This window comes from Melozone crissalis, unplaced genomic scaffold (assembly GCF_028551555.1).
Source record: "Melozone crissalis strain CALT ecotype California unplaced genomic scaffold, PUWL_Pcris_2 ptg000006l_1, whole genome shotgun sequence".
NCBI lineage: Eukaryota > Metazoa > Chordata > Aves > Passeriformes > Passerellidae > Melozone > Melozone crissalis.
The window spans coordinates 38,925,149-39,203,850 of record NW_026535784.1 but is presented as its reverse complement, the minus strand read 5'-3'; the positions used below and the strand labels follow the sequence as shown (position 1 = coordinate 39,203,850).

Here is a 278,702-nt window from a genome sequence, read left to right as displayed (position 1 = left end):
ATTTCATTCTTGCATGTCTAAAAAAAAGCTGTTTCCTCCCATGGCATCTTCGGTGGTCACAACAGTGTTAGGTAGTTTTGAAAAAACTTTAGATACATTATACATGTGTGGGGTTTTAAAAAAGGTTTTTACAGATGTAACAGAGAGCAGAAATAAATTCTTCCCTCCCTACCCCCCCCCAATCTATGGAATATAATTTCATGTCCAATTACCTGTTACCGTGATTTAAGCTTTGGAATGCATGTACAAGTCACATTAATCCTCAAGATTTTGCTTAACAAAAATCTGTGTATTGGGGTTGCCACATTTAAGCTTTCAGTGATAATAAAATGAATTAATCATGTTGTGGTTAGAAACCAGTTGAAATGCTGTTTACAACATAAGAAAGTCAATACTCCAATATAATCCTATATAGCAAGATGTTTTTATACACTTAGAAAGGTAATACCTAATGTGTCTTGTATGTCTTACAGTAATTGTTGGTAAATATGAATTCTTAATGTCTGACATCAGGGTTCTTTTATATCTCTATTTGAAAGTGTGTATTGAAGAACTGCACCACTAATAAATAACTTGATGCAGTACCCAGCAGGATGTTAGAAAAATGTAGATTGAATTGATTAAGTAGAAAACAGAGTGGTTTATGGATTATAAGTAGAGCTTGGTCATAATTGAACTGCTGGTTTGTCTTGCCACATGCAACCCACAAACAAAGGAATGACCAGGAAGACAATAAATATTTCTTGAGGTCAGTTCAGACCCCCAAGAGCAGTGTGTTTCTCCACTCCACTGGAAGCATCACTGGATTACATACTGGATTTGTTAGATCTAGATTACTCAGTCTTTGGGCTGTATTCTTGGCTGGTGCAAGTCAGGTTTATTCCCTCTTCACTCTCCTTTTCTTATATGGTAATATTTTTTTTCAAGTTGGTAAAAGATTTGCCAGTATTTCTAGCAAAGTAGTGACTGCTTGAGTCACACTGAAAGAATGCTTGTCTCATCTCTAAAATGAGATGCTCAGAATGGTCTGGAAGATAGAGGAAGGCAATGCTTGAATTGCATTCTTGAAAAGTAGCAAGTGGCAAACAGCGAAGGACAAATTTAAGACAACTTAATGGGATGGTAGCAACATGTGAAGATCTAAAACCAGTGAGGTATTGACTTTGATGTTTGGGAATACAAAGATAAATATCCAATAATGAAACCAGAGCAAAGGTGATATATATCTCCCATCCAATAGTCAGCACTCGCCTCTTATTGATCATCTGTGCCTGAGAGACTAAGGCAACCTATTCTTCTTCCCAGTACTGATACAACATTATGCAGTCCTGACATTTTATTTGTGGAGAACTATTTGTTACTTTTCAAAGTGTAATTATTGTAATGTAATGGTTTGTTAAAACAATGTTGATTTACAGCCTCTGCCTGTTAGTTCAGTAATGCTCATACATTTAACCATTGACTATAGAATTAATTTAGTCCAGATTATAGTCATTATTCTTCAAGCACGAAATTAATTTTCAGAGACAACTGAAACAGTATGGAAAAAATAATATGTCTATTATGGAATATTTTCTAATAGCATTGAGTTTAAGTACTTTTTGGTAGTCTTCAAAGACATTTGTCACATGGCAAATGAGTGATAAAGAACCTTTCACTAAAATGATCTTACCATTTTTTAATTGGAGTTACTCAAAAAACAGGTTGTAGAAAACTCTTCAAAATGAACAGCTCAGTCTTGGCAGAACAGACAAAACAGACCATGTGACCTAAGAGAACTTTGCTGAAATTACAGTTTAATTTGCCAATATTTTGCTTTTCAATTAATGAGAAAATCCAACAGTTCCTATTGCAGAAGCAATTTCAGCATATATGTCATTGTCATTTGCCTGCAGTTAACTACTTACTAAAATATAGTTCTTTTTTATATTTGCCTGAGCTAGAGAGCTTGAGGTTTCGCAGGCATTTTTAAAATGTATTTTTTTACAATGGCTGATAAACGTGATTAAGAAGATTTTTGTTTTCTCTACTTATTTTTTCCTCCTCCTGACTTTACAAATCTGAAGAAACTGAAGCCAGTCCTTAAACAAAGAAATGGAAGAAAGGAGTGAAACAATTCAAACAGGAAACTGAGATTACCGAGCCAGACTTAAAAGATGAGACTTGTTTGTAAGGAAATCTGAAACTGGGGGAGGATTTGAGAGGAGGAGGGATGCTAATGAACATACATGGATTGCTCTTTAAAACGCTAGAACAGAAAAACTTGTGAAGAAAAAATTGGGGCATAACTGATGTCTTCTATCCCCAAAAGCTGATGTCTTCTATCCCCAAAAATCACTTGGTCCAAATTCTGCAGAGCACTTTGTTGGTGGTGCTTTCCTAGAGTCATGACACTGAATCATATGGATGGAGGCTGAGTTTAGGAGCTTTTGGACAGGATTGCTCTTGAAATGTGGTCACTGGCCCAGATTTTGCTGGTATATCTGGCTAGCAGTGTTGGTTCCATACTCCTGTCTGTACTGTTGCAGTACATATGTGTGCATTCTGTACAAATGGCCAACAAAGCACTGTCAGTGTCAGGGAACTGAATGGGAACATCAGACAGAGTTTTTGGCTAAGGGATTCTAGAGGTGTCATTAAGCCTTTATATGGTTTTGTCCTTCAGGATTAATGATGGCAAACCAAATGTGGGTATTCAATATGAATAAATAGAGTTTTTTAGATTGTTATTGATAATGATTTGGTAAAAAAGAAGAGAATAAAGGTAAAATTGCAAAATAGTTAAAAGCAAAAGGACAGAATGACAAAAGAACAAAAGGCTGTAATCAAAATTATTAACTACACAATAAAACTAATATAGTGCACTTTTTACTTAATATAATCAGAGCTAGCTTATCAAGTAGAGATTGATGTTACTGACCCATACCAATGACTGTGGGCAAATCTCTTTGCTCAGCCTGGAGAGTTAGCCTTGAGGGGCGTCCCCACCCAAGGGAAAGATCACCACACACCTTAGGGAGGAATACAAGAAGTCCGCACGGTGAAAAAGTGTGACTGGTCTTTTACAGTATAAAGTGATTGACTGTCAGTCATACACATCTTTAGATTATGTGTTGTCATGCCTGCTCAGCAAAAGATGCTTTATTGCTGGAAAAGCTGTTACCATGTCTTTGGTTCCTTCTGCTTGACACTTCTGACTCTCACTTCCATCTCAGTGCCTGCACATCCCTGCTGCTGTTATCCTCAGTCAGGAAGTACCTTTCTTGGAAGTGTGATGTTGTGATTTGAGATAGTTTGTTCAAGCTAGTCTCAGTACTCTTCAACACCAAACCAGCAGGCTCTCCTTGCTCAATCCATTACTGTTAAATTGCAATTAATGATCATTATCTATTATGTTCCTGGACAACTCAGCAGCCAAACTACATGCAGCTAAAGAGGCTAAGCTGGAATTTAAAATTGAGCTATACTGTCTTCAGTCCAAATTGTGTGTTCTGGATATTTAATGATGCTCTGCAGCCATTCAGACTTGCTTTTTTGCATCTTCCTGCTGCCAAAATGACTTGTGCTGCCTGTAACTGTGGAGCAGTGAAAAAATGTGCGTTCCTGTCCCAGTGGAGGCCACTGTACCCATCCTAAATCTATCAATAGCTCTGGCAGTTTGTGTGGCACAAGTGACTGGAAATGGACTGTCCCTTCCAGCATGCTTTTACGATAAGAAAGAAGCAATATCTTCTCAAGGTTACATTGTCTTACAGATGGTGAGATTTTGGGTGACAGTGGGATTCTTCCTGCCCAGCTGTAATTTTTTCCTTCTAATCTTCAAAATGTTTTTACTGGGTGTTGAGATTCCCAAGGTTGGATGGGGCTTTGAACAATCTGGTCTAGCGGAAGGTGTCCCTGCCCAAGGCATAAACAATATGATCTTTAAGGACTTTTTCAACCCAAACCATTCTATGACTTCATAAAGGAAAGTGAAGTGTGTGAATCTCAAGGATTTGTGTTTCTCTTCTAGATTGTTTGCTTGTAGGTCACACTGAACTGTTTGTTTTCTTTTCTCCAAAATAATACTGGTCAAAAGTAATTGTCATGGCTTTGCATGAGAGGCATTTAAGGAAGTGACTCAAATAAAGTTCAGATTGTAACTTTAAATCCACATTTAAAAAAATTTAATTTTATACTTCCTTTCTGTGTGGGTTGATGCACCTTTTTTCACTTTGCTGAATGTTGTCTTTTGAATTCTGATCTCCTACCTCACAGTATCACTACACACAAATCATCACATATGATGCATCACAAATATTGGTTTATCCTCTCCTTGCCTTTATATTGCAAAATATTTCTTATTTCAGTCACTCTGATTCTCTTTTGAGGCTGGATTGTTTTCAGTACTTCCAAGGGGAAAAAAAGCAAATGTTTTTTTAGGAGTGTAGAATATGAAAGAGGGGCAAGTCTGGAAAAAAATAATTGTACTTTCATCGGTGCTGCATCCACTCTGGTGGAGCTGCATCAAAGCAATTGTAAATATGAGTAATTTCCCTCTGTCCTGCAAAGAAAGAGTCCAGATGGTCTGTCAGACTGCTGGAACTTCCAGCCTCCCAAAAATTACTTCTCCAGCACCTGAGGAAGGAGGGAGGGCTCATTGGATCCTGCTGGCATCTTGTCTACATTGCTCTGCATGTACAAGTGCCAAGACCGAGGCGTCTGAGACTGGCTTTCTTTGCACCATGTACCCTGATATCACTATTTTAGGCTTTGTGGCTTGATGGAGAGAGGGAGAAAATACAGGATTGTTTTAGCTTTGCAGCTTGCTAGAGATAGGGAGAAAACATAGCATTGAAAGCAATTTTTAAGAGTTGCACGTTTGGCATATACAGTATGCATTTTTTTTTTTATTTTTCCTTTTTGAAGTGCCCATAAGTAGGTGGATGCTTGGAAAATAGGACAGCATGATGAGAATGACTGTTAATATTCAACATGCTTTATATGCAATAGCTTTGCATATATTTATATTTTAAAAATTACTTTTTTGGCCCTCTATTTTGTAGAGTTCTTGTGGTGTATTACCATAATCAGTTTTTCTTAAGTCCAGCTTGGAAACCCCTTATTGTTAAAAAATATCCTTCCATTTCAATAAACTTATTTTTCTCACATTTTCTGCCCCTCTGTTTACTCTATGAGTAAATTAGCACTTATCCAAGAAGTGGCCTGATCATTTTTAAAAGCCCAGTAGAAGAAAGGGAGAGATGTTAAGTAAGTAATGCTTCTGCACCTTTAGCCTCTTGTAGCAAAGAGAACCCAGTGGAACCTGGCATTTTTGAGAGTTATAAAGCTCTGGGTAGCACTGTTCCATTTTGTAGGGTACATAGTAACATCTTACACTTTTTATTGGAAAATAAAAGCAAGTTAATTTTCTGTCTGAATATATAATGTATGTATGACTGCTTTTGAGACACTGATACATAAATTATAGATAGCCTTTCAGATTCTGCACTATGTATTATTAATTAAAAACTGAAGATCTTCATCTACCCTGATATCTAGGCCATTGGAGAACATATTTTAGTGTTGGGGACTATATAACCCAGGCAGAATGCAATAAAATGCTACCATTTTTTTGTTTCTGGGTAGCATTTTGGTACACAAAATGGCCAGAACCTTCTGCTATTAGAGTGGACAGCAGGTGTTCTGCTTTATGAAGAAAGGGCGTGAACAAGAATAAAGGTGATGTTTTATTTTCCTTTGCACACACAAAAATAATATGAAGAAGTATTTGTCTCATGCTTAGCTTAAATTATGTAATTTCCCACAAGACAAAGTTTGCACTAGGAAATCTCTCTTTCTGTCCTTCACTCTGTCTTCCCATCCCCTCTCCTTGCAATAGTTTTTAATGTTGTTTGATGGGTGTTGTAGTTGCCTGCTAGAGTAATTCTGAATTGTAGATTTAGAGAGAAACTGATGAAGATGCTCAAAGTTGCCAGATATTCTTAATAGCTAAGCTTCTAAAATAAAATAAAAGAAATACATAACAAAGCACATAATCACAGCAAGCCACAGTTAGCATCAATTCCTTTTAAATTAAACTGGAAACAGCCTATCATAGACTGTTGAGATGTTGGTTAGTGATTGTAGACCCACACTGAAGAGTGAACATGGAGAATGTCCATTGCTTGTTTCTTGTAATCTAAGGATGTGCTAGAGCCTTGAATTTGAACAAATAGCCTTTGTTGTGTGAAGCAAAATTGAATAAAAGCTAATATCTGACATGTGTCTACAATCACAAATTTAACAGCAATCAGAATATGCCCAATTCTGTACTTTATTTTTTAACTAGTTTTACATGAAGAATTACAGATGGTTTTGTGTTTGTTTACGTTCTATGAATCAATTGTAACTGCTGCTGTAAATACATGTTCATGTAGCTCTTCATTTTTACTGACAGAATGCTTCATGCTGGGACTGTTGCACAGCTGGGCTATAAATCTCATGCAAAAGTCAGGCAAAACAAATGAAGATAAATGCAGAGACAAAACCCAGACTAAAATGAGAGCTTCATTCATCCTATAGCTTGTGTGCTGGGAGCAGAGAAATCATTCTCTGAGGAACCACCTTTAGAACCTGTACAGATCTGAGGTGTTTATTGTCTCACAGGCCAGATCTTGTCACAGCTTCCCTAAGAAAAATGTCCAAAGATCTGGGGGAATTATCACAGCAAGACTCGACTTCCTGATGTGCATACATGATAAGTTAGAATAAAAATTGATGTCTAATTATTGCTCATCTCAGGTAGTAAGAGTAACAGCCATTTATTTTCTTCTAGTGATAAGAAGGTAAAATAGGTGCCATCTGCTGATGAGCCAAACAATTTTCCCCCCATTGAATACTCCTGTGCTTGAAAGTAGCTGCCTTATTAATGCCTTCCTTAAATGCAAACAGCTTGTTTATGAATCAGAGCCCAGCTACCAACCACCCCTCATCTTAGTATTTGAATGAGTTCTTCTCCAATGAATAATCTCCCTGCATTTCATTGCTGACTAAATGAAAATGGAAGGAAGGAGCTTGGGAAGAAAGCTTGTGTGATTCTCTTGGACTGTGGTGGGGTAGCTGCTGGGATTTATAGGTTTCTTAGCTTCATTTTCCTCAGAGAAGGAGCTGATTCAGCAGTGTCTCTTGTGGTTTATGCTGATGGCAGGCTGCCCTTGCAGTCAGCACAATCAGAGCAGTGTGATCACCCTGTAATGCTGCTTGGATGGACTTGTAGCTTTGACCCCCAACTGACCCACATTTGGTTGCTTTGCAGTGGTTGACAACAGGGGGGCCCCAACCAGGTTAAGCCTGCAGGATTTCCAGAGCTTCCAAAGCTGAAGCAAATTAGTTGTTTCCATCCCTCATTACTCTGCTCCCCTCTGCCTTCTTTACTCCTTCTTAACTGCTGCCTCCTTCTGAGGCTTTTTAGAGGAGCTGGGAGGTCGTGGCTGCCAGTGTCGGCCTACCCCGAGCATGGCAGGGCATTGCCACCAGCAGGGTCAGAGCAGGCCCTGGTGCACCAGGGCATGGGTGTACGACCAGCTCAGGCAAGAGGGCAGGGGCTATGTCAGAGTGAAAATGGATGTGGCACTGTAGGGCAGAGGAAACATCTGAGGTTTTTCTATTTCTGGGTTCTGGGAAGCCTGTGTTGCCAGAGGCTGTCCTTGTCATAGCCGTGTGAGTAACCCTCAGAGGTGCAATGATTCAGAGCTACCCCTCTGAGTCATAGGTCAGCAAAATGACTTTTGTTAAATACTTCTCATGCAGCTTCTAGTGAGTGGCATCAAGGTCAAAAATTATGCAGATCTGAAAACTGATGGAAACACATCTGAAGTTATAGTACTTCTGATTCCAACTACTGCCAGGGACAATGTTCTGGACTGGATGTACAAAAGTCAAATACCGGCTTACGGTACCTTTCCTTCCTGCTTTTCTGCGCTTTAGGGGACAACAGACATTCATTCTTCTCCCTTATCAGTAATACATCACACCTTCCTTTTGTCAGTTCCTACATGCAGGAACATATACATGTATGTATAATCTTGTAGTGGAGCCATGTTTCTCACCCACCTATCCTACAAACAATTTATGCTGTTTTCTGTCACATGCGCAGTTATATGGTGCATGTGCAAATATGAAATCAAAGGACTCAGGCAATGCTGACTCTACTGTCGTGTTTCCCTTGCTCCAGAATAAATTGTGCTGGTCTTTCTGTTAGCATGGTGCAGTTCTGCGGGCCTTGCCTTTTAAATAGACTGTTTCAAAACAGTTTTTTTTTGGAAATAACTATTGTGGCAGCAGGATGCTGAGTGGTGTGTGGGCTATGTGAAAGTGGCTCAGGGATGTGAAACTCCAGCATCATGCCTCGTAGGGATTATTGGACACCAAGCAAGTAATGCAATAAAAGCTACACAATGAAAACAGTCAGTTGCTGACATTTATGATAGAGAAAAATAACAATTGTTCCTCTGAGCCCTTTCACCCATTATGCTTGTGCAGAATGTGGAAGATGAGACATAATACTCAGCAACTGTATGCAATATGGTGTATTTGAAATCCTCCAAGCCAGGATTTTATCGCCAGAATTAGAATTATGGTGCACACTGAGGAGCCATTTGAGGAGTCATATGGTTTTTGGCTGTGGTTGTGGCCAGTGCTGTTTTAAGAGAAAGAATAGTAATTATTGTTGAGGTAGACAGCGTAGGTGGAAGCTATGGTGCAATGTCTTTTTCCCCGTGTTTGACTAAAGCAACTAGAAAGGACAGATTTAGCTTAAAAAGCCAGGCAATAGTAAACCTAAAAACAATGGGATACTTGTATTCCAGACAGCTGTTCTTTCTGGAATTTTGCTTTACTGATCATTCTATTTCTCTACTTTCTATTTTCTCTACTTTTGAAAACTATGTAGTTAACCAAGTCCACTGACAACATATATGTATTGATATAGAAGGATGAAAAATTAAATTTCATAATATAAAAATTTTTATGTATGCATGTATAAAAAAGCTTATCCACATGCATGTATACATATATTTATTAATATACACTTCTTTAAAATATTTTTTAAGCAATTGTGTAGGATAAATGGTGTTTGTAGAATAATAGTTTTAGTGGCAGCCATTTATTATGCTTTAATTGCTATGCTGATCATAAATATTTTGGTGCATTTCTTGCCATCTAAACTCATGTCACACCACACATCTTACCTGTTTTGTATCTGAACCGCTCATGATTGGACAATACCTGGAAAGTGTTGTAGACCCTTGTAAGAGATTGTTTTCCTCCTATATCTTTGATTAAATAAAATCAGGGCTTAAAACTGAAATACATTGGAGGTGCTTTGGTGTTTGAATTGAGCCCTTCTAAGTAGCTTTATATATTTATCTTGTTTCTCATAAATTGTCAACACTATATACATATATATAGGTTTATATATATCTCTGGATACTGCATAGATGTGCTGTGCATTTATGCACACAGGATGTTTGGCTACATGTAATGATTTTGTGTGCCTCTTCTGTTTATCCTCTAAAAATTGAAAAGGAAAATAAGCTTGGGCTAGGCAGTTAGAATTATGGATATGGTAGACAATTATATTTAAGTAGAGACCTAAAAATGAGAAAATATGAATGCTATAAATATTGGCCATATTTTTAAATTAATAGACACATCACTCCTTCCCACATCCAAAGCTGTTACTTTATATTTGGAAAGAAAAGTGATACCTTTATGAAGCACACACATGCATCTCCTTTGCTGAGTTACCTCCTTGCTCAGTGAAGACCATATTCTGCCCCCTTTCCATTTCAGTTCAACTGTTGGGAAAATCCTTTCTTTTTTAAGTACAGCAGACAGTTCCCATTATTACTATGTTGTAATAGATCCCAGCATGTGTTCCTATCAACAAAACATTTCATCTCAGACAGATGTTCTTGAATAAATATTAAAAAATACATGCATTTACAATTTGATATCAAAAGATACCAGTACACTGAAATAATTAGGTCACAAGTGGTGTGAAATGTTTAAACTTGAAAACTCTCTCAAACTTTGAGAGTTCCAAACTCCAACCTGAGTCCAGAGCCAGCAGTACAATTTGTAATGTAGTAGAAACTAGTGCAAGTCTTAGGAGAAAATCTGGTCATTTAAACATTGCAGGAAACAAAATTTTTAAATTTAGGCTCCAAAGGTTTTGGAGTTTTAAAAACTTTTAAGTTTTTTAATTAACCTATTGCCATTTTTTCCTGTTTTTAAATTTCTGCTCTTTATTTAAATGGGTTGATGGCTATAGCAAAGCAGGTGAGTACAGAGCATCACTTACGTTGTGTTAGGTGGGGCACAGTGAAACAACATCTCAGTGTCTTAGTACAGGAGAGAGAACAGAAGGACCCTGTAAAATACACAAAATGTGCAAAGAAGCATCATCTGGGTGAAGTGATATGAATGTCTCGCTGTAAAGTGGTCATGATGTCAGATGTCAAACACACAGGCTTGTGTTCACATGGCTTGGGGCCCTTAAAATACCTCCTTTGCTGCCTTTAAAGTTATTTTATTGCTTGGATAAGGAGAGTAAGAACCAAAGATACCACTGAATTATCTGAGTCAAATCTTTTGATCTGAGCAATATAAGGTCTTCCAATGCAGCAACTAAAATGCTCAGCAAAAAGCATTCTTTGTTTTCTGTAAAGTTTTTTAGTAATGTGGCCACCTGAAATGTCCAACAAAAAAGTCAGATGGAAAAAATATAAGAAATCCTTTGTGTGTTGTTTGCTATCCCTTGGAGGCTCCAAATCCTGGATTGCTTTGGGTAAAACATAGTGCAGCACCACTACCTCCAACAATGAGAAATGGAAATCATCAGGAAATCAAACAGGTGGAGAGGGAGCCCTTAGCTTGTGCCTGGCCTGGAAGAATCACAGGAAACTTAAAGTACACAAGATCTCTTGGAGTATTTTTAATTCCTTTCTTTTCCAATCCCGAATGCTCTTAGAGGTAAGTCAGAACTGCACCATGCAAAACCTTCGGTTTCTTGAGAAGTGAAAACAATGATTCTCCTGGACTTTATGGACTGCAATATTTGACCCATAAGAAAAATTTATTGAATACTATCAATATTTTCCAGTAATGCAACAAATTGGCAATGTTGCAGAAGCAATTAAACTGAGGCTGTTCTAGACATGGCACAAGGCGTGTTCTGTGGTCAAGATGAGACATTATTGGACCTTTTTTTTTTTTTAATTGAAGCTTCTTAGCTCTTATTCTGCCAATCTTTGATGTTGTAGCTAGTGGGAAATGGAAGAAATATGCTTGAAATTATAGTTTCCCAACAGATTGAAACTTTTAATTTGAAAACTGCCCCAATCATAATGACTATTTCTTCAGAGGGGGAGAAGCCTTTTAACTTTTTACAGCCTGTAGCAATTTTTCCAGTTATCTGAGGCATTTATAGCGTAGGAGGACATTGGGAAAGATACATAAAGGTCATGAAGATTTATGAAACAGCATAAGCAAACACTTTTTATGGCAGCTTAGGTGTAGCTGGAGTCAAGAGTGAGTGAAGACACTTGATTGTAGGATAGCTCTTTTGTTCCCACTAACTGTTAGACTCAAGACATTTATCTTCTGGCTTTTTCCATACATCCAACAATTACTGGTTTGAGAAAAAATCATGGCCTGGATGTAGGCCTCTAATGAGCTCAGCTGGTCTCTGGTATGCAGGGAGGGAATACATGGCCATCTATTCACACTGATCTGTCACAGTCAATAAGAGTGGTTGTATTGGCTGTCAAACCGCAATTCAGGAAGGCTGCTGGCCTCTCTCGTCAGGCATTAGTGGCCACCAATAGTTTCACAGATGGATGTTGTGAAATAGGTTGAATTCAAGAGAATTGAATTGCAGACATCTCGCATACACACTGTCCTGTCTGTTTCCTCTTTTGCCACTGTGCACAGTTTCCGGTCAGTGACTTTTTGCCGTCATTTCCCTCCCAATCCTTCATCTCTTGCTCCCTTTCGTCACTTCCCTTTTGATGTTTCTGCATTCCTGTGTTCCACAGGAAAATACACAGTTACCATCATAATAACCATCAATACTGTTAGGGAGATGTTTCTTTGATCTTTTTCCAATAAAGTCATCACAGGAAATTTCTAATTTGTTCTGAAAGAGCACTCCATAAATCTTACCATTTTCATAAACATCAACCTGGCGTTTCACAGGGCTGCTTGAAAAGAAATTACTGAATGCATTTAGAATGCTGTGACTGTAAATGCAAGGTATTCAAAGGACAAATCTTCTTCAAAAAGGCATCCACTGATCAGTGGATGGTGAAAGTTGCAAATGTATTATTATTATTAATAAGTTTTCTTATTTTTAGAATAATTAAAAGTAGTTTTTCATTCATAAAGAAATTTTTGAAGTAATATCAAATATTTGGAGAATTACAAGTACTAAGTCTGTCACCTTGTTTTTTTATTCATTCCACCCATGCTGTGCTGACAAAAAGTGAGAGAATTCCTTTTCTGAAGTCTCTTTCAGTGTAGGCAGATTAGGCCCTACACAGACAGAAAAGAAAGAGAAATGGGATGGAATTAATACTATAAATTATTATTTTCCTGTTTTACTAGTTTTATATAAAGTTGAAATAGCTTGTTGTTTATGGTCCCCTTTTCTACATGATTACTACAACCTTTTTCACTGTCCTCATCCCCTTTGAACAGCTTCCTATCTTTTCCAAACTGAAGCAGCAAAATAATGGCCCATGAAGGCTGGGTTCTGTGTGAAAGGTTTTAGTGGAACCTGGGAACACTTCAGTAATCCTCTTCAGGATCCCCAGGAGCAGCTCAGCCGGTTTTCCTTCTGTCACTTTCCCTGTGCCTGCAATTTGTGGAGTTGTGCAGGCTCCCTCTGGTGGCCCACGGCCACTGGCCAGGAGAGAAGTAGCGTTTGCAGGACATAGGAATTTGATAGAGCGGGTAGTTCCTAGATTTGGCTTTTTATTTGTGGGGACTACCGTTGAAAATCTAAATTTATATAAGCATATAAATACAAAAATATTTCATATAATTAAACACAAATAAAAGAAATATAAATTTGTTGTGGTAGTCTAACAGTCTCTAAGTGAAGACTCCTATTTTATTTAAAAATATTTAGGTATCTTAGTTGTAAGCCAGCAAAGCCAGCATGGTTACTTCCTTCCAAAGATTGAAAGACCAATAAAGTTCATTTTAGCAGATTTTATCATCAGGCACTTACTTTCCATTTTGCAAAGGAAAAATCATCTTGCTGCTGATTCACATTTTCATTGCTGGTTTCATTGCTGTCCACATTTCTTTTACATTTGCTATTATGCTTTGCAGAGCTGGAGAGTTTATTCATTTAGACTCCTTATCAGCACAATTGAGTGTTTGTCCTTTCCTTTGAATGTCAGCTGTGTGAACCACACACAACGCTTTTTCTTCTTTCCTGCTTTAGGTAGACTGTGGGTGGGATCCAGGCTGAGCCCTCAAGTGTTCACAGTTTGCAGCACAGATAAGACAAGATTTATAAAGCAGGGCATGGCAATATTGACCAGAGTAAAGCTCTCAGGGCATCTTCAATGCTTTTATTCCTACAGGACATTTTTTTAACATTTTGTTCTTTGCATCTTGTATTATGCAAGTTTTAACAGCAGAGTTCAAAGTCTGAATCTAAATTATGAACCACTTTTTAATTGTGTTTTTAGGCAAATTCAGTGTCTATTAACATCTGTGGTCTTCATCAAAAGTAAATCATGCTCTTTTATAGCATAATCAGAACAGAAGAGATAAAAGATCACCTCCATTCATGTTTTCTGAACTCCAAAATATCTTATTATTTTTCCTACAGTGATTTACTTTCACTCTTTGTGTGTAGTAGTGTAAAAGTCAATGTTTCAGACCCTCTACCATACTGGGTTGTATTAACATGTATTTTGTTAATAACTATAAATGCTGTATTGGCAATTGTAACAGAAAGGAAATCAGTCTTAAGATCAAGAAGTATGATATATCAAAAAATATGTCAGGAGTCCAAGGTCCAAGAAAAGCAATTTAACCTAGTGAAAGGTATTTTGGAGTGGGTTTTTTATTGCTAATTTTTTATTTTCCCTAAAAATGATGATGTTAGTCCAGTATCCTATTAAGCATAGACAGGAGTTGCCTTTGCTGTAGCCAGCCCAGCCAGTGGAACAAGTCTGCAGCAGTGCACTCCTGGGAGAGGGTGCTCAGCCTGCCATGGGGGGTGACCAGGGGAACAGCCTCAAGGGCAGGACAGAGCTGTCAGGAGACCCCTGCACTCAGGCACTGCACTGGCTACAGCTCTTGCAGAGCAGCACAAAGTGTATGACTTTTGCCCATACTCACTGGGATTCACCCCAGTGCTTGCCTGCCACCCAGGATCAGCAGCCCTGAGCCTGCAGGTTGGCACAGCACTGCATGGAGTGACTGCACTTCTGTGAGTGTGAGGACAACTCAGCTACCTTTGACATTGTTACGATAATTTCCTCCTGTCTCTGCCATCTAGGAAAGCAAAAGCAAAAAACCAGACAAACAAATACAAATCCAAAGCAAGCAGCAATTGCCTCTTTTCACAATTATCTAGTATAGGGCATCCGCTGTTAATTGGCTACTTTGTATCACAAGTGATCTGAAAGCACATTTTACTTTGGTGTACACTGGTACAACTTCAGAGTTCATTGGTGAAATGACACCAAAATTCTGATTGTGGTATGAATTGACCATAAACCAGACTGAACAGTCTTGAGGGTTTTATGAAACATTCTTTAGAAGAAATTCTAAGGGAGAAAATAACAAAACTGAAAGGGTATATATGATACTTTGAGTCTCTACATGCTGCAGTGTTTCTGTAATGTGTCTAAGTTTGTTTTATGATAATTTTGCTTTGCTTCTAAACCCTATTTTAATGAACTACAAAGAATCATAAAAACAGACCTAGAACTGCAGTGTTTTTTAAGTTCTTGACTAATACTTAAGCATGGGAAATAACTCTGATGTACAAGGATTGAGTTCTCAAAATTGCCAAAGCTTTTAGTGTATGTTAGCTGAGAATTTTTGTTTTCCAAACATGCTAGAAGATCTCTGGTTGCTTCTCATTTTGGAAAAATGAATGTATGAATTCAGTAAGGCCCAGTGTGCACAGGTGTGTAGGTCTGTGTGGCAAAGGATTATCTTCTGTAACATCCATCAACATGTTTCTATACCCACAGGAAATCTGATCTGCATGTCAAAATAATGCAGATGATGTTCACCAATTTCAGCAACTTCTGGATAGATTTCAAACTTCCTGAGTGAAACTTACTTTTTCACAATAATAGAGTTCTCCTGGCATTTAAAAGCTTGTTGGGATAAGTAAAATCTAATATATTTACTTCTATATTCAAAATGCTTAAAGAAACTGAGAGTGAACTCCAGAAACCCATTAGCCAGGGTTCAACTGAGCTTCTGTTTGTAACTCCTAGGTTCATAAAAATCTCATATCATAAAGTAATGAGCTGGTTTGCCACAACCTATAGGGTCTGAATATGGTCTCCACATCTTAATCAATTCCAAAAGGAACATTTCCAATACATCTGAAAGTCTCTTCCACATGCTAGCAGAGGAAGAGAGATCTCTGTGAAGGACTATATCTAATTCATACTTTTATGAGATTTTATGAGAGTGAATGCTATCAGTTCCAGCTCTGCTAGGTGCGGTAACCTAATTTACTACACTTGCAACACAAATCAAATTCAAATCAGAGTCCAGGTAGAGTGGGCATATCTTCTTTGATAATCTAATATAAAGGTAATTCTCAGTAGAGATTGAAAAAAACCTGTATGTAATTTCTACAGAAGGAAAACTCTTATCTATACTATGTTGAAACCTTTCTTGAGAAAACCCTGTGTGTGGCTGTAGTTCTTCATTCTATGAACAGAGATGTATAAAGAAGAAAGCAGGGGAAGTCACATCAAAACTGTCAGGAACAGCGGGAGGATTGAGACAATTTTGAAGCTAGTTTCATACACGCATTTATTTTTTAATTGCTTTGATCTTTTGAAAAGTCCATGTTCTGCACTGAAAATCTGGAAAACAGAAAGTACCCTCACTACTGCACAAATTTGCCAACTGTAGTAGAGCTGAAATAGATAAGCACGTTTGTGTGTGTGAGTGTGTGTGTGTGTGTGTGTGTGTACTTTATTAACAGAAAAGCATGAAAAAGTGAAAGTAAATATACCCTTATTAGAAAGTTCGATTTTTTGGCTTATGCTGCATTATGAAAAAATTATCTTTGTGACTGTAGTGTTGTGTTTGGTTAGGAATGTGGTTTTTTTACAGGATAAAAGAACAGGGATGAGAAGGGGATATGAATGCTGTGGTGTGCTCCTCCAGTATTTTCCCAGCAACATAGCAGCACCAGTTGGTGGCTGTAACTGGCACAGGGAGAAGCATTCCTGATTCCTGCATGGCCTCTGGAGTGGCATGGGAAAGAGAATGCTTGGTTAAGCAGCAGGCTGAGCGTATTTCTGAGACTTGCTCTGTGGCAGCTCCAGACTTACATGATTTACCAAAAATAATTGCTGTCAGAGTGTTTTACTGCTTGTTTGCTTTGCCCTCTACTATATCCTTCGCTGAATTAACATTGTATGACAGGAAGGAAAAGGTGCCGCCTAACAGGTAGAGCACTGTTTATGAAAGGGAAAGGAGAGGCAGACGTGCATTCTTGTCCTTCTACCCAGAATTCTGTATAGTTTCATGAAGGTCTAATAAAAAAATGCAGAATGAGGTATTTGGATGGGTTCTGGGCCTGTAACTGCTGCAGGATTGTGTTTGTTCCATATTCTCTTTCTCTTGCTGCATTTTGAAGATGAGAGGCCATGCAGAAAGCAGTCAGCTATCAATAGCATAGTGATCAGCTCACTCTTAGGAAAGGGGGGCATCTGACAAGCTTTCCAGGTGTTCAAGAATGTGGGAGACCACCACCGAATTTCCAACACACAATGAGACCAAAGTGAAAGGGAAGGCTGAATTTATATGCAATGTATTTTAGTAATGATGTGCCCTAGGAGTGTATTCTTTTAAGCAATGTACCTGCAGTAATGCTAATTAAAGACAAAAATTTGAGCAGAAATCAAAGGCAGATAACACTTTGCCAGGACTTGTCATGGCAGACTTATAGAGCACAACTTGCAGAAATGAATAATTACTATAAAAAATATTTTTCTGCACTGCACAGGTCTGAAGGCATTCTTGCATCACCTGAAAAAGCATTGCTTTCTAATGCCAAGCACTGACTGAAAGAATATAACCATTCAACATACTTTTAGGTCATTGTAGGGACCTATAAATCACAGCTGATAGGTCATGCGGAATTCTTGCTGGAATCACAACCTTTCCACTTCATATAAATCCTCCAACCACATGGTTCCTGGCCAAAGTCAGAGCACACATGAGCCAGGCTTAACCAGTGAGAGTTATGAGGGATCCTATTTCTTTCTTTAGGGAATAAATGAATAAGCCAAGAAAATTACTCAGCAGGTCACAGGAGAGCAGATCCTGGAGGAGTTACCACCTGTCAGCAGATGTCTTGGCTCACAGTTAGAAGTTGTAGTGTATGTGCAAGATCAGCATTTGGTAAGTTAGCCAGGAGACCACCTCATTCTCTGTCAGCAATTGGATCACTGAATTAGCACAAGTAATTTATCGAGAGTACTTTGAGAAAACACTTAGAGGAGCTTTAAATTGGGAGAGAAAAAAGAAAAAACAAGGTAAAATGGAGGTGTTGTGTATATTTTAGGCAAGGTGTTACCCTTCAAGGGGTAGTCTATGGAGCATGCTCACCTTGCAGGCCAAATAAATTGCACAGAGAATTATCCCACAGGGAGCAGATAGTTTCCTCCAGAGAATAAATGAGAAGGTAAGGACAAAACAGAGTTTCTGAAGTGGTATAAAAGAGCTCTCTAATGAAGAAATAAAACCAAAGATCTGACATTTCATGTTGATGTATAAATTGTTAGGACTGCTCATGGCTTATGCAATAGACAGCAATATGAGCTAGCAAGAAAAAGAATCCTTTTTGTAAAAGGATGCCTTCCTGGATATGCTCAACCCCCTCAAGAATCCAGGAGCACTGAGAGGAAATATTGCCAGCTAGTAATGCTGAGGCCTCCTGTGTGCAAGGAAGGAGCTTGTAAGCCTGAGTATCTAAGTGTTGTCTTGCAGTGGCAGCTTTTTCTTATCTCTTCTCCATGGGCTCATGCTGGGAATGTTTTAGAGAAAAGAATGAGGTGTTTTATTGGCTCAAGGTTTTGGAATGCTTTAGAGGTTTTTGCTGAGGAATCCAAGCTCTGGCAAAGAGATCTGTGTCAAGCTGTGCTGAGGAGGTGATGATGCAAACTGGAATGTGGATTGTACAAAAGGTTGGGGAGAGGTGCCATTTTCCTTCTAGATGAAGTATGGGAGAGGACCACCCCTGCCTCAGGGAGTTATGGAATGGAAGTCTTTATTCCTCAGGGCTGCCATGAAGGTGTTCCTACAAGTTTCCCAAACACATAAATGAAGAACAGCCTCTGAGATAGGCAGAAACATTGTGAAAGGTCCAGGTTAGAGAAGAACAATCACATTAATTACACTTAGTCATTCAGTACAATTCTTTGGTCAGAAGTAGTGGTTACAATTCCATGTTTGTGCAGATAATTAAGACTGAAGCTTAGCTAGGTCTTGGTTGCCTTGTCATCCTGCTCTGTTTGGCAAAATGAAATCTGCAAGATTAATTTGCCTCAAACATGCTAAATGTGCTTTGTTTTTTACACAGCTGGGCAGTTGCTGAATGGCTGAAGGCACTGAGCCCTCACTGCAGCACATACAAAATGTAAAGAGACAGCTGGGTAACAGGCAGCCCATTAGGCCTTGTTGCTGTGCTCTCCCCATGCACTGCAGTCATCCTAGGTACAAACCTTTGATCATGTTAGAGGGGCCAGCATGCAGTGCACAATTTCATTTTGGAAGGAACAGAAAGGAATCGTTCCTTGTATTTAACTTTAAATATCTTGGTTAATGTTTCACAAAAGGTAGTAAGACTATGAAGTAAGACTAAATTGAACTAGGAAAGACTTTTTTTTTTGTGTGTGTTCTTTTATTAAAGGAGAACAATTAAAAAGCATCATTTCTACAAACTGACTGGTAAAATTATACTGTAATTTACATTCATTTTTAGGCTCACACCAACTGGTAATATAACAAGCCTCATAAAGTTTTGGAATTGTGTCGCTGTTTTAATTACCAAACTCATCATGCGCTTTGGTCATTTGTGTCTGTATTATATATCAGGAAAAACAGGTTTCATCTGAAGTTGCATAATGATGATTGTTATCTACAGTGATTTGTAGTGAAAACAACTAGTGGGCAGCTCCAGTCTGTTATTACTGTAAATCAAATTACTTCAGCTTGCACTCCTCTTGTTCTTGATCTCTCTATTTGGGATGAAGTTTAGGTGTGCTTTTTTTTTCCAGTATAATTTCAAAATATACTGGAAAATATCATTTTCTTTTGGGGCAGGACATGAAATGATAATCCAACTGTTTATAATAACAAAGAAGTAATGGTGTTAAACCTAACAGAGAAATTCATGGACATTTAAGCTGAGAAATAATTGCAGTTTGCAAAAATCAGGACAACAATTCTTAAGCATGTTTTTAAAATTCTTCATTCACTGCTACATGATTATAAGTACTTTGTATTCTGATGTTGTGATGTTTTCTGACAGAAGTTGCTTAAAATCTGCAATATTAGAAAGAATTAGCAAGATCTGTGTGCTTCAACAAGTTAGTAACAGCAGCTGTTGTAAATAAACACTGGTTAAAGAATAAGAAATAAATTTAAATATATACCTCAATTCTATTATATTATAAAGATAAAATTTAAATTTATGGGAAGATACAGTTAAGCTCACAAAGTAAGGAGGTCTGTGATTCCGCAGTGGATTCACTCACTCAAGCCAAACAGTGTTGCAGATATAAGCATTTGGAAGTTTCCAGAGGTATGATAGCTTTTTGCAAGCTTGAACCTGACCTATTTTGTTCACTGCAATTTAAAACACTTGAGACTGCAGAGACTAGAGGAAAGGTTAGTGTTTTTTAAGTGATAACATTCCAGAGTTGCTGAGACCAGCAGTAAAAAGTAGACCTTTCAGACAGGGCCTATCAGGCTGCAAGAAGTTTCTTAGGGAAATCATTTCCATTTTTGTCTGTCAAATTGTTTCTGGTGCTTCTACTTTCCTCATTCAGCTCACCAGTTCTTACAGGTACACAGACCTTGCTAGTGTAATAGCTAAAACAAACTCCACACCTTGCCCTTCCTGAAGCAAACTCGCATGGATGTGTGAACACATGGCATTAGTCTGCGTATGTTTCCTTTATGTCTGTGTTCAAAAGTAAGTGTGGGGATGAAATGGCAGACAGAAAATAGGCATATCAACCAGCGCAACCTGTGAGGAAAAAGCAGTTTCCTTGGAGGTGCAAGACAAGAAAACTAACATTAATGCTGTGAATGCTCCCAGGCAAAGTGACCATGGGTTTTTTGTTTGTTTGCTTCTTTTATTGGACTGAAAGAGTTATTGACATACTGAATACAGAGAGATGTTTTCCTCAGCAGCTATGCCTCCAGAAAAAGGTTTTGGCTTGTTCTCTTGCATGTTTTACAGCATAAAATCAAATTATATCACTGGTAGAAAATAGACATGAAGCCTAGTGATCTCCAGCAGGAATCCTGTTGGTGTTAGCAGCTGTGGTTGTTCTGGAGGTCAAACCAGAAGCCCTGTTGGAGACTCAGCTCAGGTTGTTGCAATCTGATTGTCTGAGCCAAAGAGTTTGATCTGGGAGGCGCAATTTTCCATTTCCTTTAAACCTCAGAGATCACAACCCCTGGTGCTCAAAATGGCCCAGTTCTTGCCTACCAAGAACCATGATCAGGGTTTAAGGCAAAGGAAATACAAGGCCTAATGCATTACTATTCCCATAGCAGTGTAAGTCACTGTTTTGTTGTAATTAAGGAAAACTGTCTTACAGTAGCACTGTGACACAATCTGGGAGACACTTTAGGAATACTTTAGGAATCCTAAAGTATTTGCATTTCAAGTTATGTATTTGGGTGAAGTGAAATATTAAATATTCATCCAAAAAGAGAGAGAATTTGGAATTATTTAAATAAGGGATTTATTACCAACTCTTAGTTTTTGTTCATCTCAGCTACGGATTTAATAGCTCAGGCAAAATTCTTGAACTTTAAAGATTTAGTGAATTTATGGATTAAAATATTAAACTAGAATGAAACAATCTACACAGTCTGTAATTGCAAATTTTCTGAGGGCAGCCTATTGCAAACAGATTGGAGGTCTCTTGTGCTGCTTCACTCTTCAGGTGAGAGGCTGTGTTTTCAAAGTTTATGACTTTGGATACACAGGATTGGTAGAGAGCCATTAGTAATAGTAAATAAAACCATCTTCCATCTGCTAAGCTAGTTCTTCCAAACACAGTACCAATCAATATACTTTTAATTCCTAGGCTGGGGCATTGATTATATGATTATACTATCACAGCATTAAACTATGAAAGCTCAATAACTCATGCCACATCCAGAAGATGGATTATTTATCAATAAGCAGATTCTCTGGCGTGTTGATTTGGCTTTCTGGTTTCCAGTGTGCTCAAAGACAATGAAAGTGAAAATCTTAGTGTTGGGTCTTTAAGAAAAACCACCCCCAAACCCAACAACAATGGCAAACCAACACCCCCAAACCCCAAAAACCTCCCCAGGATGTCCCAAGTTGCCACTACATGAAGAGAGAAGATAGAGTGAAGTGGGAGTGTGTGGTTCAGGGTGTTTTCTGAAAAAGATATGACTGCCTTCCATAATGCTCTCAGGACAAATATTTGGCATTTGTAACAACCTTTTATTGTTGTAAGAATAGGTTGTAAAGAAAAGAGAGGAAAAATAATTCTTCTGGAAAACATTCTAGTTCAGCTACATTTTCATCACTGAAAAAGGAAACACCACCTATGTGGTCCACCTACTTTGATCTGAATTAAACAAATCTGGTTTGCCACCACAGAAAACCAGTTCAAATACCTCAAGTTTAGGTAATTCATCTGTGTGCAGGTATGAAACCAAGGCATCTTGTGCCATTTTGTATGTTTGGATGGATGCCCATTATGCCACAAACCCTTCAAGGGTTCTGTACCTTTCTAGACTGACAGCTAGAGGCTAGAGGGGAAGAATGGATATCCAAACAAATTTAATGTGTGTCTTTATACTGATCCTTAAACCTTGCTATAGTGTTTGGGAAACTTGACTAAATCAACCAAATAGATGAACACAGAACCTCTTTCCTTCTAGTAAATACAAACTAAAAGCACCTGGGAAATACTGGACCTCTGTGGGAAATGCGCTCTGCTCCGCTTCCTTCGGAAAACACTTTCTGCTCTGCATAAGGAAGACGACGTTAGGGCAGAAAGAAATAGTGTGATTAAGTTCACTGGTATCTAGTGGTATCAGATGTTTTCTATCAGTCAATGAAGTCAGAGTTGTCCTCTTTAAAATATCAAGATACAGTTAATCCCTTGTCATAGTTTCCCTCGTGTCAAAGCAAATTAAAGGCTTTTGACAGGACAGAGGTCTAATTCCAAAATGTAAGTCCGTACCAAGGAGTAAAATACCTGGTAAAATTGACATCTATTAATTTATGTGTAATTGTTGTTTAATTGCCACTTTTTTTTTTTTTTTTTTTTTTTTTTTTTTTAAATAGACAGCTCTATCTCTTTAAAACCTTTACAGTATAGGTTAAATTCTGTTAAGGAAAGGGTATTTTGTATTTTCTCTTTCCCCCCTGCCTTTTCATTAAGTACACATTAAGTGTCATCCTTTGCACTTGCTGTTTTTGTTTGTCATAGACTCAATGTGATTATTGACATTTTAGGGCTCTGAATCTCAAACCACAGCTTTTGTTACTTGCGTAGCACAGTTAATATCTAGATGGGAGATTTCCAGTTCTATTGTTGATGTTTTAACAGGGTTAGTCATGTATGCATGACTGAATCCATCTCCTATCAGGTTAAATGCAACTAATATCACATCAAAGAACTGATTAACATCCCTAGTAGGGAGAAAATGTACAATTCAACACTTTAATAGAACAACACTGGAATACACTGAAATTCAAGATAATCCCTTTCATCAAGTTACATATGAATAGATCTTTTTTCTCCAAATCAGTGCATGAGTTCTTTTATTATAAGAGCTGCATATTTACTTGTCCCATTTAAAAGACTAATTTTAACAATGTGTGTATTTATGCTTCACTGGCCTACTAAACATGATTATGTTGCAGTTCAGTGACTTTTAGATGTGCATTACTATAAGACACTTAATGGTAAAATTTGTTCAGTGAACTCTCAATCCTTTATAAAACTTGGATATATGTCCTAATAACTGCCCTAATACCTGCCTTACATCATATAGATCAAGGAAAGGTTGGACACTGCTACCTGGAAGGGGTATTATGTGCACCCATGGTGTTCTACAAGAATGACTGAGAGAAATTAATACATCTGTAGGTAATGTCTGTGGCCCAATATATGATGGAATAGCCATTTTTGTTTGTGATGATGCCTAATCTTTCTCCATGCTCTGCTAGCTGCTAGGTCCTGTAATCTAAGAAGGGCTGTAAGGTGCACTGTTGTGTATGCTTTATATAGATATCATACCTATAGCTGACATTCTCTCGAAATTGCTTCTGGAAGCATTTCTGGGGCCATGTTAATACCTTCAACATCCCCGAAAATGCTTAGGAGAGCACAAGTTACTAAAGAGAAAGATCCATCCTTGGGGTAATTTTAATTAATCATCCGTAGAGATGAGAAGGAGCCAGGCTTGAAAACATCCAGTCACTTCCTATTTTTCTTAGTATAGACTTAATTTTTTTATGTTCTCATTGACCTGACAGGAAGATTGTGGAAATGTTCTGCCCCCTAAGAAGTCCAGTCTTCTCCACCAGTTTATGAGTGAGTTCAGAGAGTAGGGGAAAGACAGTCCCTGTATTTTTCTCATTCTTTCTTATGTTTTTTGTAAGTACCTCATTTGATGGACTTATTTACTGGACTGCTTTAATGTGTGTAACATATACAGTCTAATATGAGATTTCAAGGTTCAACTGCAGTTGCAAGAGTTAGCAATAACTTCTAGTATTCAAGATATAAAACAGGGTTTATTTTTGTGACTAGCCCAAACCATGCTGATGGTAGAACTTAGTATATTTACAATTAAGTAGATACTGAGAAGAAGTGGAAGACTAAATAGCCAAGATTTTCAATAGTCCCTTGAAATTTCTGCTTAGTGGGCAAGACTCCTTCTTCCTTGTAGAATATTAATTTTTCAGCCTAACCTATTCTTCTTCGTAAATTTTCTAATGGTGTTGTGCAGAGCTGACATATCAAGCCCTAAGAATTTACCCTTGTTGTTCCACGTCTTTATCAACAACTCAGTTTCTATCTTGTCTTACACAGTCTTTTCTTTCCCTATTTTGAAGAAGAAGATGCAGATATGATAGTGGGTTCCTTCCTTTACATTCTGAATTAATTTTTTCAGTTGTCTTACAGGATAGACAGTCTAAGAGTGAAACCAAAAAGAAAAGAAAGGCAAAGTTTCTTTGAGCTGTTTATCAAAGTTAGTTGTCCATAATGATAACAAAGTAAAGTAAGCATTAAAACTTAAGTGAAAGTCTAGGAGTAAGTTGTAAAATAATGAAATAGTAAATATATTTAAGCATCAAAACCTTAAGCAACAAGCACAATTACTTGTCTAGTATTTATTCACAAAGTGCATACCAGATAACTTCCCTTACAATTTTTACATCTGTGAAAATGAAATTATTTTCTTTTAATAGCTTTACAACTAGAGAAAGGGTCTAATAGTAATAATTTAACTATTTGCCTCCTGTAATACTGTCCAAAGTTCTGCTTGGTTTCTCCCTGAACTTAAAATTAAAATATTTTTCATGTATTTTAGCTCACTCATTTTCTCTATTCCTACCCTTCCCTGAACCATCTTTTTCTTTTTTCAAATTTAGAAAAATAACTGGAGTTTTAGGGACATATATTTACCTGGGTATCAATCATGGGTGCCATTTTTATTCCTTGTTCATTGGCTCTTTTGTCTTTAATTTGGTATGGTTTCTTCCACGATTTTTACTAAAAGTGGGTGTTTGATATGATCACCAGGACCTTGGGAGTTCTCTCCCTTCTTGTTTCTGAAAGGTTTAGAGGGAGGAATAATGAATCAAATCTAGGGCTTACAGTTCAGAAGCAAAGCTGTGTAGTAGCATAAGCCTGATCCCTGGTAACAACTAGCTGGCCTGAAGGGCTGTGGAGCAGTCAGGAATAGGCAGACGGAGGGTGCCAGGCTCTTTCCAGAGCTATGTGGCTCCGCAGAGTTGTAAGTGAAGACTCTGTCTCATTCCTGTCTCTCCTCTCTGCCCTCTACAGTAGTTAATTGCCCACTGCTCACAGGTCTGGCAGTGAGAGCTGAAGCACTGCTTCAATATTAGGTTTATGACTTGTTTGGTTTTCACAGGGGTGTGATAACCTGTACAGAGGTTGTTTCCTGGGTGTTTGGATTTTTTTCTCTGACAATGAATAGAGGTCTGAAGGAGCATGTTGAATTTTGCATTACTTCTGCACATCAGGAAGCAAAATGCAGTTGTGGACCCCATGATTATGCTGCATGAAGCATGCAAGTGACCCCCTTGCAAGTTTCAGAACAATTGTAAAAAAATACAGACACATACTCCTCATCCATTTTCTTATCCACAGACCATCTCAGAAAACAGTCTCCTTCAGAGAACAGGAATTGGTCTACTCAAATCAAGAGATCACCTCTTGGGAATTTAGGATAAAAGACTCTCTCTGTTCAGATTCTTTGGCAACATGTGAACATAAACTTCCTCAATACACAAATTAAAAGTTATTGGAATAAATGGCTTATAGTTGAGGTAACATTTCTTAAGATATTTAGAGGGGAAATGAAAGCATAAATTAGTCATATTGCCAGTAAAGTTATTCCCTGTCACAGCCTTTCCATTTCTCCTCTAAACCACTAATGAACACTCTAGCTGTAGAAAAAGCACAAACATTGTGCTCCCTAGTTTGTACTTTTGGCAGTTCATAACATGTCAGTGTCTGCACTGTCAAATTCTGCTTCAGATCAGTTGGCCACAGATCTGGCACTAAGACAAATATGTTTAAATTGCACACAGTCCAAAGAAGTGGAGAAGTCTCTTCAGTTTTAGGTATGAATACAGCCCTTTCTTCTGTCAGGTGTTTTGAAATTAGAAGTTTTCACTAAAATTACTGGTATAATCCCTGCTACAAATAGTCTCTGTTTCCTCTCTGTACTGGTAAGGTGCTACTCCCAGTGTATAAACAAACGGTGATTCATTAGCACAATGACCCAGAACAACAGATGACCTTGCATATGAATAGGTTATTCTTCTGCTTCAGTTATGGCAATGAATCATTTCCCTCTTGTGCTCCTCCTTCCCTTCTACTTGAGTGCATTTCTTATTATTCAGAATTCTCATCTTGAAAGATCAGTTGTCCCTGGAGGTCGAGAGGGGAAAGATCCTCACATGCACAAAGCACAGAGGAACACAACTCTGCCGAGTCATCAGGAAGTTTCTGGTTTATCAGGCAGTTCTCTGGTTATTAGTACCTCTCTTTGCTGCTTTACATTGGACCATACTTTCCTCTCAACTGTTTGTGTCCTCCTGACACAAGGTATGTTTCATGAGTGAAAGCAGAAATTGTCCACCAAAATTCTTTTTTCTTCTGTGGAAGAAATTGACTTTTGGAGAGTGTGTGAATGTAAATTAAACATAAAGATTGTTCATTGGAAAATCCACTAGAATGAATGTCTTTTGTCAGTATTTAGAAAGCAGTTAGCATGTTTCAGTTTTCTTGTTCTCCACCCTACTTGAACACAAGGAAGCCTTGTTCTGAATTTGCTATTCCCACAAGCCCTTATGTTTCTTAAAATACCTCAATATGTAGATTTCCTGAAGGGCTTTCAGAAAATGGTATTTAGTAGCATCTGGATAATTTTTCTGGAACATTTTTGCTTAGGTAAATGTTAAAAACATGATCTCACATTTATATAGTGATTTGGCACCTGGCCATTTGTCCCTGTTTCGTATCAGTGGAAAACAGCTGAGTTGGCTGACTTTTAAATACAAAAACATCCTGTTCTAGCTGAAACTGTTAATGAAAAGACTACTGAAAAGTCTGTTGGTGAGAGTTGGCAATTGCAATGATCCTGTTCCTAGAAATACAATGGGTGATATTTACAATGGCTTGGTAGGGCCGAGCACTCCCTTTGGCAAGGGGATATAAGCGGTGTGCCACCCACATAAGCAGCTTCTGAAGCATGGGTTTACACACCTGGACTGTTTAAATAATGCTCAGGCTTGAGGTGAGAGAAGTGGAGAATCACTGACATTCTTCAAATGCTTAGTGACTTGCTGCGGAAGGACAATATTTCAGAATCCACAATGGAGAAGATGAAAGTAACAGGCTTAAGTTTTAGTGAGTTGAAAATTGGACATCAGGAGAAAAGGCATCTTCCTAAAAATTTTCCTAAAGATAAGGATGGATTAATCATAGGAAGCCAAGGGTGCATCAAGTCCTTGGGACCTGATGAAATGCTAAGCCACTATCCATCGTACTAGAGAAGTTGTGTCAATCTGGTGAAGATCCCACTAACTGGAAAAGGGGAAACATAACCCTCATTTTGAATAAGGCAAAACCAAAAGGCCTGGGGAACTACAGGCCAGTCAGTCTCACCTGGTGCCTAGATAGATCAGGGAGCAAATCCTTCTTGGATCTGTGCTGTGACACATGGAAGCTAAGGAGGTGATTGGTGAAAGCCAACATTGTTTCATTAAGGGCAAATTGAAGCAGTACCTCAGAGGCAAAGATCTCTCCTTACTTTCCATATACAAGTTACGAGCTGCAATAGAAATGGGCAAAGAGAAAGTTGTCATCTCTGCTTCTGCCAAGGAGTTCCTTCAAGTTCTCCACTGAGCCTCAGTAATATTTTTTCATTTCTGTTTATTTCACATTGATTATTCTGATACTGATTACAAGTCTGCAGACCCTGAGAAGAATGTATTGCATCTGAAATTAAATACATGACTGTCATATTTTAATTTCTGGTAATTAGAATTGTAATGATTTGTTGTAACTGTGGGTATCTATCTATAAAAAATTATATTTACTCTCTAAAACACAAAAATTGGAGTGAAAAATATAGTTCTTGTCTGCATTTCATAAATGAGGCAAAGGTTATGGATTTATGTTGTACACATTGAAAACATTTTTCCAGAGTACAAGGATATAATTCTAAGCAGTTTAAACATGTGGTTACATAAATCTATTGAATTCTTCTGAGTAAAGGTTAGATGAAGTCATTTTTTATCTTCAAATCTCATGTGCAGCCATTCCAAGAAAAAGAGTGTATTTAAATCAATTACAGGATTAATCTGAAGAGAATTCCATTAAGAATCTGAGAAGAACAGACTAAACAAATGCTGCTTTGACTGCCAGCATCAGGTTCAAACTTACTTTGCAATTTTTTTCTCATCATTTAAAGGTTTCTATGGTCACATGGAGAGCCTCTAGGCAGCTGCAGATCCTGACATGTGTGACAAAGAGTTAGGCCAGTGGGTTGACTCAGTCACAGGAATTATTTTTCTGGTGATATATATAGTGTCCTAAAGCATCACACTTAGAGTCAACAGATCCTTACGAGACAAATTTGAGTGGGTTCAGGTTAACAGACAAGAAAGCAGACACTATGTCCAAACAACATCTCAGAATGATCAATAAAAGTCAACCTATGACCCTGCAATTCATCTGTCTCTTTTTCTTATAAAGAGAGATTAATGGACGAAGTTACAGACTGAACTGAAAGTATTGATACCCCTCTGTTTTTTCTGTAAGGTCATATGTATCTGAAGGAAGAATAAATTAATTTAAAGTTAAGTATGAGAAAAGTTCTGAAGATGAAACTAGGAAAATAATTGAGGAGTATAATGTGAAATTATGAAAAGAACACAGAAATATTCCAAATTCTGCTTTGACTTGCCCCCAGAAAAGCCAAATCGTTTTGTGACACATGCATGGCAGGTTTGCCCTAGAAGTAAAGTTTATTTCAGTTCAGAAAAGCATATCTAAAATATTATTTAAGCATTCAAGAAAAAATGGGGAATTGTTCTGAGGGTTTTTTCCTTTTTACTTAAGCAATCATTTTGTTCTATGTAGCAAAGGAGTAGTACCTTCAAAAGAGAAACATGCTCAAACAAGCAGAGAGTCCATTTAAAAATGAGCTTGAGTCACATCTTCAGTTTTAGTAGGGTCCTGATTTAAAGTAATTTGACACTTGCCAGGTTTCAAGATCAAATATAAATATGAAATGGTATGAGATGCAAAAGAAGATTGTCCAAGTATGTGTCAGACAGATCTGCTATATTTTGGAGGTTTCACAGTGCTCACCCAGCTCCTGCTTACAGATAAAGAAAATTTGACATGAGTATTCCTTAAAGTCAACTTTTTCAACATTGAAACAATATTGGTAAAATATTGGTTTTCAAATGTTCTGCACTTCCTCCAACTTCTGTGACCCACTCCATCAGTTACCAAACACATGTTTTTATCGCTTTTGTACTTCCACTTTCATTGGTCTTTTTTGTAGATTAAATCTTCACCAAGGAACCTGACTCCCATCAGATGAGGAGTTCATTACTGGCAGGCTAGTAAAGTAAGCAAACAGGAGTGAGCAGAGTAGGCAAACTCCAAATGCTGACCATGGTACAGGTAGATTGGAAAAGTTCAGGAGGTGTGCTGATTAGGTAGATGACAAGTGGGGAGGTTGCTGGGTTAGAAAATGAGCATGGCTAAGCAATGGACAGCAGGTTTGTCCTCTTGCCTTCCTCCTATGATGGAAGGCAAGACACTATGGCTCAGAAGAGGTTCCTGTGGAGTCTTTGGTCATAGGGAGTGTTTCTGGCTCTACCAAAACTCTAGGAAGTTAATGCCTGAAGATTATTCTGCATGCCAAGTGTTATGTAAATGTAAGAACATGAAATGCATGGGGGGGAAAAGGCACATTATCGTGACAAAAGAATTGGAAAAATCTGAAGTAGGTAAATATAGAATCAGTGCTGCAGTGGAATAATAGGTGCCATTCTAGGATGATGAACAGCTACTTGGGCTGTTGCTTAAGCTCAGAAAAATGAGAAAAAAACTTGCACTGTGTTTGTCACATCCAAGAGGAGATCAAAGTATATGCTTGGATGTAATCCAATCAGCAATAAAATCATTATGGTTCTTTTTCTTGCAAATCCAGTCATGATGTCGATCATCCAGATTAACACTCCTACGATAGCAGATGACAAAGATGCAGTTGATGAATTCTATCAACAGCTTGAAGGGACATTAATTAAAAATGAAGCAAAGCTATCACCCTTGCAACTGGGGACCTAAATGTGGAAGTTTGGCTGTCAGATGTTTGGCTTGCCAAAATAAGTAATGAAATATGACTACTCATCTTTGTTTACTGAATGAAAGGGGCATCTGGTTGAACTTTCTTGCCTGCATGTTCATTCCTTCTTCATTTAACACCTAAACTGAAAGTCCAAGACATTTGTATAGATGGCAATGGCACAATGAGTAAGAGCCAAGAAATACTCAAAGATCAATATGCAACAAAGAGCACACTGAGTCAGAAGAGCAGTTTTTGGCTTCTAGAATGTCAAAATATGGATTTTCAGCAGCCCATTGCTTCTTTTCCAAACACAAAAAAAATCTATGTGATGTCTGTCCAAAAGAGGTTGGTTGCATTGGCATGAGGGAGCAGTCAGTTAACCCAAATGGGCTATGAAATAAAACTGCCAAGTACAAGCTACCAGTAAACACATCCTGGTAAGTCAGGGCTGTGCTCTGAACATCTGTGAACAGCAGCAAGCAACCATTTCATAAGACAGCATGTGAACAGTAACATATGCTGCCCAGACTTTTTCAAAGTGTATAGAGGATTTTCTCTGAGAGAAGCTCTGAAAGAATTTGCAAACTAAAAAGGAACGTCATGTCCCACTCCCTGCCACCCACCCCACCCCCATCCCACCCCAGGAAACAAGTCAGATGTGCCCATGAGATAAGAAGGCAAGCTCCAGTACTCGGTAATCAGCAGCAAATGCTGGAATTAGTGAAGTGAAACCCACCAGTGGAAACCACATTAAGGACATTAATGTGGGAGGGAATGAAATATCTCTATGCTGACCAGAGAGAGGATGCAAGCAAATCTTACCCAGTGATTACCTGCAGAAGAAATAGATTAGGTTCAGTTATCTGGAAACCTTTACATCCAACCACAAAAGTATTCAAAAGGAAGTGGAGGCAGAATTCCAATTCAGCTGTATCTTCTCACAGAAAAAAAAATGAGAAATCTTAGAAACATTTGTTAAAGTACAAGATTCAACTGATGAAAATAGGAATGGCTGAGTGAGCTGGGATTGTTTAGTATGGAGAAAAGGAGGCTCAGGGGGTTCTCATTGCTCTGCACAGCAACCTAAAAGGAGGTTGTGGCCAGGTAGGGTCAGTCTCTTCTGCTATGTCTCAAGTGAGAGGATGAGAGGAACCAGTCTCATTGTGCCAGAGGAGGTTCAGATTAGATACTAGAAAAATTTTTCCACTGAAATTGTGGTTAGGCATTGGAATAAGTTTCCCAAGGAGTCACCATCCTTGAAAGTGTTAAGAGATGTGTGGATGTGGCACTTGGGGATATAGGTTAGGGGTGCTGTGTTGATGGTTGGGCAAATGATCTTGAAACTCCCTTCCAAAAAAGCTTATTTTTAAATCCAAGACAGTGAAGGAAAAAAAGCAGATAAAAGCTTATTCTTCACCCAATTTTCTTCCCATTGTACATGGATCAATACTTTGATAGCTTAGCCTGTGTTCCAGGTCTATCTTCTAAAACATCAGCTAAAGCACTGCCACAAGCAGTGTCTGCACATAATTTGTATAGATCTTCTTCCAAATTACTTAAGCTAGTACTAGAAGGAAGTATTAATGTCATCAGGTGCAGTATCCGCCTTTTGGCAACTGATCTCCCTGAGAAGATCAGGTTAGTTAAGTGCTACATGACTCTAATGGAGTAGGAGGCAAACAATAGTTTGCCTTAACATGGATAAATCTTATGTACTTCTAGGTCTCCGAAATCCAGTTATTCTGTTCTCTTTACCTCATTGCTTTCACAGCCTTTTTTTATTGTCCACTTGTATTTTTCTGAGCCATGACTACAATAATTTTAAAAACCCCAAACAACCCAACGAACTAGTTAAAAAAAACCTCTAGTTTTGCTTTTGATGGAAAATCTAGGATTGAAATATAGCACGTCTCGGTGCTCTGCTGCTCTTATGTCCAAACTTTGAGCTACAGTCACACAGTTTATCATGCTCATTACTTTTTTTGTGTCTACTGCCATGCATTTCATTTCTTACAGGCTTAAATACTATACATAAGTTCACAAAGATATCTGAACTCACATATTCAATAGGATAAACTGGCTCTTGTAGAACTTTTTTCCCTGCTCACCCTCCCCTCAAAGTAAACCCCCAAACCATCTATTCTACTTCTGGATCCTTCAGTATCTTCATCTACCATTTGTTTTATGCATTTAATTTTGCTCCTTCTCTTTTTTTGATGCAGAGAGAGATCAAATTAAACTGAGCAGTATGTAGTCAAGGCAGTGTTGGACTTGGTTCTACGTGTTTCAGTTGCCACTGATCCCATATTCACAGAATCACAGAATTTTTGCACAGAATAGTTAGAAGGGACCCACAAGGATCATCAAATCCAACTCTTGAGTGAATGGCCCTGTGGGGATGGAACCCATCACCTTGGCACTATTAGCTCCCTGCTCTAACCAACTGAGTCCATCTCAGGGCTGATGTTCATTGCTTATTGTTTGATTTAGATAATTCTTTATTTTTAAAAATCAAACTGTTTTCATGCTGTGAGAAAGAAATCTGGATATGGGAATTCTCACAGACCTTGTTTTCTGCATGCTAAGTTGCAGGTTTCATGTACAGATTTACCGAAATAATTGGAGAAGGCTTCATGGTCTCCAGAATATAATGCAGGATATTAATTCTCTTCCCCTTCCTCTCCCATGTATGATTTTTCAGTCTTTGAAATACAACGCAGCAGTCATGTTGATGCTGTTCAGACTTCTCTCTTGTGTATTTTATAGGTGAAAAAACCACCACCAACTGTTTTTTCTGGATTTATTCTTGAAAAATTAAAACAGCATAATACCACAAAAGGGAAAAAAGACAATGTTTGATGAGCAGATCAAATGCACAAAATGATAACTTGGGATTTTTCCAAAGGACATTTTCCTTTATCCAGACATGCTTTTTCTCCTTGTTGCTGTCATGATTGATTAGTGAAGCACCAAACAATCCATGTAATTATTCACCAACTGCAGACCATCTGGAGTTAGGAATTTGCAGTCTCTTTCTAGAAATGTATCTACACTGGGTTTGCTGCACGCTTTTGAGCCTCTTCTGAGCCTAGTACTTAATCACTACATGTGGGAGGTGTTAACTAGGGAATTGCCTTTCCAGTCTAACTACATTATCATTTATATTGTGCTGTAAATGTCTGTAATATTTAAGATACTGTTCAAAGGGTTAGAAGTGCACCACATATAAAAAATTATACCCCAAAGAGCATGGAGTTGAAGTACACAAGTGGATCCCATAAAATAAAAGGCAAATAATGAGGGAACAGTGGCTGCAAGAGAGGTAAAGGAACAGATGTCAGAAATTTTTTTGGAGGAGGAGGTGGGTGAGGAGGAGGGAAGCTGTTCCCATGTGAAAGATGATCTAAAATGGGGAGTGGGCGAAGGAAATGATTTGGAGTTTCTTACAAGTGTGTCTACTGTCCTATCAAGAAGTGTTTGCGCTTTTGAAAGGATAGCTAAATTTGACAGGAAAGAAACCCTTTTAAACATTCTAGCATAAAAAAGAAATGTAAACCGTTGCCCATTGCATGGTTTAGACATCCTATACATTACAAAAGGAGCTAGCATCAAAATAATGCATGTCTTACAACCAGAAACTTGTAAATTCAACATGAACTGTCTCTCTCATCTTTCAGAGACCAGGCAAAACAACTGAGCCTTAAGAAAGACCTGAAGGTCAATAGCTTGGACAGCAAGGTAAGTATTCTGTCTTTGTGGAGATGGGGCAGGAAGGAGGGAGGCCTGTTCCTTCACTGGGAACAGCACAGTGGGCACCAGACTCTGGCCATTTACAGCTAAACCAGGGACTGCCCACATTTTTCACTGTGATGCTTCACATATGCCCAGTCATGACTGGCAATGACACACCTTAGCAATACGGTCTTTTTGGCTGAGACTTTAGAAACAGCTCTATCATTATTGTTGAAGCTACAAATACATGTTCAGAAGGAATCATTAAATGTGCAAAGACATCTATGTCTGGGAAACATCCACCCTGCTTCATGCACTAATGCGTTTCTTCAGAGCTGGTTTCTGCAGCTCTTATGACACATACAGTGAGGCTGTTATCTGTACGGTCTGACTTATTTTGTCAGTATTTTGCTGCAATATTTGTTCCTCCTTCCAAGACACAACAACTTTATTTTACAGAGAGGGGATATGGATAGATTTGTTGCAAATGCAGTTTGCTTCCAAAGGCATGCCACAATGCAAACATATGGGCTGCATCTCCTTATGCTAATAAATGTTATAAAGCCATGGCCTGGGCTCTGGCAGATCTTATAACTATATAACTAAGGTCTGCTCCTGGTATAATCTGTCCTTCCTACTTACAGAAAATGGACCTCGTCCTAGTGCTGAGCCGTGCCGTGTAATTGTCTGGGGAAGCATTAATTCCTGTGAACCAAATTCAAACCAGTCAGCATGCTAACAATTCAACAATATAAACAGTAATATAAACATTTGTCCCACTGATACAGGCATAACAATATCATATGTCTAATTCAGAAACATTTTTCGGCAGCATATAATGACCATGAAGCCTCCCTAACACCCCTGGCTTTTTCCAGGTTTCTTACAAACCATACCTGAGGAATAGGAGTCACCAAGTAGGCTGGAATACTCCACCTCCTATTGGGATGTCAGCTAAAACCCATATTTTGCCCCACTGATTGTGTCTGGTTCTCTCATTCATTCACTGTGATACACTTTAATCTTATACTTAATTAATTTGCCAACCCTTCCCCACTCGGAGCATCTGGAATTTCTTCTCAGTAGTTTCCATCCCATATCAAATTAATTAAAAATAGTCATTAATATTAGTCTAAGATCCCTGTGGAATCAGTCTTGATGCTGGGCCGCAGTTAATGAGCAGATTTTTGTAACTAGTTGCATATGGCAAATGAAGGGGCAGGAAAATTAGGTGAGGAATGATTCTTTCTACTAATCCTGCAATTAAGAAAAGGTGAGAACCAGTAAATATCACCAAAGTTGTCATATAAGCCTTAGCAATGTTTTACATTCTATCACACTTATTCTGTCTCTCTGAGCAGGCAGCTGCTAGACTTAACTACAGTAAGATAATGTCAGAAAACAGAAGCAAAATATTTTGATCTGGGGACTGCAGAACTGTGGGTGGTGTTAACTGTGGCCTCCATGTAGATCAGAGACAAACCAGGAAGAACTTCTAGAAGAGTGAGAAGCTAAACTATGCTGTTACCAAATTAATGTACTACTCTTGCTTAAGTCAATGGAAGGTTCATCATAGTCTCTAGTGGAGTCAGAATTTCCTCCCCAATGCTTAAAACTCTACCAGGTAAACAGAAAAAGATATAAAAAAATTACTTGCTGTTCATTTTTGGAGACTATATATATATCTGTGTAGTTGGTGAAATCTACTTAGCCATATCCCAGCTTCATGTTGGGGAAGACACAACATGCTTTAAGTTTTCCACTTTTTGATGCCTTGATTTCTACTGGGTGGGAATCTTGGCATATGTAATGAATAGAAATCCTGGTCTGTCTGAGCTTGCCTCTAGTCTGGATGATCACAGGATACCCAAGAACATCATGGCACATATCCAGACATCACTTCAGATGCAGCCCAAGAAAGTCTCTGTCTTCAGAAAGAAAGAAGTAGGTACCAACAGATGGACCAGTCTATTTATTTCCAGTCAAAGTTCAGTCTTTTTTACCCAGAGATGCTGCTTTTTCATTAAATAATGCTCATTGTCTTGGATGTGACAAGAATGTATTCACTCAACACAGTAGGAAAGGGCTTTAACCAGGCCGAAGGGTGAGCAGTAGAATGATCTGCATTAGAAGGACAGTCGGAATCATTTGGTATTACCTTGTCTGATTCAGTCTATTCTTCCTAGGTAATTCATGTTACTTTTTTGTTAAATTAACACAGGTCCAGCATGAAAAGCAAAGAGGAGAAAGAGAAGGAGAAACGGAGTCATTGCATTGGCCCGTCAGGTAAGAGGAATGCCGCCTTTGTTACACCTCCAGGATGATTTTTCCCTAATACATATAAAAATCCCATATGCCAAGGAAAGAGACCACTGTGGGTGCCCTGCCTGGACAACCTGCCAAATTGTAAAAACAGAGATTTTATAACCAGCTCTACCAAAACCCATGTTTTAGAGGAAAACTTCACCACAAGCAATTTGGGTAGTGAGGTGAAAATGCCTTCGTGTTTTCCAGAAGCACCCTTCTGGAAGCACAACCTTTAAAGCAAATCATGTAACTTGGTATTACTCATTCCTAAAGGAGAATGTTTTTTCACAGCACTCAGGAATGTCTTCAGGAAAAAGGGAGAGTTTCTGATCTGACTTATATTCAGTAATAATGTGCAGTTCTGAATTGCATCTTTTGTGTACCCAGTGAGTGACATAGTCACTTTGTCACCTGGGCAAGCTGTGATAAAGCTGGATGGCCACTGGCATTTTGTCTGTCCAGTCTCTTGGAGGAGCCTGTAGTTTTCTGTGCCATGCTGATCCAGACACACCAGAGATGATTTCACGAGTAGGGGAAGGTAAGCAAAGATAAGCAAAGATTTTTTAAATTTGGATGTTTTCCTGCTTCCATCTAAACTAAGACTAGCTATCAAATTAATTCATAAACATCATCAGCCACTGACAGTTATTTGCTGCTTTCAGATTAAACAGAATTCAGACCAGTGATCAAGAGGCAAAGGGTCTCTCACTCATTAACAATCCTGTGAGCCATCAGTTTCCCAAGAGCACCAGGTTTTATAGGAATGTCAAGAAGTATGCAGTAGTCATGGTGTAGTGTATGCTTGAAATATTAATGAACTTTCTAGCTTAAACATACTTGGCTTACTGTAATTAGACAGCAGAAGACTTCTTAAAGATGCATTCCTAAAGCAAGTTAAACACTGTTTCTGTTTCATGTCATTCTTCAAAGACAGCATCTGAAATAGGTATCTGAAGTGTAGCATTTGAACAGTGTTTCATTTACCCCAGACTTCACTGTAGCAGCATTCCCTGAATTTAATAAGGGTGCATTAGAATGAGCAGTGCCCAGAGTAACCTAAGTGAATGAAAAGCAATTTAATTCACTGTATGGAGAGGCACATGGTGTCTCTCTCTCCCACTGCCCCCAAAGTAGATTAAATGAAAAGCTTTCTTATGTATTGAATGAATGCTTTCAGGATTGTGTATCATACTCTGATCTCTAAAAAATCTTGTGTAAATGTGTATATTTGGGTCACTGTGTATTTGTTCAAAGATGGAAAGGTGAGCTGAACATAAATTAATACACTGCACTAACCATACAGAAAGGCAACTATTTAATTCACTGACATTGAATAAAAATAAAAGGAACAAAATAGCTGAAGCACAAGTAGTATAAACAGGATGGCTGTGATAATATGTGTGCATGTGCTTTTATTCTTTGCAGTTCAGTAACACCTACAATGCCACTCATACAGGGCATACAGTAGGAAATCATGCCACTATTACCCTGAGTTGGGCTCTTTGGTGACATGGCACAGTGAAATACCCTGGGCTAGTGTAAATACATGAAGCATATTATTTAACATGACAGTAATACTGTGTCTGCCAACTGTAGATTAACTGAGACCATGAAGAGTGGTCCTGTACCTCACCATTCAGGCACAAGTTGGTGTTCTTAGCAGAGGTCACCCACAGACATTGTCCTTCGCTGCAGGTACAGAAGCTGTGCATTTGTAACAGTGTTTTAATCTGATTTTAGCTACAAATACTCAGAAGTTGCATTAGGTTGTAAGTTGTCCTTTTATTCCATGTTGGTATTTGACCTCATCTTTCCTGGCTATTTCATATATTCTGGTTTTCATGGTAAGGTTTCTGCTAGCAGTTTGCATCTTCTTGAGGTATAGTTATTAAGTTCAAATGTCTAAATGTGTGGTGGTGGGCATTTGTTATTATCTGATTTGGACTGTACGTGTTAACATTTAACAGCAAAACTGAAGTACACAGGATGCAGCACCAAGTGCTTTAGTTCTTCTGACCTAGAGTGTATCTGTACTTTATCTTTTGCTACCAAGGCAACAGTTTAGCTTCAGGCTAAACTCATGAAGTTACTGTACGTGCTAATAGGAGATCAAGCTTCTTCAGAAAATGAAACTATGTGACCATGTGATTAGTTTTAAGAATGAATTAATACAAGAATTGCAAAGCTAAACATAATCTCTGTAACACTAAATTTACTTCTGTCCCTAATAAACTAAGTTCATATTTGAGAGACAAATTAAAAACAAGCTTAACTTCTCTAGCAGTAGAAAAAAAGTTAGGATGAAAGTGAGATTTGTTCAAACAGATATCCGTACTTTTCTTGTAAGTAGATTTAGAGGGACAATATACCACATCTGTATTCAGTGTTTGTTCATCAGAAACTACCTCACAATTCAGAGTACATAATTCCAGGTATTCTTAACATCTGTACGTACTATAAGCAACAAATGTATGGTTTAATGATACCTTCTGATCTTTGAAATTGTTGTGGATCAAGTTTGATCAGCCATTTTGGAAGATATACAAGGTTTATGCATCAGATATGGCTGCTCTGATTCTCCAATCTGCTGTGAAATTCATGGATAGAAAATAGAAACAAGATTTGCAATGTGCTGGGAAAAGGTAAATGATTTAAATAAGAAAAAATGGGCTGGAATATTGCACTGTGTATGTGCATGAAAAAGATAGCAGTACTTATCTGTGGAAAGAACTCCCAGCAGCTATTTACTGATTAAATTGGTTTGTGAGTCAGTCAGAACTTTTATTGCTAGCATGCCATACAGCTACAGTGCTTGCAAATCTCTATAATTTTTGTTTGTTTTGTTTGTGAAGATGAGCTTCCAAACCAGTCCTGTGTGTGCTGTGCAGGACTTGAGCAATGTTTGGGCAGCGTGTGGGCAGCCCTTAGGGGAGGCTGAGTACTGGGCAGTGCACAGGAGTGTTGGTGTTCTGTAGTGCTGGTTGTGTGGGGTGGTTGCTGTGGCATGTGGAAGGAGCCACGTCCTTTTGCAACAAGAAAACTGCAGGCAGTGGGGTGGGGACCCTGAGCTCCTGCTTCCTTTTGCATACTTCTGCCTGCATGTTCCATTGGGAAGGGATCTTTGTGACTTATATTTTTCATATGATGTTTCAGGTAGAGCTAAAGCAAAGAGAGTAGGAAGAAGACAGTAATATATATGTGCACACACACACACACACACACACACACACACACACACATATATTATTTTCTTTTAGACACTCTGTATTGAGATGCTGTTATCTAGAACTAGAATTCAGTTTAATGGCTCCCATCCTCTCTTACTTAGCCTCATGTCTTCTGTGATGAAAAAGCAGATTCTTTCAGAGACAAGAAGCATTCCCATCAATAAAAAAATTTGGATGACTTTCAGCATACTCAATTCTTACCCTGGCTTTCTAGCCACCAGAAAAAAACAAAACAGAAAGAAAACTCAGTGTCCTCCCCATCATTCCTTTTGTACCTTTTTTCCCCATCCAGTTTTATATAAGAGACCTAAGTAGAACTTTGTACGAGTGGGTAGACAAATATAATAAAACATAATAGCACAGGGACAACAGGGACAGATGATGGAGAGTGTGGGCTGAATGTTCATTCTCCCTTTTGTCTTTGTAAGAAAATCCTTAACAGTACCCAAATACTAAGTTCCCAAATACTAAGAAAGGAAAATACTAAGAAAGTTCAACAGCAAGAGAGAGACAGTCAACTTTTGAAAACAAACTTGAAATTTGTAATTATGTTGACCAGCATCTTAATGTACATATGCAGCCACTACCAGATTACTTTTGGAATAATCATCCCTCTCAGCCTGGCCTCTGCAGAAGGATTTAAACCCTGAATAATTCCCCCCTCCTCCACATCAGAATCTGTACTAATGTTTTCATTATGATATTTATATGAGAACATATATGAGCAGACCCACTGCTCTCATCACCTGGGATTTCCCATGTGGAACCTTTTTCAATCAATTCAGCTTCCAAAAATATTTTGCATCTCAGTATCAGAAGCCTATCCTTATCTGATTTGTACTCCCTTCTGGTCAAACAGCAGTTCTAGGAGACATTGATTCAAGAGTCTTTGCACCACATACTGTCTCCATTCCATTACACACAACTCTGTGGACCATTCCATGCAAAAAAATTTTTTCAGATGCTTTAGGCTGTCCTTCCAGCCTCTCCTTCTGGAAATGGAGTTTAAGCTTCACTTTTCATTAAGTACTCCATGAAGTCCCAGACACTCTTAGTGTGCTGTCATAAACAGAAAGTCTCCCTCTTGCCCTGAAATGAATTCAAGATTCTTGGGTTTGATTCTTTTAAAATTTTCATAGTCACTGAGTCCTACACCATTTTAACAGGAAGCCAGAGTATAATTTGTGATGCCCCTTAGTCCTTGACAAAACATGACTACAGCAGAGATCATCAAACATTTGCCTGTGTTTTCTTCTGGTTTACCCCACAGTAACTAGATTATAGGAATTTGTCTCCCTTGTTAGATCCATCTCTGTAACAAAATCTCTTCTTGCAGATACAAACCCTCTGAGGATCTTAAGCAATGATTCAATTAACCTTCCTCTGAATCATTTGTTGGTAGCATTTACAATTAACCTACCACATCTAAATTAGGATTTCTCTTCATCCTATTATACTTTTGACTTTTAATGAGTCAAAAGTTGCTCTCTTAAGATGTATTTATGGATTCTATGGTTCTAATAAAACACTAGAGTATCTTTTTTCTCTTTGGAGTAAACACATATTTCACCTAGCTGTTAGCACAAATCCTTTGCTAAAGAAGGCAATGCTTTAAATCCAGTAGAAAAAAAAGAGGATAGCTTCAAATAGGAGACATGAAAATGAGTACCAGAAGAAAGCTTATTATTGAAATAATAATAATAAAAAACAAGGTCCTCCTTGAGAAGCCAACGTTTTTTAGAATATCTTATGTTGACTAGGCTTGTTTGGGGAGTTTTTGGTTGCTTACTCTGTCTTGATTCCCAGACTATGGACAACATGTGTATGTTATATAGAATGTATTTATACCTCATTTTTAAAATGAAGGGGAATGATCTTCCTTATTTAATTCTTTATGTATATATTCTTCATAATATGTGATAAGATGCCTGTTAGATTTTTTTTGTGGGGGTTGTTGGGGTTTGTTTCCTCCCAAAATTAAAATTCCTCATGATATTAAGCAAGACTCTTGTTTTTATCATCATTGTCTGGTTCAAAATTGGACCAGGTCTGAGAAGTCCAGCTTAATGATGAAAAGAGTGTTGAATTTTGGACATGAAAGTTTTAGTAATTTCAGTTGCTACTGATTTGTATGCAGGGAAAAGACTACTAGAGAAATGAAAATTTGACATTTATTTCCTCACATAAATGGAATGATTTATTCTTTAAATCAAAGTAACCTACTTTGGTTCCTTTGAAAGCCTTTCTTCATTCTTTTTCAGCATCTGATTAAGGTACATTTTTCTTTAGCAAAGAATTTTATGTTCAGTGATTTCAAGTTTACTCAGTCCTGACCTTAGAAACTGGTTTGTGCCTAGAAAGTTATTATCTCTGAAAATAAAGGTTGACTGCCAGTAGAAACCATGGATAAATCTTAACAGATGGCAGTACATGCTGCAATTTTATGAAATTCCTTCACAGGAGTGTACATACAACTTATTATGCATAGTTTTTGGGATCTGTGCAATTGAGTATGAATATATAGTGTGTGGGATTCATTCTGTATAGAAAAAAGAGCTTGTGTGAACTGACATGGTGACACAATTGCATGTGGTTTTCACATGTGCCTAAACCTTGGACAAAATTCCATGAAGCCTGCAAGGCAGTCCAAGGAGAGCAAGCGTACAGTCTTTCCTGCCATGGCCCTGTAATGTGTTTCTGAGATGGTTCATGTGCCCATACTCATGAGCTGAGCCTGTTTCAAAGATCATTTATACTGAGATAGGTGTACAGATGGACAGAAATATCTGTAGAAAATTTGGTCAACAAAAGTGCAAGTAAAGAGCAATAGGTAATTTAGTACTGAGGTGTTAGTTCTTTTTAAGGAATTTGACTTGTTCTGTTCTGCTAGGGTTCTGTTGTATTCTGTGTCCCCAAGACAAAGTTCAGGTAGTATAAAATTACCTTATGTTCCCTCTGAAAATATTCTTTTACAAGAACTCTGCTACTTGATTCATTGCCAAGAACCTACTCTACCAGCTATTGTGGCAGCTGGACCAGAAGGACCATGTCTCCCTCACTTTATTTCCTGGGAAAATAATTTCTGTCTGGCTAGGGAAAGAGCTGGATGAGACTTGCCATGATAAAATATAATCAATCTTGAACTCCAGAGGAAGCTTGAGCAGATTTTCAGAAGCTTAGGTGGATCAAATCAACACAACCAAGTGTGTAAAACTTTTTCATTTTGTGAAATATGAGGGAATGCTCAATACAGAAAAAAACAGATATTAGCTGATAATAGCATCAACATTTTAATGTGTACTGAGGAGAAAAGATTTAAAGTGTTTAAACAATCTCTCCACAAACTAAATAGTTGCTAGCTAGCATAAAAGGGTTAATTACAGCTCACTTTCCAGTAAGTAAGATCTTTCTAATACCTGCAGGTGTCCAGTAGATTCTTTTATATCAGCTAGCCATAAGGGGTAACATGATCCTCCACTATATCCTTTTGAGTGGAAGTAGACACATTTTGTAAGGTAATAGAGAAGATTAATAACTACATTATTGTTGCAAAGAAAATGAACACCACACTGAAATGCCTTTCAACTCTTTGGAATTTCAAACTGGGCTCCAGCAGGGCTCTAATCTGCCTTTTAACTTCAACTGAAACACTCAAATTGGAGCTGCTTTGTATGTTTGGATCACTGCTATACAGCTGAACTTCAGCCCCATCCTGTTGGAAATCCCCATACCCTGTTGGTCTCTGCCTGCTGTATCCTCATTGTTGGATATGGCAATCAACCTTGGCAGCTCTCAGTAAAAGCCAGCTACCAGCTGTTTCCTGGGACAGAATGAAGCCAGTGCTCACTGCTGCTGCTTTCTTTAGGGCTTTAATGCCTTTTATCAAGAGTTTTCTTTTTATTAAGGGGACTACTATGGCAGTGCACATACAAAATTCAAATAGCTTTAAGTACAGAACAGACTTCAGATGCTCAGTGTCTTGGTGTCAAAATGAGGACAGCAATGGCAAGTGCATTCAAAAGCTATTTTGAGGTAATGCTTTTGCTGTTCTGCTTGTGAGCCCGTTAAATCATTTGCAGAGGACTGCATTCCCTCTGCTGTATTTTCACACTTTTGGAGAAAGAAGGGGCTGAGAGAAAAACCTTTCTCCTCCTCAGTTACACGTCTTATGCTGAGATACTTCTTTTTCTTGTAGACATTTCTGACCACAAGAAATGCTTCTTGACTCTTCAGATGTCCAATGTCCTTAGAAAATGGGTTAATAGCACTAACCAAAATACTGCAGTACATTTTGATTTGAAGATATATTCAGATACAGCATTCCTAAATTGGACTATAAACTCACTTTGAGAACCTTCTATCAGTAAATGGCTTGATGCAATAATCATGAAACTAAAAGCTATAAAAACTAATTTTATCAGTCATTAAGCAGTTCTAGGAAGGCATCACATAGCAAAAACCTCAACAATGCTAGGATAGCCATGCTACATAACCATGCAGAAATTACTAAATTTCTTCTTTTTGAAAAGGGCAAACTGAAAAACAAAACCAGAGGTGCTCTTCTTCTTCAGGGGCCTGCTGTCCTTCTGCATTATCTTTTCGACAATGATGATGATACTGTTAATTATCTTGTCTTATATGTAAAGTATATCCTGAAATACAGATGCTTCAAGAAGCCCTTCTTAAAATTTGGGATTTTATTTAACTACTGAGATAATCTTACACATGCTAATGCTGTGTGCATACATACAGCCATTGGGAAACACTTCAATAAAAATGGGACCTATGATCATTGGCCTGATTTATTGACCTAAATAAATAATGTGAAAAATATTCAGACATCTCTACAGCAATGCTCCCTTTTCTTGAATGTTGCAACATCATGTAAAGGCAGGAAACCTGTGAGTTACCAGGACCTGACTCACAGAAGGCATCTAGACAAGAAGTCATACAAAGATCTAGTTGATTCTTTAGAGCTCATCTTCCCTCCAAAACACTTCTCTTCAGCTCCTTCTTCAAAAACTACCAGCCATGGAGAATTTACTACAGCCCTTGGCAATTTATTCTGGTTCTTAGCTATCATCACCTGCAGAAAGACAACTTCATTTCCCATCTGGACCAGTCCATCTGCCCCTTTTCTCCTGTTACATTTGTGTCTACTAATCCAAATGGCCTTTTACTCCTCATGTTATTACTCACAGAAAGAGGTTATATTGCTTCTTAACCTTTTCCACTGTAAGCTGAATACACCAAGGTTTTAGTTCTTCACCAATGCAGGACATCTTGTAATCCTTTAAGAATTCTCATGGCTCTTCTCTAATTTTTTTTGCATCATTTGCATTATCCTCCTTAAATTGTCAGTATCACAACTGGAGATAGTCAGCCCATAACTGCAGCAGGAATGCTAAATGAAGGGGTTATACAAGCTTTCTGCTCCTACTAGGTTCTCCTCATTATATACCCATTATGTTGCACATATTGATGCTTTTTGACAGAGAAGTTAGAAATCTATCTATCCTGAAAGCTCTCAATGAGCCTGAACCATTGCTACCCAGTGCTGTGTGCTTTGCTCATAAAATGAGGGAGGGAGTCACAGGCTTTTGCAAATGCAAGCCAGCCACCAACACAGAAGAACCCAGTTTGGGCATGTTTTAAAGAAACAGTTGTTTTAGGGTCTGATGATTCATCTTTTCCTATTAAAAAGCCTGATGACAAATATGTATCGGGTGCCCAAAAATATGGTCTCAACATCAAGCAATGAATTGCAATAATGTGAAAGGTCGATCTTGAAAGCAGACAGTGAGGAACACGTGCTGGAGCTGTGTTCATCCCACCAGACAGGGGGCAGCTGGCCAGGTGTGCCAGAGGTGAACATTCCATGTGCCTCCCGTGCAGGGATCATGCTGCTGGATGCATCCTGTGGCTGTGTGGGGCGGCCTTTCCGTCCCAGCTGAGTCTCCGTCTCTCATTTGAGTCCCGCGTCTGTTCCTGCACGTGCATCTCGTATGCACAAGCTTGCAGGGCAGTAATGCTGATACAAAGTCAGAAGCTGTTAACCCATAAACCTGGCACACTTGGAGCCAAGGATAACAAAGCCATGCTGTGCACCACTGTGTTCTGCTGCTTCGCCTTGGAGATGGGCTGTGGATTACCCCCACATACCAGTCCGCTTCAAATCGTGCTCATGCTTTGAGAATTCAGAGTTTTGGAAACATTCTCAGAGCTGGAGCACAGCCTGTGGTTTGAAAGAAGGCAGTGGGAAAGTAAACAAAGATGGAATAAAGTAGATTTTTGGTTCAGTTGGCTGGTTTATTTTTGTTTGTTGGCTGATTCACCATTTTTTTGGAGCCCTTTTGCCTTAGTTACTTTTTTACACCTCCTACAATGTGGCATCTTCACAAACATAAGACAAATTGTGAAGTATAACACAGCAAAATTATGAGGCATATGACATCAGACAAGACATATAAACGAAAAACACTGAAATTACTCATTTTGTAGTGCATACACACATATGTCAGCAAGGGATATATGAGTGTATGTTTGTGTGTGTGGTTTTAAACAAGTTCCAGAATCTTACTTTTAACTTTGCTTCTATTGTTTTCTGTAGAGGCATTCTAGCTTTGGTAATATTTGGGAAATGTTAACCTTGTGTTATCTGGGAAGTACCCACAAAATTAATCTGATGCATCTGGAGTATAAATAGGAAGTCCAGTACTCCACTGCCCTTAAACTAAGCTGAGGTGGTGGTCTAAGAAAAAGAGTCCAAAAATACCATGGAGATGTAATAGGACATCTAATCCCTGCAGCAAAATGACTAATACTAAGTTTGGAGCATTAGGCTGAAATGAAAACCGAAAGAACAGGTTGAATTTCCTAAGTGGATAATATTCAGGCGTTGAAATTAATTCAAATAAATGGATCAGGTGGGAAATAATTAAAAAGAGAAAGAGATATAGATCATAATCATGTAGGGTTATGGATGTATAAGCAATTTCAATTTTCTATTTCTCTTTCTAATAGGAAGGGAGGCAATGGGTGAAGCTGGTAAGAGAATTTCTGGAATGAAGCCCTTTGGAGAGGAAGAGAGATGCAAAAAACCGTTCTTTAGCTTTTATCACAGAAACTGGCAAAAATTCTGGGGAAATTTCATTGTAAGTAACCTGAAAGATCCAGAGAAAATTGTATTTCCCGTGGACTTAGAGATTCTAGAATTTCATTTCATCCTTTCATTGGTCACTCCATAAGCATTTTGGTTTCAAGTTTCCATATGATAACATTCTCACCACATCCAAGAGATTTAAATATTGAGTTTACTCTTGACTTTTGCAAAAATAGTCTTTGAGGAAATATTTTAAAGAGCCAATGTAGCTGTTGTTTTTCAATAAATGAGAGAAATGATAATATGATAGAGGCCCATGCAGACTGAGGAAGCATTAGGAGCAACCACCCTCCTTTTCTATGTCCAATTTGTCATTTTGATGCCAGATGTCTTTTAAGATAGATGTTCATTAACAATGAATCTCATTCTCCCTTTCCACATCCACAGCAAAACCACTGTGCTTACATTTTTCTTCTTGCATATGTGAGCTGAATGTGCCTGGATGAGCATTACTGAGCTAATGTACAATCTTTGTGAACTCTTGCTGTAAATAAACACAGGCTTTTAAATAAAAACAGGCTTTTAACTTCTACATTGTGAAGGAAACCTGAGTGTAATTTTAGGGGAAGTTCATCAGGTGACTTCTGCCTGCACAAAGCAGAAGAAGGTTCTGCAAAGGTCAGTGCGGGGAAAAGCCAAAGCAGGTGCTGCTGCTGCAGCTGCAGAAATCTTGGGGTGATTCGTGTGCATTGGATTCAACCTGCCAGGGAAGCTCACCCCACTCCCTGTCTGTGGAGGAGGGCTCCTCTAACATTCTTGCCATGTGGAAATCATGCTGGGTTTACCTTTGAGGACTCTGCAGTCAGCCTTTTAAAGAAGTCTGAGAAAAATGCAGACAGTGGGAGTAATGATAAGGAGACTGGGAAGAAAATACCAGAAACCTGCTCCACGTATTAATTTGTTTTGGCTTTTAGAAAATGAGTGAACTTCCACAGAAAACTGCAGACATAAAACCCATTAGCACTGCTAATGTGGGTGCCTTATTGTCAGTTTCAGCAAACTTTCAGTCTTAGTCTGGCCATGGATCTTCCGCAGATGTTGGCTGTGCAGCTGGTGTTGTGCCCACCAGACAACGTCATTCTCCAGTACTTTCAAACCAACCTCTTCTAAAATCTCTATGTTTAGCTCTAAAAATTACATGGAATTAAATACAACCCAATTACAGCACTATACAAAGTATGTGATCTTAGAGATCTAACCCAAACTGTTACATATGTATATAAAGTTTAGTTTTAATTGACTGTAAGTTCAAGGAAGTTGATATGGTCTTGTTTGTTATGTTATTTTAGTAAACAAATGCAAAATGCTTATTTAACTTTAAGCAGCACTGAAACTTGCCTACTGTAACCCATAATCCTCTGATATTTATAGATGAATGCTTTTAGCCCAGACACCACTAATGCAACAGATTCTATGTAGCCTTCTGTGGTTTCCTAGCATAAAAATAATCTAGGACTAAACAAACAGTAGGGGAAAAAATAAAACCCAAAGCCACAGAACAGAAATATTTCTACAACTTGAAGAATTGTGTCATGTTGTTAAAAAAAGTTCATGGTTTCATTTTTGTCATATGGAACTTTTCTTAGCAAGGATCATCTAACACTACTAGAACTAATGTGCCATCTTGCCTGTATGCTATCAAAATACCCCAGAGTAGCTAAGTACAGCTGCTTCTCACAGAGACTCACAAAAAACCCCAAGTGAATCCTTTATCCAGCTTACATTTTAAAAAGGCTGGACTTGCTCACTTGAATAACAAGAATAATATTTAGCAAAATAGGATACAAATTTAGGAAAACACTCTCACTGCCAATAGTGCCAAAAATCTGGAGGTGCCATCAATAATTCTGTCATCACTGAAATGTATCAACAACTCAGAATATGAAAACACACATCTTATATATTTCTACTCATTAGTCTTCAATGTCCTGTTATGAATTTTCCCTTTCTTATTTCTTCTTCCTCCATCACCCCTCCTTGTCTCTCCCCTCCCCTGCTTTGCAGCTCTCAGAAACAATCCAGTCATCATAACACACATCTTTTTTTTTTTTACTTCCTTTCTCCAAAGCCTTCATTTCAACTACAAGCCTGTTGCATCTGTGTAGCTGTATAATTAACTGAAAGTCTCATTTTTTATTTATGAAAATGAAGTCATGTTTCTCCTCATTATGATTGTAAAAAAACATATACCTCAAAGGTTTTAGATCCAAAACAAATATTAAAAAACCCTCCAAAGTTCAAGAATTATCATGTTTTTAAGCCAACCTTTATATGCTGGACACCTTTTACTTATGTTTTCAATGTTCATATTTAGAGGTATTGCAATCAGAAAAATTAAAGGTTGTCAGAGGAGCAAGTCTATGAGTGAATGCTAAAAAAAAATTGAATGCAGGGCTATATCGGTGCTGTGACATGGAAAGGTTTCTTTCTGCCCCCAAAAGTTTCTGTTTGGAAATCTCCAACCTTCTGGGATAAAACAAACAAACAAACAAACAAACAAAAACACCAAAACCAAACCAAACAAGCAAAAACCCCCACAAAACCAAAACCAAACCAAACAAACAAAAAACCCCAAAAAACAAAAACGAAAACCCCCAAAACAAACAAACAAGCAAACAAACAAAACAAAAAACAACAACAAAAAAAAACCAACCAAACAAACAAAAACCACAAAAAAACCCAAAAAAACCCCCAAACAAACAAAAAAAAAACCCAAAAAACTGAAAACAAAAATCACAGGTTTGGAAACAGAGGGCACTCTATGCAGGAAAAAAAAAAGCTTTCTAACCTAATAAAACTCTCTATTTTTGTGCATTTAAAAACAACTGAGTACAGTACATACTAATCATACTAATCAGTACATACTAATCATGCTAATACAAAAGAAAATACAGTAAAGAAATGCTCCAAAAAGGGAGTGGAAAGTTTTCCATTGAAAATAGAGAGTATGAATAATTTTATCAAATATGTTGAACTGAGAATTTGTTCTATTACTGTCTCATCACAGCCTATCTACATATCACAACGTCCATCTATAAATAACCTCACTTATACTGCTATTGTGTATTGCCTATTTATGTTGAAATATCCCTAGAATAGTCACACAGTTTTTCTGCTTCACTGTTCAAATCATGCATGGTTAAATCTTTCAGTAACATTCAGAGGAAACATAGATTTTCAGTACAAAATTGGCCTAATGCACCTCTTGCAAGCATAGGAGAAAAATCTGCTTACAGACTTCAGGCCTATCATATAAAATACAGGGAAACCTTTTGACTTCAATGAAAATGGGAATGCAATTTAAAATTAGGCATAAAGGTGATTATAAGAAATCTCCTACATAATACGATCCACTGTTTTTATGGGCACGTTTTTATGATAGACTTAGCAAAGACCTGTAACATGACACCTGATTAAGCTGCCAGTGCTTGGCTACAGTCTCAGGCATCCGAAAGAACTCTAAGGTACTTCACTAGCTACTAAAATTCAAAAACCTAATGAAATGTACTTGCCCCATCAATACAAGAGGCAGTGAGTACCCATGCACAGGCACAACCCTTATTCCAAGACTTAGAATGGTGTGCACAATGTCAAAAGGCGTTAATTTTGATTTCCCTGGCAGAATTATTTTTTCCTCATAATTAACCAACTGGATGTTTGAAAGTGTAGCCTGATTTGTTCTGGCACAGAACCAAATTCAGCAGAGATTTGATTGGAAAATTACTCCCCTAGCTACCCATCTGGATTACAACAGTGTAAACCACCAGAAAAATATGGATCAATGCTACATTCAAGTCCATTCTGATGCCCAGCCTGATGATACAATGCATTGATTGAGCAGAAAACATTGATAAAATGAACCAATTAGTTTAAATTTTCAAATAAAATTTCTAATGTTTTTCATCTCATCACTCTCAACAACTCACTTGTGTGTGTTTTCTCTGGAAAAGCATCACATTCTTCTAAGAACTTAGATGCTAAACCTATTGTGAAAAAATGCAGTGGGGCTCTGTTCCCTGGAGCTCTTTGCTGAGCTCTTCCTATCCATAACAAGTATTTACACAGGAAACATGAGAAACCCAGGTAAAATACTTCCAGTACTCACCTTTTGAGAATGCCTGACTGAAAATGTACCACTCTAAGTCTGATGTGCAGAACCAAAGTTCCACTCTTGTCACGTCAACATTTGGTTTGCTAGTTATTGTTTTCAACAAAATGGTCACATCAAGATCTTAGAATGGTTTTAGGAAGTAGAATAGGAATTCCAGTGTACTCTGGAATACTGGTGAGGCATGAAAACACCATTAGTACTGCTCTTAGGTTTAAGCAATGTATAAGCTTAAATTCTAAAGAATATAAAAATAAATAATGTTCCTTTATTATTGCTTATTAACAAAGCATAGAATCATGCCATTTTTTACGTAACTTTTTCTCAGCTGATCATGGAATCTGAGTCTATAACATTGCAAGAAATTGTCCCAAAGGATTTAACATTTTTTATAAGACAAGGGAACAACCAAAAAAATTAGAAGATGCCTTATGTTACATTGCTATTCAATGTACTTGTGCATCTTCCAAGAAATAAAAAGGAAAATAGTTATTCACAATTTGGAGAGGGCAAAATCCAGCTCAGTATCTCTCAAGATTTGACCACATCCTTTCAGTTCTGCTAGCACTGCCTGTCTCTGGCTGTGCTGGAGCAGGGCAGCTCCCATGACACACCTTGTAGTCCTGCCTCTGTCCCCAAGCTCCTTTCAGCCCCTGCCTGCCAATTGCACTAGGTTTGCTCTGCAGGGAGTCAGGGTGCAAAGGGCTGGGAACAGGGTGTGAGTCTCAACATGCACTCTTTGCCCTCGTGCGCCTGGAGGCCAGGAAATACTCTGGTTCCAATAAGAGAGAGGGAGATGTTAGTCTGTTTGTACAAAGGCTGACATTTCTGGGACAAGGTAGCATCAAATTAGAAAGAAGAGGGAGGCAGAGATGTTAAGAATCAGAGACTGAGTGAAGTTCCAGAATGTAATTAAGAAATGATGACAATTATTATCTCCTATTACTGAGAGGTTAAAATGACCTGAGGACAAAGATTTTAAAAGTGTTCATGTACATCTTTCCTGGCTGTGATGGTGGTTTTGTTGCATAGATCTTGCTGGCTCTAGTAGGAGTTAGGCAACTCTGGGGTATGGAGCTCTTTGTAGCAGTATTTTACAATCTCTCTTGAAATATATATAGAAACATAAACTACTATTGCTTTAGTTATATAAATTCAGTGTTAAAGTTTAGCAGTCATCCTTCTCCCAAATGCAATGGCTGACTGCTCTTTGATGCCTGCAGACCATGAGACAGACCAGTGCACTCAGATGCTTTGCAAGACGAATTCCTTGATCACAGATTCTTCTGTAATTACTGCCCTGCTGTAAAATGAGATTGTGCACACCTGGCTCATGCAGGAATCACACACAATCTTCTTTGACTTTTCCGGGCCTTGATGAAAAGACAGACACATCTTGCTGCAGTTCCCATATCTAAAGGATTAATGAGGTTATTTAGGGAGTGTTATGAAGTTATGATTTATTTGGAAGATAGCTTAGAAGTATCATGTTATTTTGCAAGGAGCTGGGTGGGGCAGGAGCCTGGCTTGCATTTACAAGCATTATCTCTATTCTGTTGGAAATTTTCTTTCAGTTGGAAATATATTGACCTGTCAGGGGGAGAAGGGGAAAATCAACCTCATTAGCAGTTGTGGCATGGTTGCCTTTATTTTGAAAAAGAGGTGACTAAGGGAGGTATGACACAGGCCTGTAAAATGATAGATGGTTCAGAGAAAGCATGTAGGCAGTGATTACTCACTATTTCTTACAGTTTAAGGCTTCTTCAACACTCATGCTATGATGTGACTTCAAAATAAACAAAAAGGAGGGAGTTGTTCAGGCAGCACAGTGTTAATTCATGCAGCACAGTGTTAATCCATGGCATTATGAAGACAAAGAACTAAGAATCCAAAGTAAGGACTTGAATTTCTGTGGGAGACAGGTCAGTCAGTGGCTATTAAAAGGTTTTTTTTCATGTGCAGTTTTCAGCTTGGGAAGGTGGTAAGGTGGTTAGGAATATGGTTAGGAAAGTGGTTGAATATTTGAAAGAATTGCTGTTTGTCTCACATTTCTTCCTTAGATAAGTGCTAATGGCCACTGGCAAAGAGTGAATAGTGGAGCAGCCTTTATGTCCCTTTTTCCTGAACTTTGTGGTTTTCCATAATGTAAGCTGTTCATAACATTTAAAAACTGTTAATTTTTCATGGCATTTTCTTGGCTTTTACCATCTGATGGGACTCTTATTCATGCCAACACCTGGATTCTCATTTTGCCTCCACACTGGCATTTGTGTTGAGCTGGAGGGACTGTCCTGCCAAAGTCACTCTTTCCTTAAGCAACAGTCAGATACTTGCAGTTCTAAAGGAAGCCTTCTCAGAAATTGAGACGTGTGTGAGCAACTCTGACTCAGATTACAAATGCTCCCCTAAATTAGGATTAAATACCAACTTTTCTGTGGGCACCATGATAATTAAAGTTTTACAATAAACTGGAGTAGTTTTGTCATCACTTCTAATCCACGAAGAACTTCAGAATTCCTTCTGTGATGGCGAACTACTAGGAATGGATACAATTTCTAGTGCTACAACAATGTTGCTAGAGTGGATGCAGCATATTTTCCCCGGCTTTTAAGGTCAAGTCCATTTGCTGCTTAGCAAACTCTTTAAAAATGAACTGAAGTAGGTATTTAATGATGGGTAGTAGCTAGTAGTAGGTAGTGGGCTTTAGAATGAGCAGTGGTAGAAAAACTGAAGGGACACATTTTTTTCATTTGTAAGGCTTCTGCTTCCTGCTTTTTAATTTAGGTACAGAAAATTAAATGCTAACCAACTATTAAAATGTATGTTACAAGCTAAATATTGGGTGCAGGATGTACAGAAGATATTTAAGTAATTACTTCCTGGAAGGTCAATTTTTAGAAGTATACATGCTTAAATGTGGAAGTTAATTCCTCAGCATTGTACATTTTAATGACCTTCCTTGAAACTCCAAAAGCAGCTTGGGATAATTTTATTAGGTACACGTTCCTCCAGCTTCAAGATTTAACACGGACCCAGAAAATAATGAATATATGTACTTGCATCAATTTTTCATAGCCATTAAGAATTAAATGGATACAAGTGACTATAACTCATTTGCTGCCCAATTTATATACCCTGTATATAAGGGGGTTTTTAGTATACAAATTTTTTACTGCATTTCTGTCACTATTGTATTTCTTTAAGCTTAGGTTTATATTTCCTGATTTCAACAGCATGCCAATGAACAGACCAGCGTGGAATTCTAGCTGAAACTGTGCCTGAGAGTCTGAAGATACATTATACTAGAAATCCATGGGAGAAAATCAATGTTGTGATTGGTAACTATACACTATAGATTAATTAAGGCCAGAGGCAAGGGATTAAGCCCAGCACAATTCTTTATTTGCTTTGATTGCAAACACAATTGTAAGCAAACTTCTCTAAGACTGTTGAAAGTTGAAGGTCATGTTGCACAGCATTGACAAAGCTTTTTGTCTACCAGAATTTCAGAGCAGTCTCTCTATGTATCAAGGTACTGTGATGCTGTAGCCATGTGAATAAACCACCAGTGTTCCCTGTGCTGCTCTGATGTGGAATGGCATGCCATTTGTTTGGTGGTTTTCTCCAGATTGGCAATTACATTTTAAATTTATAAATCCCTAGATTTATATAATGGTAAATCATTGTTATGAATCCACAGATTCCCTATGAGGGAACCTTTCCCTGCTGGACTGAGAATTCTACATCATTATTTGTCTGTGACTTCTTAGGGAAACTAGAACAGTGCTAAGTAATTAGTACCAAAACTGACAGAGGGATTGATTTGGTTCTTCCTCGGACTGTAATCAATGTAATCCCTCCTGCACCCTGCAGAGAATGTCCTGCTGTCACCTCATTGCTCAGATATGGCGGAACTCGCAGCATTTAACCCAATGAACAGTAATATTTTTAATTAATGCAGCAAAATTTTGAGGTTAGAAGCTTGTTTTTTAAAGAATTCAAACCAAAAAAGAGTTTAAATCCTTTTCCAACTTCGGTCCATTTGAAGCAATACTCACTTGGCAGAGTGGCCAGAGTCACTAGAGTAAGGGAAAATACATATGGTGAGAACATGAATGTTCTGATAAAGCAAATAAAATCCCAGCTGCAAACATATGGCAAACCCTTCATTAGTGACCTGATCATCTTCATTTCATGGAAAACACTAACTGCTACAAATCTAGTTAATGATTGTTATGGTAAATTAAAACGCACAAAATCGTCTATAGCTATAATCCAATGCAATTAGGAGTAACTCTGGTGATGTAACATTTTCAATGTCTGACTGAAAATGAAGCATCTCAAAGCAAGGCCTGTTCTCTGATGCTTGAAATGCAGTTTTCCAGAACTATGTTCTCTGCTGACTGTTTTTGATAATAATGGAACAAAGGTCTGATTTTAAGAACCTTATCAGCACATCCCTGTGCAATTTTAGTGCATTGCTCATCCTCCCAATAAAGTAGAAGCAATTCTATCTTTACACATCCCACACCTACTGTAACTCCAAAATATCCTCCAGTTTACAGAGCTTCTGTAGCAATTACTCTCTGCATAGTCTTTTCCAGGTCAATCAGTTCTTTTAAATTAATTAATTAGCTCTGTTTTGGTTAAACAATAATTCATGACCTAGTCTCAGTTTCCCCTGATTTTTTTTCCCATTAATTGTAATGCGTACCCAGGTAGTCCCACTAAAAAAATATGGTCTGCTTGGGAATCACTCACCTTCACTGTGCTTTTATATTTGTTACCAGTGCTACTCACCTCAATTATCATGGGATGTTTTTTATTTTCTGATTATGCAGTTGACATTTTTTATGCAAGGCTTTCACAAATGAGCACTGCTGTGAGAGACGGGGATATAATTATGTTGCTGAAACTATGGGGAGGCTAATGGGGCCAAGCATTTAATTAGCAATTAAAAGTAGTTTGAATACTTCAAACTAAGAAAGTTTTGCATGGTTTACTCCAAAGGAAATATATTCTTCTGTTAAAAGTGCATTATCAAATTGAGGTTTAGACTTATGCTTTTATGGGGAGGTTGGGATTGTCAGTCATGCCTGTGACACATTCAGGCATCACAGCATTACTGTGTTGCTCAGTGATGTCTGAGGATGACACAGTACTGAACAAATTGTACCTGCAGCACAGAAGGTGCCAGAAACCACTGTCAGCTTAACTGAGTGCATAAAACCAGAAATTCTTGAATATATGGGAAAGGAACAGCACAAATAGAATGTTATTTCCTAGGAGAGAAAGTGGAATATATCAAACAGACTTTGAGTGAGAACGAAACAATCATACTCTCAGGGAAAGAAAAGAATCTCTCAGGGAAAGAAAAGGAATTTAGCTTCCCAAGATTGTTCCAGTTGGTGTTAAACTCTTATTGTAGTACATAGTTTTACCCAGCTCTCTTCACAAGTAAATCAGCACGGTAGCTTCTTGGGATCCAGTCTGTCTGGTCTAGAAATACCTGTCTCTGGTGCTCTGCCTTTTTTAATGGGACAGTGTGCTTGGCAGTCATCATCTTCATTTACAATAGCTCACTGGGGACCAAGCACCATTAACAACCCCCTGTGGTTTGATTCCCAGAGCTTGTGGCTGTCAGTTTGGTTCCAGAGACTTTGCCGTCACTTTTGCAGTTTTGTCAGGTGTAGCTTCAGAAGGCTGTACACCTCTCTGCCCCTTTGCCTTTCCAGTCTCCAGCTAATAAGGAGCCTCTGGACTTCAGAATTAACTTTGCCATGCCCCATTAAACACAGTTATTTTATCAGTCTTGTAGTGTTTCTACTGAGTCTGTTTGCAGCTGATGCATAAGGATCTCTTCAGATACTTGCTGATTGCGTCCCGGTACCTTTTGCTGGTTTAAGTCTTAATAGTAAAATCCATTTTGGCCATGCAAATAGTGCAGGGCAGCTCAGGACTGCATCAGGACTGTGGGGCTGCAGAACCTGTGCCCAGCTGGGGCAGGGAGCACAGCTTTGTCCTGGGTCTGTCCCCTGCCACAGAAACCATGGCAGGTGTGCCCATGGCTATCTCTGTTTAAGGCGTAAAGGGCATATGCTCTTCCTAATAGAGTGAGGAGGTTTTTTATGCTAAGGAAAACACTGATTTTGCAACATTAGGGACTTACTGAAAGTGTGAGGAAGAGACATAATTTGCACATTCATCCACATAATTCTGCAAGCATTTTCTACCTGCAGGTACAATAATGGATACAGTAAAATTAAAGCTATTTAATGGCTTCTTTTGTAAGGTACCATCTGCTTCAGAGCAGTATTTAACATTCAGGACTCTATTTATAAACAGGAAGAGGTGTAGACTTAAAGCTGGATTTGCACATCCCAGCACTATGGCCACCTCACAAGCTATATATATATTTAACATGATACAGATCTACAGACCAAGCCTTGTATGTTTAGCTGAAGGAACAGAATGTGAAAGTGAAGGCTTATACACCCTCCTCCCCAAGCTTAAACTGGAAGCAACCAGTGGGCGATAATTCTTCTTATCATTCTATTTTCATTAAATAGTCACCAGCATGTGAACGTATATTGGAGAAATAGAAATTGTGTAACTGCTTTGCTGTGATATGGATGTATTTATAAATAGACACTGCAAAAGAATTCCTATTATATTGATCCAACAGTTTATCTTTAGTCTTGCCACTAAAACTTGTTCTGTACTGGTCAAATTAGTTGTCCAGCACATGTTTGCACGTATGGTATTTGGATTTTATCCAGTTTCTGCCTAACCAAATAGCTGAAATGGTGAAGGAACAGTCCAGAGAGATTTGTGGCTATCTCTGGATAACCATGAAACAAAGCAAGGCAAGGTTTGCCTGTTTTCTACATGATGGCAAGAGAGGAGGCTAATATTTATCAGCTGAGTTGATTTGGGGTTGTGTTATGTCTTTGTATTTTAATGATACATTTTTCTGTGAAAAAAGGACCTTTAAACAACACAGTCATGGTGTTTGCATCCCTACTTTGTGAAACAGCCTGCCAGGCATGTCAACATATTCACTGAATTAATTAGCAATTTCTTTAATTTTTTTTGTAAAAATGTTTTCTCTGAATCGCCTTTTTTCTAGAATAGCTTTGAATTGGGAAACACAGCTATGAATTTTTGTTTCAGATATGACCCAGGGAAAAATCAGTAACTTACACAGGTTTACAAAAAAAAGTTGAATTCTTTATAAGTATGCTCTCATGGCTGCCAGGAGTATCAACTGCTAGCAGCAGTTTCGGTTTCAACCTCTTTAGTTAGACAGAACTCGTGGGTCACTGAAAGAGTGGTAAGCGTTGGAACAGGCTCCTCAGGCAAGTTGTGGATTCACCATCCCTGGAAGTGTTCAAAAAATGAGTAAATATGGCACTTTGCAATATGGTTTAGTAGTCATGGTGTTATTCAGTCAAAGGTAGGATTTGATAATCTCAGTCTTTTCCAACCTTAATGATTCTGTGAATCATTTAAAAAATATAAGCTGTCTTTTATTGTAAATTCAAATGAGTTGCAGATGTGAAAACCCCACCTTTTTGATACACCCACAAATAAATTTAAGATGAAATCTAAGTGCAAACAAATATAATACTTTTTTTGATAGAGAATATGAAAGCAAAACTGCCTGAATTGTAAATGTATTTATTTTCAGAAGTTATGTTTGACATTCTTGGCTGAAAATGAGAAGTAATTTTGACATTCGCATTGAAAAGGTACATTTGCTTCCTGCCATGGCTGGCTTACACTGCCGTCAACGTGAACTGCATTTTCCCTCAGGAGCCAAGGGACGGTGCAGACCTTCTGCTACAAACCTGCCTCTCAGTAGACCCATGAATCTGGGCCTTTATGTAGATTTGGGAAAGAAAATTATGTAGAACTGCTTTGCTAAAATATTATATTTTCATGTGTCTTTCATCAAAAACATTACATGGATATTTAATTAAAAGTTTGAAGGGGAAGGAGGGGGTGGCTACAAACTTACCTATGTATGTGTTTATTTTGATTGCAAACCAGAGAAGAACAAATCTGTATTCCTAGGAGTTCAAATGTTAAGTAATGGTGAATTTAATTGTTAAGATTACATAATCTCTCCACACTGTGTATATTCTGTCTGTCCCAACTGAATCATGATATTTGACTAGAAAACCATTGATCTGTAAAAGTGATTTCCTTTTAAATAAGGTACTAATCTTCAAGACAATTGTGACATGATTAAAAACTATAAAATTGTTGCTAAATGCAAAGAAAATTATCACCAAGCTAGGAAAATAGAAATACCTGAAACACTTCAGACTTACTTCCCATACATTTGACAGCACAGGTTATTTATTTACCTCCTATTTTATATGCCAGAATTGTGCATGTGCATATGTTTATAGGTATGTACTAATCTGTTTATAAAGAATGAAAGTTTTTTTTTGCCACTAAGACAAACATAAAGATGAGATCCCTGCTCAGTGACTCATAGGTCTTATGCTGCAAGGTTTGGAATGCACAGAAGAGATGGGGAGTGTCTCCAAGTCCCTCCCATTGAATCAGTGGGAGGAAGAATCTTTGTTTTTGCCTTGGAATCTGCTCAGGTTGTTGCAGATCCTGATAGGAAAGACTTTAACATATATTCAGTTCCACAGGTGTACTAAGTTTGTAGACATGCTGGCTGAGGAATAAACCTTTCACAGGTTTGGCAGTTCTTATATGTCTGGTAATAGACATTAGTGAGCCAAGGCAGGTGGTTGATTGGATTATTACAAATAATTTCTGAAGGAGATTTGAATCTGCTGAGTGAGAAGTGGGTAGAGAAGCTTTTTCTGGAAAACGTTCTGCATACTATACAGAACTTGGGGAGAGGGTTAGAAATGCTCTTTTACTGAAAAAAAATTTAAAAAACACAAAGAAATGTTAATTGCATTCAGATAAGGCATTTGGCCAGATGAACAAGGTTCATTGCAACTGAACAACTCTAAATGCAGAGCTGATGGACAGATTGTTCTTTCCATGCAAGTATTTAGATGATTGGTCTCAACAGTGGAAGCTACATTCAGGGTCAGTCTCTTTATCTGGGAACAAAAGAGAATATTTTAAAATACTTCAAAACCAAATATATTCAGAGTTATAAGATTAAAAGCACAGGAAGTACATAATCAACTCAAGTTTCAGAGAACCAATAAATTTCAAATTACTAAATTTTTGGAGGAATTTTTTTTTCTGGAGATATGTCTCAGAAATTTACCATTGTGTAATTTTTTTTGTGTGTATTAATGGCAAAATTCTAGATTAGACAAACAACAATGTGTCTTGATTATTCAAATGGCTCAAAGCTTTGGAGTAGATGGCATGCCTTAATTTTCTGAAGTACTTGGGAGTCTAAGACTCTAGTGAAATTTTCTAAACTGCTGGAACATACAATGAATAAAAAAATGGTCAAAAATAAAGGGATTGTTTTCTGCAATGTTACATTTCTGGGATACCTAACACAAAACAGAAAGTTGATGTAAATTACAAAAATACCACAAACTGTCCACAACTCCTGCTAAAGCTTATGAATTTCTATTGTTTGTTCATGGTCCTGTTGTACTTAGATCTAAGCCTAAGATATCCATACGTGTGCATGTATCATGAATCATTTTGCATGACTCAGCTCTTTTCAAATGCTGTATGGAATCCTTTCCCCTTTCAGGAAAAACCTCTGACATCAGTAGACAAGGAATTTACCCACCTCATTAGGGCAGAGTTGCTACTGAATGTGTAAATTCTAATTAAAAAAAAAAGCAACTGAGTTAATTTTACCATGAAGAGCACTTCATTCATCTCAGCTGCAACAAGCATATACAGGCAGGCATAAGTATCATACCCTGGGACATGAGATACATGAGAAAGGTTTTGTCCAATTTGTTTTTATACCCAGTCTTTTCACACTGGTACTTGATCATGAGGCAGATATTATAAAAGTTGTATGGTAGTATATAATGATCAACTCAGTTCCACAATGATGACACTTCAAGCATCCATATACAGAAAGCATGTATAGTTTTTCTACATTGTGACTTTTCCTTGCATTCACAGCTATCCTTTTTTCAAGTTTTGGCACCTGGATAGCTGGTAGAAATTTAAAATGAAGTTTAAGAAAGACTTCCATGTACAAAGAGACGTTGAGTAAACATTTAAATGTCAAACACAAGTGGAACAATGATAATTCTGGCCATCTAAAATTTCTTGTTTTAAAATGAAATCACTTGCTAATTCAGTCTGACATAATAGGCCAAATTTTTCCTTTCTTATTTATCCCATATATGTGGAATGTGAAGTTTGAGCAGCAATGAATGGAGAAAGGATGAGTCATAGGTGAGGTATTGTGCTGTTTTTACCCAAAAGAGATGGTTATGGACCTTCTATGGAATAACTTGGATTTATGACCACTCAGTAGTTGTATTTCTAAACTTAATCATTTATTTAGAGACTGTATTTAAAATATCCAATTAGAATATTTAAGAACCACATTAATTGATAAAAATGTGTCCTTGGGACAATATTATTTGTTTTACCATGTCATACATCCAGGTCTTGCTCATGGTTTGTTTCATCACTTGACAGTCACTATCCTGGGAGGGGACTGCAGCAGGTTCACATTTCTCTCTACAAGTCCCTGACAGGAGGTTGTAGCCAGGTGGGGGTCAGCATCTTCTCCCAGGGAACCAGTGACAGAACGAGAGGAAGTGGCCTCAAAGTGCACCAGGGGAGGTTCAGGTTGGACATCAGGAATAATTTTTTCACTGAAAGGGTGCTCAGGCATTGGAACAGGCTGTCTGGGGAAGCGGTGGAGTCACCATCCCTGGAGGTGTTGAAGAGACAATTGGGCATAGAACTTATTCCATGGTTTAGTTGGGATGGCAGCGTTGGTCAGAGGTTGGAGTCCATGATTTTGGATGTATTTTCCAACCTTAACAGTTCTATGATTAATTTAGTTTCATAGCTGGACACACTGTGATTTACAGTGGTGAATCTCCATTGAAACCTCCTGATCGGTAAATGTATAATACCATCTGATCCTGACAATTATTTTTGCAAACACTGGCCTCAAAGCCAGTCAGCCTCCTCTGTCCTACCCTTTCTGGCTGCCAATTCCCCATTTTTTACTAAATGTTGACAAAACACTGGTGCTACTGAGTGTCTATTTAATTTTTGACTGATTTTCCTGCTGCATGAGATCACTGGCAATTGCTAGAACACATTCTTGCTTTTCCAAACTTTGTGTTTATTTCCCTGAAGATCTTGCCATCTGCTGTGCTCAGCTGCCCAAATAAGTAAAATTTTCCATGTCTTATAATTCTTTCCTGAAAATATTGTCTGTTCTCTCAATATTTCCAGTTTTCATCAGGTTCTTTATGATCAGTTCACCTCTAAATAACATGTATCATAACAGGCCGTGTTACCAAAATCAGGAATATTGGTTTTGGCAGCAAGACAGTGGTTACTGAAACAACATTCAGTAAGTGGCATTCCAGATATTATCTAGAGGTCAGCCAATAGAACTGTGGACAAGAGATTCATATATGATGCTGTTCATGCAGTGTATATTTCTTTGTCCTTACTTAGCATTTACACCTCATTTATTTCGACTTGCTTACTGTTGCCAACCCTGAGTGCTCAAAATCATGAAATTGGCTTGAAAATTATAATGCTTTAAGCTGTAATACATTTGGAAGTTCTTAACCCAGAGCACTTGCACTTTCAAGCATTCTTCTATAGCTAGCAGGAAATGTGCTTTCTTGGGGGGAGGGCAGAAGTGACAGGAGATATTCACAGAAAATACTGTGACCCCATCTGAGGTTAGAAAACACAAAGTATCTCACTTTTGAGAACTCAATGCTGGCTGAGTGGCTGAGTTACTCATGATTTATACTACCCTAAGTAAATCAGAATACCGCATAAATGTGTAACAAAAACAATGTATTTTTTCACCTGTTAGAACTTATGTGATCACTGCCCCTTCCTACTGGTTCCATATTATTTTATTTTAAGAATCAAGTGAGCAAAAGCTCTTGGAAATGGAAAGGCACATGGTGCAATTACATAGAGAGCTGAGGCAGTGAAGACATCTGTGCTGCCTGCCAGACTGGTTAGTTCTCATGTTAATCTGTTTATGCCCATCATCTCTATTGCTTAATGACATCACAAGATTAGTCTGAGCATACCTTGGGTCAGTCTGAGCCACACTTAAGGTCTTTGCACTATCAAAATGGGAATTGGCTTTGATTGAGTGAAAGTACTCTGTTCCTTTGCCTTGACATGTGTTCAAAAATAGAAATGTGGCAAGGTAGGGCAAGAAAAACAAACAACCACTAAATAAACACCCCAAATCTTGCATACCTTACAGTAAATTCTTTGAAAACTGGATCTGGGGCACAGAGCAGAGATTTCTTGTGAATTTTAACTCTAAAACTATTTTGTCTATAGTTTCACCAAGCAAGCTTTCACATTCTTATGCCCAGGTCCTGCTGCATTTTTCTCTTTGGTGTTTTCTAGTGGGATGAGAGTGGGAGGTTAAGGGAAAGAGCAGTATGAAGAATGAATAGTGTTGCTCCATGTGGATCCTGGGGACTCCCATAAATCTAAAAAAGAAACGATGGAGGAGGATGTGGCTGGCTGCTGAAATGCTCTGTGGGCAATATCCTTTCTGTGGCTGTGGCAGACCTTGCACACCTTTGGGCTGGTGTGTGTGTGTGCTGGGTGCTGAGCAGCGTGTGCAGCTCATACAGAGCTGTGCCTTGGCACTGCACCCTCTGCCCACGTGCACACACTGAGCATGCCTGCTTTGGGAATCATACAAATGCTTCATACAAATGGAAAGCTCATGTGAACCAGCATGACGTTACAAGGAGGAACTTTCCCAGGTGAAGGCTTTTCCTCCAAGACAACCTTGAATTTTCATCCTACAGTGCAGCCTTTTTCTCCAGCTCTGTAAATCTTCTCTGAAATGCCTTTATATTGCTTTGTGTAGTTCAGCAGAGTGCAAAATAACCTCTTGGTGTTTGCTTTAGTTCTGTCATATTCTGTTTACAAATTCAAAAGGACCTAACATAAATAGCTGTCAACACTTACATATTACTGTGATTCACTGACTTCACTACAAGAATTTTCGTATAGCAGCAGAAAGAGCATCAATATAAAAATCTTATCTTGAAAGCCACTGCAGTTGTTCATCTCTCTTTCAGTGAGTGTGTGCACAGTGAATCTAATTATGCTACTTGAGATATAATTACACAGCTGCGAGAACAGGACATCAAAATGGTACCTCAGCAGTAGTGTGTGGGGCTGAACAACATAGAGTGAGGGGCTTTCTTTTTCCTGTACTGCTACAATACATATTGTTTTGATCATCTAGATTTCAAAACTCATATAAATGGGGGACAAGAGAGCAAAAGAAAAGAAATCAGTAAAATCAAAGGATCCGTGTCTCTTCTTCTCTTTTGTTTATTGACAGTATAATAATTCTTAAAATTCTTAAAATTCTTAAAATTCTTCAATAATTCTTAAAATTCTGCTGAATTTTTTGGTGGGGGAATCAGTTCTGACCAAATCCTACCCTGCAGTTTTCAGGATGCAGGAGTTATGCTTTAAGGAAAGATGGTTTGGGGTCTGTTTTTGTTATAGCTATTTAATATCTAGCTGTAGGAAATCTTGCAGCACTGATTGCTAGCTGCCTATCTGTGGTCCTGTGGCCTATGACATCTCAAACCTGTCAAGTGGAAAGATGTCAGCACGCAGCAAACATTGCAGGCTGGGATTTAAATCATGTCTGCTGTGCCATGGGAAGAAGAAGCAAAGAGACTTGCTGAGCCGCCCTTACATAACCATGCGGTGGACAAATACGCATCTGGCATGTATTACGTTTTGAAAAAGCATTGAGCTCCAGGCTTCTCAATTCTCAAAATCAAAAATGTACAAACACTAGAGCAGAGTTTGTATTGCAAAATGATGAACAACTATCTCACAGCTACAGGAGGACTGTGAAGTGAGGACTGTGGTATCCCCAGCTAGTTCAGTTTAGTCTTACTGTCTGGAAATGCAATTCTGGGGACCTCAGTCTGACATCTCACCTAAGAGGTCTGGTTTCTCAGAGGTCACCATGGTACCTTCCTTCAGTGGCAGCCCAGGGCACTCTGAATTGCACAAGGACTATTCCTGGCAGTAAAAATATACTGGGAGACATATTTAGCTCTTGTGGAAGATTGTGGAGCTTCACTGAAATAAATGGACTAATTGAGGAGTAAGGTAAAACCACTGGCTTTAATGGCTTGAATGTTTCCTTCCTTTTTTTTCTCCTGATAAAATTGTAAACAAGGTACAATTTAGGGCAAAGTTCTGACTAAAACATTCCATCTAGATAGTCTGATTGGTGAAATTCATCTGACAAAAAATGACAATATTCAAATGAATAGCTGGATAAAGTTAAGCAAATTCATGATGGACTATGACCAATAACTTCTATAGTGCCACTAGAATGATGTCCTAAGTGTCAGTACCATGAAGCAGCCAAGAAAGACTTTGTCACTGAACTTCTAAGGAAAAGTCCTGTGCTTTCATGCATGGCATCTTTTACTTGCCTACAGATATTCAGTGCAGAGTATTTAGAAAAAAAGACTCGCATAGTCAGCAGGCTGAATTGATAAATTTGCTGGCATAAAATGCCATAAAGAACTTTCTGAATTAATTAGAGGCAGCAGGGCATTCAGCATTCAAATATATGATTCCTAGGATTGAGAAGCTGCCATGGATTCTAGCTCTTTGGATAAAAGCCAAACTTTTATGCAAACCAACAAGGCGTGAGCTGTGAAAACTGCTTCACTGCATTCCTGCTGCCTGGTCTTGATGACCAGTGCTCCAAGGGAAAGCTCTATCAGTGGGGTCTGAAATTTCTTACTGGCAATGGCTGATGAGAGTAAAGTGGAGTTTTTCTCTTTACACTCTGGGACAAGGATTTTGCTTTGCAGGGCACTAAGTCTGATGGAACTGTAATTGTGCTCAGGTTTACTGTGGATGATGCAAATTAAACTATGAAGACACATAGATGTCTCAGAAGAAATGCAGACTGTGGTGCTTGGGAGTCTCAACAGCTTGGTGTTGGTGAATACAGGGTTAAGCAGTGCTTTTCTGAGCTGATATCCTTTCATTCTCTAGCTGTAGCTGGTCACTGTATTATTTTTACTGGAATTTAGTTCTTCATTTCCAGGCTATTAAAAAGAAGTGATTTTAAAAAATGAATACATAAACAAAAATGTGCAAATGTAGGATTCACATTTAATTGGAATTTTGGTTTGGTTGCACTTGAAGCCACACTTTCTTCCTCTTGCATACCTTCTGTCCTACAGTATGACTAGTGCAACCACAGACAGCTAACTCTAAATTTGAATGCTTGACATTCCCAGCAAAAGTGAATTCATAAATTGTGTGCATTACCAGTATTTGTGCAAATTGGGTATTACACTTGGATGTGTTCCTGAGTGTATTTCCTAATCACCAAAGCCCTTGGGACCATCTAGTCCAACCTTCTTCATAGCAGGGCCAATTTCTACACTGAGTTCAGTATCTTGCAACTGAAGCAGAGAGCATCTTTTTATAGACACCCTGACATGAATTAAAAGCTCCAAGTGTCCCAGCATATTCCAGGGCAAGAAATCCCACTGGTTAATTACTCATGGTGTTAAAAATGTGTGTCTTGTTTCCAGAGTGAATTTTGCTGAGTTCAGCTTCCAAGATCTGCATCTTTGAATATGAAATGTGAAACTTGTTGTTGTTTATTTCTTATATAGCTTGTCTGCACAAGGAAAGGAAATTATTCTCTGCAATTGGCAGGTAGGATGGACAGAAGGGTATTAGTATTCTTTCTTCTCCTTTCTCCATTTGGAAAATCAGCATAATCTTAGGAGAAATTCAATGTTATGCTTTTAGCATTACTTCATACAAGTTTTCCTACATACTTCTCCTAGAATGGGAATATTATATATAAATGATATGCAGAATATGAAGAACATCGAGGTGAAAGGCCAGTGTCTGCTCCTAGTATGTTTCTCCTGCTCCTAGCAGTTTCTTCTTCCTCAGTTTTGTGCTAGTATATATTTCATTGGCCTCCCTGATTAACTTCATCCATTGTTTCTGGATTGTCTCACCACCACCAATCTTCTGATTATTGCCAAAGCTTAGTAGTTTCTGGAGTGATATTATACAGCTTGTCTGGGAAATCTCAATGCAGATGGAAGCTGGCTGCTATGTGTGTTACTGTTGGCAGTGATTGTATATTTAGAGCAGTATTAGCAATTTTTTTAAATAGGAAAAGCCCAGATTTACTAACCTCATCTCTGTGAGTGACATAGTCAGAGTTTACCCTAATTTATGTTGGTAGATAGTTCAAAGACAGTGACCAGAGAAAGCTTGATGACATTCAAAGTACACACTCTGATTGGGAGAAATTGGTGACTACTTAAAATAATGGAGTTTAAAATTAAGAATCACCAGAATACTTTGGAAAGCACTTCTGGACACTATGAGGGTATATGTTGGGAGTCTGTGAAATGGGAATTCCTTCCTGGGAAAGAATCACTGGAAAATGTCACAGCAGTGTCTTAATCATCCCTCCCTATTGCTGCCCACCATGGGCTACAACAAAGCTAAGAAGATGGGGGAAGAGAAGAAGAGGGAGGAGGGAAGGGAAGGCAGGAGCAGCAGCTTTAATGCAGAGGCTCTTAGAGAAGAATGTGTATGGTTACTGCAAGGTGCAATCTACATCCTTAAAGGGAAGAATACTGCTATAAAACTTTTCTGAAATACTGTTCCAAGTACTTCCAGAATGAAGAAGGAGGGGGAATAAAAAAATCCAAACTAAAAAGAGAGAAAAGAAGGGGGAAAAAAAGAGGAAAATTTTGAGGACACAGAAATGGAAGGAGGTGAACCAATCATTCCCCACTGCATGTTCTCCATCTGAGCCTATGAATATGCAAATGAATATCTGAACAAACATTATCACTGACACAGATTTCCTTCCACAGCATATTTGTGTTGCCATGCATATGAATAATTGCATTACTAAGGCAGAAGGTCTGGTTCCCACATTTTACATGCACCTATATTTTATCTGTGGCTATGCTTTGCACTCTAATTATATGGTGTTGGAAGCATCCATTTGTCTTCTTTCTTCCCAGTGAACAACACTTTTTTTTACCCAGCTGACCCAATGACTGAAAAAAAATTGGAGCAAGAATAGAAAGTGACAGCTCAAGCTAAGTCTGGACAGGAAGGAGGCAAAAGGAAAACATTTTAGTGAAGAGACAGAGTTCAGGTCATCTGCCATCTGCTAGACCTCATTTAATTGTTTATCTGCATAGCAGCAATCACTTTTCACTGTCTCATCTCCCTTCCCTTTCTCTTCCTGTAAGCTCCATGACTAAAATAGGTAGACTCAGAGATTAAATGGCATGACACTCTTTCCCAGCTGGGGGGAACATGGCACAAGCACATGGTTCTAGCACTCTCTGTGACTTTTGTGTTTGGCAGGAGTCATGGTGCCAGGGCTGCTCCCAGCCACTAAGTATCCAGGGACCAATGTATTGTAACAGCATCCAGATCCTTCACTGGTACAGTTGTCATCAGCCCTCTCTCATCTGATATATTTAAGTGGAAAACTTCTGAGAATCTGGCACAGCATGCATGTCCTGGGCTACTCAATTTTGCAAGTCTCACCAATCCCACTCTGAGGTCAGGATAAGCACTTGTCAATTTTTTAACTCAGAGCAAACCCATTTTTGCAGACATTCAACTAATTCACTACTGAGCAGAAGGTCAGCCCTGTAGTACTTAAATGTCATTTATGCCTTATCTGAAGATTTTAATGGGACTTATTTGGTATATGATCTTGGCCTGGCCTTGGCACAAGGGTTATTTTCACCCGAAATGAACTACTGAGGGGCTGACAACATCCTTTGGAAGACAACCAGCAAGAAGTCATTACTCTTGGGATAACTGTGAACTCCAGGAGAGTTAGAGAAATATTTCCTTCTTAGGCAGAAAGCAGTGTCATATAAAGGAATGAACGCAAGTGCTGGGTTTATTGGCAAAGCTAAGATAGCAAAAGTAACTGAAAAGTGTTTGCTTCCACTCAATAAGAAACATCCTAATAGTTTTGAATAGTGTTAATGTCTGCTCCTTGCCTTAAGTTTAAATTGTTTTCACAAACTGTTAAAGTCAAGATGATGAAATTGTCCCATCCAATAGAGCACATCTATTTACAGAATGGATGTGTTCTGTACCAATAAGAATTACAGAATCATTTAGGTTGTAAATGACCTTTAAGGTCATCAAATCCAGCTGGTAACCCAGAACCACCAAGTCCATCACTGAACCACTAATCCCTAATGCCCCATTTACAAGCCTTCTAAATTTCTCCAGGGATGGTAAATCCACCACTTCTCTGGGCAGCTTGTTCCAATGTTTGACAGCCCCCGCTCTTCACCTTGTTGACCCTCATTGAACTGGCCTCAGCCATTGATCCAGCCTGTCCAGATCCCTCTGCAGAGGCTTTCTACCTCCAGCAGATCAACACTCCCACCATCATTAAGCTCTAGACCATCCAACCACTGTCTCACATACACGGCTACCCCACCACCTCTCCTTCTTGCCTATCCCTACACCTACTGCACTATCCATTACAACATTCCAGCTGTGTGAACCAACCCACACTGTTGCCATGATGGCAACTTGGGTCATACTTTTCCTGCTGCACCTTGGTTTCCAGCTCCTCCTTTTGCTTGCCTATGCCACATACACTGGTGTAGATGCACTTCAGCTGAGCTATTCATACTGTCACCTTTTAAAGGGGTGAAGCCTTAATTCCTGATCATTCCCAGGCACTTCCTGTTGTTTCTAACACATCAGTAACATATCATGTCTAAAACATCACGTCTCTGCTGCTACAGATACTTTAAAAGGAAAATTTATTATCTGAGTATTTTAAAATAGTGTTCTCCAGTCCTGTGCATTCAATCGTCATCATCTAGAGCCAAAACAGCCTCTGGGTACCACTTTTTTAGGAATTCAGAAGATTTATGCATCTCTTGCTGTGCTGAATGCCATTTTTTGAGTAAGCATAGAGCACTGAAACTTTCTTTTAAGAAGTAAGGGAGGAGGAGGAAAGATTAAAGGGGCTCATGTGCTTCTAACATAAAATTTGAGGAGCTGATGAAAAGCAATTTGATTAAAATATGATTGAAAGGATGTTCTGTGGCATACCTTAGGCTGATATTTTTTCAGAAACATAGGTGCAGGGGGGAGAAGGGGAGATATTGGTTGTCAATATTTCTGGGGTTTTTCCATGAGATTAATAGCTAGTGTTGCAAGCTGCCCTGCAGGAAAGCCTCGTGGGACTAGTAGGGCACTGCCACAGTGACAGAGTTTCTTTTCCTTTGCTGCAGTTGGTTAAGACAGCAGCACTGAACTTTCATCCCTGGTCAAGAATGTTTGTAGTCAATTAGAAACCCAGTTTCCCTTAATTTAGGGCTGCTCTGCATCACCCTGGGAACATAAAACGTATTTTAAGTGAGTGTAAGTGTAACTTATAACCATTAAAAGCAGCTTTGCATTGTACAGCAGTTTAAAGCCTCGGGGATAGTGAGAATCTGGATTTCCAATGTGTAAATTATGGTCAGTCTGAAAATTAAATTAATATTTTTATATTTTGTAGTGCTACCACTAAACCAACCTAAGTTATTTACATCTAATTCAATACTGTAGTTATATTAATTAGAGCTCCTTAAACTGCTTGGTAATCTCTAGTTTTCAGTATTTTGCTTTGAAAATATTTGGGAATTTTACAAACATACATTCAGAGATAAGATTGTTCCGTCCTTTTTTATTCCTTTTGAAGTTCCTCAGAAAAGACAGCACAGCAGGTCAGTTTGGAAAACACTCTCTAGTCCATTGTTCCTTTTCATATTCACTATGCTTCTTTAAATAACATATCACAAGACACTTTACATTCTGAGAGTTTTGGCAACTAAATCAAAGTTTTCAGTGTTTTTTACTTAAGTATCAACTTATTGTGATTAATTATCTCACTCTTAGCACCAGTTATGGTGTGCTGCCACCGAGCCTTCAGCTGGCACTGATGGCACTTGAATAAATAATTTACTCCAGGATGTGTTCCATGCATGTTACTTTAAAGTGGCAGAGATTTAATCTATACTGTTTTCAGGCCATAAAGGCAGCAAAACTAAATAATAAATCATGGCATCTCCATGAAAGCAAATAAGGCTTACTCTTGCAAAAGTAATTACACACATTCCTCTGTTCTTGTGTCTCTGTCATCAGCATTGCTCCTGAAAAAGGAGGCAGAAAAGCATCCTGGGTGTTAAACACCCTGGGTATCATGTCTTACTTCAGGATCTGTTCAGCTGCTTCTGTCACTAGTAGTTTTCAATAACACACCAGAGGTAAATCAGCTATATATAGATACTTATAATACAAAATTAATATGTATCTCATCATTTTGCTCTTCCCATTTCCTTCAAATATTGTTCATTTCTCTCAACAGGCATTGGTGTCATGATTTTTTTTAATGCAAGAACATCTTTAAAATGCAGTGAGCTTTCCTTCTACTCCTTTCTTAATTTATATTTTCTGGAAGATTTTAATATTCACTGGGATAACATCTCAAAGCCCCTTGCAAAATCTGTATTCTGTAGACTCCCATTAAAAGCGATGTCTAATTAACAACCAAAGCCTGCAGGATGAACTCCCTGGGAGCAAATGACTAATTCTTGATAGCAGGACTGTGTTTTTAAGCCGTTGCCAACATCTTGAGAACAGTTCGACGCTGGAAGCTGCTCCCAAGGGTCCTTTCTTTCAGTTTCACAACGCATTGGCAGAGGCAGAGGCTCCGGGACGGGCGCACCAGTAGGGGGAGATGAGGGGATGTCTTTCCGCTTCTGGGAACCTCGGCACTCTCGCCTGCCTTCAGACGCAGCTTTTTGGCTTTTTTCTACAGTAACACATTTTCACTGCACAAACTTGCAGTGCTTAATTAAAGCAATAATTTTAAATACATTTAGGCAAATCAGTGCAGTGTTCTGCTGGATACATAAATTGAGTAAAACTTGCTGCTTGCACCAGTAAATTTATAGGGACAAGCTACTCCTGCAGATCAAATTTTAAGTCAATGAATGTTTAACCACACTGTTGGGCTTTGCCTGGGCTACTGGCCCTGCAGCTGGATGCAATAGGGCAACTGGGACTGTGGCCCAGCTGTGCAGGAGCTAAAGCTTGGCTAATTTCCTCTAATAGCAGATGTGTCAGGCAACTCCACCAGTTGTTCTTGGCAGCCTGCAGTGCCATTTGGCTGTAGTTTGCTTCTGACTCTTTTGCCTTTCATTCTTGTTTGCTTAGTCTTGATTCCTGGTTCCTGCTTCCTTTGTGTTATGCTCCTGTTCTTCACCTTGTCCCAGTCCTGACTTGACTTCGAATAGGGACTCTGGTTTTCAAACACCTGGCTCTGTGACCTTCTGACTATGCTTTCCAGTTTGAGATTGTTCTTTCCATCTCTGGTGTTTTGATTTATTCTTTGATTATTCTTATGCTGGCTTTACTCCTCTCCAGACTCAATTCTTATCTGCTCTTCACCTTTGGGCTTAGTGGAGTCATCTGATGAAAGTAGGTGCCTCTTAGGAAATCTGAAAATGCAGTGGAGGAAACTTGTGTTAGGCTTCTCAGCAGTATTGGAATGAGGACAGATATGGAAGTCCTTTGCATGATTTCCCTTGCATGCTGTGAGGGATTACAGGCATGACATGTGGATCAGTTTTGCACCAGAGGCTTAATCTGAATGCAAATATTAATTTTCAGCCTTAAATGACCACAGTTATGCTTCTTTTATATTGAAACCTGTTGTAAGCAGGCCAGTTCTGGCATGGGGTAAACAATTTCCAGGCCTCAAGGTTATTTTCTCTCACTTGTGTTCTTCTCTTTCACTATTTGTTGACTTTTCAAATGTCACTCAAACTCTGTATAACTGTTCATGGCACCAGTTGTTACTGTTTTCCATGCTGATTCAGCATCTTGGAATATGTAGCTAACCTTTTTCTCTTCTGTATTCCAGATGCCATTGCTAGCATTTTATGGCAACACAATTCATTTTGGTATCATCCCTTCCACGACTCTCTATAGAATTATCTATTTAGCTTTGCTTTCTCAACCAGGCGCAGTATCATTAACATTGTGTATAAATTCTTCTAAAAACTTCAGGACAAAATCCAGAACCTGCATAATTAGCCAAGTCAAAAGCCCAACAGATGAATGCTGGGAAAGACATGCAAAGCTCCAGAGAGGCTGATGATTAACAGGTTAAGTGCCCACAGGGGATCCATGAAGACCATGAGTGAAGAAAGGAGAGGATACATTTAGTGATGAGTTATGTGTCTGTGTTTTGCCATCTGAACTTTCCATCTCCTTGCCAACATAACCAGAAAGCATTTCAATGATACAAAGAATTTACTTGCTACAGGCCCTTTATCTATCTATCTATCTCCCTCTTTCGTACTGAGGTAGAACAAGAGGAGAAAAACTAAGTCAAAAAAGTCCTCAGACAGCGCCCCTTGATGGTGATCTAAATTGCTATGTGGTCCTTTGTGTAGGCTCTCTACATGGGGGTGGATTTCCTCTCCTGAGAATATGATGGAACCAAACGGCATGTGGAGTGTTGACAAATTATATTGCCTATCCAAGGCTAGTATACAACATTTGCTATGAAATTTATTTTATATATTATTTTAATAATATATTTAATAAATTATTTATTTTATGTTAAATGTAGATGGATCTTGTTCTTTTGAAAGTTTTAGGTGCTTGTTGTCACTATTGTGACAGTGAGCTGTAACAGAACGTTGGGTTCACTATGGAGCATCTCCTCAAGACTCACTATCAGCATAGACTGGTATGTAGTGGTTTTAATCTTGTAGACAATGATGCTATAGAGGCTATGGCCTAAGCAATAGACATAGATACAAAGATGTTGGGAATTCCCAGTAATTTTTATATTGAAGGGAAGTAAATCAAAGCAATTGCACATCTCTCTTGAAAGAAAAATCAGGAAAATCATTATTTAAGGCATCATCAATATCCAGACTAACCTTGTTGCACATATTTTCCATCCAGCCATCACAGTATTTAAGGGCCCTTGCTAATTCCCCTTTACTTCCAAGATATTGCCAAACTTACATTTATTACATGTGGAGCAGAACTTCCAGAGGCTAATAATAATGCAGGAAGGACAGCCTCCTGTAGGTAGAACAGTCTTTCTCTAATAATAATGATTAAAATTTTAAATACTATTTCTCGCAATCAATACTTTTAGACAATATCTTAATTGGTTGAGTCAGTGGGCAAAAGTATTGCTACATGTCTATAAAATAATCCTCACCTTGCTGCTGAAATAGAGTCAAGACAACTTGACTGTTAATTTTTCATAGGATCTATGATACAGTTTGAAGTCCCTCAGTCTGTGTGTCTTTAAGAAAGTCTGGTTTGAATTACTGACTTCTCTTTGTATGGGCATTTATTCCTCCTTCCTCTTCAGCTGGATGCTGCTATTTTCCAGAGCTGCTTAAAAGAATTGTCATGTCTCTGCTAAAATGGAACAGAATTGCTCATCTGAGGCAAATAGGTGGGTACTAACTTACTCCAGACTTGGAGAAAATCTCTCCCCTAGATCTCACAGAGCTTGTCCTCAAAATCAGTAATTAGGAGTGACTGCTCTTTGGAAGACCAGAGCTTCCAATCTATCATGCTGGGCTTTTATTCTACTAGGGGATGAAATGACTAACAATGTTACTAGGGATTAGTGATGCAAGAGGTCAAATGTGTTAGAATTTTCCCAGAATCCACTGACTGTGTTCTTTTCACTCCAAGATGTGATCTTCGTATTCTCCTCCCGCTGTTAACTGAGAAAAAGGAATCTAATAGGACTCATATCCCATGAAAAACAAATTCTTCTGTGACCAAGGAGTGTGAGGAAAACCTGAAGGACTACCTGTGTGGATGGATTTGAAGGACAGATTTAAGTCATAAGGAATGCCTATACAACTTTTACTACTAACACAAATCTGAAACAGAGTCTCTCTAGTTTGTTACTATTATCAGAGAACAAAGACAATGTTTGGCCATTTCTCTCTCTTCCTTTCCCTCCATCACAGCAAGGATAAGGATTTCCTTTTGCTACGGAAACAAGTTATGGGGTGAAGATTTTACCACAAGAAGACAGAGTAGTTATGAGGTCTTACACCTGTGATCTGAATCTTTGCTGTATCATACCTTGCAGAAGTGGCATGATTCGTGGTATTTGGCTGTGGTACTGACCTTTGTCTTAGGAAAGCTCATCTGAATGCTCCTAAGAAGAGATGACCTGAAATGGGGATTCCACCTAGGCAAGGAAGACTGAATACATTCAACAGATGAATTTTCAAGACCCTCCACGAGATAAAATGAAAGAGCTTTACATAGCCTGGATGGCATATTATAAGTGAAAACCAGAAGGAAAGGAAAACTGTTAAAAAGGAAGAACTCCTATATAGGCTTCAGAATTAATACAAACATGCTGGATGTTTGTTTGGTTCTTATTTAAGCAGTGGCAACAATGATACTTTCTTGTTAAAAAAGCAGCACTGAAGTCTTGTCCTGTGATTAATGGGGGAGCAAATGTAAACTTGAGAGTTCCAGAGCTTCTGTTATTCCAAGCAATGAGGACAAATCCAGATGACTCATGCAGTCCTAGAAGAACGGATCCAAACTGGTCCTCCACACCTCATGAAGCTGGGACCCACAGCATGTAGGCACTACTGGCCATGCTGCATTCCTCACATGCTGCCTCTCCTTCCGTGCCCGAGCACCAAGTGCTGCTGGGCAGTTTCCCAGCAGTGGGGATGAAGATGTTGGGGTTTTTCTGTCCAGATTCTTCTGTGCCCTTCATGCTTCATGAAGTATGCCTACCATATGGGGAGATGTCTGCTTACTTGTCATGGGCTTCAGGATTTTTCTGGGCATATATATGACACCCTCGCTTGAGCCCTAGCTCTGTTTCACATTCTCATGTTACCGCTGCAATAGGAATCTCAGATGGTAGCTTTATTACCAGCTAGTCTGTGCTCCTGGGACAAGAGGATGGTCACAGCACATGGAGCTCACCACAGTTATTGGAACAAGCTGAGAACTCATGCTGTTCTACTAAATGTCAGTCACATACAATGTCTTCTCATGCTCAGAGAAAATACCACAAGGACAGCCAACAAAACGTCCCCTAAAAATGTCAGGCAAATCAAAGCAGGGAGTATGTGTCACAACTGCCATCTTATATTCTTGGTGGCTTTCTAAAGCTATAGTATCTGCTAAGCAAGCAACTTGTACACCACCCCAGAGGGAAGTGAGAAGCCGGGTTAGGTGTTTGTTGATTCTTGGCTCATCTACACAGAAATTATTCAACAACAATTCTGTAAACATCCCTCTCCAGAACAGGTATGCCCTATTCTCCTCCTTAATTAAAACTTACAGTGTTAAACTAAACCGGAACAGCCCAGCCTTACCCTGGAAATTAGTCATGAAATTAGTCAGGAATAGCTCCTCCTGAACAACATGTATAAACAAGCCCATAACAATATTTATGTTGTCTGGAATGGTGGAGGACACCTTCACAGATGGAAAGTACTTTCCAATCCTCTAAGAAACATGAAGCAAGAGTTGTTGTATTTCTTCCAGCTGGGGGCGGCGAACACTTCTCACCCATGTTTGGCCATTCCGCTTGTCCTCGCAGGCCCATTTGAGGGGACAGTAGTGTCCCAGCATCGAGGCCGAGCTCTGCAGGCTGCGCCAGCCCATGCCCCGAGCTGGCGTGTGCCAGATGCGCTGGGCAAGATACACAGCTAGGGGCGATGGATGTATTTTTCCTTTATCCAAGGGGATGGCTCAGCAGCCCCCCGGCTCAAGGATGCTATTTAAGAAGATTTCCTTTCGCGCAGGCCAGCCCCGGCGTGCCGGTACCTGCGTGTCACCTCTCCGGGGACGCGGCACCTCGGTGCGGGCACAAGAGGGGCAGGCGCTTGGAGCGCTCCGCACCCGCGCGGGCTGGCGGGGCACGCAGGCGCGGCCAACCGGGCGCGGTTCCCGGCGCACAGCCGCCGCCCCCGTGAGTGGCAGGTAGTGGGCTCCTTCCCGCGGCCACACGCAGGCTGTGCCGTGCCAGATCGTGCCGTGCCGTGCCGTGCCGTGCCGGACCGGGCCGTGCGGGCGCTCGGCGGGGGTGCGCGGCCCCGGCGGGCGGGCGGGCGCACCTGGGCGGTGCGGCGCGCGCGGGGCGGGGCGGGGCGCCGGCAGTGAGTGGCAGCGCGGCGCGGGCCAATGGCGGCGCCCGGGAGCGGGAGCCGGGCGGGCGGGGCCGGGCGGCGCGCGGGGGCTGCGCGGCGGAGCGTGTGCAGCGGCGCGCGGGGCCGCGGCCGGTGTCGGTGCGAGGCGCGGAAAGACCCTGCGGGGGGCGGCGGGGAAGACACGGATCCGGATCCCGATCCCGGGCGGCGGCGGCCGTGGTGGTGGTGGCGGCGGCGGCGGGAGGAGCCGGAGCGGCGCGCCGCGGAGGAAGGAAGCGCAGGGCTGGCCGCTGCGTGTGCAACCTGGCTGTTCCTGCTGCCCGCGTCCACTCGCGGCTTTTCCTGCCGGCGCTGCCTGACAGCCGCCCGCCGCGGGTGTTGTCGCCGGGGTCTTTGGCGGGGGGGGGAAGAGCGAGCCGTCCTGCACAGCCCGGAGGCGTGATTGAAAGCCAGCAATAATTAACTGGAGGAGGAAGAGGAGGACGGGGGTGGAGGAAGACGAAGGAGGAAGGCACCGCGCGGCAGAGCCCAGCCGAGCCAGCGAGCGGCGGCGGGACGCGGCAACTTCGGCCGCAGCGGAGGAGCCGGAGCCGTGACCGCAGCGGCCGCCGCCGCCTCAGCTCGCGCCTGCCCTGCCCGAGGGGGGAGAGCCTCGCCGCCTCCCCGGCCGCCGGACATGTCGGAGCATAAGGCCGTCGATCCCAAGTTATCGACGACGGACAGGGTGGTGAAAGGTGGGTGCTGCGCCCCTGCCGCCCTTTCGGCCGGGTCCTCCCGCCGGGCCCCCTGCAGGGGTCGCGTCCGTCCCCTCTTCCCCGCCGGCTCCGGGCAGGTACCGTGGGGCTGCCGGCGGCGAGGCCGCTGGGACGGGTAGGCTCGGCCCGGGGGCTTGCGCCGGGCCCCAGTGGAGGGTTTGCGGCTTCCCTCGCCTGCCTGCCCGGCGCTACATTGCAGCATTTCCCCCCCTTCCTCCCCCCGCCGCCTCCCCCCCTCCGCCTTGAAGGCGCTGCACAGGGCTGGCGTGAGAGAGAGGGGGAGCCCCAGCTTCCTCCCCCGCCCCGGTGCCTGGGGGAGAGGAGGGCAGGGCTCGGCCCCCTCCCCCAGCCCGCCCGCTCCTCTGGGCATCCCCCATTCCTCCTTCTCCTCCGGACCGCGCTCCCCGGAGCCCCCCCCGCAGGCTGCGCCGCCGCTTGTCACTGCCGTTCCGCTCCCCGCATGCAGCGAGGATGCCTGGAAGCCTCCCCGCGCCAGCAGCCGGGGCTGCGCTCCCGCACCGAGCGCCGCTGCTGGGGACCGGTTGCGCCGCTCGGCTCCGCCGTGCCCCGCTCCCGCAGGGCCGCCCCCGCGGCTCCCGCGGCGGGGATGCCGGGCGAGGGGGAGCGGGCCGCGGGCGTTGTGGGAGGCGGCGAAGGCTGCTTCCTCCTCCTCCTTCTCCTCCTCCTCCATCGCCGTCTCTTGCTGACGGCCCGGCCTGCTAGGATGTGAAGTTATCCGGCGGGCGTAGCGTGTGCGTGCGGGTGGCCGTGAGGGTGCTCGGCACAAGCACGGATGGGCTCTATGAGCTTTTCTCTGCTTCGGAGGGACGCCTGTGCTGCCAGCCTCGGCCGTATAAACAAATGAGAGTTTGGGTTGACAGCACGTTGTGCCCCGCAGTACAGACCAAGGTTTTATTTACTGGGGTGATGCCTGATGTAAATTGCACGTGTGCATTTCTCGGTGTGTAGGAAGTGCACGTGTATTTAGTGGTCTGGGTTTTTTGTTTGTTTGTTTCTTTCCTTCCGCACTGGGCGCACAGCCAAGTGTATCCAGCTCTAGTGTATTTCACCCAGTTAGGTTATAACCCGTATGCTACGGTGGACAGCACAAATCCAAGGTGCAGCATGGATGTGTCCAGATCCTGGGAAAGCTGGAAATGGAAATGGTCTTGAAATACATACACTTCTGTATTTACATGGGTGTATGCCAGAATGAAGCAATCAGTGTAAATATTATTTGGGAAGATGTGTTATTTATGGTTTTGTGTTTATATTTACATTTACCATCTTATGCCTTTTCCACTCTTACTTCATTTTATGCCCCTCCAAAGGAAAGTGTAGGTATTCAGCTATTGTAAGAAACATAATTGCAAGAATTTTAAGAAAATCGCTATTTAAAATTTAAGTTTTAGTCTGTTATATCACCCCAAGTGTAGGCTTTAAAGCCTGTGTTTAGCTGATACTTGTCTCCTGTAGAAACAACAAATGGCCATCATCCTGTTAGGAGATTATGGGGTATGTCTTTTTTTTTTTTTTTTTTAATTTCCTTAATCTGTGTGGTCCTGGTACATGACCAAACTCCTGATCTTTGCAGTGGCCAGCTTCCTTTGGCTTAAGACAATGTTTGTTATGAACAGGAATTATTTCAGTATTTACAAAACCTTTAATGCTTTCAGCTCATCTAAATGTGTTTTGTCAGCAATTGCTCTTTGTGTTTTTCTCACGTGTAAATGTCTCAAAGATCTAAAACCACTATTTCTAAGAAAACTTAGCAGTATGTGTAGTTAAATACTTTTATAATGCAGCTCAGAGAGAAATCAACTTAGTTAAACTGAGTTCAAGTCTTGAACAAAAAGAACATAGGTGCTGCTTGGGTGTCCATTGCCCCTGCTGACTGTTTGTCTCATAATGTCAGTGTTTCAGTGTAGATGTGAAGATCTGCTCAACTGGTTCAGGCCTCCATTAAATATTGAAATCCTTTTAAGGTTTTGAAATAGGATCTGAAAAGTGTAGTACACAGTCAAGTGATTGTTCATAGGATTATTCTTTGCTGCATCACAGGCATTTCACACTGTCTTCCTATGGACATTAAGGAAGTCAAGAAACTGGTGGTAATAAAGGAAAGATCACCTGGTTGTTTCTGTCATATAGGACATGATTTTTACCCTGTTGAGATGAACAACGGAAATGGGCTTGCAATGTTAAATTAACACAGAATAATGAAATTAAAAGTTACATTGTAAGCACCTCTATAAGTAGTTGAAGTCTTGTTATTTTAGAGAGAATAACCAGATACTGTAACACTGGTAAAGCGCAACCTGAGAAAGCAAGCTAGTTCTTCTAAGTTAGAATATCATATAAAACCTTACTTAAAGGAAATGCCTTTAACATGGATGTAGTCTCCGGATTAAATTTTTCCCTCTGCTTGCCTGTGTGGCATTTTTTTTTTATGGTTTTTTTTTTTTTTTTTTTTTTTTTTTTTTTTTTTTTTAAATCCTCTCGATATCTGGTGTGTGAGAGGAGATGTTTCCTACGAACAGTAACTGAGCTGGCTGGTGAAAAATCCTGGCTTGGCACTGTTACGTAACAATGGGACGGGCTTGGGGGGATTACAGTTCCAGCAGCTTTGTGCAAATTGCTTGTGGCTGACAGCTGCTTCTTCAGGGGTTTGCTGTGGGTCTGATTTTGTTTTTTGCTTCTTGTGCTTAAAACGCTCAAATATATGGAGAAATGGAGCCTTTCCATAGGCGAGGATTTAATCTCATACTCATTTTTCTTTGCTTTTTGAATTGTCTGAACTGTGCTTGAACTGATTTGACTCAAAAATAAAATGTGCTTTTGGGATGTGGGGAAAAAGGCTTGGGATCCCCTAATGTTTTCAACGTCTTGGTCTTCTGGCTTTGTTATGCATATCTTACACTGTCATACGATGAGAAGTGTAAAGATGAAATTCAGGTTTGTGTGTAATGATAATTTTCCAGAAGCAAATTAACTCTAGTTAAAATTGACAAAACTGTCTGTTTTGTTGGGCTAAAGAAAAAAGTAAAATTAATCCAGAGAATGCAGTTATGGTTTGAGGGGTACTTTCATTTTACTCTGGTGCTCTCCTGAAGATGGTATGTATATTGTGATGCAAATTACACAATTCATCTTTACTCTGAATTTTGTCATGCTGTAGAGGAGCAGCACTCTGGTCTGTTGACTGCAAATATGATAAACTGTATATTCAGGTGCATTCAGAAGTTTGTGGGATCAAGGCTCAGGACAACATACTGTTGCAGGAGGTGCTGACTTGATGTTCTTATAATGAATTTAAATTTCTTGCCTTTTTGTCAGTGGTATGGTGCAGCTTTCACTTGAACAGAGCTGTCTTAAAAGTTAGGGTCTTTCTTCAGGATTGAGGAAGCTGTTCCTTATCCATGCTGCCTCCAATTCCTGAGACTTGGCAGCCAGAGTGTGGGCTTGGTTGTTCTTGTGAAGGTAGAATACCTGTCCAGGAAAAACTGGACCGAGGGTAATAGCTCATTTCACATGGCTCAGCTGCCTGATGTCAACAGCTTTTGCTCACTACTGACATTAGCAAGATTTGAACCCCACCTAGAGGGAAGGAAAAGCCATGTATCATGTTACTTGACCTCCTCAACGTGTTTAGTGTTGCATTAGTGCCTCTGAGGAATACTGCATTAAAGCAGAGTAATCCTAAATAAAAACTTTGGAAGTCAACTGGAGTAGTTGTACAATAAAAGTGAAGTCAGTATTTCTTGGAAATCTTGCACTTAGTTAGGTACACTGATTGTTTTGATTTTTTTTTTTCTGGGCAGGTCAGATGGTTGTATGCTTTTGTGTGGGTTTTTGTGCTTTTTTATGGGAAGTGTAGTTTTAATGAAGTAATTCTGTCTCAGTTGTTTAGAAGGGCTGTAGCCATGGCTTGTGATCCTTGGTGTTGTCCTTTCCTCTTGTGCGTTGCATGGGGAGGTGTACATGGTTATATCAGCAATTGACAACACACAATAAAACCAGACACTGCTGTCTCTGGATTTCAAACTGTGTCATTGTTAATGCTCTCCTAAAGCGCAGGCTGACAGTTGTTTGTAATGTAATATGAATGCCAGCTTGAGATCGATATTCCACCATCAGTGTTCATTTCAGATTTGTGAGAGGTAAAATTGCTGTCAATAATGGAAACTCTAAACTTCATTGGTAATTCCCATTAGTCTAGGGAGACTTGTGTGTATTCACCAAAGGCTTGTGCTCCAGGCTGGAATCCAGCACTGGTGAATTGCAGAAGCCTGCTTCTGTCTTCCTCTGAATTGAGTTCAATTTTTCCAGCATAGATGTGTCCTGCAAGTGCTTCAGTGGTTTTTGAGCAATTGTGTTGACCTGAACATCTGTAACGTTTGTGGATTTGGTGTATATTTTGGTGTGAATTCGGGTATTGCTTATTTATGGCAAGGACCAGGGTTACTTAAATAGTTTTAAGTGTCTAATGCAGTAAAGGATGATAGGCCTCTCTGTTGAGGATGCTGAAGATTGTGTCTATCTGATCCTCATGAGGAAAAAGAAGGAATTGCTTTGTAGCTGTTTCTGTTGGCATAGGAAAGCTGACTTTAATTAATTTATTGTTGTAGTACTTAGGGGTATATTTCTTGTCCTGAGGAAGACTGCATCTGGGTTCAAGGTGTACTATTAACTAGAGAATCCACCCACAGCTGTGCCAGAAAGGTGGCGCTGGTACAGCTGGGGATTGATTCTCTTCCTGTCCACTATTACGTTCAATTGAACGAGCAGGTGTACATCCACCTCAGTTTTAGTAACTCCATAGTTGCAAGTCTCCAGGTACCTTTATGATACAAGCTGTGTGAGAGGCACCTAGGAGCAGAAAACAGTTGAATGTACTTGGAGAGATATTATGGTTGTTTAGGAAAGAAAGCAAGGTTGCTGTGTTATGGTTTCTTATGTATGTAACTAATTTGTTCTTACCTGATGTCAAAACTAAGTTAATACTTGTAAGACCAATAGATTTTGTCAACTGGATGACACTTAGGTGTTGCAGTCTTTGTATGTTTTACATTGTGCGAACCTGTGTGTGTATGTGGGATGTGTGTAGCACTCATGAGGGATTATGAGTGTAGTGCTGAGAAACTGAAACAAAACCAAAGTACAGTCTTTGATGACTATGTGTAATAAAGCTGGTGATTTGTTTTGATTTATGAACTCACTGAGCCTCTTAGTCATTAAGATCATTTTGTAAATAAGCCCTTTAGTGAAACAAGTCTTTTGCTGTATAGGCATAGGGGAAAACTGTGCACTTGCTGAAGGGTGCCTTTCTTACAGAGTTATTGCTGCACTGCATAGGTGGGAGGCTTTTCTCGTGCTCTGTATGATGAGTGAGTGGCTTGCTGAGTGTGCTGAGTCGTGGGACTGATATGAAGTGAGGCACAAAATTGCCTTGTTTGTGTGTTAAATACCTTTTGTATGCTTCTAAATTCCACATTGGCTAAAGCTGCCTTCTGTTGCCTGCTGTTTTTGACTGAGCCTCAGTAGGGAGCTGGTGCTTTTAATACCACTGTTTGTAGTCTTGAAAGAGGAGTGCATACTGAATGATATCAGCATTTAACTTAATTGGAAAATATGAGCCAGTTGAGGTTATTTTCTATAGGGAGATGTTGAAGAGAACAGTTGTTTTCTCTCTGTTATCCATACCCAAATTGAATGGTATTTATTCCATCACATGTATCCCACTTAGAGATGATAGTTGTTGCGTGGATATGCTTTCATTGCAGTGCAGGTTGTGGCAGGAAGATCGTGTGCAAAATATATTTACCTTTGTTTATATAACTTGATATTTTAAATTATCATTTTTTGTAGTTCTAGCTTCTAGAACTCAGCACAGTGTTTTCTGTCTGGTATTTCTAAAGGGATTTTCTATCAAAAGTAATTTTGGGTAATGTCAATAAATAAGTACCTGTAGCCTGGATACTGCCAACTCATCTTCCCTGGGTTTTTTTTTTCCAGTTTCTTATGTTTTGCTGAGTGGCTCCTACTTATAGTACAAAAGCAGGACTATAAGTTAAATTTGGTACTCCATTTAACTGTGAATATTAACTTATTTTAGGCTTCTCAGTGATGTTGAAGCAGTTTATAGTGGGGATTAGTTTCTTCTTCATAGCTTCAAGGAATGTGGAAAAAAGTACTTCCTTGAAAGTATTTTAAGATGGAGAGATACTGCTTAACACTTACTGTAAGCATGCCATAAAAGAAGCCACAAGTTTCTGAAGTAAAAGCCACTTCAAATCATCTTCATGAAAAGGTACCTTCTTATATTCTTTTGTAGGTGGTTTCATGAATCAAATATAGGCTGTGATTTCACAATAGTTCTTCAGCTGAACATTCAGATAATTTCCACTTGTGATAATCAGTCATTTATCTTGACTTTCCCCCATAAAATATCATTTTATGTCTATTCAGTAATGGTGGAAAGTATCACCCCATTTTTGAAAACCATTATACTGCATGTGCAGACTAACTGTGCATGTTCATCTAAGTGTGTGGCTTATGGAGTAGTCTGCCCCTTGGGTTGTGGATTGAGATGTGGAATTGCTGGAGGTGGTACTCCAGGCACATACTTAATGGTTTCCTATAATTACTGAGTGAAGGAAGAGACCAGAGATCATGTGTGGAAAACCAGGGAGACAATAAGTGCTATTATGATGGTAAACCATTCTTTTAAAGGTAAAAATCTGGACTAATTCCCACCCTATTTACTCTTCCCCCAGAAAGCTGCCGCTGTTGAAATAACACCTCCAGAGTAGTACCTCCTTGACAGTCATCTATGTGTGTTTTAATCTCTATTTATAAGAGAGCTTAGGCATGATAGTGTTGATACAGCAACACTGCTGTATGAGGAGAACATGACTGTCTTAGCTAATTGTCAACTAACACCATTTATGTTTGGAGCTGGAGAGGAAAAGAAGCAGAGTGGAAAGACACCACACATTAGAAATGGTGGTTTTAATTAGAAGTTAGTTCTTGTGTGACTTGGGGTGCTTGTGTCTAAGGTGTAGATAGCATCCTTTAGGGTGTATTTAACCAGTTTTCAAAAACATTTCATTTGAAAACTGTCTATCAATCAAACTTCATTCTACTTGTAATTAAAAGCTGTGCTGAACTTATGTTGCAGCTCCTTTGACTTGTCAGCAAGTTGTGTTTTTAATGCTTTCCCCCTCTCATGTTTCAAAATGCCCTTTTCCTGTCTATTCCTGTCCTGCATTTCTAAAAACTCTTCTTTCCTCATTGCTCTTTTGCTTGTTTGCTTATTGCTAAGTATGATGAGCAGCCTAAGTGCTGCCTGGTAGATTTGAGTGATTTGGGTGTGTGTATTTAATGGAAGAGGCTCATGGAACACTGTGTCTTTCCTTTTGGTGCATCTGTAGGTGCCTGGGGAAGCCTGTGAGAACAGGGGAAGTACTCAGACTTCTGTTGTAACTCTGCAGCCAGCTGCTGACTGTAGCTTTCTTTTCAGTGAATAGCTCCACTGTCAGTGTGCTGCTCAAGCTCTACCCAGCTTGTCACAGAAGGATGTCTCTATTCTGCAGCTCAGCTGCTGCTTGCAGGTTTCTTGCAGTTTATGTTGAACACTCATAGTATGACTGTTAGTTTCAACTTGTGTGGTTTGCAAAGCCAGCATGAACAGCGTGTTCTCGGTTAACTTGGAAGGGAGGTGGTATGGGTCCTCCTGCTTTGGTGCTTTTATAATCAGACATGGAAGTTAGTTAGCAATGAAGTGCAAGACTTGGTGAAATTGGTAATACTTGAGAAGAATCCTGAGGTTCACCACAGATAAGTGAATTTTAAAACCTCCACCTTAAACTTTAGGATTGGAAGGTGCAGAACCTAGTCTGTATGGAGACTGTACCGAACCTTTGTGGAAAAGAAAGGGAAAAGCCATGCTAAAAAAGGGTTGTATAAAATCTTTGAGAAAAGATGCAACAATTTTTTTGTCTTTGAGAAAGGCATATCTGGGTTAATAAAATCAAACTTCGAAATTAAAAAGTGCTGTAATGTGATGAAACATGTACTGATGGAGACAGATATTGCTATAACAGTATTCTATCCTATATTCTTTTTCTTCATCCCATCGTTTGGAGGCAATTAGTTTAGACATTTTATTGCATCAGATTGCTGTTGGCCAAAATACTTTGAATTATCTTGACTTTTGCACAATGCTGAGCTGAAGGGAAAAAAAACCCACCCAAAATTGCTATGGAGCAAATTCTGCTACAGTGTTCATCTAATACCTCCTAGTTGTGCAGACTTGATCTTTTTATGCAATGTTGCTATAAGAAAGGAAGTGCACTTTGGACTTCTGATTGGAATGGTGAAAATAACATGTGTTAATAATGGCTTATGCAGATGTGATGCTACAGAGAGTCTTACAAAAGTCACTCTGTGCATTGTTCAATAGGCTTAATTAATAGAATCCAAACTATCCAAAACTAGAGTGTTGGCCTCATGCTGTGTGTGATTAGGTTTTTATTTTTAATTTAGACTTTTGTATTTGAAGGTAGGGTTTACAAATCTACTTTTTAATTTTTTTATTGATAGTGACAGATGAATAACTGTGTTGCTGCATAAAGTTTCAGGATTGTTTGTGTTTTGAAGTAACCATCATTTGGGAAGAAGTCCTTTGCAGTCTAGATAGATGTCCCAAAGTGAGGAAAAGAGGCTCAGCTTCTAGCTTGTTATCTATTGCTAAGTTTGGCTATAAGTTCATGTTTAGCAATAATTTCTTCCTTTGGATCAGGAAGTTTCATTGTCACAGGTTTTTTGTTGCAGCTGTGTTTGTTGCTTGTTACAGAGTCCCAGGCCACTGCTATGAAAATAGGTCAAAGCAGTGTATGTTTAGGTCATCATCTTTCCAAAGTATTTGGGATTTCTCTGGCAGTGTTTTTATTTCTTAAAGTGGAGAAAGTGGTAAAATGACTTCTAATTTTCTTCATGCATTATTTTCTTGGTAGCAATAAGGAAGGTAAAAAGCAGTGCAGGATTGTGATTTCTTCCTGGTCTATAGCTCTATATGGATGATCTTGGAGGGGAGGACACATTGCTAGAGAGGAACCTATATTCTCTCATTTTCTTGAGAAAGTCCATGAAATTACTTGAAGTAGTATGTTTAAAGTTCTGTGGAGATTTTATGTGGGAACACATGCTTTGCTCTAGCTTTTTCTCCATATGTCAAGGAGTAATGCTTCATTGGAGAGAGCTGTATCTGAAAATTCTTTCTGCATCTATATGTGTGTATATATATATATATATATGAATTTTTCTATTTTAACCTTTTCTTTGCTTTTGTGTACTTGAATCTTTATGAATAAGTCTGATTTGGTTCATGTATATTTCAGTTAGCAAAGCAATTAAAAGCTTCTAGATGGTGATGCCTACCCTGTTTTTGGCTCCAGAGAAAAGATGTTTCATCATCTTTTCTTTCAACTTGAGACTTTAAGTCAGCACACTTCTTTTTAACAAAAAAACCAAAAAACCAAACCAAACCAGGATTTATTAGTTCAATTATCTTTTTATTACTGGAAAAGACAATTTTGATAATTTAATACCTGTTATTTACCATGGTTTTGTAAGTAGCTTAGCATAATTGACAATTTGAATAAAGAACCATTCATACAAAATCCATTCCTATCCCCCCAAAACACTCAAAACCAACCCATGAACAGAAATTAAAAAATAAAATAGGATTTAAATGATTTCTTAGTCTTTTTTCCATGATGCTTGCCAAGTTTCAGTTTGATGTAGATTACAATGGTCATACTGTGTTACAATCTTTAAAAAAGTGCAACTGGTCATTAGCTGCAATGACATGAACAGCTGTAGTATTTTATGACAACAGCTGGGAACAATCTAGTTCTCTTCAATAACTTTCTTTTGTTGTTTCTTTCATGCCATTTTTAAAATGAGAAAGCAAGATTACTGTATTTGTTCTCTATTTTACACCAGGGATTTCTTCATAGGCACTGGTGGCAATTACGTATCAAAATACGGCATTGCTGTTTGTGACTTGGAACATTTCCCTCTGCAGGACCTGTTTCATAACCCGCTGAAATCTGTGGGAGTTGGAGTCTTTCATTAACTTGAGTAAACTGTGAATCAAGTTGTCATCCTAGGATTTCTTATTTTGGCCTTCCTTTTTCAGTGCATGATTTCTCTTTGGTTTAAACTACTTTGTTATATTTGATCTTTCACAGCATTAGCACTTATTTTAAGAGTGCGCTAAGTGCCTTTCTACTTTGCAATGCTCATTTACCAAGTGAGGATGAACTTGTCTGTTTGTAGGTGGCTGGTTTGCCAAGAAAGTTTGCTTCACTGTTGCTCTCTCTTCAGAAGTGTAGTCTGAAATGTTTTCTGTGTATGTGCATATGGTTGTTCTTTATTGTTGGAAAAACAAACAGAAGACTTTATGCATATATGTTCTTTCTGTGTCCCTTTACAAAGAAGTTTTCTTCAGTAATGAACACATTTGGGTCTCCTTAAATAAAATCTGTTTAACTTATTTTTCAGCTATAAGAGAGTAACTTATGGGTAGTACTGAAGATGTACATAGCAGACAGGTATGGGAGCATTATTTACTTCCCTGAGAAACCTGCTGTTGTGTGTCACCTGAGTGGTGGTGCCTGTGATTCCTAGAAGGGAGCCTAGTGGCATAACATGGTGTATTGGGATGACAGGTGGAGAGTTTGGGAGGAAGAAATGAAGGGCACAGTGGGCAAGGGGGTGTGTGTTCAGTGCAGTGAAGTGTTACCAAGGGAATTTAGAACTAAGATAGTTTAGAAATCCAAAGAGAGCTGTTTTGGTACTGCTTTGCCTCACGAGCCTTGTTGGCTCAGGTGAGTATCCTGGAGGTGCCTGTGCAGCAGGGCAGGAAGCTGAGTGGTAGCTTCTGGGGAACTTAACTCTCAACAAGCAGAGAACTGGCAAAGGCTGTTGGTGAAATTTTTAGTTAGTCGTATACTCTGTGAGTATACCCCTAAGTTTGATTTAGATTGTCAGAGAATGAACTTTCTCCATATTTAAAAAAAAAGTTTATGGAGATAAAGTGCTTATAGTTCTTGTTAACCATAACAACTTTTAATCTGTAGTTATGTTATCAGTAAGAAGGAGGGGAAAATGACTTGAGGGTCCTGTGTTTGGAGCATCCTGAGATTAAGTTACTATTGGTAGTTGGAGGAAAGAAGCAAACTCAAAAAAAATCCCATACTTGTACTACAAAAGGGGAAAAACCTGCACTCATTTCAGTTGAGAGATCACTTTTAGCTTCTGGGCTGTTGACTACCTCATCAGGTATGGTTTGATTTGGTTTTTTGGTTCTCCCCCCGATCTCTTAATTTTCTGCTTTCCACTTCACTGGAGAAATAGTGTATCTGTAATTTTTATGAATGATGTGTCAAAGTACCTTTCTCAGTCACTCTCAGTAAAAAAGCACAAGCTCTGACAGCTTCACAGAAGTCCAGAATAGTTGAGGCTGGGAGGGACCTCTGGAGATCATCTGGGCCAGCCCCAGCTCTCTCGGCCTTTCATCACAAGAGAAATGCCTTGGTCCCATAAGTCATCTTTGTGGCACTTTGCTGGGCTCTTGGTAATTGGTCCATATCTCACAGTTTGTGGGACATGTGAAAGTACATGGAAGTCAATTTATGCATAGAGAGAAGCTTGTACGTTAGGGAATAGCATACTTTAATCCTTTTAACAAGGTACTGTTCCTTCCCTGGAGCTCTGACTCTCAGGTGACGCTTACCTCACATGTAAATACTGTTTGTTTACTACAGAGAAGATGAGGAATAGCGCTGTCATTAACAGAAGTCTTAAATGCATGTGAATTTTCTGTACACTTAACCTCACGTCTTGTATCCTATTGTAACAGACAATATTTTGCTATAAGTTAATTGTATAACCTTGGCTAATCTCAGAAGTACTGCCCATCAGCAAGTTACTCTGCAGATATCTTTTTTGTTATAATCCAGTTGCTCTGGCTTCTGAAAGTGTGTTAGACTCTTTGCCTTCACCCTTGGTTTATGGAGACAGAGGTTTTTATGGGTTGTCTTAGAGAGTTTGCCAAGAGCCTTCAGGGCTGCATAAAGACAATTGTTGCTAGCAGGTTGATAGAGGTAAATCCTCTGCTAAGCACTGGTGAGGCCATACCTGAAGTGCTGGATTCAGTTCTGGTCTTCCCAGTATGAGAAAAACATGGACATACTGGAACAAGTTCAGTGCTGGTGCACAGAGATGGCCCTGGGACTAGGGAAATCTGAGGGAGCTGGGGCCACTGAGTGTGGAGAAGACAAGGCTCAGGGGCTTTATCTGGCTGTACTAAAGCTGGTTGTAGGAAATGGAGAAGGGGCAGCCAAGCTCTTTTCAGCAATGCCCAGTGACATGGCAAGAGGTAACGGGCACTGATTGACAGCTCTCACAATAAGTAACTTTTTGCTTTTCAAACACGAGCACAGGTTGCTCAGAAGTTGTGGAGTTCCATCCTTGGAGTAGTTCAAAAGCCATCTTGATGGAGCCCTGTGCAGCTGGCTCTATCTGACCCTGCTTGAGGACTGGTGTTGGTTGGAGCAGCTGACCAACAGAGGTCCCCTTTCAACCTCAACCCTTCTGTGATCACCTTTTACTCAGCTCTCTTAAGTGGATAATTACAACAGTTGATCAGTTCAGAGACCTTTTGACCGAACATGAAGTAGAGAAATCTGCCTTAAAAATTCAAGTTAGGTTTGCTAGTGAGGTGTTCTACAGGAAGAATGCTTTGTGTGATTGAGGGTCCACCATGTAAATAATTATCCTGGCATAGCAGCAAGATATGTTGCATTGGGAAGATTATATATATATATATATTTATGAGTTAATGCATCCATATGTAGCTAGTAGTGTTGCTGGCAAAAGACTTGCACAGATCACTCTTGAGAATTTTCAGAATCTCCCAAGCATGTACAGCTCTGGAGTTTGGTGTAGCTTGGAAGCAGGACAGATAGTATGACCACTGTACTTTGCTTTGGACAACTGTAAGAAAAAGGGAAAGCAAGCTTTTATATAAATCTTCCAGAGTTACTGCCAGTGTTTCTAATATGACTATCAAAAAGGTCCATTTTCTAATTACTGGAAGGAAGTATTTATCTTTCCCTAGTCCTTGGTTCATCTGATTTTGTCATAGTGGCATGACAATTGAAATTGAGAAGGGATGGCAGTTGTCTTTCAGCACTGACACTCTCTGGCATGTTTTTTCTTTGCTGTATTTTCATGTTTATTTGGTTCCTTATGAGGGTGAATGCTGCCCTTTAAACCTGACTAAGTTGCCCTTTAAACTGAATCTTGCATGTGTTAATCTAAAATCAAACCTTAGATAAGGGAATCTCTTGATGTGGGTAACAGAAAATGAAAATAAGCATCTGGAAAGGTTCAGAGTATGACAGAATTACGCTGACTACTTCAGAAAAGTTAGTAGAGCAACCATACTAGAAGTTCTGAGCAAGTTCTGTAGGTGGCATCACCTCCATGGATAAGTAATCTGGATAATGGAGGTAATACTTGTTTTTGGAAGTGTAGCTTCCAGGGTTGCTCAGTTGACTAGATACATTTGAGGAAAAAGACGGATACTAGAATTTAAATCATGAATGGCCTCGGTGTAGTACAAATGATAACATAAATTAAAATCTTGGGCAAACATACATCCCCATGCAAGAAGCTCTGAAATATTCTGTGTTGTAGGAGTCTGGGAGAGCAACAGGCTGAATTTATTATTGGTTCAGTATACAACCATCAGAAAGGATGCTGCCTGAAGTTAGGGAAAAGTCACAAGAGGAGTTTGAATTACCTTTTGTTTTCTGCTTCAGCATCTCCACATTTAGGTAATTCAAAGGAGAAAGGAGTAGGTTCTCACTACCTTCAGTAGTGAGTAGGAAAGGTTCTCATTACCTTCAGTAGTGAGAACTGCTGAGTATGATAAATGACCCAGAGAGGATAGTTATTTATTCATGTTTGTGTATCTGCAGCACTGTAGAAGTCTCTGTCAAAGGTCTAATTTCTCTTCAAAGAAACCACCAGAAAAATGGTCCGTATAGGCAATGTGTTTGTTCACAGTAGGACTGTAATATCCTATGAACAACTTCCTGAGATCAGCAGGTGCTCCTAAACTTTACTGTGGAACTGGAAATAGAGAAATCCTAGGTGTTTGTGATTGGCTTGTAAATACAAGGCATGCTGCTAGTTAGTTTCTGACAGAATAGCATCCCCTGCATGTGTAAGTGTGCCTGTTTCTGGTTCAGTGGCACTGCAGCAGGAGAGGAGTATGTGAACCAGAACCACTGTGTAAGGGAAAGGTGAGTGTTAAAAGCTTTCTTCTTGAAACCCCACTAATTTCCTCTGTAGTGTTTGACTTCCCATTCAGATAGGGAAATGGCTGTGGGTAGTTGTGTTGGCAGGCAGGTGTTGCAGAGGCAAAAGCATTAATATTTTGTGCTATGTACTGAAAAGATTCTGAAGCTTTAGAAGACTTTTTGTCTGTTTTCAATCCTGTAAGAGCCTTAGGGAACAGGTTACTAACTCTAATTCCTGAGTTAACCGAAATGAATGCCTTTCAATTATTAAAGGAAAAAAATAGCCAAACCTAAGATATACAAGCCCTTCTCCCCAAATCAGCAAACATCTCAGAAAAAATTATGCATCTGTATGTGCATAATTATGCAAAATAATGATGCATAGGTATGCATTTTTCTTTCCCTTTATAAACAAATTTGGAGTCTCCATTAAAAAAAGGATGTTTTCTTGCATTGGTGGCCTAACTGCTATAAAACCTGTGTTAGTATGGACTGTTTAATGTCATGCCTTTCTCCTGTACCAAGGAAATGGTGATGACTGGAATGCATGTCATCAACTTCTGTAATCAGAGTACTTGAAATATTTACAATACCGTGATTACAGTAAAGCTTCTTATGTACACATACACACACACTGTAGCTGCCTTATATATTTTGGCCTTTCAAGTTTACATCCTCATTTGTCTGCTAATCTCATGTGGGGTTTGTTTTTTTTATCTAAGGTGCTTGGCAAAAATGAATAAAATATGAACTTCTTTATCTGCTATGTGAGGTTTGCTATGTGGACACTTACAAAATATCCTAGTGAAATGAAACAGGAGAAAAGAGCAAAGTTTGAAGATGTTCACAGGCCAAAACCAAACACTGCAATGTCTACTGAAACTACCAAATTCTGTTTTAGGGGGTTGTCTGTCAAGAGTCTAAAACCTTTTCACGGATCCAGTGAATGGAATTGAGCAGCAGGAAATCCTGGAACAGATTTGCTGGAAAGGCCTCTCTTTGGAAGGACACCTCAAATGGCCAGGACCAGCCTACAAAAAAGTACCCATCCATGTAACTTTCTGTAGGTGTGAGATGCAGAGGAGTTTCAGGCCAAGACCTGTTGGTTTGTTCTGTTTTGTTTCTGTTGTGTGCAAGAACTGTGGTCAGTTGGTGCCATGCTTGGCCAAAAAAGCCAATTCTTTGTAGGCACTACTCCTGCTTCTTGTTTCAGATCCTGATAGTCTGTCCAATGGGAAATAATAAGGTATCCCAGAATAATTACACCTGTAGTATTTCCTGTCTGATGGGCAAAGTTCACAGAAAACCTTCTAAAGCATGACTACAGACTCATTTAATTGAATCCAGATTCTAAACTGGGCATACCTGGACTGAGTCCAGGGCATGAAACTGGAGAGGATTGGGTGGCACTAATAGATGGTGTTCTCCTGTAACTGGATTGCCAGGCATCTGTTGCAGGAGGCATTAGATAATGTGCCCACTCAGTGGTAGTCAAAGAAACTTGGATTGCTCCTTGCTGGGGGTCTTGTAGAACTTTTTATGCTGGTGCTTGGAGCTCTAAAATGAGGCTGTTGTAAGTGGTTTTGCTTTCCTGGCATGAGGGCAATATCCACAGCAAGAGGATATGGATTTTTGCTTTATAGGTAGACTGAAATTGTGGAATCAAGTCCTCCTTTTTCCTGCTGGGATGAAGGGTGATCCTAGATCTTATGCTCTGTGCACATGTGTAAAACATTTATGTTAGATATTTCCTTTTCTCATGCAGTTTATAGTCTTCTTAAACCTGGGTGGTTTCATGTAACTTGTACCAAAAGTGAAGTGCCTTTTTTTAAAATTCAGTTCATGTTTTTTGCAAAAAGAGGATGATGTAAGAACAAGAAGTGAAAGCAGATACTGTTAGAAAATCATGCCCTCATGTGTGGATGTGTGGCCATGTAGCTTTTGTCTTCCTTGAGAACTGAGGGTTTCTCTTTCCTGCCTGGCTGACTGATGTGCCCTGCCCTGTTGGGCTGTGCAGTCTGTCTTCCCTAACAGGCTGTAACAGGGTTTTTCTAAATCTCTTTTTGATAATTTCCGATTTTGCTGGCTTTTCTTTTTTTCTTTTTAGGTGTACAGTCCCCTCCCCTAAAGGTTGCCTTTTGTATGCTGATGTACATAAACTACCTCAAGGTTTTCTTAAAGAATAGTGGAAGCAGGCCCACTAGTTCTCCCAGGAGAAAAGTGCAGTGAGGTCAGTGGTATTCCTTTTACTTCCCTTTTGGTTTTGTTCACTCCTATGCCTTGTAAAACAGCCGGGAAGATTTGCCACAAATCATGTTTATTTCTTCTTGTGCAGAATATAATCCAATGTTGACTTTTCTTTTCCTTACAATAAGTCTTCCAAAATCCCAGCAGCAAGTCACAAATGGCATTTTATTCTTCTAATTTTGAATCTTGTGCTCCAATCTGTTAAATCAATATTGCTCTCGGAATAGCGCCACTTGTTATTACCTGTCTGGTGAAAGCATTGGATTTGGCATGCATACATGTGTGTTCTACTTGTACAGTTTTGTTTTTTCTTAACTTAGAGTAAATGTATTCCCTGCCACCTCCCCTCAGGTCTAGGAAATAGGATCTCCACAACTAGGATTCTGGAACAAAAGCAAGGTTTAATCTTTAAATGAGAGTATGGATTGTCGCTGTAGAGCCTTGACTCCTGAATATAGTCAGTTGTTGTGTTTTCAGTACCAAATCTCTTCATCTTCTCTGGAGGAGTCACAGCTTCCCCTTTTTGTCTCTTTTTAAACTGCAATACTTGTTACCTTTTATTAACTTTACTTGAATTGTTATGGATGGAAGGTAGTGCAGCTGCCTGCAGAGTAACATTTAAAAGTTTACAGTGAGAAAAGTTTGAGTCTGTTGCTTTTGCAGCACCTTTTGTTTTTGATTCGTCTTCTCTCTGCTGTAACCTCACTGAAATCCAGAGTCTCTGGCACTGGGAAGTGTGTGAAAGGCCAAAATGTCTCATTCAGACAGTGACTCAGATGTGCAGTCACTTAACTCTCCAAAGGCTTTGTTGTATCTTAGAACTGAGTGTACACTGCACTGGTATATCCTCAGACCTGAGGATGTTCATGGGCACTCAGCCAAGTACAGATTATCCCAACCCTTGAAAACTGCTTGGATCCCAGTATAGTTTGCAGTAATTTGTTTTTCTATAGCAGTGATTAATTAAGACAAATACTCTCTGAAAAGCCTCTTAAAATTTTAGGAAGAAGAGGTTTTATTTTCTCTAATACATACCTTCCTAAGGCAAAGTGATTATTCTTTAAGATCTGAATCTTCTGTGGTGATTGTTCTCCCCCAAGAAAATCTGTGTGGAATTAATAGAAGAGCTGTATCTAGAGAATAAATTGCTTGCAACTTCTCAGATAAAGTGTTGTTAAAATTGAAAGCATCATAATTTTACAGCATTAGGGAGAACTACTGAGAAATAATTGTTCATGTTTTTACCTTTGATCACATGGCAACAATTAAAAAAGTGGTTTTGCATTTCAAGTAGAAGTTGACGTTGCTATTAATGAAGGCTTATGACTTGTGCATTTAGTGAAAAGAAGGACCGAGATTTGTCCTGTTTGCAGAACACCTCGTTCTGTGGGTTAGAGATGATGGCTTGCAGAGGGAGTGGTGGTGCTGTCTGGAGAGGAGACCCTGTGCCACTTCATCTTTCCTTCCACTTTTATCCCTTGCCTCTTCCCATCCTCCCCCCCCTTTTTTTGTTTTACTGAACTGTAGCAATTTGTGACATGATCCCAAAGACGATGAAAACAAAGTGTATCGAAAGGTTGGTGTTCTTTGAGATCTGGTGCCAGAAAGCTTTTGGAAAAATACCCAATTCTAGCAAGTACAGAAAATTAGATTAAACATTATGTGAGAGACTACTTCCATTTTGGTCACTGCAAAAGAGGAGAAAATTATATTCTTACAGCACTTTTCTAGCTGAGGTGCGCTGTCAGGAGAATCATCCTTATGGCAATATTTGCATACAGAAGTAAAAAAAGTGTAGGTCTAAGTTGGGATTCCTTTTATATATATGTCACTTTTAAGTTATTATTGCTTTTTTAGAAAAAACAACTCTCTGTCTAAACTCAGTTAGCTGAAAAGAAGCTGAAGGGGATATTTTTGGGTGTTTATAAAACTTTTTCAGTATTTCATACTGGAGCAGTATTCCTAAGCCTCCCCATACTGGGCTGGACATGAGCAGAAATGGACCAGTCTCTTTAATCTTGTTTAATAAAGTACTCGCTTCAGCTGTACAGAGACTGTTTTGCTTTTAATTCAACTGATGTAAGAGCCAGTGAAGGCTGTCAGGTGGTGGCATGTCTGCAAGAGGCAGTGGTTTGGCTGCTGAGCGTGCAGAGCAGTCACAAGGACGGGTGGTTTGGCGCAGCCTCCGTGGCTTACCTGGACTTTGTGCAAGAAGACCTCTCTGGGGAAGGGTGACAAGATTCTGCCTGAGTTTGTGCCTGGGCCAGCCAACTGAAATGACAAGTGCAGCCACTTCTCTCTTTCCCCCTCCCCCTTTTTAAGTTTGTTTTTTTTAATTTGCTGATGCAGGGTTGCGGTATGGCTGAGGAACCAGTGACTCCACACATTGGCTGTGGTTCTCTCTGTACCAGTAGTCAGTCCTTTCTAAATGTATCAGATAAGCAAAACAGTTTATAGAGGGCTGAGTAAATTCACTTAAAGACTGGTAAATACTGTTTGCCTTATCTTTGTTAACCTAAACACTTTCTGTAAATGGCTGCTGGTAGATGATCTTCAGTGAGTTCTATGAAAATAAAGTATTTAGTTTTAGAGTAGTTCAAGAGGCCAAAGGAGTTTACTTGTCTGTGATGGTAAGTTCTCAAGTAAATCACAAAATCATACATGGGTGGTCTGGAGACAAGCTAATTAAATGTAGTAGGAATCTTAAATTCAAAGACCAAGTTTTCTCTTTCAGTTTTTCTGTTCTTAAAAGGTTAGTTATTTTTTCCAGAATGATGTAATTTAGTGCTTTACGGAAGTTATTGCCAATACCTAAAAAACTTGTATGCGCTCATAATGATTAGAAGAGCAATTTCAGTGTAGGGCTTTTGTAAACATCTGCAAGAGCTGGAGTTTGATACTTTGTTGTTTTGTAGAAATGGAGTTGGACTAAAAAGCTTTTTCCTGCTGATACCTCATTTTCTGTTCCATGGTCAGCTGGAAGATAATTAAGAGGCATAGTATCCTGTCTGTGAGGGACGTACAACCCTTGAAATTTTCTGCAAAGCCTAGAAGATGACCTGTTTTCTCAGAGTCTTGCCTAAGGCCAAGTCCAAAATGCTGGTTTAGTAACTTAATGATGTATTTTTGGTACTGGTGCCAGGCCTCATTCATCTTACTATGTCTTGCTGATTAATATAAAAGTTGCAGTTCTTTTTAAATTTTATCATCCTCTTGCTTTAAATTGGTTATATAAAGTACTAGGGACATCTCTGACATCTGTTTTCTTTTGAGCTGTGAAATGCTTTTTGCTTTATAATTTATTAAAAAAGTATGTGTTAAATTAATTCTACATCCACCTATCCTTCTGGGGGCGATGGAGGGTGACTGCCCAGGTTTTCTTAACTACTGAGTACCAGTAAGCTCTGCTTGCCAAGGATGTCTTGGTTGTTGTTCCCTTCCATGCAAGAGCAGGACTTGCTGCTCATGGCCTGGTTCCTTCTGTAGTCTCCCACCATCCAGACAGAGCAGCTTCAGCATTTCTGGTGCTGTTGCCATGATTCCTGTAACATAATACAGGTCAGGAGACTCTCACCTCATGTTGGGAAGGACCTGTGATCCTCTGCATGGTGTAGGATTAAGAGCCTCTGTGCCACTTTAAAATGTTTTTCTTTCTTTAGGAGGAGGAAAGAGAGAAGCTGAGGGTCTTCTGCTTTTGATTCCCAATGTGAGGCTCATTAGCTGATTTGTAAAACTTAGAATGATTTCATCTGTGATGCAAGGCACAAGTCTAACTACTTAACCAACAAACTAACTAACTAAAGTCACTATTAAATATCTATTCTAAAATGAAGAATCATAAGACTATTTTGTACAACATCTGATAGCACATCTGAAAATTGTAAAGTACAGGTATGGATGTGCTTGTCCCTTTTTGTTGACTTTTGCATATTTGAAAAACTAAAGTAACTTCTTTAAAAAGTTTTAATTGAGTTGAGCATTTCAGCTTTTTAAATGACTATATGCAGTATATGAACTATTATATTCTCCAAAGATGAAGTGTGACAAAGAAGTCATGTGCATTTTTTTAAATCAACAAAGAAGGAAGTAGACTTGCTATACTGCTTTTTAAATAGAATATTCTGTACATTTTAGTTTCATACAGAAATCTTTTTCTATACTGGAAACTCCTGAATGGATTCAGAGCTGCCCTTACACTGGAACATTGTCCATGTGTAGGAATATTTCGTTGTAAATCGCATTACCAATGTTGCAGCAGAACTTTCTGCTAGCTGTGTTCAGAGCATGGGCTCTTGTGACTTTAAAATATAATCCTTACTGTTTATGAGTGCAACACTGAGAACGAGGCCTCTGTAAATAGATCCAAATCCATATTTGTGGGTGGGAACATGGGAGGTTTTATGGTGTTTTTTTAATCTGATATCTTGAGACAAGCAGCTGCCTCTAACATCACTCAAAGGGCTGCAAAATTGAATTAATCAGACACGCTTCTTTGACTGATACTTGGAAACTAATAGCAACCCTGTCACTGTCCATGGTCAGCTGAATTTCACCCAGCTGGAAATCCCAGTGGTGTTCTCTGTTCATAGTGGAGAAAACTGAGCCACTGGCCAGACCTTTGCCTGTTGACCTTCTGCAGTGATTTCCACCTCCCCTGGGAAAGTCTCCTGCTCCCTGAGGGGTGAATTATTTGGACCCTGTGTTTGTAGGAATTGTCTGTAGTCTTGGACATCCTTAGTGGTCAGAGCATGGAAGATTATAGACCTGGGCTTCCAGGTTGATCTTTTTTGTATCCATATCTCTTTTTTGGGACCAAATAATCCAGGCTGAACAGAAGTTAGATTTGGCCTGATGATTTGTGCCTCATTAGGATCAGTTTTGTTTTTTTTAAATACAGAATGTACGTGTCATTCATATGTTAGAAATATACCAAGGGAACTCCAAAGCAGAAGAACCAAAAAGGAAAGTAGCTAATCGCAAAAGGCCAACAGTGTTTTCTGCTGGAATTACGATGCTGGGAAAACTTCTCATGGCCCCTGCAGATGAGTCAGCAGTGCTGTCCAGCCAGTAAGGCCACCCATGTCCTGGGGTACATCAGGCACAGCATTGCTGGCCAGGCCAGGGAGGGGATTGTCCTGTTCTGCTCTGCATTGGGGTGGCCTCACCTCGAGTCCTGGGGGCAGTTTTGGGCACCACAATATAAGAAAGGCATTAAGATATTAGAGAGCATCCATAGGAGGGTAAAGAGGCTGGTGAATGTCTGGAAGGGAAACCTTACAAGGAGGAGCTGAGGTCACTTTGTTTTGTTCAGCCTGGAGGAGGCTGAGGGGAGACCTCATTGCTGTCTTCAGCTTTCTCACAAGGGAGAGCAGAGAGGCAGGTACCCATCTCTTCACTCTTGTGACCAGTGACCAAGGGTCAGGTGTCAGGAAGAGGTTTTTCACCCTGCAGGTGGCTGGGCACTGGAACACGCTGCTCAGGGAAGCGGTCACTGCAGCAAGCCTGTCTGAGTTTAAGGAGTGTTTGGACAATGCTCTTAAGCACATGGTGTGATTCTTTGGGTGTTCTATGCATGGCCAGGAGTTGGACTTGATGGTCCTGATGGGTCCCTTCCAACTTAGCATATTGTACAATTTTAGTTACTAAATCTGTCCTTTAAAGTTCAGAAAAAAATTACAGTACTTGAGTGTCTACAGGTGCAGTATGAATATATTTCACATAATGCTCTAAAGTCTGCCAGGTTTCCTGGTTTTTCTGACATTATATATAAAGCTTGGAAGACTTGAATCTGGTAGCAAAAAGGTCTTACTCCTTATTTTTGTATGGAATTGTTTAAAGATCCATTGGAGTCTGCTAACCCCAAAACGGAAACAAATTTATCCACACTAATGTAGTATCAGTTACATGTACAACATACTGTAACCTTCCAAACTGGCATGAAAAGCTCAAAACTTTTGTAAGACTGGAGGATGCATGGCATATATGGGATACTGACACCTTCTTTTGGATAACTGTGCTTCCTTCCAGTCTGGCAGTGGGGGGTGGACAGCTCCTCCAGGGATGGTGCAGTGGCTGTTGAGTATTGTCCAACTGCTCCCAGGCATCTCCCACCCTTCTCTGAACACCATGCTCTGGTGCCTGGTATTCCTGGCCATGAAGTCAGAAGACAGAAATATTTCCCACACCTGGGTTGTGTGGATGATGCCCCAGTAGATTTCCTCAGTTTTTTTCCATTTGAATGTGGAGCTATCTGCCTGGGACACAGATTGGAAAGTACATTGTGTTTCTTGGTACATGGCTTTGTGTCTTCTTGAGCTGTGGTTGTAATTATGGTATGGTGTAGGGGGATAGAATAAAAGAAAATAAAGGTAGCATAGAAAGCAATCTTACCCCTAAGAAGTTGCAGCTGGGCTAATTATTAAAGATTAGGAGCAGGCCTGACTTTACCAGGCCGCAGCTGTAGCCAATGAGAAGGAGAGTGCTATAAAAGAGTGGATTGCTTGGTTGAGGGGAGCTGGAGTCAGTGGGCTGCTGCGGGAAGAAAGAAGAGTCGATGCTTAGAGGAGCTGTCTACGAGAAACATCAAGGAGGCACGAAACTCTTACAATAAGGAGACAACAATATGGAGCCTTTGCAATATAATGACAACAGTATGGAAGTAAAGGTTAGGGAGGGGGAGTTGCTCCCATGCAGTGTAACCTAGCATATGGCTGACCAGTGATGCCAGTAATGCCAATGACTTTTGCCTTGGGTATTTATGGCAGGAGGTGTCAAGCTGAGGGCTCTGTGTCCCAAGGGGGTGAGCAGGACAGTGACAGTGGTGTATGGTTCTGCTGACAGCACAGCAGGAGCCTCTTGCTGGATATTTTGTTGAGGATATTCAGGTACCTGACCTGTTGAACATTTGTCTGTCAGCCTTTCAGATTAATGCAGATGCTGACATGCTCTCAGAGCAGTTTTGGATATTATTAGTTGCACATTTGTGAAAAGCTTCTCCTTGATAAATTCTTACTATGTGTGCTTAACAACTTGGGTGTAAAGCCCTGGCTCCCCCTGAAGCCTGAGGGAGCCTTGGCATGAAGCATGTAACAAATGAAAAACACGGCTTGATCCAAAAAAGGGGGTTTCATTTCTTTTCAGATGGCTATCTTGCTGCACACTCTGTATAAATGTTGTCTCTCACTTAAAAGTAAAATAAATAAAATTTGAGTAATTAATGCAATTAGTGATTGACAAGAAGAAGCAGTGGTCTTGGAATTTTTGTGATTGCTGAGGTGGCTACTTGTTAACAATTAAAGTTTGTAGAAACTGAGAATAGAAAATTTATTTAAACTCTATGCATTCTTTTGTTAGATATTTTTTCCTTTTTTTAAGTGGACTTCCAAACCTTGTTAAACTATGCTTAGAAGCATAGTGATATGAAATAGAAACCATTGAAAAGGAAGACCAGTGTTCATGTGTTTCCTGTTTTATCATTATTTTGTGTTTAACTTGTCAGTGGCAAGATTCACGTGACCTAAAACATCCTTTTGAAGCAAATTTACCAGCTTGTATGACTATGCTTATTTGTTCTGCGTTTTGGAGAACTCCCTAATGGGTTCATGAAAAGGCTTACTTTTATCATGATACATGATATTGTGAATAATCAAATACTGCTTTATTTTACCTCACTCAAAAGAAATGAAGTGTGGATGACCATAATTTAGTCAGTTAGTAGTAGGTAATGTACTTTTTGGTAGTAACTTAAAGAAAAAGCATGTATGAGTGAAGTGTGAGAAATGCGCATTTCTCTTTTTCTTTGAATAAATAAGGATTTAATTGCTCCCCTGAGGAACAGTTTAGTTTTTACATGTATGCCTCCTTTTAGAATGTAACAGATACATTACTGTTCTCCCTTGGTCAGTCTTGCATGAAACAGGAAAGAGAAATGCAAAGCTTTTGCTTTTCTTCAAACTACAAAATTACAACACTCTATAAAAACTGTTAAAAACACTGAAGTGACTTATAAATTAGGTTTTCAATTTTGGAGAGGGCAGTCTCCAAAACTGCAGAGAAGGTTTAGTGGTAAGGCGGCAGAATGAGGAGCTGAATTGTGCCTGGGCTCACCCAAAGTGGTGGGATCAAGGTAGTTTCCCAGGTCCATGTACATGTTCCAGTTACACCAGGACTCTATCTCAGGATGAGAAATCATGGCTAGTGTATTTTTCCCTCTGCCAGGCTCTCCTCTGTTGTGTTTTCCAACAAGAGGAAGCTTGTGCCTGGCGTCTGGCAGGGTGCCTGGGTGCTGGGCAGCCTTGCCCTGGCCAGAGCTGCTGGGTCCTGGGTGGGCTGCAGAAGGCACCTGCAGCTGGGCTCCTCACAAGCCCTCCTGATTCAAGAAGAGGTGCTTGAGTGTGTCTTGTATATAAAATTCAGATTGGGTTTTGAGCTATGAGAAGGGATATTATTCATTATCTTCTTGTTTTAAACCCAGAAGCAAATCTAAGGGGTTGTAGAGTCAGGAAGTGGTGCCAATAATGGGCTTTGGAAGGAAGAACTGAGCATTTGTGTGCCAAACACAGCAACAGGAAGATAAGCATAGCTCCTGAAAAGCCTGGCACTTCTCCTGCTGAAGTGATCTGTATAATGTTACAGTTGACTGCTGATGCTACACAATTTTGATAGATTAAACTGTAGTTTGTTTATATGGCTTTTTCTCCAAGGTTCTGTGATTGAAATTGAAGATGTAGGTCTTTAAATAAATAAAATTATTTTGATCTCTGTTGACAAAGTTGAGGCTTGCATAGCTTTCTGGCTGAAAAGTAGTTGGTCTTTTGGGACTTAAACAGTAAGAGGATTTTTGTATACCTTTGCAAACACGTAGTTCCTCAGCCAAATGAATTGTCTTGTAATCTACACAGGTGTGTTTCTGCTTTATTTGAAGCACATGGATGATTTAGTATACTTTTATTATCTGTGTCTTTTGTGTGCTTGGGGAGGGTGGGTGGTTTTTGTTTTTTCCCTGCTTCGGGGAGCACATGGTTTTGGAAGCATTGTCTTACATCTGAAAACTTGACAAGGGGTCTCCAGCTCGTGTAGCTATATTCATTCCTTAAACAGTGAAGTCTTTTTTGAGATATTTTTTTGGTTCCTGCTTAATTACATGCTTTTGGCAATGATAATGTTCTTTAGGACAGTAAATAGGTATATGATTGTAAAAATAGGCCCTGTTCAAACTCTGACCACCAAACTAAATGTTAGCATTTAAAACTCTAGCTACAGGACAGAGGAGAGAAAAGAAGCATTCACAGAAATGGGATGACATTAGTTTGGTTAAAGCAGATGCCAGAGAAATTATTTCTTTTGAATGCCTGGATGATGACCGGCAATGCTTCAGTCTACTGAGAAATCAGTCTGAAATGTTGAGCTAGGCTTGGTTGTTTGTTCTCAGACTATTAAGTTAATTCCTGCAGGAGGCTGGCTTAAGTTGTTTACCAGTCGATATTCTCAGTATTCATCATCCATTTATCACTGTCAAAGAGGATAATTTGAGTATTTTTGGAAGATGAAGCGGGAAGGGATTATAAACAGTTAGGAGAACAGATTTAGAATTTCATATGATGAATTGGAAAAATGGTTTGAAATCAATTAGGTGAAATTTAATAAAGACAACTGTAAAGTGTTATGCTTAGGAGAAATCAAATGTACAGATATAAATGGGCTAGGCAGATGCTGGCCAGGAAGGATCCAGGAATCACAGTGGCTTTGCAAACTGAACTTGTCAGGGGTGGTGTGCATTACACTGAGATTTCATTAGGGCTGTATAAGTGATGAAACATGTCAGATAAATGGCAAAGGAGATAATTATTCTTCTGTGCTCAGCACTGTGCTTTTAGCCTCTGGTTTAGACTTATAATTAAAGGAGGATGTGGTAGATCAAGGCACAGGGTCTCAATGGCACCAACAAGGCTTGGACACAAGGTTTGAAAAACTCAGCCTACAGGGAATATGTAAAGGCTTTGAGGTTTTTTTACCTAGAAAACAAAAAGGTTTGAGAATGTCTGAATCTTAAATGATTCAAAAAGATGGTATAAGAAAGATACAGATCAACTATTCTGTATTCTTCATTTCTACTGAAGCTAAAATAAATTAGCTTAATTTACTTTGGTGGAGCTTTAGATTACACAAGATTGAAATTTTCCAATTACAAATATCTTTCACAGTCTGAAAAAAATACTCCAGAGACTTACAAGAGCTAGATGAAACAGTGACACCATTGCAAAGATGCACAAATTAAAGCTGCCCTAAGAAGGGAACCCTCTTGGTCCCCTAGCCATGGTATACAGCATGGAAATGGATGTCATAGCTGAACTCTGAAAGCAACAAAGCAGCAAGTTAACCCTGCTGAGAGCCTGTCAGCTCAGCCTTAAAACTACACTGATGTAGCCAGGGATATCTGCTTCTGTTCATGTAGCTGCCTGCAATGCTTCTGCAGAGAAATTACGCTGTGCGTGGTAGAGATGGTCTAAAGATGGCAGAGTGTGCAGGGGCTGGTATTAGTCAGGGTTTCTCAGCTTTTCCTAGTCCATGTCTAATTTTTACTATTGAAAATTCTTGGCTTATTATAGTATGTGGTTCTTGGAGTGGGAAGGTTCTTCGTGTCTCACTTGTTCTCTGCAGCGTTTCAAGGGTGAGTTGCACCTCCCAAGTTGGGAAGAGCAGGCTCGGATGATTGCCAGGGGCTGTCACTAGCCAGCTCAGAAGCAGGTAGAATAACAGAGCAGGCTGTAGTGTACACATGTGAGTCAGCAAAGGTTAGCTGCTCAGCTGGCTGCATTTGCCTGTGCTGCAAGAGTTAAATTGGTTCTGTTACCTGAGCCTGGTGCACTGAGAAGTGGCCTGGGAGTCTGCAGCCCTGACCTACCTGAGTCTGGGGCATCTTCCCCATCCCTGTGGTACAGGAAAAGGCAGTCTTTCCCCTGCCCTGTATTTGACAGGACTACTCATTTTGAGCCAGGCTGACAATGGTAACTACTGTGTTTGGAGTATTAGGTTGTAGCTAGGGTCAGAATGTTTTTTCCTGTCCTATCCTTTTTTCCTGATCTATCCAAATGCACAGAGCACTGGACTTGGAGAAATGATTTATTTGCCTTTTGATGTGACTTGTAGTAGGGGCTGCTTGCACTGATGAGTGAGAGATCGCACAGATCCTAATGACTTTTTTGCCTTTTAAATCTGATATTTTGAAATGGATATCCTGACACTTGTGCAAAAATGGAGGAATGAGACATTTTTTGAGGAAAAGGAAATTAATAGTTCTTATAGAAGGTATGGAGCTTGTAGTTTGAGGCATGCTTGAGATTGGCTTTTGAGCTCAGTGAAGTTGCTTTCAATTTAGGTGCTATTGAAAATAAGAAGAATGTTTCTTTTGGTAAATTGAGAGGGGAAGATTAATATGAGCCTTCTATGACATTAATTTATTCTTGGGGTAGGGAAGTGCATAAAAGTAAAATTATGTTTGTACTCAATCATCATACTCTGATCATGTAATTTGCAGGAGCTAAAATTTTAAAACTCTAATGTTTGTGTAAGTTTGTCACTTTGTAAGTGATTGTCCCAGTGCAACAAATATGAAATTTCTACCTCTTGTTATTTTATTTTAGTCAAATGGAAGCATACAAACGCAAAACATTGACTTTCAACATTGAGGCAATTTGCCATTTCATTCTCAGGGAAGTCAAAATGTCAGATATGGAAGGGACCTGTTCTGGATAATTTACAGGAGGTGATTTTATATATATATATTTTTTTAGCCCAGTGTAATTTCCATGCTGTTGCTGTTAATTCCTTGCTCAGGTGCTTCTTGTGGAGAAAGGAGCATTCATTTACTTTGGAAAACCTTGTTCATTTGGCAGCTGGACCTGCTGATATTCAGACTGCATGACTTGTGGCATGAAATGAAGACTAATCTTAATGCCCACATTTTCTCTTTATTGAGGTGTCTGTATCTCAGCTCCACATCTGAGATACAACACTTGAGGTAGTTGCCTCTTCAGTGTGTTCCAGGATTTCACTGGAATTCCATTTCATTGCTCAGAGTAAAATTAATAATGTAAAGATTTTCCCAGGTAGGCTTAGATCTGTTTTGTGGCAGTCATTGAGATGCAGATTAAATGATGGCAGCCCTCTTCTAATGAGCTCTTTTAGTGCACTTTGTCAGCAGTGAGGCTGGTTTCACTTGAGCTGACGCCTTCATTTAGCACCTTGTATTAGCCTAGTCTGTTTTAATTTCATTTCCTTACAGAATACCTACAGAAGTTTCTCATGCAGTTTTTCCCCAGTGCAAATAGCTTTGTTAATTAGCTAACATCACTGTGAGGGTTCCCTTTGCTTCTGGTCACTTCTTTTTTCTTCACTGTGTGAAAGTATTAGCTTCACTGTTTGCCATAGTACAGTAATGTTTTTTCAGAAAAACTCAAATATTTAGACAGCTGTTTCCTTTAGTCAGTACAGCACTGAAGAGGATATTTTTACTACTCTGACACTGTGCTCTTAAGCTAACTCATTAATTCATTTGGCTTGTTTTGCCAATTCTTTGCTAAGACAATTGGTTTATGGTAGTCTATTCTTTTATTTCTTTATGACACTTTCTCCTCTTCCACGGTGCAGCAGGTATTTTATCAAGGAATTGGGCAGGTGTAATATCAAATGGTGTCGGACATGAACTTGACTTCCCTGAAAATCTGAAGTAATAATTTTCAGTGTTGTAAATTCAGGCTTCAAAAATATCTTATATGTGTCTGACATAGGCTTGTGCACTAAAATGAGACCACTTTTCTCTTGCCAGCCTAGGCAGAGCTCTGCATGGGTTTCTGCACACCAGCACTTGTGAAAATCCCCCAAACCACTCTGAACACTTCTCACCTTAGGTGAAAGGCATGTGTTACTTATCATCTGATAGGCTTGTATGTACCAGCAGGGCCTGCTACTTTTGCAGGATGTAAACATACTACTTAAAGGTCATATGCCTTGATACACTGATTTTTAAACTTAATGCTTGAGACACTGTTTTCAGTGTATATCTTTGTATGTCTTAGAGTCTTACAAATCTGAGCCCCTGCATGGTAGAAGTTTGCTGAAATTCTTTGTGAGTGTCTTTGTTACTTTCAGTCCCTCTTTGAATATCATGTATTTAACAACAATTTGTAATCACCAAAACAGTTGCATAGGAGGGCTTTTAAACCTGTAATTCTCTGTAGTTCTCTGCAGAATGTCTTCCAGGCTTTCTGAATTACTAAAACTTTATATATTTTGAGAGAAATTTCCCTGTGTTTACAGTTCTATAGAACTTTTGAAATATTCTTTAAGACATGCAAAGGTAGTGTTTGAAATTTATGCCATGCTGGGAAAACAGTACAGCACTTGCCTAAATGAGGCTTTTCAGCCTACAGCTTGGTGTTTCAAGGTTGTGAAACATGGAGTGATGTTTCTCAGTGTGCAATATCCCTGTTTGTAAGAGATGGTTCTGAATAGCAGATGTGTATGACAGAAGTACATTAATGTGAATGTAACCTTGTGTACATTCATATTGCTTCTATTTCTGGGATCATTTTAGAAACACTGGCAAATTTAGATGATGGATTTTGTAGAGTTATCACATGGCAAAGATATTCTTTTATTTTCATAAGAATTTTAAATTTGGATGTTCAGAGGTCAAGAACAGTATCTTTTATAATGTGAGTTTGTTGTTTTTGGGGTTTTTTTTGTCTTCATAATTTCTTGTTTTCCTCACAATTCCTTAGCTAACCTTGTTTTCACCAGATAACTATTTATAGACAGTGTCTCTGTTACTGGGAAGACTGAGCTGGCAGGGCTTGAGGGGGATTTCAGGAGGTGACATCATCTCATCTGCACAGCAGTCTCCTGCTGGCATGGCAAGAAGGGAAAGCCCCATTACTACAGATGAGATGAGAGAGCTTGTAAAATGCCTTTTATAGAGTATATGTGCAAAGATGTAGTATCTTACCTGCTTCGTACTGCCTGAAGAAATAACGTCTCAAAACTCTTGTTGCAGGCTTGGTCTTGAATTTTTAAACTGTCCACCCACTCTTTTCTCTCCTGAAGCCTCTTCTGTATTTCTTTTCAAGTGGAACTTAAAAGCTTTTTGAAGCAAACGGAAGAGGGAAGATATTTTCATTTCCTTGTTTTCCAAGTGGATGCCACCTGAGAAGGTTCATTCTGGCAATAAACATGCCTTCAGCTGCAAGTGTGGCAAAGGGGATATGTATTTTATTGGTCCTCTTGGATACTCAGCATCTCTCCTTTTGCATATCCAATTATTAGATAGAATCATTAGGGAAAGTGAGTGTACATGAAGCCCATATGTAGCTGTTTGCTGCCTATATATATTTTTTGTATGAGGAAGAAAAAGGCTTTATAGGGGGAAAAGGGAAATCAATTTTTTTTTCCTATTCATGGTAATAAAACATTTTTTTACAAGAGGTGTATATGGACTGAATTTTCAGGGAAAGTACAAGTACCTGATGAGGAGAGATAAGCTATCTTGTCCTGTTTTGAAGATTTGGAGTGGACAAATCCATGGACATTTAATTTTTTCAAATAATGATTCTATCCCCCTAGGTGGTATGGGATACAAATTTCTGCATTTGATGTTTGCCTTTGTTGCAGCCCTGAGCCCAGGTAGCAGAGCTGAGCAGTGGGACAGTGACCACTCAGCAAAAGCAGCACTCAGGCACCCCAGAATGATTTTTGATTTGCAGCATGGCAGGGCTGGAGTAGCAGCTGGGGAGTTATTTCACTTTACCACCTGTATCCTCTGTTCACTTGCCTAATTGCCTGAACACCTGAATTCCAATCCACCTTCCTGCTTGTTATCCCACAGTAGTCCAGGAATCTCAAGTTTAGGGTAGTGCTTGCTCTAGAGAGACTCCTTATGATAAATTGGGGTTGGGATAAAACTGTAGCTGAAACACGGAAACAAGAAGTTGTTGGATTTTTTAAAAATAATAAACCTGTAGTGACCTGTGCATGTCAGAAATGCAAGGGAGGAAAAAGTAGTTTGGGTGAGGTATAGATATTTATCAAATGGAGAAGTATTTAGGCAGTCACTTGAAACAGCAAGTATGACTTCCCAGTTAGGCTTTGTTTTGAGGCATAAAGTGGTCTAGAGGAAAAAAAAATGTTTGCTGTTAGGATGTGTTTTCAAACTTGAAAATGCTGGGTATTTTAGTTTTTGTTCGCTTTGAAATGATGTATTATTGAATCTTGATTCTTGTGCAAAGCAGATGCCTAGAGAGGCGGACAGGGGGAGAAGTGGTCAGTGCTGCGCCTGGAGTGCTCCTCCAGTTGCTGTCAAAACCAAGGGGGGAAGAGAGCGGATTTCTTGGCTGAAAAATACACAGGGGTTTTCTAAAGGCAAAAAGATTTCAGTCTCAGCTGTCGAAAACTGATCCTGAGATAGGGCTGATAATGTACTCTTGTGTGAGAAGCTCGAACCCCGGCGCAGGTGACAGCTGACCTACTTAGTGCAGCCGTGTGCAGGAGCAGTGGCCAGCCCTGGTGCCCGACAGGGACACAGAGCAGCCCCGTGGGGACCCTGCCCTGGCCGTGTGCCCTACAAGAAATCATCTGTCTCCAGTGTAATTAGTGGTGGTGCTTAAACCAGCACGCTGGCAACAGTTTGGGCCTTTTATTAAAAGCCTGTGCCCAGGGGAGAAGAGATAAAAGGGACAGTTTGCAAAACGCCTGTGTGGTTTAAGCTTGTGCAAAAGAAAGGTGTCTGCTGGCTGAAAGTTGGTAGAATCTGCTGTGTAGATTATACCAGTTAACACGGTGATTTGCATATCCTTAAAAAAAAGTATTTTAAAAATGTCAGAATAAAAAAGCCTCAGTTTTGAACTCTTCAAAGTAAGATTTACTTGTGTAAGATCTGTATTCAGGCTCTTTTACTTCCAGTCATGATTAACTCTTGTCTCTTAACTTGCTAATGGCTTCAATGAATGTATTAATTCCTGTCAATATTAGCAGAGTGCTGTCACTCTGGGATTCTAATTTACTTGTTTTCAGAATTGCAGGGGGAGGGAGGGAGAAGGACCAAGTAAGCACATCAGTAGGAGTTTCATTATTGCTACTTGTATGCTGGTTTTTTAAGTCAAGTGAAATTGTAAATGCGTTGCGTGCCTTGCACTCTCTCTGGCAGCCATCCCGAGGAGGGAAAACAATTAATTCCTCTACATCTCACTGGGACATGAGTGTGTGCTTGGAGCTGAGTGCATCCTTTAGCCAGTCATACTGTGCAGCCCAGTCTTTTGCTCTGTAAGGAAGCTGGTGTTTTTATGAACCTTAAAATAAAGGGAATAATGGCCCATGTACAGTGCAGAATTCTTAGAATTTTTTTTATTAGGCTTTTATCCTATATTTTCAAGAAGAAGTAAAGAATGGAAGAGAGAAAAGACAAATGTAACTACCCAAAACACAGCTTTTACTGGTGTGAAGGCCAACATTGCCCTGCTGGGACCTGAAAATGTGTGGAAACCAGGTAATTATTCTTTCTGACAAAGCACAGGTGTCTCCTTATGCATCTGCCTATTTCAAAAATAGACCCTTAATATATATATATTGTTAGATCTGGAATATTTATTTGTTAAAAAACTTCTGCTAGTGGCCCTTTTGTCCTTGATGACAATTTCTTGGAGTCATAATTTTGTGGGTTTGACCAGCTTGAAAAATGTAAGGCAGAAGACAAACCTTTGTCAGTTGGGAGAGGAAAAGCAAGAGGGCTAAGTATTTTCGCCATGCTTTAAAGGCAGCTTCTTTAGTTAGTGAAGGCATTGTGTCATGTAAAGCAGCTCATGTTGGTGTTGAGCTGCAAGCTGCTGGTCTGGACTCCTAAATTCATGGTACAACGGTTCAAAGGGTAGATGCCAAGTAGTTTAGATAGTAGTTGTTTAGGAGGTAATATGTAGGAGGACTTAAAGGTTCCACTGATTGAAGCAATGGTATTTTGTTGTTGTTTCGGTTTGGGGTTTTTTGTGTGTTTTGTTTTTTGGTTGTTTGGTTTTTTTGAGTGAAAGAAAGGAAGCTAAAAACCAGAATAGAACAGATTTTAAGGGTTGGTTTACCTTTAGAATTGAGATTGCATTTTCAGTGACTTAACAGTTTTGATGTGAAAGTTCATAGTTTTCTTTTAATTTAAAACCAACCTCTCTATGTTGTATCTAGACATCAGATTGTGATTTTGTGGAAGTCATGCAGAAGCTGCCATTTTTGCCCATGGAAGCTGAATACCGTGTAATATCCAGTGTATATATCTGTGGGAGCTGTGGTGGAATCCTCAAATGGCCAAGGCTGTCACACTCTGATCATTCACTTCTCTAATACCCCAGTTCACAGTGACATTATGTAATGAGGCCTCTGCAGCTCTGAATTCAGCGTTTGCCTCCTCCAAATTCCTAGTACATGGTGCAGCATTGAAAACCTGTTAGCTGTCAAATTGTTATATCTTGAAATAATTTTTCAACCTCTTTCCCATCCTATTTCTTGGAAAAGTTAGATGTGTTTTTTTTCTGCAGAGCTATTGGTTTTCATTATGAAATTATATAATATGGGCACGTTTAGCAGTACTAAGCAAGCTTTTACTATTTTTACTAATGTATCATCTGCAACCTGAGATGCAATAGTTAACTTCTGACCCTGAGACATATTTATACAGGTACAATATTTTTTTTGTGAGTCAAACCTACTTTTAGCCAAATAGCAGTATTTGAAGGTGTGTAGTCATTATTAAGGACTGGCTTCTAGTTTTCCACATCCTGTAGTATTACGTTAACCTTTCAGTTTGTGCTGGAGGTTGAAAAACCTGTGTAGAATTTCTGGTAATTGTTAGCCCACACGTTTTGGACCACCAGGAGTAGCCATACCACCTTTCAGTGAGTATCTTACTGCAGCTCTGAGCATATTACTGAAAATAAGCTAACTTGTAAAGAACATTACTCTCATAAATAATTTTTAAAAGCATTCTAATTGCAACTAAGTTACCTCTATTTAGGAATTATCACAGAATCATAAAATAGTTTAAGTTGGAAGGGACCTTAAAGATCATCTTGTTCCAGCCCTTGTGCTGTGGGCAGGGACACCTTCCACTAGACCACATTGCTCAAAGGCCCATCCAATCTGGCCTTGAGCACTGCCAGGGATGGGGCATTCACAGCTTTTGTGGGCGGCCTGTGACAGCATCTTGAAGAGCAGAGCAATAAAAAATACTTGTTAAGTGTTTTCTCTGATTGGGCAAAACTAAAATTTGGAGTGCAGGCAAAATAAAACTGGGGGCATCTCTAACAGTACTAGTGCATGTAGCCCTTCAGACATCAGCTTTTGAGATTGTTGAGACACTTGACTTTATTGACAAAACAATTATGGGGAATAGTATTGGAACTTCAGTACAACTATTTTGTATTTGGGGACTTGTAAATACAACACTCTACACCTACATTACTGAAAGTGGAAAAAAGCAAAACTGCTTTCTAGAATTTTTTCAAAGAACCAGGTTTCATTTCCTTGATGAGCAAGTGCTGGTTTTTTTCCAAGTGTGTAATGTTAGCAGGGGATGTCGGAGAGCAGCGCTGCTGCTGTTGCCGGTTGCAACAGCATCCTTGGGAAACCTGCACAGCTGCACTCCCAGCTGCTGAAAATTGGCAAGGTGGGGAGAGAGGATATTTCTTACCTTGACAGGGACACAAACACTGTCTAACAGTGCCACCCAGTGATGTCTGCCATAACAGCACGGCAGAGCGAGGCGCTCCGAGTGCCCGTGGTGGGGGCGGCCGGGGGTCCGAGCCCCCTGGACACGAGCGCTCGGCCACACACGGTCACCTCTGCTCGTGCTCGAGCGACCTTCTGGGCTGCATCTTTGGCATGAGGGACAGCATACATCTCCTTCCAGCTTGAGGGGGCGTCGTGCTTCAGTGCAGATGTGTGGGGTGAAGTGCTGGGCCGCAGGAGAGCTGCTTTGTGGGGTGTACAAAACGTGTGTGGTTGAGCACACCTCAATCACACGCAGCGGGTGGTGTTACACTCACAGCACGGTTCTGTCACTGAGTGCGGTAGGAGCTCACTGTAGCTCTTTGGGCCTGTTTCTGGTCTGTGTGTACAAAAACGCTGGCGGAGAACAGCAAAACACACAAAGTTGCAAATCAACTTTCAAGTGCCGAGTCCAGGGCTGGAATTAGGCAGAATTGTAATTTTCAGCCTCTGGAAGGCATGCAGAGAGGTGGGAAAGTGGCTGAGCTCTGCACAGGCAGGCTCAGCATTTTAAGGCTGTAACTGCAGTGAACATAATTTTAGGAAGGTAATACAGACAAATCAAACTTCTCACATTCAAGCCTTTTATATTCAAAACTGTAAGGGGAGATATTACATAAACATCCCCTCTCATCTCTTTAAAAGAAAAAATCTCACTTAATAGTGTGGTAGGAGTCTGAAACTAAAAATAATGGCTTTTATTATTATTCAGCACTTCTTTAATACCAAGCCAGGTGGAGTCAATAAAAGCTACTTCAAGGCCACAGAAGATGAGCTTCTGCCTTTTATGGCTTACACTTTTTAATTGTATCTGGCCTCAAAACATTTTGGAAAAAAATTGAAGCATTCAGAGTTCTGATGATGAGAATGGCTTAATATTTTGTGTTCTTTAAATATGAAATTAATGTGTTATTACATCAAAACATAGAGGGCTTAAATGCATTTTGAAATCAAAAGTAGAGGTTGAATGTTTGTACATCATACATCCTAGAAATAATTTGAGCAAAGGAGGGATAAAGAAGTTATTTACCTTTTTCCTGAAGTCAGTAATGAAGCTGCCACCTCACTTTTTTAATATGAAATATGCAGGATGGTAAAAGTATGTGTAAAAATACTTCTCCAGCTGGAATGAAAAAAGGTACAAGTGATTTCTTGATCATGTGTTTTTTTCAGAATAGTCTTTTACAGGATCAAATACTTAAAATTTACTTGGTCTCATTGTCTGTGTGCTTTGCTTTCTTTTGGCATTTGTTCTATATTTTCTATAACTAAAGTTAACTGAATTTCCCCCCTTGGTTTCTTAATGTCACATTTGCAGTAACATGCTGTGCATGTACCAGGACATGAATGTGTGGGTGTTTTGATCTGTGTTTGTTCTTTCCTCAGATAATTGTTAGCACTGTTTAAGTATTTGCTTTCCTAGCTTAGATTTGCTTGTTCCTGTTGAGTTTGAAAAAAGTAGACTGATGCCATCTGTTAGTTTCAGACTTCTGTGTAGTTTGACCTTTGTAATCCTTGTCATATGTAGCACAGAAGCTGCCCTTGCTGCAAAATATTTCACAAGGGAGGCCCCTTCTCCTCCTTATCCATTTAGAAACAAACCCGGATGATCTCATTATTTTGTGGGGTTTTGTTGTTGTTGTATGTTTTTTGCAAACTTTTCCTACAAGAAGAGATTTGATCAGTGTATAGGCTTCAAAACTGTATCTGCTTACTGTTTGTGGCTGCATGCAGGCCATCATTTTGGCTTGCCTGTTCTTTTAGTTCATAGAACTGTGCAAAATATGAGAATATACAGGAAGCTTGTTCAGTTTGTTCTGCAGACATATGGTTTATTTTCCTTTCTTAAACTGGTAAACCATTATTCTTTTAACCCTTAACCCAAAAAATAGAAAATATTTTATTATAACTCTGAGTGCAGTCTTTCTAGTGAAAAAGGAACTAAAGGGGAGCTAAAGGAAATGCGTGAATTATAAACACAGAAATGCTCAATTCTGAGCAACTTTCATTTTCTCTTTTGCCATCTTATTAAGGAACTCACCTCAGTTTTACTGAAAAGTTCATCAGCATTTCAGTTCAGAAAGTGAACTCTCAAATCACTGTAATGCAGTTTCAAAAATATGCCACTGTTAAAAATTTAGTTAGAATTAATTCAGGTATTTATAGAGATGATTCATTGCTAAGAAAAAGAAAACAATAGAAAAGTCTTAAGATGTCTCAATTTTCAAATAGAATGTATTAGGGAACTTGAAATGCTTCCACATGGGGAAAAAACAATTGGCATAAATAGTCTTTAAATACTTAATATTGGTGTTTTCTAAACCCAAGGTGTTCAGTGTACTTCAAGCTGTTGTATGACTCTTAGTGATAAACCACTACAAAGCAAAGCAAAAAACGCACACTCCCTAACCCTAAACTAGCTCTTCTCAGAGAAACATGGTAGTATGTTTTCCATGCAGCTTTTTCCATAAAGCTTTTTATCCTCCCATTATAAATACTAGAACATTGGACTTTGGTTTTGTTTATTAAGATTTTTAAGCTCAAATCTGTTGAAGTGGTCTTTATTTTCATAATTAAGTGTGACAAAATGTATAGTGGTGGAAGATGTTCCAAAATGTTAGACTTAAATACAAGTTGAAAGCAGTCAGTTTTATAAACAAATACCTGAATGAAAATGCTGGTTTGAGATCATTAGTTCTCCCTGCATCTGTGTGTTAAATTGCAGAAATAACCCATGTGATAAAATGAAAGTAGGAATAATTGTCCTCTTACATCAGATGAGTTTTCTGAAGTGGCAGTACCTAACACATAGCAAGATTTCATAATGGAAACAGTAGAATGTTGTAAGTGAGGGTAATATATTATAAAAAGGAAAAAGAAAAGACAGTGGTTAGAAATATTTTTCTGGGTTTTTGAGCTAGAAGAGACTTACTGGCTCCAAAAGCAAGTGTCTCACTCCACAAGATGGATTCTTTTATAGAAAGCACTCGAAGGAAAGGCACACGCAGCATAATATTATATAAACCACATTGTAAAACTATCTATAATTTATTCATACTTTTTTTACCTAATGCAAGAATTTTTCTTTCAGTAAAGCTGTATGTGAACAGTCTTCAGCCTCTACTAGATTTTATAGAGGTTACTGTACACTGGTACAGTGTACAGTAAGTTCCTAAAATATTTATTAACTTTTGGATAAGAATGTTTTTTATATATATAAATACATAAAGTCATTGCGTATGTATCCACACTATGAAATTATTAAAATTACATACAGGAAATACTTGTAAAATTAAATATAATGACTATCAAGTAAAGCTGCTAGAGTGACAGCTGCCTAAGGGGTTGCCTGTGCTGGGCACTATTGCTGCAGCAAGACTGTATCTGTATGTGTTAATTTCCAAAGAAATTCCTGCCTCTAAATCTGGAGCCTCTGTCCTCTCCTTTCTGTTGTAGCCATGCTGCCTTTAAATTTATTTTTTAAAAAATTTAAATGGCTTGAGTTGGAAGGAACCTTGAAGATCATCTGGTTCCAACTCCCCTGCTGTGGGCACCTTCAACTACCCCAGGTTGCTCAAAGCCCTGTCCAGCCTGGCCTTGACCACCTCCAGGGATGGCACATCTACAACTTCCCTGAGTGATCTGTTCAGTGCCTTGCCAGCTTTACAGCTTATGGCTGTTAGAGCTCTTCCTGTGTCTCTGCATTTGTAAATCCTTGGTTGATAATGAACAAGCAGGTGCTAGTCCTCTGGGAAGCTGCTTATGTGAGCTCTGGGGCTTGTTTGCAAAATCAGAGCACTGTATGCATGACACCAGGGATGAAATTAGCAGAGCAGTTAATGGCAGCTGATGGGGAGTCTGGAGGGATTTGTTTTAAAATTGCAAAAAGGAGAAACTATAAGACTGGGAAGGACCTCTTCTAGAGCACTGAATCCACTCATCTGTCACTTCTAGCATTCTTGCAGCCCTCTCCAAAAATGGTTCAAGCTTCCCTTTTACACTGTTGAGATTTCTTTCTCAGTCTACCTGGATTCAAAGACTGTGTGAGACCTCTTTAGTGCTTATGTCTGGCAAGCTTCCTACTGATGACCCAATTAATACCCACTTGTTCTCTGGTCAGCACTGTCCACCCAGATTTCCTGTATTTGTCTCCAGCCCATATTCCTTCCCCTTTTCTTGCCTGTTGTAGGCACAACAGAGCCATCTTCTCCCTATCTTCCCCCCACCTTCATTTTTGCCTAGCTGAAGGAGGCAAAGTCTTTTAGCTTCTCATAAAAGAGACCCAGGGTAGCTGCTATCATTGTCACAGCCCTGCTCTGCACCTATTAGGTATGAGTTTATTTCTTGATTGCAGGTCACCAGGGCTGTGGATGGTGTTTCCACTGATTGCTCACCACAGCCTTCCCAATTATAACATCTCAAATTTGCCTCATAAAAGTTGGATTTGATCTTGGAGGTCTGTCCTATTCTGTTTCCAGGATTGTACACATTAAATAATTTGCGCTGTTACTACCTGTCTTTCCCCTCTCTCAAATGTATTTAGAAACTGAAAGGCTGAATGGATGTAGCTTACTTAATGAGGAATAACCTGATGCTAAGTGTCTGGAACCAACGAATGTTTTGAAATCAGAAAGTTGAAGAAATAGAAATATAAAACTTTAACTAATGAAATGAATAATTTTACTGAAATCTGTAAAGAAGAAAGCAGAAGACCCTCAAACCTCTCCTGATAAATTGATATCAGTGACAAGAATAATTTTAAAAGTTACTGCCTGGTATTTTTAAATTTGACTGTGCAAAACAGCTGAAATCGTGCCCTGTCAGGAGAATGTTTTGAGTGATGCAATCAGCATTTCCTTTTTTAACCTCAGTATTTCTATAATATATCATTGATATTCACTTCAGGAAATCTTCTACAGAGACAGCATGAGCTAAATAGACTGCAGTGGAAACAGTTTAAAAAAGTGATCTTAGATGTGATATACCAAGTCCATAAGTGCAGCAACCAGCTTGAGGGGAATGTCTGAGTGATTTTTACTGGGGTAGAGTTAATTTTCTTCACAGTAACTGGTATGAAGCTCCTTTTGGGATTTGTGCTGAGAGCAGTGTTGGTAACACAGAGATGTTTGCGTTACTGCTGAGCAGCACTTGCATGGAGTCTAAAGACCTTTGCTGTTCCTCATCCCAGCAGCAAGAAGGCTGGGAGTGCACAAACAGGGGGACAAAGCTGGGATAGGTGACCCCAGGAATATCCCACATCCAATGGCATCTTGCTTGGCATATGCAGTGGGGGGAAGGAGGAAGGAGCAGACGTTTGTAGTGATGGTGTTTGTGTTCCCAAGTCAGCGTTAGGTGTGATAGAGCTGTGCTTTCCTGGGAAAGGCTGAACAGCTGCCTGCCTATGGGAAGTGCTAAATGAGTTCCCTGTTTTGCTTTGCTTGTGTGCATGGCTTTTGCTTTAGCTATTAAGCTACTCGTGTGTTAATCTGAATTTTCTCACTTTACTCTTCCAATTTCCTCCCCTGTCCTGACATGGGGGGACTGAGTAAGCCCCAACTGTGTGGGGCAACTTCTTACAGAGAGATATTTTAAAAGTTGGGGAGAATTTAATGGTGGCATTTAGAAGTTAAATATTTTGACATAAAACTTCCATTGGTTCAACTTTTCTTAGTTGAAACAAACTTGTATTCTTGTATTTAACCCAAATTAGGCACTATAAAGTCCTATTTGCCCTGTTTCCTGTGTAACAGGCTCACAGGAGGTAAGCTTCAGTGAAGTGCTGGTGAACCTAAGCTTGATTGCTGCCATGATGCTTGCACAACCAGTTCTGAAAATTTTACTGCTGCAAAAATGAGGAGGAGAAAGCAGGAAGACTGATGTTTAACATTTAATTAAAAAAAAAAATTGTTTGCAATCTGCAGAAGTAGTCTGTTTCTAGTACAATTACTCTTCAGTAATTGTCTCTCAATCCATCACCAGCTTCTGGTTGTTAGGGAGAGGACAGAGTTTGCCATTTTTCCAGCTCATAGCCTGCTCCTGCTCTGTCCCCCAACCTTCTCCAAGCTGGCTCCCCATCTTTGAGTCCCTTCCATGCCCCTGCATGCTGCACCCTGGCAGTGTGGTGTTTCCATGGATCGCTGTCCAGCTGGCTGAGGAGCGCTGAGCAGCAGGCAGGGCAGCTGGCAGCCGGCGTCCCAGGGACTCAGCTCCACCAGCTCTGCTCTCTCTCCCTGGCAGCCAGCCACAGTGAGCTGCTGTGCAGCAGCCTGGTGAGCGTTTGGACTTGGCACAGCTCAGCTGCAGGCTCAGGTAGCAGAGGAACCAGAGCAGAGCTTTCCAACCCATTCTGAAACACCAAGCTCAGGTTACTGCTCTTAAGAGTTGAGCAGGAACCTTTGCTTCATACACCTGAGCCAGCATCTTGGGAGGACTTGTTGCACCCTTTCCAGTTTTTTATATTTTTGTTGTTCTTTCCCAGCTCTGTCAGAAAGTTCAGTAAATGAGGGAGGCAGCTGAAGTAAGGCTGTAGAGAGGAGGGTCTGGGAGCCCCGAGGAGGGAGGGGGTATTCTGACATGAGCTGGTTCCTGCAGAAGCAGCACAGGAAATGTGGACTGGACAACAGGAAGGTAGCATGCTATCGGTGTAGTAATGCAAGGGACCCATCAGGGTCATCTTATTCCTCATTCACTCTTAATTAAATATTACTTGCTTAAATATGTACGTAATAAAAGGTAAAAGATGTTACAAGCTGACTAATTTTTTTTTTCCTCTAATGTTTTCTGTAGCCTTTTCTACAAGAGTCTTTCAGTGATAATTTATGTTTCTAACTGGTAGACTTTTTCCTGAATAGGGCTTTATGTAGCCTGCTGTGATTGTGGCATTCTAAAAAAGCTGACATGATTTTAGTATATTTTTTCAATTAAAATAGAAGATATACAGGTATTTTATGAGTGCAATTTGGGTTGCCCTTATGATATTGCAGATTTATGATTGTGTTGGAGTGAGTGGAAACAACCTACCCAAGTTATTTATTTACAGTCATGCCAGGAAAGAAGATGGCTCTTTGCTTCAAAAGTATTGGTCCTTGTTTTTAATCTTTAATTAACTCTGAATTTGACTAGATCTGCAAATAGCAGATGGTGAAGTGTTGCCAAATTGCTGCTCATCGTCTGCTTCTCACATACATAATTTGTAAGTATGTAAGTATAAAGGAAATATATGACAAGTCCTCAGCACAGTGTTCCCCAGTAGCAGGAAGTTGAATTTGTTTTTCTTTTGGCATTCAAGTTTAATAATGAGCAAGAGATTAAATAAAGCATATGCATAAAAGAAGACTTTCATAATAGATTTTTGAGAAACAAGTAAATAGGACAGCTACTCCAAAACTTTGCATTGTATTAAACCAAATGAATAAATTATCTTTAACTTTGTGATGTTCAAATGAAATGGAGAGTTGCCTACATGTGAACTATTTTGCTTGTTTCCAGTGCTGATAATTGATGCCTTTTGTTACTTGCACTGGTGCTTCTGAACTCTGACTGGGCTGTAGTAATTGAACACAAAAAGGGGAAGAAGGGCTAATTAAGGGCAAGAATTCTTATGGGAGGCTGGGGTGTCTCTAATCTTACCTAGTAAAAACACACAAGATTTCTCTTCAGCTCTGAGGAAAGCTGGAAAAGTAGACTGTTGTATTGACAGCCTCTCTAAAAACTCTCCCTTGTTGCCCAATATCTGTTATTACCTTTAAAAGAAAAAAATAACACGTGTTTGAAAGTAAAGCTGAAATACTGAGAAAACTTGCTGCTTGTCTAGTCATGCATCTCCTGATTTAAAAATATTTCATATGCAAGGCTGGTTTTATTTTGTAATGTTTTCAAGGCATTAGCCTGTAAATTGTACAGTCCTCAACTTGAACATGACACTTGCTGTAATTCAAATGTGGGGTTGCATCAGCAGGTCTTTTTAAAGCAGTGGTTGAAGGTTAAGTGCAGGCATGACTGTACTGCTCCTACAGTTCTTCACCATCCTCTTTCTGAGGGGTCATTTAGAGTCCCACAGCTGGGAGGTGTCTGTGTGAAAATCCGTGAGGTGGAGTAGAAAGCTGCTTCTGCCCTCTTAGAATTTATTTTGTTGTGGAGGCTTTTTATACCAGAGCAAGAAATCAGCTCGGATTTTTAATCTAGGAGCCAAGCCTTACAGCACTCAGCATTTAGCAAATGCATGATGGAGCAAAATATGCCTGTAAAAAAAAAAAAAAAAAGGCAACAGACTTTAAAGAAAGACTTGAGTGAAGGTGTCGGGAGAAAAAATGGATTAAAAAAAATACTTTATCTGTACCTTTGGACAATATTTTATTCATGGTTTTTTTAAATGGCTTCTTAACTTTTCAATTCTATTGTAATTAAGTTTGCATTTAGCGTATACCTATTACCTAGAAAGGATATTTATCATACTGGCAGGGTCTTATACTTACTTTTGCTGTCTAGTAGAAGACATGGAAAACTACATCTTGAATATATGGGTTGAGGGCATTAATTTTGCCTTCCTCACAGATCAGTCTGTCATGTCATTTGTAAAAATCTGTTTTCAGAAGAGCTGGTTACTCTGAGCAGTGTTCTAAAGCCTTGGGAGGGGAGAAGGGATTCCTGAAAGGGAAAAAGTGAAATATATTTTGCTGAGTGTGGTTCAGGAGGTTGGTTAACTTGAATTGGATTAAACCTCAGAGCTCAGATGGTGTCAGTTGTGCTGGTGGGAGGCTGGTGGAAATTGACACTTTCTTCAGCTTGTAGGCATTATGCATGTGGGTAGTGTGGTTGCCATCTTCAAAAGAAATTCACAGAAAGATCCATAGATAAGAGGGAAAAAAGGCTTCTCATTTCTCCTTACTGCCATGCAGGTGTTCAAACCAAATGGATGGACAGCCCAACTTCTACAATTAGAGGTGTGCGTGTACTGCTGTGAGAGGAAGGACTGTGGCTGGTGGGGTTTTGTGTTTCTTTGGTTTACTCTGCTGACTCAAAGCTTTCAACTGGCTTGAATGTGGGAAATGTATGATGGTAGTAGTAGCTCCTTGGCTGAGAGGAGAGGTGATTTTATGGAGAATGTGTAGAGATAGGGTCTGGATTCATTTTACCTTTTGTATCTACCTTAGTTAATTGCCTTAATCTCCTTTTCTAGGCTGTGGAGAGCAACACGCTCATGGGGAACAAATTTAACCTGTTTAAGATTCCTGCTGTAGAAAGAGCTCAATTGTGCTGTCAAAATTCTGGTAGAGGGAATCTAAAGATACTGGGTTAGTCATGCACATTTGTTGGCAGTTGTATGTTAGGAATGAGATTTGCCTGGATGGTCTTGCAGTTGAAGTCTTTGCTCCGGAACACATTTCACTTTAGGACCAATGTCTCAGTGTTTATTACATTAATGGAAAATTCAAAGAGACTTGAAAAGATCTTTAACATAATTCTGTCATGGTCACCTAGATGGTTTTGTGATCTGGGTTATGGTTTTCTTGAGTTCTCACACAAAATGCAGAATAGGCAAAGAAAGAGTGTATGGCAAAGTGGTGAAATTTGCTTGCTGTCATGGAGCAGCTTCATTTCAGAGTCAGAAATGTTTAGAGCATATAACAGCCAGTCCTCTGACTAAACAAACTTCTTGGTTCATCTAACAAAGTATAAAGAAACAGGTTGGTCTAACTTTAGACTTTCAGAGATGACCTAATATACTGAACATCAAATATGGCCCAACTATAATTTCATATCTGTGTCAGGCAGAGCTAGATGAGTTCTTTTTTCATCCTAGTTTTAGTATACTGAAGAGTAAGAGGTCTTCAGTAAAATAAGGGAGGTCCAACATTTTGAGAGAAAACCCTGAGTGCATCTCCCTACTCCTCTTTTCTGTGTGAAAGAGCTCAGACCAAGCCCTTACTTCCTCTGCATTTTACTTGGAAATGAACATATCTGGTATGTTCATCTGAGTTTCAGCTGCTTTCTCCTGAGTGCTGTGAAAAGATGGTTATGCTGCTTATGCTAATCTGTAGATTAGATGCATAATTTCCTGTATTTTGTCTCCAAACACAGAAAACAGACAGCTTTTGCTACTGTTAGACACAAACCCAAACTGGAAACCTGCATTTGCAACAAAGTCATGGGCACAGCAACAAGCTAAACGGATTTACAGTGATGAAAGCATGTTGAAACTGTAATTTTAAAAAACCTGACATTTAATTTCTGCTTTGTAAATCCCTGTCCTTAATGGGGGATAACAAGAGATTTAAGGGATAGAAAGACATCTTGCTGGTAGATTCAGGCAGAGTTGGGGTTTGGGCTAAAACCTCATTTTCTGTTAGCTTGCCTTTTATCCTAGTCCCAAAAAAATCTGACAAGGAAAAGAAAAGTGTTGAAAAAAATGACTGGAATGAGCACTATGTTAGATGAAGTGTTTTTATTTGTGCCTTTGTGAGTTGTTGCATGATCTAAACTTAATTTTCAAATGCTAATATTTGCAAGAGTTGCTGGTGGAAGTGTGTTGTCTTAATCCCTTGTATGTAATAATGTTAAAAAAGTACATGAGATTGGAAGGGAACAGTTCTGTCTGAACAGCAGAATTGCATAAAGACCTGAAGATTATCCACTTTTCATCCCTTTACTGGAGTCAGAGTCAGTTGTTGGTTTCCAGCCTAGTCTGACAGTGGCAGGAGAGAATGGGTAGTGGTAGGTTATTGCTTTTCCTATTACCTTTTAAATTTGCCATTCTGTGTCTGTAACCCTGCTGGGTTGCAAAGTGGCTTTATCTTGGCAACTGCATTGTTTGCTGTAAAGCAGATAAAAAGCTGTGTAATCTATGCCGTTGGCACTTGCAGGAGATTTTGAAAGTAGATGTGAAGTAGCTGCCAGAGGTCCCCCAGACAGCTTGTTCTTCCCTTCCCTGGCTGCAGCATTGAGAGGAGCAGGTGAGCACATGGTTCCTCATTCCTCTCAGTATTGATTATTGGTGGTGGCCAAGTGAAGGGCATGTGCAGGGATTTACTTTATTGATTGTAAAGGAGAGACAGTAATGTCAGTGCTCAAAGAAATGAAGTTTGTCATGGCTTCTTGCAGCTGACTGTTCCTTTTAAAGAGAATTTCATAGTATATGGGTAGTAATATTAAATATGATTGGGAAGGCCAGTGGTGGTGGTCGCTGAAGAACAAGGATTTTGGAGGGACTGACTGTGTAAAGGCTAAGTATTCAAGGGATAAAGCTCTTCTGTCTTGTATATGCATGTTTGTCACCCAGTTTTGTGATTACAAGTCAACAGTGTTGAAGAGAGAGGTTTTGGAAGACCACAGTTTACTCTCTTGATAATTCCTAGAAAGTGGGGCAGTAGAGAATACAGCTTTGTGAATGGTCTGATACATCTTGTCCTTCTCACTGTAACTGACAGAAAGGGTATGTTAAAATAGGATGAGAAGTACTCACTGGCCTCCTTCTTCTGGAGGCAGCAGTATCACACCTGAAACCTGTCATTACCTAATTTTAATTTCCAAGATCATGCAAGTTCGTTTCTTATTTCAGAAGTAATACTCCCCTCACTTCATTCTTCTGTAGGTATATTTAAATTAAAGTGTCTCTCTCTTTGAATTGATTCCTCCCTCAGTCATGCTGAGTGTGTCCTGTGTAGTTGGGCTTTTGATACCAATCTAGGGCTTTTGGTCCCCCTTGGAATGAGAGCATGGTAAAGAGAGGTTGTAGTCTCCATCCTTGGAGATGCTCAGCACCCAACTGTCCACACAGTCCTTAGCTTCAGAACTTTTCCCACCTGTGAGACTCTAAAGATATAAATGATAAATAAGCAAGATTAATGAAAATGTTGGAGACTAAGGTTCAAATTAGAGTAATACAGGTTTCTACTTTAGGTTAGGTTGTTTAGTCACATTTATCTATTAATGCTGTTGTGCAGGCTTTTCTGCAGTCACTTTATTTGGAGTTACAAGAGACTGGAGCACAGGCTGCTGCCTCTTCTTGTTTTCTTTCCTCCTGTTGGACCTCCTTGTGTCTTCTGCTGCAATCTCCCTTAGGTGATGTTCCCCTCACTACTGGAGTGAAGTGACAGAGTGGTGTTGCTAGGGCTGTCTCAATCCGTGTGCAATCCAACAGGCATCACTGAGTGACTGTCAGCAGCCTTATACTCTGGGTGAACAGGCAGAGAGCTGTGCAGACACTGCACCTCTGACGAGCCGAGGTCAGGGTACCCCGTGCTGCCTGTCGTCTTTGTACTGCATGCTTGCAGTTCTCAGATTTCTTCTCCCTTCCTCCCAGTACTGAAGTGCTGAAAATATTCTGCCTATGAAGATGCATTGCCAGCGAAAGACTGCAAAAGTGTGATGTGTGAAGAGATTTTTAATGATACTGTGATAAGCACATTTCAATGGTTTGAAAAATCATTATAGCAAGTATTTTGGCAGCCAACTGTTTTATGCAGGCCTCTGAAATGCTCCTGAGTATGAGTCTGAAATGCAATTAGTTAAATGAAAAAAGGGCACACAGAGGTGTAAGGCCACTTCTGTACTTTGTAATTAAGGAGAGGGGAGAAAAGGGAAAGAGAAGTTACCTGTGTGAAGAAGTTAGACAAAACCAAGGTAGAGTTCAGAGTTAGAAGAGGAAAAACAATCTTTGTCAAAGCCATTCTTTGAATTTCTAATTGAGGTCTTGCACTCCCTCTCTTGCATTCTAGTCCAAGCAGCAATGTCTGTTAAAATCTGAAAAGGCAGATGAAACTGAAAAACCCCGAAGAAAATCACAGAAGGTAAAGATTTTTTAGGAAATAATTAATTAACTTGTAACTCACAGTGGTTGCTTGTATTCGCCTGTGCCTTCTGTCCCACATTACCATTACCCTCCTCTTTAAATATTTCAGGAAATCTCTGCTAAGGAATTGTGCTAAATGGCTACAGCACAGGGAGATGGTATTATGAATAGAGATTAATTTCATGTTTCAGTCTTCAAACCAGTTTCTAGCTATGAGATATGGTAAGCTGTAGTGAGTTGGACCCCAGCCCTCCTATGCTGGCCTCTCATATTTTCTTCTGAAATGTTTGTGTAGTGTGAAAAGATGACAAGAACTGTTGGGACTCTTCACTGTACAGGAGAATAATCACTCCATTGATTTCCCTCTCACACCCCTGACTTATCCAGATACTTGAGAAGGTATTTACTTATGTGCTCAAAATTTGCCTTTTCTCAGTTCATCTGAGACCTGTTTTCCTCCTGGCTTGGCTGTATATGTAATATATGTAATTTGCACCTTTTGCTGTTGCACTTCAGGTAAACCTCTTACTGCTCTGCAGATTGTCACTTCCCATATTGTTTTTATAATTAGACTCAGTTTTTAGCTTCTACCTGCTCTTTACTGTCTTAAAATTATCAGTTGCTGAAGCTGATGGGCACAGAGGTAAATCCATTATTATCTTTAACCAGGGTATTGTATGAAACCAAGGTACACTGACTGGAAGTCTTATTCCTGAATTTGGTGGCTGTTAATTTCATCTTCCATCTGTTAGGTCTTGGGCATTAATCTAAGCTTTGGCCATATACTTCAAGTTTTTGAGAAATTTGTCCTTTATTTATCTTCAGTAAATGAATTGGAGGCCTCTCACTGTCTCCTTACTAGACATAAGCTGCTAAGTTAGATTTATTTACAAGTGTAAGCATTCAACTGTTTCATTACTTTTCTTCTCTCCTCTTACCTACTACCTTACTTCAATGTGTGAAGTCTCAGCAGGTCTGCATTCTGTATTCTGTTAACTTGTGTTAGCTCTTCAAAATAAATCCCTGTGCTTCAGCAGTCATGAGGACAGGAGGCCCACCAGATTGTTAGTTCATCTTGCAGTGAAGATGCTGTAGCAGATTGACTTGAAGTTTTATAAAATGAGATGTTAGCAAAAGCCAAAATGGGTGTTGTAAACATGGAAAAAGCTTTTTGTGTACTGAAATGACATTTAAATGAGCTTACTCTGGTTTTCTAAGTAGCATAGTGCAGTACTTATCCTGAAGTTGGAGTTCCTTATTTTACATTCCCTTTGAGCCATTCCCTGATAATAGATCAAACTGTCATTCCTAATGGACTCAAGAGCAATAAAATAAGGACAAAGTGTGACGTGTTGTAACAGTGTGAAACTGGAATCAGGTCTGTTACTGCAAGAGTCATAATGGCACATAGTTCATTCCTGCACACAGGCTGCATCGTCTCAGGATAATGATCTCTGCTATGAGACAAAGTGTTTCTGAGAGAGACTGCCAAAAATGAAGAGTATGAGTAAGACAGTGGGGTGTTTTTCCCCTGCAGAAAAGCACTGTGTTCTGTAGCCCTAAATGTCAAATTAAACAGTAATTTTCAAGTATAAATAAATTTTGAAATACGCAGTATCAACTGTGGAAAGCTGGAAACGTTGTAATAACACACTGGAAAAAATGAGATTTCTACTCCCTGTTGTGTTGGCTGTATAAATGATTTGGAAGAGCAGGTGAACAGTGAGGTAATGAAGTACCACTTTATTCAGGATACTTAAAGGCCAGCTCTAAAGAATTGCACAACACTCTTACAGTCCTGCTTAACTAAGCCACAAAATTGTAAATGAAGTTTGATGTAGATAAATGTGAGTGCACCCATGGGAATGGAAAACCTGAGAAAATTAGTTCTACTGTGCTAAGTTTGGGCCTGGCTCTTGTCCCTTTTATTTCCAGGATCATCTTCCCATGGGTCACTCTGGGAAGGCAGGAGCCTGATGCTCTGTAGGCCTAAGTAGTGCCCAGCAAATGGAGTGGCTGATGTCACTAGGGGAAGGGCAAAGGACATGGCTGTGCAGTGTGTGCCTAAGCTCATGTGTTTGAGCAGCTCTGGGTTACCAAGCAGCATAGTTAAACTAAAAGACTGTTCTGAATGCTGGGGTGTAAGCCATGAGGAAAATGGGAGAATTCAGAACATGAATCTGGGAGAAATCCATTGATTATCAAGTTTCTCAACTCCAGGTTTTTTATTCCTCTGTTTTTAAAAGTAGGAATTAATCCTAATCTACCAAAAAGCTTGGCTGTATTATGATGATGGTTCTTGTTTATATAAACGTAGCAAGATAGTAGATGTTTTTTGAAGTGTTAGAACACAAAAATAGGTCCTCGTCAAAAAAATCCAAACAAACCTCATCCAAACCCCAGCTATTCTCATACCATGAGAGCTATAAAGTCCTGCAGGTTGACATGCAATATTACAAATATTTTTTCATAAGAATATTCCAGTTGCAATCCTTATATTAAAGGGGAACAAATCATTGAGAACTTTCTTGGTGGAGCCTGTGAGGGTGAATGTTGCCTGGCTCTGTGGCAAACCTTGAAGGGCTGAGCTAATGCAATCTACCAGATGTTTGAGTTATTTTCCATTCTGTAAATGAGTAAGCCTTGCCTTTGGCCCAAGCCTTCACAAAAAGGAATTAAGGGAAGGAAAGAAACATAAATAGCAAAAAGGCAAAGGCAGATAATACAGCCTCCTCTTTAAATGCTACCTTGTCTGTGTATCATGGATAAACTTATCTTTATAGAACTCGTCAGTATTTGTTTGGAAGTAGTGTGTGTCTGTTACTGCTTCAGGAGAGGTTATTTGTTCTTTCTGGATGTGGTTTGAGTGTGTCCTTTTCTATTATTAATTAATTGTACCAGCCTGTTATTCAGAGAAACATACACATCCCTGTTCTGTCTTTGCCTCATAGATGCATTTATTCTGTGCTTGTGTTTTACCATTAGGGTTTTCCAATTATGTGCTTCTGAACACTGGAAGGAGAAGCCAAGACTATATTTCAAATACAGTATCTGAAATCTCATTTCTCAGGTAACCAGGTAGAGTTAAATGATGCGAATGGCAGACTTCATAGTGATGGAAAAATAAAATAGAATGCAGTGTGATTTTAGGTTCATTTTGAGTTCCAGAGGAGAGGGTTTTAAGCTGTTTCCATTAACATACACATATCTGAATATATATTTTGCTTTTTGACAGTTATTGTTTTCCCCGTGGAAAGATTTTTGCAATAAATACATCTTCAGTGTGCTTCTGACTTGTATTTTGCTGGAAAATGTAATAACTTTGTTCGGCTGAGTGAATTGTTAAGTATTTCATGCAATGAAGCTCTTCCACGCCCCTTGAAAAGTGATGCTTTATTCCTTGCTTATTGACCTGGTTCCTTGCACAGAGAAGCAGCCTTTCTGTGCTAAAATGTCTACAAGTTACAACGAACTCATTTTGAAGTTGCTGTATTTGAGTGTTGCTGGAGTTGTGATTTCACAATGTTCATCTCCTTATTGAGTCTGAAATTCCAAAGAGAAGAGCAAATTTGGAAGCAGTCCAACGTGCATCCAAAAATTTTCAGGGTGAAACTTGAGGTAAGAGGCACTGCTATGGAAACTAGATCAGTTCTTTTTTGCAGGATCTCTGCCAAGGCCCTTCATTTGTAGAGGAAGGCATAATATGTTTTATGTATGTTGTCTCAATATAAAAAAAATCACAGTCCCTCATATGAAAAAGATGGATATGCAATATTTTCTTTCCATTCTCTGGGATGTTGTGAACCTCAGAAAACCCATTCATCATTCTCTGCCTTGCATTTGCTGTGAGGAACAATGTTCTCTTCTTGCTTGCTGGATTAGCCCAAACAATTTTTACTTTTTTTTTCCTCTTGAAAACATAGCTTCATACATAGCTTCTAGCCAGGAAACATTCTGGGATTCCATTTGGAAGGTTTTAAGCTTGGGATGGATGGGGAATAGACAAACAAGTTAACTCACTTGACATCTGCTGCTAAAGTTGATGTACATAAATGTGTCAAAATTATTTTGGCTGCCTGCAGAAGAGGGAAATACTGTCATAAATTCAGTAGTGTTTTGTTTGTCCTGTCAGCCAGGGTTGCTGATTCAACTGATGGTTGCTGGTTAAGAGCGTGAATTTGGATTAATGGGTTTCCTGTGTATCTGCCCCTGACTATAAGCAGGGTAGATTCTGACAGTGATATCACCAAATATGAAGTATGAACATAGGACTTGAGTAATTCAGAAATCACTTTTTTTGTAAGACTGAGATTCTAGTAAGCAGGTGGGTCTTTTCCCCCAAAGGAGTTAAATCAGTTAAATTAAGTTTGATTGTAAAGCTTTAAATGTAGAATTTATCCTTCTGAGTTTGCATTTTCATTTAGTATTTACATATTCATTTTAGTGTTTACGTATCTTTAAATTATTAGGGCAGGAACATGGGTTTTGAGATCTTCAGATAATGAAAAAAGACTGAATACTGTGTTTCTTTAATGTATCCCACAGAACACAACCATTAAATAAGTTAGAGTTTGAACTTGGTAGCCTTAAAAGTGTGGTAACACTTTTAAGCCTTTGTGCAGTCGAGTCTCTTGGTTTTCAGATGTTTGCCACAGGCTTTCAGTAAGATTAGACCTGTACCAGATAATATCAGGGTAGGGCACTTGAGATGATGCACAGTTTGCCAAAGCACGTCTGATGGTACCTCAGGTAGAAAATAGTAAGAATGCAAGAGCAAAAATTAATATTACTAAAAATTAATGTGGTTAACTTTTAAGGTTTAATTAGGACATGCTGTGCTGAACTGGCATGAGGAGGTTTGAAAACTATTACATTATATGCATCTAGGGCAGCAGGGGAATAGATCTTTTAAACCCACGTTTCTCCTTTATGGATGATGTTGCAATTAACGCAGCAGTCTTTGAAGTTATCATTAGTCTAATCTTTAAACCAGAAGAAATGTGGAAGTTGTTCTGTGACAACATGATGGACAGTGATAAAACTTGAGAAACTGGAGTTAGAGCTTTCTGACTTACTTGCATCTGGATAAGGCAGGGATTCTTGGGTGCTTTGGGAAATTCCCAGCGGCAGTCTTAGACTTTGTTAATACACATTCAAGAAATTAAGCACAAAGGATTTTGTTTCTTGTGTGATAAATCCTACTTAGTACACATTAGTATCTTTATGTTCTTAATGCTAAGATAATATTAATCTTAGAAAAGCCTTTGTGTCATACAAATATAATATATAATACATTTGTACTTGCTTTTCACTTACATGCAGGATTTTCTACTCTTTATCAAGTTGCAGAGCAATTTGAGACTGCTTGATTCTGCAGAAAATGATTCAGTTGAAGTGCACTTAATTTAATCTCCTCTGTTTCACTGAGTATTTGATAAAAGATAATTGAAAATGCTTCAACTTGTGCTTAGAAAGTTGTAGTTAAATCAGACTTCGGTTTGCTCTTTTTTCCTGTACCATATTAAAGGTCGCTGGTTCTTATTTGTAATGTGAATTATGCAGGAAAGTAAGCCATTTATGGACTCAGTTCAGAACTGATGGTGCACTTGGTTAAATGTGCATCTAAAATGTATTTGTTGCATTAATCTCTGTCTTACAGCATGAACACTGAATTGGTAATATGAGGAAGGTATTGCTGGCTGCCAGGTGATTAATAATTGATTCAACATCTGATGAATTCTTGATTTTCCTAACAACTGTCTTTTAATTCATTTGTAGAAGTAACTCAGAGAGGTTGGGAGCAGCACATGAAAGGTTGGGATTGTTTTTGCTGCAAATTCAATAGACTGTAGTTTGCTGGGAGGCAAACTGGTGCTGGTTCTGACTTCACAGTTATCATCCCAGTCATTACCATCCTCTTGGCAGTAGAAAGAGTGAAAAAGGTAACTCTTGTATTACTTGCATGTCCACAATTTTTTTTGTTTTCCCTCAGGGCTTCTTTAGTGACTCTAATTCAGTGTAGGTTGTTCTGTGTTTTTTCCCCAGAAGCCAACACTAGAAATATTAAGCTACCTTCAACAGAGCAAATTTTCTTCCCTTTTGTTTGCTGCTGTTTTTGTTAGGAAGTAGTCTCACTCTTGACTAATAAAATAATGATAATTTTATTAAATATCTTCATTAAAGCTATTCAGGAAAACAGAACAGTCAAAGATTAACAAAGTTTGAAGGCGCTAGATAGGGGGAAGAAAAATTTTGTAAACAAATTGTGAGTGTAATTAAGTGTATCATTTTGTAGTTTAAATCTCTTTTTTTTTTTTTTGGCAGTGTAGGTGAAATATATTCTTCCCCCACATAGGAAAAAACCCCCAAAACAACAACAACAGCAAAACCATCCCACCAACAACTTTCTTTTCAGAGAGTCCAACAGATTATAGGTGGCCACTGATGGGTGATGAGTGGAATGCATGGAACTAGTTACGGTTGGAGTGCTGGCTGGGTTTTGGAGAGTAATGGCTACGCAGACACCCCCAGGTCACAGAATTTTGTTGCATTGCAATAAAAAGATGTAAATCAGACTTCAGTGTTCACAATGATACATTTTCAAAACCAAATTAGATGAAAATCACTTAGGCCTTTGCAGCTCCCATTGAGATTTTCTGTGTTAGGTGACAGGAATCAGTCCTCTTAAGTAAGTCTCATGCAATACAGTATAAGCATTGTGAAAAATACAACTTTGTTTTATAGTAATTTTGATGTTTTAGTATATGGGGAAGGGAGGAAGCAGAGTCAGAGAGGCAGATTTTGTAGGGTTTTTAGATGAATATTAGTAGAAAAATGTGAAGTTAATGGCAAAAGATAGGCTTTGCTCTGTATTAGAACTGGAACCTGATTAATAGACTGGGAACATTTTGGTCTCAAATAGTTTTTGGTTTGGTTTTTTTTTTCTCACATCTACTGCATAGTTTACAAGGAGCTAGTTTTAACAAGTATAAAAATGTAGTTTTGTGTATCTGGTCATAGCAAGCTCTGTAGGGGAGAAAAACTTTGTTTCAGTGCAGAGGTGGTTATTGATCTCTGTTGACTAATTATACATTTATTTATTGTTAAGCTATTTTCTTTTTATACTGGAATGCTTAATCTTTTCTGTGAAGTTCATACAATAGGTTAATAATGCAGCTCTTAAGCTGCATTTACAAGGAAGTTCTGTAGGTCATTCTGGAAAGCTGCAGTTAAGTCAGGAAAAGCAGATATTTCACTCTGCTTACTATCTGTTTTGTCACAAATATTAAAAAAGCTATTAAAAAGTGTGGAAGCAAGTTTAAATATTATTTTGGCTCTCCAGTCCTTAGGGTGGGGAGGAGACATGCATCTGTCCCTCAGAGAGCCCTTACCGGCATTGTCTGCCTGGGTTTAATTTGTTTGTAAGCATTTTTTTTGTGGAACAGGAAGGGCTTTTGCAAGACCCATCTTCTCCCTCAAGTTCTCTGGTGATAAAAGAAAACATTTCAGTACTTCAAGCTTGGAGCTGGCCACTGGCTGCCCGTAAAACGTGGGAGATTCCTGTGTTCTCCTCTCTGAGCAATATTACTTTGGGAGATAATGGTTTTGCTGGAGATAACTCTGAGCAGAGGCAAGGCTGGTGTAGTGATTTGGGTCCAGGTGAATGTAGCCTGTATTGAGGAGTTTCTTCTGGTATACCCTTTGGGTATAATGCATTATATAAAAGGTTTTGAGGATCCAGATTGTCTGGGGTACTCACAGCCCTGAGATGCATTTCTTTTTAACTATTCCCTCAAAAACATCTCATGTGGAATAGATGTTTTTGGTGTTTGTGTGCTTTTGGGGCTTTGTGCTTGTATTTGTATTGATCAAGAATTAGTATAGTTTAGAAGCCTTGGAGCCATTCAGTGTTGGCTAAATTTGATTCTTGAGGCTTTTGGGAGCATGTGGATTAGTATCCATTACTTTTTGAATTCAGATGGAATTTTGTGTGAAGTGGAGAGACTTTTAAGACACCCAAACTTCTACAAAACTAGTCCAATTTCTTAGGGCAGCACTGTCAGAAGTGACCACTTGTTCACATCAATGCAATGTAGTGTTACCTGTCAGTAACCTGGAAAAGCATTTTAACTTCTTCAGCTGTGTGCAACATGGATTGTTTTTGTGTGAAAAGGAAATACAGGTGAGGGTATCCTTTGGTACTTCTTTCTAGTTCTGTATAGCTTTTAGAGATAAAGTCTGTAATCTGTAGAGTTTTCACTTGTGTGCATGTAAACACAGACTGGTGAGTATTTAAGTTCATTTCAATTTCTGTAATCGTAATTCACTTCTTTATTATTAAACATGTAAGAGTGTGTAACAAGGCCATCAGCAGTCTGTCTTGATACCACCATGTGTGTATTATTTCCTTGATAGGTTGTCTGTTAAATACAAAACATATCAGAGATTTCTGTTTAGAATAATTGTGTGTAGATGAGTGTTATAAATACTTCATGTCTGTGTGCTGTCTCTGTCCTCCACACCAGTGCTAATTCTTTTGCTGCAAATGGTGCAGGGTAACAAGTTAGAAATCACATCAGGCAGTGTAATCACTGTAATTTTTGCAATTATTTTTAACGATGCAGAGCTGAATGTATTTGAAAAAACCCTCCACAAAAACCTCATGATATAGGCAATGTGTAAGGCACATTGCTCAGTTTGGGATACCTCTGCAGTTTGTAAAGGCTCTTCCTTTTTGTTATGCTGGTCCCCGGAGTAACTGTTGCCTTGGTCACAACATGTGAGACAAAAGGAAGTGGTACTGGCTGTGCAAATTGCCACTACCTTTCAGCTCGCTAAGGCATAGATTTTGACTCTGCCTTCCACAAGTTGAGCTTATGACACAGTGAGGCCCTGCCAGGGGTTTTGAATGTGTGCTGCATTAGAAATTTGCCTTTAAAACAGAATGCAAGAGGAGACAGCTCCAAACCCCTTAATATTCCTAAATTTCGAATGCCTTGGGAATTACCCATTTTTACCTTGATATTGTTACTCCATTGATTTTGGAGGCCAGCATTATCAGAGGTCTTGGAGATAGTTTTGTGTAGAAATCTGTGAGAAGTAATTTTATTGATCCTTGTTTCCCTAGGCTTTATTCAAACCATTGCATAAAATTGCAAAAGAGTTGAGCAAACAGGAGAAAGTCTTGTGTGTGTGGCTACGGATCTGTTTCGGGTAGTGTTGTGCACCTGATATATTTTTTGTTTCCCACTACTTGTTTAGGCTAAGAAGTATTCTTTTCCCTGAGCATCTCTGACCTTCCTGCAGCCTTTCTTGTAACAGTGGGAGATCTGCATGGAGCAAGAACAGTGAATTCTCTGTCCTTGTACTCCATCATTTGGTTCATGAAGTGTGCCTTTTATCTGCAGGTCTTTATTAGATGCTTAGTGCAAGCCCATTGCTCAGCATGAGAAGAGACCGTGTTCTTGGAAAGAGGCTGCTTTGATTTGCAAGTAGCAGGGACTACATCTTTGAATCTGTTTGAAGGAAACAGCCCCATGTTCCACTTAAGTCAGAACTGTTTTCCTTGGGTCAGGATGATGCACTGAAATGAAGTAATGCATGTAACAAAACAGAACAGTGCAGCGCTCTGAGTGCGAAAAGCCAAGCAGCACATCATGGATCGTAGATGCCAGATGGCTTTTTGGTGCTAGGTTGTGATTATGGCATGTTTCTCCAGGTCCTGCTTTCCTTCATTATAATAATATATAATAATGTAGCAGGTCAGCTATATTAGATCAGTAATGTTGATATAGTGATAAATGACACAGTTGAAGTTCTGTTTCTTGCTAAGGTAATTTAATAAAAAATCCTGATGCACCTTACAGGTAAGCTCATCTCTTGATAATGCGGTGAGTTAATGGATTTGGGAGATTAAGAAGCAGTGAAATTTGTAGGCTGTGTCTTATCATTTGCAATCCATTAGTGAATGGACCTATTTTTATATATCCATGATAAATACCATCTGAGGTTTCTCCTCTGGCTCATGGTCCTTACTTTCATGTATAAGCAGAGATCTGAGATACTTTTTAGAGCATTTGAATCCTATTTTCTGCTTTTGCTTTTTATGGTTCTTTATGTGAAAAATACCTTGATTTTATTTGTCAAAATATTCATTATTAATACTAATCTCTATTAATACTGCCATATTGCAGCAAAAACCTGCACAGTTGTCCCTCTGTTCTTGTCCCCCCTTAATCTTGTAGCCATACTTTGATCTCAGGCTAGAAAAAACTTGAGTTCAAGGAGGGGTAAAGGTTCTTACCTCTGGGAAGGTGCACTAATACTCTATTACTTCTTCCTAGAGGAAAAAAGTGTCCTCAGCTTGTCTCAAAAAGTTATCTGCTTAGTGTAAAAGAAGAATTTGGATTCCTTAGGACCCAAAAAAAAAATATGTGCAGTAGGGGAATGTTGACATCAAAATTCCTGCCCCTGCAATAGATGAGGCCATTTTTACTGGTTCTAGGGAATGAGTGAGTATCTAATGTGAAATTTGCCTTGATAGCCAAAGGCATGAGTTTAGTTTTCCTGATGCCTGCACAGCTTCCTAGGCTGCAGCATCACATTTCCTTTCTTGCTGTCTGATCCATGGCTTTTGAGTCATCTGTGGAAAAATATTTTGATCTTGGTCAAGGTAGGGGAAGATGGTGTTTTGACCTAAGGTCTCTCAGCCAGCACTTCACTGGAAAAGTGGTTGATTGAAATCTCTTTTGATCTTGGTTTGAAATAATAGTGACCTGTTCTGCATTAAAGGATTTGAGACCCGAGATGTGACCGAAAGTGCCCGATGTCACCTCACCATTCGCAAATGAGAGAGTCCCATTTTCTTGGTGTCTCTCTGGTAGCTGTGTTCCTTCTGTGACCTTTTTTTTTGTTGGGGGGAAGTGTGCTGGGAGTCCTGTTGTGCTGTGCTGGTCTTCATAGAGGCGTCACAGAGTCACCATGACCAACACACGATGGTGCACGACAGACCTGAGCACCCCAGTGCTGAGCTCGTTCTGTGTGTTCTTTATGTTTAGTTACTGGCAAAAAAATTATTGCTTTTACACAACAGATCTGAGAATAAAGCACAGGTGTCTGCTTCTCTCACTGCTTCATTAAGCTGTTTTTTTAAACTCCAGTGTTCTGCTTAAGAACAGGATGTTTCAGAGAGTATGAGCAAAATGGTAAATTTAGACAGATTTATTTTCATCTAACACTTATTAAACAGCAATTGAGATTTGAGGGAAGATATGGTTTACAAAAGATATAAAAGCATCTATAATAAATACAAGGAGGATTTGAGTTAAGTGTCCTTTTAGATACAGGACTAGAAGCTTTTACTGTGAGCTTTGAAACTTTCTGCCATGTGTACTGAGAAAAAAATAAGAAAAAATGTTTTAAAAAAAAGTGCCTGTCAAACCACATAATGTTCCAGTCAACAAAAACTTGCCTTTTAAAAATGTTAAATTTTTTTTTCTTACAAATCCTGCTTGCGTTACTTTTAAAATCAATATGACTTTTTCCAGAAACGCAGGTTAGTTGATGGAAATAAATGTGCGTTGATGATGAGTCCAAGGCAGATGCGGATGTTCCATGATACAAGTGCTGGTAGAGGCAAGCCATGAAAACCAAACAAAAATACCAGGGCTGATTCACAGCCACATTGCTGAGATTAATGTCAGTGTCACTGGGTTTGGTTTGGTAAGTTTTATTTAGACACTGTGAGCAGGCTGAACCCAGTTTCAAAGCTCAGTGTGATCTGTTAATTCTGGATTAGAAAGGGTATTTGTTTAATGGCATTACAGCATAGCACAGTGGTGAATGTGGTCCCTAATCTTGAGTATTGAGCTATGTGAACTCTAATAACATCACAGGGAAATTAGTTCTTTGAGCATGTGGAAAGAAGCACAAGTTGTATATGAAACGATTTATCAGAGTCCCATGGAAGAGTTTGAATTCTTTTCATCAGGAGAGAAAGGCGCCAGTGCTTACAGGGTCTGTGGAGGGCTGACTTTGCCTTCTGCTTATGCCCCTTCTGCAAACTGAAGGGTTGAATTCCTCTGTTAAATGTTCTAGTTTGAACTGTGGCACTAGTTTGGAGTGGTAAGCTGTATCTCTGATATCAGGCAAGAACAAAGAAATTTTACTAAGCCTTTGCTGAGTTCCAGGAGAAACTAGGCATTTCAGTGAGTATAGTGAAGACTGAGATGGGGATTTTTTTGTTCCTTTAAAATATGGCTCTGTGTAACATGAAGTGTGTGCCCCTAAATCCTAATGCAGACAAAGCCAAACTATGCTGTTAGAACTAGTTGGTATCCAGACATTAAACTGCATGGGGGAAAAAAATTACTAGTACTTCTTTATGTTGCTGTTTTTCCAGGTGTATGACCTGACCCCTAAATAAGAAGGGGCTGTTATTGGATCAATAATACATGTAGCCTAGTACAAATTAGTTTATTATATAATCAGGTGCAGGGTTTTTTAATGCATGTATATTTCCTCTCTATCGATTATGACTGAACAAGCAGAATTCAGTTTCAGTGATATTCTGAAATTGTTTTTCACACTAGTATGTGCAGAGCTTGGCCAGTTCCTTGTAGACCTTAAACCAGTGTGAGTCAGTATAGATTCACCATCCAGAAGTATGCTGATTTAAAACTTCTGTCAAGGGCTAGAATACTACTAAATAAGCAAAGCTCTTTGGAATTAAAAAAAATATCCCAAAATTCAAACAAAACCTGAAACAAACAAAACATCCACACATCAACTGCTATTTCCAACTTCTTCTTAAGGTCAATTTGGCTCCAGCTGCCCTTGGTCCTTACACATACTTATATTTGTAAGGCTTGTTCCTTAGACTTGTCTGACTGATTTATGAGGTGTTGGTGTATATCTGCTACTTACTGCATGTCTCATGATCAGCAGAATAATAAACTAGGTTAACATTTACAAGTCAGCATGTCTTTTTTATTTAGTTCATAGGGCATAGTTCAGACATTAACGTTTTAAATGTTTTTCCCACCCTGATATTTATTGTCTTACGTAAGGTGTTTGAGTTTGTTTGTTTCATCAAAACATAGCTTTTAAAAAAAATTGAAATAAAATAAAACTTTTGTGATTCAAAGATGCTACTTGCAAGTCCTTTGGTCAACATGGCAGTAAAGTACCTTGGTCTGTTAGCATCCCTGCCCCCTTGTCTTTGTCCTTGTCCTTAGGCTGCACATAAAGTTATCAATTGCTAGGTGCCAAATAGCCTTAAATTTGAAATGTGAAATGTATTTTTTTAAATGATTACTTAGTAATGCTAGTAGGAATTTTTCATTTCCTCTGCCCAGTGAACTTTCTTGTAGCAGCCGAGGATTCTTGTGCTGGTGTTTCTTGTTCCAGGAATCAACCTCTGCAGGCTGACATTTAAGCAGAGCAATTTCTGTAATGTGGCATTTAAGGAGTGTTAGGAAACAGAATTACTCCAAATAAAGGCTGCTTTACTTGCACTTAGTCATCTCTCCTTTTAGGAGTTCAGGGCCAAGCTGGATGGAGCTCTGAGCAACCTAGTGGAAGGTGACCCTGCCCATGGCACAGGGGTTGGAACTTGATGCTGTTCAAGGTCCTTTCCAACCCAAACCGTTCTATGAGTCTATGACTTGTTTGAACAAATTTGTCTGACAAGTGCCAGGCTATGTACAGTGTTCAATTTTTGGAAGCTAAATCTGGGTTGCCCTGGTAGAACAGCTTTGGAAAGGAAATGGTCTTTTCTTTCTGCCCTTTTGCATGTCACTAGAAACTTTTTAATTAGTCCTCAAAGCCAAGCTGATTTCTGACAGAATTTGGTAAAGGGTACCTCATTATGCTCAGAAGGCTGGAGAGGGAGTTCTGTTTTGTAGGTGAGGGTTTATTTGCAGTCTCTCTTTCAGCTACCTTTGCTATATAAGACTGAAATGTGGCAGTGTCAACTGACTTAAGTTGAGCAAAAAAATCAGAAGAAAACGGTGCCATAAATTTGTATTGATACCTGAAGGTTTTCCAGGTCCTAGAATTGATTGTTTGGGGTTTTTTCCCCCTGTAGACTGAAATAATTTCAAGTGCAATTACTTCCTAATTGCCTCAAATTAGGAACAATAGTGAAGCTTTACCATAGAAAAGAAATTATCCATCACTCAAGTGTTTTGAGGGATGGAGGACTGTGCCTGATTCCTTATCTTAAGTCTTGGAAGACCTTTGGTATTTTCCATTGTTATAGGGCTCTTTTTCCCCTGACTATTTTCTCCAAATGAATTGTTCTCATAAAGGAATTTAAACTCTGGGTAATTATTGTTCTCTGTTCCAAAAGCTAATAAAAACAAAGCTCAACAGTATTCAGTTCGAGGCCTATGGAAAAACTTGGGTGTAACAAAGTAGAAAAATAAACTTTTCTGATGAGGCCAGGAAGCTACGATCACATTTTCCAGTTTTTACTGTATGTGTTGGTCCTAACTGGGAATGTTTCCTATTGAAATGAATTTTTCCTCTCCACTTTATATTCTAGTTGATTTTTTATCCATGGACTGTGGATAAGAGTGGATTGTAAATGTCAAAGATACTTGCATATGATCTCAAACACAAGGAAAGAATACTCTTTTGCAATATTTTATAGGGATGTGTGTTGTTTTGTGCTCTTTAAGACTGATAGGATTTGTTTGTTTATTACAGTAGTTGGCCAAAAGATACTCTGGGAATGCTGCCAGTGTATAACCTTGTCCACTACAATTTGATATTTCATACAGACCCATTTCTTTGAATTAGGAGGCATTTCTTTCTTGCAGTTGTTTTAAAGTGTACCTCCTTCCCCTTTCCAGCCTGTGCCTCCTCCAAGGTTCTCAGGGTTCCTATGCTCTCTGATGTGTCTGTTGCCTGTAAATGTTCTGGAAAAGTTCTGATGTATTTTTTTCTCTGACTTTTTCTGAAAAACTGAAAACCAGTTTTATTGCTAATTGCTTGATAAGGACTGAAAATTAGAGTTAGATTTGGCTTGTTACAGAGATGTACATTTATCTATGCTGTTGATATCAATGCTACAATTTATTACAAAAGTGTTCAAGAGTGGGTGCGATGGGTGAGTCAATCAACTCACCAGTCAAGGGTCAAGCCACCAAGGGAATCTTGTGTGTTTATTCAGGCCTTGGTGGTTTTTATAACTATTCTTCATTTAAGCCCAGAGTAAGAATAATGGGCCACTGCTCTAACCTCTTGGAAGAACCTCTTTGTGTAAATTCTTCTTCGGAGTTTTAAAGTTTCCTGAGGTGAATATAAAGAAAATCAAATCCTAAAATAGTGAGTGTTTTTTTTCATGGTTTTTTTTAAGTGACTGAAGGTGACATAGCTACTTATGGTGGTTCTTTCCAAGTATAATTTGACCTGAATTTACGAGAAGATTGGTTTATGCTCTTTTAAAGAGTTGAAGAAAAGTGTTGCTATATACTTTTCTTATTGTTAGGTACTGTGTATTCTGGAGGAGGCCAGTAATGCCATGAAAAGGCCATGGCAGTTCCTGAAATGGTGGGAAGTGGTAGTACTCTAGCCTTTCATCCCATAAGAACCAGGCACCTGGCATCCACCCAAGGGCAGCCCATCATACCTCAGCTTGGTAATTAGACAGAAATGACAGGATTTCATCCCCCCTCTGTTGGTCCAAGTTAATGGTGACTTTTATTGTCCTTCCTTTCTGCTGTGCCACTGGTGCAAAAAGATCACTGTATGTTCATTAAAATGGCAGAGGCAGTTGAGAGATCATCCTGTCAAAAACTTTTCCATGTGGTTGAGATGTACTGGCATAGCTGGTGGCACAGTGTGCCAGTCAGTCCCAGCTCCACAGCTGGTCAGAGGCAGTGCCCTCCTGTGAAAGTAACAAGGTGCACAGGGGTGAGACTTCATCCCTCCCTTGTGAGTTTGAGGCTCAAATCCTGTAAAGGTGTTGTGCTTCCTAAGGTGTCATGGAGTTATTCTGCATGAGGATTGCTTGAAGTGTGCTGGAATGGGTTGTCTTAGAGTGGGACATTTCACTGGAGGAGTGAAGCCTACTGATGAGAACGCCACAGCCTTAGTGTCTGGAAACAACATGGCAGCGTGTTGGGATCAGGACATGGTTGTCACAGCGCTTCCTTTTACAAACACTGTCCTGTCACAGCTTTTGTCCAAAGTTAGGCACGCTTCTGTGAGGCGATTCTGTCTTTGCTGTTATGTTCCCCAGTTATGACTGAAGTGTCAGAATATATTAAAAATATTCATTGGAACTGGCGTATTTGATGAAGCCTTTGTTACCTTTTAAAGTTTTTATAGTTTGAGCTTTTGTTCACCAAAAAATAATGCTAGCATGGCTCATCTCAGTCTTGTGAGAAGCGGTTTCCTTGCCAACCTGTAGTACCTTCTGTTTTTTCTAGGCCACAGGTGTTATTGCCTCATGTCAAATGGCCTGTTTTCTGTGTTGTCAGCTGAAATATCTGTGAAAGGAACTCCTCTCTCTTTTCTCTAAATTTGGTGTATGTGGGCTTTGTTGAGGTGTGACTCTCTTGTCTGCTCCCAATTCGGTTCACATACAGGTGCTGTTACTCAAAGGTGTCTTCATGTAACATTCTTTTTGATGGACTCTTTCTTTCTTTTTGCAGTATTGACTGGCTAGCCCAGTGAAAACCTCAGCTTTCTGTGAAGCCAAGTGTCTTGCTCATGAGTGATGTTAATTTTGTTATGTCTTTTAGCAAATACGGTTGTGAGCTCTTCTGATTACACTGCAAGAACTTGTTGGCAACGAAGAAAAATTCATGCTAAATTTCTGTAGGAATCCTCATAGCTGCTTCTTATTTTATACTGTAGATTTATTTTCCAGATTCTAATTTCCAACACTTTCACCATCTGGTGAGCAGATTTAGTAAAAACAGTCCTTAAATACGTCATGTCTTAAAATAGCAGGTGAAAGCTTGATCTTTTAGAGAGAGATTGCCAATTTCAGTGCCTACTCTAATGACAGTAGCTAATGTAAAATGAAACCTTATAGTTTTTGTTAGGAAACATCAGAACATGTGTTCCACTTTTAGCTCCACTGAGATGATTTTGGTTTGGCTCTTTTGCTGTCATAAATAGCTGGATTTTTTTTTTTATCAGGTGTAGACATATTTCCCTGGCAAGTACACAAAAAAAAACTAATAAGAACTTGCATATGGTATGAATGCTATAGTACAAAATTTTATATTGAAAAGAAATTTTGTCTTCTGAATAATTCAACTTTCTGTATGCTACTCCTAAAAAAATACTGGCTAAGGAAGTAATATGCAGGTTAACAAAGAGATCACCGTGATTCAGTGTGTTGGAATCATTGAATCTGTCTCCAGAAAACTTGTGTATGGAGATGAAAGCATTATCCATGTGGTGCCTGAGGAAATCTATTGAGAGGGGACGTTTGTCACATGAGAATTCCATGTCTTGCATGGCTGAACATCTTTGGCAGTTCCCTTTCCTTTTTCCACTGCTTTGGTGAGCCCTGCACTGCCTGGGGGTTTCACTCTGTTCCCCTTTAGCAGCTGTGGATAATGGTGACTCATCTTCTTGTTTCAGTCTGTCACCTGAATTAAGTAGGGTTCTTGAAAAAAAAAAAAGTTATCGTTCCCTCCCCTTAGGTTCATAGAAACCATGTAAACCAGAAGTTCATAGGCAACTGTACAGGAATTAGGTAATGTTAAATTCATGTCTTTAGGTTGAAAAGTTGATCTTCGGCTGTGTCTTTGTGTTGCTGCATAGGTTCTGTCAGACCCAATATGGTGCAGAAATGCAGAATTCCGATTAAATAGTAAAAACTCCAGTATGGGTGTTATTGGTCAGCAGTAATGCTCTGGGTTATGCTATATGTTCAAACACATTATAAAATGGGTTAAATTTTCAAAGTCAGATTGCAAAACCTGTTAGTTAACTATTAAAAATGTTCCTGTCTTTAAAAAATAGAGTTTTGTTGGCATTTCAGAGATGATTTTTATCATAGTTTTAGGAAAATTTTGTGCATACTGAGTCTGAAGGCTATGAAGAAGTAGATGTAAAAACCCCAGAGCTGCAGAGTGACCTTTTAAGTTTTTTGCACCTGTGGCATAGTGTCAGTGTGTTTAACTTGTGCTCTCTGCATGGCTGTAGAGCAAATGTTTCTCAAAATGGAGAATTGCAAATTTCCGTCAGACAAATGCAGTGCGTTGGGTTATTGAGATGTTAGCAGATGTTATTGGTGTGTTTTCCTTACAAGTAAAAAAGCAAGCATACATGTGTCATAAAGGTATGGTGTGCTATAGTTATGGTCAGCCATGCAGCATAAGTTGCATAAAATTATAGGACAAGTATTACAGGGGGAGATAATTTGGGAACTTGAATGTTGATGAAAGAGAGTTTTTTTTATGGGCAGCCTCCTCTGAGAGTATTAATTTAGTGTACAGCTTCATTTTAAAATGAATAATATATAAACAAAATAATGCTTGCTTTGCCACATGCTTGTATTTTATTTATGCGAGCACACATGGTCCACTCTAATTAAGCAGAGCTCTTTATGGTTTATTTATTTGTTCCAGAGAGGCTGCTTAATATTTGAGAGAAACAGTAATGAGTTCTGACCTTTGCAGTGGCTGTGTTAGCGATGAGATGGATTTTGCAGGAGCCTGCAAGAACAGTAAAAGAACAGGTTGATCTTTTCCTCCATTTGCTGGAACATGCTCAAGAGACCTGAAAGCACAAGTGGAAAATCCCCATTATTAAATGGTTAAAGAGAATTTTCTTGTGCTTTAGGATCTCAGGAGACTGTTACTGACAGGCTGAGGTCAAGGATTTTAAACTTTGTTTCTTTGCATTTGGTTGTGGTCCATGTTTTATGACCAAACCACCAGGGTAGTGTTTTGCTTAGCCAATAGTTGTTTGTTTTTTATGCTAGTATAAAGAAAGTAATGTAAATGAGATGGACACCAGTCCAGGTTTTAAGTTTTATAGCATATGATTAGGCATGCATGAGTCTCGTGTGGTGGTCTTGTAGCGAGATTTGTCTCTAAACTTCTAAAATTATGTCTTATATATAGATGCACATTTTATTGCCTCTCCGTTTTTATGGCCTTTGCTTAAATACAGGTTCCTGCCTGTTTTTACAAAAACATCCCCTGGGGCTGTGCTGTGGCGAGGAGCTCAATACTGACAGCTCAGTACCCCACTCCTTCCTCTTCCTGCCTTTCCCTGGTGGCCTCCTCTCCCAGTTCTGTGCTCTTCCTCATTGTGTATTGTGTGCACAGTTGGTGTCTGATGAAATTCTAGGGTTTATTTCTGATAAGAGTCGAATTTATTGCATTTGTTATTTACTTATATATACTAATACGATAGGTTTAAAAAAGCAGAAAAAGAAAAAAAAGAATGGAGAAACAGATAGATAGTTGTGTATTCATATGGTAACATTGCTCTCTATAAAGCAATGGAAGTTAAATGCTTGTTGTATTTATAAAAGGATTTTGGTTCATACCGGCATTTGCGGGTGTTATTAGTAAAAATGATGTTTAACTGACTTCTGCACGAGTGTGACCATTTCTTACTTTGTTCTTCTGTGGAAGCTCTGTGTATGTTGTACATTCAAAGTTAATCATTCAAAGTTAATATTCTCATAATGGAAGATGCAATTTATGGTCTATTCAGTCACTCATGTTTTTGCTAATTAATCATGAATCATCTGCTTTTGGAAGAGTATCTTTTTTCTTTAATTAGGTATGGGTACATCTTTGTTAGAGCTCTGCCTGCAGAACTCTTACAGTCCTGCAGCTTATGTCATTTTTTTCTATATCAGTAGGTTTTATGTCATAGCTTCTGTTTGCTATTGTCATTGCATCTGTGTTTTGCTCTGTCTTTATAAATGTAAAAATCTCCTATCAGCATGCAAGCATATACGGTAGTTACCTCAAAGTACCGGTGCACTGCATAGGTTTGTGCATTATCATGCCTTTGAGGAGGAGCAGTGGCTGCTGTCTTGCTAAGGAATGCAAGCTAATGGCATGTGCTTCTTCCAGCCATAGTGATTGCACATATGTACCAACTTTTCCCCTTCCTCCTTTCTCCATGCTGGAAATGCAGGATCATTAGGACTAGGTAGTCTTCCAGGGTTTTGTTTTTGTAAAAGGAGGATCGAGGCTTGGAGAACTACTGAGCTATCACTCACCTTCTGTTTTTTAGAAAAGATATTATTTTTCTGTGTTATATAATAAATTGTTTATTTCATAAATTTTCATCTTTTCCCCCCTTTTCCCCATGTTTAAGTCTGAGAGCAGTCAGGCTTCAGTGTATTTCAGACACCCACATTCATAAGTCCCCTCCAGACTATTTCAGTGAATGAACTGCTGAAGCAACAATAAGGAATGAAAACAAGATTGAGGTGGGGGGAAAGGCATTTTCTAAAGCTGTCTTTGTCAAAAATATGAGTGGAAAATAACTGTAAAGTGATGTTTTTTTTATTTTCTGCTCTGTTACTTTTGGTAGTGTAAGAGAAGAGTGTTGGGTTTGAACTTTAAATAGTGAGTGAGAGTTAGGGGTTTTTGCAGTCCACTGCTGGTGCAATTAGAGGAAAATTGAAGCTCATGGATATATTGATCTGCTGTGTTAGGGTCTCATGTCTTGGGTGGGGTGAGGCTGCCAGTAAGATATTCCACAGGGGACAAGACCCTTTGGCAGGGACAGGTTTACACTGCAGATGTGACCAGCTGAAACCAGCCCTGTGGCTACCTCCTGTTCCTGCTTGGAGCTCTGGAACAACCTGACCTTCTTGCATCTGTGGCGGGGATCAGGATAATTACCCTGTGGCTGGTGAGGCAGGTGCTGCCTAATGCCACTCCAACTGAACTGGGAGGGGAAGGGGGTTAAGCTGGGATCATGTTCCAGCCTCATCCTGGCAACTGACAGCATCACCTCTGAGCCTTCTTGCTCCAGCTGGCCCCAGGAGAGCAGGAACATACAAGTTTATGCTTCTGACCTTACTTGAGGACAGGATGCAGGTTGCAGCCATGTTGCCAGGACAAGCTTTCTATTTGTCCAGTTATTTCCATGTTCAGTCTGATGCATCCTCTGCCCTGTCCATGCTGGAATGGTCTCTTCAGCACTGATGGGTTTCAGATGTATCTTGTGCAGCAAGCTATCACTTATACAGGGAAAACATCTTACATCCCTCTACCCAAAGTCATTAGAGAGAGCTCTGTCTTAGTTTTGGAATTTTAATTGGAGTTTATCTATGCATGTCCACACACAGATATTAAATATTGCACTTGTTTATGCATTTTATGCCGTTAGTGAAAGGGATGGCAATGTTCTCTATTTCTACCAGAGCAGTTTCAACTCTGTTCCCTCCTTTCCCTAGTATTCCCATGCCTTTTGGGGGATTTACTTGAATGTATCTACCTGTAATTATGGCCGAAATATACTCCTCTCAATTTTTTATAAGCATGAATTATTTCTTGCATGTGTTAATAATATATCTTGTAGAATACATGCACTTTAATGGTATCTTTGCGGGTCTATGTACAATTTGAACCACAAATTGTAAGAGGGAGTAGAAAATCTTTGGTAGCATTGTTCTGCAGCAGAAATGTGTTTTGAAATGTGTCAGTAATAGAAGCTTTTCTGTAAAGAGTGACCATATATTTTTTGTCTTTTTTTTCATGTAGCTGTCCCATTTCCTCCAAGTCACCGTCTCACAGCTAAGGAAGTGTTTGATAATGATGGGAAACCTCGTGTGGATATCTTAAAGGCACACCTTATGAAAGAAGGGAGACTGGAAGAGAGCGTCGCTTTGAGAATAATAACAGAGGGAGCTTCGATTCTCCGCCAGGAAAAGAATTTGCTGGACATAGATGCACCTGTCACAGGTTAGTGTGGAGTTATGGTGATGGAGAGGAATGGTTGCTGGCTGGGACATGTTTGGTGATGCATTAGTGTATGTGGCTTCCTAAGGCACTGAAAGGCAGCTTGAAAATCAGTTGTTCTCTCCCATACTTGCTCCACTCTGTCTGCTACCACTGGATAATGGAGGCCATCAAGCAGCTTGTAATTTAAAGGAAAGGATTGCATCTGCTGAGACCTGTCTGTTTCTAAGGCAGGCAATGTTTTTAGTCTTTAGGAGAAAATTACAACTACTTTCTGAAACGTGGCAAGTTACCTGGCCTTTTGCACCAGGTATTAATTCTGTAATTGTACAGATGTTATTTATCATAGTAGTACTGTTCAGACAGCATTGGGCTCTGGATGTCATGAAGTTCAACAAGGCCAAGTGTAAGAACCTGCACATGGCTTGAGGCAATCCCAAGCACCAATAAAGGCTGGGCAGAAAATGGACTGAGAGCAGAGGTGATAAGAAAGACTTAGAAATGTTGGTGGATGAGCAACTCAGCATGTCTTGGCAATGTGTACTTGCAGCCCAGAAAGCCAGCTGTGGTCAGGGCTGCATCAAAAGCAGCGTGGGCAGCAGAGCAAGGGAGAGGGGATTCTCTTCCAGCCCCTCTGCAGTGGTGAGGAGACTCCACCTGGACTGCTGCATCCAGTCTGGGGCTCCTGACATAAGGAGCCCATGAACCTGTTGGCACAAGTCTAGAGGAGGTCCATGAAGATGGTCAGGGTCCTGGAGCACTTCTCCTCTGCACAGAGGCTGAGAGGTCTGGGACTCTTCAGCCTGGAGAAGAAAAGGCCTCAGTGAGACCATTTAGCACCTTCCAGTGCCTGAAGGGGGCCTACAGAAAAGAGGGAATTCTTACAAAAGTACATAGTGACAGGGCAAGGGGGAATGTCCTCAAAATGATAGATGGTGGGTTTAGATGAGATATTAGCAAGAATTTTTTTACTATGAGGGTGGTGAGGCACAGGCCCAGAGAAGTTGTGGATGCTCCGTCCCTGGAAGTGTTCAAGGCCAGGCTGGATGGGGCTTTGAGCAATGTGGTCCAAGTGGGACTTACCCAGCCTGTGATGGAGGGGTTGAAACTGGATGATATTTAAGGTCTCTTCCAACCCAAACTATTCTGTGATTCTGTGAGGGAATTATGGTGTCAAATTTAGTGGAAATATTAATTAGATGTTAAGGAAAATAAGAAGTGCAGAAAAAAAATTAGCAGTTTGTGTTGCCTGGGGGATTAATGAATTGTGCCGGTTGCAGAGCCCATCCTGCCCTTGACTGTCAAACACTACCACCCACTCATTAATCCTCAGGAAATGCCTTATTTTTGAATTTCCTTCTCTAATTGTCTCCTGCCTCTGCCTGCATTCTGAATGCATGAATGCATTTGCTTGCTCTAATGGTGTCCTCCCATATTTTGTTGTTGCTACTAGATATGAATGCATTTTTGACAACTAATTGATCTGTGGCATAGAAAGTTAGCTGGGGGGAAAAAAGATAGCTAATTCCAGCCAGTTTAAACTGTGAAGCCAAAGTATAAAACCTGGTTTAAGAAGTCAGGTGCTTTCATCACTTTTGCTTCTCGAGTGCCCTGAAAAAAGTACAAGAAATAGTGATTTACTGCAGCGGTAGGGTTACCAGTTTTTATTGGCAGTACTGGTAGCAGTCACCAAACACTACATAGAAATAACAAACCCTTCATTATCAGGAAACCTTCTCTGAAGCTGAATGTAGTGTCTGGACTAGAATGATGCACAGTTTATTAAAGCTTGTAATTTTAAAAATGACATCCAACTAGAGGATTGTAGCTTGACCTGGAGAGGTAATGTGTATCATTTTTTATGTAATAATTAGGTTGTCATGCTGCTGTACAGTTCTGATGGAGAAGATGTCAATCGTGTTGCAGCTCACGGATGAATAAAGAAAACAGAATGAATAAAAGGATCCTTAGTTGACTGAAAATAAAATTCTGCAGATATATTTTTTTTTTGACACTTTAGAATAAATCAAAGAAGTTGTAGAGGTGCAGTACCCTTGTCTGTAACTGAGTGTCAGACACACAGAAAATTCTATCTTTGTATGGTTTTTTTGGGGGTGTCATTTTTACTTTTTTTTTTTTTTTTTTAATCCATTGAGAGATGTAGACTGTAGGAGGACAGCTCTGGTGTGTTGTGTCCCAGCTGATCTCCATAAGCCTGTGTTTAATGTTCTCTCCCTCTCTCTTTAATTTTTCTCTTCAAATTTCTTCTTAAATGCATTTGAAGGTGTTGGAATTGTTCTGAATTATATTTGGGGATTAATCTTCTGAAGTTTACCCCATTGTATAACACTGGTATAATATAAGTCTTTGATTCTTTTTTCAGTTAAGCCTACACCTTGCTTTGTTCCTGCCTTTGAAATTATTCTCATGCAGTGATTATGATACTGCAGTATTCTTCGGGGTAGCTGGTAGCTACTTTCTTTTAAGCCAGCATAGGAAAGCTGGGCTCCTGATGTGTGTTAGCAGGGTAGCTGAGAAAGTGCTAATCTTCTGTATGAACAAACATGAAAGCTGTAGTTATGAAAGTGATCATCAAAAGAAGGAAGAACTTAAATTGTGAGGGGGAGGTTGAGAAAGCTTGTGAGGCATGGTTGTTGTGGGCCTGACAATTTTCTTTGTATGAGTAGTATGACAGCAGGTGACTGGATAAAGAGAATATCAACTGTCTGATGATGTAGTGGAAGTGCCAGGTATGCAGGCAGTCAGGAAATAGCTATGCAGTAGAGGAAATCTTTTTTCAAACATTGGGAAGAACAAACAAACCAACACTGATAGAGTGGATAAGAAAATAGATTTTAGGATTCAATACAAGAGAAGCAATCTTTTTCAAGAATGACAGTCATAAACCACTAATAAACCTCCCTAATATGGGATTCTTTGTGGGAGAGGCATTCATCTTTTAGAAATATATTCCTGTCACTGGCTTATGAGATGGTGATCATCAAAAAGAAGAAAAACAGAAGAGCGTAACTGTAGAAGCAATAGCATTGTGGATTATTAGAGTGATATACTTGGTAAGTGTTAAAGAATATGACAAGTTCTTTCTTAAAGCCTTGTGCAACCATCCAGTCATTTGAAATTTCACTTCTTTTTTTATTTTAAGGGTTGGTAAAATTGTCCTCAGAAGAAGTATCAGAGTTCTGTTTATAAGTCATGTGCAATGAAGTGGGTACATACAAGGCTTGAATTTGAGCAAGGAAATGATAATTGGGTGTGAGTCATGCAAAGAGCCTGAATGTGACATGCACAATCAATTATTTTGCATTTGTGTATAAAACTTACTTTGTATCTGTGGTTAGCTGGAGCTATCAATGTGATTGGTATTTGAGTTAATGCATTTTATCTTCAAATTTGGCAAGGTTATAAGCCTTTTGAAGTATTCCTGATGAACCCATTTGTGAATGTAGCTCAAATTGCCATTGTTTGCTCCACACATGCACTACAGGTCTGGCTCACAGACATGGAGAGCTGTTCCTGCAGTTACACTGGGCTCCTGCTCACTGGTAGGAATATGAACTGAAGTGATGAGGCAATGTTGTCTTGACTGACTTCATCTGTAACCTCTTTGCTTGGAGAAATGCAGACTTCATTTGAAGCTTGTGTGTTTAATGAGGTTGATCTACCACTGGACTACAGGTGTTCAGTGGACAGATGGCTTTATGGCAGCCTTAGGATTTCCAGTCCTGTATTATGTTCATAACAGTATAATGACACATGGGGAAATTGGCTCATTTTTAGTGTTTGTTGTTTTCTAGAAGGCTAAGGAAGTATATCTCTGAATCACTCTGATGGCAGTATTTACTGAAATCACACTCCAAAGTACACTTGGGAATGCCAGATTTATGATTGACTAGGTAGCCTCATTACAGAGGTTCATTACTATACAGAGTGATTTTGAGCAAGTGATAAACACTGCCCTTTCTTTGCATGTTGACTGACTGCATGGTTTTATGGGCTCTCCCAAATCTAAAATATGCTGCTTGGCTACTGAACATTCTTAATTGCATACCAAGAATGTGTCCCTTTGACTGCATGGGTGACTTTCTCTTTGTGCTTTAATGTGTACCTCCTTAAATGACATACATAACTACAGGATAGATCTAGAACTGTAAAATGATATGTTTATCTAATATCTATCATTGCACATCTTTGCTTGTACTTTTTAGATTATTTTCCTTGAGGATATTGTTATATTAACAGATAGTGAATGAAAATAGCATGATACCTTTTGCACATATGACTACACAAATGAATAAACTTGTAAGATATGTATTGGTGCTTTAAGATAAGTCTTTTTTCCCTGTTGATATCTATTTTTAAAGTAATTAATGTGTGCTCTTTTTTCTTGCCACACTTTATATAGCTCATTTTTGTGCTCACTCCAGTCTTTTTAGCTAGTTCTGCCCGTCAGTACTGATGAGAGTGTCCTCCAGTAAACTAAGAACACTAAAACCTAAGTCATATACATCTTCATAAAACTATACTTTTTAGTATGTGTACTGAAATGTAATGCATGAATATTACTGAGGCAGCTGTCTGTGTACAGATATTCTCAACTCTGTTTGTGTGGCTGCCCCACCAGCAGTGTCCATGACAGTAGTTTCTGGCTTGGTGGCTGTTGCCAGGCTATGCACAGGGCCCAGCATCTGTTACTCCTTCACTTAGAAAAAAATGGAAAATAGATATACTTCCATTCTAAACATGCTTCATTGAGGAAGTCCTGACTCTGTGTTAGCCTGTGTGCAAACGGTGCACACAGGCTAACACAGAGTCAGGTGCATGCGGCTTGGTAGATGGAGAGAGGAGAGCATCAGGGAAGACAGAATAAAAGCTTATTCTTGTAGTGTAGAAAGCGTCTTACTCTCTGCAGAACTCCTTGGCCATATTTTCCTCTCCTAGTCGTGTTTTTTGCAGCTCCAATGTTTATGGCTGTGGTAAGTGCAAGGAAACCACTGCTGTTTGCAGAGCCTTTGCATCACATAATGTGAGGTAAGGAGTTTGTATCCTGTAGGTTTGGAAGTACTAACCTTGTGCACACTAAGGGGAAATACACTCACTTGCACTATTATTGCAGTGTCTTTGGGTGGAAAATTCCATTGGCTTGGTTGATGCCACAGCATTATGGAAATCCATCTTAAATACTTGAATTGCTTGTAATGTTTGTGTTTTCGGGAGCACCCAGAGTTTTTGCAATTCAAACACTAAATTGATGAGAGGAAAAAGGTTTTAGGCACGTATGGACAAGCCCGTGTGGGAACAGCTGTGACAACTTGGGTGACCTTTTGAAACTTCTGTACATTACAGGTCCATAAAAACTAGAGGGAAAGCCCTTTCCTACTAGCATGTGCCTTTATGATCTGTGAGGCTTCCAGATATTCTCTGGGTACTTTATTCCATGGAATGGTAGGGTGTTCTGTGCCTGAATTTTTCTTTATGTACCACCCACATATATTTTTCCTTTGCCCAGTTTCTCTCATTTGGTAGCATGAAATAACATTAGTAGGTTGCTAGTGTTGTGCAGGCTAAAATTTTGTCAACAGCAAGAATTTCTAGCTAAAGTGATCAATGTTAAGATGAGTTAATAAAAATATTTATTCCCACATTATAGTAAAAGAGAATATAATTTAAAATTACATTGAATTTAGTATGCATGTGAATGATCTGATCCAGTCTGAGAGTCAAACTAAAGCAGTTCTTTCTGACTTTTACGTTTGAAGCAGTTTAAGATAAAATTTCAGCATGGAAAATAAGCAAGGTTGCTTATTAGAGACCTACAAATGTTGTTAGATAATTCATATTTGCACAGCAGAGTTTGTTTGAAATTAACAGCTCTGTAAAAGTAATTGTAGCTAAAATTTATTTCATACTTAGGCTTAAATCCTATGTGCTGTGATCACTGTTGAAGAAATTATAGCATTCCCAGAATATGTATAACTAAAATTTTTGCACATGTGCCATGAAAAAAGATCACATACGTGATCAAATTGTCAAGTGTTATAAGGCTGGTGTCTTCAGACACACAAGTCTTCAAGCTTAATTGCTGGTTTGAAGCCTGGATACCTGCAACTTTCGAGGATAAGAATTGGACTTTTCCCTTCTTTGCCATAGGACATTCAGTATAGTTACCTTGAAAAAGCATCTTTTTTTTTGTTTGTGGCACTAGGAGTGAGCGTGTGATGGGTCCACCCTCAGAACAGGATGCTGGTTACAGTACAACTCTTTTTGCTGTATCTTGGAGATGCATGAGAGTTGCAAATGCTCCTGGTATGACTGTATCAGTTTGAGTTGCTGTTTTAGCAGTAACATCTGAGACCTGGACACATTTCTGCAAATTAGTCTCACTCTCAGATTTAGTAGCCTGCAGTTAATTCTCCTGCATCATGGGAAAGTTAACTTTGTCTGGAGTGAGGTAATGTCTGAAGTGAACTGTTACTTGTTTCTTTCTTAATATCCATTCACAATCTCATTTGCATAGATGAGATTTCAGCAGAACAGGTTGGAACTGGGAAGTGGAGGAAAGGGAAAGTATTAATAGCACCCCCTATTCTTGTATATGTCTTGAAAACCAATGGTAGTCCAGTCGTTTTTACTATATAAGAGCAGATAGAAGAAGAAAGCAGAAGCAGCAAGAAGAAAGCAGATATGCTTTCTCAAATTAATTAGACTTTATGAAGAAATGTTTGACATAATTTTTAAAATGTGTTAGATATCCTCTTTCTCAATGTAGCATAAACACAGTTTGCTGTTGCACAATTATTTTTCATTACGTTATCACTGTTGAATGTCATTAAACTACAGAAAACCTGCATTTAAACTTATGTTTAAAGTAATTTACCATTTAAGCATACTGTTGAACAGCTAAAGTGATCTTGATTGGATCCTTTATTTGGGTTGCTGATTAAAACTGACACTACTCCAGCTATTTTGCATGTTTTATTGAGAACTCATAATGCATCAGATCACTTGTGGCTTAAAATCTGATTCTTCTGTAAGGAGGTGAAGATGTAAGGCTGTATATAATCAGATTTTTTTTTAATCTGGTCCTTCCCTAAGTGCTTCTGTTGGTTCCAGATATAGATTGAAATATGTGTGCCTGCATCCCTGATAGAACAAAGCAATTGTGTCTTGTAACTTAATTGAGCTGCTTCAGCCATTAGTATCTGACATTTTGGCAGAGCTGATGTTTTCTAGTAGCAGCTGCTTAAATCTATCATTATTGCCAACACAGTGGATACTACTGATGATATATTCTTTACAACTACCTCAGTTGTTCTTATAAATGATTTATCTGTGGTTCACTTTATTTGGTGCAAAAACTGTAGTCAAAAAAGCCAAACTGAATTTGTGGAATCTGAGATTTCCTTCAGATATGGAGCTTAATTTGATGCTGTGAAATGGAAGATCAAATATATTTTGGGCTTCAAGTCAGCACAGAAATTGCATTGATTAAAAAAATTACCACCAGCAAAAATACAAAAACAACTGCTTGCAAACACCTAAGCCTTCAGGACTTTGTTCTTGCCATCTTTTATTTAGCATGTGGGTGGTTCATCATGTAAATACTGACAGCACAGTATAGGGCATTAGCATTTCTTCTAGGACTATTCCAAGCAGACAGAGTACATCATAGCAGTGCTGTTTATTATAGCTTCTCAAATATGTATCTGAAACTTGTAAATCAGAGTTTTTACTGCTTTGCAATTTTGTAGTCAGTGGCACAGCTTGAGTTAGACCTGGGTCTTTTGATACTTGAGTTCTTTTTTGGAAATGACCATGATGTTTGTACTGTGTAATGCTCATTAAGAAGAGTGAACCTTTGTTCTTGCCTTTTGTGTTCTCTTAGCTTTGCCCAGTTACTCCTCCTTTTGATTTTCACCTTGGTTAATTTAACAGAATCTTAGGTCGTAGTCTCTATTAGTAAGGGATGTGGGAATGCAGTGGATTGCTGCTGAAATCACAGCCACCCATGTTCCTCCTTCCATCCATTTTGGATGGAGGAGCTACTGAAATGAGTAAGAACTAGAGGGAGGCAGAGGGAAATTCCAGCCTATGTTTGCCTTCTCCCTTGGAAAATAAAACATGTACCAGTCACAGATGAACAAAACAGAGTTCCCCATTTTGTTTGAATGTGAAATAATTATGGAGTCATCATTTATACGTGTGAGGCTGAAAGGGGAATTGATTTGGTCTTAATCACACTGTACCTGCAACATCTGTAGAGTGGCTGCAGTACAGAAATCAAGAAAAGGAGTCAGAGGAGTGTGAGGGGGTGGGCTAATAGCAAGTCAGAGCAAACAGCATTTGTGTCAGCTGATTGTTGCCATTGGAGGTACCGTCATGTTAATCTCATTTGGGAGTTGCTGTGCAGAGGTGTGCCTCTGTTGTTCAGAGTCTGATTGTGCGTGTGGAGCTGACACCAGCTGTCTCTTGCCTTCATCTCTGCCCTATTTTTGTGTGTCTAACCTTTCACCAAAACCTGCTGAGAGGTACTAACAAGTGCAAAGGAGATAACTAATAGGTTCCTTCTTAAAGAGATACTATAAACATACCTGTCATCACTTTGAGCATAAATCAGAGAACATTAGAAGTTGGAAATGATACTTAGAGAAGGACATTATTCTGGGCTGGGTGATTCTTCTATTTCTTCCTGCCTTTACATGCTTTTGCATTAGCATTTTAATTATTCTAAGAAATACTACAAGAGCTGAGACAGATGCTTTCTTTATTTGGTTTTCTGCATTTATCTGGAGAAAACTTTTATAGAATAATTTCCAGGTGTATATAATAGCCTCTGAAGATACTGCCTTTTTAAATGAAAAAGAAAGCTGCTATAGTTCAAAACATTTAAATTCATTTTTTAAAAATAGTATTTTAAGCTGTTTTTTACAGCCTAAAAACATCCATGATCTCCAAATAAATGTATCAGTTAGGAAGATCAGTTTTGCTCAACATCTTTTCAATCTGCAGTTGATTTCAGAAAGTCTTGGTAAGTGTCACAGGGGATTCTGGCAATAATGTACATGATTTGTACTGGTAGCGTGTCAAGCCGTAACATTTTCTTTTGACACGGGGGTCATTATGTGCATCTTGTAGGGCATTAAAACATTAAATGGTGAGTTTCAAATTATTCCTTGGTGTTCTCTCTGCACTGACTGTGTTTGCTCCTGCTCTTCTCAGCTTTAGGTATCTAAATTTAGTTGAAATTCATGTATTGATACCACTTGGGGTGCTAATGTCTTAAAAAAAAATTTCTTAGTGTTTCTGATAAGTGAAGAGGATCTTACTTCTCATCCACTAAAGAAGATTCAGCATTAATTGAATTTTCAAGGGGAGTCTGTCCTATGACATGTTTTCTTTCCCTTTATTGCATACTGAACTTAGCAGTTGTATTGAACCTTTTGGATTGCTTGTCTTAAGTCAATGTTGTTCCTTCCTGTGAGATTTTCTAAATTCAGCTATGTCATCTTTAAAGCAGACAACCCAAGTGTGAATGGCAGAGGACTAAGCTCCAGTTTCAGAGCCTTTGTGAGAGTCAAAACCAGCCATGGTGCTTGGCACAAGGGAAGGTGCTGTGGAGAATCCTTCTTGTTCATTAAGTGTCTCAGCATTACTGCTTTCAGATGGTACTTCTGAGAGTTGCCATGTTGAATTTTTGGCAGTCATTCTTACACCTCTTCTCACTCCTAACTTACTTCTGCAACAAAATTTACCTTTAGAAGTGGAAAATACCACAAAAGTATTGCTTCAATCAGAATAGGTTGAATTTAGATATCAAAATTAATGACTTGTGAGAGTTCATTACAGGAGTTTATTCATCTAAACAAAAGAAAAATCTTCTGAATAACCAAGGAGATAAAATTCAGTGAACTGTCAGATTTATTAAATATTAACCTGTGTTAAGAGCACTTAAATGTATCATTTCTAAAAACCTGAAGAAAACAACGCATAACACATTTCAGTTTGTTTTTCATGCATGTTCTCCTTTGTATTTGGTGCCCCCCGTACATACAGGTCAAGAGCTTAGTGTGGCAACAGGGGTTGGGGACATTGCTGGTGGCCATAGAAATGAATCTTGCGGCTTCAGCTGTTGACAAAGTGGCAGAACACTTTCATTTGCTTTCTGCTTGGCTTGATTCCTGTCACAGGCAATAGTTGGAGTTGTCTAGAGCAATAAATTATGAAAGCTAATGTAGCTTCTTTGTTCCACTTCATTTCCTTTGGTTCTCATCAGACTTTAACAGGGGGAAAAAAAACCAGTCTCCGTGCAGGGTACACAGCTGAAAGTGTAGAGAGGAAGACCTAAGAGCTGTTTGTGAGATCAGCCTGCATACATAAATCTAGGTTATGTTCTTTCCCCAAACTATCAAAGAAACTTCAGTTGAAAGGGTAAAATTCCTTTGAAGAGAAAACTTTTAGATTCTAGACAAATAAGAAAATATTTGTCTCTAAAAGGCAGTTAATTAGCATTGCCTATGGCAGGAAATAACCAAAAATTGTACTTGAAAGGAGAAGAGCATGGTAAGCATGTTGAGGTAAAACTTGGTTGGTCTCTAAGTACAATAAAGCAAGCGTTGTAGATTTGGATGTGGTTTGTGTTCTGCATTTGTTACTGTAATGATTGATAGCAGCAGATTAAGGATAGGTTTGTAGTCTACTGTTTCATGTAGAATTACAAGGGTGGTTTTTTGTTTGTCTTGTTTTCATTAAGATATCTGCTAAGGGAAGTAGACTTTCTCATTATAACGGAAAAACGGAAATTTCCAAATACATGTAGAGGTTGGTTATGGCCAAAACCACCTCTAAACAGGGAACCAGTATCAAATGTAATAAAATCCTGTGTAAATCAGTATTCCCTCTTTGAAAATCCAGTGCATTGCCCCTGGATTTTATTGTAAAATTAGAGAGACATCATTAAGGATAAGTGGGGAGAATACATCAGGCATGGTGCAGAATACTGCTCTGGCTCCCAGAATCCTTGTTGTGGGAGCAAATGTATCCTCAGTAAAATGACAGATTTAGCAATGAAAAAATTACTTTCAGATCAATGACACCAATCTAGATCTTCACTAGTGCTTCTGCTTTTTCTAGTCTAAAAGCTTGAGGCTTCAGAATATCAAGGCTCTTATCACATGCAGGAACTCCTCTTGAAGGCATGATCTTAAAATGTAGCTGGTTGAAGATGCCATCTGGTGGCATGTGTTTGGTGTGTCTGGCTGCTTCCTGATGCACCTGCCATCAAGGCCATATATTCTCAATATGCAAGAGAGGAAGAGTAACCACAGTGATAAGGCCAGAACACAGAGGTCTCCAGCTGTTGCTAGGGGAACAGGCTGGATGATGACCACAGCTGTGGGAGAGCAGATAAGGATAAGCAATTAATGCAAGTCAGCCTAGTCAGCCTTTTACTTTGGAGTCTCATTTTCTAAATAACCATTTGGGAAAAATTTCAGGTTATCTTACTTGGGGTGGCAGTGAAGAATAAGCTGGATTTCTGTTGAGTTGAGGCAGCAATGAAACGATGAAGATCTGAAGCCTTTGCTTGCTGCAGATTTTATGGTAGAAGGAAATGTGTTTCAATTGCATAAAGAAAGCTTGGGTGTGTGTGGGTGTGTATATCTGTGTTCTAAAACCTCAAGATTTGTATATCCTTTTATCTTTAAGAATATCTGGAATATGAATATCACCTTTCCTAGTTCTTCAGAGAAGCTCTTTTCTTTTTTCTTTGAGGAGAGCTTTTCAGGTCTAAGAGTAATTGAATGGGTAAAGGTTAAAACTTTATAGCAGTAGCAGTTATTCACTGTGCTGTTGAAGCTAAGTTACTCAATTTAGGTAGCTTAAACAAAATCAAGGCAGTAGTCTGCCAAAGACATCTATCTTCTCATAACATTTGAGGGTTCTTGGGCACTTAATTCATCACACTTTTTCCCTAGGCACCCGTGACCTACTCTCCAGACTGCAGCTTTTTTCAGCATAGGTTTCATTCAGTAATGAAGATAATGCTATTTTTGTGTTGTTCTTCCCACATTAAGCCCTTTTCTTAAAATAATTTAGGTTGACCAGTACCTTTGAAAATCACATTGTGCTGCACCTTATTCAAAACCAGGGCCAGGTTCAAAGGTAAATCAGAGTAAATTCCGCCACTTCTTTTCTTAATTAATCCATCTTCTTCTTTCCAACTTACACACATTTGTCCTTCCCTCATAGCATGATGCTTCTGAACAGACCTCCTACTAGTCCAACTGTCTTCTGAGGGAGGTTAACTCCTCACAAAGGCTATCATATTCTTCAGGCATCACGACTGTCCCTCATGACTATGCTTTTTACTGTCTGTCCCTGTTTTATCAATTATCTAGATTGTCTGTTTTGCTCCAAGAACCCCAGTGACTCATCTGAGCTCAGATGGTTTCATTCTAAGCCTCTGAAGCATTTCTTTATTCTACATAGAAGAAGGACCATATACAGCTCCTTTTACCTTTGTGTTCTTTTCTTTTGGTGATTTTGTATTAAAAAAATCTGGCTTTGGAAGAGTAGTTGTCTGAGCACTGAGATGTCTCTTCTCTCAAGACCAAGTCATTTCATGTTCCATGGGAAAGGCAGAGGGACATTTAAGCTGTCCCTCTGTCTGCCTTTGGACTCACAGACCATTGCTGATGCAAGCATGACTTTGAAGAAAGAGTAATAATGAAGAAGATGTGTTCAGCTGATGTGTCGCTGTCCTGGCTGAATCTATCTCGGGGATAGATATTATTTAAAATATTTATTCTGTGTCCTCAGGGACACCTAGGCACTCAATCTGTCATGCAAAAGATCTGACTGGTTCCTTATTCCAAAAATTTGTGCTGTGGCACAAATCTCGTAAAGCTTTTGGAAGTGAAGTATTTGGCTCAACTCCTGTTAGTATATTGGAATATGGGGGTATAGAAAAAGGACTTCCCCAAAGTATCTTATTCACAGAAAAACATGGACAAAGGCATTTCAGCAGGAAGAGTATGTTTTTAGTTGCAGTAATTGAATTCATATTGACAAGAATTTTGTGTTAAATACAGATGCTAATGGTTAGAATTTTTTATTTGGTGCCTGTTCTGTTGCATTTTACATGTTTTCTTGTGAACTAGAAGCGTTTTCCAGTAAACAAGTATTTATATCTAGAGTGTGTATTATATGTGATCTCAAAGCACAGTTGTTACAGCTGATAAATGTGTTGGGTGGGTGCTGTATCAGTTATGATGCTCTGGTGTATTTGCATGCATAGGGGGCATAGTGTAATTAACCACATTAAACTGAATAACACACAGCCTCCCCATTGTTTCTCTTTATGGATGTAATTAGATGCTGAGAGAACTATAGCAGGAAATAGGAACAGTTTCCTCCTGCCACTCCTCAAACAGGTTTTGAGTTCCAATTAAAATAAATTACATTTTCAACCAGAAGAGATTACTGCCATGATATCCATGTCATTTATAAACAGGCATGGAAAGCCTGTTGTAGCAGTAAATATTAGAAAGGAGAAAGAAAAGGAGAATAATTCAGAAAACCTAACCGATAGGAATTAAAAAGCTGATTCTTTGAATTGCTCTGTTAGTTTTCACTGAGAAATCTACCAGAGGTTGAGTAATGGGGCTTGAAAAGCCTCATCACAAAATTTTGGGTCTTAGAGATTTGTGTAGTGAAACTGTATGTTATGCTTTGACACTTGGATGAAAGAGCAGAGTTTCATAGTTTAATGTATTTTTTTTAAAAATAACCTTTATCTTATGAGACTTCTTACAGAAGAAGTAACTTTCTGCCCAAGTTCTTAAAATTTTGGTCCATCAGATATTCCCAGTGTGCGTTCCTCACTGCTGTGACAACAGAACTTATAAAACAAACAGAGCAAAACTCTTAATTATGATGCAATTAGGTGGAAGCATAGGATTTTTTTAATCATCATTTTTGCTGAAATCTCATGTGTTTTATGTCAAAATAAAACATTGTTTGGCTTTAAAAGAATCAGTACGAAATGAGAAGAAAAACCACATAGTGAAAATCATGTGATAAAAGAAAACCCTAGTCTTTTTAACTATGAAAAGGTTTTAAAACTGAGACTATATTTTCATTCTTAATGAACTATGTAAGGGAAACCAGCAATTCACTTACTCCATGTTGTCTAGTACATGAGCCTTTTATCCTCTCCCTGAAGATAAAAGGATGGGTAAGGTGGTCCAAGAAAGATTATTTGAGAAATGAGGAATTTTTAATTCTCTATTATCATCATACGATTTCAGTGACTTGTAAATCTTTTGATAGACATTATGATAAACGATGGCTGTCTTTTTAGCTTAATCATGCAGAAAAGGTTAATACAATCACAGGAAAAAATGCTGTTTCCTCTTCTTTCCTTAATTATTCTGACTGTTTAGGAAGGCTTAAATATCATTGTGAAAAAATAATTAGTATATTAATAACAATGTTTTCCACATGTGGAAAATCTTCATTTCCATGGCTCCTTAATCTGGGTCTCCATGTTACCCGCTGTGTATATTTTGTCAATACATTAATCAAAGTGAGGGGAATGAGGGCAAGGCTCTTGGATCAAGTGTATTTTTAAATATCATGCAGGTGTATATTTTTCAGCAATTTCTTATTCTGCAGATGCAGTCAAGCTGTGCAAGTGCATCTAGTGGAGGAGGATTTTGACAATGCTGGTGCTTGATGGTCTTTTACTGTTATCCCTCCACACTTTGTTCTCCACTGCATAAATGCACTTTTGAAGCACTTTGGGCACCGCATTTTTGAGTCCAAATTCAGTAGCCTTTGATACTGTTTGCTGGAGAGAGAACTCTGTCCTCAAAAACATAATGTGATCTACAGCCTGTCAAGAACAGTAATTTGATGGTTATGGCTAGTAGACTGTGCCTTGATTTTAGATATAGAAAAGCAAAAAAAAAAAAAAAACACCCTCAGTTTTTGGGTAGAAAAAGCAGAGAGAGAAGCTAGCTGATCAATACATGCTTGTCATGTTGGGGTTTGGAGCAACCTCACCTTTCCGCGAGTTTTCATAATTACTTATTTTGTGATGTTTAACATAAAGATGATAATGAGTTTTGAGCTGCATTTGGAAGATTTGTTAGCAGTTCATGTCTCTGCAATTGTGTGGTAAACTTTAAAGTTAAAGCATTGCAATGACAATTCAATTGGAAAATTAACGGTACAATGTGGAAAATAGCTCGTTCTCCTCCCACTTCTTCCCCATCTTTTCATCTACCAGAGTAGTCTAATTCCTGGCAATCTTCTTATTTTCTCTGCAATTTTCCAGTGTCCTTGATAATATCGGAAAAAGTGCAAGTCTTAATTGCTTCCTTTTTTGAGATGTCTGAAGAGATTGCTCTTAATACTTTTTTTTTTGTGTTACATGCTGCTGCTTTTTTGGTGTTTCAAGTTAAAATGCTGAGACATTTTTGTAAAACTGGCTGTAGTAGTAAATTCAGCTCATTACATAAAGAGTTTAAAGCATGCTCTTGTACTGTCACTGCTGTTAGTTTGCCAGCCACATAACCGCAAATACCTTTTTTGGTCTGATGTAATCACGGAGTTATTCTAATACCATTATAAATATTGTTGGTTGAAAAGAGCAAACTAAGACCTGCAGAAGATATTTCCTCAGCTGAGCGGACCTGGGCATGCAGATCCTCCATTTTCCTTTCACCTCCTGTAATGCTGAGCCAGTGTAAGTGACCCTTTTGTCTAGCATGGCTGTTGACCTCTGAAGTGGCATTTGTGGCCATCTGGGCTGGCTGGGCTGTTGTGTGGCAGCAGCCTGAGCTGCCCACTGGCTGGCCTGGACCCCTGGGCTGGGGGCTCACTTGGACCCACTCTCCCAGCTTGCTAAGCCCACTGAGGTCTAAATTGGCAGAAGTCCTGTAATTCAGTGTAGTGCCTGGCTTTTTGCTGGTTTAGTACACTTAAGCAGTTCATTTCATTCGAGGATGTCTGAGAGCAGGAGCTGGAGTAAGGAGAACTGCAGTGGCCAGGAGCATAATCGGCTGCTGCAGCCACATACCCAAAGGCTGAAATGACATTTTCTTATTAGGGGAGTTGAAGGTATTCTGTCATTTCTTTGAAAATAGAGTATTTTTCTCAGTGCTTAAGAAAGAATACCTGGTCATCAATATCAGTACCTGGTAAAGTCAAATGTATAGTCTGGACATGTTCGATACACTTTAGCTGTGTATGTAATGCTTTTAAAATTTTCCTATGTTATGATAGTGAAATTATAGGAGTAATGTCTCATTTCTTGAAACTAAATTAGCTATGGTCCTTAAATTGCTACTAAATGGAAAATCTGCTGATGTTTTTTGAATATTTGCAGAATAATACTGAACTCTGAATACTCTATATTTGAGTCACCCTGTGTCGAATGAAGTGTGACGCTTTTGTCATTAAGAAATTCAGTACAGCATGACGCTTCTTCACTGTGATTTCTATCTGGAAATATACCAAAATTGTACTTGTGAGATCTGCTCAAAACATGAAAAGATTGAATATGCTTTCATGGAAATAATTCTCTGCGGAACCAGTATAAGGGAGGAGCTGTTTACTTTGAGGCTTAAAGAAAATCACATCGGGGTGTATGTATGAAATCCTCAGGATACAAAGCTTACACACTTTGAGCTGGGTTTCAGGCACTTGTCTGTATATGTGCACACTTACTGCACTCTATCATGGTGAACCATCAGACAGTGTATCCATTTGGCACTTGGAAGTTATTTTAAATGGATCTGTTAGAATGGGTCCAGAGGAGGCCATGAAGATGCTCAGAGTGCTGGAGCACCTCTCCTGCAGACAGGCTGGGAGAGCTGGGCTGTTCAGCCTGGAGAAGAGAAGGCTCTGGGGACACCTTACAGCACCTTCCAGTACCTGAAGGGAGCTTATAAAAAGGAGGGAGGAGATATTATATATCATATTGGCATGTTAGGACAAGGAACAATGATTTTAAACGGAAAGAGAGGGCAGGTTTAGATTAGATATTAGGAAGAAATTCTTTGATCAGATGATGATGAGGCCCTAGAACAGGCTGCCCATAGAAGTTGTGGATGTCCCATGTAGCGGGGACTGGAAGGAACCACATGATTCCTAAGGTCTCTTCCAACTCTTGCCATTCTGTGAGTTTGTGTTTTTGTATTTGTGATGTTTATGGAAAGTAAGGTAATGTTTTTCTTCAAAAGAAAAAATATTGCCTGCGTCAGTGCTCATAATTATGGTGTGGATTGCAATTGTGTTTGTTACTTGTATACTAAATACTTGCTGATTATTTATTGCATGCATCTCTTGATGAGGTGTGTCCATATTTTGCTGCAGTTTTTTCCAGCATTTTGAATAGCATCCTTGCAAGTTTCATTTTGTGGTACTGCAAGGAGCATTAGTTTAAAAAATAATTTTTGGTGTCTTAGCATCCATTTGCTTCTTTTTCTCCTTTTCAAAGATTATGAAGGCCTTTCATCTCTGGCAATAAAGGATATGTTTGCTCTAGGTTGTATCACCTTTATCATATAATTAGAGAATTGTTACCTCTAAGGTCATTGAGTTCAGCCAGTAACCCAGAAATACTGTGTTCTAATGCTAAACCATGTCCTTAAGTGCCACATCCACACGTTTTTGAACATTTCAAGGGATGGTGATTTCACAAACCTGGCAATCTATTCTAATGCTTGACCACCTTTTCAGTGAATAAATTTTCCCTAATAAATCTAATCTAAACCTCTCTTGGCACAGCCTGCTTTCAGACATTTATAGAGAGTGACAAGGTCTCCTGAACCTCCTTTTCTGCATGTTAAACCATCCCAGCTCTCCCAGCTGCTGCTCATCAGATTTACTCTAGACCATTCATCAGCTCCATTGCCTTCCTCTGGACACACTCCAGCACCTCAATGTCTTTCTTGTAGGGACGGCCCCAAAACTGAACCCAGGATTTGAGGGGTGGCCTCCCCCGTGCCAAGAACAGGGGATGATCCCTTCCCTAGCCCTGCTGGCCACGCTATCGCTCATACAGGCCAGGATGCCCTCAACTTGCCAGCTAACCTCATCTAAGGAATGCCAGCATGTATTTAACTCTGTGTTCAATTCTGGTGGGAAGCATTATTTCTGATCTAGGCTGTGGAGACTTGAAGTGATTTTTTTTTTTGATGTTGTCTCTTCCTCTCTCTGTTGTCGTCTTTTGCAGAATCTTAAGCAGTTATTGTGGCATTCTCAGCCTTCCTGGTACAGGCTCTCAGCATTGTCTGTTTCTGTGTCATGTCTGGGTGAAGACTGCTGGAATACCTAGACTGAGAACTACTCAAGTCTGTTTAAATTTGTTTATTAAATCCCATTTTCTTTGACCAGAACCTCTTGCTGACAGTATGGGGAGGGGGAAAAAAGTTGAACTTCTCTTTCTGGGGAGAATTTGATGCACATTCTCTCAGGTGCTCTCTTAGGTTAGAAACAGTGCCTCTCAGACAGGAAAATCTAAATCATCCAGAAATATGTTTCGTAAACATAATGCAACACGTTTTTGGAGCAATCTGTGTTGTACTAAGTCATCTCATATTGAAAGCAGAACAGCACCTTTGCCTGGTCAAAAGCCCCTTGCAAATTCTCATCCAGGTGTCTTCCCCATCTCCCCCCTGCATCAGCTTTCAAAGCTAAAAGCACCCAACCTTCTGTTCACTCATCTCTGCTTCCTCAATGCTTCTGGACTTGCCTCTTCTTGCTGTTCCTCTTTGCTCTCTCTGGAGCTCCCTTCCTCTCTTGGTCACTTCCCTTCCTCAGAAACATGTGGAATCCATGCAAGCTTTCATTTTATTTCAGCGGCCCTTTAAATGCTTTTGTCTAAGGACTGATATATAGATAAAGTAGAACTTCCTCTGAAAGTTTTTTTAGTTTGTGAAACTGAGTTGCAGATTTTTGATACCAGTGTGCCAGTTCCTTATCAGCTGTTGTGATCCATATTTGAGGTTTAAAACAACAGAGCCCCCATGGAGAAGGTGGAGATCTTTTACTTTAAGCTCAGTAGTCTAAAATCAGGAGCAAGGCAGTAACTTGTGCCCTGCCCCAGAAAGTCAGATCTGCCCTTTAAAGTCTGGGGAATATCTTTGGGGGCAAGGTGCTCCAAAGACAGATGGCTGAGACACCCTTTCCCTGGATGTAGGCAGGTGCCTTGTGTACCTCAAGGCACACAACACCTCTCAACTGCTGGAGAAAAGTTCCAGCCCCTAACTATGGTAGCAGCCAGTTATATCTGCAGCAATGCAAATGCAGTTTTCTTCTTATTTTAATAGATTTTATGAAGGTTCATTATAAACAGAGTTGAAAGGACTTGCATTTTAAAAAGAAAAGAAGTCTCTTTTTAGTTCTGCCTTTAATCCAGGTCACTTCAGTAGGCTCACTGTGAATCTCATAGAGCTGGCTTAGTACCTGTTGAATATTCATCTGCATGAAAGTAACACAAAGTTTTAGTTTAACAGCCTTTTTAAATTGACTCCCAGGGTGTGAGAAAATGTGAAGATGCATTTCTTAATCTCAAGTATGTTTGTTTAAAATTTTTAGTAAATTCTGTAGAAAGATGTAACATTAAAAAAAAAAAGCTGGCAAAATCATAATGTGAAGGAGAGTGCATGTCTCTTCCCTCCAGGAATATAGAGCTTGCTTTAGATGTCTCTGAATTAGGGATAATTAGAGAATCACACTTTGTGAATTTGAGGGTTTTTTTTTTTTAAGTTCAATTAAAATATTTCTGTTTACAACTTAAATTTGGAACAGTTTAACTTAAATTTGCTACAGTTTTCATCTCAGACTTTTTTTACAACTCATGCCGTTTTGGAATTAAACAGGTAAACTGCATTAGCTCCTGGTTGGACTTCTGAAGCTTTTAGGCCTTTTTTTGCTACTTGTGTCCCATAGTCTGAAATATGGTTTTCTGAATTTGGTAATACTCATAGTAGTACTGCAGCAAATGATGAAATAATGCTAGGTAGGGATTTTAGACACTACATACAGGATAGAGTTCAGTAACAGATGTTACACCACAGAATCACCTAGTATGTCATCTCATTTAAAGGGAAGTTTAATGTCTTTTCTCCTCTGCAATTAGATGTCAAAAGGCCTTTTTCCCCTCTTGGAAATTGGGCTTTTGTGTTATTTTCTTCCATCTGAGGAAGAATAAACTTCTAATTAATTTAGTGAGGTTGATTTTTCAGTTGAGAATGACAGCAAGTGCTGTTTGCTGTGGTTCTCAAAGGAAACATAAAGCTTGGCCCCTGCTTAATGGATGGCTGCTGTTAGTCCTGAGCAATGAGTTTTGCTGTAGTGAATAATTCATAACTAGGCAACTAGGCAGAGTGTTTGCTGGAGAGTTTTCATGGAGTGGGCTCTGGTCTTGGGGATGGTTTAAGGGCTCAGTACCCGTGAGAACTCTGACAGCAGGAGCGCAAATCACTCTGTGTCACTGCTGATGATTGCAGAGCTTTCAGCTGGGCTTTTCTTTGCTTGTTAACATTTTATTCCAAATATTTTTCTGTCAAACATCTCTTAGGTGTCTCCTAATTTTATAATAGCATACACACAAATAAACTTGAAGTAAGTGTTGTTTAAGTTATTTCTGTCCCAAGGTACAGAAATAGCAGTACAACTGTCCTGCTTGGTGTTTCTGGAAGTCAGAGAAAGTTATACAGAGTTCTCTTAATTCTTTTATTCCACGAGGTGGCTGCGGTATATAGCAGGAGGTATCATAGAGACCTTAGTGTTAACACTGTTTGGGTTCCTATATTAGTAGCAACTTTTTCTGGAATGTAATGTGCCTTTTCCAGTCTTTATTTTGTTTGTTAGCGCTCTATATGCTGCCTGGGCAGACTGATAGTTCTTGGCAGCTGTTTGCTGTTCTTAGCATAAGCAGCCACTAATTTTTTTGCTTTGCTACAGTATCCTCTGTGAAAACCACTTGTATTGGTCCCTGACACAGTTTTGGGTGGCTGTATTATTGAACATCTTTCCTGTAATGATATTTTTGCCACTGGATTGTCTCTCAAAGGCGAAGAAAACAGTTATTTCTCATAGGCTGAGTTAAGCCTGTGGTAGCTGTGAGTTCCAGAGGTTGCAGGGGGAACAGTGGCTGAACGCTTTGTGGTTGTGTCAGTGACACTGCATATTAATGCAGCCATTTCTGGGGAAGGGCAGAAATATGGGTGCATAGTAATCACTGGGAAAATTAACATTTGGTTAATAAACTAACTGGAAGTTCTCTAAGGAAAGCTAAAAAAAGAAAAACATTATTTTGTGAGTTGACCTAAGAAGAACAAGTCAACCTGTTAATTCCTTAGCCTAAAGATATCTGGTGATCCTGCTCTTTGACGTTGCTATTCCCCTTCTTTAACATTGAGGCCAAGCACAGTCAGAGGCTGCAAATGCTGTTTTATACTGTTCAGAGCAGATGAGCCCTCAGTAGTATTTAACCTCTAGTTTTTATTAAGTTCCCACTAGTATGTGTGTATCTCTCCCCCCTCCCACTAGTTCTGTTCATTTAGGCTGCTTTTTCTTACCAGCAGAGATGAGTAAGAGCTGAAGACTGACCCAGTTCAGACACTGTGATGGAATTGAAAAGGAACACGTACCTCTGGGAACAGCAGGACATGTTTTTGCTTTAGCATGGCTAGATTTGTTGCTCCAATTTGTGCTGAAGATTTAAAAACCCTCATGTGCTAAAAACCTGGAAAAGTATGTGGTAATTTGTATTCTTTTGAAGCATGTGGAGGTTTGAGGCTTTATTCTTTGAGAAGGTATGTTTATTTGGTGCTTGTCAGAAAGGTTGTGTGAGGAGTTGGCCCACATGTAGTACTCTGTTAAGGCAGTGGGATATGGATGAAATATGGATTTTGCTTATTTACTATTCAAAGGAACACAATGTCAAATGAACAATACAAATTATCAATGGTAGCGTTGCAGAAAACAGAAGATTTTGAGGGTTAAAAAGGTAAACTGAAATGAATTATGAGCTCCCAGGAAACAACATCCCAGCAAATGGTAGGATATGAAGACTGAGTTAATTTCCTTGTACTCTATTTTTTTATTCCACCCTGAGGATTTGTGTATAATGATGTGTGCAGTGGGCTGTCTGTAGCCAAAGGCATTTAGAAAGTAGTCTGCCTAGGTCTGTGTCTCATCCTACTGAAATGGATAAGGATTTATAAGGGACACAATCAGACAGATATTAAAAGGTTTTGAAAAGCTCCCCATTCATACATGCTGACAAAATTAATGAGGCACTTCTCAGCTTAAAGCATAATTTTTATATGCAGTTTATGCTTCTCAACTGAAAAAAAAATCCCTTTTTAATTCCTTCTCTTTAATATAAATATTTTTTTTCCTTGTTAAGACTTCACTATTGACTATACCTTAGGAATTTTAAATTAATTTAGAGTGTTCATATGTATATTTTCTATCTGTTCCAATGAGAAGTTAATGGTGCTGATGTGAAAAGATCCATCAATTTTCTGCATAAGTTTAGAGCACTGTAGCAAAATATAGTAAATTGAACCAAAATAAAATAACCAAGAACTCCTTCATTACTAAAGACTGTAGTAACAACAAAGTGTATATGTCATGTATTAAAAACGGAGTATGTATTTATTCTACAGGTGCATCCTAAATGAATAGAAGTACTGTGCAGTAGTTTTTTCTTTTTTTTTTTTTTTGACATAAGTTTTTAATGAAGTTGCTTCCACTCAGGTGGTCAGCATCTAAAACCTGTAGACCAGATGGTTCTCCCCAGGAGAGTGAAATGCAGAATTGCAGAGTGCAATCTAATGGTGCCAGACCGTGCAGGACAATCTGCTGCCTGAGCTTGCCTTAAAAGCAGAACAGGAATAACCCAGAATTAACAGATGAAAAATGGTCACAGGCCAAACTGTGGCAAAACATAATTTATTGGATTATTTATTGGGGAACACAAAGCAATACTTGAATAGCAGCAGGTGAGAATTAATTTTAAATCTAAAATTGTGCTTGATGCTAATTTGCTGCTTTTACCTATTGAGTTGCTAAACATTACAGTGGGGTAGGACAACTGCTTTGAAAATCCATGCCCCCTATTCTGTGATAAACCCATAAATATGTGGTTTGTATAGCATCAGCAAATAGATGTAGAAGGAGTACCTCCGTTCCTGGTCTTAGAGCAGTCCCTGTAAATCTTGTGTTTTTTGCTTTCTTCTCTTCCCTGAAGGCAGAATCCAATCATTTTCTGAAGTCACATGTTCATTTATGTGAGGGATTTCTTTCCTGCCTTTTCTGTTGTAATCTAAACTGCCGAATTTCCTGAAAATAACGTAACTGTGTCTTGTATCAAAATGGTGGTTGTTTCTTTCTCAATGTGGGAGCGTTTTTTCTTTAGCCTTTGAGAAAATTTCCTTTCTCTTTAGCAGACATGCCAGTATAACTTGAAAGCCTCTGCATAAGAAATCTGGGCTTGCTTGCATAAGCTGCTGCTTTCATCTCCTTCGGCACATCTGCATCATGCTTTCTCTCCGGGGCCTTCCTTGTCCTCTCTGAGAGTAGGGATGGGTTTGCATCTCTGAGAATAGCCTACAAATGCAGGCAAGCTTTAATTTCGTATTTCCATGGCAAGTAGTAGGTTTGGTGGAAGTCTGGCAGCAGATGGACACTCAACTAGGAGTGAAAGCAAGAAGAAATGTGTCTTACGCCATCCCTGGCTGGAGAGAATTTCTTGATCAAAATTGAGATTAATGGTTATTCCAGCCTAAAATTTAAGATGAGTGGGGTGATTTTCATTTTTAATTAATTCTCTTGGCAGCAATAAAATTCTGGTGTATAACACAGTGCTTTGATCTATGCAGCTCTCCTTTTCAAGCAGCTGATGGTGGAAAGAAATATATTTAATCTATAAGCTTGTGTTACCTTCTACTTGAGGCATTTTTTAATATTTTGCTTTTGTGTGTACTTTTGCTTATGTATATGTGAACTGTCAGAAAGAAATCTGAGTTTTTATTGTCTTTTTTAGAATAAGACTTTTTCATTTTCCTATATTGAAACATTTGAGAGAGCAGGTACCAATATTTATTTTCTTCCCAGATTGAACTTGGGACCTTCTGTGCTATCCACTGGTAGAATACGTGATTCTTTTCAAAGCCTTGCTGGTGGTGGCCTATTTATCTGGCTTTAGGTGACTCTGCAGGTGATTGTGGGGCTAAATGCGGTGTTGAAACACAAGCATTTCTTTTGGGGGCTTCTGATGTGTGCACTGGCGTGGGGTGATAGGTTTCTCCTTTTGAACAGACCTTTAACTTCTGCACTGGGTCTCCACAGTGCCGAGCATCTGGCTGCCTCTGAAGGGGGAGGGCTTGGGGTGATGAGGGCTTCATTTTATCTATATATCCACTGAGGAGGAAGGTTGTTGCTGGGTGTCTGTGTGTCACTGTGTCAGCAAGATAGCCGAAATGAGGGTGAGGCAACAGGGGTTACTGACCCTGATGTGAGGAGTATACACTGCTGACACGGAGCAGTGAATTCAGAGGAGGTTCCTCATGGTCACATAATGTATCACAAAATCTCTTCTAAGAGTCAAATTTGGTCATGTATTTAGTACCACCTGAATTTACTATAATATTGAATTATTTTTATTTGTCATCAGAGGGTTTGTTATTGTAAATTATTATTTAATAAAAGAAGTAGTGAGCCATGCTAATCAGATTGCAGTAGCATTATGCCAAGCTCTCTGCAGTCATCTAGTAAAAGACAATTTCTGCTTCACAAATCAATCTCTTCCATTAAGTCCTGTGCCCCTCTGTTGTAGGCTGGGGGTGAGGGGGTCCTCTTTGGTGCTAGGTAATCGGGATAAGAGTTTGAGCTAAACATCATTTGGAGGAAAACACCTTTTATACTACATTACTTGGCAAATTTTGGTGCAGTTACCAGCATTATTCTCACACTAAAATACAGCACTATACCAGCTCACATTAAAATACAGCGCTATACCAGCTACTAAGAGCAAAATTGTCTGTCCCAGCTGAAACCAGGACAAATAGTTATGCAATTTTTTCAGCTTCAGCTATGACACTGTAGTAATCTGTGATGCTGCCCATGTCACAGGAGAGGAGACCCTGCTTTGGGATGATTATGTGAAAGAGAAGGATAAATCTGCTGTAGTATAAAGCCAGCAAAAAGACATATCTAGCATATATGTAACAGTTCAATTTCATGTTTTCTAGAAAATCTGTTTTAAGCACCTTTGCCATGATGCTTGCAAATTTTTGTTTTTAAAATATTTCCACTGTCTCAATCAGATTTTAGACCTAGAGTTTCAATATAGGCAGTATTCTGAAAATGATGTCAAGATTATAGTATATGGACCTTATGACCATTTTGGTTCTGCAGAGGTGTAAGGCAACTTTTGCAAGCTTGGCTGGTATAGCTGGTAGTGCCACTGAAGGTCAAAGAACTGTATGTGGAGATTATAGAGAGTTTTAAAATGGAATTAAAAGGAGAAATTAGTTCCAGCTTTTTATCCCCAGACACCTACCACAGTAGGAAGCTACTGGAATGAATGACAGTGCATAATTGGGTCTCACAGTTTTAATGTGCACATTCAACAAACTTCTTTTTTTTCAAGAGGCCATTACTGAAGATGATGATTTTTACTTGCATCCAGATACATTACATTTCTGCAGGGTAATTGAGCATCTGCAAACAAAATTGAGAGGAATCAAGGAGTTTTAAAGAAAGGGACTATTGTGGAAACTAACAATGGTCTGTCTCAACAAAATGCATGTATATGAAAGTGACCTGAGGGATTTCTAAATGCGATGGAAAAAGATGAATTTGCTCTTCTCAGAATATTGTTTTACATCACTCTCATCCTAACTGCTATTGCACACTGTGTTATTGCATTTGGATATGCACACCAAATATTTATGACTAGTCTCTTGAAACTGAAACAATTAAACATGCTGTTCTTGGAAAAATATCTAAGAACCATACAAACAGTTGATTGGTTCTTGCTAGCACATTCTTTGAGGAGCACAACTTGGATCCTAGATGTGTAGTTGAGGTTGCAGGGGTTGCCCTAAAATGCCAGTAGTGCATTGCTAGGGCAGGTTGCCATTACCTAGCACAGATATAGGTGAGGGACTTTTGACAGACAGGCATGGCACCTACTGAGAACAGCAACTGAAATCATAGAGTCAGAAAATGCTTTGGGTCAGAAAGGACCTTAAAGATCATGAGCAGGGGCACATTCCACTAGACTGTGTTACTCAAACAGCAGCAGAAGAATCCTTTGTCCATGATTTCACCTGTGTGGAAGAGCCAGTATGCCTGTCTGCACTTTGACCAGCCAGGTCTAGCCAAACAATGCATTAAATGCACTAAAATAGCATTTTAGTGCTCTACTGTTAGGTATGGGAAATGTTTGGGGTTTTGGCAAGAATATGGCAAGGTCTTTGTACTAAATAGTATGTAGCCAATGACTCTTGTAAGTTTTTGTATTTCAGTGCAAGCTTCTTTCTAGAGGGGTTAAACTGCTTCTAAGCTGTGAGCTCAGCGGTGTGGGTGGGTGGCCCGTGCTGCTTATTGCTGCAGAGAGGTTGTCTGTGCTGTGGGGTGCTTTTCACGCGGAGGGGGGAGGAAGATAGAGTTTGAAATTCTGTCCCTGGGTGTTAATATTAAGAAAAACAAACCAACCTGTAATTCCTCTCTGAAGTCACTATGGAAGTCCTGATTCAGGATATGTAGCTGCTGCTTTTGTCAAATAGGTAACAGATCACTGTTGGTGAACAGTATTCTTCCTTGCCAGGGGAAATACTTGGATGCTGTGCCAAGTTTGCCCTGTTTCTGTGTGGTGGCTGTGTCATGCCAGACAGCTGATATGCTGCTAGGAAATCACAGAATCATAGAATATGCTGAGTTGGAAGGGACCTTCTAGGATCATCAAGTCCAGCTTCTTGCCCTGGACAGGACCATTCCCAAGAGTCACACCATGTGCCTGAGAGCATTGTCCAAACACTTACTGAACTTTGTCAGGTTGGTGCTGTGCCCACTGCCCTGGGGAGCCTGTTCCAGTGCCTAAATGCCTTATGGGTGAAAAACCTTTTTCTAATATCCAGCCTAAACCTCCCCTGACACAACTTCAGGCCTGGCTGGCGATGCTGTGCCTGCTACACCCTAGGACATGGTTGGCCTTCTTGGCTGCCAAGGCACTGCTGATTCCTAGTCAGCTTTCAGTTAAGCAGGACCCTCAGGTTCCTTTCCACAGCGCTGCTTTCCAGCATCTCATTCCCCAGTCTGTACATCCAGGGTTGCCCCATCCCAGTGCAGAGTCCAGCACTTTCCCTGGTTGAACTTCATAGGAGCTTGACCAGCAGCTTTGGCAGTAATGCAAGCAGCAATGTCTCTTGTCTGAAGTTTCACCAAACAGAAATAAGGTCAAAAGGGTCAACCAGCTGCTGAGAGTTACAGTCATCTTCCTGGGCAAAGCCTCTTGCCCGTGATAAGTGCTGATTGGCAGGAGCAGAGTACGTGTCAAACCTGGGATGATCTGGAACATATGGGTTACAAACGTTTGGGAGGACCGGGTACTTTTCTCTGCAGATATTAAAAGAAGCTCCAGGACATTGCAGAAGTGTGCAATTAGGAAATCACTTTTCAGGGTGTTTAGAAGAAGGTTGTGGCTTTTGCTGTCCATCTGGACTTTGGCCAGCTGAACTTTGGTCATCCTAACGAACCGTGATGCAGGCCTTTGTGTAGGAGCTTTGCCCTGCTGTCAAGAGGGTGCTGTCAGTGCATCTTTGAAACCTTGCTGGTCTTCAAGGTACAATTAATAATTTTGTGTGTGCTTGAGGTAAAGCAAGTTGTTAATATTTCCTGGGAGCAGGTATCTGGTAGGCAGATAAGAAAAAAGAGGAGCTCCTTTATTCTCCTTCATTGTAGCTGCTGTGGTTCACTGGAGTTATTAGGTGCTGCAAAAGTTTTTCTGAGACTTGGTTTGATTTTTATTTTTATTACTTTTTCCTGTATGTATGGTACTCAGTGTGTAGTACCACAGCTAGTAAAGCTTTTTGTTGAGCCAAAGCTGTGTTGGCAGTACCATGCTGTTTCCAATGACAAAGGGACTGATGGTCAGTAGTTAGAAGGCCTGTGGCTGCCAGTCATTATGCATCTGAGATGTCACAGCTGTACTATGTTTCTAGAGCAAATGGGAGGAGGGGAGATGGAGAGGCAAAATTTTAGGTGTTTTGAAGATATTTAGGGCATCCTGCCTCGTGTTGCTACAGAATGGCTGAGGTTGGAAAGGACCTCTGAAGATTACCTGGGCCATCCCTCTGACTGATTTAGGCTTGCTGTGTGTAGATGTTTTTTAATGGTAACTTTAGGGGATGAACCACTTTTGTGTCTTGTGAATACCTGTGTAAACTACAGTTTCTTCCCTACAGTTTCAGAACTGATACGATGTATGTCTTTACAGACCTTTTCTTATGTTATGACCTTGTTTAGGTGTGTGTTGAGCAGAGGGTAACCCAGCAATTCTGCACTGACGATTGTATTGTCTGCTTTCAGTCAGTGCAGTTGTGTCATCTCATTTTTCTGTTGTTGTTTGGACACACGTGGTATCTTAATTAAGGACAGGATACTGAGGACAATGTTGATCACAGATTGCAGAGTTAAGGAGAAAAGGTGTTGGAAGTTTGGACATCAGGGTGGTCTGTTACAAGGCTGGCTGCAGCATTCTTGCCAAGTACTAAATGATTGCCCTTGCCATGTGTAACAGGGAGGTAACAAAGACGTTGATCAGAATGAAGAGGTAAGCCAGGCAAGAAAAGCAAGCAGCCATAGTGGCTGATACATTACGTTTTGCAAAATTATCTTGTTCATACTCTCCATATGCAAGTGCAGCTGCTGGTCTCTATACAGGTGTTGGAGATGGGAGACAGCTCTGAAGAAGCACAACAGCAACAGAAAAAGCTGCTAGGTCACATCCTTCCAAGCTGGAGCTTAGTACTGGGCATAACAATTCATTTCAGCTGAGTATCACATCACAGGATACCATAACTTAGGGTGAAGTTACTCCCATTGTAATACTGCAGCCAGATTTTTCTAGGCCTGCATGAGAACTTTGGTGTAGACTGAGCACCTAGGAAGTCAAGTCATCACTGAGGTCACCAAGCTTCTGGCACTCACCAAAACTCTGCGAACCCTGCAATGCTAAAAGGAGGTGCCCTGAACCCTGTTGAAGGAAGTGCCCCTTGCCAGAAGGCTTAGAGCTTCATCAGGAGGCAAATTGTATATAATATTTTCATTAATTATCTTGGCATAAGAGAGTGGGCATGTGCTAATAAATTCTACTGAGGACACTCTGTGGGAGGTACTGTCAAACAGAGGACTGGAAATGAGGGAAGAACTGGAATGTATTAAAGGTTGCAGTAGTAAAAATGGGATGAAGTCCTTAGTTTTACTCACGAAGTTGACTGTTTCTGTTGTTAGCATCCTGCTCATCATCTTGTCTGTGGAAGAGAAAGTCCTGGCTTCTGCAGTTAATGGCAGAATGGCTAAGTGGGAAAAAGATAAATTTTGTCTTGTCTGAGAAGACATTTCTAATAAACACAGGCAAGTGTTGCTCTGATTTTCATCCATGTGTGGTTAGAAGCCCTGGTTAAAGTTTTCTGAAATAATGAACCTGATTCTGATTGTATTCAAGTTAAAATTCAACAAAAACAAGTATAGACAAAGTGCCCCAAGGATGAAGGATGCAGAAGCAATGGAACTGTGCATATGGAAAAGGTCGAGGAGAAAAAGCCAGAGGAACAATGACTTATTTTCTTTAAAAAACAGTGGTGGTACAAAAAGGTGGTTGCCTATTAATAACGATAAAAGGTCAGGTTGGAATTAAAAGAAAAGTTCCCTGTCTGTGATGAGAGGCACAGCTGACTGAACTGTTCTCAGTGAGTTCATGTGTATCTTCCCATAGTGTGACATCACTGGAAAGTCTTTAGTCTTTAGTTAGCCATCTGAGGGCTTCAGAAAGCAACATTAGGGTAGAAGTATCCATGTGATTTTTTTTGTTTTAATTAACACAGGCGCCAGAATTCTTGGTGATTTCTTTTGAGATTTCTTATTGCAGTTCCAAGATGGAACTGTATGCAGATTCTGAAAAAAAAAACATTCAAAAGCCTCTTTAAAGTATCTCTGATATAGCTTTAGAGTATAGTGAGAAAAAAGCCTGTTGAAGAACAACAAATCTTGAAAGTAAATTTGCTTCCGTATATTGAAAATTGAGAAGCCCAAGTCTGTCCACCTACAACCTCCCATTGTAGGTGCTGGTGGGAGTTGGTACTTCTGCCTGATTTACAGGGTTTCACTGGAGATGGAGCAGAATTAAGAAGAAAAACAGAAGGGTCCAAGAGCTGTTGATTTAATTTAGTAGGATTTCCTTTTCAAAACTGGTGGTATACTTAGGGGGTTGAACTTCTATTGTATGCAAAACTGTAGTTTAAGCCATTGGAGGTATATTAAAAGACTAGGTCATTTGCTTTATTTTTATTTACTCTTGTCTCTGTTGGCTGTACATATCCAGTAAATGAACAGTAGCGCTTTGTCAGCGGAAAATGAGAGGAGCCTGAACGTCGTGTAAGTCACTGATATTTGGCTCCTGCAACATGACTCAGTGGGCCAGGTAACTGAAGTGGGCACTCTGCAAATTGAGCACATGGGTAGTAGTGCTGGCAGCCAAACCTCTATCCCATCACTTAAGAATATTGACCATGCTGGGAAGAGGAGGCTGGGCTTGGGGAGGAATAGAGACCCTATTGGGAATGTCCATCTGCTCTTCATGCTAATGAGGTTACATCCCTGTGATTTCTTGGCTGGAGAAATTTGACTTAATAAATAAATCTTAAAAAAGCTTCTGTGACTAATAACAACAATTTGTGCCAGAAGAGGATGCTATCAATTTGGGAGTTAAAAAAGGGAAAATGATATGTCTTCACTGTGGATCATTCAGCATCCAAGTGAAATTAGTTTTTCCCCATTAAGGTATTTTAACACTTTGGTATCTTATTCAAACTAATAATTGCATGTTTTGAGTATGCTAGTACACATGTTCTCACAGCTGCTGTTCCCATGTGGGAAAAGCAGTGCTATTAACTCAGCCTCCCGCTGGGGTTATAAACCTTGCTATTATGTGTTGGGGGAATGAATTGCAAGGAGCTTATTTGAAGGAGATACAGATTTATTTCTGCAAGTGAATTGTGCTCTTGTGTCACCATGAGTCAGAAAGATGCAAAGTTGTCAAAGGTGGAAAGGTAGTCAGCTTTTTACAACCCATGAAGTAAATTACAGTTCTGCTATATAATTTGTTAAGTCAGTTCAGTTAGGGAAATATAGAGGACAAATTCCAGTATAAGATTGCTTACTATTAAGTAACAGTGATTATGAGTAATTAAGAGTAGTAAGAAGATAGATACTGGTATTTTTGAAGCATTTTAATTAGTTTTATGAGGTTTTCAAAGGCATTGCACTTTTCTAGGCTCTGTCTTGAAAGTTATTTTCTTCTCTTATGACTGTCAGTGTTGTAAAGTCATGGGGACTTTCTTTACATTAATAATATGGACAAAGAAATGTTTTCTGTGGTACTTAGATTTGTTGGGTTTTGTTTGTTTTGGTTTTTTTTGGTCCTTTAATGTTCTGCCTAGTTCTCTCTTAGGAGTCATTAGGCAACATGTTGTCTTTTGTGATTTTTTTTTTTTTTGAATCTCTAGCTTTCGTTTTGGAATGCCAACATAGCCTACCAAGTCCTTTTTATGAGTCCAAGCAGAAGTTATTACGTGAAGATGTGAGTTAAGTCTTTGAAGTGAAAAAGATATTGCTGACATTCCTTTACAGTTCTAGGTATATATAGTTAAAAAATACCATCAGGTGAGAATATAGGTCTTTTTATTTATAGCTCTTGTTTTTTGTTTTTTTCTTTAATGCTGGAGTTTAGGTTAGTATATAATAATTTGTGTTATGTTCTGTTTTGGCTCGATCCTGATAATGGAGAAATGTCAGTATCTGTTGCATCTGGTGAGTTAATAATTTTCTTTCCTGAGGAAGTACACTTGAATAAACTCTGCTGCAGCATACCATACAGTTATTGTACTTCTATGTAAGTGCAATGAAATAAACGCCTCCAGTAACATGTGGAGGCATTTAATTATCAGAACCATTTGTTATTATTATTTGATTTGCTGTTAAGGAAAGTAGTGAGGAAAAAAAAGCCAAAACCCTCCTGGGAAACCAAAAGCTTTTTAGATGTGTTTTGTGGTTGATGTTTCATGCTTGTTAACTCCAGAGTTTGGTTTCAAAGCCCTTTTAATAGAAATGCTAATGGGCTGCTTCTCCATCTTAGAGTGTGCGATAAGAGATTTTTTGAGGGATAGCAACATGAGCTGCATAGAGCAACATACCATTCAGTAACACTGTCCAGATTCTACAGAGCTGGTGTAACTGGGATAGTATTTCATAGGACTGGGGGGAATGATTCCTCTCTAGTCATTGCTTATATGCTTGTTTGGGGCTTGTCAGTTCGCTGGCAGTCCGCTTGCTTTAACTTGTGTGTTCTCTACTAGTGAGTGTATGGGTAGGCAAAACCAAGCCATCTCCACCCCCACCCACTGGAGTTGGTGCCTCCCTCAGTGTGCATTTCTCACCTGTGAGTGAAAGCTCCCACCTGGAAACCTTTTTCTTCCAACCTGCAGTTGCAGTGATCTGCTGCAGGGAAACCAGAAGTCATTGGCCAGACAAGTTAGCATGGACACCTGCACTGGTTTGATTGCAGAGGTTGGAGCTTCAGGTGGGCTAATCTACATTGTTTCTTGGGGAGATTCCCTATTCCTACTGGCCAGCTGCTGTTAATCTCTAATACAGCTTTGATTCATTCATGGATTAGAGCACTTGAGAGGCACTGAGAGGACAAAGGAGATTGGAGCAGGAGGAGCATGTTACCTCCTGTGAACTCTCCATGTAGTTGTACAGTCTCTTGATTTGTCTTCAGTCTGTGACAACTCACCTTGCTTAGTACTAAATTCTGTATTGATTATGCCACTGATTATATTGAATATTTACTTTATGATAGTAAAGTTTTACCATATGGGTCTTTAATTTCCTTTATTTCAAATCTATAAGATGGTGTTTTTTCCAGTATCTCAGGTCCTTCTGGGGATTTTAGTCATACTCACTGTAATTGTTACTAGTCTAAGTTAAATAATAATGCTGTTCTAAAGTTATTGTGCTACACAGTAGATTACATTTTGAGCTGTGGACTTCAGCTTCCTGAGCAAAAGTTGACTCTAAGCTTGGAGTAAGTGGATTTTTTAAGCTTCCTTTTGCTGTCACCCTGCCAAAGGTAAACCCTTGAGATGAACAGCTGAGGTGAAGGAAATGATCTAATGACACTTGTTGATAATTAGTTGTAAAAACAGGTAGTACTCAAGATACTTCAGTTAAATCTTGTTCATGCCAAGGCATCTTGCAAACAGATTTTGTTTAGATTTAGTAATTTCTGGTTTACGTTGTTTATTTTCAACTGGAAATGCTGTAAATCCTTTTCTAATAATGTGTCTGTCTGGTGCATTCCCATGCAGTATTAACATCAGGCATGCCCTCTCTAGACCTAATACAGCAGGAACTGCTTCCCCCGGAGGTGCAGAGAAGCAGAATTAGGTTTGAATGGGAAAATCAAATAAAGCTGAATTGAGAGGAAAAAGAGTTTGCATGGGTTTCTGAAGTGAGGGCTGAGTGTATTGTGGGCTGTACACCTGCTCAGTTTAGTGGCTAGTGTAAACGGGGCTCCTCAGTGTAGCATGATAGCTTACCCCTGCATTATATGGACATTATATGGATGTGCATTATATGGACACTGCCCTTCACAATCCTTAAAAATGAATTTGAAGTGCAGCCAGCAGATATTGCCTTACTTTATTGCAAAATAGCCACCTAATGTTTGACAGCCATTTTGAGTTGTGAGTACTATGCATTGATTAACTAACAGCACAAAGTCTTTCTGAAGAAGCATTTTTATTTTCTTGACAAGAAAAAAGGAGATGTAGATAGTTGTGGAAAAGAATAGCACCTGCTGTAGGCCATCAGATGTTTTCCAGCAGTTCCTGAGTCTACTGGCTGTGCAGTGTGGTCCTTGCTCAGCCCAGCAGCACAAGGCAGGGTGACCTGGCTACACACTGGCCATTGCAGTGCCACCATGAGCATGTCACCTGTGGTGCTGCAGTGTAAGCCCAGTGCAAGAGGGGATGCTGCCTTCATGATGAGGTGGCCTTGATGCTGACTCTTACACAGATGCTTGATTCATACCAAATCAGAGTCTGAGCTGATGCACCTTTTCTTGATAGATAAGGTATAAGAATTACAGGACTTAGCAGAGTTTAAAGGCTTGGAGAGGGTATTAAACGTCAATGCTGTTTTGCAGCCTCCTGTGCTGTTTTTCACCTTTTTTTTCCTGATGGTTTTCACTGAAAACCGCAACATACTTCTCTTTTTGTTTTTGTTTTCTGTTGAAATAAGTATCTGTCTAATAATACTGCAGCAATGAGGGAGAGTTTTTGTCTGGGATGCAAAATCTGTATGTGACTCACGTACATGGGTAGCATTAGACTGACGATTACAGAGGACTCATTTTCTGTAAAAAATGTCTTGAACTAAGCATGAAACTTGATTCTGACTTGGAATATCCACTGGTTTTGTTTACTCATTCCTTTCAGAATGGCAGATTTTTTCTGGCTTACATAGTTCAAAAAATAAAATACACTCCAATTTATTTTTTCATAATTTACCTGTAAAGACAGGTAGATTATTAGATTACATCTGTTGTCTCAAAATTCTATTCAGGAATTTTTTTTTTCACATCTGTACTTCATTTATTCTTGGCCTTTCAGTTAAGTGTGAACTTGTTCCAACCCTGAGACTGGAAATGAATTCTGTGTGTCACAGGTTTTGATGCATTCCCAGTGTCAAGACAAGCCAGGGGCCTAGAAAACTGCTCCTTTCCTTCTCTCCTGCTGTAGCACTCCTGTCTTTGCCCTGACATATTGAAAAAGAAGGTGAAATTAAGAACAAGGGGAAGAGAAAAGCTAAAGTAGGAAATCACAGTTGAAAAGGATGTATTCAGAACAACTTTAACACTGTACCTATATCTTATTTCAGAAGTTTATAGATATATTTGCATGATCATATTTTTTTTCCTTAGTGTTGCTCTTTAGGTAACTTCTTGCAAAGTCTTAATTTGTCACACTGAACCCCTCACTGTCTCCATTCCTAAACAGTCAGGCAGGAAAAGACAGCTAAACCGTGATTAAATCAATATATTTTCCCTCTGTTTGTATTTAGGCACCCTTTTTATTCTATAATAATTACCTAACCAGGTAGCAGAAACAAATGTTTTTGTGTTATTTAATATGTATTTTGCTCAGGATACACATGCTCTTTGAAGAAAAATACAGCCTTTTTTGTTTCTTCCTGAATGCAGAAAATTACCATTTTTTTTGTAGAATGATCACTTTGTTTGTGAAGGGAGTTTGAAGAACAGGTAAAGTGACTTCTTGCAGTTTAGAAATTATTTGTTTTATACCTCGTGCTTTCCTCTTCTCTTGACACTCAATTTCTCTGGTTTGAGGAATGTATCCATCAGCAATTTCAAAATGTGAATTTTCCATTGCTAGAAGTTTAGTGAATTAATGTATTTTAAAACCAACATACACTCTTAATATTAAATAGCTTTCTGCTTTTACAAATGCTAGCAAAATGACTTCGTGCTGGTTAGCAGCTCAAAAACTGTATCAGCCAATAATTAATATCAGAGTACTGTATATAAGAATTATAAAAACTCAAGTGAAGGTACAAGGAATAAAAATGGCCTTTTAAGTTACCAAAAAACTCTTTTACTGTTGCCATTTACAACAGAGAAATATCTCCTGATAATCCAGGACTAAAGCAGCAAGAGAGGCAGGTGCTGATACTTCTATTAAATCTTTGACAGAAAAGCCAGGTTTTGCAGCCTACCACTTGCTTGCGTTGTTGCTAGTTGAGTTTTAAATGTTGCACTCTGTTTCCTGCTGTAATGATGATTTATATCTTTCTAGTTAATGAGCTTAGATAATTAAAGCATCCATGTTCAAGGGCTGCCGTGAAAACCACAGCAGTGCTGCAGTCCGCTGAAAAATCACCTTAAATGATGGTTCTTTACCCTTTTACTTAAAAAAGAACTTCACAGAATACTGTTCTTATAGGTGGCAAATAAAAACCTGTGTTGAAGAGGGAACCTCAATACAGAAAAGCATTTTGGCTAGTCAGGTGTGAAATAATCCCACAAATCAGGATTATGAATGATCTACAGAAAGATGACGGCGTTAGTCCAGTTCTTAGTGACACTGTGTTGTAATGCCTTTGCAAGGGTGTGAGACTTTTCACATTATCATGCTCTGTACCTGAAAGGACAGTATAATTAAAGCAAAACAAAACAATGATATTTACTAACTTTGAGTACCAAACCCACAAAGGAAACAAGCATTTCTTATTTAAGTGTTCTGTTCTCTTTTGCAAGTATTTCTGGAGCTGGTTTTTTCTGACACTAGTATGCAAATGAGATCTTTGTGACAGGGAGTGCAGGGAATGTTAAGAATCATTGCTCCAATGCAAAGCACATCTGATCCTTACTGTTATCCATGCTACTTCTGATAACTTGCTCCAGTTTAAATAGCATTAAATATATATTTTTGTGTGTGGTTTTGTTGTTGTTGCTTTTTGTTGGGGTTTTTATTTGTTTGTTTTGTTGGATTGGGATTTTTTATCAGAGATATGAATACCTGGAGTAGGACTTTGTTACAACCATTTTAAAAGGGAAAAAAGGGGAAAACTGCTTTCTGGACTTGCAAGACTTGTGCCTGCAGAAGCCTTGCTAGGCTGCAGAAGTCTGTGGCTTTATTCTTTCAGTTCCCTTATTGCTGCTGTTTGTTTCTAAAAGTAGATCAAGGAGAGGGGCTCAGGAAAAGTCCTGAGTCTGTTCCTGCTTAAGCTTAGGACTGGAAATTGTTCCTTGCTCAGCTTGGAAGGGACAACTCAGAAGCTTCCAGAATTGAAGGAGGATCTTCCAGGGATCCCTTGTTGCCACGTACTTGGTCAGTCCTCAATGGAAGAGATGAACTGTTGTCCACTGCTGATGGAAGTAATGTTGTCCATGGCAAGTTTCTAATCCTCCATCCTCTAAGAAAAACCTGTCAAAACATTTCCAGAGTTTTAGGTCTTTTCTATGTGGTCCAGTTTCACTGAGCCTTTGATCAAAGCTGGAAAAGTATTCAAAAGTAACAAATATGATGGTTTTCATTTTTTAAATTCTTAAAATAGTCTTTTAGATTTTATAATTCTTAAACGAAGGACTAACATATATATGTCTGTTCTTTGGTGGAAAACCTTTAGTATTTCCTAGCTGTGTGTGCATTCTTATAAGGTAAGGGAATTAGTTGTTGGAGTCTTTTTTTTTTTTTTTTTTTAATTTTAGAATTGTCTGTTCTCAGAGACAGCATGAAAAAGGAGAAAAATAGGTTGAAAGCCCGTTCTTTTCTACTTGTGTTATTTCATAGCACCTTCATCAGCTCTACTTCCTGTGATGCATAGATATCCCTGCTTTGCTTGGTCACCAAAAAGACGCACACACAATTATCTTCTTTTGTGGGTGATGATCTTCTAAAACCTGATTACCTTACTTTTGTGTTTTCTGAAGATGAAGTCCTGTCTGCACTGACTCATATTTTTTTTTGTCACAGTGATATGTCTTCCTTTTTTTATAAGAGGCTTCTGTTGATTTTACTGCTTCTTTCTTCTTTTGGTCACATGCTTTTCAGCTTTCTAGCAGTCTATTTATAGTAGACAGACTGTTGAAGGTCCTTATTGAATTTTCTTTACCAAGTTCAGTCGTAAATATTTCAATTTGAAATATAGATACACAAAAGTATTGTATGAACTTTTCAATGAATATATAGTTATAAAACTTCTGGAGTACATGAAAACATTCAGATACAATAAATACAGGTTTATGATCCAAGAGGTTATTTTTTTTATATTTTATTACTTGGGCAGATACAAAAGGCTAAAGAGAGACTGCAAAGCAATATCTACAGTTGCAGTGAAGCACAGGCAAGCTCTACCAAACATATGAATACATTAGAATTTTATTGTTTTTATGTGTCTGAAAGGTTTCTGCCTCTTCAAATAACCAGGTTATTGCAGTTCAAAAGAGAAGCAAGCAGCCTGGGAAGTCTGTGAAGTGAAAATAGCGTATTTTTTTCTTAGTACACATTTTTCACTTGACAGTATTAAATCCACAAAAGAATTATTTCCCTAAAATTGTTGGACTATTGAAAGCCAAATTTGACTGATCAGTTGTGCAAAACCATTACAAGGGAGCAGCAGCAATTGATGTTTTCTAAAGAAATGTGTAATGAGGGCAAAGGACTTTGTTTCATTAAATCAAGGCAGCATGTTCTTGGGAATAAAGCGTCTTGCCTGTTTGCAAGCAAGAAAAAGAATAGCTAGAAATATGCATAAAAATTGAAATAAATGCCATCAATGTAGAAGATACCAGGTTCACTATTTTTCTCCTGTTAAAAAGACAGTTTAAGCTACTCATTATAGAAAACAAAGGGAATTAGACATCAATAAAGAAATGAATGAACAAGAAATTGGAGTGGACCCACTCCTTGTGGCAATGGACTATTGAATTACAAGTTATGATTTCTTTCAAGGTGCTGGTGTCCAAACTTTTTGTCTGACAATATGTGGATGGTAGTAAGCAACAGTGTAAAATTTAAGCATCTGTGAGTATCAAGGGACCTATACAGCCATATAAATCCAGGCTAGATGCAGACATGATTGCTTAAAAACACAATGGCATCTTGTGTGTTGGCTGTTTTCCTAACCAATGACAGCAATTTTGTTGCAAGAAAATTAGTAGCACTGCTGGGTTTACTGCATTTGCCTTGACTGTGTGGAGAAGTTCACTCTTTTCATTTGTCATTTGGGTTTTGAGGTTTGGTTTGGTTTTTGTTTTTTTTTTTTGTAATAGTAACTTTTGTTTTAGTGAAAGTTGAGCTTCCTATGATGTTTCACCATTTTGGTTGTTGATTTCATTGTTCTAGTGAAGGACTCTGGTCGGAGAGACTCGTGGAGTTGCTTTGATAAGGGTCAGTGGTTTTGAGCACTTCCTTGGGTTTTTGCTTGATTCTGCTTTGTTGAACAGAAGTACATACTGCAGAGGTCAGCTTGTCACCAGCCTCACAGGAATGAACCTCGCAGCCTGTAAGAGGTGGTAAAAAGTGGAATTTCTCTCTGAAATGTAGTGGTTATGAGAAATCACAAATGGTTTAATAATGTGTTACATTAAAATTTCAAGTAAAAATGATACTCTTACTGTGAGCATTTTCAACTGATGGCTTTTGTCAAATCACCTTTCACTAGGAATGTTTTTGTGGTCCTTGTTTCTTACAGCTGGGAGCTGAATTTAAAGCTGCAGGAAATGCATGCTAAACAGAGATGAGGAAGAGAAATGCAATTCTTTTAATATCATGGAAAGGATTTTTTCTTTTTTCAGGACACAAGTAAACTAATCTATGGCTGGTTTGGGGGTTAGTATTGTGGTATATTATAGTTGGAAAGAACATTTTGTGTTATGATTTAAACTGATAATGTATTGGATCTCAGCCAAAAGCAGACAATGTTCTTTCTGAAAAGTGAGTCATTCTAGGGAGCAAGAGAGTTAAAGAGGAAAGTTCTTCTGAAATAAGGGTTTAACATCTGCAGTCTGTGTGAGCAGTGTTGTGTTAAAAAATCACAAGTATCCAACTTGCATGGAATGGGAACAAAGAAATACTCATCTCTTACTGCCCCATTCAAGCATTATTTTGCTGTGTACTCTGGTGGGATTGTGTTACATATAATTGTATTATCTTTTTGTCTGGGGTTCAAGCAGGAGAATCCTTTATCCTGCAAGTGCAAAGTGTAAGGTGTGAAGATCTTAGGTTGGTGATACTGAATTCATGTACGCTTAATTCACTTATCAAATGTCAATGAAATCTTTTGACTGATAGGCAGCATATTAAACACTTACTTATCTCCCCTTGGAATGTCCGGTCTGTAATCATTAAAATATATTTACTAAATCTGCATTAGGAGCCTGAAAGGATGTTATATTTGAGGTTACTGGTAGACTACAGACCAGAAGCATGCCCTAAATGCCAATTCAGTGTAACAGAGTTTTTCTTCCTTTTTTTTTTCACCTGATACTCTCTCTGCAAGGTGCTGGCCTTTTCTTCTCACCTCTGTTTCTGAACAGCAGTACTCTCTTACCTCTCAGAACAGCTTAAGGCATGTGATGTGGTTGGTAGCTGTCTGCTAAAATAATACTTCTTTCCTGTCACCCCTCTCTTCTGACTTTTTGGGGTCTTTTCCCCTCTCTAGCCAGACATTAGGAAAATAATTTTGAATATAGTGTGAGGGGCTGGTTAGCTTGCTTGAGGAGCACAGAGCAAGAGCTAGCCCAAATCTGCCTGACTGACACCCCTTACTGCTGCCCTTAGTCCTTTTTAACTTGCTTGCACTCTGCAAGCAAGTTAATAACAAGGTTATTAATAATAATAATTTAATTAATTAATAATTAATTAATAACAAGGTTATGCAAAGAAACATAATTAAGGCTATTCAGTTCATCAACATGACTTCTTTGTGTTTATTTTCATAATGATCATTAAGTGATAGCAGTTTGTTTCTACAGCTAGGTATTCTTAAAGGTGCCTTTAAACCCCAACCATCCTGTAATTCATGTTGATTTAAGATCAGCATATGGATTTAGCCATCTACTCAAGATCATGTTTATATTTTCATCAAGGGGAATTCATTGTAGTCAACTCCTCCTTGCACTGGCTCTCCTAACTAATTATTCTGTGAGCTTTTACCGGGACAAAAATTACTTTGGAGAGCTTTCTCTTGAAAGCACTTTCCTCAGAGCTTAAGCATTTTTCACCAGAATTAGATTTGCATCAGATTTTGATTATATAATTTAGATTATATAATTTCAAAAAGTAATTTTCTGTCTCTTAAACTAGAATTGGGGAATCGTGTACGTTGCTTGCTTTCCTTTACGTTATACTCATAGACTATCACATGAACACCCCTAGTACAGAAAGGCTGGATACAGTGATGACTCAAGCCCTCCAAGATGGGTGCAAAAACTGGCATTTAAAGCTCAGTAGGTCTTTGCTGCTGGTTCTTTTCATTCATGGCTCTGAATATAGCCCAAATGCTACACTTCACTGAATTTCTTTAAGCTAATTGTGCTGGCTCTTCCAATTCAGGAGGCATACGAGTATCCATGTTGATACTGATGGTTGCTAATTAAGAGCACAGGAATTTGAGAAATTTTATTTTTGTTTTCCCTTCTGTTTCTGGGATGTACAGAGTGCTACATATACAAAGGTAACAAACAAATGCAGTTTTTCGTTGTGGGCAAATGTTTGTTTTCCACTGATAAGATAAATTGTTGCACTGAAGGAAGGAGGATGCTCTTTGTAATAGTATTGCTTCTGATTCCTAATAGAACACTTAGTAGGGGTGGGGTAAAGCATCAGGTAGGGCTGTGATGGCACAGAATGAGGAAACTGTGACAGCAAATGTTATCCCTAGGTAAAAATGGATAACCTGTATTACCAGCCAACATGAAGGCTTTGTGGTTGGGTTTTTAGATAGTAGGCATTCACATACTGAAGCTTGACATGCTAATACTACCTGTAAAATCTTGTACATTGTTGGGTGCTTGGAAGGTGATTGGATTGCAGTCTGTGATGGTAATACTGCTCTAAAATTCTGTAGTAAGCAAGCTATACCATCCATCATGGCCCTGTAAATAACTGAGGCTTTCTTTGGGCTTTATGTAACTCTTACTGGATCCATGTAATATAGTGCCTGTGTTTTAGCTTTACTGGGGTTGGGATTAGTGCTGCTGAGAGAAATACTGGTTGTAGAGAAACCTGTTCCTATGAGTTGAATTAAATAATCAGAAAAAAAAATTATCCTGTTATTTCAGAGTCTCCTCTTTAAAAGTCCTTTTCTCATTTTGCCTTGTTTCACCTTCCCTAAATTTCATTTGGAACATTGTGTTTAAAGCCAGGCTGTGCCTGCTTCTTCTGCATGATCTTCCTTCCTCCTTGAAAGGGCTGTCTGCTTCTGGTGCATTGAATTGGATGCAGCAATATAAATGTGCATTGCTGCCTCTCAGGCTATCCCTGCTGACTGAACCTGTGACCTTATAAACTGTTAAAATTCCTTGGGCCTTTGTTTTTCACATCTGTAAAACTGAGGATAAGAGAATTTTCCTATTGCTAAAAATAACCTTGATCTCAGGATATGAGCTGGAAATCCTGACCCAAGCACCAATGAATATTTCCTGACAAATAATCCTTCTGATGGGGTTATTTGTGGAATATTCACTGCTCCCTGATTTTAAGGGTGCATTAACAGGAGGCAATGACAATAAACTTGCTTTTGTGTTTGCTAAGGAGGATCTCAGGGGCAGTGCTGACCTTGGGAGGGTGGCAGGGGAAGAGCTGGTTGTTTTTTTGGTGGATGTGGGAATGAATGCTGATTTAGTCCTGTTTCTCCCTCCGTGACCTCATTCAGCATCTTGTATATGTGATGAAAGCACTACCTTTGTTGATCTTGGAAAAAAGATCTGTAAAATAGTCACTAGATCACCATCCCCTTTCTATACCACTCCATTAAGTGGCTTTGATCTGGAATTGAAAATTTTCATTTGGTACTTCATTACCAGCAAGTGCTATCAACTTACTCTTCTGAAAAATTCAGCTGGGGAAGGGGCATGGAGAGAAGGGCTTTTTCTCTGCCAGTGTAGGTTTTACAGGAGTTGGTAGAGCCTGTTTCCTAAGACTTGTTTCTGGTATTTCCTGTATGCACAAAGGCACTCCTCTGCCTGCTAAGCTTATGTACCTGGTTTTTATTTTGTTTTGAGACACTGCAAATAATATTGTGACATGAAAATTAATACGTAGAGCCATTTTTAAAATCTTTGTGCTAAAGACATTTTTCTAGGCTTAGTGTTTTGAAGGGCTTCTGCTGCATGGGTTAGGGTTTGGGGGTTTTTTTGCTTCCTCCATCAGAGAATATTAATGACTGTTGTCCTGAAGGTCTTTTCTGATGTGATGTTTTCCCTTCTCTATTCTTTTTCACTCTGCCTCTTCAAATCAAGTGTCATTAATTTGTTCTAGCCTTCAGGGGATGGTGGGAGAAAACGAACTCCCATTAGAAGGAGTGAGCGTGGGTGATCTTTACAGACACTGGAGTTGCAAGTGTTGGCAGAGCAGAGCACAGTGTAGTGTCCTCATGTGTTGCACAGAAAGCAGATTTTCCCAAGATGCTCCTTGCCATTTTTTTCCTCTTTGCAAGGAAGGAATGTTATCAGTCAAATAACATTGGCAAATGTGGCCTTGATGCTTCCTTTGTGGTTTCCTTTGCTGTACCTGTATGGTCAGTGGTTTCTGGATTTATCTCTGGCTAACCAGGCCTGTTCATGAGAATAGATGATTGAAGTTTTTTGTTAATGCCAGTTCACTCTGGTAGTATAAACTCATCAATTTGCATGCAGTGATTGAAGGGAAAAGATAGATGAAAGCCTATTATAATCACGTTAGATAACCAGATATGAATATGAATGAGATCACGCTTCTTTTGAAAATAGAGCTGTGTTGTTCAATAGACTTAGTATAACAAACATTTATATTAAAGGCCATTATGTTGAGTCTTGTACTTGTTTTCTTTGGAAGAGTTACTTAGTGAGCTGTCTACATGATTCTGACCTTAATCTCAGTAAGTAATGAAATCTGCAAGTTCTTTGAACGGCTCACAAACAGGAACAGAATTGCATGGCAATGAAACAATGTATGTAACTTAACCACAAACTTTGTCTCTTGAGTTGCCCTGTAGTGAGCAGATGCAAATAAAAATCTTTGGAGTTTCTTCTTTTATTTTGTACTTCTTCCTTGTCATTCTCCAGAAAACAAGGAAGAAAATTGCTCTTTCCTTAGTGATTAAAAAAAAAAAAAAGGAATGAAACTGTGGCGTTCTGAACGTTTCATTGCTATGGCAATATATAATATTCCTCAGATACACATTTGCTGACAAACTTCATTCAAGCTGTAAGGTTATGTAATCAAAGACATGTGACCCTTATATATGACGTTTGTTATTAAATTTTGAGGAAAATCAGAGCCTTCTGATTTATAGTTGAACCCTTCAAAAACAATGCAGTGGTTGTTCTTGAAGCACATGAGAATTTTATGCATATAGCTGTTGCAGTTGTTTTCCCTCATTTTATGAGTTTTCTGAGGAAGCCCAGTCTTTGATAACTGAGCTGCAGAAGTTGGTTTAGTTGATTTTGCTTTGCCTTTGTGTGGCCACTGTAAGTACTCCTTCCCACTTGGCTTCCTTCACTTAGCCTTTTTTAACTTTTAATTCCTTCAAACTCCTTGCCAAGAGAAATGTTTAGGGCATACTTCTCATTGGACATGCAGCCTCTTTACCATCTCATTGTAGATGTGTACAAGTGACCTGCCACAATTCTGCTCAGACACGTGCAGGTTTACATGCTGCAATTGTTTCTTTGTCAGTAAGGCTTTGTAAGTATCAGTTATCTTTGCAAAGCAGTAAGCTTTTGGAAGCATGTGCTCACTAATGGAATGGTAAGCAGCTAAATGCTTCCAAAACATTGTACAAAGCAACCTCCTTTGGGATTTGCAGTCTGCATTCTACAGTGTAACTCAATAGGGTGTTTTCCTCCCTTAGGTATTTTAGTATTGTGTGCTGCTTTGCTCAAGCACAGTCTTTTGGAACTCAGTGCAAAAACATCTCCAGCTCAGTGAATGTAAAGAACAAGTGATCAAGTGGTGGATATTATTCCCTACACAGTGGTTTAAAAGATATCTTTGCTAGGTTGTTGTTAATTGTCATATATGTATGAATTTGCAAATGTTGCTTCTGGAGCTGGTGATAGAGTGTTACATACCTGCTCCTAACACCTGATGGCATTTGAAGATGAGAATATAATCTTGATACATGGAATGAAAATTCACTTGAAACAGTAACTGTATTTTACTATCAGCCCATTATGTTACACCAATTAAGTATGTACCTGGTAAATGAGAAAATAAGTGCAGGATATCCAAACTGTTGCAGATGGAAAAATTTTAAATTGACAATGTTTAATGTAGTGTGAATATAAACTTTGTTATTAATGTCCATTTGGAGTGGGAAGCCATACAGAATAATCTTTGGACTGAGTTTGTACATAGTGAAGAACATTTAGATATCTGAAGGAAGGTATTGAAGAACATTCACAGACTTTTTATTTGTGCCAGTAGACATTGCACTCTAAATCACTGTTATACCAGTGATTTGTCATCTATAAATAAACTGGCAAATGCACTGCTCAGTTTCAAGTTTCCTTCACTGCTAGTACCACTTGAAATCAGTGGTTCCTGTTTCAGTATTGTTTGTTGTTTGACATAAATCAAAGAAAAATCCTCACAGTGAAGCCATCAGAAACATAATTTAATTTGTATTAGGATGACAAAAATATTTCTCCTGTGTCTCGCCATGTCCAATTTCTATTTTTGTAATAGAATGATATTTTATAGACAGTTAAATTGGAAAAAATCTGCTGCTTACCTAAAGGTTGTGTAGTGGATCAAAATACCCATCATAACAAGTAGAAAAAGCTGCTGAGAAACATGATTTCTCAGGAATTGCAAGGGCAGTCCTGTGAATTTGAATCTTGTGAAGGGGGCCCTTGTCTTCCTTGAAAACTTCCTCAACAGAGATACATTTCTAAGGAGTCCACAAACAACTAGTGTTTCTCAAATTTTCTGATGTTACCAGGAATTACTTTTTTGGAGGTCAGGACATTAGTTTCAAATAACTTAAAAATTTGTTTACATTTAAAACATTTCTAGTGTGTTGTGCAGTTCTGGAGCTTGCTGCCCTGAGAGTTTAGGTAGGATGTTGACAGGCTCAAATACACAAATTCTTAAGCAACAAATTTGATGACTGAACTGGCTCTGGAAATAGTAAGTGAGTAGAAGAAGTTTTGTTGTTCTCCAGCTGGCAATTTTAGAATACAAAGGAAGTTGAAGAGTACTGGGTAAATTAAGCAGTGCTGTCTTCTTTAGGGAGAAAAATTTGCTGTCACATTAGTTCGTTATTATAAATGAATGAATGTACAAAGGCCATGACTTGATGGCATTTCTGCGAAATCATTGATATTGGATAGTATGTGAATTCCTCCTCTGGGTTTTTTTTTTTTTTTTATATGAACATAGCTGCTTTTAATGTTAATTCTACACACATAGAAGCCATGCTTTACATTGCCTGTGTTTAAATCCATAAGTCCATTGATCCTGGAGGTCTTCATTAAAAATTGAATTTCCTGCTTTACTGTGCTGGGGATTTTTTGGTTATTAGTGATGAAAGAATCTTTTCATCTTTGCATTTGTTGTTTAATAGTAAGAGCTCCAGTACCAAAAGAGGGCCTGTACAGGTGTAACAAAACAGAATGTGTCTGGCAAAATTAACAGGAACAACAGATTCAATGTTGATACTTGTAAGAGACTAAACCTAGTGTGCTTTTAATTATTTTTTTATTGTAACATAAAGGATGAAGGTACTGGACTCAGCAGTGTGGTGTGGATATGAAACCTCTCCTGTGGGCTCTTGGTGGGACAGTGCTGCAAGTTCTTTCTTAGTGATATGCAGCTGCAACATGACATGGAGACTATGCTAGAGTTATTGGCTGGTGGATATTTCTGCCTTTATGAATGGAAATATCATGCTGGGTCTCTCTTGCCCCCACCTATTGAAAGATAAAGCATTGATTCAACTGCCTGGGAAATCTTCCAGATCTGAGAGGTTCATAGGAATTTAGAGTTGGAAAAAAAAGGTGACAGAACTATAGCTTTAGAAGCAGTTGCAGTTCTTTTCAAATGATAAATTGAGCATAGTGGTGTATGCATGCAAAATTGCCCCTTTAATTCATTTGTAAATCAGGCTATTCATCAGAATATGAGTATATGGGTTTTACGTTACAAGGACATTTCAAGCCTATACATACAAACCTGGAAAGTGTAAAATGTGTAAGCTATTCCATCCTATCCAGGCAAAACACCAATTGGATTAACTGTATGTAACATTGTTGTTTCCCAGGAGGAACTCTGGGATTTGACCACAATAAATTAAACCTCTATGCTAACTTAATTTTGAGCATCTTCCTCTCTCTGCTTTTACCTGCTGATTTTAAGTTTCTCTTTTGGAACTACTTTAATTGACAAGGTTAGTTTTGAGTGCTGGGCTTTTCAGCTTTCCATCTTTGGGGGGGGGGGGGGGGCGGGAGGTTTGTTTTGTTTTTTCTGAATACATTTCAGCATCTATTGCTAAGTATAAAAGAAGTAGGCTGCTGTGTGTAACGAGTGCCTAGAATATCTATCAAGTACCCATTTTCAAGACTAATTCAGACTTTTGCAAGTTGTGGGATTGCAGAGCTTTGCACTTTTTATTTCTGCCCTTTTTACTGATTTGAACACTGTTTTTCTGACTTGTGACAAATTTGGGGACGTGCAGGTCCTTGCAGAAAGCTTTCTAACCTTTCTGGTTTCTCTGTAATGGGCCCAGTGTGTTTACCTGTCTGCATACCAAAAGAAAAAAAAAGTCCGGTCTCTTTGTGCTTTAAGTAAAACTAAAAAAGTTGAATCCATTTAAAAATCTGTAAGTCTTGTTCAACTTCAGGCTTTTGCAGTTGGAGCAAATGGGGGTGGGCGATAATTGGTAGAACTGTACAGTTATGTAACTAAAAGCTTTTCTGCTGCAAGTTAGGAGAGCAGATTGCCTGGCCATCAGATTGCTACACGTGTTTTTAATCTTCCCACAGTGTCCGTGCAGAGGAGTACAGTCAAGAAGTGTGTATTGGTTTGGTAGATTAATGTCTTCAAATAAAGATGTTACCAAAAACTTTCCTTCGGAGTACAGACATTTTTTTTTAGAGAAACAGTGGTGGTGCCACACCACTTGGAGATTTAAATAGTATTTATTTTGCATAATTAATGGCAGATATTTTTCTTAGGTTGAAATTGTAATTGTTGATGGCTTTTAGTATGAAAGTTGCAATCTAAAACTCACAGTGGGGAATCAACTGGCAAAAAGATGATACAGTGTATCACAGTGGTGATAAGATGAAATATGCTATTTTATGGGAAAAATATCATGTTACTATCACAGAAGAATGGTCAGCTAGTCAGGAATCATGAATTGTCTCCAATTTCACCTAAATATTCATGAAAGCAGTGACTGATATATCAGTGGGTTTTTTCTGTACCCAAAGGGGAGTGGGTGGTTGGTTTGGTTTGGATGGGGGTTCTTTCTGGCTTTTGTATTTAGTTTTTTTGATGGAATGACACTATATGGATCTTAGTGTATACATTCAGGGAAAAGTGATACAAGTATAAAACTATACTGTGAACTTGACTGAGATGAAAGACAGTAGCCTATGAACACTTTGCTTTGGGAGTTTGTTGGATTTGGTGCTGCAGCTGTGTTATGTAGTCCTTTTGTATCTATATAGAGTTGTGACTTCAGCTTCTCCAAGGCATGCTGGCAAATGTGAGGTTTTCTTATCTGCAGTGGATCCAATGGCATTACCTGAAAGAGAGCATCTGAATTTTACTTAGGGTGGACTGCTGCTGCATGAAAAGGCCTATCCTGGACCCTTGGTTTTCTTCTTTTTAGATTTTTTTTTTTAGGTCACTGAAGGACCAGTTTAAACAGTAGCAATCAGGGCTATTAACATCACCTTGGTTAAGGATCATTACCATAAAAGCTCCCAGGCTTGACCCTAAATGGGATGTGTGGGGGGAAGTTATCTTTTGAGTCGAAGAAATAGAGCTGGTTTTGACACTGCGTGCTTAGACATCCATGAGTTCTCCAAAAGCATTGCCTGCCTTCCTGCAGATGCTTGAAATCACCCACCAGGGAGTTGGAAGTTTCACAAGAGAGCAGAACCAAACTCTTCCCCCAAAGGCACAGACTGTTACATTGCTTAACTAGTGAATGATGCACAAAATTGTCATAACACATCTTTGGATTGTATGTACCTAAGATGATTTTTGCATGATGAATCTAAATATTGCTCCTCTTCTGTTCTAGTTTGTGGAGACATCCATGGTCAGTTCTTTGACTTGATGAAACTGTTTGAAGTGGGAGGTTCTCCTGCCAACACGCGGTACCTCTTCCTGGGGGACTACGTGGACAGAGGGTACTTCAGCATTGAAGTAAGTTTCTAATTTCTGGATTTGAGTGCAAAATTGCTTGCAGCCTGTTTTGTATCTTTACCATCATATCTTAACTAGCTCAGGAATACTGAGGCTCTTCACAAATACCATGTTAATGTTGCTGGTGGTGTTTTTATAAAAGTTGCTTGGAATCCAGCCAAATCCCACTATATCTGTGCTGGGAAGCTGACACAGAATGGTGCTAACTGGTGGCCATCTAAATATTACACAGAAAGCAGTGTGCTCTGCAGCTTGCAAAAGCTAAATAGCCTGAGTAGATAAGAGCTATTAGAAAAGAGACATAACAGAAAAAACTTAACCTGTGACCCATAGTTTAGTTTGACTTTTAGGCTTATTTGATCTGAGTTTCCTGGATGTGAAATTTTAGGAGAATGGAATGACTAGATGAGAGGTAGATGGGACAAGAAGCCAGCACGCAGCATGCTGTGCTGGAGAGAATGAGTAAGTTCTGTTTAGGTGTGGCATGCAGGGGCTTTTATGCAGCACTTGAATCCACAGAGATGTGATGCACAAGTGCCCTGCTGGTGGTGCTGAGACCTGGTGTAGTCTCCAGGTGAGGCTATAGAGAATGTGGAGGTCAAATGGCCTCTTTAGCTGGCTTGTGAAAGAAACAGTGTCCTATCCAACCTGCCAGCTTTGACTAGAAGTGAGTCAAATACCAAACCCAAATTCTCTGTTCCAGTGCTTGTAAAGCAAGCTAGATGTTTTCTTCCATCCTGTTATTGCTTGATTTTACAAACTGACAGGATGAAGTGCACGACTACTGAATAAAAGCTGATGTGTATTTTTTTGTCTAGGTTATAGCTGATCTAGTCATTAACTAGTCAATCAGAAATCCTTGCTGAACTCTTGATCTTTTCTGTGAAAAGTTCAGACTTGAATTCCCTCTAAGTCAGGGCAGAATGCCCATTACCTGTTGGAAGCAATATAGATCCTATGATACATGTCTGTGTGTCTGTGACTAGATAAGATGGCATCATGTGAGAACACATCGGCTGCTGTTTCATTCTACATCCCACATTGAAGGACACTGTTGCCATATTGGTATACAAGTATATAAGGCCAAGCACCTGAGTTTGTGCTTGGAAAACAGATCAGTGTATTATCTTGCCAGTGTTATGTTTAAAGTAAGAAGTTTCTGAAAAAATAGATTCGATAAAACTACTTTTCCTTTATTAGTTCACTTTAAAACTTCATTTCAAGTGAGCTGGTAATCACTGCTGTGGTTTCCATGCTGGATTGCTTGGGGAGGGTTGGGAAGGAGGAGCAGGAAGAGCTGCACACACTTAAACCATTGTGCAGCTCTGTCTTGAACTACCATTTTTGAGTTGTGATAACCTCATTCATATCTCCTGCAGTCTTTGATTGAGACAAGATGTGTCTGGAAGAGGAAAGTTTTGTCTTCACTTCTATATACGTAGGCTTTTAATAAAAGAAATAGAACAGCTTTCAAGTGCTTCTCTGACAGTTTACCAAAATCTGTTCCAGGGCTATTGCCAATTAAAGAAATAGCAAACCATATGAAAAAAAGACAACAGCCTATGTATAGGCAATAATCCCCTTAAAATCTCTCATTTAGCAACCTGTGCATACATACTTAGCAAATTGTATTCTGAATGCAGTTTTTCCATTCAGGAACATTGCTTTTTCACTGGTAGCAGTGTTGGCTTCTGCCAGCACCAAGGAAATATCTCAGCTGTCACTTATATTATTTCTTTTGTATGTTAGGTTCTCAAATCACTACTTTTTTTTTGGTCACATAACTGATTTTCCCCACCTGTCACCTTGATTAAAGATTATCTTTGAAAGGAAGGGCAAGTTTCTGTTTCATAAGTGTATTTAGATGTAGGGCTGTGCATTCAGGCATGAACTCAGCACAATAAGTAGTGACAAGGAAAAGAAAATTGTGAAGAATGCAACTTGGCATTTAGAGGGGGAAGATATTTCTGGTGGAGAAGGGGACCTAAGTACATAGATCAGGCACCAACCCTTGTCAGTACTTTGTGCTGGGGAAGTCATACTGGTAAACAGCCCCAGCCTCAGTTCATATTTCTGCCATGTAAACAGCCCCAGCCTCAGTTCATATTTCTGCCATGCTAATCACATAGTGATCTTTCTTCTATCCATCTGCTGGCTTCCCTTTCTGCTATGGAGACAGGAGAGTATTGCAGTTCTGGGGTCCTTCCAAAAGAAGTAAGTGGCTGGTCCAAGGTACTAATCATGAGTAATACAAGCTTTAAAAACATTCCCCTTGATTGCTGTGTGATCTCTAGTGTAAAAGTGACACCATTGAGCTTAGACCGAGCTGAGTTCTGATAGTGGGCGAGATAATCCTTCTCTGTGGGCTGCAAAGCATTTGGGATTCTTCTGGATGAAAGGTACTACATAATGCAAGCTATTATCATTAAGAACAGAGAAAGAAATTGCATAAGGTAGGTGGAAGGCATTTGATAATTCAGAAGGAAAAAGAGAAAAGTATTTGTATAAGGCACTCAGCAGAAATGTCGGTCCTTGCTCTATGGAGCTTTTGATCCAAGGGCTCAGTTCTTCATGTGCATGCTCCACTTTTACTGGTGTTAGCTTCACTGCTTGAAGGAGGGGGTGTGTTTTGTGTTTTTTGTATTAGCTCTAAGCAATGAGTCAAAGGATGAGACTGATAGAGAAGTTCCAACAGGTAAAGTTAAAAAGTGTCAAGTTGTGAGTAGAATGAGACAAGGTTTCTTGGCACAGACGGAATCTTTATTCCATATCTGCGTTCTCTTTTCTTTTTGACTTTTTGACAGAACCTGGGCATTTCTTCGCTTAAAAAACCAAATTTCTGCAATTTAATACAGTGCATTTGTTTCCTTGGCTGTATAACTGATAACATTTCCCTCTTGTGCTTGTGCACTGTTCCAGGGCATTTGACTCCAGAGCAGAAGAAACCCCTTAGTCTTCCCTGTCAAGTAAGATTTATGGTCATGGAGAGTAGAAACCCAAATGATCAAAACAGAGGGCTATTTTTAAATGTAAAGAATAGTTAAAGCCTAAGTGGTTCTGCAGGAATAGGTTGTAAGGAAGAATGACTAATCTATACCTGAGTCTGAAAAGTCTTTTTTGAAAAGCAGACAAGTGCTGTGCAGTATAGGGAGGAGGGCACATATAGACTATTTTTCATCACGGTCTTGGGAAAATTACAGAGTAAAAACCAACTACAGTGCATTATTAATAATAATATGTAAACCAACTGTTGGAATTATTTTCTTGCTCAATTCCATGTAACAGCATACAGTCTTATATGTCACTTGACCATCATAAGGTATGTATTGATCATTTTTGGCAGAGGAAAGAGTTAAAATATGGAGAATTGAACCAGTGTTCAAAACTAACAAAAGTGGAAGTTAGGTTTTAAGGTTCAGAACATGCGTACATTTCACTTCCTGAGTGCACAGACTGACATTGCAGAAGGTGAAACTGGTGGTGTGGTATTTCCAGCAATAACAAAGTGAGGTGTTTGGAGTGAGTCTAGAATTTGACCGCTGGACCTTACGCCAATTTTAAAAAAGCATCTGGCACTTGAGATGCTTCTGAACTTGGTGAACTGTTGGAAATTAAATGGTCTCTCCCAAGAAAAGAATTACACATAAATAAATTTATGTTAGTAAACAGTGGGTGAAGTTGTGTGTTTATCTCTCAGGTCTCTGAACTTTCCAGTTCTTCATTGGAAGAATAAACACCTTTCAGCATCGTCTGTTACTGTAGTGTATTAATGTTTTCCAGTAAAGAGCTTGATTTAAAATAATTTGGGCTGATCAGGAATACTTCACCAGTGAAGTCAATAGTTTTTTTCAGTTCTCTTAAAGCAAAGAAAATCCTAGGACTTTAATTATCCTGAATTTCCTTGCCCTTTTCTTCTGTAGACCAGTAGCAAATATCTTTCTTCATAGCAACAATTTGCATCTTATGAGATCTCATTTTTGTATGGCATTGCTCCTCAGAGCTGTGAAAATTCAGCAAATTCAGATTATTTTTATATGTATTAGATTCCCAGACTGTAACATCTGTTTGTGTCAGGGCCGTCCTTGCAGCTTGACTGGTCCTGTGCCAGCTGTTCCCAGTGTGAGTCCCCAGCATGCCAAGAGCCCCTTTTGGCTGCAGGGGGAGAACATGTGATGGCACCATTTCCGCTGCACTGATGCCATCTCTCTGTGGGACCCATCTTCTCAGAGAACAGCTGGGGCCTAGACACAGGATACCAAAAAGGAGAGTTAGGAGCCATCTCTGTCTAGAAGGTACTAGCTATAAGGATTATAGGAACATTTACAAAAAAGAATTTCCTAGTCACTTTTTGGTTGAAAAAGAGGTACTTCTTTTTGGATATTTTTAGACTTTTCAGATACTCTTTTTAAAGGCTGAAATGGGAGTAATGTGGTCTAAACATTAGCAAACAGTATATTGCAATTGTGCTGAAATGTTACTTGGAGTGAAGACAAAATGGCTTTTCTTTATTTGCAGTAGTGTTCATAGTTTTCTTTGCGCTCAAGGGATAGTAGTTCAGAAATGGCAGTAAGTTGCATCTCATGTGAGTATTCTGGTTACAGCTGCAATGTGTCTTTATTTGTCTCTGAAATCATGCTGTAATAAAGACTCATTCCAGTAGTGTGAATGCAGCTATGTGTGTATAAAGGTACATGGTTTCCATTGGGATGGTTACTCCATTCTAGGAAGCTGTATCTGTACTGGATGTTGTGATGGTACCGTTATTTCACTGCACCTACAGTAATGCAATTTTTATATTTCAGTGAGGTGTGTGTTAGAGATTGTGGGAGCTATGCCAGTTCCACAGGTCACAGAGCATCAGTAGATACCTTAGCAATGCGTGGCTTAAATTATCCTTTCAAGTATGAATTACCTCACGCTTACTCACACTTTATTTCATCTGCTGAGGAGTGCCCAGTGCTGTCAGTCATTTGGAGGGGGAGTTCAACTTCTGTGGCCCCTGCAAAGCCACACAACTGACAGTGAGCTGCATCTCTCTCTTCCTGGCACTGCCAGTGCCACAGCACCAAGAAGTGAGCATTGTGATGCTGTGGTTGTACTCAAGTGGCCATGATGATGATTTTTCAAGGTTCCTTGTTTTAATCACATAACTTGAGATGCACAGAAGAGCTGTGGGACCTTTGGTTTTCCTCTCCAAGGATGGGCTGAGATGTGGAACTGTGCAAATGCTCCAATTCAGCATGCAAGAGTGGAGATAAATCCCAAGTCTGTTTTGAAAATGTGGGCCTTTGGCTTACACCGTGCTTAATTGCACAGACCTTTTCTTTCCTGAAGCTGAGGCTGCCAGAACCTCAGCAGGAAAACAGCTTGACTATGGGAGCTGGGAGGTAAACAGATTACCTCTTTGTTCCAAACTTAACATATCTGCTATTTCAACAGCTGAAAGACACTAAACAAGAGGGGTTTGAGGGTCCTAAGTCTTAGATACACATATATATATATATATATATATATATATATATATATATATATATATATATATATGTCTATGGATAATTTGAGATGAAATAGGCAAAAAATACCTTGCAGATGTCTAGATTGCAAGGTCCCTGCTGTACGTTTTGCATAGAGTTACAGCAGAGCTGATGTTTAGTATGTTCTCAATGAAAATGTTGAAGGAAGAAAGGTATTTAAAAATTTTACAACAGGGAAGCAGTATTATGAAATACTTAAAGGCTTTAAGGTCAGATTTTCAACAAGGACAATTTATCATAAATATTTTGTTTACAGTAAGGATTATGATATGTGAATCACAGGCAGGAAAAAATCAAAGCCAGAATGTTTGCTCGTGATTTGTTGTTTACGCATAATGTTTTTTGTATATAAATGACACTAAGTTGAAAAGCCATGAAAATCATTGCCCTCATATTTACTCTTTAGTTTCATGGGGAAAAAAAAATCATCTAATTAGTTCTTATTTCCCATTACAACATTACTTCACTGAACTACTGAAAAGAAAAGGGAGTAAATTAAAGAAATCATCTAAACAAAATAAAACTTTGATATAGTACTGCTGAAAACAACACAAAATGTGAATAGTGGGCTTATGTTGCTTGAATAGTAGCAGAGAAATAGAACTTTCTAGACTGTATTGATTCTCTGTTATCTTCTGTCTGCTTCTTATGAGTACTTCAAAGGAAGCATAGAAAAAAAAAGAAAAAATAAATCTATGATAAGCAAATATAGAGCAATCAACTTGTAAACAAGTACCTAATGCCGAAAAGTCAAAAATGCCATCTCTCCTTATTTTCCCTGCTTTCCAGATCTGGACAATATTTTAAATATGAAGTGCTTGCTTTAATCTTGCCAGAGCTTTAGGAAAATGAAAAACTTAGTTATGAGGGCAATGTTTTGGCAGGATAAGAAGCTCTAAGGTAACTTGGCTGGTGCTTTCCTTGTGTGGATGGGGGTGTCACTTTGGACTTCTTGTCTCACAACATTTACATCAAATTTTTGCATGTGTCAGTAAGTTTGAAGTGGAATGTTCTGGAAATTTTTGGAGGAATGATGAAGTCTTCATCAAAGAGAGAGAAAATTGCTCTGGTGGTGTGGACAAGTTCAGGTTTCTTGCCCCCTGAAATGAAACCATCAAACCCAAGTCTGCTGGAGTTTACGCAGAGACAGAAGACTTTCTCCACCCACACCCTTTGGTTGTTTTGGGCCACAACAGATGATGCCTGTGACCTGACACCATAATTCCATGCTGGATTACATTAGCACGATTTCCCTGGCATTCTGGCATCTCTTCTCGCTTCCTGCAGTGGCAGTAGCGCCAGGGAGGTGGAAGAATTGGCATGAGCTGGGAGGCCTCCCGTGTGTTTCCAAGAGGGGGAATTAGTTTTACAATTCCTCGAGTATACTGACTGTGTTTTTGCTGGTTTTCTCTGTCTGTACACCCTCTGAGTAGAAGAACAGAAATTACAGACAAAGGACAGGCAGAGCATTCAGATGTTTACATGTAATAAATTCAAGGCAATGAGTAGTAGTATAGAACTCCTGCTGCTGTGTGATTACCTATGGATAGTGTGAGCACAAACAGTAAAATGTTGAATCCCTTCATCTTTTCCTGTTTTTCTTCTAAGTTGACTAAGTAGCAAACAAGGGATCTGAAATCTACATGTTGAGATTATTAAATTTATTATTCAGCTGTTTTTCAAGACACTCTGAATTGTAGAAGGGAGTTCACACTGTAATGTAGAGGCATTGCATTGACACCAATGCTGTTGCTCTAATCTGAAACCATAGAGTACATTCTGAATTTCCAATTTATTGATTATTAAGCTAAATGAAAGGATTTTTTCCCCCAGTGGAACAAGGGGGAGTGTTGGGAAGTAGTTGTAAATAAAAGTGGGGTTTTTTGACACCTTTTTTTTCTTGTGCAGCATTTCAGCAGTTCATGGTTATATAAAAACAGAAAGGCTGGAGGAAAAATAATTCAGACAGTTTTTCTAACTTTCTAGTTTTTCAGAGGACATTGTGGTCTGTAAAGTGTCCCTACAGGCAGTGGGCTCATCTCGTGGGATGAGTGGTTGTTATTTCCATCAACTTTCTTGGAGCTGTGAGTTCATTTTCAAAACAAATATTTTTAATTGAGTGATTTAGAGAGGTCTGAGCAGAGCTTAGCCTCTTCAACTCTTTTTTTTTTTATCTTTAAAAACACATCTAGAAGAAATGTCATCTCAAATAGAAATCTTTAGGAAAGACAAAAGGCTTGTAGAAGCTTAGTAGTAACTTCATTTAATGCAAGAGCTTTGTGGATCTTTTTATCGCAGTTACATGTAGGGAACAATGCTAAGTGAAAAATAAAAAAACTCTCATGTAAAAACTGTAATTCTGGAAGCTGAGGTATTTCCTGAAGTGTGAGTTAAATTGTTCTGAGGCAAATTTTCCTTAAGCCAGGAAATGCAGGTCTTCCGGTGGAATTGTTTCCACGGGAGGTTTCTGCCTAACCTTGCAGGTGGAGAGTGTGCACTTCCTTCTAGGGATGCACAGCGAGAGCTGGGGGAGAGCTGGGGCTGCTGGAGGCAGCCTGGCACGGCTGACCAGGGAGGGGCCACTCAGCAAGAAGTGTAAAACTGACAGAATATACCCACTCGAGTTTCAGACAGTATGGGCTGAAGTGCGGAGAAGAATGCATAGAGAAGATTAACTTCATATGAAGATTAATCAGTTAATCAGTTCAAGTTAATCAGTTGAAAATATATGCTTTGCACAGATTACTTTTACTTTCTCTGCAAGTTTTTTGTGATGGAAGGGAATGTAAATTGTTCCGTCATTAATTATGAATTCTAATTTTCTTTCTTCTTCTGATTCACAGTGTGTGCTGTACTTGTGGGCCTTGAAAATCCTTTACCCCAAAACACTGTTTTTACTTCGTGGGAACCATGAATGTAGACATTTAACAGAGTATTTCACATTTAAGCAAGAATGTAAGTCTATCTTACCTTTCTCCTCTTAACTCCTTTTTCAGCAACTTAATTTGTTATTTTGCAGATATTTGATACTGGTTCACTATTAGTAAATGTTCATGTTAAATGCCATTAATTTTAAATGGTAGTGCCTGTTCCCTGAGGGGGACATTACCTCTCAGTGGTGTGGAATGGAAGGGCTTAGACCCCCCCAGATTTGAGTATGGGAGCTCCTGGGGCTGCTGTTGGTCCATCTGGCCGGGATGCTCTCGGTGAGCGTGTTCTGCTGCTGATGCTCCTGGCAGCAGCCAAGGGTTTGCTGCCCCACACAGCAGCCTGGCAGGCAAAACCTGCTGGCACAACAGCCCTGGCACCTGTGACAGGTTCCTGACTGCTAGTTAAGGAGGACCTCATCACACTGGGTCTCATCTCATGGAGCAGGAGAAAAATGCAAGGAATTTTTATTTTATTTTTCCTTTAGGTATAGCATTTTCACATTTGTCCTGTGTGTAGGCTTAAACTTTTCAATATTCTCTTTTGATATAAATTCCTTTCTGTGTTGCAAGAAATGATGCAGTGACACATAAAAGCTTATTAGGTGTAGACCTTTACCTGCACAATGAAGCTTTTTTTCCCCTGTGACACAGTGAGATGAAACTATTGCCATAAGTCTGTGTTTTCTTTTTACACTGGGGATAAAGGAAATGTTAATTGGCTCGAAGGCTTCATGGTTTACTGAGTTTAATATGCATATTGGTAAATTAACATTTCAGCTTCATTATTCCACCTCGTTCATTTCATAATGGCATTTCTGTAGATAATTAATTAGAAGGGACTGGGCTAAAGTTCTGACTGTTTCATAGAGAGTATATTGAGTGATAATGATGATAACCGTTCAGCAGATGTTTTAAGGCTTGCTCTACAGATTTCGTACTGAGTAGAAATGGTAGACTGTAATGGTATATTCAGTTGTTTATTTACAATTTTTTAGAAAAAATATGAAAAAAATTTATTAGCTTCACCTCAGAACAGGAAGAATTTTTCCAGCAGTGGATTCTGGAAGATATTTTTGTATTAAGCAAAAGTTTGGGTCAAGTCCTCAATACTAGATAGAATAGTGAGAGGAAAAAGTTTGTGATATTAAGCACAATCCTTTTTCCTCTTAAGTATTGATGGCAGTTTCTGTTACTATCTTAATTTTTAAAAGGTAAAATCAAATATTCAGAACGTGTATATGATGCCTGCATGGATGCCTTCGACTGCCTTCCCTTGGCTGCTCTGATGAACCAACAATTCCTGTGTGTACATGGTGGCTTGTCTCCCGAGATCAACACCTTAGATGACATCAGAAAAGTAAGTCTTGGAGGTTATTACCAGTAAGCACAATATAAACCCCATCTGACAACTCCTTGTGCCTTGTTAAGTGTTCTGTGCTTTCTTGGAGAAGATACAAAAGAGCTCTAGAAGAACCTCACAATATATAAAGATGTAACAAAAAAGGCTCATACGATTGTAATGAATATAGTTGGTATTTTTTTAAATTGTCAAGAGCTTCATTCTCAAGAGGACCCACCATATTTTTAATAGTTCTGCGTTTGAGTGCCCAGCAGATGGTCTAATTGAGGCTTAATAAGTTCACACTTGTTGTACCCTTATGTTCTGAAAAGTTTCTCAGAAATCTCATGGAAGTTCACAGAACAGTATCAAACAGCTGCTTCACATAATCCAGTGTTATTGCATGTTATCAAGGATTAATTTTGTATTCACATATTTTGTAGAAGAGATCTCTACAAAGTTGATATTTCTAGGAAGAGCTATTTAAACCATTCATTCTTAGTGTTCCCAGAAAAAAATCCTTTTCCTGTTTGAGACTTGCAAACAAGGATATCTATTTCTGAGCTTTCAGGTTAGTGAAAGGTAATTTATATTCTAAGGTTAATTTGTAGTCTACTAAGAAATTATTATAGTTTTTAAAAAAACCAACAAATTGAGCCAGTAATTACATGTTTTGGTTTAAAAGCAATTAGCTTAAGATATTAACCGCACTTTAAGAAATTACCGAATGCAAAGTTTTGTTTCTGAGGTAAAGGTTTACTATCTCAGTAAACAAAAATACTCTGCATACCAATTAGCTGGCTCTGCAACAGCATAATGGCAGAGTAAAGTTGTTTAGCTCTCAGATTCTAGATTAGGTTCATTAACACCTTCCCTTCTCCCGGCCCAGCCCTGCCGGTTTATTTGTCTTTGGCAATCAGCAGAAATTGGGTTTGCATATTTATGAATTTTTGTTTAAATGCATTGTAATTACATAAGCATTAATTGGAGAGGGCTGAAATAAGAAGTGTAGATATGCTGTGAATATGTCAAAACAAGAACGCAAAGGTAAAATTATAGAAGTCTCTTGCTAAAACTTTGAGTGTTGAAAACTTACAACACCAATTTGTTCTCTTTGATTTTTTTTTTGAGGGGAGAAGGTATCCACTAGCTACTGAATCTTTTACTTGATCTTTCTGGTCAAAATAGAGAATATTTCAGACTGCAAGCCTTATTCATACACCATACACCAGGGCTGCTCTTATATGAAAGAATTCTTGAGATAGCACATAATGTTATTATATTAAAGAGTTCTTCCAGGAGAATACTGATTTTTCTTATTTTACTATAATTCATCTTATTTGCTGTATGATTCTATGTAATTTGAAGTATTAAATACCCATAGGAGGACCAAAAGGAGAAGTTTTTAGCTTCTTAATTAGGGTTGAGGTTACAGGAGCAATAGCAATGTCATGCCTGCAAGCTGTAACTCAGAGATATTTTCTTGATATTTAGATACATTTTTTTTTGTGAAAAATGTACATAAATCTAAATGGAAATTGGCTTTGAAATAACTACTATATTTTCTTGAGGTGCCCCACTTACATAAATTTAATGTTTTACTGTTTGAAAAATCGTGAAATACAGAAATATTACATTCTCCCTTGTCCACTGGAATGCTTGCAAAAACCAGTAGAAAGCCAAAAAAAAGCAAACAAAAATTCATGTAGAATGTGAATCCACTGAATCTCTTTATTTTCAGTTCTGTCTGTTCCTTCTGTCCCCATCAATGTTTGCAAGGAGTGTTTTGGTGCTCAAACTCCTCTGCTTGAAAGCTGAAGAACAGATTGCTATGAGTCTCTTGTTCACTTGCTCGTGGAATGAAAAATAGTAATTTTGCTTCATTGTTTCTGTGATACATAGCTGAAAGAAGTTAGTATTTCTTTGTCTCCTATTTTTCTTAGTTAGATCGATTCAAGGAACCACCTGCATATGGACCTATGTGTGACATCCTGTGGTCAGACCCATTGGAGGACTTTGGAAATGAGAAGACTCAGGAACACTTCACTCACAACACAGTCAGGGGGTGCTCGTACTTCTACAGGTGATTGTTACTACTTTGAATAGATTTCTGTTGGTGAACTGATTCTGCTTTTGCAGTATAAATGTTTGCTTGAACTTTCTGGCACCACTTAGGTAATTAGGCATTTTTATCTGCAGGCTAGCCTTGTTTTCAGAAAAATTCATGCTTGCTTTATTTTAATCTCTTCTGTTATGCCACAGTGGGAAAACTCTAAATCACTTAATTTTATTCACCAAAACCTGTGTATTTTGCCTCTGGTTTTGTAAGTTAGAGAATGAATGTGTCACTTGTAAAAAGGGGTACGCAACTGCATTTCTAGTTTGAAAATTAAAACGTAATTTCTAATGAAAGATGCCAGCACTGAAAAATGGATTGCTTATTGTTCTGTAAGGTAAATAAAAATTGTGACTTCCCCCACAGAGGAACTTTTTTTCCTCTCAGTTTGATCAAATGTTTTTGTTTGTTTGTTTAGAAGCAATTCTTCTTAAGAAATTCAGTATTTAAAGAGTATTTTTTAAATGGGACTTAGTAATACCTGAAATGCAGAAAAGTGCCTGTAACATTCCTGCAGAAACATGTATGTACTGTCCCCTGACAGTCTGGGGATTTTAAGGAATTTGTGCCCTTTTTTTTATTGTGGTAGTTAAGAACAACATACAAGGACACCAGAGTAGCAAAACTAGCAGGGGAGGAGGTTAAATGGCAAAATGAGCAATGTATTCAGTGAAATATTAATTTAAAAAAAGTGTTGTTCAGGAGAAATGTGAAGATGCTATTGAAATGTTAAGAGGTTGTTGAACTTTTTGAAGTGAAGCATTTCTGCTTCAGCCCATGCTAGTTACACACAAATCTATGTTTCCTCAGCAAACTCAGAGGAAGGGGGGAATCCAACTCTTTCACTTGCATTAGAAAATCTCACCTTGAACACTGACTGTAGCTGTTTAGTAACACGTCAAAAGTAATTCAAGGGCTTCCACCAACAACCAGGTGACAGAGCCGCTGGAATCAACCTCCTTGTTGGTGACATTATCAGCAAGGTGGCAGATGGTTTGATGTTCAGCAATGAGATTTCTGGCTCCCTTCTCAGAGCCCCGTTGCTGCAGCGTGGGGCCAGTGAAGAGCAGAGCAGTGGGCTCTGCAGCCTGGGCTGCTGGCTCCCGCCTCCAGTGGGCAGCTCCAGCAGCCACACTCGGTCTGTGACATCTGGGAGGTGCTCCATGGCTGTGTTTGGGATCATCATGGAAGGGATGGCACACTGCTGCAAACAATTGGTCAGTGCAGAAATGGGCTATGACTGAGCAGTAAAATCATTGCTTATCGTCTCAGGAGCAGCAGCAAATGCTGGAGTGTACCTGTTACTCCCAGGCGCTGCACACATGGGGAGTGATGGTCATTTCCACTCATGAATAGCCTGGCAGATATGGCTTGTGCTTAAATACAGGGCTGTTTATTTACTGGAAAAAGTTCTAGATTTTATGTTGGGTTTTTTTTCAGAGGTCTGCTCCATACAGTTGCCATAAAATTTCTTTAATACATATCTCAGTTTCCTTCAGAAAATGTAGCAGACCTAGTCTGTGTCCTGACGTGTATTCAGAAAAGTGCATTTTCAGAAGACAGCTAATTATCAGGTCATGTGAGGGACATATAACTGCTTGATGATTGAGTCAGAAGGCTAGTTTAGAATCACGTTATCTGAGTTTATATAAAGGCAAGCATTCCTTTTCAAAGAAGTACCTAGTTGCCCTGGAAGATGACTAATGGCTTGCCTAATGATAATACCTGGTATAAAAGGTATCCATCAGTGTAGAATGTCTAATTTTCCTTGCTTTTTCGAGTTACTTCCTGAGTAAAGGAAGAAGTTTCCCTGAACAGGCTTGTAAAGGAAGGACTAAATAACTCAGTCTTCCTTCAAGAATGCCTGTTAATAGAATGACTGTGTTTATTCTTCACTGAATAAAATTTCTTAAGTTTCTTCAGTCATTTCTAGAATGGGAAGTTAAAAGATAGCAATGAGAATTTTGAATGAAAGTCAGGAAAATTTCAGTCATGCCTGCGAATAAGTGAAAGAATTTCTAGCTGATTAAGGTCTCCTAATCAATTGCAGGAAATATCTGTAATAAATGATTTTTATTTATCAGAGATGTTCTTTATAATGACAAGTTGCAAATTACTTTGCTCTGACTTAAAGTTATTTCCTAATACAAAGATGCTGTGAGGAAAATAACAATAATGTGGCTTTCTAACTGTGCATGCACCATCTTAACTGGACCTTCCATCTCAGAAGTGCACAAAATCCTCTGCATTTAGCCAAAATCCATTTGTGAAATGTTGGGCCATTTCTAGAGAAAGTGTAAAGACTGTAGCTTACAGTAGTCTGACAAGCTTCTCACTGCATTTCTTACATGATCACTCTCATACAGCCTATTGAATTTCAAACTGATCCAGTATTTCTTCAAGAAATGTCCCTTTATGTAAGAGTTCTTGAAACTGCTGTGGCTAGGTGTAAAATGTCAGATCTTGAAACCGTAGGCATAACCTGTAATTTAGAGATGGAAAGAATAGTCTGATTTTTCAGAAGTGCTGAGTCAACACTTAGTGCACGCCTTTAGCACCTAGCAGTATTTTGTACTGTGGATTGTCAAAATAGCACAATGCCAGAGTGAAATATTAACTGTGGAATATAAGGAATTAATCAAAATATATTTAAGTTTCTGTACCTTAAAGAGAACAAAAAGTGATAGGTATGGGATTTCATTTTCCCCTATGTGAAGTTTAAAATTGTACCTCCTTTGTAGTCATGGTCATGTTTGATGAAATTTTGTGCAAAAGTAGAAATCATTAATGGAATGTTGGTTTAAATTGCCTTTTATTATGAGCTAAGCTTTTCTTTCATCCATACCCAAAATAATGTTGTGTTCAGAGTATATTATAAACAAGAGGGAATTAATTTGTCCCCAAGTGATATTAGACTCACAGGCACATAGTTTTTCAGCTGATCCAGCCAGTAAAGACGTTTTTCTGTTTACCAAATTATCTAGTTCTTGCCTTGATTTTTTTCTAGCAAACATTTATTTACACTTTGCAATTTGTACTGATCTTGCCAATGACCCTTTGCACTTATTTCATAAGCTAGTGGTAGAGTGACTCTCAAGCAATTTTCTAAGAAACAGGTTGGACACCAGGAGGAAGGGGTGGTCGGGCATTGGAATGACTGCCCAGGGAAATGCTGGTGTCACTTTGCCTGGAGGTGTTCAAGAAACACTTTCCAGCCTTGGATAGCAGTGAAATGGTTCAACCTTGCAGATACTCTGGGGTAGAGTTATAATTTTGGCCCTACAAGCAAAAGATTCCAGTGGTGCACTTGCCATGCAAGTTAAGTTTGTCAGTATGCAAAGATTAAAGAAATATCTGCTGAAAGCTTTGGAAGACTGTAGTGTGTTTCAGCTCAGGGTGGGAAGCACAGTTGCTTCTTTTTTTTTTTTTTTTTTTTTTTTTTTTTTTTTTTTTTTTTTTTTTTTTTTTTTTTAGTAATAGCATTTTTAACAGATTCTTTTGCCCACTTTTCTACTCTTCTTTCTCCCAGACCAGAAGCTTTTAGGGCTCTTGCTGCCCTCACATTGTCTGCCCAGATGTACTGGTAGAATTGCTTGTGTGCTCCATCAGGCCTGGGAAAGCATCCAGTTTTGGAAGAACGACTCTGCAAAAAAAGATGTGTTTATTTGTTCTAATGCAGTTCCCCGTTCCACTTCCCAGTGCAGCTCTGCAGACAGCACAGCTAAGAGCAAGGAAAAGCTGGTGGAAAGGGATGTTCTAGAGAGTTGCTTAGGGGACAGCACAGCAACAAAGCATTTGCCTTTGAAGGCTCAAGTGCAAGGCCAATGGATTTTGCAGGGAACCTATTTTATGTGTGCATGTAATGTTACAGAAGCTTTTTGGACTAAATTTGAAGGTTCTCTTTTGAAAGAAGTGCTTATGCCTCTCTTTTAATGGTATGATGAGGGACATGAAAAAAACTATGTGATTCCATCTATTTTTTCCAGGTATTGGTGGAAAAACAATATGAAAACATTTGCCATTTTAGTTCACATTAGCAAAGTATTGCTTCTCTTTTAAAACTGCCAGCAGTAATCAGATATCATGCAAAAGAGACCTCAGAACTAGTAAACTATGCATGAGGCATGTTAATGAAAGAAGATGCCCAAGTAGGGAATATCAAGTCACGTACTCCATGGGGAATAGCATCTCTCTAGCTTAGCAGAGGGATGTTTTGTTTTCTCTATGAGTCACCGCTCCTCCGTGATTCAGCATGATACATGAAGGCAGGAGGCTGGGGCGCTCTGGAAAAGCCTGTTGCGTGGGGGATTTCTGTTTGTTTGTTTTCCCTCTTGGCCAACTGCTTTATTTCTGGCCCATCTGAGTTACAGTCTGGGCTCTGCAAAGCAGGGCAAGGAGGAGAGGGTTTCTGGAAGGGTAGCACTCTGAAAAATTAGTAGGGAATTTGACTGCAAGTCAGTCATTTTAATAAAAAATATTTGTAAAAAGATTTCCGAGCAGAAGTCATTTCTGTAAAATTTTGTTTCTGATTATTTCTGCCATAATGTCTGTTTTATTGGCTCGTTGTGTGACTTTTTATTTTTACCTGCTTTTTAAGACATATATTTTTGTGTTAAGTAACGTTGTTTAATCTAAAGCTAACATACTAAGGAAATGCAGGATAGCATATGTAATAGCTGCACATGATGCAAAGTTTGCTCCTCCCCAGCCTCTGCTTCAACAAGAAGCTCAAGAAAAATGCCTGCAAGTTGCTTTGCCTTTTTCAAAATAAAATATCCTGATAGACTGCTCATGGGTTGTGGTGGTCTGGGTAATAGGGCAGCTGGCACATTGAAGGTCCCATGCTATTCACTTGTAAAAAATGAAGGCAGGCAAATAATTTTTTTGTAAATTTGCATGCAGCACTGTGTGACACCTCTGCCTTTGTAGGTGTGGGCCCTGTAGAGTCTGCCAAGTTCTGCTAGCAGAATTCTTATTTTCCACAAATTTATGAAGAACAAGATAATTAAGCAATAAAAAAATCTCCACTACTTTTGTACTTGAAATGGAAAGAAGAACCTATCATATCTATTTAGGAGCGTTTTTTACCACTTCATTATGTCTTCTTTAAAAGCAGTACTTAACACTGGATGAAAAGAATACTATGGAGGAAAAAAATGTAATAGCCTAGCCATTTTGAGCAGCTGCACTGATAATGAACATAATCAACTGTCTATCAGATTTTTGTGATAGACCTCAGTTTTCAGAAGTTAATGTAAAAATTTCTAAACAAAATGTACCATAAGTCTGCATTTAGTCACAATTAATTATGAAAAGAAATGTATGCAAATCAGTTCTCATTTGCCAGTGGTTTGAATGGCAGCCTGTCAGCATTTGAGATCACTGCAGTTGCCAAAATGTTACCCCACGTAATTTGGGAATTGAAATTGTTTTATAATGGCAATCTTTTTAGACAATTCCAAATACCAGACCTGCATCTGAGAATACATGCTAGGTGGCTTAAATCCAGAAACAGCAATACAGCATTCCACTGGGTTTGTAGCTTCTAGCTGCAATGACATTTCAGCTTCAAAATACTCAGGAAGGTTTGGAAACAAGTAGTATCATTTCTCTTGGATAAACTAAAGGAAGATGATGGATTAGATTGGGGGAGGGGGGTGTGTAAGTGTTCATCTTTTTCATGCATGAAATTAGATACTGAGGGGGCTGTTAACTGATTGCAAGTGGCCACTTAAGGTGAAACCATGAAACCATGCCTGGAACAGCAGTTTTTTGTGTAATGTATAGTTGAGATTTTTTTGTTGTTGTTTTAAATCTTGCGCAGTATGTTTAGCGCAGATGTATTCAGTGAACGCATTTTTGGGGTTTCAGAAGTCACAGGATTTTAAGTTGCCAAGGGGAAAGATAATTTATTTCTCAAGGAGATAAAGTTCAGGAAGATAAACATCCCCAGTTTGAAGATTGCTTTGCTTTTCCTTTCTTTTTTCTCTCTCTTTCCTTTTCTTTCCACTTAACCACCTTATTTTCTGGTGTCCACAAGCAGCCACTGCATACAGTAGTCAGTGGGTGAAGTTTTCTGTTACAAGCAACTGCTGTGTTACATTTTGCTTTTTTAGAATACATTAAATCTTAGATGAATAAAGGAAAGTACCTTTTTTCTGACAAGCCATTGGCTGATTGTTGTTATGTAATGGATGAGTTTCTTGCATTCCTTTCCAAGCAGTTATGGGGTGGGATTTAAAAAGACACTGCTGGTGATGTTGTCTCTACTGAAATCTGCCTGCAGAGCAGGCGCTAATTTCGTGAATGATGCACGCTTTATGATACATTTTTTGAAAGCTAGAGTTCTTTGTGCTGCTTCTGATAATGCCATAACAGGTGCTATTCCTTTTTTTTTTCTAACAGCTACCCTGCTGTATGTGAATTCCTACAGCACAATAACTTGTTATCCATACTTCGAGCTCATGAAGCCCAGGATGCTGGGTAAGTATGTGTGGAGAGGGGGCAATAATAATAATAATAATAATAATAATATATAATGGCATACCATTCCCGAACAGAGCACAAAAAGGAAGAGCAGATGAGTGAGAATGAACTGGAATATATAAGTTGCAACAGCTCTCACTTTTTACTAATGCTACAAAGATACACACTGGCATTACAATGTCTTTTACATAATTCTTAGTGAGTTACAAAATTTAATGAGTTCTTATAAAAGCAACTTACTTAGCCTTAGTGTACCTAACTAATTTAAAATGACCAAAATTTTTTGATACGAAACAATGCCAGACATGTAAAGAAAAACAAATTCATTTTGGAAAAAGATTTGCAAATGTGCCAGAGTATTTTGACACACTGATTGCCATGATGCCAGAGAAGTGATTTGGCTCACAAAGGCCAGAACTGCCATCTTTTAGGACTTTTTCAGCTACCTAAAACTTTTGGGCCTACTGATTTTATATTTCATAAAAATAATAAAAATTGTGGAACTGTATAGGCACGTAATTTTTTCTGCAGGAATATCATTAATGAATTCAAGAAGTCTAAGCTATTGAATGCAAAAACAGTCCAGGTCAGGCATCACGTAGTGTTGATGGTTCCCCATGAAACTATTGTCATAATGAAGGTAGAATTTTTTGTGCTGCTTTAAAAAATTACTTAAAAAATTCCTCTTATTTGAAGTGTACCATACTTGTGAGATATTAATGAAGGATTGGAATCTGAATAAATAGCTTTGCATATCATGCCTAAATTATTATTATTGTGTTTGTTTGGAGGTAGAAACTTTAGCCAACTTGAACAGCAATAAAAGATAAATTAGTGGCATTGCAGGAATAAGGTCAATATTCACTATGCATATTAAAAACTATTCTGAATGTTTGAATTGTTGTGACTTCCATATGGTAATACAATTAAAAACAAGCTATTACTATGCCAGAAATACCTAGCATGGAATACTCAAGGGTAATAAGATTTCTTTTTTCTTGTATTGCTTTCCAGTAAAGGGTGAAAATTTAAAATTTTGTGGAAAAGATTGCATTTAAACTATACAGCAGTTTCAGTGCAACTTTTGTGGATGTTTGCTAAATTCTTAGGTTTCTTGTAGCTGAGGACTAAAGAGCAGTGTTTGCTGTACTTGTGTCTAAGTACTGTTTGGTTGCTTTCTTTCCAATTACTTGCAGGTTTAGTGCTTGATTATTTGTTGGCTCAATAAGCCTTGTATTTTTCATGAGGCAGTGAGGTTAGGTAATGAAAACACACAGACATTAATAAACTGGCTGATAGAGTGGATAAGATTAGACACAGCACTGAAAGTATAGGATGCCCCATTTCCCCTTCCCTTCTCACCCCTTCCATGTCCCCTGGCCTTGCCATGGCTGCCATGGCTGCCATGCCTGGAGAAGGCAGGCAGCAGGAGGGTCATGGGGGACACCCAGGACCCTTCCAAGGCACCTGCTGGTGCTTGCTTCACCCACAGTCCCCCAGAGGGAAAGTCTGGCAATGTCCTGGGCACTGAGCAAATGCACAACAAATCCACCTCTGGCTCACTGAATTTCAGAGACACACCACTTTCAAGCATGGATTCCTGGTCACGTCAAATGGTTATAACGAGAAAATCTGCAGGAAATACTTCTTTCCTGTGACTTTTAAATAGCTCATGTGTGTTTTTCAGTCCTGTCATGTGTTAAAAGCCAGAGCCCTAATGCACTGGGCATTTTTTGCACTGAATGTGATCAGTGACAAATATACATTCAACACTGGGTAGTAATTAGTATCTTCTCTTTCTTCTTAGGTATCGTATGTACAGGAAAAGCCAAACAACAGGCTTTCCTTCGCTAATCACAATTTTTTCAGCACCAAACTATCTAGATGTATACAATAACAAAGGTAAGAATTTAATTCCTGTTCGTGTACGGTAGACTGTACTTCTATGCACTCAAATATGTTGGTGTCTTTTCATTCCTGTATTTATCAGTTCATGCCCATTTTCTTCCTCTTTTGTTAGTTTGTGCCCATTCCTCTTATTATATAATACAAACCTAATTAAATTTGTTACAGGCAGATGTATGCCTCTGAACATAACTGTGTATTTTAATATGCCTTAGGTTATTTCTGTATTTTGACTGCAAGTTATTAAGTAAATGTTACACGGGAAGCAAAACTTGAAACAGCTCTATTAATGAAGAAGTATATTAAGAAATGCTCTGGGTCAGATGTTTAGAGCCTAGTGTTCCTTGTAATTAATTATCTGTTCCTTGCTGCTTTCCAATAAAATTATTGGAGTTTGTATGTGCAAACTGTCTAGCCAGTTAAGCTTTGACAGGTCATGAGCGGATAAAGCATGGGATGGATGTCTGAGTTCCTTTACATTTTTGGGGTTTTAATCCTTGACTACTGAAATGTAGAAAACTAAATGTAAATAGCCAAAAAAATAAAAAGGTTACTACAGAAATAAGGGTCATGGTCACTATATAAAGGCTCCACTGAATACAAGTCTTTGCAGCTTCTCTGAATTTATTCATTTATCGTATTCCCGGAAATCTCTAATGAACTGGAAAAAAGAATCATGTTTCTAAAATTAAAGTTTTCTAATATACTTGTCCTTCTATATCATGAAATGAACCATATTGTTTACTTTCTCCTAGTCCCCATAATGATACAGTTATTTCTGTTTCTCTGTGAACAAAGTAAAATAATTCTTTCTCAATTATATTCTTGAAAGTTGCTCCCTTGCAAAGAGATCAGTTTCTCTTGCGAAGGGCTGTTTTTAATCTGGATGCTTGTTTGCAGAGGAAGCAAGCAATATTTTTTAAACTTGAATAGAAAGCTTTCTTCCGGCATCGTTTTACGTTATAAAATTTATAATCTAAAAGCTTTTGTGCCCTGAACTGTATGCAAGGGAAGGAAGCACTTCACTGCTAGATAATGGGGTTTGTACACCTCAGATTTCTCAATATGCATGCTAATTTGTGGAAAAATTAATATGTTATTCTGCAAAACCATGCAAGCAGAACTGTCAATAGCTACTTTTGTAAAAGTTAATGATGTAGGGGCTCTGCTAGCAACCTAAGAAGTTCAGGATGAAGTAAGGAATGTGTTCATTTTCTTGGTAGGATCATTGCTATTGGTGGAGAAATGTGTTTACTCTCCTAGTTGGCTGCTTTGGGTCAAAGGCTGAGCGATCACAAGTCTGTACAAGGAAGGTGGTAGAAAATGTTCACCTTTTGTTTCTTGGGCATGGAAGCAATTCTGTGCAATGAAGGCCCTGGGTGAATTATGTGAAACTTTCTCTTGAAGGGAAATGTTAAAAGGAAAGCAATGATTCACAAGGTTCAAAACCTTGAATTTGAAGCCATAGTTTGGGTGGTAAAGAGAATTGCCTCTCTATTATTTCCATTTCCAAAGAGAGGGTCATTTCCCTTGTTCCAGGATGCTCCACTGTGACAGGCAGGTCTTACATGTGGAAAGCCTATTTTGATGGAAAGCTCTACACCATTTGCTGAGGGGTTATCTGTGGCCACAGCTGGAGCTGGTGTGCACTACCAGCAATACCTGCTCGGAATGAGCTCAGGCAAATCAGCACTGATGCCACAACAGCACCTGTGTGCCACTCCTTAATATACAACTTCTTGTGAATTCAGAGGCTGACCTTTAGCAACTTTGTAATGGATCTCCATTGAGATTATCTGCCTCCTTTTCTCTCATTAGAAATTTTGAGGCATTATTTCATGTGACTGATTGCACTGGCTCTTGGCATTTAAAGTACATCATGCATAGTTTATCATGCTGCATTGCTCATACATCTTTATCTGGGTAGTTTCTGGGTGCTTGCTTCCCTGTTCAAGGAAAAAAAACCCACTATGGTATAGAATGAGTCCAAAACATGGCTACTTGTTGGCTTCCTTGGTTTGCAGCAAATGAATTTACTTAGAGCACAGTTTCTGACTGGTATCAGGAGAAAAAGGAAGGTATTTCCCTCCAGAGGTGTTGTCAGGGCAGTTGTCTAGCTGACTCATCATGCACTGGTGCAGAACCTGATTGATTTTTATAGGTCATCTGGAGGTTTGGTTACTGTCAGTCCCTGGAAAAGGAGTTATTCTCCTACTAGTAAGCACCTTCCTGTCCAGTATGCATTCTCAGTGTTCCTCTGGTTGTCAGCCAACAGTCACCCTGAATAAATTCCTGAGAGGCTTCAGCTCCCTCTGACATTAAATGGGTCATTTTTAAATGTAGTATTGTTTAGGATAAATACATTTTTTTAAAAGCTGCAAGAGGTTAAGAATGCTCGTTTTCTCCCCCAGGTTGATAGTTCTCACACCCATTAAAGCAGATGTAGTTTCTTGAGCTTCTTCAGAGCACTTCAAGAGTAGACCTGTTTGCCAGCTTTTTCCAGGGGCTGCTTCAGTCCCCACTGGAGAGCAACTGTGGGATCAGATCTGGGATCAGATATGCCACAAAGAGCAGTAGGGAGGCAAGGATATCAGTGCAAAAGAAGGTTAGACAGGAGTGGCTGTAGATAAGCTACCCAAACAAGCCTGTGTTCAGCAAATCTGCTGTTAATAATGCTGCCATGGAGCCTCTGCATGGGCTGTCCCACAGTGCTGACCCACCATGGAAGCTCTCCTGGCTGTGCTGGGTTCTGGCACCAAAGGGAGGTTTCTGTATCCCTTTGGTTGCTGGCCGTGGCCTCGTGCAGGCTGTGTATGTCACTTGTGGCTGCAGCTCCTGTCACAGCCCCAGGCCACACACACACAGCTTCGGGTGCCATAGGGAGGTTTTGCATTAGGAGGCTCCTGTCAGGGCTTCCCTCTGCACTTAAAGGAGACACAGAGAGAGCCTTTCAGGGGGTGATTCAAAGACTCAGAAACTGCCTCAATATTGGGAGCCTTTTGTCCTCCTTTTTCCATTATTACCTACTCCATTACTATTATTAATTCCTTCCATATTCAGTATAATGGAAAGCATTGGCAAAGGGAAGGAATTTTTTGGCAACTTCTGAGCTACTGTTCCATATCTTCATAGCTTTCTCAAACATTTCTGCTTTCATTTGTTTTATTAAAAGGCATAAAGATACTCAAAGATTGTTATTAGTACTTGTTACAAGAAGTACCAGTGCACTGGTGATTCTTTTAAGACTACTGCTTCTGGAGAGAAAGCTTATGCAAGAAGATAAATGTTAATTGGATTGTGGTAGTTACCAGTGACTTCAGGGCCTTAGAGATCATCTGTGCTGATCAAGAAACTTTGAGAAAGTCGTGTAAGTACAGATTTGCCCCTGGGCTCCAGGGTGCCTAAAACTAGGAGAAATTCTCTATAGCAACTGAATAAGAGGGTGCCAAAAATTACCTTGTGATAGGATCTGGCCTTGTATTGTGTCTAAACTTTCATTCCTTCATTCAATATTTCTTAATGCCTTAATTAGGATTTGCTGTAATGCTGTTTATGCACACCCCCCAAAAAATAAACTAACAAAAAAAAAAGTGAAAGATTCTACAGAAGTTCTGTAGAGGCAGAAAAGTTACTTGTAAAACACTGGTAATACTGGCATTTTTGTGTCTGGCTGTAACTTCAGTAAGTGGGTACTTTTTGGCTGAGTGGGCAATTTTAACTTGCTGTTTAAATACAGACTGTTATCTTTTGAACACTTTTAAAAGATTAGGTTTTGTAGTGGAGAGAGAACCACCAGAGAATCCACAGTTATTGAAAAAGTCCCCAACTTCCAATGTGCTGCAACATACGTGTGTCGTTTCCTAAAGGAAAAGCAGGAAAAGAAAGTCAGTGTGCAGGGGAGTTTGGGGTAGTAGAAAAATGAAAAACCATCTGTAAATCTGTATGCCTGTTAATGTATCATAAGTTATATGTCAGTGAAGTGCATAAAGTATCAGCATGAAGTATACCATGAAGAAGTGTGCCTGATCCAGATGGATCTAACAGGAAAATTATTTTCACTTAGAAAAAGACAGAGTAGTATACCTGGAAGACAAGGATGGTCTGTGAGAAACATTAGCACTTTGAGAGGGAGAATAGAGATGTAACCTCTGTTTGCCCTATCAGTTTTCTTTAAAGCCTTATCTCTGCTGCTGTGATGAGTTCTTGTCAGGGAAACAAAAGCTTTTAAAAAAGAGTTGTCAGGGTATCTAGGCCATCTCATTGCTGATTCAGGGAAGTTTGCCAAAAGTGATTTTTGCAGTCTGTTGATTAAATCTTGAATGTTACTTGGCTGTTTCTTTGCAAGATGCAGTTGGACATGTAAAATAAAAAATCTTTAAAATTGTATAAGGAAAGATATTTCCACCTACAGTTATCTTCACTTCTCTACTGATTATTTAGACCATTACCTTGTATAGTAAATAATTTTTGTCCTCTGATAATATTTAAACTTGTTTTACTAACCCTTATCCCTGACCTGACTTGGGCAGAAAATGCTGTGGTTACTTAGCAACTCTTCGTGAGAAGGCATTGTTCCCGGTTGCACAGTTAATGCTGAAGTTAATTTGGCATTAAATCAGAAATTGAAATTCTTTCTTAGGTGTGAAGAATTTGAGGGACTTTTCACTGATTCATTTTCTAAATGTGGGATGAGTTTTCTGAAAGAAAATTACAAGAAAATTAGTTAAATTGTTTGCTGAAAGTATATTTAGGTTGTTCATCTAAAAATATTCTGGGCTAGTATTTCTACCAAGCTCATTATTTTTTCCTCTGATTGTTTTTTTTCTGATGGAAATGTTATTAATTAATTTACCCTGAAAAATGGTTTGTCAGATCATGAAGCAGGATATGTCATGTCTTTGAGAAATTCTGAGCTGTCACACAGTTTAATGTTGTTCACATGGCTTCAGGCCTTAACCTACCTCCAAATATATAATCTTTAAAAGCCCCATTTGAGATGCCAGAGGGTCTGAGACATCCATTCAGATCTGGCAAGTGTGACACAGTTGTTCCAGCTCATCTTTAACTGAGGGAGACCAAGGAGGTGCAGCACTAGCTGCTGTGTCTAGCCCTGAGAAGAAGGGCTGTCTCCATTTGTAGCCAAGGAAGGAGGTGTCTTACCTGCACTGTTTTCAACACCCATATTCCCAACCTTAGGGTAGCTGTGTTAAATGCTTCAAGCTAAACAGTACAAATGCCCTTTGCCTGCTGTGTTAGTGTTTCATTTCACTCTGATGTGATTTCAGCATCCAGTACCTCAGTTTACTACCGTTGGAAACAAGCGTAATGTCATTTGGGCTATCTGTACATCTTCACTTTACAAAACATTAGCTTTTAAAACTTATTTACAGCAGCAAGTATCAAAATTAGGTTAAAATGTGCGTGTCTGTTAAGAATAATAAAATAAGATTCTTGCTCTGGTTGGTGATTATACATAATAATGTATAATCTTGGCTTGGTCTTTATCATCTATCTGGGTATGTGTTTGGAAAGAAAAGTATTGAGGTTTCAGCCTGGAATAATAAGCAAATGTTGAGTAGAGTCAGGTTTTCCTCTCTTACAAGTTTCATAACCAAAGGAGCCCATTCCACTTCTGTCTCCTCCATCAGCAACTGTGTGACCTCCACTCTTGTAACCTTCAAAAGCTGTGTCCTCTTTCAGGGCTGCTGCTTCTCCTGTAGCTTCTTGGGAATTGAGTTAACTAAGGACTAAGGAATGAAGCAGAGTTGAAACCCCCAATCTTTTCTGAGCCTACAGAGAGCGAAAAGAAAGCTATTATCAAAAGAAACCACAGAGGCAGATAAGCTCAGGGAAACTCCTGCTGTTATCTGAGGAGCATTTTCTATTTGATCCTGGCAAAGTTTTCCTCTTCTGACTGCTAAGTAGTAATCAGGACTGTACATTCATAACAAGAGCTGATTTGCATTTTAAATATCATCTTCATTACTTACCTAATAAAAATATTTTGTGTGCGTTGTGCTTGTAAGTTACCTATTTTTAATTTAAAATGCCAAAAAGTATTTGTGATACTGATTTTATGATACCCTATTTTATTTTATTCTTTTAAGAAAATAGTTATTTTAGAAGGCTTCTCTATTATTACCCTGCTTTATTGTGTAATGTTATTTTGAAGTAATTTGTTGAGGAGATGAACAGGTCATTTACAGGGGAGAATTTTTTGAAATACTATTATCAGAACTTTATTTTGTAAGCTATTCAGGTATATAAATTAACAAGGTGTTAAGGTGAGGATATTTTTGTTACAGTAATCTTAAATTATCTTCCTTTCAAAGGAAACAACTTAACTAAAGCCATTTTTATTTAATTTTATGTTTTGCAACTGTGTTTTGCATAGGGTTCAGGTTTTTCAGAGGCCAGTTTTAAAAGTTCCCTGTAAAAATTATTTCTTTATTCAAATTTCACAGAATTTAGAAGTAGACTTAATTGATAAATTGAAGAAGTAGTGGGAAGGGGAACTATCTCAGCTCACTAGATGATGAATTTGAAGTTTTAGCCCTTCTAAATGAATCTTTACAACCACTAAGTGATCCTTTTTGTGTGGTTTTGACTCATTTTTTTTGTAAAGCCACAAACTATTTATTTTTATTATGCAATTGTGTCACAGTAATAGAAAAAGAATGAATTTCAATCTGCTGCATGTGATTTCAGCCAAAATCGGTTGAAAATATTCAGAGCATTGACACTGGTTTTCTTATTTTTGCTATTACTAGTATTAAGCCTTTTTTTTCTTCTGCTGAGCAGCAGATTGACTGCCAGTTGTCAGACTGGGATGGGCAAGAGTCAAATGTGGTTTATTTAAATGGAGGGTGTCTGCCTGGCAAAGGTTCACATTATTGCTGTTTTCTGTGTCTGTCAGGGAGTATGTTCCAGAAACTCCCAGGTCACTCTGGACTCGGTCATTGACCACAAAATGGAAGACATTTAACATCCTATTAAATATTTGTGAAGCAACAGCCTAGTGCATAAAAGAAGGTTTCTTCTCTGATTGACACACAATCAGAGAAATCATCAGAAAAGAGAGAAATAATCAGAAGGAATTGTTCAGCCCCTTCAGCCAACACTGCATTTCCCATGATGCTGTCTCACATTGCAGTTGTGCAACTTTATCGCTGGCTATTAAGTGATAACCAGTCCCTGGAACTACATTCCTCCGTGGGCAGATGGAAGTGGGAAGGCTGGAGGAAAGGGGAAAGCATAGAATGACACTCCTTATGTTGACTGTTTCTGTTGCTTGTGTTGATTAAATATCCTGCATGCAGTCTCCTGGAACTGTATTGTTTAGAGAATTTCATGTCTTTAAGTCACTTTGGTGATAATCTCAAAACTACCTTTTTGGATTACCATTTCAGACATGAGCCTGAAGTCCATTAACAATAGTTGACACTGAACTTGGTGCAGTGCTTTGAAAAGTGGGTGTGGCATAAATATCTATATTTCTGCCTGTGAACAGACATAGTCTGTGTGTTGGTGTGTTGATAAGAATGATGGGAATGTTAAATGGTGCAAGACAAATTGTATTAGTATTGGTTTGTATTATAGGGAGCACATTTTTGCCTGCCTAGAGTTTGCATAATGTGAGAAGCAAGTGTCATCTCAGTTACAATACTGTGAATGAAATATGTTGAAAATGTCCATCAGAAGAGCAGTGTTCAGACTCTGAGTCATAAATGCTTTATTCTGTTATCTCCAAAGCATGGTTGTGAGGAGCTCAGATAACTGTGTGAAATGAGGGGCTCTGAATACTCTGCTTCATTCCTCACTGGTGGCAGATCCCAGAGCTCACGTTCTTGACTGCTCAGAGATATTAATTCACTTACCAGCCCTTCTTAGTGACAGACAAGGCTGTTGACACTGCTTTCAGACTGAAAACAGCTTTCCACTTCAGTGAGGCTTTATCCTACCTTAACTAGCATTCAGGTGGTGCCGCTGGATCGAGTGTGTGGAAGCTGCTGAGCAGCTCTGTGGGCTGTGCATGCTGTCCACATTCCTGGTCTGGTTAGCCAGTTGCACACATGTCTGATGTCTCTTCTATTTCTTTTCTTTCTTCCTTCAGCTGCAGTATTGAAATATGAGAACAATGTTATGAATATCAGGCAGTTCAACTGCTCCCCTCATCCGTACTGGCTTCCAAACTTCATGGATGTGTTTACCTGGTCCTTGCCATTTGTTGGTGAGAAGGGTATGTATGTAAATCAGTTCTGTTCATAAAGACTGCAAAATGGTTTCTTAGTCACTTAGTAATTTATTTTAAAGGACAAGAATGATTTGAAGACAAGTGTCTTGCTTTTGAGGACAAAGTTGTAGAAATGGGGCTGAGAGGGGCAAGCAATTAACAGTGGTTAATCACATTTGTCATATTTTTTTGTAATTTCTACTCTTTCCAGGTGATTTCTACTCTTTCCTTTATCTTTCTGCTGCAGAAATAGATTTTATGAGATTGCAGGCCATAGGTGCATTCACTAAACAAAATTCTGATTTGATTTTCTGTTATAAGCTTTTGAACATCCCCTTGGATATCACTTACTGCTGAATGGATGTCTCAACAGACCTCTCTACATGGGGTTACATCTTTACTCACATTACCTTTATGGGTGGGTTGCTTTTTCATCAGCAAACAGAGCTGGTGATATTAAGAGCCAGTCTGACTAGCTGTTCCTGGAGAGAGGAGAGGGATGCCAGTAGGAAGGAAAACTTGCTCCTCAGCCCCTTCTCTGCACAGGACATGTGGTGCCTCATCGCTGGCAAGAAGAGTCTAACGACCACAAATGAGATTTTATTGAAACCTGATGCTCTTGATGTTGCCTAAATGCAGCCTCATGCTGTGAATGGCAAGCACACAAAAGGCATGAAAACACTTTGGTCTAGCATATTAAATTAATACAAAATACAAACTGCCTAAACCCCAAATCATTTATTCGGTGCTCGAGATGAAGCTTGCTTTGATCCATCCATTATGGAGTATTGCTGCAACAGCAATTACTGCCAGAAAACTCTAATAAACTCTTAAAAGCTGCTTGGAATAACAGTTCTCTCCTAATAGGCAACTGGAAATACAACCAGCTGTGTCTCATACCTGCAGTCATGACCAGCTTTGTTTTGAGCTACTCTTTTGTTTGAGGAAAGCTGCTGGTGAGACAGCTGAGGCTTCTGTGGACAAAGCAGATAGACCATGAAACAGGGATTACCAAAGAATAGGCAGCTGCTTGCACTAATGGAGACATGACATAATCCTCACTGACACGTGTGCAGACTCTTGTTAAGCAGATAAAACGTGTTCATTCTTTTTGGCTGTAAACTCAGCCAGGCTGTTTTTAGGTTGGGCATGTTCTCCACACACATTTTAGTCCTGTAAGATGTTCTGTAAAGTCACTTTTCAGAGGCTTCCCATCAGCAGCCTGCTCATGTGGGGCTGCAGGATGCATGGCCAGAATTGTTGAGGTTCTGGCACTATGGTGTTCCTCGTTCTTCTTACGTCTTAGGGGTGATTTTTCCTCCTTCATTTCTTCCAGTGGTCATACTTACCAATTTCTTGGAAATTTTAGAGCCCAAAGAAGTGAAATCAGTATTTTCCTTTCTATGCAAAGCAATATTCAAGGATGTAAGAGGGTGTTCCACACAACTTGTTATTTATTTCCTTTTTTTTAATATAGATTTTTTTCCCTCAAAGGCCAACCAAGGTAGGAAGCTGTTAGCTTCACTGGTTGTTGTTAACGTGGAAAGTCTTTCCACTAATACTGTCAGAGGAAAATATTAAATCCTTCACTAAAGTAGGAAAAAATCTAGCTTTTTCCCACCCTTCTAATTTTCCAAGCCTTCATAGTAGTTACAGAAGAGGATTTTAATAACTACTTGACTAAAAAAATTAAAGTTTCAACCTGTGTAGCCAGTACAAGGGTAGACAAGCCTGGTAACACTTTTAATGTTGCTTACTACATGTAGCTGTAGTGACATTTTTCTTAATCTGCTAATTGCTTTACATTTTATGTCATAACTTTGGCCTTTTTGTTCTCCAAGTTGCATTTTCTTGGTTTTGGTTTTAGCTGGGGTTGTTTTTTTCACTGTTCTTAGTCTGTGTGCTCTCTGGTTAGTGTCTCACAGTTGTCTCTCTGGAAAGAAACGAGACCAGGGTAGGGACAGTCTGTGGCTGACCCTTTTATGCCCAAGTTTCAAAGTAAACAAGCTAAATATGACCTAAGTTCTCCAACAGTTTTGTATCTGTTGAATATAGAATAGTTCCACCTCTGAGGAACGTACACTGTCTGGTCTATTCGTATTTGTTCCTTGAATTCAAGGGACACTGAGAACATCTTACAAAGGTTAATGTTTTGTTGAGCTTGAAGTCGTGTCCAAAACCCGGATAAATAAAGAAATACTCTATGATCCCTCGTGTTGTACCTTTTTCCACTGGAATGTTGTTCCCATTTGCTGGGCAGGGAAATAAAATCCTAGTGCAGTTTAGGAGCAACAGGAGAGGGGTCATTTTGTTATCCAAGTTGAGTGAAAAGCAAAAAATGTGTTGAGGGGGAGAAAACAAATCTTACCTACATCACTGACAGTTGCAAAAAGAGAGATCATTAGCAGATTTTAAAGTCTATTTGTTGTGTTCATTGTATTTGGAAAATATTTGTGGAAACTCATGCTTTTTGTTAGCTACACAGGACACTTTCAACTTCTAATATTACGGGTCCTGTTGTTTAAAAAGTGGGTGCTGTTATTGTGCTGAAATTCTGTTCACACTACTTCAGCTGGAGTTGGCTCTCTGACAGACCAGGGGAGCTTAATATCAACATTTTGCACTTGTTTTCCATTTTAGTGACAGAGATGCTGGTAAACGTGCTGAACATCTGCTCAGATGATGAACTGGGGACAGAGGAAGATGGATTTGATGGTAAGAGCCTCTACCCTTGGTTGAGATTGTTTGCCTTGGAATTGCTTTAAAAGTTTATTTACTAACCATGAAATAATTTTCTGAGTCCCAGTTGAGTTCTTTGCCACTGAAAGCAACTGTTGTGCTGGACTCCAATGGATTTGCTTCCATTATGCTTCAGAAAGAATTAATGGCCATGCCCTGACCTAAACCATTTCTTTATCCCGTTCTTCTGGTTAAAAAACTTGCATTTCCCTCCATGAAATCTGGGTTATGTTGTCATGAAGGAGGCAGATGATTTCATGCAAAAGATCACAGGTATTCTCATAGTGAGTTTCATTATGTCAATGAAATATGCTTCCTGCAGAGCTCCTTCCCAAAATGTTGGTAGTGTGACTTTGGAGGACTTTTACTTGAGGTATTTCTTTAGTCACTTCTTTTGATGCACTTGAGTGCCTATAAGGCTTTCAAGAGCAATAGAATCATTAAAAATAAGCGTGTAAACACAGATAGAAAAGGTTTTAACCTGGCATTTCTGCCAAGAGAGAAATGGTTACTTCTGTTACCCTTTGGGTTGAAGTTTATATGATGATTAGTTGCCCTGTACTGTTGGTTTGACTGTGAATGGTATTTTGTATCCTAAAACTTGGAGATTCTTAAAAGTCGGTTTATTTTCTTAGACATAATTTTCTGTTAGGCTCTGCAAGAATAGCAGCTGTCTAAAATGTGCCTTCTCAATTGAGAAAAGCTGAAAAAAGTCCCATGTATCCCTAACATTCTTACTCTGAATGCTCTCAGTGTTTTAAAAAAAATCTGTGAAAAGTAATCATAGATAATCTGTCTAACAAAAATAATATATGAAAAGGACAGAAATACTAAGAAATTTTAAAAAGAAGAACCTGGAAAAATCTAACACTACTGAATATTGTCAGGATGTTTTTAGGCAGAATGAATGAACTAGGCAAATGGAGAACTTTCAAGTAAGACAAATGTTTAATGAAGTTGTAATTAATAATTAAGATTCTCTTTCAAAGTATTTATTTTTAATCTAGGAAGCTAGGTCACACGTTTTGCAAAATGTTTCCTTTGTGATGGAAAAGACTGGTATAGATGATAGTACTTTGATTTTATTCTGAAAAACCAGATGGAATTCCCTGTTCTGCATCGGCCACAGAGTGTGGACATGAATAATTATCTTGCAGGACTTGGGGCAAAGACTGAATTATTGAAACTGGTAATCAGTGAAGAGAAGAAAACACCTGTTTGAATATTATGCTCAATTTTTTTTCCTCATGAAATTTAAATAAGTCACTACTGTGTAATTAAAGTAGTGTGTGAAATTGTGTGGAGGCATACGATGAGTAAAAACTGTGTCAAGTTAAATACAGTAGCAACAAACCATGTGCTTAAAATCCTTGGCTCAAGAAAGCTCTTAAGCACAGGCTGAAATCCCTCTCATTGCAATGCCAAAGCAAAGACTTTATGGGACAGATTTCTAAATTAATTCAGCCTTGGCTTAATACTTCCTTTTAAAGTTGTACTGTAAGCTTCCATTGGGCATAGACAGGCCAATGCCTATGTGCTCTTTTTCTAAAACTTCGGAGTATCACCATTCCCATCCCCAAGTTACAGTTCACAGGAGCATGTTTTCAAAATCAGAATCAGAAATAGGGAGGTATTATGGGTCTTGAGCAGCAGTCCTCTCCAGCTGAAGGAGGTCTCTGTATTTACTGCTTTTTCTGAGAGGCAAGTGAACCCCCATCCCACCTCCCTGGGAGTTTTGCCATGGCACTGCTCCGCACCTGGAGTTTGCAGCATTGCAGGTGTCTGAGCAGGGAGACAGGCTGGAATGCTCTGGGCTTGCATGTGTGTGTGCTGTGTAACAATATCTAACAGCAGTAAAGTTTCCTTCCAGCTGAGGAATAACTAAACCATTCCTACTGCTGTACTACTAATACAGTTACCTAAATCTGCTCTCAGGTTTTTTTTGTATGAATGATTTCTCTGTGTAAAACATTATAGTAAGGAAGATACTAAAAATGTACTACACATGTCTTTAGCATGTGTAGCTAAAAACCAGAGCTGGCGTATGTTTGTGTCTGCTTTCCCAGGTAATCAGTCCCCTTGGAACTGTAAAATGAGCTCTGTGGCACTGGTGCTGCAGCTTTGCTGTGGGCTCTCACTTTTACCTACAGCCCAATGGACATGTTAGGCTCATGGGGATCATGCACATGGAAGAGACTGAAGGATTCTGACATAGAAGTAAATTTGAGGTTGATTTAAGTTTAAATGGAAGCTGATATCTGTAATGATTTCTTAGTGGGTTCTGATTTCTTATCTGTACAGCAAACAAAAATTCTCTTTCTCTCAAGTTGAGTTCCCTCTTTTTTTTTGGTTTTGGTTTGTTGGTTTTTTTTTTAAAGCCTTGCCTTTTGGGGAAGGAAGTACAAGATGTGTTTCATTTGTGTTCTCAGTGAAACAGACCAGAATGATTACCAGCTTAATCAAAGCTGTTTCTGTAAGGACTGTCTGCTGACAGTCTTGTAGTGGCTCAATATTTCCACTGTTCTTCCTCAGTAATTTCTGTCCAGCTTCCTTGGAGGACTAGTCCTGTTTCATGGCTGATTTTTTTTTTAGCAGTATTTCCCATAGTAGGAAACACCTGATATCTGCAACAGCAGATGCATTTTGTTTTATGGAATTATTCTTAAAAACCATTGCTATTTTTAGATCATCAATAGTTTTCAGGGCTCGCTGCTGATTTCCTTTCTCTCCTTGCAGTTTGAACATGCCCTGACCTGGGTTCCCACATGTAGTGAGAATGGTCCATCACTATGGTTTGCACTGATCATTCGTTACCTTCTTGTACATTTTCTTGCCTTCTGTCTTCCCCTCTCATTCCTTCCTTCAAAACAAAGCCCCATCAGTATTGCCTGACTTCACTGCATGGTGTTCTTGTGAGCCCTTTTTTATTTATAATTATTTTTAGTTCTGAGTCATGTATGTTGCATCTAGCCATGAGCAGGATGCTCAACAGCATGTGTTCCTTTTTTTTTTTTCCCCTGCCCCCTCACTGTTTTTTTCCCCCCTAAGGAAACACATAATGGGGATCTGATCAATTTGTTGTAGGCAGTTTCTGTGTAAGCTTACTGTGAAAAAAGCCTAAATATCGCAATGCCCTTTATCCCATATGTCCCTGCTGGCCTGTATTGGCCTTTTGGTTTTACTCACTTTAAAAATGAGAGAACATGATAGGTTAAGTTTCCTTATCTCTGATAGTTTCCTCTTGCTGTACTTTCTCTTTCCTGTTTGCTGTGGTGGTTGCAGTATAATCTGATCCAGAAAAAAATCTCTTGGGCAAATGTTAGTTCATGTGCTGTATGTTTGTGCATCAAACATATCACTTAGCAACCGGAGCTGCAAATACCTCTACCTAGCAAGCATACAGCCAGAGTTCTGTTTTATTTTAATTAGCAACATTTCTGGCCTCGTGCATTTGATTGAATAAACTAAACTGCTAATTAAAAGGGTACAATAATGCAATAAACAATTTGACACAAATGCACTGCTTGCTTTGTATGCATCTTTACCATGATTTGGAGTGAAGACACTCCTAAATTATCTACAATTTTTTTTTAATTGCCTTCAACAATGTAGCTCTCAGCCTTCTCACAGAAAAGCCACAGTCAGAGCCATTAGCTACTGCATTTATTCCTTTGTTGGAAAACAGCTTCCCAATACAGTGCTGTAGTTCCAACCTAAAGAGAATTCCCAAGTCAAAGATCTCCTGCCAGTCATAACCTGGTTCTGCTGTGAACAGTAGTATGTGACATTTGCCACATCTCACTGCAGTAAACTGTGCCTGGAGCCAGCTCAGCAGCAACTGACAGAGACTGAGAGAGCAAAAGCAAGAGTCTTGTCCTTAGGTCTGTTATTTACCAATATCTTGATACAGACCTTCATGGTACTGCCTGATGAGAGTGTCTTAGCTTGCCAATGAGTTGATTTTTAGCTGGGAGGAGAAACTGAGGGGTTTTCCCAGTGGTTTGCATTTTTTCTCCTCCAAACCGGTAAGGCTGGGCTGCAGTGCATACTTAATTTCTGTGAGTTGGTGGCAGAGTGGCATTTTAATGTCATTCTTGTATTTATTATTCACTCTGTGATTTGGTCAGATGTGGTTGCTTCCATGCCCAAAGCATTTTCCTGTGAGGTGCATCGCGGCACATCAGTGTGCTCTGCCTCTGGACCAACCTAGCAGCTTGCACTAGGTGCCCAGCGTCCCCAGAGCATGGTGCAGTTGTGCCTGGGCACCAAGAGCTGCACTTGTCTTGCCCTCAAAGAGCTGATTTTAAAATGCAGTACCTTGCATGGTGGTGGCATTTGCATTTGCTGCCTGAGAGCTGCTGGAGCAGCTGGACAAGGGCAGGCGAGCAGCGCGTGGCACAGATGCTCTAGGAGAGGCAGACGTGGCTGGGACTGTAAGCTGCTCTGTGAGAGACCTGGAGCAGTCAGTTTGACCCTTTTAACAAAAGAGGCATCATCACACAGGCACAGCCATATGGCCAGGGTGGGGCTGGTTTTGAGAAGCGATTAGCTTTATCAAAGCAGGAGAAAGTCTTGGAGAGAGAAAGTGTTGGAGAGGTGGTGACACCGCTGCTGGTCTCCTGCCTGCATGTTGATTCCCTGCAAAACCTGCTAACAAGGCTTTAGGCTGAAAAGGTTTCTTTTTTTTTTTTCTTTTTCTCCTCTCATTTTCAATCTGTTTCTTTCCTTTTGGATGTTCTCTGCTTAATTTGTTTCTTTTCTGTTTTTCAGACTTTACTTAAACATTACACTTCCATTGATGTTGTCAAATGTTCTGTATTATTTTTTATTTTCACTCTACAAACATCACTGATCTTTTTCTTTTCCCCTCTTTGGAATTCACAAGAAGATCCAATTTATGCACAGAAGAAAGGTATTCAATAAGTTGGAAGGCTCGAGTTTTATTAATTTTCCTAATGCTTAACTACATAAACTATATGAGGATACCAGTGAGAGATTTGGGGTTGACTTTTTTACTCAGCACTGTTTTAAATCTGTTCAATCCTACGTCTCAGAGTATTGTCAGCATTTATAGTCTTTTTTTTCCTTGTTGTGCTTCTTAACCTAAACATTTAAATTACCTTTTATATTAATCCTTCATATCCAGCTTGCAGATTCTGTTTTGATACCAATCTAAAATCCAATAGAACTTATTAAATCACTGAAGTAAGATTCAAAGCTTTTATATTACCCCCTAAATAATTTTTGCACTTCAACTTAATTTTTTTTTAAGTTCCTTCATTCAAAAAGGGTTTGTTTATCCAAAGATATTGGAATATCTTTTCAAGATATTTTCGAGCCTAAATGAGTGTATGGTTCTAAGAAAAGAAGGTAGACTCTTAAGAGGATATCAGGCAATGTTTGCAAGGGCTAAAATTAACCCTTTTACCTATAGCCAGTTCTCAGGTTTGACCTATTTGCTTTCACATGGGTGTGTGCTTAGATATAGCCCAAGTAATTAATCAGGATTTGCAGTAATAGTGAATTTCAAAATATTAAACTAGACACACTTGGAATGTGAGTCTAAGATTTATGTATAAATAGTCAAGAAATCCACATACTGTGAGGTTAGTGATATTCAGTCAAAACTAACAGAGCAATAAAACATTGTGAATATCAGGTGCATTTGTTAATAAAGCCAGAGAGGATAAATAACATTATTCATAATTTTTACTAAACATATGTCATTTTCACATATTTGTGACACATTAGGAAATTCAGTGGAGACCAAACTCTTTTTTAAGTATATTTTTTTAGTAACCTTTATGTGTATCAGTGAGATACAAAATACCCCCTTTGAGCCTGTTTTGTTTTAAGATTAAGGAAGGGGTTTTTTTCAATTCTTATTTTGTATTTAAATGTAAGACATTATATTTCACTTCAGTCATAAAATGCAGTTCCAGTTTTCAGTTCTCAAATATCCTACAGTCTTAGTTGCTGTTCAATTTTTTGAATATCCTTATAAGATACACCAGAACAGTGTGGACTTGTAATACACAAGTAGGGATTGGGATGTGTAGGGGTAAAAAAGGAAGAAAAATCATGCTGAAGTGTTTTTGGAATAGGAAAGGCTGAAAACCATGTCTTGTCTGTCTTGAGAGTACAGTTCTGTGAGATCATAGTACTGAGGCAGGAAGGTACCACTTTCTGTTCCTGGAGAACCCAGCTGAATCAGTGCTGTTTTATTAAAACTTTTCATTAAGCTGTTTAAAGTATATTACATTAATTCAGTTACAGCTGAATTATAGCTGTTTCTCCCACTCTTTATTGTCTAGAATTAGACATTTATGCCCAAGTGTTCATATCTCTTTTTATCTTTATATGTTTTAATATTTGCTCTATATTTTTATCTTTATGTGTGGGAGATTTGAAAGCCATCATTCTGAGTATCTTTTAAGGAGAAAGCTAACTTTATTCCACCTAAAACCAGGACAGTATCCTGGTATATCATGGCAGGTCCCACATTTTCCAGTACACCATCACCGTTCCTGGTTTTGGTAGATAAACACAGAGATATCATTCCCCTTAGTCTATGGGCTATCCCTTAAAAAGTCCATTGAATTAATTAATTCCATGACCTTGGGCTCCTGTCATAACAGTTTTTCAGGGCAGGAAAGATGGTGTGAGGTGTTGGGAGGTGTTGGATTGTTGCACGCTGAAGCCAGTTCTGATTCCATTGCCACTTGTCTGGTTTCATCCAAGCATATTCTTCACTAATGTTGTCCTCCTCATTTTTACCCCTTTCTGCTGATTTAGCTTCCCTGATGGGCTCTACAAAATGGATCAATTTGTTAGGATTTGAAAACAGAAATTTTCATTTTTGCCCTTCAGTTCTGGAGTAACAGAGAAGGAAGCGTTGCAGTGATGTATAGTGGTGTCTGAACAGGCAGGAGTTGTCAGGCAGCATGCACACAAGTCAAGGTTAGCTGTCCTTCAGAAACCTTTAGGAGAAATCTTCATGATGTGTATGGTTCTGATTGTGATAATTAATGAAACTGGCTTTCTGAGTATAAAAGAACATTTTCTTGGGGATGTGGAGGATCCTTTGTAATAAGTCCCCTTTTCTTTTTTCCATTCAGGTGGTTCTCTCTTGCATGTACAGATTTTAATGATACCCAAGTAACAAGTACAACTGAAACTCAGCCAAACTGTAGTCTGTGTTGCACTATAGCTTTTTTAAAAGGCAGAGTATTGCATGAGTTCACAAATTTCAAAGCAATTGTAATTTTGAGCAGTCCATAGCAGTGATTAGAAGGAAGTTGCTCTGTAGAACTCTCTTTCCCAGCCAACACAATCCCTATAATCTCATGCTCGTTTCCTTAGGTTTTATTATCTTTAAATAATTTTTAACGAAGAATGAGAAAAATTGTTTTCAGTTTTAATTGCAAATGTGGCTTATTTTAGCAAACTGTAGCATTAATATGACATTTCTTGTATTTAGTGTTGAAAGTATTTAGTGATAAATTGTTCATAAATCCTTATAACAGTTTTTAATATCTTTTCCATAGGTGCAACAGCTGCTGCTCGAAAGGAGGTTATAAGGAACAAGATACGAGCAATAGGAAAAATGGCTAGAGTTTTCTCAGTGTTAAGGTAAGGCTTTATGCTGGGTTAGTTTTTTTTTTAGTGTTGAATGATATCTTTGAATGGTTACTTAGAGCACTCAACAGTTAATCAAACAGCAAATCTGCTATTTTAGTATACCACCCAGCTGAGTTCTACTGCAGCCTTTTAGAGATTGTTTTATTTATACAATAGTGCTATTTATTTTGGCTCTGAATAGTCTTCCTCAGGGCTTCTGCTGAATATGAAACAAACAAAAGACATCAGGAAAAAAAAATTCCAATTACCATTTTTAAAAACTTTTACTGACCAGGTCTACTAATTAACTTCTAGCCCCTGTAAGGCAGGTGTTAAATGTGGGGAAAGGGTATGCTAACCATCACCTCTTATTAAAAAAGAAGTCAGCTGTCACGCTTTGTCACCCGCAGATGTTGCTACAGCCACGAGTAATGATGACTAAAGATGAAAGCATTAGGGTCATTTACCTAGAAATCCAGGAAATGGTTGTGCAGGCAACAGCAACTTGCTCCTTTGGGCTGTACTCCCCCAAACACATGAACATGAGTAACTAATTGCTACCCAATGTTTAGCACTCTCCCATTTGATGTCTCTGAGCAGAAGAGAAAACATGCTGTACTGTGCTGAAGTCTAAATATAGAAAATACAGTTCTCCCTCCCTTTCAGCGAGCGATTTTTTCCTCAGGAAGCTGTGTGTTGGTCTGCTGGAGTCAGTTGATGGGATTATGCTTAATGAAAAATCATGAGAGTTCTAAAACATTTACTGTTATGATTTCATGATTGATGTAAGAAGAATAAATAAAATAGTTACTTGAAGAATCCACTATTTAATTTCAGTGGAAATGTCCAACTTGCTTGCTTTGAATGCAGCATGCCAGCAGTGGGCAGGTTCTCTGCAGGGCTTTGCATGGCCACAGCAGCTCACCCACGCCTTGCAGATTGCAGCAGCATAGCTTTAAATAGCAAACTGAGATGGAAGGCTTTGTGCCTGGGGATCCCAAAGTATTACAACAGACTTACTGGTGATGCATGAGCTACTTCAAAGTGGTGCCCATAAAAAACCAGGTTGGCTTCATGCCTTTTCCTTAAACAAGATGGGGGAGCAATCAAATGTTTCCACCTGCTTCTGTGTACCAAGTCTGGCAGAGAGCCTGGAGGTGGCTGCTACCACCTTCATAAAACAGCGCAACTATTTTCCTCTAATGATAGTTGAGCAAACAAAGTTTGAGAAACTTGGCTTTCTTCCATAACCTTGAACCACAGCTTCTGGATTGACTGTATTCCATTGTGAACCACCTTTTAAAATATAGGATTAGTTCACAAGAGTTGTGAACTTTAATAAGCAGAAGAATCTGAAGTTGCATGATCAGCTGATATATTTGGAGTTGTACAACTTACAGATGATTGACATCAGCCATGTGTCAGACTTCTTCAAAGGGATCTGTAGGGCAGAAGCTTTTCGATGGTTTCAAGGATGGAAGAGGGACACAGAATAATTCCTGCATGTGCTCTCTCTACAATGACACACATAAGTCTCAAATCTTAAGTCTACCCCAGGTAAAACCACCACAGCCTTTTACAGCTCTTGTTTATTGATGGCCTTGAAAGCTTTGCAGGAAAGACTGAAGATGAAGAGTAATTTGTTCTCCCTTAGCTTTAACCAGCAAATACAGCACATCCTCACTGTGATCCAAGGTATAGTCAGCAAATAAACAGGTACCTGCAATGCATGGTTTTGGTGACAAGTCTTCCAGGGGGATGAGTGACATTTCATCCCAGCCACCACTGGGATACCTGTTATCTTTTTTTCTGAGAAAGGCTGATTCTCCTCAGCTAGGTGGCAGGCTGCTAGGCAGTAAAAATTTCAGAAGGTAATCTTGCAAATACTATTCCTGTGGAAAAGCCTGGGATATTCTTTCTGTCTTGTCAGCATAATCCACATAAGACACGAGTGTCAGGTAGTTGTGTGTAACCCTAGAAAGAAATCAGCAGCGCCACCGTCTATCACCTGTCTATATAACAGCCTGCTCTGGAAATCTTTGAACAGTTCCTGTTCAAGTCATTGTGTTTTATGAAGTTTATTTCACTAATTCTTGAAATCTTTCTGAAAGATTAGCACCCAATCTGACCATCTGCAAAGAATTTAGTCGTCTCTTCTTTGGGCTGGAGTGGTTCCTTTCCTCAAGGATATAACTTGAATGTAAATCTGAAATAATTTCAGCCATTTCAGTGTAAAAAATTAGGTATCAAAATAGTGTTGTATTGAGTTTCAAATGTTATAAATGAGCTTTGATGAAAATAGATATTGTAGAAAGATTGGCTTTAGCTAAATGGAAGACTTCGTGATTCCTTTCATTTACTCTCTCCAGCTTTGTTTCTCAAGTCTCACTTTTCTTTTGGTGTATTTAGACTGGAGAGAGTTAAATAAAATGCTTAATCAGTTTATTATCCTTTTTTTAAAATAGAAATAAATGACATCAAATAGAAATGAAGGAACACCGAAGGCTAAAACATCATGATATTTGTGACACACATCTTTCTTGTACACATTCAGTTTAAAGATAATAAAAATGCAGTCAGTAAACTTAACCCAGGAGGGTAAAGCTAAAAGTGCCATTGCAGTTTAATTTAAAAAAAAAAAAAATATATATATATATATAATGTACTGAATAATTGAGCAAAAGCAAAAGCTTTGCTGTGTGACTGTTGATGATAAAAATACTGTGTTAATTCTGAAAATAGTTTACTCTTGCGTTAGTTTTAATTGCTTGGGAAATTTGCAAACAAAATGGTCACAATTTGATTTTGACTGTTACATAGTGAATAGTGAGTGCAAGCACAATTATTTTCAAACGAAAAATAGAACTGGAAGAGTATATGTAGTAGGCAAACAAGAGTTGTTTCATATATATGAGTCATTCAGGGCTTGTAGGTCCAAAGAAAATTGTAAGTAGTAGAATTGCTGGGAGACAGTTTTTATAGACAAAACCACATTACCCTCAAGTGGATATGGAACTAAATTCTGTCTTTGTATTTGCTTCCTCCAGCTTAATGTCATTATATACTTCAAAGTAAAGCACTTCAAAATAGGTTTCTCTTAAGGAATTGGGGTCAGTTTTGCTGCTGAGAAAGCATGTCATCATAGGCAGCATCACAGTCCTTGTAGAAAGCTTTATTAAAGGCTTCTCTGGATAGAGCTGGTGTATTCCTCTAGCCATATATTTAAAAACTCTATGCATTTGGAGACCAGCAAAGCATATTTCAGTTTCATAAAATAATTTTGTTTAATCCATATTATTTTTAGCATACAGAATTATTAAGGACAGTACTAGCAAGGATGGAAGTGCTTATTAATTTTAATGAGCTTTTAGCTGCCTTTCCTTAAGTGGCTGGTGGTCATCAATAAATAATGCACCTGCCTGCTAGTGCAGACAAGAGCAAACTAACAGTTTAAGTTGATTTTGGACCACACAGTGTAAAATGCCTAGATGCATTGTTAGCAATTTCTGGTCCTTCTCCTGTCAGATTTGAGTTGAGAGATGTATTGTTCCATAGGCACAGGTTATAGTGTTAACTGCAGTAGGAGTTGCATATGGTGTGATGCAAAGGTTTAACAAATGTACACAGCAGTGAATGGGATTTCACTGGTGCTGATGTCATCACCAAATTCAGTCTATCTTGGCACGGAGATTGGAGATGACAAAATCATTGCAGGGCATGTCTTAATAGCTTAAGATGTCTAAACATATCCTGTGTTTTTAACAAAGACATTTACTTACTTTTGGTGGTTTTATTTTTCGTTTCTTCTTTAACCTTTGCAGAGAAGAGAGTGAGAGTGTGCTGACGCTGAAAGGTTTGACTCCGACAGGAATGCTGCCCAGTGGTGTGCTCTCTGGAGGAAAACAAACACTGCAAAGCGGTAAGCCTGCTGGCCTGTGTGTCTTGTCCTGTGTACAAAAACAATTGGTTTTCAACTGCAGAACCTAAGAAAAGTAACCACAGCTGTCTCAGAAAAAAAAAAAAACAACAAAGGACAGAAAAAAACCAGGCAGTTTGTTGTGTTGGAGCATTTGTGAGTAGTTCATGTAAGGCCAAATCTCAAGACTTAATACATTCCGTCAACTTTTAGAGAAAAAGAGGGAGGGGGGAGCCCCTGAAAATCAACAGTTCAGAATGGTAGCTCAGGATTGTATGTGACATGCACTCTTTCCACAGTTCAGAGCATCTTTTGGGGCTTGTTTTTAAAGAGCAGCCTTTGATACATGGAGTACTGAAGGTTCGGCTTAGCTAATGACACTCAAACTCTTATTTTATCTGATTTGTTCTTCCTTATAGAGAGCCACCAGTGGAAAATAGGTCTAGAATTAGATTTTTCTCTCCTAGAAATTCTAGGCAACAACATGAGAACAATTCCACTCTGATTTAAGCCCAAGTGAAGGGAGGCTCTTACAAACACAGTGTTAGCCTTGTACACAAACACAATACAGATTGTCAGTTTTATACCAAGTGCTTCTTGTTACAGGAAATTGGTAAGTCTATGGTAGCATTGCCTTTGTTTCCTTATGGAATAAGGAGTGCAAAGTGTTTAATTACTGGAAACTCTCCTTTTTTTTTCCTGTGTGTACTGCTCTAGAGTATATTGCAGGCATGCATAAAAGTCTCTCATTTATAGAGATTCTATTGGCAGTAGATGTAAGAAATAGAAATGCTTTATAACCTTGACACAGTCTCAGCCTCTTGTTTTCCTGTTTCCTTCCTGGAGCATTCTTTCTCTGTATTTTTCCCTTTACTGTCTCTTTTATCTAGAAGATTCAGGTATATGGTGGTAAACCTCCTTTTCCCCTTTTTTCCCTTCTCTTCTCTTGTTTCTTGTTGATGACTTGTGTGTGATGGACATAGTAACGTTCTGCTTTGGAAATGCTGCAATATGATTTCACAGGAGGCCTTTCTTAATGGGTTTGTGGTCTTCACCTAGGCTTTTCTCCACATAGTTGCTTTACATTTGTCAGAAAATTTGGTCCAAGGAAACTGCTATTGTTGCCCTGGCAAAATATTAGGAATAGAAATAAATTTGAGAAAATTGCCAAATGTTCTTGTTACAATGGCTAAAAGGAAAAATCTCCTCATACTGCAGTATTCTGGCTCAGTAAAACATTACTATACACAAGCTTCTGCATTAGTTAACACACAGTACCACATTCACCAAATACTCTGAAGTTCATATAGTTTCTGTTAAGCACACATATTGCCATATGTATTAACAGAAAATATGAGTAGTATGTTCTGTTGTGGAAGTATATATTTTAGTCCTCATTTTTTCTAATGTGTCAGTGCTGGTTTGGATCTGTTTATTCATTTTAATTTTTCATCCTAGTCATCATGTTTCCTTTTCTTTTAAGTTTGCGTTGGTTTTGTTCCTTGTTTTTTGGCCATCTCTCTTGCTCTGCTGCTTGAGAGGCATAGGTTTGCCTTGGTGCATGAGGGTTAAATCCTCTCACTTCCCCATGCAGCAAGATAATAGTATAGATATTTTAGAATATATATTAATCCATATTTGATATCCTAACTTAAAAAAAAAAAAAGTTTGGGTTTTACATAGGGGAAAACAAGACAAAAAAGAAGAGACGACTTCCTAAAAACTTGATTTCTTGAACTATTCTCTAAACCACAGAAATTCTGGAAAATTAAAATTTCTTTTAAAATATTTGCTATATTGGATTGCATTTAATGATTTGCATCAGCTTCTAAATCTCTGACTGTAAAAAAAAAAGCATACGAAAAGCTGATGGGTAAAACTCAAATGAAAGTATATGTCTAAGAACCATTAATGGTTTCATAACAGTGGTAACATGGTATTCATAACATTGCAGCAATCTCTCGGTTACAAGCTCTGCTCTCTCTGACCAAGCTTTGCAACTTTGGAGGTCCAACAGTCAATCTTACATCTGCATCCATTGATTTAAATAAAATATTAGCAAAATGTGGTTTTTCAGAGACTGGGTTGACAAAAATAAAGTTTACAGATGGAGCAGACTGGGCAAGGTTGCAAGCAAAGGCAAAGCTTTCTGAGGATCCCATGCTGTGGGGATGTTTCTTTTAGTCAGGAGAGAGAAAAAATAATTCTGTTTAGTTGTATATGGAATTCCTTTGCCTTGTACTGGCATCAGTACTTTTCAGGCTGATGTAAGTTGTATGAATTTTGTGCGATGGCTTTCTGCCATTTTTTGTTCTCTTTTGACAGGGCAAGTCAAACTGCTCTTACTAAGATGAGAGCTGGGACAATTATATAATGACCTTTTCAGGTCAGATGTGCAATATGGAAGACATTTACATTTTATAGTTCTTTTGAGTCAAAAGAAAACTTCTTAAATGTGTCGTTGAAAACTTTTAGTTTGTGAAACTTCTGCTTTAAAACAAACTCTAGCTTAATTCAATCTGCAAATTACTGTTTCTGTCTAAACATTTCTCTGTGTGTCTGTTTTGCCAAAATCCAGCACTTACAGTAACATTAGTGTTGTAGCTCCTTTGCTATTCACTGACTTGTTCTTAGAGTTGAAATCCTCTGCTCATTTTTTCTCATTCGTTTTGCTACCCCTTTCTTCTCTTCAGCTACTGTTGAGGCTATTGAGGCTGATGAAGGTAAATTGGCCAGTCCCCTTTCTGTTGGTGCCACAACAGATAAGGGCTCTGCTGGGTGTATTCATTTTGCTGTAGCTTGTACAGATTGTGTGGGTGTTGGGCTAACAATTGTGGCTCGGTATTAACCAAAATGTAATTGCTTTAAAGGGGAAAGTGTTTTTTTGGTTTTTCTTTCTGTTGTTGCTGTTGAGGTTTTTCTCTTTCTGTAAGTTACAAACACATTGGAATTGCTTTATGTGGAATTAAGCACTGAGTAATGCACAGGAGGAGATCAGGGAACTCAGATTTCACGGGACATAACTTGGCAGCACTCATAAATGCTTTGTGACACATAGCTCAAAAGCTGTGTGCTGGAGGCTGGCTCAAACTATCCTCAGCAATTTCTGGTTAAAGAAAACACATAGCTTTTTATATATTCTCTCTTTTTGTTGTTGTTTCTTTTCCGCTTTTTTTTATTTGTGCTTCAGTTTGTTTCCTTTCTTTTAGGTCACTAATGAAAAAAATTTATTGGTCTTTTGTTATAGTACAGCATGTTTCTGTTTCCCTTTAAAAGTAAAACAACACGAGACATTTGTCTGCAAGATGTCTGCTTCTTTTGGTAGTGGCAGTTTACACACTGGATATTTACGTTAGAGCAACCATTAACACAGGCTCCATTTTAGCTGCATATAAAGTGACTGGCTGCCTTAGAAGATTTCTGAATGCTCAGTATTGAAAACTGGTGTTTTGTTGACAGACCTCTAATTTAACCCTTAACAATTTTGAACACTTCAGGTAAAATCTAAGTAACCATGTATTGCAATGTAGATGTACAATATTTGTTCAGTATTATAAAGTTTTGGAAGAAGAATTTCCAGAATTCCCCTTTAAAACAAAATTCTTCAGTTGTATTTTGTTCTTGCCCCTCTCAAATTTTCTGTGGGTATTTTTTTTAACCAATTTTAAAAAAAAGTCTGGTGATTGTTGTCCTTTGGTAAGATGTGCCCTTTTGGCCAGTTGAATTTGTTTTTGAATTTTTTAAAGCAGTGATTAAAATTACAGAACAAACAAGTAAGAGAAAATACAACTGCTTTCTAAATAGCAGTGAGTAAGCTGCTATTTATGTTGGAATTATCTATTCCTATCAGCAATCTCTAATCTGCAGTGTGCATTCTTGTTGACAGTTTGGCTGTTTTCTGTGATTTTCTGTGACTATGTGTTGTGTTTTAGTAGACTCTCAATGTAACCTGCTAATATTCGTTGTCTGACCAGCAACTACAGCAGAGCACCTTCCTTAGTGTTACAGACAATAATGTGTCTACTGGAAATACAATCCCTTAATGTGCCCCCATGCCAGCAACGTGCACCCCTCAAGTTCATTCTTTATTTGCCATCCTTGCTAGTTAGGCACTGTCACCATAGTCACAACTACTGCTCCACACAGGTGAAGCTTCTGATGGAGGAGAAGTTTCACCAGTTCTCCTTCAGGGCACAGTGACACCAACTGGGCTGTGCTGCTGGCAAGCTCCAGGACATGGCAACTGCTTCAGCTTCAATGCAGCCATCCATTAAACTATTGCTTTAAGGGATTAGCATGGGTGCTTGTTAGACTTCTTCATTTTGTGGTAGAAGGTAAATAAAAAAAAAAGCCAACCCAAAAGGCAAACCGTAAGAAAACTCGCTGTACAACCTGTTCTGTTTCCACTGCTCCGTCCCTGCTCACTTGACTAGTCACCATTATGTTGTTGTTTTCCTGAGTTGAAGTATAATACATGTTAAAAACCATGCACTTCACAAAGTTCCAATGAAACATTTGTGAAACTGGCTAAAGAACTAAATACTGAGGCAAGCAGGATCTATCATTTTTCACAGGAAAGGCTGGTGCGACCAGCATGAAAATTGCCTTTTCTTGCTCCCCACTAAATACAAGGAGTGGTAGCTTGGTACCAGGGATGTTCTGGGGTTTTGGCTGTGTTAGGCTTTTTTTTTTTTTAACAAAGTTACCAGCTTGTCCAGAACTGGGACTGCACATAGGAAGGAGAGTATCTGGGGGTAAGGAGAAGAGAAAAGGGGAGAAGGAGTACTGAATTGGATCCCTGAAACTCCCCTACCATTTTCTCCCCAGGGAGTTTGCAGTTTCCTGGTACTAAAGCACCATTTCTGCTCTGTGGCATGTTATGATAGAGGCCTAGCAGAAATTCCAGTTCTGGAAGTGCAGTGCACTGATTTGGTACAGGTAAGAGAAAAAAGACACAGAAGGCTGATCTATGGGGCTGTGACCTGCTGTTTGCCTCCTGTGCCTTTTTTCTCTTTTGCTTTAAATCTAAAGATCTGCAACACTTCAGTTAGAGAATAAAATAAAAATCGCAGTCTGTGACTACATTCCTTGGCCTGTGGCTTCCTTCTGAGGTTGGTATGACCTCACCAAAATCGCTGCTAAAGGGCAGATCATAAATCCTCAGTTGGAACTTTGGTCTTTTGTCAGTGCATTTTCTGAGCTAAACTGTATAGCTGTTCCAAAATGACAATATCCCTGATCCGTGTTGCACAGTGCTCCTGCCATTTGACTCAAGCTGCTTTCTATGAGTCCAGGGTTGTATCAGGGAGAATAATTGCCCCAGGCAATCAACAAGCAGCTCACCTGTGTTGAGAACAGAAGGCAGCTTGTTGTAGGGTCACTGCAGATCTTCCCTAGCTTTCATGTATATCCCACAAAGTGGCCTCACCATGTCATCACCATCTGGAAGTAGCCAGCACTTTTTGCATGATCTTTGGCAGTCAGGTGAGAGTTTTGCCTGATGGAAGAGCACTAGGACAAGGCACAGTGTCCATAAGGCTGTAAGTGGTGACAGCAAATGCCAACTCACCAGCTCACAGCTGTGCCCTCAGCATGGTTCCAAGTGCAAACCGTAGTTTCCTGTCAGCGTCTTGGTGTTCTGAGCAGAGCCTCAGTGGACAACAAAATACTGGAAGTTGATAATGTTGAAAACAATGGTTGTGTTGGAAGGGACAGTGGTGGTGAGCCCCAGCTCTTTCTGAGCGTGGTAAGGAGTTGGTGGCGGTGTCAGATCTTCTCTTTGCTGCCTTCCCAAAGAAGGACTCCTGCACTTGTTGCTAAATTGGGGGAAAAGCTGCTGAGAGTTTTAACTTGCTAATTTTATTTTTCAATAATCCTTTATTCAGCTATCAAAGGATTTTCACCCCAGCATAAGATCACTAGCTTCGAAGAGGCCAAAGGCTTAGATCGAATTAATGAGCGAATGCCTCCGCGCAGAGACGTGCCATCCGATGCCAACCTTAACTCCATCAACAAGGCAATCTCCACAGAGACTAATGGCACGGACAGCAACGGCAGTAATAGCAGCAATATCCAGTGACCACTGTCCGGGAGGGGGGGTGAGCTGCAGGGCGCGATGGGGTTGCTGCACGTCAGCACTGGGGTGTTCTTGCCTCTGATAATAGCTTGTTTGCTCTGGGGGCCAGGTGTTGGATTCAGTTTACAAAAATCATCAACAAAGAGATCGTCAACTTTAATTTGGTGGGAGGGCGGGTGGGGGAGACACACCTCCTTTGGATATGCCTTTAAATGCTTGTAGAAAAATGAAAGCTCATGCTGGTATATATTGCAAAGTTAGGGGAATGAACATGTTTTCCTACTGCATTGAGAACGTCTAGCTATGTTACTGAAAGGCCTTTTATTATGTTACTGGACATGAAAACTTTGTTTAATTTCTTACTAACTATTGTACGTTTACAGTTGCAGCACTCAACATCTACAACATCGAAACATTTTTAACAAAATGTACAAACTAAATAAGGACTATTTATTGATAATGTTTTGCTACTCTTGTCAGACAATGGCTATGAAAAAAATTAGGCACTCTTTAAAAATATAGAGAAAAAAAGAAAAAAAAAAGTTGGAAATTTGTTTAAAATGCCAAAAAAAAAGAGAGAGAGAGAGAGTGAGAGAGCGAGCGAGAGCGACAGTTTAATTTTGTACAGATTATGCTTACCTCAGGTTTCTTTAGTGTGCTTCAATGCCCTTCTTTAAATATAACACTTACCTTACTAATTTGGCAGCAATTATCTTTTTCTTTGTTAAAAAAAAACTGGAATAATAACATTTATCTTTTTTTGCTGTTTATATTTAGGGGGGTTTGGTTTGGGAGGTTTTCTGGGGTTTTTTTGGTAAAACAAGTCTTGGTTGTGGCTTGCTAAATTTAAATATTTATGAGTGGTGCATTTTTAAGTATAGTGAACAAGACACCATATTAAGTGCAGTGAAAAGCATCTATATTCTGTAAAAATCTGCCTATGCATGTTTTTTAAGAAAAAATGGCTGTATAGGCCTGTATGGGACTGTAATGCGCTTAGTGGTCTGACTTATACTGGAAATGTATGTATACCGGCGTACTTTATATTCTCTAAAAAGAAAATGCTTAATGCCTTTGAAATTTTGTAATCAAAAAAGCTTTGAAAAATCTAAGGGGGGAGAGTATTCTTAAAGTTTTTAACATAAGCTTGTCAGTGCACATATAGATGGGTAGCATGTTTAGCAAACCTTGTGAAATTTAAATAAGTTTGTAGTTACATGTGAAATTCTAAATGCATGATAACTGTTAATGTCATAATGGTTTAGTCATTTTGTTCTGTTTTGTCATGTGCCACAAAATGTGTAATTTTTTCACTTTTTTCCCTTTGTATATCAGTTACGGGTTTCAACTGGTTCATTCTAAAAAAGAAAAGGAAACAAAACAGTCCATTGATATTTTTTAACAATTGTATAAGTGCCCAAGTAATTCACTACAGCCTACAGCCTTGCCTTTGTAATTTGACTTCGAAATGTTGGCAATCAAAGCATGCACTTGTAACAATGAAAGAAGCATTTTATATTACTACTCAATAAAAATGTGCATGAACTTAAGCATCCTGCCCTTTCTTGCCGTCTGAGTGGCAGAAGCGCACAGGCACCACGCGCGTGTGCTTCTTGCTCTCTTTTGCTGTGGGCAGGAGAGGACCGCTGGTGTAAGAGATGAGTGGCTTGTTTCAATATTCAAGGTCAGTTCTTTATCGAGAAATAAACCCGTGTGTTACCCAGCTACTGACTTCTGTCAGTTCTTCAGTTCTGCAGACTTCCCCCAAGGTCTGGTTAGAATGTTGGGTTTTTACTAAAATGAGTGGGATGTACCCCACAAGTAGAGTGCCCAAGAGAAAAAAGTGTGTTTTCCCCTTATCTGGAGTGTTTAAAAAGGTCAACAAGTATCATTTACAATGATTACAATTTTATTTCAAATGCTCTCTCTTTTAGTCAGAGAAGAACTGTCAAAGCTCTGCCTTCTCATTTTCTCCCTAACTGTGCTCAGCATCCTTCCCAAGTCCATCATGCTGCGAAGAGCTGACAAATGATGCCAAATGGTGCAATGATGTGGGTATTGCCTTAGCCCTCCTTTCAGGTACCATTATTAAATATAGGCTCAGTGCCTGCTTTCTTATATGTTTTTCCCACTTTAGCTCTTGCTAATTTTGACAAAATACGACAGGTGGCAAAATTAAAGAGGTTTCATAATATCTGGGACTATTTCAGATGTAACTTTTCATTTCAGATTGTGTAGAGGTGCAGCACAGATGCACAGAGTCTGTGTGTTCGTCTGCCAGGTGGAGCTGTTTGTCCCTCTGGTTCAGGAGCACGCTGTGTGCAGAAGGGGACAGTGACACTTTGCGTGACCACTTGGCTTTCCTGCTGAGCCCTGGGTGCTCCCTGAGCACTGCAGGTTATCTGAGGTAAGTCCTGCTCTGGAGAGGCCCCGTGCTGCACGGCAGCGCTGCTGGGCAGCACAGTCTGAAATGCTGTCTGCCTGCATTTCACTTGGGCCCTGGCAGTTCCACCAGCCAGTCTGACAGTACAGAAGGGGGGGTTCTGCTCAGCAGTGACTGCTTAGGCTCTCAGTTGGTAGATTTAACCCAAAAGGTCCATGATACCAATCAGCAGTGAGGCTGGAAATGTCTGTTGTAGTTGCTGACAAGTTTATTAGATAAGCAAGTCAGCCCAGGATGAGTGATCCACCAGGGAATGTACAAAGTATCTGGTCACAAAGGAGGTTTTGGAACTTTTTGCATGTCAGAAGAATGAAAAGTGTCCAGGGCATGCAAAACAGCAGTGTCCTGTGCATCCAGGTAGGATGGCCAGGCTCCTTCCTGAAGCAAGCCCTGCCCATCCTACTGAGGGGCAGTTTCTGCATGGCTCCAAAGGATAGTCTAAGCTATACTCAAATGTTCCTGGAAGGACCAATTGTTTTTGGAAAAACAATTTCCAAAACTTGTCTCCTTTCAGGGCATCCGATCTCTTCCAGCTTTCCTTCTTTTTTTCCTAATGCAGAAGAAACTGTGGGTGAATTTGAAGGAAAACCCTGCTGCCACTGAAGGCTGAGTTTTGGATTCTGTGGTCTCATCAGGGACGTGTCATGCACGGGACTGTGTCTCCCTGTACAGATATCTTCCTTATTCTTACTGAATACCCCACCTTAATGCCAAAAGCATCATTGGTGCCTACTTGAGAGATTTCCTGTATTCTTTAGCCACCTGAATCTTGCTGTGTGAGATAGTATTTTATATAGTGTCTTATATTTTCTGCACTATCATAATTCTGCTTTTCAACAGTTATTAAGCACGAAGTGCAGTAACTCTTAGTGTATCTTTTTGCAGAAGACAACATTCAATTTTTTTTCTGGATTTTCCTCCAAAACTGCAGTAGATTTAACCCTACTTAAGCTCGTGCTAGTGTTGCCAACTGTTTTGCACAGGTTGGAATTCTTCCAGCATTTTTCTCTTCTGAAGCCTCTAGAGGAGTCCTGACCTCTCTCCTCCCTAGCTTAAGTTTTTAGTGAAATGGCATTCAGAGTGTAAAATAATGAAAATTTAGGGGCATTTTCTGGGCGCAAGCTGAATTTACAATTTTAGTCCTTAGAAATCAGTTTCCCTTCTTTTTTCAAGATACTGCTGCTCAGATTAGTCAGATTGATGAGTCTTCCCACCTCTTTGACTAAGAGAAAGATGTGAGAATCAGCTATTCCAAATGCTAAAAAACCACAAGCACCAAAACAACCATTTGAAAAATAGTTTTCAGTTTGCTTTCTTAGTTGCTTTTGGAATTATGTTTAATCCCATTAAAAGTGGCCATTTTGGGCATGCAAAAGGATGAGACGTCTTGGTCTTCAATGATTTTAGGAAAATATGTCTACATGCACATTTTTATATGTAAATGTTCAGGCTTGTAGCCAGTTTCCTGGCAGTAAAAAAAGATGAGCTGATGGAGCTAGAGATAGGGCTTGGGGTTTTTTGTCTTGCTGAGCTGATGTTGCACTATCAGGCCTGCTGAACTTTATAAAATAAAAAGTTTTGTGAGGCCCTGATTTTTTAAAATATTTTTTAAATAACTCAAGAGCAGTTTCAGTTTGACATGTGACACCAGGTTTCATCAGTCTGACTGATAGCTGTGTGCTCTGGGCAGTATTCTGCCAATGATTGCAAAGGCAAGGGCTGCCTTGGCTCTGTCATCCCTGTCAGAAGCTTGTTTTAGGTAAAGTAACTTGGCAAAGATTGTGCTGAAGGACTGATTTAGCCACCAGTGGGAAGCCTGCAGGCATGGTGACAGACATGACAGTGTCTGCTCCTTGTGCAGCCCCACTTGTGGCCATCACTAGTTGCTCTGGGAGTCCCCACGACCCCCCTTCCCTTTTGGGCAAAGCCTGGCATGGTTGTCTGATGAAAGTTTGGGTCTGGACACCAGTTAGGCAATTCTTACAGCAGCAGGACTTGAGCAAGAGGTGGTTGTTTCATATTTTAGCTTTTACATTCCTGAGGCAGCCAAGGCCGCTGACCATGCTGTGATTGAGCAAGCCCATTGCTCTCAGCATTTGGCTATTTAATAATCTCCTTTGCTTTAAATGAGCAGTTGAACACTGTGACCTGGGCTAATTTCCCAGTGTTCTATGCCAGAGGAGACTGGCATGGATCATAACTGCTGTTGTGTTACAGCATTGAGAGTCACTGAGGCCTGCAGGCACTGCTGAGATGGGCTCACACAGGATCAGCTGGAGCAGGTTGACTGGGGCCATGTACAGTCAGGTCTTGAGGATCTGCAAGGATGAAGACTCTGCAACCTCTCTGGGCAAGCTGTGCCAGTGCTTGAGAGCTCTTAGAGTACAGAAGGCTTTTTCTTACATTTAAAATTTTGCTGAATTTCTGTTTGTGTCCAATGGCTTTTGTCCTGTTGCCAGGCCTCACCAAGAACAGCTTGGCTCTTTCCTTTTACTCCCCCCATCAAGTACTTATCACCTTTTCTCCAGGTTGAGCAGTCCCAGCTCTCTCCATCTCTTCACGTCTTCTAGTCCCTTAATCACCTTTGTGTTCCTTTGTTGAACTCACTCCATGAAGTCCATGTCTGTCTTGTGCTGGAGAGCCCAGACCTGGGTATGGCTCTCCAGGTGTGTCTCACCAGTGGAGAGTGAGGGGGAAAAGACTCCATCTGGTTGGTTGCCTGTATGTGCCATTAAATTTCCACAATATATGCCTGTAATTTAAGACAAGTGAAGACATTTCTGGCATTGTGAGTTGAAGAGATGAGAGCCATACCTCAGAAAGCAGAAGGAGCAGAGGGACATTGCAAGTGCAGAGCTGAGATATACTAAGGTACAGATCCAAGAAGGTAGGAGAAAATGAATGCCTTGCCAGACTGAGAGAACAGTGAAAGACTGGATTAATGGTTGTTTGCCAGGTCTGGTAATAAATTTGATTGCCAGATTATCCAGGTAAGTATCAATTGCAAGAGGGAGGACCTTCTCCATTCTTTGTCCATTCCTGTGCTTTGTCCACACCTACTGCTGATCCTTCAGAAGGTGAAATAGTCATGAAAAAAATCTCACCAAATTTTTACAGAGGGAAATATTTCCTTCCTGTATTCAGCAAGCAAGTGGCTGAAGCCCTGAAGCATGTGATGTGTATAAAGTCATTACCGTGGTGCAGATCTGCACGTTATCACATAAATGAGAGATCTTGTGCCTCCCTGGGGAGGGAGAAGTAACCTTCTGACAAGGTTGCCTGAGGAGGAGGTGATTTGTTTATCTGTCACTTGGTTGTTTATTGTTTTCAGTACATATTTAATAAGCTTTGTAGTCAGACTGCATTTCTCTGAGGAGCAAGACCACTCTGAAGGGAATATGGGTCTGACATTCTGGCTGAGCTTAAAGAAAGCTGCAGAGCTGATGGACTGAGAAGGCCCTGCAGCCATGGACCAGAGTGCCAGAGAAAGGAAAGGAATGAGTAGTGGAACTGAGAGGAGAGATTGGGTTATTTATTTCATTCTCTTTTCAAGGCAGCGAGGAGAAGAGACGGTAGTAGCAGTGCTACACTGCGAGTCTGAGATGATGAGGTAAGGAAGCTGTACCAAGCTCCCAGGGCTCTGAGTAGGCCATGACAGAAACTAGGCTGATAAAATTCACCTGAGACTAGATGTGCACTTAAAATTTATAGTGGAGTTCAGGTGCTGACCTGAAGGCAGTCGTGTAGAAAAGGAAAGCAGGCAATGGCATGGAAAGTAAAGTTTTGGAGGGCAGACTTGTGATAAGGAACAAGCTGGGATTCAGAGCCCTGGCATAGGAGGAAGCACAGATTGTGGAATAGAGTGATAAATTTATTACATGCTGAAGAGTTGAATCAGTTCAACCTTAGTGCAAGGATGGCATTACTAGGGAGTTTGGACCTTGTACAAGGGAGTTGCCATGAAGTCAGCTGGGATGACTGGCTAAAGCCTGTGTTCTCTGCAGGATAAGAGGGCAGGAATTATGAGGACCTTAAATCTCAATTAGCCTTGTAAGGTAGGGATTGCAACTATCCATGTCAGAGAAAAATAAAAAGCTAGCAAGGAATGGAAAAATGACCTGTTAGCCAAGTAATTTGGACATGACCAGTGAAGTCTAGGAATACAGTGAAAACCAGCATGAGTCCAGCTGAGTTATCTTTGCTGATCATGGTTGAAAAGCAGCAGAAAACTTTTCCAGGCACTTGAATAGAAAAAGCAAGGTTAAATAAGTGGGAAATGATGCAATGACAGTAAGGGAGAGGTCTAAAGTATTGGCTAAAGGACTGTGGAAGGTAAGCCAAGAATGAGATTTAGGGTATGGAAACAAGGACTACAGGAGTTGAGACAGAAGAAGTTAAGAGTTGACAGCACTTATTCCAGGAAATTGCAAAAGTTTCTTTCCTAGCCACAATAAAAAATACCACATTTGCTTGCTTGTCAAATTAGCAGTGCTCTTTAACAGCTCTCTGAATGGGTGGTATGTTTTGAAAATATACTTGGAGAGTATATAAGTACAGAAATTTATATAAATCAGGAGCAACCACAGGGTGATTGGTCTAAGCATAATCATATGCAAGGATTTAAATCTTGAAGGAGCTACTGACCACAATGTGTGTGAGGGGCTGTCTGCTGCAGTACTGTGGGGCTAACAGGCCCAAAGGATCAATGTGAGGAACGCACACATGAAAGCTGAAGCAGAAAGGAGCCAGATGGAGGGAAGATCACAACTGTTGATGTTGGAGAGGAAGTTAGAGATGCCGATCCTCAGATGTAGCAAGTAGAAATTTAGCCAAGCAAGAAATGCTTGTGGCATTGTAAGTTGTTTCATGCCTCCTTTTTTGCATCTGCCTCTGTCCACTTTCCTTGGTGAGACTAGGTGAGACTTTTCCTAGGTTTGTACTTTCTTAGGGAGACTGGGGTTACTGAGGGGCATCAGGGATCGCTGCTGGAAGGAAGTCCTTCCACATGTTTCTCTTCCTGTTCCTTATTTTCTTCCCCTCTTGTCCCTTCTTCTTTAGCTTTATCACAGCCACCATTTTGCCCCTGGTTCCTTTTCCTAGATCCTCTGGGTCACTGATGCTGCCTGCGTGCTGGGCTCAAGCTTTTTGTTCCTATAAACTGTTCCTGTTTTTGTTTCTTGGGAATAGGTGGTGTTAGGAAAACACTGATATTTGTGGGGAAAGAGTGACTGGACAGGGGAAGAAGATAATTTTTCTCTTAGCAGATGGGGAAATAATATTGGCAATAAGCTATAGACACATTGTGAAAAGTGCTGACGTTGCTGCCGAAGTAGGTTGGCATCAATAGGTGATAATACTGATCCTTGCTGGGGAGCTGCTGGGGAAAACAAGCAGAGGGATCAGCTCTGGGTAAGGGAGAAAGGGGGCTTCTGGCCTCTCCTGCCTCTGTGTGGCTATTTTATTTATAGTGAAGAAAAAAAATAATGGTTTTGCCTTCACTCCCAGCAAAGTTTGTCTTGGCCCTTTCACCCCTGCAGCTTTTTCTTGTAAGGAGTGATTCATGCGTGTGCCTGCATATGGAAATAGATTTGCAAGACTTGCCAAACAACTCACCTCCTAAAAGCACAGCTGGGTGCTGACACCGCAGTGTTTCCCTCAGTCCAGAAAGTTACATCCAGAAATAACCTTCCATCTCTCACAGCTCTATGACTCACACAGGCCTTAGGGGGTGCAGGGATTCCCGTCCCCAGAAAGCCCCACTGCTGATTCTGCTGCCAGGGCTCAGGGAGAGCTCACTGCCAGGGAAGCAGCTCCTGGCAGAGCCTGCACCAGGAGATGCCATCCAGCCCACCAAGTCAGAGCAAGTTGCTTCTGTGGGGACCCAAAGGGGTATAAAAGCAGGCAGGCCCAGGCTCCCTGGGGATGTGTTGTCTGCAGCTTCCCAGTGGGGAATGGGGGCAGCAATGTGTCATCACTTGTGGTCCTGATTCACCCAGCTTCCCAGCCATGGTTCCCTCTGTGGCTCGGCTGGCAGCTCCTAAATGATGTTTTCTGTTAAAACCACCAGAGCCATCATGTGGCTTGTCTGAAACTCAAGGGGTTCATCCTTGTGAACGAGCACCTCTGGGGTGGTCTTCCATAATGACTGAGAATATGTGCTGTGACATCTACTGGAATCTAATTCCAACCATGGCAGGGGGGGGTTGGAACTACTGAGTTTTCTTCCAACCCAGGCCTCTCTACATTCTACAATCTATAGTGATTATTCTATTAAGGTATAGCTAGCCAGTAAAATAAAGATATTAATGCACTATTAGAGAATGGACAGTTGCTCTGCACTGCCTGGAATTTCTTGCTGGGCTGCTCTTTGGCATCTTTGCTCCCATGCCAGTCCCAGAGTATGAAGCTTTAAGTAAAACTATCTGTAGAAATACTTTACTTTCTCCACTTCCTGTGGACTGTGCTTTTATTATTGTTTTTTAACACAGTTAACCCAAGTTCACCTTTGTGTGTAGTGCATCAGAATTACTCCTGGCTCCTCACAGCTTCATCAGGAGTGTGAAGGTAGCGTCAGCACAGGCTCTGCCTCCAAGAAGTTACATATGTAGATGTGTGTGTGTGTGTGTGTGTATATATATATATATGTATATAGATGTATGTTAGCCAGCACAGGTGTTTTGGAGAGAGAATATGATCTTTTTTCCAGCATTTAGATTGTCTCAGTATCACACAGTTATCAAGAGACAAGATGTAAAAGTGGAATATTGCTCTGTCTGCCTCTTCCCTCCCTTGCTGTGTCCCCATGTGTAATCCGGCCCTTCCTCTGAATTTCTTGGCTGCTCTCTCCTAGGAAGTCTGGAGGGAGGAAGTCTGAGGGACTTTCTAGTCCCTCTCTGGGAAAGCTGAAGCACAGAGATGACCCACCGGTGGCTTAAAGCCTCTCAGCCTGTGTGGCAATTGCAGCAGCACCAAGAGCACCTGCAGCCCATCCCCACAGCACCTGCTCCAAGAGGGCTGGGAGGGGTAACTGCAGCTCACTGAGGCAGAATTTCTCAGGTATCAGAGCACAGCCCAGTAAACAGCACTTTGGAGGTGAGAAGTGTATGTGTGGGGAGCATCATTGTTGCTTCTCCTGCTGTTGCTGGCCCGGCAGCCTTGCCTGCCCTTGGCTGCACTTCCTTCAGGTGAAGCAGGAGGCCAGAGATGAGCCCGTAGGGTGAGGATGTGCTGCAGGGAAGCCAAAGCCAGCAGCCAGGTCAGGAGCTCACCTGCTCAGAGCACACTGCAGGTGTTTGCAGAAAACCTGAGCCTGTGGAAGCTGCCCGGTCAGTCCCTGGGACTCGCATCAGGACAAAGAGAGCACATGTGTTATGGCAGAAGTGTTCTGTGCTGTTCAGCAGACTCTGCCAAGGTGTTCTCAGGAGAAGAGAGGGATACAGTGCAGAGCAGCAGGACAAAGGGATATCTGGGCTGCTTAGAGCTAGAAGGGAGTTTTAGGTAATAATATTAACGGTGTAATGCTTTTTTAGTGAGGCTTGTGGAGGAATATCTTTGTATCTAATGGAATAACTGTCATTATTTCCTGGCTCTGAAATATTTCCAGTCTCCTGCAGTATCAAATGTACTGGAAAGGTCTCAGGGATTGCCTGTTTGCAAGGGCAGTGAAAGGCCAAGGCTCAGGGAATGGAAGGAAATAAGAGAGGAATGAGAGAAAATATTATTTTAATAGCAGAAAATGCATTTCTTCCAAAACTCCTAGTTTTCTTTTTATAACAAAGATTAATTAAGGATAAAAATCCCTGAAATATACATCATTTGAAAGAGATCAGCTGGGAATGAAGCTTTAGCAAAATTGTCAAAAGACTAAACGCATCATTTATCTCTGCAACACAGCTGAGATGCAACAAAAAATGCATTCTGCTGAGCACTGAAAATTAAATTAAGTCATGCTTGTGTGAGCATTTGTACATCACAGGAATAAAACCCTGGAGTTTTGTGATTGGCTTGGGTACTAAAATCTTTGCGATGTCTGTTGTAGGATGGGCTTGCCTGGTTACAGGCAGGCTGCTGCTCCATCAGTGGATCACATCCATAGTGGCTGCTGAGAACTGAGGGATGCAATGCCTTGGAAATCAGCATCCCTGGAGGGGTTCAAAAGCTGTGTGGATGTGGCACTTAGGGATGTGGATAGGGGTGAACACAGTGGTGCAGGATTAGTGGTTGGACTCAATGATCTTAGAGCTCTTTTCCAAGTTAATAATTCCTGCTGATTACCCAGACTTCCAGGCCTTTGGTGAGGACCTTGTCCTCAAAAGCTGCCACCATCCCTGGTGGTGGCTGCCTGTTGTCTTCCACAGCCTTCTCCTGGAGCTGCAGTCTCACAGAGTGTAGCTCAGAACAACAAAGGTTTGCAAGGTACATCCTTTAAGGGGATCCTTCCCTGAACTGAATCGCACCTCCTGGGAAGAAAATAACTGTAATTCCTTTTTCTTTTTTTCATGACAGGCAATTCATTTGAACATGCAGCAAAAACACTCAGAGAGACCAGACTCTTTATGGGCACCACCTTGCTCGGGGGGCAGCAGCACAGCCCCGGTGAGGGCAGTGCCATCACCCCCTGCCCTGCCAGGGCCGGAGCATCCACGGCACCCCCTGCCCTGCCAGGGCTGGAGCATCCGGGCCTCTGCATCCCTACGTTTAAGTGAATCTGGTTGCCATGGTGACAGTGGGGCTTACTAAATGCGGCCTCTGATGCCCAAAATCCCGTGGGTGGTGACAGCTGAGGTGCACACAGGGTCCCTGCTGACAGCAGAGACCTGCTGGTGCGGCTCACCCAGGGGAAGGTGTTTGCACTGGTGAGTGAAGGAAGCCCCGGCTCTGCTGCTGCTGGTGTTAATTGTGGGTTGCTGATTTTTATCTTCCACAGCACCTTGGTGCTCCCCAGATCAGGCAGGCTGGCTCAGGGACCCTGCACTGCTGCTGATAAGAGGCTGCAGTAGATTTATCTGACAGGTGCAGGGGGGAGTTGCAGCCTTTTCACTCCTTGGCATGGCAGGGTCCCTTGCTCAGAGTGACATAGCCATTCCCATGCTTATCTGCACAGGGCTGCATGGAGGGAGGGTGAGGTTACACCTCATACAATTATCACTCTTTCAATTACCTGCAGCAGCCCCAGACACCCTCTTGGGTTTACTGTAGGAATCTAGTAAGGCTCAGGCATGGGAGTATTACAGGCTGAGGAAAACTCTGTTTGCCAGGCCTTTTCCTGCAGCTTTCATCGAGAGCTGTGGGGCATGGAGAGATGCAGCAATGTGTGTGAGGCTGGAGGGCTGGCTGTGTGTGTGTCCATCCAGCTCTGCTCAGCAGTGTGCCACTGAGGAGAGGCAGGAGGCTCACACGCTGGCAGTCCCCATGGTGCTCGTCCCTCCCAGGCACGGGGGTGGCGTTTGCTCGCAGGAGGTGGGAGCTTTTCTGTGCTGTCTGCCCATCTGCACAGCTCTCACACTGAGCTGGGGGTTGTTGGAGCAGCAGGACGTGAGTCCCCAGCGCTCCCAGCTCCCTGTGACAGCCTGAGCAGCTTCTGGGCCCCGCTCCCAACAGATTTCAGTGCAAGGCTCCCCGCAGTGTGGGGCAGGACATGGGGGTCCAGCCACCACTGATGAAAAGCTCTGCTCCGGTTTTGAAGCCAACAAGGCAGCCCAGCAGGAGCCACACAGTCATCTCTGCAAGCTGTGGGAGATGCACATGGGATGAGATGGAGCTGGAGGGATATAGGGAAGTGGTGCAAGGTGAGGATCCCCCTGTGCCTCGCAGCATGCGAAGGAGGAGAAGGAATCAGAGGTTACAGCTCCTGCTTGAGCTGTCTCCTGGAGCTTCCCAGATTCTTGGAGCAGCCAAGACCTTTGTAAGGCAGATTTCTTGAAAAATGACAAATAGCTCATTCTTGAGGTATGAGGCATTAGGAGAAAAAGGGCAAGGAGTGAGAAATATGATGCTGCAAAACTTCCAGAAGCCATTGCAGCTGAACAAACCTAGAAGCGAAGGCAGAGAGGGAGGGAAGAAGACTGTGAGGCAGCCTGCAATTAACAGCCTCTTGCAAGAAAAGCAGAGAGAGGAAAGGGGGTCCAGACACAGCAGTTTTGCCGGTGAAAAACAGGTGTGCATGCAGAGAGGTCAGCAACAGGAATTACTGAGATGCTCTAAAGACCACTGGGGACATCCACCCTCAGCAGGTGCCCCAGCACATGACTGGTGGCTTCTGTGCTGGGTCTGGTCTCCAGGCTGCTCCAAGGCACTTGGCCAAGTGTGGGGCACATGGGGCTGTGGCTGAGCTGGGGCTGGTGGCATCCAAGGGGGCAGAGAAGAATTTGGTGGGAATCAGAGGGGGAGCCTGGAGGATGGAAATCACACATCACCCTCATTTCCATTTCATAATGGAGGCGAGGAGGTGTCTTTTGGAGGTTGGAGGTGGTTGTACTTTTTAAATAGTGAGTGAAATGTGAAAAAATTGTTCCTGGTCCTACACCCTCAGAATGATTTATGTTGGTATTTAATCCTGCTTGTGTTTCCCTACCCACCATGTTCTGGTTTTTCTCTGTGCTTTTGGGAAAGCAGTGGGAAAGCAGCACACTGCTAATTACAGCCCAGGGCTGCTTGGACACAGAGGAGAGAGGCAAAGAAAAATAAATAAATAAATGAGAAGTCCCATCACCATAATCCATGAATATAGGTGCCACTCTTTGCAAAGCCCACAGCTGTATTCCAGGGAGATTGCAAGTTACTGGCAGCAGTTTGTCAGGGTCTGGCTGGCTCAGGGTTGGACTGGTGGCAACATTTGATCTCCATCGTTTGCACTGCTGAGACAAAATAAAATGTGTTGGTGTCAGGGTCTTGTCTGGGGACATCTGCATGGCCAGGGTGGTGCATCTGCCCAGCCCTGCAGGTTTTGGGGCTGTTGCTGGTTGCAGGGTGGGACAGGTGGCTGCTGGGGGATGCCCAGGGAAGCACCATGTGCTGCACACTGTGTGTGCTGGCAGGGATGTTTGCTTTTATGGCAAGCATATCTCAAGGCCTTATGTTTAAAGTCCCAGGCTGTCCTTGCATCCATGTGCTGTTGGACTGCACAGTTGTATCCTTCATTAAAAACAAATGTGAAGGCACCTGTGCTGCCTCTGGGCAGGGACTCAAGCCTTGATAACAGGAGCATGGGGAGGGAGGGAGCAGTGGTGGGCACGTGCATCCCCAGGATGCTCCTTTTGCTTCCTCCCCACAGACTCCTGGTGTCTTGGCTGGTGGGGCTGGCAAGAGGGAGCTGTCAGTGGATGCAGGTAGGGGCTGCTGCTGCCTGCATGGTTCCCACTGCCAGTCAATTAATTAATAAATCTTTCTGGCACCTTATCAGATCCACAATTCAGTCCGTTTGGGCTCCCTGCGGCAAGTCATCCGTGACTGTTTTTATTCACTTTTCTTTCTGGCTGCAGGTCCCTCAGCAGGCTGCCTCAGGCCAGTGAAAAATCAGGCAAGCTCTTCTCAAAATGGGGATGATGAGTGTTTCCTGTGGTCAGTGCTCTGCCTTGCAAGTTTGGCTCTGCATCGTGTCCTTGAGCCCATCACCTTGGCATGGTTCAGAGCAGTAGTGCAGTGGCCAGCTGCCTGCACAGTTCTTCCTCCTTGGGTGGAGTTCTTTTGCTTTGTTTCAGGTTTTGGGGGGGTTTCAGGGGCTTTTGGTTGATTTGCACAGGATCCCACTGGCACAAGGGGCTGGTGGATGAGGGGAGAACCCTCATTCCTGAGGCACTTTTTGTGGGACAGCATCTGCTTTCTTCCCTCTAGCAGGGAGCACAGCACTCACAAGAGTTCTGAGGCTAATGGAGCTTCTTCCACACCTTCCCCCATGCCTGGGAGTTCTTGTAGGAACAGTCCATTTGTCTGGCAAGGACCTGTGCAAAAGCTCTCTCCTTAGGGATGGGCTGGTGATGCCCATTTCCATTTCTGCCTCCGTGCCAGCCCCAGAGACAGCCTGGGAGCTGGTACCCGACTGCTCCCAGTGCCTCTGATGTGCCCTGAGACCTGACAGCTCCTAATGAATGAAGAGATAGATAAACTCCTCATCCTGCTATTGAAAATTGAGGTATTTCTCTTTTTTTTCCATCTTCAGAAGACAGAGCACTGGGAAATATGAGATTGTTGCTCCTCCACCAGCCTTTGTCTTCTCAGAAAACAAAGGTGTTGAGGGAGAGAAATGGAAGTCAGTATTTGTATTTTTCAATGGAAGAGCAAAGAGTCCAAATCCCTCCCACTTTTGACATGTACAGTAATTCTTTCCACATCATAAAATCTTGGAGGGCCGGAACTACTAATGCTTATGATCATTAATGTTGTTGCTAATTACTTGTCTTCCATTAGGTATTAAAAATGCACTCAAGGCTCACCACCCTTCTGCAGTGTCTGACACAAAAAAATGCCACTTTTTGCTTTCCAGACCCTGCTTTTTTCCCACTGGAGTTGCCCTCACCTCAACTGTGCCACTACAGGACCTGGCTTGAAGAGTTTCCATGCAGTCACACGCACTGCAAACCCTAATGCCTCCTCTCCCCTCTTTTCCTCATCCTCCTATTGATGATCTTCTGGTCCCACAGGTTTCAACATGTGGGACAGGCACCACACACATGTCCAGAAGTGTGATCTGAGAATTTCCAAGCAGTTAAATAATCATTGGTTTACCTTCAGAAGAAAATTAACGTGATTTAAAATGAAACAAATTTGCCTTGAAACCAGCAAATTTATATTCTAGGCCATATGAAGAAATTCAGGGATTCAGTTAACTTGCATGGAAAAAGAAAAAAAAACAAAAACCAAAGGGAAAAAACCCTGCTGCAAGCAGTATTAGCTGCCAAAGCCATAATTGTGCAAAGCTGGAAATCCCTTGCTCAGCCGAACCTAGCACATTGGTACAGCATTTTAAGTGAATTAGCTGGCATTGGAAAGCTAGTGTTTCTTATAAATAATAAACCAAATGTTTTTTTCAAGTCATCCTGACAGCTTTCTTGGAAATCTGAAAATACAATACTTATGTTAACCAGCTGTGTCATCTGGATCAGCATTTCAGATTTTCAATGGGAATTATAAAAGGTAACATCTGTAAAGCAGCACAGTTCATATGGATTGTGAAATACTGCCTCTAATGCAGAAATACATCAGCGATGAAGTGATAATTTAAAAATCATTATCCCTGTAATTTATTAATATGTTCATATTACACAGTAATTTATGCTGTTATTTTGTCACTTTTCTTGTTTTCACTTGGCTTTTATTTTTACATGTTAATATTCCATTAAGCTAGACATCTTAATGTTCTGTTAGCTCAGACAGGCAACTCAGCTGCCTGCCCAAAAGCTGGAACACTCGTGCATGGCGTGGGTGGGACTCCCTGGTCTGTGCTTTGGGATGATCCCAATTGCTCCTGCAGGCTTGGGTACACTCATAAATATCAAGGTTAGACCAAAAAAGGAGGCAAGGCAGTGTGATCATTGCCTTTACTCAAGGAAATCTGCTTGGTTGTCTTGTTCTTCCAAGCGTTTTCAGGCTGTGAGGAGTGAGGCTGTTTTGCCAGCATGACCTTTCTTAAGGGAGATCTTTCTTCTTCTACCACCCAGACCCTTGGTACCCTCAGGTCCCTTCTGCAGTCACTGGAGCTTTCAAATTTTGCCACACTGGGCAGTGACAAACTGCCCTAAACCCTTCCTTGGGTGAGACTTACAAAACTCAGAGAAGGGCCTCTGTGATGAACGCTGCAGGTGGTTTATTTCCCCTTCTCTGTCTGGTTCCTGTTCTCCAGGACATGCCCATCCTGACCAACTCTGAAAACCCATCTCTCATGTCTGTGGGTCTCAAACCTCAGATAACAGGACTGAAGAAGTAGGCCCAGAGGAAAAATGTCCAAGAGGCCCACAGTGTGGCTCGGTCGGGCACTCTGATGCCTCATTTCTCGTCGAGACCAGTCCCATGGCCAGATAAAGAATTCCCAGGGTGGTATGTAAGTGACTCTGCTTCCGGAGCCTGGCTAGAAGAACTGGTGAGGTTCAGGCTCTGAGATCCCTTTGAAATCTTGAGATGGGAAAACGGCCATGGCAAGGGAGGCCCCAGAGCAAAGCGTCAGGGTTATCCTGAGCAGAGTGGTGACGATAGCTGTTAGTAACTACGGAAGGTTTAAATTTAATTCCATACCCACGTACATTGTCACCACTCAAATTAGAACAGCTATCCCACAGCGGCGTGAGAAATCACAGGGCTTTAAAAATACATGGTAATTAAAACTATTAGAAAAATTAAACATTTTTATACCCTCATTTTCCCAGTTCCCCAGTGGGATTGTGGTACTGGTAATTTAAGATTGGGGGGGAAGGGGAGGAGAAGATGCATGTATCTTGGAAAGTTAATTTGGGTCTGAAGTGAAGGAATCCATCCTGTGCTGCAGAAATTATCAGTAATTGCAGCTGAAGAAAGCAGAAACCACTCTATCCCACTTGTCATACAATTGTCCATATGGAAACACTTATTTGAGAAGGAGTAATTGAGAGCCTTAATATGAAAATCATTTCAGATTTACCTCTGAACCAGAAGGTCTTTCTCCTTCAAGATGAAACTTTTGCATTAAATATTAACAAAAGGAGGAAAGCAGTTTCTGCTGAGGATTCCTGGTGTGCCTGGGAAGCCATCAGGAAAGCGTTCACAGGGGGTTGCAGTTGTGGGGGCTGCGTGCCCAGGGCAGGGCACTCCCAGCCTCATGGAAGGCAGCTGGACCCTGGCAGGGCTGAGATTGCAGCCACAAAGTCAGCCTGGCTTAAATAATTTGAAAATGAAAAATAAGTTTCCAGAGCACAGAATGAAAGAAAAGCAGTTCCCCTCTTAGGAGGCTTGCAGTTAAAAAAAAGCATTTTGGGGCTGAGCTCTTTGCTGAAAACCTCTGTGTGCCCATGGTTTTGAACAGGGTCACTGCAGCACTGCCAGGATTCAGTCTTCTCCCTTCCTGCTCCTTCTCCTGCTTTGACAAAGAGGCAATTGTAAATAATTGAAGTCTGTAAATTGCCCAAGTCAGTGGCTATCCTTTTAAGATAAAGTTTTTAAGTGCACTGATGCAATTTGTACAGTAGTTTGAAGTTCAGGATTACAGACACCAGGTAAGGTTTTATTTTAGGGTGTTTCTGGATAGAGCAGGCTGGTTATTGGAGCAAGTTTTTAAAAAGCATATTTCCATCTCTGCCTAGTTTTAGGAATGGCTGTATGTAGATTCAGTCCATCTTCCTCTCCACATGCTGTTTGGCTATAAAATGCTCCCTGCGCAAGGGTGTTGTCCTGGCTCACTGGTGCTGGAACACTGCCCTGGATGGTCCCAGCACCCTCTCACCTTCCCCCCTGCCCTCAAACTAAGCATTGGAAGAGAGGAGCTCCAAATAAATGAAGATAAGGGCACAGACTCCAAGCCCACCCTCTGTCTAATGCCTGGCACAGAGCCAGGCTTCCGTGCATTTAGAGCAGAGGCCACAAGCAAGTATTTATTTATTGATTGAGAAACGGTGCAGCGTTCCTCCGACTCGCTATCGGTTTCCAAATCTGATTTAAATAAACTCTTCCAGTGCATAAATCCAGGCAAAATGTCATTCACCATATGTTTATTACTGAAACTTGGCTCTTGCTTGCATCAAAGTAGTTTTCACACGCAGGCTGTTTGTTACAAAACCTCAGTGAGGCAGGTATAATTAGCACTAGCGCTTGAGGGGGAAAACTGGGGCTCAGAGCAGAGAAAATAATTTCCTTGCTGCTGCAGAGGGAGTCAGCGTGGGGATTTGGATTAGAAACAGCCTCTCCTACCTTTCCATTTTCTTCATGCTGATGACTAGATTTACATCTTTTATTAATTTATAACAATTGGACAAATTTTACCTTGCTCATTTCTTAAAGAAAAGCTTAGAAATATCCGAAAATATGGGCTTCTACCTGAGTGGCCACAACTACCTTGCAAGAAAGAGGTGTGATTAGTTGCTGTATGCCATTTTGCATACAATTAATGCTTATCAAGTGGAACACAAAACACTCTCTGAATATATCATTTATATGAGCTTTATAAATGATCCCCTCTCATAAAGCCAGAGTAAGTCATTCTGATGAAGCCACGCAAAGAGCCTCACAGAAATAAAAGCTAGATCATTTTGTATGAAACTCCTCCAACCCTTTACATATCACCACTAGGATTATTATCAAGTTGGAGTTTCAAATGAAGTTTGTGAGCTCTAAGGAGGCAAAAATTACAGATATTTTTCCTTTCTTTTCACTTTGATGTTCATATGTGAGCAAACAGAACTATAGGCTGATATTTGATATTTTCTTGTCTGCAAAACAGACCAATGAAAAGATGAAACTCGTGTCCAGGTATCCTCTTTTAGGTAAATTCCTATTAAATATGAATCCTAACCCTAACTGTCTGCAGGCACTTAGACAAGTTATAAAATAAGAAAATGTTATCCTGTTGCCCATATTGTAGGTGTCCTTCAGCATGTGCTCAGGGAGTTAGAGCTCCTGGTTTGTGGCTTCAAAACAGGCACCTGTGTGGTGCGATGCCGGCCTTGCAATATCCTTTATGTCTTTCAGAGTTCCCATCGTGTGTTGGCTGCTCCTGTTGAATCTGCCAGGGTGGCTTTTTGGATCATGCTCAGATGGAGGAAAGGTATTGCAGCCCAGGGTTAATTGGTAGCATTTGCAAGTGCAGAAGGATGGTGCAGTTGGTGTGAAACATATGATGTACACAATGTCACTGAGGCATTTCCCTGGGTCTTAGTGCAGTACCAAAGTTAAATTAATCTCGTTCCTGTTCCCAAGAAGAACTGGAAGCTGGGAAGTTATCAGTAAATGTAAGGAATGTTATGCATGATGCTACTGTAATTTGGTTACAGAGCATACTATTTTAAAGGCCCTTATGTTTCTATTTCACAAAAGCATTTTTACTGTATCCAAAGAGCTACTTGTGCCTTTACAGAAAGGGCATTACCTGTCTTGTTTTCGTTGTTGTGCAAAAAAGAAATAAGACCTAGATAAATTATATTTTCAAAGGGTTTGTTTCTCTCCTTTTGCTTATGCCCTCTGGGGGATTTTCTGCAGCCTAGAAATGAACCTGCTGGCAGGGCTAAAAACCAAACAGCAAGTCAGGCCTATGTGGCAAATGGCCCTGATGCTTTCAGGCTTAGCCCATTGCCAGCACTGGTTTCCACACAGCGCCTGCTGGGCTCGGTTATCTTTGCCTTTGGCTGATTGATAGTGCAATCACATGGGGAAGAGCCTGGAGCCAGCCCAGAAGTGCAGGGTAAACCCCCCAATATTCCAGCAGACGGGAAGGCAGGCACGGAGAGCGGGTTGTGTCTGGGTGTGCAGCTGGGCTCTCCTGGCGGGCAGGCACAGCAGGGCAGGTGGTGCCCTCTGGTACACTCTGCAGGGCAGCTGAGGTTATTCATCAACCCCATTTCCTTCTTTCCAGCTTCTTACTGCTGCTTTGTGTTGTTATGGGGACTTTTCTTTCCTTTGAGGTGTTGAAAGCAGCAAAGCTTTTGCTGGTACATTAGTGCTGCTTCGGGTGAGTGGTTAGCAGGTCAGAAAGAAGGAAGAGCAGGGGAAGCACCTGGAGTGCAGCTTGTGCTGCCAGCACCAGGCATGTAATGGAAGAACAGAGGGAAAAGATCATTAACCACCTTCCCTGGAGGGATGGGCTGCTCCTGCCTCACCTGTGCAGCCGCCTCAGCTGAGCTGCCTTGGCATCTGCAGCAGGAGCGGCCTGTGGAGGGCACAGCCCCAGGGGGTTTGCAGGGTGCTTTGTGCCCTCCTGCCCACAGCTGTGGCACAGGACCCAGCCCCACCCACCACCACTGTCCCCCTGTGCAGCAAGGATTAGGAAGTGGGAAAGAGAGAAAACACAAAAAACCCAAAATTTTGACAGAGGTATCAGTTTAGATATTGTATTTATTAGAATCACTTTAAAAATCACAGCTCAGAAATGAAGCATAGACTAAAACTCTGATCCAATCCAGAAAACAATTATCTCCCCACATCAGCCCACTGGGACTATTACAGAAGATGGGTTGATTTCGGAACGACACTCTATGGAAATTAGACTTTTATAAAGCCTCAAAGGGAAGGAATCAAAAGATGTGGAAAATGTTTTTTAAAAGTGTATCTTGTGATAAGAACTGGAAATTTTGGAGCAAGGCAATTGATTTTTCTTGAGAAATTGGTTCTTATTTTGGTAGGGGGAACTGAAATTGAGGAGAGGATGCCAGATTCTGACAGCATGGGTGAGGCTGCAGTGTGCCCTCCCTTGGATGTCTTTCTTTTCCTGGCTGCTGTCAGCATGGCTGAGATGATGGGTCATCTTCACTTTGGCTTTGGCTGAGTATTTTCACTTCCTGGAAGTTCTGTTTTGGTTATTCATCAAGACACAGGGAAGGGGAGGAGTTAAGTAAATCTCACCAATTTATGACATTTCCCTAAGCAGCAAAATTTTTTTGAAAAGGAAAAAAAATAAGTCCATGTTAGATGATGCACTGAAATGCAAATAGGTGTTGACTCAAACATGCAGGGATGAAATAACAAATTTTACATCAGCAGGGTCAAAAAAAAGAAGGTTTCAAACAAAATAAAAATAGGGTTGGGCAGAGGCAGGATAAAGGCCTTGAAAGTGGTCAGAGAAGGTGCAATGCCCCTCCTCCCCTCACAGGTAAGCTATGCTGGGAAAATGGTAACAATGGATGAGGAGAAGGCTAAGGTACTCAAGAACTTTTTGCCTCAGTGTTCAATGGCAACTTCTCTTCCCACACCTCTTGAGTGGATGGACAGCAGGATGGGGACCAGGGAGCAAAGGCCTTCCCATGGTGAGTAAAGACCTGGTTCATGACAGTCTGAGTGTGCTTAAGTCTATGGGATCCAATGAGATGCGTCCCACAGTCCTAAGGAATTGGCAGTCAGGTGAAGTCCCAAGTGAAAGGAAAAAGAGAAACATTTTACCCATCTTTAAAAAGGGTAGAAAAGAGGAGGCTGGGAACTACTGGCCTGTCAGCCTCACCTCTGTGTTTGGAGAGATCATGGAACAGATCCTTCTAGAAGGTGTGCTAAATCACATGGAAAACAGGGAGGTGATTTGGGACAGCCAGCACAACTTCACCAAGGGAAGGTCTGCCTGACCAGCCCAGTGGCCTTCTATGATGGAGGGACTGCATCAGTGGACAAGAGAAGGGCTGCAGATGCCATTTATCTCATTTACTTCGGCAAAGCTTTGACAGGGTCTCCCACAACCACTCTAAATTGGAGTGAAGGGGATTTGATGTGTGGACTGTTGGATACAAAAGTGGCTGGATGGGCAGATCCAGAGGGTGGTGGTCAATGGCTCTGAGGGGTCAGTGGATGTCAGATCAGGTGTCTGTACTGGCACCAGTGTTATTAAATATCTTCACTAATGGCATAGGCAGGGGGGTTGAGTGCACTCTCAGCATAGCTGCAGATGACACCAGGCTGAGTGGGGCTGCTGACACACCTGAAGAGGGACCTGGACAAGCTGGAGAAGTGGGCCCATGGAAATGTCATAAGGTTTAACAAGACCAAGTGCGAGATGCTGCATGTGGGTCAGAGCAACCCCTGGTACCAGCACAGGCTGGGGATGAACAGACCGAGAGCAGCCCTTGAGAAGGACTTGGAGTGCTGGTGGGTGAGGATGCACAGATCACAAGAAAGGTGGAGAGGGCCTTTTACAGGAGCCTGTACTGACAGGACAAAGGTGAATGGATTCTAACTGGAAAAGAGTAGGTTTAGATCAGGCACAATAAAAAATTCTTTACTGTGAGTGTGATGGGGCACTGGAACAGACTGCTCAGAGAAGCTGTGGATGCCTCATCCCTGGCATTGTTCAAGCCAGGCTGGATGGAGCTCTGAGCAGCCTTGTCTAGTGGAAGGTGTCACTGACCATGGCAAAGGGGTTGGAACTGGATGATCTTTAAGGTCCCTGTCAACCCAAACCATTCTATGATTCTATGAAAATAAGGTTTCACAGCAGCCCTGTAGTAGGCTTATATGAATGGAGAGGATGGCAAACTGAATGGGGTTAATTAGGAAGGTAATTTTGCAGACAATTACATTATTTGTTTGAAACGCTGGATACACGCATTTAAGCTTATTTCAGTTGCCATAACAACCTGATACAAGCATCATATAATCTTTTATCACATTATCTTGGATATGATTACATTATTTTACAACTTTGGTTGCTAGGAGAACACAGTATCTTTCTGCATGCTCCAAACAATTCTCACTTTGCAGAGACATCAGCTTCTGGCAGCTGGCCTCTGAGATGGCTTATAGAATCATTAGCGAGGCAAGAAACTGAGCTACACGTGTAGGCGTGAGTTGCACTGGGAAAACTCTCTGAGAGAGGATGGATGGGATTTTCTCCTGCCATGGGGCTGGCAGGGGAGGCTCTTTTTGAAGAGCTGGGAGCCAAGGAGGCAGAAGTCTGGGGGGCAGCCTTGGAAGGAGCTTTGTTTGAGAGTAAACTTGAGCTGATGAGCTTCCTGTGCTCTTGTTTTGATGAGTTAGCATCACAGAGAACGAGTTGCATTTCATGCTATCCGTTTCCTTTGATGAAAAGGCTGATAAATGTGGAGTTATACCTCCCCAGTTGCTTCTGACACGACAGCAGAAGCCAGCTCTCTACCAGCAATGCTTCTCTACCTCTGATATCTCTGGAGCTCTTGTAGATTCTGGAGTTTTCCACCTCATAAGGTCTGTGTGTGGATGGTGGTTACAAGAGGTAATATGGAGGTCTGAGATTCATAAAAACATGAGTAGAACACTGAAATATTTTTAAAATTTTTAAAACCCAGGAGTGTTAGCAGGAGCATAACTTTTATATTCTTGTCTTTCTTATTTGTGATTACAGAAGCTCTGTGGGAAGACTTTGTTCTTAAACCACACTTAATAGCCAGGAAGGAAAGAAAATTAGTTGAGGTTTTCTTTTTCCCCTCCAATCTCCCTCTGTCCTGCGCCTTAAATTGAGATTGCAATTAAAAGGAAACCCCAGCTGCCCAAGAAACAAAACAGAAGTTCACAAGGTGGCCTAAATATCAGCCTCATCTTGTTTTCCTTTCGCCTTCTGCTTTGAGAGTTGCAGAGTTGGGCAATACAGGCAGCAGTGTGAAGACAGAGATTTGAGTAGCAGCACACACGTCTTACAAAGAAAACACGGAAACATTATGGTCACTGGTCCTTGTAGACAGCAGCACCTCCCAGAGGAGTGGAGGGGCAGAGATTATGGGCATGGACCCGCAGGAAGGAGGGTTTGATCTCCCAGGTGTGCTTGACAAAGCTGCCAAACAAACGATGCTCAGCAACACGGGACCCTCCTCCCTCTGCATGGAAATGTCAGGCTTTGGCAGCTGCAGGGAACCTTGCTGCTTTGGAATGAGAGCACAGCTCTCCAAAGTGTCACCAATGACCCAGTCCCCAATTAACAGCATGGCTTTGTGGGTTTCTGACACTATTCTTAAAGCTCCTGTGGGCTGCTGCAGCCTACAAGCCAAGGATCATTTCTGCTTTGCAACACTCAAGAGAGAGGAAGGGAAAAAAGCTGGGAAGGGAAAGCTATGGTTTCATTATTCCATGCTAGCAGGATAACAGAATACATTTCCTTTATTACTAAAATGTGTCATTTGAGAAAAGATCCTGCTGTCTGATCAAGCTCTCCATTAGTTATTTTTGCATGTGCATGCACAAATCCAGCAGCTAAGCCTAGAGTACTGCTGTATATTGGAAACCAGAAAGTGCTGCAGGGTGTTTCTAAAGAATAGCAATTTGGAGGTTGTGGGTGGTTTGTGGGTGTAATCAAAAAGGCTGCATACTGAGGCATCTGAATTAGGCTTCTCTTTAGACTGCTTACAGCCTCTATCAAGATTGTTAAGAACCTCATTCTGCCACTCTTAGCCTCACCCAGTAGAATTTTCTCCTGAGAGCAATTTTATTGGCATACCACCCATTGTATGAAGGAGCCTAACACAGAAGCTGAGCTCCAGCATGACTGAACACAAGTGGAAAAACACTGAGCTTTACCATACACACCTCTGCTCCCCATATTTTTTCAACGGCTGAGAGCTGAGATCAGCTGGTGAGCAAACCATGGAGCACTGGTGGCACACTGTGTGTGTCACCCCTCCATGATCAGCATCCTGGGGGCTGCAAGGCCAACACAGTCAGCATCAATAAGGGTGAAAACCATGCAGTTTCTTTCTGCTCTTCTGGCTTGTGTTAGCCCCTACCCACCATGTCAGAGCAGTGGCTCAATGTCCTGCTGCCCCAGCAGGCTTTTCCCCCCGTTCCATCCGTGGTGATCTGCCACAGCCACCACCATTTCCAGATCCTCGACAGCTCTTAAATTCCTGGTTGATTTTTTTGTTGTTGTTGTTTTATTGTGTGTTTTCTTAGTTGTGTTGGAGAGATTGTTTTGCAGAAGTTCCTTCATCTTCCCCCTGAGGATCCTTGTTCTTGCTTGTCTTGAGGGGACCCAGCAGAATGTCACCTGGGTATCCTGCGCCTCGGGGAGCCTCGTGCCCTGCGGGCAGCCAGCCTGCAGCACAGGCAGCTGACTCCAGCCTTGCCTAATCTGGTTGATCAGTTAGTGTGGAGGTAAAAAGGCCCAGTTTAGTGTCTGTGCAGGTGAAGTTTCTCCTGGCCTTTACCTGCACTAGCAGCACGCTTCTGGCCTGCGCGCTCCCGCTCCGCGTCAGCACCGGGGCAGCGCGTGAGCCAGCTCAGCCCAAACACGAGTGCAAGAGCACGTCTAGCAAGTTCCCCCAGACATTTACAGCCCTGACTTTGCCAGTGGAAAGTTAATCATTGGTTTGAAACTGTGCAAAAGCATTAAGGGAAAGAAATCATAAGATCACAGGAAGAACTCTAATGTGTTTCCTAGTATATCCCTTTCATTTGCCTCCACAGATCACAGTTCTAAATACCTTGGGGAGAAATGTGTCTGAGCATTTCAACACCTGGCAAATATTAACTACCTCAGAGCACGCTCACACAAGCAGGTTTGGGGGATGCTGATGTCTGTGGAAATAGTCACTTTCAAATTCTGCCCTTCATTTCAGCATTTTTTTGAATAACCACCACAGACAAAGTAAAGCTACAAAAGCCACTCACAGTATTCAAAGATCATTTAGTGCTTTACAAATATTACTTCATTAAGCTTTTTGATACCTTTCCAAGGTAATTATGGTATTGTTGTCGCTTCGTGCTTTTAAAAATAGAGAAATTATGTATTCTCAGAGAGTAATGCAGAGTGAAACTCAGTAAAACTGGCTTGTGATGTCCTGAGGTGCAGAGGAGCCTGTGTCCTCTAGCTAAGAAAGGTAAAGTCCCTGCTAGATGAGCTTTTTTTTTTTTTGTAAAAAAGGGTTGAGGGGGGAGAGGGAGGAAGTCTGTGTTCAATAATGCTGAACAATATTCTTTCTGAAATCTACTTTTCTTGCTTAGAAGTGGTATTGATTTGACTGCCCATAGGAAGCAAACAGTAACATGAGCAGCAACCCACATAAGAGGAAGTTGAACAGGTAGGATTTCTTATAGGTATGCTCTTTCTTATTTCCTAGCATTCGTTGCTGTCCTTCCCAGGGAAGAGTGGATAGTGAGCTGGATGGACTTCATCAATATGTATAAATTTTAGTGACCTACTTGGTCAAAGGAAATATGAAAACAAATCTGCAAAGTCTTGAAATCTCCTCCTTGGTAGACTAGAGGGACTAGCTAGCCTTGTGAACCACACCTGATAATGTATTTCTCCATCAACAAAAAGCAAAGGCTCTTTGCAGCCTCCTTTTTTCTTTCTGTGCAATGTCTTCTAAAACAGGAGTGATATACAGCTGGTAAAAATGCATGTGGTAGAAAGAAAAATAAAATTCTGCTGTTTATGCAGAACAAGCAAGTGGGGGAATGTGGAAGTGCTTACATGTCTGTTGGTAATTTTTTTGTAAGTTTAGGGTGTTTTTTGGATGTTTTTTAGAGAATATGGTTTGGCCACCCATAGAGAACAAACTTGAGCCCTGCGGATGGGCGTGTTTGCCTGGCAGCAATGCAGCTGTGCTCTTTAAGGAGCAGCATCCCATAGAAACATAGCCCACAAAGCAAGACAGGCTGGCCTTTTTGCTTCCTCAGACTTGAACCACTTGAACAAATTGAGGGGGGTATACTACAGAAAGAAGAAAGTGCACCCAAGACAGGATATTGCACACCTGGATCCACAGATTTGCGGACATCCCAGACTCCAGGTGCCCACAGGAGTTTTGTACTCATATCCCCACCCACAGCTCCCCTGGGGACATGTCCAGTGAGATGTTTGTCAGGGAAATGGCACAGCTGTGGTGGCCTTGACAGCTGTCCCTCCCTCAAGGAACCAGTTTTCTCTCTGCAGCAACATGCATGGTGGAACAGTGGCTTCAGCATGTTTGCATTTTAGCTCACTTGCTTTACTGATTTAGTATAAATTGCCATGATTTCTAGAAAACCTGGATGCTTATAAAGTTAATGAGGCAAGAGAAGAGCACTATAGGTAAATGCCAGGGAGCAACCTGTACTTCTGTCTTTTATGGTTGTACTTCCAACTGTATTCTGAAAGCTCCCATTGAGGTACAAGCTTCTCCATGCTGTAAAAATTTTAAGACCCTAATAAAAATAAGATTGAATACAATGGCCAAGAACTAGACACTTAAACAACACTTAAATACACTGAAACCAGGCACCAACTCACAAAAAAAGAGTAATTATCCTCCCTGTGCTGCTGTGCTCTTTTCTCTCTGGTGAGTCACACAAGGTGGCATGAGAGCAATCATCTTACTCTCTGGCAGCCCTCCTAGACAGAAGGAGGGATTGATTGATTGATTGATTGATTGATTGATTGATTGTTTCAAAGCAACGATGAATGGGGAGTTTATCCCTGAGAAGGCTTTATTTGCTGCTGAGCATTGGCCACTGTCACTGCTCTAGCTGATGGTGACTGTCCCAGGGCATGGTAAAGGGGCTGGGGGTGGGCACACAGGCCACTGCCTGCGTCCTGAGCCAATGAAAGTGGAGCCAGCTGTAATTCAGAAACTGCATGAACTTGGGTCCCAGCCCCATGCAGTACCTGGTTTGCTGGCCAGCTGTTTTTCAGTACCACGACCAGCTTCCTTAGGTGGTGCTCAGAGGGTTTGTGCCTTAGTGCTCTGTACATCTCCACAGCAGTTGCTCCTGGAGAACTTCAGTGTCTTTGTGTGACTCCTCATTTCTGTTGTTCAGGCGCTGATGAAGGCAGAGGTCTGCAGTCCCACCTGCCTGTACAGAGCACTGGTAAGTACCTGCTGGTTCATTCCCTTTGGTGGCAGCCCCCTCCTGCAAGGGAGCAGGCTAGCCAGCACTGACTGCATAACCTACCCTTTCCATAGGTCACAAGCTGTTTTCTCAAGGGAGCTTTTGTCTTAGACCCAAATAGTAAATCAGTAGATTTTCCCTCATCTGTATGAACAGCACAATCATGAGTCCAGAAGTAATTTCTCTGACTGACACATGCCAAAATCTAAGTGGAACAAATGCATGACACCATCTCACACAAAGTCCCTAAGAAGTAGTCAGCCCAGATATGCTGGCACTAGGTGTGGCCAGCCAAGAAGGTACCTCACCTTGGGAAAATATTTCCTGGTTTATAAGTTTATCTCATATTTTTTTCCAGCTGCTGTGGTTCTGGCTGAAGCTGCTGGCCCCCACATGCTGTGACTGCTACCTCAAACATGACAGTGTGGGAGATCAGATAGGTCCTCTCAAACTTCTTTCCATCCAAAGGAAGTGAGAAAAGAGTTGCAGTTGATTGTAACTGAGATATGGTAAGAGGCTCGTGATCTGGGAGGGCTGCAGCATCTGGCAGAGATCAGTGAGCTGTTGTAGGAGAGGTCTCAAACCATGTGCATGCCTGAGGTAAAACTCTGGTGGTTTTGGGACTGTGGTTTTCAGCCAAGAAATGTGCCTCACCCAAGGCAGTCCTTCATTCTTTTCTTCAGTGTTAGCAAAACAACCTCTTGGATCAAGAAAGACTTGGGTCTAAAGAAACTTGATTTGGACAAACCATGGCTGCTATTTCGTTGCATCCTCTTGCAGTGACTTTTTAGAGCTTTGTGCCTTTTGTTTCATGCTACGGTGCCGATGTTGCTGTGCAGTTGGTGTATGTACCTCTGAATTTAGTTTGTTCTCATCTCACAATTGCATCCCAGAGGAAATGATAAGTGTACTGTAGACAAACACAAGAGTACAGTTGCTCTTCCAGGTCTGCCATATGTTCTGCCAAGAAGCCTCTGTGGATGCTCAGTCACTCCCAGAGTCTAAACTGTCCCTCTCATCTGATCACAGTTCCCAGTCCTTCTGCTTCAAGACTCCAAACTGTTTTTCTGGCCCATGCCAGACAGTTGCTTTAGATTAAGACTAGGTAATTACACCCCACAGGTGTATGAGCTGCTTGAATAGTGCCAGAGGTTTGTTACAGGCCTTTTACCAACAGCTGACTTGGTGTCTGGATTCAGTCAGGAGAAGATGTTTGCCAGTGTGGGTGGTGGTCCTTGATTCAGGGCCCTTGGATTTAGAAAATGTCTGGAGATGTTCAGCCCTTCTAGCACATCTTTGTCCAGGTGTCCGTCTGAAGCAGAGAACAATGAATTGCTCAGCTAGGGAGGTGTTAATTGCTGCGCTGTTACAGCTACAGCTGGTTGGCTGAGGCTGTAAACAAACTGTGCCACAGAACCTTCCACCCCCAAGATGGTTCCTGGTGTCCATGTGGATTGCTGCAGCTCAGAAACCTTTGCCATGGCAGAAGCTCCACTGAAAGTGCAGGTAGGATGGAAGGGGAGATAGTGCCCCTCCAGGCTTGCTGGACTGAATTTGGCAAGAGGTGTTTAGGCAGCCAGGAGGGGGCTGAGCTGCCTGCTGAGCCTCTGTACCACAGTCTAGAGGACATAGCTCATGTCCTATTCTTTTTAGTGCTGTGTTTTAGAGATGCTTCAGGTACTGAGCTCTGGGGGCCTCTGTGCTATTGGGAAGTTGTGCTCTCTTGTGGAGGCATCAGATTTGCTGTGGGGGGACAGCAGCACACAGGGCATGCTGCTCGTTCAGCCTCACAGCCCCAGGCACCCTCTGGCTGCAAATAACCTGCAAGTGCTGCCTCTGGCATGTTCCCTTTCCCCTCTGGTGTGCCACAGTGCAGAGCTGTAGCAAGCAGTGTGGATCTGAAGTGTTCACTTTGTCCTAATGGTGCCTTAATCTTGAGCAGGGGTGGTGTGCTGACACTGTGTGAGCAGCAGACAGCTCTGTCTTCAATAGCTCCAGGTACTCTAAATTAATGCTGATAAAGCTGGCAGCCTATGTTAATCCTCAAGTAAATGCATGAAAACTGATTAATAAAACAAAGCTTCAAGCTCCAGTGGCTCCTGCATTCAGGTCACCGACCCTATTTTAAGAAATGGGCTTTTGTGCTTGTCCATGGCTCCCATTCCTAGGATGGGAAGGCAGAAGTGACAGCTAGGGCCACATGCTGGTGTCTGGTGTGGCATGGCTTCACCCAGGTGGTTTTTCCCTGGATAGAAAAGAGTTGCCATTACATACTCTTTTTTACTAAATCCTTCTCCTACTCGTATGAAATGTTTCCTGATGTTTTGAACTAATGTTCTCATTATTTAGTAGTGACAAAAGAATATATTTTGTTTCCAGGAGAGCAAAAGCCTTATTTTCTAACTGTGTTTATCTCTCTTGGAAGTTTATTCTGAATGCAATGCTATTAAGACTGCATAAATTTAAGCCAGGAATGGTTTATGACATGCTTAAAGTGTATCTCTGATTTGTTTATAGTGGTGAATTGGGCAGGAGGTAAAAGGCATATTACTTCTGGCCCCAGTCTGAGGACTTAGCTATATGCAATTCAGCCAAAGCTAATGAAATATTTTAGTCCAAGGAGGCTCTGACTTAAGGAACAGTTCTCAGTGGGGGTGACAGTGGGAATCTTTCCATTAATGCTTTCAGGGTGTTGGATTTGAGAAGCAGGGGCAGCAGCATCTTTCTGCTACCACCATGGTCTCTTTCCTGCAGAACAGCCAGGAGATAATAAATAGCTGTAGGCTTGCTGTATTTCAAGGCCAGCACATTTGTCACACACCCCTTTAGAGCTAACCTTATGGTTGACTGCTTTGCTGTGATTAAGCTGCAAAGAACTTAGAGATCCCACCAATCTCAGTGCTGGGATTTGCCTTTATCCTTAAAGAGGACTGTTATTGTTATCATATTCTCTGGCAGGACAAATTTGGTCAGAAGATTACAGATTGCCATCCCATCGCAAACAATCCAGGCTTGTAACCCATCACGTGGATTCCCTCCACGTACCCTTTGGGTCTCGCTCAGAGCCAACTGGAGCTTGCCAGCAGGCATGACACAGGGGACTCTCCAAGGATTAAGCACAGAAATTTGCTGGCCAGAGCTTATAGCAGCTGAAGGCTGAGCCTGCCTTTGTGAGCTGTTGTCTCAGCAGAGATCCCTACTTTTATGAAATGTTTAAAGGCACACATTGCTCCTGAGCATGGGAATTCACAGCCATTTTCTTCAGCCTTTGCAGGGAATTATAGGCTGCAATTTGGATTCTCTGCAAAGCCCTCTGAGTACAAAGCCTTGCACCAGTGGCTAATGTTTGCTCCTGCTGCAGGCTGAAGGCTACATTTGCAATCAACAGGGGCACAGAAAGTATTCATCTTCCAGGCATTTATAGATGCTGCTTAGCATCCCAGGTTCTGACTTCCAAGTGCATTCTTTCTTTAGTGCGACATTTGTGACAGAAAATTGGATTTCACTGGAGTATGAGGGGCTCGAAACACTCATTGCTCCTGTCTCACTTGAAAAACAGCTCTCTCTCAGCCCCTAATATATTAATATCCTTCCCCTGTCATTTCCCCCAAGTTCAGCTACAATAGGAATGAAATTCAGTGGAAGTTGCAAGTACCAGATCATGTTTGGCAAGAGATGCTCCATGATGGTTTGTTGCCAAGTTGTATTTAATCAGCATTTTTCAGAGACTCACAGGCTGTTTTTTTTCCCCCTTCTCTCACCAAAGTAAAATTAAGTTAATTCCAGGACTGGATGGACCTTCTGCGTTTGCTTGGTCTAGTTTGGACAGGGAAGTCTAAGTTAAAATAAAGCTGTGCTGGTCCTGAGCTTGAACAAAGGAAATTGAGAGGCCGAAGGGGTCTTTGCAAGGGAGAGAGCACATCTCCATTCGATGCAGCATAGAGCTCATCCCTCACTCTCCCTAGGTCCTTGAGATTTCACT

General features: G+C 39.8%; 1 protein-coding gene across 2 annotated transcripts; it reads left to right on the top strand.

Moving 5' to 3' along the window:
- The first annotated feature begins 77,715 nt into the window (after positions 1-77,715).
- On the top strand, positions 77,716-248,399 carry PPP3CA (protein phosphatase 3 catalytic subunit alpha). 2 transcript variants are annotated; one of them, XM_054292703.1, is made up of 14 exons: positions 77,716-78,323; positions 148,265-148,465; positions 197,831-197,955; positions 206,333-206,444; positions 207,631-207,776; positions 209,702-209,841; positions 216,280-216,357; positions 218,168-218,262; positions 226,379-226,504; positions 229,139-229,213; positions 236,785-236,869; positions 240,679-240,776; positions 243,467-243,496; positions 246,659-248,399. In XM_054292703.1, exons 1-14 carry the CDS (start codon positions 78,266-78,268, stop codon positions 246,850-246,852), a joined length of 1,563 nt encoding a protein of 520 aa, XP_054148678.1. In that variant the 5' UTR covers positions 77,716-78,265; the 3' UTR covers positions 246,853-248,399. The 2 variants fall into 2 exon arrangements, with proteins under 2 accessions (XP_054148678.1, XP_054148681.1); XM_054292706.1 differs by lacking the exon at positions 243,467-243,496 and having other exon boundaries at positions 77,719-78,323.
- The last annotated feature ends 30,303 nt before the right edge of the window (positions 248,400-278,702 follow it).

Coding starts and splice junctions, on each gene's coding strand:
- PPP3CA (XM_054292703.1), top strand. CDS start 78,266: ATGTCGGAGCATAAGGCCGTCGATCCCAAGTTATCGACGACGGACAGG. Junction 78,324..148,264: donor GACGGACAGGGTGGTGAAAG/GTGGGTGCTGCG, acceptor TTTTTCATGTAG/CTGTCCCATTTCCTCCAAGT. Junction 236,870..240,678: donor AGAGTTTTCTCAGTGTTAAG/GTAAGGCTTTAT, acceptor TAACCTTTGCAG/AGAAGAGAGTGAGAGTGTGC.